The following is a 288,358-nucleotide window of genomic DNA, read 5'->3' on the forward strand; positions in this document are numbered from 1 at the left end:
AACATTAAATTCGTTACTTTGTTAATATTATTATTTTATTTTTTTGATGAATCTTTTAAAAAAATTAAATATGTCACATATCAGCCACCGTAATTTCGTGATCCACAGCATCCCCACTTTTCTCAAAAAAAGTTGAGATTTTTATATCACTGGAAACCTCTGGCTACATAATGTTTATGTAAAATAAAATATCTTGCAGATTAATTCGTTTAGCAAGCAAAGATATCGAGAAATTTGAATTTCGTTCTGGTATACCAGAATGAAATTACAACGCATTGTCTATGAAGCAGCATTGAGCAGTGTAATACACATAATAATGCATAACTCGCAAAAGTCAAATCGGAATCAATTGAAATTTTGGAAATAAGCTTTTTTCGTGGATATCTACTGAAAAATGTCATAAAAAGAGGGTGCTATGAATATGATCACGAAATACTCCTTTAAAAGTGAAGGATACGTCATTCACTTTGTCATTTGATATTTTTTTAATGAAAAACTTGGCAAAAACGAAGAAAACAGCAGTATTAACGAAGCTGAAGCCCCATTCAAAACCGGGGGGTACTCAGTACAAATGACCATACGGGGACGTGCCGCAATTATGGGTAGCATTTTCACCCTTTTGGTATATCAATGACCCCTTTTAGTAGTCCACTTGCCCATTTTGCATACTCTGATGGCTATTACATTTAAGCATAAAACTCTGATTTATATTGATTTGTGTGCAACTGATAGATTTTCACATCTGTATCTGATCTTTTCAGTCACCGCACTCCCTCTGTTTGTTAGCTTCCCAAGTGGGATTTTCGTGGTTCGCTATCAATAAACTGGTATAGATTCCAAAATCAGAATTGTTCAGTATTAAAGTGAGCCATTATAATTATGCAAGATAATGTTGCATTCAATTACTTTTATTGTCACTAATCATCTGATATTCTTAATTTTTTATGACCATTTTACTATTGAATACTTTAATTTTAATAAACATCAGTATAATTTTGAGTTCAACGAAATGGGTTCATCATCTTACTATAAATAGGGAATGTTGTATGCATGTATGTGTGTATGTATGTATGTATGTATGTGGTTTATGTAAAAGGCTCCGTCAGTTTCGATCCAAATGTCGCCAAATTCATACGGGAGATCGAGGAATATACGGGAAATTGCCTCGACTTTATTTGGTTGAAATCGGTCAAGAATTGGCTGCAAAAACAGTGAAAATATGGGTAAAAACGGGGCTTTTGTTATGAAAATCAGTTACCAGCCTGCGCGTCACTGCAGCTGGCAGGCAGCGCGTCGGCGCGCGAGCGTAATGCGCACTACGCCAATGCGCGCGTAAACGGCGCAGAGCCACGCGACTTGCGAGCCAGAGACCAGTAGACATGATAATACAGAAAGAAGGAAAAATAAATAAAAATTAAAGGACAAAAAGGTACATGGACGGGTCACGGGATTATGATAAAGATGAACACGTCCCCATACACGCTCTGAGAGGACGTATACGGGAAAAATATGTGTGTTGTATAAACAAAATGAAGCGGTAGACCTATACTATAAAGAAAAATGAAATTAAAATGACAAAAGAGGTACGAGTAATTAGGCCAACGGGTTAAATTAACTAAATGAAACGGGAACGAAACAAAGAAGGAAAGAAACTAATCAGGAAATGTAAGAAAAAAAAAAAAAAAGCTATAATAATGATAACAGAATTAAATAAAAAACATGGAAACGGGAAATCACAAGCAGCAAATAAAAAATGAAGCTAAAAGGAAATGTAACAAATAACAGATTTAGAAAAAAATGGGAACGGGTTTAAATAAATAAATAACATGGAAACGGAAAATCAAAATGTATCTTTTCGATGATTCTACCTGTCCAGTAATTCTTCCTGTTTTAGTGAACGCTCCCATTTACTCATCTAGCGGGGACCCGCGCGAAGCGCGGGTATCCCGCTAGTGACTAATAATAACATATTTTAAATAAAATTCGACTATGGCATAGTCTATAGCGAACCTTATTTAAAATTAGTGATATCGAGCCTTAGAAATTATTCCGAATTATAGTGATATCGAACCTTAGGTATAGTGGACCTTTTGTAATTAGTGATATTGAACCTTGAGAGAGCGAACCTTAGAGATAGCGGTCCTTAGGGAGCGAACCGGCGCGGTCCTAGTAAATGAGGTCATTATTAATGGCCCCTTCCCCGGACCCCCTTCAGTGGGATCAACATTTTCAGTTCCCCTTTTGCACCCCGTTACAAGTGTTTGTGAACGGTCTAAATTTTATGTTAACAATGCTTTCTTTAGCTTTTAAAGTGTTCCCTAAAACACCGTAAAATGGGGTAACTTCGGTCAGCGGGGTAACTTTGGTCGGTCAAATATATTTTTTTAAATGGTCATAATTTCGTACAGCAATATTGTTTTTATTCATATTTGGTGTCAATTTGTTAAGAAATATGTTTGGAAGAAATAATAGTCGCTCATGTGTAATTTCCTTGAAATTTACGAAAAAAGCGGGATTTTGGACCAAAAATGGCATTTTTTTACATTTTTTTCCGAAAAAATAAAAATCGATATTTGCAAGGATGTGTGCTTGATTAATTTTGCAAGGGGTCAAATGTCACAAAAAAACAACAACTTGCCCATATACAGCGAAGATAAATTTTTTTGATTTTTTTTCCTTCATGGAATGTAATACTGTGACCAAAGTTGCCCCAAAGGCGGGGTAACTTTGGTCAGGTTATTTTGAACCCCTAGGGCACCCTTACAAAATTATTAAAAAAAATCTTTTTCAACTTCAAGGTGTAGAAGGGAACCCTAATGTCACAAAAAAGAGTTAATTAGAAACATAATTGGTTTTGTTTGGAAGCAGTGGTTTAAAAACTCTGAAAATTGCCCAAAGTTACCCCATTTTACGGCAACGCATCCCATCTTAATACTAATTATGGCGTGTCCGTCCGTCCGTCCTCTGTCCGCGCGCTATCGCGTGCGAGTGGCAAGATAACGCGTGCGTATAACGCGTTATCTTGCCTCTGTCCGCGCGCTATCGCGTGCGAGTGGCAAGATAACGCGTGCGTATAACGCGTGCTCGCGGTGCGTATCGCGTGCGTGCGGTGCGCTATCGCGTAGTGTGCGGAGTACCGACGGGCGCAGTGCGAGCATCGGAAAGCATTACAGTGACTAACAGGTGCATCTCATCGGACCAATAGGCCTATTTTAAAGACATGATTAACATAAAAATCATCAGTTATGGTAAGGCCTATGTAACCCGTTTGCGTTCACATTTCTCCCGATTGAATTGACGGCCTACATCCAGACACTACTAGAATTTCGAGGTATTTTTCAAAATTTGGGTCCTCCGATGTGGTAGCAGGACAGGGCTTGGAAGAGGCGAACGATGGGTTTTCAGATTATGGGTTCCGAAGTAAGCGTCACAGCTACAAAACAAAGTTGATAGTTGTGTCTTAATCATTGAGAGACGTATATCGTAGTAGTTTGAAAGGTCAGGACAAGTATTATGGGTAACGGGTGTTGGGTAGATAGGCCTATCACGAGAACCACCCAACCCGAGAACCGCGAAATCTAGTTTAATATATGAAGACATTGTTTTCGTAAATCATAAAAAATATTAAATTTTGTAAATTTTGATTTTTTTTTTTCGTTTTCTTAATCTAACATGGAATAAGGCAAAATCCCCCCCCCCCCGCCAAAAAAAAAGATTTTATGAAAAATTAACCGATTTGTCTATGGAGAGACAGTACATTGAAATCGGAATGTCAGGGTCTGCGGTAGGGCTGGTCTGCGGAATATATTAACGGTACATAGATATTGTTAACGGTACGAGAAGAGCGCCGCAAACGACGATCTAGAGTCGGAGTATACCGAGCCTGGAGTCGTGTCTGTGACGTCACAAAAACTTTTGTCAAATCACAATAGTGGTTTTTGTTGCTTTGTTTACCAATGTCAAGGCAAGGTTACTGGGGTGGAAAGGTGTCTAACTCTACTACTACTACTACCAGTTCGCACGACATGCATAATTTGCTGAGTTATTTGGCTACAGTATCTAACAACTATTATTTCCATGTTTTTGAGTAGAAGAATAGTATGATGATGTGATTGTCGGTTTTTTTACAGAGTCGGATATTTATAGGTAACTATTACATGATTATATTCTCCAACGCTAATACACCAGAGTTACTTTATCATGCTTAGCATTTATTGGATAATAAGATGGTTCTGGTATTCTATATGTCTGTGCAGTACTACACAAAATGACAATGTATAGAAAAGTTGACCAAGGTTTGTTGATCTAACTTCTATATCATTAGTTTGTTTTATGGTACTGGTAGGCCCTAAATTATTTGCGCTTGTTTTTTTTTTTTCTATCTCAGCGAAAAGGAACTTGCATGTGTCAATAGCATTATGATTGTGTATAGGGCCTACTAGACTGTGCAATATCGCTTGATACCTTTTTCATATTGAATGTATGCCAAAATTGCTGCCCCCTAAGCCTCAGCCCTAAGCTAGGCCCGGCTCTTTCGACCTGACAAAAATTGCTTTCCCTTTTGGCTTAATAACAATTTCTTTTCCCTTTTCCACGTGCAATTTTCACCAAACCCCTATCTATTTTTGAGAATGATTGAAACGTTTGGTTGGAAATTGTAATAAAAGAGCATTTAGCACGAGCCACTGCCGTCTTTTAATATCAGGCAATTGGCACATTCGTGCATAAAATGTGCGAGGCGATCAAGCAAACTGAGAACAATCACCTGAATGTTTTGAGTTATGAGCTGCATTATTTATGCACCATTTCGTTTCAGTTTCAGTTTATTTAGCCTATATCAAAATATGCACACATTATATGCAGGCAATATAAAAAATAATACAAATAAGTATTTGGTGTTTGATCTCCATATAAATGGTTACCCACAATTAGTTAAATGGTTTAATGAATGTAAAATTATAAGATAATTAATAGTAACGTAACTTTACTAGAAAAGTTCTGTATTCTCATTTTTGATTAACTTTGATGGCAAATAAACATGATAAAATCTGATGATGAAGAGTCCTTGGTTATGATGCAAAATTGCACAAAATTGTTTTTTCACAAATCACAACATAATTGCTTGATGTAGGGCCTAATTATTTGTTCGCGAGGTGTCATTTAGTGATTTTCATTATTGAAACGAAATATTTATTTAGAATGTGCATTATTTTGTTTTGCTTTTTCTAGGGATCCATGTGGAGACATCTATGCATTCGTCTAAAGAAGTGAAACAAAACCCGCGTCATCCTCATCTGCAAAATTCACGACTTTCACTTATTGCTCTTTCTCAGCACAAAGGCATCTCAGTACCACATAATTTGACTTCCAAAGTAGAAAGATCGCAGCCGTCTTTTATTGCTGTTAACACCAACCAGCTTCACCGCCCAGATGAAAGTGGGAGTATCAGAAACAAAAATGAAGCTGCGTTTGCGACGCCAGATAATATTGGTGCGTACGCGGATGGACGCGAGTTTTACGCGCCAACAAACAGTATTCTTCAAATAAAAGTTTCTTCAGTTGCAATTGCCCGTGATAGTATTGATAGTTTTTCATCCGTCGTCAGTCCATCCGTTTTTCATATTATTCCCGAACTTCAACGAGGACAGTCCTCTTATCATATCGATTACACTGACTCATCATCCGGTGTGACCTCCGGGTGGTATACAAGTTTCGGGGATATCGATTATCTATGGTCTGTTATTCCCACAACCGAAGCGTTAACAGAATCGGTAAAGGCAGCCGTATTGGATACCTACACTGACAGCTCTTTGCCTACAATATTACAACCACGGTTTAAAGCAAAAGCACCAGGCACTGCTCTTGCCCTTTGGGTGCCCAACATCATGGCATCCTTAGCGAAACGATTCACCGATGAAAGCACGGGAGATTTACCAGCGGGAGACAAAAGTAGTGATATTGTAAAGCAAAATATTGGTTTGTTGTTGAAGAAGGACTTGATATCAAATTGGCCATTCACAGGAACACTTACAAGACAAAGCGATGACCCGTTGTATGATCAACAACAAAGGAATAGGAGAAAAAGCAATAATCATCATCGAGCCAAAGTCAAACATTTACGAGGGGGAGAGAAAGCTGATCACAAACAATCAAATAAGAGACAGAACGAGTCAGCACACTCAGGAAAAACCATGGCGGAGAAATTAACATGGCGAGGACCGTGGAGAAAATCTAGGATCAAATACGTCGAACCAAAAGAAAAAGACTTGAATGCAGATCACACTGAAGAGTTGGACAAATACGACTCAACGCCTGTTATGCCAAGACGAAGACAACTCGGAAATTCACAAGATTTGGACTCGATTGAATCAGAAAGAAGTTCTTCTGCTGAGTTGCCTGATGTTTTCCCTGATGAGTTAGATGAGTCTATGGTGTTTTTTAATTATAGTGATGACGGACGGAGTTATACATGTACATTATCCCCAATACGATCTATGAGTGAAGGAGATTCTAGATTAGATTCTGAAAGAAGTGAATCAAGTGCAACATTTTTTATCGGCAATACAGTATATTCTGATGAGGATGATTCGGAAGATGAGGAAGAATTGTATGAAGAAAGTTTTCGCTTGGAAACAGAACATGTGAGCTGTGAGTGTATCAAGTATGCTCGTAATTTTCATGATGAATTCCCATACTTGAAAACATTGGAAGATATTGAAAACAAAGAACCAAATATCAGTCAGCCTAAAACGCTGGAAGTGACCGAGTTGGATGAGAATATTGACAATGTTGATAGAAGCAATTCAAAGACCAAAGGTGGTAGTCTAAAGCGTCGTGACAGTTTGCGACGAATGAGCAGTCGACAACGTCGACTAACAGATACAGGCCGACGAAGCCCCAGGAAAGATGCTGATGATGGAGTCAGTGTGGATGTAGACCCGCAACAAATAAAGGACATAAGAGAGAAGATTGAGTACATGAGGGTTGCGAGCCAAGAGGATGTCAAAATCAGTGCCAAACTTTACATTCGCATCCCTGAGAAGGTCAATCTGTGTAAGATTCAGACGCATCTGTTGCTTTGCGCAATGAGAGCTTTCTTCACCTGTAATGAAGGTATTCAAGTAAGATGGGTGAAATCACTGCATTATAAAATTTATCAACTCATGCAAAGAAGTGACACCAAGATAAAATTCTCGTGTCCAGATGATGACAATAAGGACATTCTAAAGAACAATGCCAAAGTTTGTTTGGTTCTTTCTTATGATGCATCAGTTTTACTGAGGGATAGACAATCCAGTTTGTTGACAAGTGTAGCGGATATACTGCAGATTAAGCCAGAGAATCTACTCGTGTTGGAACTAGAGAAGAAAATTTGTCCAGCTCAGAAGAAAACAAAGAAGGGAAAAAGCAAGAAATCGTCGTCATCGGAAGTGGAAGAAAGTGCGTTCCTTGATGTGCAGACAGAATGGTTTCTTCCGGTCTTCTTTTAACATGTTTAAAGTGAACTTGATAAACCTAACCGGGGGTTTTCGTTCATGAACCTTTTTTTTTAATGATTGTAGGGTTTGAGCTAGGATTTAAGGTTGGGATCAGCGGCTTCTGAATAAGTTTTCTGAATAAACATGATATAAGACAATTGAGCATGTTTAAATGTACGTACCAAAAATTATCAGAATATGGTTGCCAGAAGAGGTTAGAATAATGCTGGATATTATTTACATGCATTTTCTGTAATTTGTAATTTTAAAATTTTGCTGCAATAGTATCATCAGGTGAAAACAACCGCAACATAAATGCATTAATTTAATATTTAGTTATTGGGCGATGAAAATCGTGGTAATTCAGTTTTAAGATGTCTCGGAAAATATTTGGGTACATGTACTCTCCCCAGGAATGTTTAGGGAAGAAGTAAACATACATATAAAGTAATATAAATTGGCAGAGGAAACGGAAACTATTAGCATGATTAGGCCATGGAAATACTAGTAGTAATACTATTTCCATGATTAGGCATACCATGAAAGACAACGCGACTATTTAAAAGTAATTTTCTTTTTCAGAACTCATTGAAGCCATTCGGATTTTGATGGATGATTTGCTACTCTTGAGTTAATCCAATTATGGAATTTTACTGGAAATGGAACCGTTCAGGTTGAGATGCTTGCAGAATCGAAATTGGAATAAGATAGCCTTAGTGGGTTGAAAAAGTAATACGTATTGGAAAACTGTATATTCTGATTGCAATAAACATTATCATTGAGCTCATCATGCGGGTGAACCTTTCAGCCAGCATGGCCAGAAAGGGGATGCTAAAAGAATGGTAGAATAATTATAGTGCCTAAAATTTCGCCTTGCAAGTTGTATGTAATTAATAGATGGCAATAAGTTATATGTGTGAAATCATTAGAGAAGTGCAATTGTTTATGGGCCTATATCATGTACACTATAAAAAAAATGTAAGGATCAAATGTGACAATACCGAATTGCAATCGTTCTTTTCTCATGGTGCTGACACATAATTAAATCCATTTTAATTCTGTGGGTGCTGGCTGACCAGTGCAGTGTTCTTTAGTGTCGGTGGTAAAGTATGTTGCTTAGACATTACTTTAATGAAATTACACATAATTTGCAATATTAATTGAAACTGTTTTTGAAAATTGTTGGTCAATAAGTCTGATCCTTTGAACATGTTGAATATTTTGAGTGTAGGCTATACTAAAGTAGGAAGGCATGATGCAAAATCTCGTCAAATCACATGGAATAGGCTTTTTGCAATTTATTCAAAATATCGGCTGGGTGTAGTATTACTGGTTGAAATATACCGTAAGTCATCATGTACGCGAAAGAGTTGACAGCCATCCACTTTTTGGTTCTAGAACTTCTAGCTGTTTACTCATCACTAGCGCGCTTTTGATTTCTTTATTTTATTTTTTTTGGTAACTCCACATACTTTAATATTAAACGTTACAAGCCTCAGGACCATGGTTGGCCTATAATATCAGTGATATCCCCAAACATGCCAAAGAAGATATGGCTGCAAGTAATGCGACATTTGATTTTGTGTGTTGATTTGATTTGATATAAAATCGAACATAACAGGATGATAATTTAATGCAATCGTCATAAAATTTATTTGGACCGTTACCGATATTGCTATAATTTCGTTTAATATTCAAGTGTTATTGTCCGCGACAAGGCAATAAAAATGCATCACATAAATTGAACTGAAGTGCCGGGCAGAAGGGTTGTTATTAAAAGAGAATTATCGTCAACCAAGATAGCACATTTGGTGGCGTCTGCCGGCCGTTATCTATTAAAAGTTGGTGTATTTTGCATATCATTAGCTTTATGTAAAGTATGGAAATGAAAGTGTCTGATAATATATGATCCCGGGATTGTGATATCCTTTTTGTGTTGTTCAAAAACTGTATGATAGAAAAACTTGTAATAAATCTATTGATAATAACTGAAACATGCACTGGTCCTCACGAATTATTGGTTTTATCGAACAAGATGGGCTAGTTTACAAGTATAATGCAATTGTGAAATCATTGATTTATGATGAACAAGTCTGACAGCTAAATAATGAAGAACACATAGAATTATTGGCTTATTTGAAATATTGAGTTGAGCTTTTGGTTGGAGCCACAATAAGACCGCATGCAACCACCAGGGGGTTTTACAGGTCGAGGAGGGGGTGTATTGGCCCCTCAGTGTAAAACAGGGTATCCGTTATGTAAACTAAGTAATTCTTATCTCTGGTATTTAGAACAACCAAAGTATATAGGGTGTACCAAAAACTGTGTATTATGTAGGCCTATTAAGTATGTTGATTTTCAAGAATCGTTTTGGCTTAGGCCTAATTGTTATGTAAACTTTCAGTAATGTGTACTGTGTAGCAACCAAAGAATACAGGGTGTACAAAAAAAGTACACACTTAAAAATAGGTAGTCAAAATTTTGACTAATTTAGGGGGTCAATTCGAAATAACCCTGATGAAGTCAGATTTGACCACCATAGGGGTCATTTTCAGTTGTTGACATCATATTAAATTGACCCCTAAAAGGGTCATATTTAAACGACCCCAAATAGTCATTTTTGACCCACGTTCCGGGGTCATTTTCAAACCGGGACCCCGAATGTAGTCATTTCAACTACATTAGGGGTAATTTTCTAATAATGACCCCCGGATATAGTCATTTTTTGACACTAATAGGGTTATTATTCAACTGACTCTGTTAGGGGTCAAATAATTTTTTGACCCTAAATGTAGTCATTTTTAACTACAATTTGGGTCAAATCATTTGACTTCATGTACCGGGTCAAAAATGACTTCAATGGGTTTGGTGCATAGTTGACCCTGCCATGGGGTCAAAAATGACTACTTTATAGGGTCATTTTTTACTACCTATTTTTAAGTGTGTAGGTAAAAAGTATGTTGATGTTTAAGAATAGTTCTGGCTTACAAACTGAGATGACGATTTGCACAAAGGAACCCAAATACATCATGCACTCAAAACTAGGTCGTTCTAACCATGTTCTAACTCGAGACAAGAATTATAGGGTCTACCATAACTGAGTTATTTATAGCATTGTTCAACTATTTTCTGTCACTGACGATAATTTCGTATCTTAAAATTCAATTCAATTTGTGTTTTCTAGACTCAGTATTATCTGACTGAATTTTCCATTCAACATGTTCAATGGCATGACCTTTTGTGTTTTCAATTACCTTACAAAGCTCGAAGTGACAGTCGGAGCCGATTTCACACCTCCAAAAATTGAGGTACAATAGCATGTTTCTACCAGGTGCAAAATGCTACAAGTTTGAAGTTACGTGGAAAAGTCCCAGGTGAAGTTCAAATCTGATCAACAAAAAACAGATATCCAAATGTCGTTATTTTGATCACATTAAAAATAAGAGTTAGCGTTTTGAACAAAATGATATATTGAATTAGATTTGAGCAATATCAGAAACTTGAGCTTATTACGAAAAACAAATTGTAGCTTTGGGCACAAAAACAATTCTGTTTTGACCATTGTATTATGTTCAAAGGTTTTTTAAGGGTTCACACCAAATGTGGTTTGGCATGTGCACATTTTACCCAGGGGCTTTTAAAACACACATCGCTGACTACCTGTCTGAGAGTTCTATAGTGATTTACAAATAAATCGGAAGTACATAGCAGCTGCTGAACTTGGGCTTTCAAAAGATGTTGATAAAATGTAGTTGCAACAACTTCTGCGGAAAACGGCGACCTATTATATTTCTATGGATACCCTTTCTGTGGGAGTTAAGTCATGAAGATTTCGTGTTAATTGGTCCATAAACTTATTTTTTCCTTTTCTAATGAAAAAAAATCCAAAACCCAAAACAAAGTGGGTAATGGTGAATCCAGCGGACAAAGACACACTGAAACACATCAAAGATCAATAAATGATATAAGAGGATACCTTGAATAATACAAATAACCGGGAAAGGGACATCGACAGAGCAAGGTACACCAACTTGACGTGAGGAAACAAGTAGAAATACAGACTAGACGGTACACAGAGTTGGACAAAAACAGCAAATGTAGGCATTAGAAGTAGGTTAAGTTCATTAGCCAAAAATTACCAGTTCCAAGGCTCACAGAAGTGCTAAACCTGCAAAAACAATGTGGATCAATGGGAATACAAAAGTGCACTAGAGCAAGTGATGAAAACCACTGTGCACATAAGCAGACATGATAAACCAACTAACCAATGCGGGTACAAAAACAGACAAAGTTTGATGGCCAAAACTTGCCAATTCCAGAGCCCCCCGGCCAGAGCTCCCAAAAGTGTCAGGAAAACTTCTAGTGTACTTTTGTACTGTTTTTCTGACACTTCTGTGAGCTCTGGAATTGGCAATTTTTTGCCATTGAACTTTGCCTGTGCTTGTGCTTACATTGGTTATTTGGTTTATCGTGCCTGCTTATGTGCACTTTTGTATTCCCATTGATCCACATTGTTTTTGTATGTTTAGCACTTAGAGCCTTGGAACTGGTAATTTTTGGCGATCAAACTTAACCTACTTCTAATGCCTACATTTGCTGTTTTTGTCCAACTCTGGGTACCGTCTAGTCTGTTTTTTACTTGTTTCCTCACATCAAGTTGGTGTACCTTGCTCTTTTTCTTTCCAGAAAAAAGATGTTTATTTGTACACATTTTTCTATCTTTAGTTGTTCTTTTCAAGTTTACCTGTATGAAAACAAGGACACACAATTCAGTGCTTGACCCAGTGCTTGACTCTACATGTATTTTGTTCAAAAGAAATGAATTAGGATTGTCAACAAATCAAACTGCACAGCAACTACTGCTAGTGAGTACAATCAGCTTGATAGAGATGACCTATTTCATTTTCTATGAAAAATTGAAATTAAATTAAAAGGCGACTTCCGTCTAAAGCCGTTATGAAAGTGAATAGAACATTTTGTATTGTTTCTTTTTATTTGACAAATTATAAAGAACACTTACATGTAAGTAGTGAATTCAACTTTTGATTTGCTTTGGCAAATTAGTGAACATAAGACAATGTCAACATGCAAACTAAAGAAGCATCAATGTTTGCAATTACTTTTATGACACACATTTAAATATCCAGTCCATTTATGATGGTCCTTTGACCAAGTAACTGTATTAGGCCAAGTTAAAAACATGCTGAGCCCTTTTTGAAAGAAGGAAGGAGGATCTTACAAAGCAAATTTGCCCATTTTATCACTATCAGTTGTGGAACTTGTAGTAGAGGAGTTTGTTGAAAATTCTCTTTTTATCTTATCGTTCTGAGGGGTTGAACAACACAACACAAAACCTGCTTTGTAAAAAAGTTATTCTTGAAAAAAAAAGAAGAACATTCCAGAATCCCTAAAAAAGGAAGCAGGTGGGGATGCTAAACATAAGTTGTTTTGTATTTGATGTAATTTGCTTCTACATGTAAAGACCACCAATTTCAAACATATGTTTCCTGGCTCTCAGTCAGCATTGGACATTTTCAGATGTGTACTGCTGAGGCTCATACATTGTACAAAGGCCAAAACTCAAACGTGGTCATAAGACGATCAGAGGATGATTTAAGCACTAACCAGCACTCAACTTGCGGTTAGCACAGCTGTGTGAGTGAACATGACACCACTGCTTGCCCACTGCATAGACGTGCATGGTTAAATTTGAATTTGGACTGATATATTTACAATCAAAACACATTCAAAATGTTGGTCGATTTCACATTTTATGTTATCTACTTCATGCATACATCACTTTTGTTCTGAAATCGACCAAGTAATAATGACACACACACAATTCTAAAACAACATCTTTGCACAGAATTCAATGGGATTTGAAAAGTAAAGTGGCAGTTGAAACTCTCGTGATAACACTTTTACAGTACATGATGGGGCTTCCTTAAATCATCCTCTGTAAGACGATTAAGTTATTTCTCTGGCCATAAGGATTCAAAAAAGTATAGTATTACCATATATAAGCAGAAAGGGCGAGAGTCATAATTTGGTTAACCTAAAACCTGCTGAGATTTTCATCAAACTAAAGTTAGTTGATCAGCTTATAATTGGTGAAAAAAAATGAGATTCATAAATATGTTGTATATTGATACAGAATTGCGTGCACAAAGTTGGGTGCAGTACTTACGCTAGTTGCATGTTGTATAATGCCTGGCTGGCGCATGCTCATGTGAATTTATGCAAGCTAAGTTGGGACTTTATTGATGTGTAAAGTAACAAAAAGTGAATAATTTTTGCCAATTATAAGCCAAACAAACTTTACAATTGTTGGTCTTCTATAAACAATTTCAAATAAACATTTAAGCAGTTTTGAATTTTGAGCTCTGTATCTCAAAATGCCAAATTCTGACAGAGGGCCATTAAAATTATCTTTCAAATAGGGGATCTTGACAAGCATGCAGTAGCCATCAAAACACAAAGGTGTCAAAACAAGGTATATATGGCTGGCTGCCAGACTTCCAAGCAGTATAACTCCCCCATCTTCCTCTTAATGACAAATTCATTATAGTGTTTTAATTGAAATTTGTACTGAACTCTTCATCAATTTCGCCTATTTTCCATTTCATACTAATATCAACAGAAATATGCAAATGTTTCAGATTCTTTTGCCAAGTCTATCAAAAATGACATCTATAATTGTTAATGAGCATCACATGATTAATTGTACAAAAGAGACAAAATCACATTATTGAAGTATACACTGAATAAAGCTGAACTGGCTTGGCAAATCAGAAAGACATAAATCTGTTCACTACAGCAAGAGGCATGATTCCTGATATATATCAACTATTATTACATATCGCAGCACAGAAACATTGTATAGATACCCTTTGCCATTACGCTAATTCAAATCAATCCAAAGCAAACATTTATCACTAACAAGACCAAAGTGCTGTCATACAAGCCATTCAAAATGCTGTGTACCCAACTTCAACCATTCATTTTTCTGCAGGTTAGAATTTAGAATATGGTGGAATGGAGTGCACTTTGTATAGTGCACATCAAAATAAAGTGAACAACTTAAAATATGGACCTAGATTAAAAAGTATGAGGTGCTTGATCAAAATGCTCTAGTTTATAGCTGAATCAATATCTTGTCCTCCCACAACTGTAAATCACTGAAGTGGTAAAGTTAAAATTGTATTTTGTTTAAAACAATGATAATATTATACAGATGGAATGAAACAAATTGAAAAGTGACATTGATGAATGAGGTTAATGACTTTGCATCAGTTATTTTTCAGGTATTGTGAAAAATCTAAACATTTTGCTTGTGCCCCTAAGGAGATTCCTTAATTGATTCCAAAAGTGAAATGTTCAAATTTTCACAACACCCTCAAAATAACTGAAGCATAGTCATTAACCTCTAATTATTACGATTATTATAAATGTGATGTGGATTTCTATTTTGATTGGTATCAAACTATTCATGAAACTTTCACAAATTACAGACCATTTAAGTAATTTAAGAATTGCCAACTGCATGTGCTGTTAATTTCTTTTGATGTAAACTATTTTTATTGGTGGGATACAATCACTTTGACACATCAAATCTACCCATTTAGATTTTTTAAATGTAACACATTTAAAATTGAGAATAAATGACAGATTGAACTTTTGTCATTGCACATAAAGTTGCTCACCTGAAATGTGTGATTCAAGATACATTTACTTGTACAACCAAAACTGTACTCAAGTTTTCTTTATTTTCTACATTTACCGGGTACTTGAATTTTAAAAAAAATGACAGTTTACAACAGCCATGTGTGGAATGTTTCATTTGCCTGAATTGAGTGGCTGTCAGTGCGTATCATTGACAGCCAAGACCCGGCCTTGGAGCATAGAGATTTAAATGTTTATGGCTTAACTTTATACACAGTATTCACATTCGTTTAATTTGCAGCTTTTTGATTTGCAGCAATTTCAAATCCATCTAAATTTTGATCCAAACACAAGAAATTATTCCTACCTCGGAAGTTTCAGATGACTGTATCTTTCATCAGCGAGACTGAGACTGATGTGTATCCTTTTTGACCTTAGACTTGCTGCCAATCTTGTAGACTCATGGAAGTTTTAACCTAACCTTCAGAACTTGGAAACCTCAAACCACATTCACATTGAGTCACCTGGTGTGAACTTACACCAGGTCAAGATCTTGAACGGGGCGTCATCAAGGAGGCATTGCACTTCATAGTTAACCAGCCACCTCTCAACAAAGACAAGGACAGGTTCAAATTTTCAGGAGTCTATGAGACTGTGAACAAGTCGTAAGGTAAAAAGTCATGACCTGATGATACACATCACAGTCCCACTCTTGCTGATGAAAGATAGAGAGCCATCTGATAATTCCAATGTAGGAATAATTACTTGTGTTTGGAGCAAAGGTTAATCATAATTCTTCCATGTTCATTTCAGTTTGAAGTGGACCATGTAAAACATAACAACCTATTAGACAAGTGTAGACTTTAGTCACTTTACGCAACAAGAACATCTAAACTCTGTTACAATTCCCATATATTGCATTCACCCCAAAGTTAAAAAACTACTTTAAGCTAAACTAAACTCAAAACTAAAATCACACACATTCTTATATTCTAATTTCCCCATAATTTTTAAAAAAAATTAGTACATTTCAGCAGTAATGATAAAACAAATATTATACAAATAATGATGAAAATAAACATTTCAAATGATATATTTTTTCAGTAACAGTTACTGCGATAGTTTTAGAAGCACAACTGTATCTGACACTCTTTCATACACTCTTAGCGAGAACCAATCAGAGCAAGCGTTAGAAAAATGCAAACCATGCATTGATTGTGTAAGTACACAGGCGCGCACTTCACAAACTGCACGCAGTGCTTTTGGACACATTCATTTTTCATGCAGGTTCATGTATTTATATTTGCTTGTATTTTCCAACACTTTACTGACAATTTTGTTATAAAAATAGCAAAAATTATAGAATTATTTTCTTGTGTATGAATAGGTTAATAAATGCGTATCACCCTTGTTCGAGAAATTGTATAAAATAATGCACTTGTACTTGGATGTTGATGCGTCTAATGCACTACCCCCTTCAGGGCTCGTACATTAGACGCTTCAACATCTCAGTACATGTGCATTATTTTGTAACAATTTTACTTGCAAAAAGTGATGCACATTTATTAACCTATAAATAAAGGGTTATCTACATGTACAACAATTCACTACAATTTGGTCTTCATTGATATATTGGCGTATGGTGCAGGCATAGGCTGATCAAATTAAGCTGATCAAAATTAGTCCAAAAAATTTGATCAGCCGATGAGAGCCAACGTGGCAGGAACTTACTAAAACCACACAATTTGCAGCATCATGATGTAATTCAATGTGCACTACAAAAATAATAATCCATAGAATTCAATACACCTACACAAAGTTTTACCTGTTGTGATTGAAGTGGTTAGAGTCCAGGGAAACATGCAAACGACCATACGGGGACGTGCCGCAAATATGGGTAGCATTTTCAGCCTTTTGGTATATCAATGACCCCTTTTTCTAGGCCAATTTTGGTATATGAATGGGTCCTTTTTTCAAAATTTTCTCAATTTGTTCAGAAAATAGCCCAATTTTGCCTCAATCTAGCCAACATTTTTGAAATTTTGGGGAAAATTTGTAAAAACTAAGACAATTTTGGTTAAATTTGGCCAAAAATATTGAATTTTGGTATATCAATGGGTCCAAATTTCTTGAAAAATTGGTATAGTTATCGGTCCACTTTAAAATTCTCAGCAGCACACCCCTATCAAAACCAAACTTGAGTACCCCCCCCCCCCCGGGGGTTAGAGTAGGAGAGTATGGACTTCACATATGCCATACTAAGGCTACAGGAAATTTACCATAAGGCAAATTGTCATGCATGGGACCATAATACTAATGTACCTCCACCAAATGTACATGTCTGAAAAATGCCCAAAAGAACTTTTTACTTCACAGATGGATTAATAGATGTTTATGATAACTGAATTACAAAAACAACAAATAAGCTGGCCAAATTTAAAGTTAGCACACATTGATATAAGAACCACCTTGTAAAACTAAGCCTGCCAAAGAGCTGTGTTGAAGGGTAAAGACTAAATTATGAACAAAAATTATGATTTTCAAGTAAGACCTGTTGACTTCAGTATAGAGATTTACCAGAGCTTTATACAATATAAAACATGCAGGTTGACAAATGATACTAATTTGATCCACACAGGACCTTGAGTTAAGTCACTATGCTTTGGTTCACCTCAAGTTTGGTAGTGACATAGGTGCGTATTTGGCTGGTTACCATGCGCATGTAATTAATTGCCCAGAGAATACTCGCATGTGTACAAGGGCAGTTTGTTGGCATGCATGGGGTGCAAATACGTAAAAGCATTGACAGCACTAACAAACTTGAGGTGAAACAAATTTGAGCAACTCTTCCAATAGCCAACCGTACTAATGTCGACACCCTTGCACTCTGAGCATAGAGTACTTAGCTGCAAAGCTATGAGCTTTTATAATGTCAATTGTTCTCACTTACATTTTTCTTTTTATTGTTGAGCAGGAAAAAACTCTTGTACTTCAACATGTTTAAAACAAAACTGCCATGAGTCCCATGACGTTACACAGGTTTTGCTTTAAACATGTTCAGGGGCCAATGACACAGGTTTTCCTGCCCAACAACAAATTTTACAATCCAATCTGAATTTTGGCTATTGACAAGCAGTTTAACAACTCAAAAATAAAGAACACTTACAAATTCATCAACCTTTACATGAGTAATAAACCTGAAATATACAAAACATACCCAATCATAATACAATAGATTAATCAAGAAATTTACAGTATATGCCCTTAAATTTCAGTAAGAACATGACCTGTATTTGCAAAGTTATTTTCTCCAGACTCTTAAAAGATTTTTTCATCATGATTTAAAATATTCTGTACAAGTCATGTAACCATCAAACATAATTAAACACAGTTCCTATGTAAACTCATGCATCATAAGCACTACATTCTACTGACATCAGGATTAGTTACTTTACACACACACATAAATGAAGGAGAATCACACAATCTATTCTTCTTTTTTTTTAGTAATGGAAGAAAATTTAAGGGTATTCTGTTCAGAATGCACTTTAGGTGTAGTACACAGATGTGTCAAAAGAGTGACCCATGTGCATATATTTGTGACCCATGAAATACTTGAGAAGAAACAGAATTGATATCATTTGATTAAAGACAATAACAACTGCGTACCATCTATTTTAAGGTCATTGTGTAAAATCAGAGGGCCGAGCTGAAAAATACCGAGGGCATCGCGTGGGCGTTGCCATAACGCTTAGCGTATACACCCACGCGCACGCAGAAGTCATTGTAGCACGTTGCGGTGTGTTCCAGGAGTCATTGTGAGTTATTAATTAAATTATTATTATTGTGAGTCAGGCAATCAATTTCCTTTGATTGGATCACAGGCTTCGCGTATATTACCTTAATTACCTTGATATTTTTTTACCCATATTTTTTAAACGAAGAAAAAATTCAAAAATTTAAGAAAACAGTTTCTAGATGCGTGTCTTTAGAACACAAATATGCAATTTTCATCCGTTTTGATATTTTGGGTAAGTTGTTATGGCGCACCGAAAAAAAATTGGTATGGAAAATAAATTTTGGCGCTTTTCTCAAAAACTGCTAATTTTTGCAGAAATCTGCCGTGCTAGTTGCATTCCTTGTGTCATTTCCTTTCTGAAAATGTATACTTTTATGTACTTATCATCATTACTTTTAGAGATACAATACAAAATAATGTTTAAAATTTCCGACTTAGAGTGATCCTGCATGCCCCCTTGAATAGAATTGCAGATTCATAATTATGTAGTGGTAGTAAAATGAGAATAATTTAAAATATCACACTACTTGTTTATTTTGCTTTGAAAGTGCTGCGGGTAAGCGAAATATACAGGTAGTGTTGAAAGAGATTTTAATTTGCATACATCTTGTTTTCTTTGAAATCTCAAATCAAGAATTCTCTAACTTTCCATCTTGTTTATGCTCATTCTGAAGACTAGATGGATATGGTTTCAATATTTAAGACCCAGCAAGCCAGCATATATTATAGAACTGAATAATATGTTGTATCCTCTCAAACTTCAAATCAAAATTTATGTTATTCCAATTTTTCCCTCATTTCTTAAGAGCCACAGGAGATGCATGGGCACATTTTCACACTAAAATACCACTCAGCAGCACTGGAGCCCACCACTTAGCGGCCAAAATTGTACAATTTTATTTAAGTAGTCAAGAAGTTGGTCCATTTTGGCAAAAAATTTGCTAAATATGCAAGATCTTCATCAAATGCCATTCAGCACTAAATATATCCCCTGAAAACTCTACTAGTTACATTTTAAAACTTTACCACCATTGATACATTTCCCATATTGGGCTATTCCAGAAATTAATGGCACCCCCCCTAAAGAAGACAAGTGAATTTGTACCATAAATTTTTGGGAATTCCCAGACCAAAATTTTATCCAAAAAAATTGGGAATTCCCATTTTGATAAAAAAATGCTTAAAAATATTGGGAATTCCCAATGACCCTAAAGAAGACATGCAAATTTTTGCCAAAATGTTTGGGAATTCCCATACCAAAATTTTATCCAAAAAAATTGGGAATTCCCATTTTGATAAAAAAATGCTTTAAAAACTTGGGAATTCCCAGTGACCCTAAAGAGAAGACAAGCAAATTTTTGTCAAAATTTTTGGGAATTCCCAAGCCTAAAAAAGGGTATTTTTCTTGGGAATTCCCATGTCTTCTTTAGGGTTTCATCAATATGCTGCCCTTTTTTTTGGGAATTCCCACAGCCAGAAAAAAATGCTTAAAAATAATTGAGGATTCCCAGTGTCCCTAAAGAAGACAGGCACATTTTTGCCAATATTTTTGGGAATTCCCAAGTCTAAAAATTTAGACAAAAAATTTGTTCTGCCTTGCCTCTTTATTCAGAGATGTAACGACCGGGCAGTGTTTCATGGGGGGAAATGGGAAATCATTTTGTTAACATATGTGACATGATCTGGTCCATGGGGGCCAAAGGCGGCAAATTTGAAACTGAGATAACGGCAAAAATATGCAGTAAAAAACAAGAGAATACATAAGAAATAGACATCAAAAAACTTCATAACTTTAAAACCAAGTATGCTAGAGCTTTGGTGTTTTGATAGCGTATTAATGTATGTGTAATGTAATAATAATTACAGTAACTCTATTTTCAAAAATGCCCGGAGGCTCCTTTGGTGTCACATATTTGACATATTTCCACTTTTATTTTTCTAAATGTGTTGCGATTTTAGATTTTTTCCTGTGATTTTACTGTAAATATTGTTTAGGCGATTTTTGAATATTTCCTGCGATGTCACTCTATAAAAAAAAAAAAATTGTTGAAGCGATTTGTGAAGATTTCCTGTGATTTTACTAACTTTGTGTTTTCACAATTTTTGGGACATTTTAAAAATTCTACAAATGTTTGGGGATGTTATTATATTATTTCCTGTGATTTTGCAATTGTTTGCAATTTTTAAATATTTCATGCGATTTAACAACTTTTTTGGCTTTTTTTTTGTAAATTTCTATATTGTATAGCTATTTGGGAAGTTTTAAAATATTCCTTGTATTTTACCATTTTTATAAATACCTCATGCGATTTAACCACACCTTTTTTTGGATTAAAAAAAATCTTACAATTGTTTAATTTTGGGGGCAGTTTCAATTATTGCCTGCTCTTTAATATAAACTTGTTGTGTAAACTCAATCACTACAAATTTACCCCATAGAAGACACACAGAACAAAACAAAATGTATTTTAGATTCTTTTTTTTTCACCAAAATATAAATGTTTAGTTTTATAGTTCCTGAAACTTCAACTCTTTATTTTGTGATATTAAAATATCAAGTATGACTTTGTGTCCATTGCCCAACATTTAAAAAGACTTCAAGGGACAAGGAAATTATATTTGTCTGCAAAAACAGACTTTTGCAAAAATATAAATGCTACATAAATTTAACCATATAGTACTGGTATTCTGATAATAGCAGTCAACATGTTCAAAACACTAGTGCTAGACTGTAGAAACCAGAAACCCTTGCTAGAAACTATTACATAATATGGCCTTGACCTGCAGCTATAAGACTCAATGCATAGTGCATGTTCCAATATCTGTGGTCTATCATCATGATCATATGCCTGATGCCTGCAGCATTTACTAGTAAATACTAGTTTCAAAGTTTGATAAAACCAAAACATTCAGTGCAGCTTTGCATGGATACTTTCTTGAGTATTTGAATTTGAAAAATAGTCACGGCGCGTGGTTTGCTGGTTTTATTTCTCTTCATATTGATAATTAATTGAAGTGTTAGTCTACTTGGTAAATTTGTCATTATAAACCTATGGGTATTTGTAAATTTAGTAACGTATTGAAACGTATGGAAATGGATGGAAAAGGATGGAAATGGATGGAAATGGATGGGAAAAGGATAGGAACAGATCGAAAAGGATGAAAAATTGAAAATGGGTCGGAATGAATCAAAATATGAATCGAACATCTCGAAATGAGTACAATAAGAGCTAAAATTCATCAAAATGTGTTTTCTTATCCTGTGTCTTCATTTGTTTTCCTGTCTTCCCTATTTTTGCATTTCTTTCTTTCTTGCTTTTAAAATTCAAATACTAGTAATCATGGTAATGGAAGGAAGAAAGAACAATTAGGCCTTGATTTTCTTTTAATTAATCAATTAACCCAAGAAGGAAAGAAAGAAAGCACAATTCTTCTTTAATTTTAGATTAATATTAAAAGATATTAATTAAAATAGTTGTACTTTATTTTTCTCAATGACATTATTTATTAGCATTAAATAAAAACTCCATGATCCCAATTAGGTGTAAGTTGGGACATATGACTTGACATGCATTACAAAAATTAATATGCCAAAAAAACAGGTTTGAAAAAAATTGACCAAACTCAATTTAAAAGATCGTACATGGCTTTAACTTTTGATTTATATACATTTTATAGGCCTATTCCTGCATGTAGGAGGATATCGCTGGTATGAGTTTCCAATTCCCCTATCAAATAGACCTTAAAATGTGGTTAAATTTAATCTGAGCATAAAATTCTAAAATTTGATTTAATATGATTTAGATATCATATCTATAGACCAATTTGGTGAATGAATTGTGGAAAAATACACAATTTTTACTCAAGACAATTTTCACCAAACTTTTTTATGATGCAGTTCTTCTCCAGGATTGTTACTTTCTAAATATAGTACTTTATAATAGCTGATGAACTACTTCAAAAAAGGATTTTAAAAGATTTATATTTCTTGAAAAGTTTGCAACTGGTGTATGTATGATGCCATGAACATTTAATTACACAAATTATGTTGAAAATTTGTATTATGTAGTAATATTACATTATGGCCTTGACCTATTGAGATCTGCCAATGTTTCATCACAGATCTATAGGCACTATCCAGTACTATCTGTGGTTTCATGCTGTGGCGGCTTTTTATACTGGCCACACTGTCCTGTGATTTGAGCATTTTGACCGACGGGTGAAACACATTTTGACGAATTTTAGCTCTTATTGTACTCCTTTCGAGATATTTGAGTCATATTTTGATTCATTACGACCCATTTTCATCCTTTTCGATCCGTTCCTATCCTTTCCCCATCCATTTCCATCCATTTCCATGCGTTTCCATACGTTACTAAATTTAGACCTTTATCAACCAACATTTTATGGAGATGGTTTGGCTATATCAGATATATAGGTGAAATGTCAAGAACACTTGATGGACAAATTGAAGATCTGGGCTGAATATTAAAATAATTATACTTTTGAATTGAGTTCTACCTAAAGCAAAAGCCTCAATCTAAAAGACTCAAATGTAAACCAATTGTTGAAATATGAAAAAAAACGAACATTTCAAAATTCCACACAAGGGCCTATATGGTGAAATAATTTGTGGGCCTTTTCTCAAAATTACGAAATGTAATCATTTATTTCCAGATAGGGTGATTACATTCAGGTGAATACATGTATGTAGGTCTACATAAAATGGTCACTAAAATTGACCAAATAAGTCTATTATATTTTGGGGTTTTTTTTATTTTGAACCACATGTCATTGTCCCAAGGAAAACGATATTATTAAAGGCGTTTAAAAAATGTGTACATTTTTTTTTCATGCGATTTTACATTATTTTTAATTTTTATATACTTTTCAGTGATTTAGAAATTTTGGCTAATTTTTACAATGATTTTTCCTATTATTTCACATTATATCCTGCGATTATATATTTTTTCTTGTGATTTCATATTTTTTCATGTGATTTTAAATTTTTTCTTGTGATTATTTTTTGCCAATATTTATTTAGGTGCTTTTGGGAAAAAAAATCTATTATTTTAGTATGAAAGGGCAAAATTTTCATATGATGGACGGCTTTTCATCACAGCTACATACACTTTGAGTACATATCATTAAATTTATACCATTTACATCCAGGACTGTTAAATTTCAAAATAGTTTTTTACCAATACTTTGCACAATTTTACAAATTTTGTCAACATGTGTCAACATTTTCCCTCATATGACATTTCAAATTTGTATTTGTTTACAAAACTGAGCCTATAATAAATATAAATCATGCATATCACTAACTAAAAATTGAATCAACTAGAATTTGGGGAATTATTTTTTGTGAATATCTACTGAAACATACCCAAAGTTAAAATAGCTGAAATGCAAATCTGCTGCACATCTCGGTACCCACCTTTCCACTAGGGGTCTTAATTCAGAGAGAAGGTCCAAAAAAAAGGGATCATTCCATGAGACTGGGGAAAATCATACCAAAAACAAACGCAGGAGTCTGGCATTCGGTGAGAGATTATCAAAATGTGTCCAAAATTCATGAAAAAAGGGAATCTTTTGGTGACAGGCAAACAAAAAGGGGTAATTGGGTGAGAATTAGTTCAGTTAAACAAATAAGGGGGTCATGTGGGTGAGAGGGAGTTGAAAAATGGGGCTCAATGTAGTCCTGCAAGCAAGACACCCCCCCCCCCCGATTTAGGGTGGATTTCAGGTTTTTCGGAATTACTCTGGGCGCAATTTTGTCCATACTACTATAAATAGTTGGGCAAATTTACCATAATTTTAACAGAAAAAATGTTGGTCACCTCATCAAATTTGGTTTATTTTGTGTGTATGTTTTTTTTTAAAATCCCAGCCGCATACCCAAAAAAGGGGTAATTGGGTGAGAATTAGTTCAGTTAAACAAATAAGGGGGTCATGTGGGTGAGAGGGAGTTGAAAAATGGGGCTCAATGTAGTCCTGCAAGCAAGACACCCCGATTTAGGGTGGATTTCAGGTTTTTCGAATTACTCTGGGCTTAATTTTGTCCATACTACTATAAATAGTTGGGCAAATTTACCATAATTTTAACAGAAAAAATGTTGGTCACCTCATCAAATTTGGTTTATTTTGTGTGTATGTTTTTTTTTAAAATCCCAGCCGCATACCCCAACCCAAATCAAAATCAAGAACTTTCCCCATCCCTTTTGTAAATACTAACTCAGGCGACTATTAGTATTTTAATTTAATTTACTCATTTTTCTTTATTGTTGTGAAGTTTATGCAGTTTCCTTATAAAAAGTCTTGGGATATCTTTTATAGAACCTATACATTTTCTCTTGCTTGAGTGTAATCTTTATTTGTCTGAGCTGAGTATTTGAATGGAAACACTAGGTCATGCTCCCCATCCACAATATTTTTCCGCAGTTAACATTTGCATGACATACATAATGTACATTAGTATTATGAGGTTCCACATAATGCCATTATTATTTCCTCTTACCTAACAAAAAGAAACAAAATAAAGTCTGCACAAAAAGTAACACAGCTGTTACAAATACGCCTGTAGCTTCAGAACCAATAACTGTTTTCAAAATATTTTAACACTGAGGAAAGGATGAATTATTTACGCGCATTTTGATGCCCCATTTGTCAAATGTTGTTCAATATTAACAACACAGTAGTGTTTTAAAGAAAAATATCCGAATTTAAAAGTTGCCGTTTAGAGCGATCAATGGTTATTATGCCAGCTCTGTAGCACGTAAAGCTCGCCATCATCTTCACGTTTTCTTCAAATCAATACAAATCGCTGCAATTTTTAAATTCAAATATTTTTCTTTCAAAACACTGCTGTATTGTTAATATTGAACAAAATTGGACAAATTGGGTATCAAAATGCGCCTTGCGAGTACATTAGCATGCAGACACGCTAAACTGAGCAACAAAATAAAAATAGGTAAAGTTCAATGGCCAAATATGATCAATTCCAGAACCCACAACAGTGCCAGGTAAACAATAAAAAAGTACAATGGAACAGTGAAATAAGTGAAGAAAATCACTGTTTGTGCACATAAGCAGACAAACCAATCAGAATTGACTAATATGTGAATGTTGCAATTTTTGCTATCTTCAGTAGATAGCAGATGCCTGTCCCAGTGCTGCGGATGCTAAAGCTTAAACAATTTTCCACAAAATGTCAAGAGTCCCAAAGATCATGGAAAATTAGTTTTTCAAGTTTCCAATATTTGTCTTGGCCCTTCAGAGCCATATTACGCGTAAAATAAAGGATATGGCTGATGATGCAAGTCCTGTTGAAATGACAGCAGTGGCCTTTTTCAGTTCTTCGAATTTCAGAAAATAATTGAAAAAATGTACCTGCCTGAAAATTCTAAAATATTTTGTTCTCATCATAGCATAATTCATGGGTAATTAGGTGGACACTTAGAGTGAAAATGCCTTCTTTGAGTCACTTTGAAAACAATTATATGGCTTTGTAGAAATACCAAATTGGTCAATAATATAATTAATATAAATTTTAAGAATTTAGAACAAATGGCAATTTATTGTACCTAAAAATGTTAATATTGTCCATGTATAGGCACACTTTATCTCATATTCTATGACTACACCTACATCTCAGTCATTTAAGGAAATGTAGTCGAGCTGAGAAAATGTCATTTATCGAAGCCATTTTACACAGTAAAGGGGATTGTTTTGGGGTGAAAAAATTGGTGTCACTTTAATAAAAACCTATAGCACAGGGTGTCCCAAAAATAAAATTTTTGTAAAGAAACCTTTAATCATTAGCTTTAATAGATTGAAAAAAAATCAATCAGCTCACAACTTTTGAAGATATGCTGTTTTTTTTAGAAATGTACCCCTTTTCCCCTCTGTCCACGGAGGAGGTTTGGCTACTTCAAAGATTAAAAAGAAGCACACGTATCATGCATGAATATCAAACATTACTCAATGATAACTTTATAAAATAACAACTTTATTTGGGGAATGGGCTTTACCGGTGGGCTTATGGGCTATGGAATTGTGGGCAAAATGGATGTGGAGTAGCACTTCTTTTGCTATACTTGCAGTTACTTATTTTTTTGTTTATTTATGCCTTTTGTTTATTATGTTTCTTATTGTTTTCTTTTGTTGTTTATTGCTTTCTTTTTATTTACAACATAAGTCATTTCTCTTTTTGGGATTAAAAGGTAGCTCTGAAAAGGGCTGTTTGGGTTGTCTTTGGTTCTTCTGAAGTGAGTTTACTGTGCTGCTCTGCCCTTAGACTATGCCACAGTCGATTTTTGATAAATAAAAGCACATTATTAATCATGATGAAATCATTCAGCTGAACTCGAAATTATACTGATATTTATTACATCAAATACTAGTATAAAATTGTTATGAAAAAGTTTATATAAATTTATTAGTGACAGTAAAAGTAAAGTGTAACATATCATAATGTCATAATTATATTGGCACTTCAATACTGAACAATTCTGATTTTAGAATCTACCAGTTTATTAATCGCGAAAGTCCGAAAGTTAAAAATCGACTATGTACTTTGAATTTTAAACGGGACTTTGAACGGGTAAAGTCCCTAACCCACACACTGTCAATCATACTTGTTTATCAATCCAATTAAACCGTAAGCAATTACAAGACGCGCTCATGCACCTACTGAGAGTTTAATGTTCCCGCCAACACAAAGGGCGGTATAGTTGTGGACCATAGTTATTTTAATAATTACATGGTACACAACTATACCGCCCTTTGTGTTGGTGGTGTCCGGAGGATTTAAACCATAACAAGATCTGGGCGACCAATCACAAGCCAGATCCATTTAAAGATGCATTACATCCGACAATCTCATCCATAGACAGCCGTGTTAAGCATGTAAACCGCAATCCAAAGTCCACTTGGGAAGCAGACAGGGGGAGTACGTAGACTATGCCATAGTCGAATTTTATTTAAAATATGTTATTATTAGTCATGATGAACCCATTTCGTTGAACTCAAAATTATACTGATGTTTATTAAAATTAAAGTATTCAATAGTAAAATGGTCATAAAGAGTTAAAAATATCAGACGATTAGTGACAATAAAAGTAATTGAATGCAACATTATCTTGCATAATTATAACGGCTCACTTTAATACTGAACAATTCTGATTTTGGAATCTACCAGTTTATTGATAGCGAACCCCGAAATTTCGACTATGAACTTTGAATTGTAAGCAGAACTTTACCCCTGGACTTTGCTCTCTAAAACACACTGTCAAGCATACTTGTTTATCAGTCCATTAACCACAAGTACGCGCTAGATGTTTGATGAGAGATTAACTTTCGCGTCAACACAAAAAGCGCCAAAAATACCACAGACAGTTGATTACGGTGTAGTTAATGGTAATGGCGCGGGCCCAGACGATTTAAACCATAGCGAGGTATGGGCGACCAATCACAAGGCAGATCCATTTAAAGATGCATTACAGCATGGCCAATTTTTAGTTAGGCCAGAAATTGGCCTAACTCTCCATAGAGTCCCGTGTTAAAAATCTTAACCGCAAGGCAATGTCAGTAGTCCACTTGGGAAGCTAACAAACAGAGGGAGTAGGGTGACTGATCAGATGTGAAAATCTATCAATTGTGCACACATTAATTAAATGAGTTTTAAGCTTAAATACAATATCCAGAGTATGCACAATGGGCAAGTGGACTACGGGGTAGTCTAGGGGAGTACGGTGACTGAAAAGATCAGTTGTGAAAATCTATCAATTGTGCACACATTAATTAAATCAGAGTTTTAAGCTTAAATACAATATCCAGAGTATGCACAATGGGCAAGTGGACTACGGAGTAGTCTACTCTGCCTTCTACCTGGTTGCCTTCTACCTGGTTGCCTCCTTGACAAATACCTGTTTCAGCCCTGGTCCTCATTACATCAATTGCATTGCATACCAATACTTGTGAATGCAGCAGTAATATGGTTGCGAAGATCTTGGAGTTGGAGGCTAACTGATCCTCGCTTTGGATGCTGCCCCAATGGAAGAAATCAAGCAGTGCATATCAATTTGTAAGCGCTCTTTTAGCAAATTCACAGTTCATTGAATTTACAACCATATGACAAACCAGGCAAAAATTTTGACTTTTTGCACAAGATTTGCAATTTAAAGAGAATTGGCCATTACTCATTCTAGTGATGCTAGTATATGGACAATAATAAGTGTGCTTTTTTTTTTAATGACACACAAAATTTGAAAAATATTGTAAGAAACACTTGAGGTTTTGACTTTTAAAACCTACATTTTGGTAAAAAAATGTGCTTGGATAGGAAGTTTTCAACAGATTTACCACATTCGCCTTGCTATCTGTTGACCTAGTGATGAAAAGTGTTTTAAAGGGGGAAGGGAAGTGTTAGCTTTCGTTTGATATAAAAAAATTCTGATTGGATGAAGGGAATACTTGAAGGTTTCGACAAAAACAAATCAAAGAGGCCTATTTTTCAGCTAGAAGCTCCACAGCTCTTCGATGCTATGCACTCAACCGTGCAGTGTAATCAAAGACTGCAGTGGAGACAATCACTGCTAGCTTGAGAGCTTTTGGACGAAAATGTGTGCTCAGGGTGGAAAGTGTGCGCATGATGGTCTATAAGAAAATTGTTTTGGTAGATAAACCTTTCCATATGTGAGGTCTGGTGATCTTGCAGACCACTCCAAAGCCAAACCTCATCTGTGTACCGAGTGAAAACCGGGTACATTTCTTTAAAAGAGCATATCTTCATAATTCTTTTGGTTTATTAAAGCTAACGATTAAAGGTTTCTTTACATACCAAAATATATTTGATCATTGTGATCAACATTTCAGAAATAGGAGGAAAAAGAGAGCGCAATGAGGGTTCTGTTTATTTTTGGGACACCCTGTACCATTATAGATCTTTCAAAATCCAATCAGAATGATGTGAAAATATGACTCACGATTTTGTTCGAGATAGGCCGAAATGACTCAGGCTAAGCATACCATTTACACGATATGAGATACCACAGAGCCTGCCACAGAGTTTCTATTCTGCACTTTTTCACGATTTGCGCATGATCAGTACCCCATATGATATTTATTTGAATTGTTTGAATAAAGATGATTTCTATTAAATTCCCAGCACATGTGTCAAGATGAGACGGTGAAGATTTTTTTATTCACTTATATTATAAAAAATATCAGCCTGAAATAAAACATCCCATTTTGTTGTTGTTGTGATTTACCTTTAACATGTTTAAAAATCTGTTGTTGAAAAGGTTTCTCCGTTTCAATTGATATGGTTTGATTGTTAGATTGCCCCTACTTCGTAGAACAACTCCCATTCCAAGCCTATAGAATGACTTCAATGTCTTGAGACAATTAGGACGACCACCAACAAGACAGAAAGACCATGTGTTGAACAATTCAGGAATGTCTATAGGTGGCCAAAAGTCCAGTTGTTACGCATGCAGGAATGGAGAAAATGACTGGAAAGGGAGCGAGGGGACCAGGCTCAGGATCAGGCAAGTGAAAGTATAAGAGATGAGCATGCTCCCTCTTAATATTATTTAATTGCCTTGCTTGGAAACAAGAAAGTAGCAACTGCTTAAATTTGTCTGACATTGGTGGCAGGCCTCTAAATGATACCAATTAGTTTGCTCTTCCGCAACTATTAACATGATCAAACTTATTCATTGCATGGCAGGAGGGGCAGGAGAGGCCAAGAGTGGGGGAACTTCAAACCCTACATCATTTTATAAGCTTCTATAGGTGTAATTTTTTACCACATATCATAGGGGTTATTTTTACTCCATTTCTAGGGGTAATTTTACTACAAAAACCAGCAAAATGTTTTGAAATATGGTCCCACATTGTTTAAAGATTTCTTTAAAGTTTTTGGACTATTTTACTCCCACTTGAAAATTAACCGCCTTTACACGCCTCAAAAATAATGGTAATGTCACTGTTACATGGGCATGCTATAAATTCAAAATTTATTTATTTATGCTATACTTTTTTTAAAGTTTATTTAGTATGTTTTTAGGATTAGGTCTATGGTTTAGTTAGAGTTAGGCATCAGTGTTACGGTTAGGATTATGTTTAGGATTAGGGCCGTTGTTAGGGTTAGTATATTGGTGAATGGTGATATTATTTAAAAAAAGGACAGTCACAACTAAAAAGCTGTTCATTGGTACTGAGATACTGCAAAATACTTACTGACTAGCTATTAAAATCAAATTTTCAACTACATAATGAGGTTCCGTTGTAAGATTTCACCAGCAATTTAATATAACTAGTCATCATGGTCATGAAATATTAGGCTGTTTTTGGATTAGGCCTACATAATACATAGAATTGTCTCGAGATGACCTACGCTACACATTACTATTTTTTTTGCATAGTATGAGATAATTTTATGTAGGCTAATCATGTCTACACCAGCAATTTTGATGTCAATGTGGATATCTGTCTAGTTGGGGATGTGCTCACGTCCCGGGGGGCGGGGGCACTCCAACTTTGGAGGTGACGCGTATGTAGAGCTGTTAAGACCCCCTTTTTCAGTGTCGCTGTCAGCCAAAGACCCCATATTTTTTACTTAACACATGTTCTGTCACCCAAAGTTCAATTTTAACAGCAACTTTCATTTATCACTGATTTGAAGCCATTTAGAACTAGAAATTTGATTTTGAGGTTTTTGTGGCACTGTTTCGGCTCTCACCCAAAGATCCATTTAAAAAAAAGGTCATGTTCTCACCCAATGACTCCATATTTTTTAAATTTTGCTTTCACCGAATGCCCAAAATCATGCTCTCACCCATTGACCCCATATTTTTTTACATTTTGCTCTCACCAAATGCCCCTTAGTGCGAAAGTGCCAGCCCTACACCTATATCCATTTCAAATTGAAGTGCCCCCCCACCGAGCTCACGTCATGTTAAATTTGGTTGGAATTCCAAATCTTACATACCTTTTAATGGCCATTTGTATGAAGAAGGTTTGATTAGGAAATGGCTCATAGTTTTGATTGAGAAAGTCATAAAATATTTTAAAATTATGTATGATTTTTGAACACACTGTATCCACAGATCCTGATTTCTAGGATCTGTGCTGTATCTCAGCAGCAAGGCAACATAACTCATTATTACAAGTTTGATTTTTTTGAAAGCCTACAATGTTCTTAGCACATTGGTTTCAAGATGTTTTGATGGTGGTAAATCAGAGAAGAACAAAACTGTGTACTTTTTGAACCAAACTTTTCCACCCTATATGATATGTGGAAGAATAGTTTCTTGGGAATTCCCACTCCTGAAAAAGGTCTTTTTCTCGGGAATTCTAGAGAATCCCCTTTTCGAAATGTCCACTCCTAAAAAAGAAATTAGGGGTCTTTTTCTTGTGAATTCATGTGTCTTCTTTTTAGTTCTTTATGATTTTAAGAATAATTACCGGGGGGGGGGGGGGGGTAATTCCCACTCCTAAAAAGGGGACATTTTTCTTGGGAATTCCCATGTCTTCTTTAGGGTTTTGAAAATAATAAAACAATGGCCGATGTGGTGAAATTTTCACTCCTAAAAAGGTGTCCTTTTCTTGGGAATTCCCATGTCTTCTTTAGTGTTTCCAGAATAATGACAACCCCTTTGAGAGGAAAATTTGTACTTCTAAAATGGGAAAAATGGGACTAAAGAAGACATGTAAATTTTACCATAAATTTTGGGAATTCCCAAACCAAAATTTTATCAAAAACAAATGGGAATTCCCATTTTGAAAAAAAAAATGCTTAAAAAAATGGGAATTCCCAATGTCCCTAAAGAAGACAGGCAAATTTTTGCCAAAAATTTTGGGAATTCCCAAGCCTAAAAATTCGTCTTTTTCTTGGGAATTCCCATGTCTTCTTTAGTGTTGTGAGCATAAAGGTCATTTTTTTTTTGGGAATTCCCAGAGCAAAATTTGGTGAAAATTTTTGGGAATCCCATGTCTTCTTTAGGGGGTGTGCCTTTAATTTCTGGAATAGCCCATTATAGTATCACAACAGCAACCATGCCATATTACAATGTATGTAAGTACCCAGCATTGATACTTAAGGACATTCAATATATAAAACCTAAATTGTGACATAGGATATGTCACAATTTAGGTTTTATATAAACCTAAATTGTGACATATCCTAAATTGTGACATAGTTAGCATATGCATACTATGAGATATGGACTAGTGGCCGGTTCTTTTCCTGTCATGTCATCTTGATTCCACCAAGCGTTGTGAATGTTGAGCTAAGTGAGCGAAGACTAACGACCCGTTTCCTTGGGTATGGTCTCAGACTGTAAGGCAGCTTGTGTTGAAATAAGAACAGCATGAAGAGGGCAAAGGTTAAGAAGAGTAAGAAGTAGCCAAAGGAAAGGCCAGATACTGGTTCCTGTGAGGAGCAAAACAGATCAAGGAAAAGAAATTAATAAGAATTTGTTTATTAATGGTTCAGCTTTACAAAGGCACTAAGATTACAAATGAACACTTACAATACCTTGTATTCATTTGCAAAGTCATCTCAAAATGAGCTTCTACTTGCAATGTGTTTAACATCTGAACATGTAAATTTGATCTGACCTTCCTTAAAATTGCTATACCTCAATTTTGAGTACTATCACATAGGCTTTATGCGAAGAGTTTACCTATGCACGATCCTGGAACCTAGGATCGATTGTAGATATCAAATCTGGGGATGGTCCCCTTCTCTTTTCTCAATTAGCTTTGACACTTAGCATACACAGGGTTTGACTCTTCCTGAAGCTCTGTGACTTCCGACATCTGTACATGCTAAGCAGTGTATGGAGTAGAGAACAGAACACAATTGCGGGATTCCCAACCTTATATTATATTATAGGAACATTTTGGGAGAGGAATAGAATTCTCACCTAAGGCAAGCCCAAGGCTCAAACTTGCGCTGATCGTATTCTCCCGGCCGACAGTGCAACACTTGAACCGCATGGCCATCTCACCTTATTTGTTCATTTACAATAATTTGAGAAGCATCTTGGGATAACAACTTATGGACAAGAAACATTTGAATTTTGAATTGTAATGCATACATACCTCAACTTCATGAAAATATTTGTGCACTTCACTTTCTTTCCACCGAATGATATTATCAAAAAGAGTTTCATACAATGGCATCACCTCCTTTAAAGCTATCTGTAATTCAATACAAAATGACAGGCACCTTTAATAAGTAGTTGGGTTCACAGCTGAGCACTCAATAGTAGCATGTAATTTGCCCAAAATGTTGTCAAGCTAAGCTAAGCTTGGTATAGGAAAGGAGAGTACAATATGATGCAGCCGCATGGAATTCAGCACATGTATACATGTAGATTTCAGCAAGTAATATAAGAGTTTAACACACACCCTAAACACAGATGCACACAACTATCTTATCCTTCCCCCTCCATCTCAGTTGGAGAGGGAATCAAAAACACAGGTTTCTTCTTCACAGAAATACTGATAGTGCTTCATGCATTTTTAGGGCTAGTCAGCATGGTCCATGCATTTCTAGGGCTTATACAAAGTTCTTTGTGTTGTACCCAAACCAAAGCACTACCGGAAGTCATCAAATATTACATGTTGTGGAAAAAAAGGTAGCAAAATGGTATTAAACTTACATGCAACTGTTCATTTGGAGGATTAAAAAGATCAAAGCATTGAGCACCATCTACATCACCAATACCCCACATCTCAATTGCTAGGCAATAAGGAATCTGTAAACAGAAAAACACATTAAATATCTATTACAGGACTTGGCTAACAAATTTTCACTGTAAATCTTGAGAAATTGCACATTTGTTATTCAATTATAATTCACAATTTCCCTAAGAAAAAAGAATATTTGATTGATTTTTATTCCAAAATGCCATCAGTAGTGGTAAGATAAGTTATTTCCATTGGTACAATTTCTAATGAAATATGTGGAAGACTTGTGTGTATTTTCAAAGAACATGTATTAAATGATGATAAATTATAAAAAGGTTGTATAAAACAAATTTGTTGGTCTTGTTCCCACCCACATCTTCAATTTTCAACTACATCTTTTTGGTTTTAAAGCTCACAGCAGTTTATGATGATAATAAAAAGTTAATTTTAAGCAACATAAATCACTTGAAACAAGCTTTTATAGTATTCTACCCAAACCTTCAAAAGCATCTCATCATTATCCAAAAGTGCACTGAAAAATGATTACAACTGCTAACAATGTCAATTTTGCATTGCAAAAAGACAATAAACCTCATGCTCTTATCAATTTATGAAAACTTCATTAATAAACCAAAAAATTAGTTCAATGCGGCCTAAAGATGATAGTTGCTTTTATTTCTTTGTTTTCACAATTTCCCTTTGCATTTTATCCTTCAAACATTCTATTTATGTGGTTCACATACTACATCAGCAATAAAGTGTGACAGACTGCTGCAAACCAACCCCTCTTACCTGCCTAACCCCAGCCATATAGTCATATATGGTGCCATCTGCAGGGTAGTCATTCAGGTTATAGCCTACTCCATATGTGAAAGACTGGTGTGTTGATTTGGCCATACGCTTTGCTAGCTGCAATTGGTCTGCTATATTATCTGGTACTACTTGAGATTCCTTGGATCTTGAATCTAAAATCATAAACAAATAATACAAACACAATTCAAGTTTCCTTATGTAAATTAAGGTCTCAAATCAAGTAATTTGAAGTTAGGCAGAGTGACATTTCATTGACTTTGGTAAATCCCATCTAGATTGCATTTTGTAGGCTTACTATAATGAAATCCAGCTAAATTGCAATCATAATATTGGAGTAGGAGTTATGACTGGACATTTATTCTCATGATCAATAATTTGAAAATCTATACAGGTTAAAAAAGATGTACTCCAGTATTGAGTGTGAGCATGATCTTGGTCACTTTTTACAGCAAGTCCCTGTTTGTTACTTTATACCAGAATCTATGATCTGTTAGTTACCTAATACCTACAAGACCACCAGCAGCCATTTGGCCAGCATGTAATTTAATATTATGAGTAGATAATTGTTCGATTTTAGGCTCTTGCCGAAAAATGCCGGCGTACAATATTTGCCCTCCATTAGCGACACACCAAACTGGCGGATATTTTCCGAGATTCAGATTAAATTTATTTCAAATTCGTGGCCCGTAGGCCAAATTACATGAAATATTACATTTGCATTGTTTACATTAAAAGACATAAAAAACACATATAAAATATACATAAAAACACCAAAAATTACTCAAAGAAATTAATTGCACTTGTTGAGGCAAAATCTCACACTCACACTCATACAGCTCACACACCCCTATATCTCCACACACACTTTACATACACCCACATCCAAACTATCAGCCCTCCATATACACACACCCCACACACCACAGATGCTCAAAAGAATTTAATTTTATAAAGTAGTAATTAATAAATAACATAACAAAATATTGCACATATTTAAACTGGACCAGCCAAATTATAAGGAACAAATTGAATACATCAAGATAAAAATGCTGTCATAAATCATTAAAACACACCAGCTGAATATGAACATAATGAGATGCACTAATTAAGTAGATGAGTGAGATAGGGTATTGAGCTGTTCCCATATCTTTTGTTTTGGTTCTGGGGACCTGATACTTATTGCACTGTCTAAGGGTCATATTGTGGGTCCTCATATTGTGTGGAAACCATTCTGAGTACCTATCAGATTCGACACATTTTTGAGCAAACTGTGTACAGAGATGTAGTCTTCTATCATTCAAGGTTTGGAGTTCCAATTGGTCAAGGGAATCTGTGTAGGATGAGTAATTAGCACCAAGGATAATGCGGCAAGCCCTCTTTTGGATGCGCTCTAATTGATGTGCCTGGTCGTTGGTAATACTACCATGCCAGACAGGGGCTGCATACTCACATGTTGGGCGAACATAACCAATATAAACAGAGACTAGGTCACCAGTTGGAACACCAAAGCGTTTGAGACGTGAGAGCATGTACAACCTTCGACTGCTTTTTGATACCATATTGTTAACCTGAGACTGCCAGCCAAGATTGGACTGGACAGTCAGTCCCAGGAGCTTAGTCTCAGACACCACCTCAAGCTCAATCCCAGCAATGTGAAGACTAGGAGGGACAGGTGGTTCCCTCATGAAACAAACCTGCATCACCTTGCACTTACTCGGATTGAGCTTGAGATGATGGTCTTTTGCCCAAGCATCCAAGTCCTGAACATCGGGTCCAATCTGGCTGACTTGTTTAGCAGGACGGACCTCTCCAAGGGTGAGATCATCGACATACTTAAAGCTTTTAGTCAGAGACTCCTCAGAAGCATTGTTGATCACACCAAGAAATGTGATGGGGCCCAGCTTAGTGCCCTGTGGGACACCACATGAGAGAGTTTCCCATTCTGACAGGGCAGAGTGGTACTGCACCCGTTGACGACGAGCTGTGAGGAAGTTTATAATCCACGGCAGTAACTCGCTTCTGACACCAAGCTCGTAGAGTCTCTGAATAGCTAAAGTATGGTCGATGCAATCAAATGCCTTGGAGAAGTCCGTCACAACTAGGGTTCCTACAGTTCCTCCTTTGTCTGTACCTTTGAAGAAAACATCAAGAATTTCAATTAGACAATGAGAAGTAGACGACCCTTTGATACTACCATATTGGTTGCGGTCAATTGCACTAGAAATATCATCAAGCACCCAATTTGCAACAAACCCCTCACATACTTTTGCCAGAAGGGAAGTCAATGAGATTGGCCTTAGTTTTGAGATTGTAGCAGTGGTTTCCTTTGGAATTGGGGCAATTGTGGCATCTTTCCAAACTTGGGGGCGCATTCCATCTTTTAAAGATGAGTTGAATATATCTGTTACTGGGATGCTAAACTCACAGGCAAACTCTCTAATCAACCTCCCAGGAAGACCGTCAGGTCCTGCTGCTTTTTTAACATTCAGTTTTTTCAGAGCATTATACATATCCCATACCTGGATCTGAGGTGGCAATCTTGCAGGTAGTATGGTATACCATAGCATTACATACAGGGTAATTTTGAGTTGGTACTCTTTGATTCTAATCTCTTTGTACTACTCAGATCAGGAAGGGAGTTTGTTTGACATACCTGCAAAAGGTACATAAATCTGTCTGATTCCAGAATGAAATGACACAAATGCATCAAAATGTTGTCTACTCGTTAAGTCTAGATACAGAAGGCATTCAGGCTCTGTAATAAAAAACAAACAACAAAGTTTAAACAGTATATTGGTCACTGTGTGGTACTCAAAGTATCAATTAAAGTGGGTTGCATGACTTTGTAACATCATATCAATTTAGACACAAAACCTGATTTGGCTGCCCCAGTTCTTGATGACTGTCCTAATAGTTTTGATCTATGATGTAATCATTGATGTGATATATCTGATGAATCCAATCATTGAATACTTTGTCTATCAAAATCATGTAGCCCTGAAACATTTCAACAAATGCAAATCTGGACTAAATAATACAATATCACCATAACTCACCTGAATGAGGGTATGGCCCTCTGTATTCTTCATCATTAGGATCTGCTTTGCTTCCAGGTCCTCCAAAATTCCAGTCAAAGTTCCTATCTAAATCCACTCCTACACTTGTGCCTCTCCAGCAGTAATTCTTGGTCTTCTCTATGTGTAGCCTCCCATCTGGATTAGCTAACACAATAATATATAAATCTAATCTTGACAGCACTCTCTTTGTGAAAGCTCTCGAATAACTATCCTTGGGACTATGTAACCCACTAGTGATGTTGTTCAGTAAGTGAAATACACTCTCAACTGGGAAGAACTCCCGCGCATGTTCACCAAACGATAGTAGTACTTTTGCTTTTGTATCAGATGTTTTGAAGCTGCCACTTGGTGGATAATTAGTAAAATTAGTCACTTGTATAAGGTACTGTGGGATTTTATTTCGGGAATAATATGCTTCATCTAGACGTATATAGCTTGGAAATTTTGCAGCAATATATCTTAGATGTTGACCAATGTAGGAGACATTGTGATATATTTGATAGTTTGGAGTGTACAGCTCTTGACGAGGATTGACGTCACCAGCATGGACACAGAGAGGACTTAGAAGACACACACTTGTTAATACTATTATCATAATTTGGATCCCTTGATACAAGAGAGCCATTCCAGTTCTAATCTGTCTTTGGCACAGGGTATTTTGACCTCTCATAATGTCTGCTGTCCATGCCATTTTATCTATGATGACTCCATGTTGACTGATGATCAATTTGCAAGCTTTGTTCTCCTGCAGAAAATAAAATTGTCAGAAACAAGAGGTCAGTGTATAAAACAGTGTTACAAGTAAATATCAGGGTCTTGGTTGGGGGGTTTCTATGCTTGTGTCTAGTCATCAAAGGTGTCCCAAATAACCCCATATGTCATATGGGAATTAAAAATGCAAAAAAGAACTGAATTTCATACCCATCAGGGACTCAACTCTTAAAATTCTTACATAGAAAGAAAAATATATTTGCATGTAATGTATAGTAATAATAGTGGAAACAAAATGGTACTATTGTATGTGTACTTGTAGTGGTTCAGCTGGCAATTGCCAACCCAACCCAGGCCCTGTGTCAGGTAACTTCTCAGAACCGAAAATCCTGTGTCAAATTTGCAACTTCGCATGTCTTTGGGGTGAACGCACCATTTGCTGCGATCAGTGCGACAACTGGTACCACACTGATTGTATGTGCATGAGCACCACCGTTTTTGATGTTATTGAGCAGAATAGTGGGGTATCATGGATATGTTATCGGTGTGGGTTGCCAAGTTTTGCAACAAGCCTTTTTATATCTGGTTCTATTGATCTTATGAATAGCTTTAATAGCCTAAGCTCAGTTGACATTGATGACAAACCACCAAATTCTCCAATAGCTACCCCACCCCCCCCACCCCAAAAAAAAAAGGGGTTCTGATATAAAACCTAGTAATGAGTGTAAGCTTGACAAGGTAACCAAGTCCCCAAGTGTAAGCATTCCAAAAGGAAACACAACTGGGAGAGTAACATCCAAGCCTGGGAAGGAGAAGGTGCAGAAGAGACACACACAATTTTGAATAAACAATCTATTGGTGGAAGTTTCGGTGACGGTATGAAGTGTCTGGACATTAACTTTCAAAGCATCAGAGGTAAAACGGAGCTTGCCACATGCATTGAAATGAATGAACCAGACATTGTTATCGGCACCGAGACTTGGATAGATAACTCAGTTGGTAACAGTGAAATTTTCCCCAGTGACTACATAGTCTGTTGCAAAGATAGACCACTAAATAAGAAAAGTAAAGCATACGGGGGAGTATTAATAGCTGCTAAGAAAGACACAATATGTGCCCAGAGATTTGCGTTGGACAATGACAGTGAGATGGATTGAAATTATAATTGTTGATGCCCAATCCATGCCAATAGGTGCTTTCTACTGCACACCTGACTCTGAGCATGAATACCTGAGTAAACTCGAAGACTCATTAGTTAAAATCAATAGGGCTTAGGCAGCCAGCCGTGTAGGGAGTGTTTTACACGTGTACCCAAATTTGTAAATACACACTCAGTTTTTGCCCACATGGCCTACACAAATCTTAAATTTACACACCCAGTTTTTTTTAATTTACACACCACACCCAAACCTTAAAATCCTGCCCTAAGACCCTGCCAAGCATAGTAACATCTGGCTGGCAGGGTACTTCAACTTGGGTTATATTATTTGGGACTCCCAATCAATTAAACCTGGAAGTCCGAAGGCCTCGTTATGTAGAGATTTAGTAGGGATTGCAAATGACTTTGGTTTAGAACAGATTGTAAGGGAAAAAACAAGAGGTGAAAACACATTAGACCTGTTTTTCACCAGCAATCCCTCCTTGGTTACTAAGTCAAGCACCATCCCAGGTATGAGTGACCATGATGGTATTCCATCTCTCACAGTAAACACAAAACCAGTGAACACAAAACAGAAACCAAGGAAAGTATACCTCTTTCACAAGGCGAATGAAACAAGTCTGGAAAGCAGATATCCAGGATATCAGCAAAGACTTCGGGATCAAAGACCTGAAGAGCGTATCTGCGGAGGACTTGTGGAACGAGCTTAAAGATAGAGTGCACAAAGCAGTTAATACCCATGTTCCATCTAAGTTTGTGCGAAAAAGGAACAACACACAACCACAACATTAAACACCTACACCTGGGCAAAAACAGAGAGCATTCAACAAAACAAAGAAAAGTAATAAAGAAGATTGGGAAAATTTCTGCAATCTAAGAAAGAAAATCAATCACATAACAAGAACTGCATACCGGAGTTATATAAGAGACAAATGTTTAGAATCCACCAAACAATTCTGGAGCTTCATAAAATCTCTGAAAAAAGAATCATCCTGGATCCCTGCCTTGAAACACAATGGTGAGATGGTCACTGACAATGTACAAAAAGCAGAGTTATTATGCAATACCAGTCACAATTTACATGTACTCAAGAAAGAGTTGAAATGCAGGTTGAACCAGAGAGTGATATACCCTCCATGCCTAACATCCAAATACATGTGGAATAATTATGGAATGAGCTACCAGAAAATGTTGTCTGTTGTCCCACCTTGTCCGCTTTCAAGGCTGCAGTTAAAGCCCTCCAATAGTTGTCTTTTTTATCTTGTTTTTGCTTTTCAGTTTATTTTTGTTCGCTTTGTATGTAGGGCTTCCCTTTAATTTAGTGCTCTTTGAGCACTATTGGGTATTGCCTGTGCTTTTTGCCAAATGTTATAAATAAATAAATAAATAAACACGTTGAAGGAGTGATTAAGTTGCCCTCGCAGTTGAATCCCAACAAAGCATCAGGACCAGATGATATCTCACCCGGGTGCTAAACCCTAACCCTACCCGTGTTTTTTTTGCTATCGGAAGGGAAAGAAGAAACGAAAAAGGAGGGAAGATGAGGAGAAAAGTCACTTGGCACCCCGTGGAATGCATGCACGCAGAGTGGTTTTAATAGTGAGCTTTAGTGAGACCTAGTTGGGTTAGGGTTAAGGAGACCTAAATCTAGGAAAAACATGCATATTAACCCTAACCCTACCCGTGGTTTTTTTGCTATCGGAAGGGAAAGAAGAAACGAAAAAGGAGGGAAGATGAGGAGAAAAGTCACTTGGCACCCCGGGATTCGAGCCTGGGACCCCTCGCATGCCACGCAGAAGATCCCCAGCATGTAGCCACACAGGTGGCGTTGGCCCGGCCAACGATTCCCTGGGTATAAATGACTTGTGCTGATTGCGTCATCAAGTCACGTGGAATGCATGCACGCAGAGTGGTTTTAATAGTGAGCTTTAGTGAGACCTAGTTGGGTTAGGGTTAAGGTAGCTGTCAATGAAATAGCACCAGCACTCTCAATTGTTTTCCAAAAATCTTTGGATACTGGCATTGTACCACAGGACTGGCTTTGTGCCAATAATATTACACCTATATTTAAAAAAGGTAACCGTACCAAGGCAGAGAATTATCGCTCAGTAAACTTAACTATGGTCTGTAGTAAGACCTTGGAACACATACTCCACTCTAACATAATATCTCACTTAGTAATGCAGCCCGTCCACTCAAGCACGCTTATCAAAGTTGGTGATGTTGCTTCTGATGAAGAGATTCCTACCGACAAGGATAGACGTAAGACGTAGACAGCTTCAACATATTATGTCCACAACAGCATGGGTTTTGCAGAGGACACTCATGTGAAACCCAATTGATAAGAACAATCCAAGATGTCGCTTTAGAGCTGGATAATAGAACTCAGACAGATATGGTGATAATGGACTTCACAAAGGCCTTTGATAAGGTCCCGCATAACAGGCTTCTCATGAAATTAAACAGATATATATGGCATTAGGGGTTTTACTCACAAATGGATTAAGTCATTCCTCACAAAAAGGAAACAGAGAGTAGTCATTTCAGACTGGGTGAATGTGGATTTGAGCATGTCTCAAGGCACATTTACTGGGCCGTTAATGTTTCTGATGTTCATGAAAACGATTTGCCAACCAACCTATCATCGCAAGTGCGCCTCTTTGCTGATGATTGTATACTGTATAGGTCAGTAGCTGGACCAGAGGATGCTAGCAAACTGCAAGCTGACCTGGATACACTCACAGTATGGCAAAATGATTGGCAAATGGGACACGGTAACTTTTAAGGAAGTCTACAAGGATGTGTCAAAGACAATATTCAGGGTGGGTAAAATTTACGCAACATAATAATAATTTTAAAAATAAATGTAATTTGATATATACCCCAGGCGCCAATTTTGTGGTGAAAAATGATTACAAATTTGTGTAATTTGCAATCATTTATGGAGCAAAGATTTCTTCGTACACCGACGTCTATGCATGTATGTGAATGCACATTAAACACATATGTACGGTACACATAGACAGCACCTGCTGGAACTCAAAAGGAGAGCCACAAAACTCATCCCTAGTATTAGACATCTGAGCTACCCAGAAAGACTACAGGAGATGAAGCTGTACAGTTTGGAGCAAAGGAGATTAAGAGGAGATCTAATTGAAACATTCAAGATCATGAAAGGACTGGAAGGGATTACATCAACGAAGCTCTTCACCTTGAATACCCAGAGGCATAGAGGAAGAGGACACAATTACAAGTTGTACAAGTCATCAGCACTTAAGAAGGGCCTCAACTGCAGGAAGAATTTCTTCTCAATCCGAGCAATTTCAGAGTGGAACAACCTCCCAGAAACAGTAGTAGAAGCCAAGACAACAAACCAATTCAAGACTCAGCTTGATAAGTTTTGGTGCAAGAGCGAAAATGGATATGGGGTCAAAAAGGCTGATGCCTAAATTATTCCCATCATACCTTAAGTGTAAGTGTAAGTGTAAAAATGATAGCTTTGATCCACTACACTACAGCTAAATGTACTATAAGGCTAATGAAAGTTGACTCCCAGTTTCCCGTTACCCGACTCCGGTCAGAAAAAAATGCCGATCAAATATTTCATTATTTTCCATTATTTCATTATTTCACATTTTTCAAGTTTTTAAGAAAAAAGGATAGTTTTAATGTCATCTTTCACGTCCGACACGTATTTTAAGCACTTTTACGCCGACCCTGACCGGCCCGAATAGTCTTTGCAAACGCTGGGTTAAACTACGTGGTAAAATGGCGATATCGTAGGGCGCATTTACTGGAGACTAGGAATTCCCTGTGTTACGAGTCGTATTTGACTCAAGGCCAAAATCACCTTTTACCCGAACTCACACGAATGCACAACACAAATACACTGTTTAAGCTAACAAAATCTAAGTCTTTAATTGAAAGCAAGTTTTGTTTGGTACAATATAATGACAACAAATACACATACACAATAATCAAATATAATCACTCTTTAACTAATTAGTACTTAGCCAGCATTCTTCTTCTTGGTGATCATAAAGTTCTTGCAATGTTCTGGACGACTGTTGTAATATATCCTTATTCACTTGTCCTAAGAAAATCAGCGACGTCCTTTGTACACTTGCATTGATAAATCATTAAGCGTGTTCTCCAAACACATTCGTAACTCTTTGCGCAGTTCTCCAAATCACTTTACTCCTTGCGCCGTTCTCCAATATTAAACTCCTTGCGCTGCTTTCTCCAAACTTGGTGCTATTTCCACCTTTCACACAATATCTTCAGGAAGCAGGACTGCGATGCAGTTGTCCCCACTTATTTTGACAGTTGCGTTGAATCAGAATACCAGACTTCAGCAAGTCGACAGAAGAATATATTTCCTTTCTTGGAAGAAGTACGTTCTTTGACGCATTCTAGATCTTCTCCGACAACACTGGCAAATAGTAGTGCTTTGACTACATAAAATATTTCTGGTTTGCAATTTCCTTTCTTTGAAGGAATTGGACTGTAAGCATATTAGCTAGCTAGCCCAGATCAACACTATCAACTGTGACAATAATTGTGTTTACATTTTCTTATATATCAAGCAAGGGAAAAACCCCATTCTATTATGGGCCATTTACTACCTTCACATTATGCTCAATCTGGGAAATTCCAAAGTCTTAATTATAACATAAACCTTTCACATGACATCACTTCCTGAGGGGAAATCCCATTACATCACTTCCTGAGGGGAATCCCATATATGATGTCATCTCTTTACAATCTGAAGGGGGGTTTCCAAATATTCCAAATTAGATATGATTCAACTTGTTTTGCTCAATTTGAGAGGGGAATTCCCCCAAAATGTCATCACTCATGTAACTTTGTAAACAAAGATAAATAATCAAATTAAATTATTCAGGGCACATCACACCTGCATCTAAGTTTCTCCTACCACTAAATGGATAGACCGAACACAAAGTTCGCGGGAACCAGCGTATGAACAAATATGAAAGCATTTCTACCGTGCACTATGTAGCGCGCTATATATAGACAACATCAAAATAAATAAAATAAACAAAATTTGAAGTCAAATTTATTCTGCTTTTCTTACAAATATTTATGTATTTAATAAAATAAACTTATAAATAAAATGATTTATTTGTCAATTTCTTGCATGGTTGTTTTATTATTAACACGTGCACCCTGTGATGATTTTTACCAGCAACCTCCAGTTTGTGCAAGTAGACAAACTAATTTCCGTATAAATATTGCTTCCAAAGATGTGCTAGTGGAGAGTAAGTTTGGTTTGTAAAAAGTAGTGTGCAATAGAACACACAGACACCGTGTATTTATATGGAAAAGTGGTTCTCCAAAGACTATCATGGACTTCTGGTGCTTTCATATGTTGCACAACCTATAGGTTAATTTGAAGATTCCAAAGAAGATGTGCTTAATTAAAATTTGTTTTGAAGTGAAGCATGGTCATTACTAACTATACTTTATTATTTTATTTGGGCCTCAAAACATAGCATTCCGTAATTAACTTTGCACCGATAACGAAAGTTTGAAAATAATGAATAATGAATAATGAAACAGTCACCTACCCAGTCATGAAAAACTATGTAACGGGAAACTGGGGATCAACTTTCATTAGCCTAACTATCATGGCCTGGCAAATTTGAAGCTACTTAGTTCTAAAGACAACTCACTCAGGAAACATTCGAAAGAAAACTCCATCAATTGCTCTTTTTGTGACACGATGTCTAATTCTAATATGGGATATGACAGAATTTTATAATTTATAAAAATTTTTTTAAAACTTCCGTGGTCGTGCCTGTGCGTATCGCGTACACGAGCGTAAACGCAAAAGCAATAAACAATCACGCTGACTGACTGTGCACTTGACAACAAGCCGGCTGACCCATTGGTCTTCGGCGCGGCGCGTAGTAGGCGACCTTGTCACTTCTACGCGATCGCAATTCACCAGCGCGTACCCGGACCACGGAAGTTTAAAAAAAAAAACTTTAGACCTTTTAGAGGAGAGCGTGGCCTAGCGGTTAAGGCATAGGACTGTGAACCCAAGGGTCAAGGGTTCGAATCCCAGGTCTGGCTCTTTGTGTCCTTGAGCAAGACACTTCACTCTACTTGCTTAGTGCTTCGGAGGGCACTTTAAGCTGTCGGTCCCGTGTACATGCATATTTTCTCACATTAATGTAGTGTGCACGTTAAAGAACGTCTGAGGCTATTCGAAAAGAGCAGGGGATCATCCCGTCATGTTGACTGTACTTCAAAATACACTCATCTACTCTAGGTTCCAGAGTAAAAAATAAGTACAGCTTGTCTGTACGCAGTGCGACAATACTCATACATATGAGGGAGGCACTTATAAGGAAGAAGAAGAAGAAGAAGTTTCAGGCTTTCTATCATCATGATATCATGTATTGAACACATTGGACAGGATCAAGATATTGATACAAATGAGTTTGCTACATTTGCTTGAAACAAAAACATAAGATTTATCAGAGTTGAGAGTTGTACCACGTATGACCAGCCGCGCAGCGCGTTTACTCATCTATACGAGGACTGCACAAGCATTAAGAAGAAGAAGAAGTTTAAGCTTACCTACTTCTTTCACCAGTAATTCGCTGGATTTTACATTGGGTTGACATTCCTTCACTTTGTTATTACCTCTTTCGGTTTATTTTTAATTTTTATAGATATGGAATTCAATGTTTAAGAATATTATATCCCTTTCATTTTTAAAAATAATAATTTAACTTCCTATTATATATTTAAGTTGTAAAATAAACCAATTCTTTGAGTTTAAAAGTTTTAATGTTCTCCAAAAAATGTAAAATATAAGTAAGGTCATAGATAGTGGAAGTGATTTTACACACGGCTGACATTAAAACAGCTGGCTCCACAAATCCACAGAAGTTCAGCATGTTTAGTGCAGCAAGGTAAAACTTTTTAAATGTTTCCTTTTTATATTCAGAAGGTACATACTTCTACTTCTACGACGATACTCGACAGGATCCATAAGTAAGGATGTAGTGTCAAGGAAACTGGTCATGCTCATGCACGGTGCAAAGTCCAATGTGCTAGGTGCTTTATTTACAAGTTGAAGTTGACAGTCGTCGTGGTCGTGCGAGTAAAAAGTGAACATGCCTGTACATGGCATTTGAGACAGCTCCCCTGAAGGCCTCTACTGACGGAGAGGTCAGAATTGAAGCGGGGAGGGCATTCCACCAGGTGATTGTTCTGGGGAAGAAGGCGTACTGGTAGAGTTGAATACGAGCAGGAATGATCTGGAATTTGTTAGGGTGGTAGTACCTGGTGTTTGATGATGGCATCTGGATAAGGATGTGATCTGCATTGATGGCCACAGACTTGGTGACGATTTTGAACATCAGAATAAGGCATGCTGATTTGCGCCGGTTCTCAAGGGAATCCCACTGCAGTTCGTGGAGCATAGATGACACGCTGTCCCGATGATGGCATCTTGAAAGGACGAATCTTGCAGCACGGCGTTGAACCATTTCAAGTCTGTCGGTGTCTTTTTTGGTGTGAGGATTCCATACTGTGCTGGTGTACTCTAGATGAGGGCGGACGAGAGAGATGTAGGCTTGCTGCCGGAGTTTTTGTGGACAGCCTCTGAGGTTGCGTCTGAGCAGGCCTAAGATCTTATTTGCCTTTTTGGTGGCGTTCGATATATATGCGCTTGCCAGGAAAGGTTTGATGTTAATGTGAGGCCCAGGTAAGGATATTCATTGACTGATGAGAGCTGCATGGTTTCCTCCCAGGTGGTATTCACGGATGGTGTTGATACACTCCAGTTTCTTTCTGTGCGTTTAAATAATGGTTCCTTTAGAGTTTATTGACTCAGTAATGCTGATGGTCATCTAGCCCGAAACACTCATACTAAATAAATATTATTATCAGTCTTACATGCTTACCATGATCCGGGAATGGAATTTTCTACCCGAAGCAGTCGTCAAAGCACCATCACCATTTAAGGAAGCTCTAAACAAGTTAGACTAAATAAGCACGCCGCACACTCTCCGTGTCTGAGCCTTCATCTATGAAGTTGACACTAATTTGGAAGAAGAAGAAGAAGACATGTACAATGTTTAATTTTGTCATGTTTACTTTCAATACTTTGTCATGTTTGTGGATTTATATTTATATCAGGGAAGAATAGATTGGGAAGTGTCACTCTATGATAAAAGTAATAAAACTATGGAAGCCGCCATGCCCTGCCATCGCGTAGGCCTGGAACACTACCACGACTTCTACCGGGCCCTGCATCGCGCCCTCTGCGTTCAAGTAATAAATTTTCCCGTAAAAATCACAGCTTGCTGCATCCAAAGTTAGACTTAAATTCCAAGCCTGCTACAGTGCATTTTTTTATCAAATGTGGAACAGCTGTTTTTAATACTTTTAATAATATTTTTAGCGCATCCATGAACTTAATTTATTCAATACATCAAATCGACCAACAATCCCGCTATCCAGGCCAATATTTAGGTATGCCAGGCAAACCTTAGTTAACACATTTGCTAGTCAACCAAATTCGCCTAGAACTCAATACATATTTTACATAGAAATTTAAAAGAACAGGCTGGTCAAGGAAACCTACATAAATATGTTTTCTATACTTCACTTGACCCAAATATATGATTTTTTATGGTGATAAGACAATCGCACATGGAATTTTAGAGGGATTTTGATAGCAGTTCCATTAAAAAAAGCTGCTATCATAATGAGACTACCTACCTACCAGTCAGCTTCGTGCATTTCTGCACATGCTGCCTGGCTCAAGAGATGCTTCCAAGTCCTACAGTCCAAAGCTGCAACCTCAGCCTCCTTTACAGTCCACCCTAGGTCCAGCCTTGAGATGTCTCTGTGGGCATGACGTCTCTCCATGATGTCTTTGGACGACCAGGTTTGCGTTTCCCATGGGTTGGCTTCCAAAGATAGAGCCTCTTGGGGGTGCGGTCTTCATCCATTCGTTGTAGATGGCCAAACCACTGTAGGCGGCGCTTTCTGATAATTGATGTGAGTTGGGGCTGTTTGGTCTTGGATCGAATACAGCTATTTGATATGTTGTGACCATATCACTCAAAGAATTTTGCATTGGCAGCGCATGTCAAAGGCATCAAGTCTAGCCTCGTCCCTCTCTCTGAGTGTCCAGCACTCAGCGGCATAAAGGAGTGTGGAGAGTACACAAGCATTGTAGAACTTCAGCTTGGTCTCCAGGTTGATGTTACGATCCTTCCACACCTTGTCCAGCTCTCTGAAGGCTCCTGTGGCTTAACCAATTCTGTTGTTCAGTTCTTTGACATTAGACCCGTCAGCACTGTAGTAGGCACCAAGGTACTTGAAATGGTCAACTACTTTGATGAGACCTTCATTGCCTAGGTGGACAGCTGGTTTTGTAACATTGGATCGGCTGATGAACATGATCTCTGTCTTCTTATAGCTCATCTGGAGTCCTAGTTTACCGGCAGTAACACGGATGGCTTCTGTTGTCTCTGCCATCTTGACATCAGTCTCTTCAAGGAGAGCTATATCATCAGCATAATCCAGATCAGCTAATTTTTAACTTTTCTTCTGGATATCTTGAACTCCTCCTTGGCAATAGGATTAATCCTCTGTTGTTTTCGTCAACAGCCCTCTTCATGATGAAGTCAATGGCTAAGCCAAAGAGTAATGGAGACCAGATGTCACCCTGTTTGACTCCGGTGATGATCTTGAACCAGCTAGAAAGGGTTCCTTCTGCTTTCACTGCACATGTTGTGGACATCCCGATATGAACTCCTTATGATGTTAATTATCTTGGGAGGTATTCCATAGATGCGGAGAATTTGCCACAGGGAGGGCCTGTGCACTGAGTCAAACGCAGCCTTGAAGTCAATGAAATTAATGAGGCAGGGTAGCTGTTGGTCCAAACACTTCTCAATGATCTAGTTTAGGCTGAAAATTTGGTCTTGACAAGAACGGCCCTTTCTGAAGCCTGCTTGGTTGTCTCTCATTTTCAGGTCCTCTCTCTCTCTCTCTCTAGGTGCCATATCCTAAGACGTTGGCGATCATGTCGTGCCTTGCTCGAGAAACACTAGCCACAAATTTGCTCACGGATGCCCTCGCATGCTGATGCATTGCGTGTTAGAGATATGCTCGAACAAGTCGTGCCACAATTCTCTGTTATAAGCCATCTCCAGAAGCTCTGTCGCTTTATGTTCAGCTCCCCTTTCTTTTAGCCAGTCTTTCAGATTTGATAACCACATCACTCTCTTCCTGCCTCTGCTCCTTGTTCCTTCTATTCTTCCTGTCAATACTAGGTTCTCGAAACCATCCTTTCTGAGGATATGACCAAGGAATTTGAGCTGCTTAACTCTGATTTCAAGTAACAGCTTCCTGTTCACATTTGCTCTACTTAGGACATCGTCATTAGACACTTTATCAGTCCACGGGATCTTCATCATTCTTCTAAGGAACCACATCTCGCAGCTCTCCAATCTTCTTTTAATGTCTGTTGTTATTGACCATGCTTCACTTCCATACATTAATACAGGGACGACATAGCAGTTGAGTACCCGAATTCTGGTCTCTATACTGAGGGCACTGTTTTTAGGATCTTGTCTAATTTTGAGAACGCAGACTTAGCCAGTGCAATCCTTCTCTTAATCTCCTTAATACATCTGGCATCTTCTGTGATTAGACTGCCAAGGTAGTTGAAGGAGGAAACTTGCTTAATTCTTTGATCTTTCACCTTCAATATGCATGTTGGGCTTTCAGTCTTTGATACCACCATACATTCTGTCTTCTTGCAATTTAACGATAAACCTTTCCTCTCACTTTCCTGAACCACCACATCAAGAAGCCTTTGCAGATCCTCCTCAGTCTCATCTAATAGGACAGTGTCATCTGCATATCTTATGTTCGTGATGTTATGTCCACCTATACTGAGACCATTTTCCTTTTCTAGCTCCCTTAGAATCAGCTCACTGTAATAATTAAAGAGATCTGGTGACATCACACATCTCTGTCTGACTCCTCTCTTAATGCTTGTATATTCACTACAATCTCCATCCACCCTTATGCACGCTGTTTGGTTCCAATAAAGGTTCTGCAACAGTCGTAGATCCTTTCCATGCAGGTCTAGCCTGCCAAGATCTTCAAAAAGCTGATCATGTCTCACCTTGTCAAAGGCTTTTGAGTAGTCAATGAAACACATGAAAACATCCTTCTGCATCTCTACCGCTCTCTCTGTTATCATTCTCAAGACATAAATCGCATTCCTGGTACCAGCATCTTCTACAAAGCCGAACTGCTCTTTACCAATCTCAGGTTTTATTCTACTTCTTGCACGCAGTAACAGGATTCTTAGAATTATCTTTGTAACATGGCTCATAAAGCTAATTGTACGGTGTTGTTCACAATCCACAGCGCCAGGTTTCTTGGGAAGAGCAATAAAGATTGATTTGCTCAGGTCCACTTCATCTTTCTCTGGAGTAGAATGGTTCAAAACACTTTTCCGGCGATGTCAATGAGGGTGATGCCTCGGTTGTTACTACAGTAGGAGAGGTCTCCCTTCTTTGGCAAGGGTAGTATTATGCTGGTGTAACCTCGTTCTTATATACATGCTGGCAAATACGGAGCAACCATTCTCTGATGACATCTCCGCCATCCTTTAGGATTTCGGGAGTGATATTGTCTACTCCTGGGGCTTTGTTTCGTTTTAAAAGACCAAGGGCTTTATCAACCTCTTCCCTAACTGGTGGATCCATATTGATGTTTAGTTCTTCTGCTTGGGTGAAGACAGAGAAATCTATGGTTTCCTCAGGTTCATCAGCATTGAGAAGACCTTTGAAGTACTCAGCATCTCTGAAGTCGTGCAGCTTCATCCTTGATGATGTTGCCATTGACATCTCTTATCTGAGATGCTCTCCTGGAGGTTTTTCCAATTAAGATGTTTTTCATTTGGTATACTTCTCTCTTGTTGTTACTTCTGGCAGCAGACTCAAGATCATCAGCAATCTTACTGTACCATGCTTTCTTATCATTCCTTAGGCTTGCTCTTGTCTGCCTATTGAGCTCCCGTTAGTCACTGCCAAGTGATGGTTTGGCTCTCTCCTTGATATCAAATCCCTAGATTCAGAGGAAATCCACTCTTCTTGCTTCCCTTTCCTGTATCCGAGATGTTCTCTTGCTGCTGAGTTCACAGTATCAGTGAAGTTGGCCCACTCTTCGTTAATATCGGATGTATCTTCCAATTCAGCAAGGATGATGAATTTGCCGCCAATTGTAGCATTGAAGCTTGCAAGTATGTCTCTGTTTGACAGGTTTGAGGAGTTGAACTTCAGCTGCTTCTTCTGTTGTTTCAGGACTGCCAGAGATAAGCGGACGGTTGTGATAGCAAGGTTGTGGTCACCTCCAACATCAGCCCCTCTGTATACTTTAACATCTTTCAATGAGTTTCTCCATTTTCTGTTAACCAAGGTGTGGTCAATCTGGTTCACTGTTTTACCATCTGGAGAGTTCCATGTCAGCTTGATTGACCCCGATGATTGACAGTCGGGAACGCGTACTGTTACGCGTAGTCATGGTGCTGGGTGCGTTCAGGGGTGCTGGCAACCGTCGAGTCGACGTTCGCCAGCACCCCCTTTTTCCAAGATGGCGGCCTCCATGCGTGTACCGGGGTGCTGGCGTGGAACCAAAACAACAGCGGGAATCGCTGGTTAGATCGTGCTGGGATGGAAAAGAACATGGGGATCAGCGAAATTTACTGTCAGGGGCCTGATATTATTTATAGGCCAAGTAAAATAAAAAGCATGTTGCACATCCGGGTTTTCCAAAAAAAAGGAGGAAGAGGGGCTTTTTATTTTCTATTTTTTATCGCAAAATTGGTGTAAATACCCATACTTGGAACAAATTCATATTTGGAATGGATATTCTTACAGAAGGACTTAAACAAGTTTGGTCACAAAAGACATTGGTGAGTAAGTCAATTGTAAAAAAAACCTGCTGTACATGGAAAGCATGATTTCCTAGTTTTTATGTGGATTATTAAGTTGGTACCATTTTCTGCATATAATGCAAGACCTGGAACCATAGTTGTAACATGGACTAAGTATATAGAGCACGTAGTGCGATGGACTTGAAACTCCGTTCGTCGACGTGAGGTCAGCGACGACGTCACATTTGGAACATGTGGACGTAGGTGGCAGCAGCATTTTTCTTTAATTAGCATAAGTCTCCACAGCACTACGCATATTTTTTTAGGTAGCTTTTAGTACTATCGTGGTGGCAGCAGCATTTTTCTTTACTTTTCCAATATGGCCCCGCCCCGGCGACGCCATTGGACGCCATGTCAGTGCAGGGTAATACACAGAGTTGCAACGGCCTGGTTGTAAGAACCGTTGCAGGAGGTCTTAACTAATCACTACTATGGTGTTACTGAATCTGTTACTTAAAAACTACAAGGACATTTGCATCAGCTGAGTGCTTTGTGCACTTAAGACCTTCTTGCACTCAGCTGATTTGGATGAGACCCAGACGATGGTGGACGACATCGATTCAATGCCGGCAACAGCCAATAGCGTAAACAAAACAGACAATATGACGGCAACACTGCCTGGATGTTGCATGGAAGCAATATTATTATTTTTCCCTGAGCTTTATTGCATACCTGCCAACTACTCCGATTTTCGCGGAGTTACTCCGATTTTTTTTTTTAATTTTTATTTTTATTTCTTTTCCAATGTTTTCCACTGGACATATTATTCTGAAATGCTAGGATCATTCACAGTTAATTTGAAAACAATTGGAAAAAAATTACAAATAAATTACAGTTTGTTATCTTTAATATGGAAACCACTAACTAATGTTTACCTCTTCATCTAGCACATATTATAAATGCATGGAAAACCAATGCATGTATAATAATGTGATAGATGAAGAGGTAAATATTAGTTAGTGGTTTCCATATTAAGGATAACAAACTGTAATTTTTTCGTAATTTTTTCCAATTTTTTTTTTTAAAATTAACTGGGAATGATCCTAGCACTTCAGAATACGTCTAGTGGTTCTCCGAAGTCAACAAAAACTTTGACATGTTTTTTTTTAAATGGATTTTTTTTTCTGAATTTTTAACTTTGTATTGTGCATTATATCAGTGTCCTAATGATCGTTATGTACAAAAGTATAGGAAACTGCATTTTTAAAAGCACATTTTCTATGTGAAGGAAGCATATTTTTCAAACTTGTAAAAACAGGTCCCAGAATGTTTTTTCACATTTTTTTCAAAGGTTGCAGTCATCAAATGATTGTGTTGAAATTGTTGCCAGATATGGAGTATAAATCCTTCCTCAAATGCAAACCTTCAGAATAGGTCTAGAGTTTCTCTAAAGTCGCCAAAAACTTGGAAAAAATTAAGAAATTTAAAAAAAAATAATTTTCACCTATGTATTGTGCATCATATCAATGTCCTATCAGTCACGTAGGCCTTGTTATAAAGCCAAAAAATCGCTTCAACGAATGATCGTTATGTACAAAAGTATAGGAAACTGCATTTTTAAAAGCACATTTTCTGTGTGAAGGAAGCATATTTTTCAAACTTATAAAACCAGGTCCCAGAATGTTTTTTCACACTTTTTTCAAAGGTTGTAGTCATCGAATATGTGTTGAAATTGTTGCTAGATATGGAGTATAAATCCCTCCTCAAAGTGTATAAAAGCCTAGGGCTTCATTTTCACCTTGTTCTTTATTGTTGTTTTTCTATAAAATGTGTCTTCTGTGAAGGGCTTATAAGGGTTTTTACAGTGTAGAAACCCTCTACCTTTGAGGGGCTTTGCCCCCTCAACCCCCACCGGGGCTTTGCCCCTTGACCCCACCAGGGGCCCTTAAGTGGACCCCTGGACCCCCCGCCGTCAGAGGCGATACTACGGGCGCGAGGCTTCACGCCCTACGTTCGCCATGTACTCTGTTTTCTGGGTTTTCAATGTTGGCAGGTATGTTATTGGCCCGTTACAGAAAAAAAATGCACAAAATATATTTCCCAGTGTAATGTATTCATTTTCACATGAAAATAAATAATTTTGGATTCAAAATGAATGTCAGAAGAAAAAAATATTTTCTCTGCCGGGACCGGGATTGAACCCAGACCGCCTGCGTGAAAGGTACCATTGCTAATTACACCACGGAGGTATTATAATTTACGTAGGGGAAATTTTAATATATATCATAACATGTCGTGCTTTTCTTCATACAAAAAAATCAAAAAACAGTACTTACAATGAGGTTCATTGTCGAACCTCAACGGATTTAGACTGATAAAATATTGCTTGATAATATACATACACTTTTGGAATTAATTGAGACATTTTCGTGTTTACGTGTAAAACCAATGACGACGTCAAAATTCAGTCGATCTTGGCCGGCCCCCCGGATGAGATCTTTAAATTTTGGCTCTAATAATTATCCCTTTTGAAAAAATTATATGCCTCATAGCAGTTATTCAGAAACTATGGTAAAAATGTAGACAGACAAGTTTAAGCCAGTAATAATTTGCTGTTTAGTTGAATATCATGCATTAAAAAAATTTTTTTTTTTACAGGATTGTGTAGAAACAATGGCTTGGAGCAGAATGAATCACTTTTGTAGGACCAATAACACTTTAATATGGTACCTGTGTTGCAAGTTACACAGCAGAGGTTTGCAGGAATGTGTTACACTTAGGTGGTCTTGCGATCTACACAGTGGTAATTTGTTAAATAAAATGTGCAGAATTGTGAATGTTTGTCAAAGACATAATGGTCGTACCATTTCAAATTCTGACCCGAGTAGAAAGAATGGTTCAGGGGAAAAAGACAATGAAGAATCATCCAAGTTGTCTTTCTTGGAAGCTAAGAAAAGAGGATTCCTGGGTGCCAGAAGGAGACTCTCTCCATTTCAAAGAGTAGCAGATTTGATGAAAGAACAAAAGCTTCCAACAAAAGAAATCAGTCAAGATTTTGGAGAATCTGCTGAAAATAGCTCAAAATTGGTCTTTGAAAATGATGATGAAGGAAGAGAAACAGGTGTTGAAAAGATTATGGACAAAATCAAAGATACAAATAATTCAACTGTTGAACAAGATTGTCAATCTACTGCTATCAGAACTGCTTCAAGGCATCTGCCAAACTGTAAGCCCAGCATGCCTTTATCACATGGTGAATTTGTCATTGTTCTTGGAGAAGCCTCAAAGAAGAGCAGTATACGGGTCCTTATAAGGTTGCACAAGGCATCAGCATTTGACTGCAGGTTGGGAAGGATACCACATAGTGATGTAATTGGTAGACCTGCTGGTAGAGTGTTTAAGACGCATCTTGGGTACCCATTGGTGATCAGAAGACCATCACTTGAAGAGTATGTGTTGCTGATGAAAAGAAGTCCTGCTATCTTATACCCCAAGGTAATTAGAATTCACAGCAACTGTTATACCTATGCAAAATGTAAATACAGGTTGTTGTTTAAGCAATAATTCACATACAGTACAACCTCTTTTATCCAGCCATGATGGGACCAAGTATCAATTGGATAAGTGAAAAATCTGGGTAAGTGAATTATGTGTAATTCTACATTGGATCATGATTGTCTAAATTGTTGAAATTGGAATACAGGAGATTACTCCATATGAGGCAATAACACTGGAAATTTGGTATTTGTGAACACTGCCGTTAACAACAAATAGTTGCCCTTCTGATGCTTATGTGCATATCAGGTGTTGTGCCATTGAAAAACGTGTTTTTCTTCCAGCCAGGTAACAGAGAGATCTGTATAAAAGAGGTGTGGATAAGAGAGGTTGGACTGTATTGTGATTTGTGAATATAGCTTTGTTTTACACTTAGCACAATTATTGTTCTGAAGATCACTTTGCAGATGTCACTAACAAAATGTCACAAGGTGCAAAACGTGTTAAAATCATAATAGCTCAAATATATATCATTTATTTTCTAGACTTGAATCTAAAGCAATAAATATTTGATGTTTTAAAGAGTTCTAGTAATTTTATAAATTCAACATTTAGTTGACACTCACAGGATTTGTCAAACTACATTGTACAAATCACTCTTTCATAAAAGGAAACCAACTTTTATTCCAGTTAGTAACTTGTTTTCCTTGTATAACATATTATAAGGTAAAAGCTTAAAAAATATGTTCAAACAGTGATTAATGCATTCAAAAGACATATACATGTATATGAGATGAGAGTTGAAAGGCAAATAATAAAGCTGGACCCTTTTGGTCATATCTCAATATAGATCAATTTCTTTAACATCTAACTTTTGTTTTGATCTTTTCAAACACCTTGTGCTTGATGTGATAGGATGCTAGTGCCATACTGACAATGGCTGATGTATCAGCAGGTGATGTTGTACTAGAAGCAGGTACAGGTTCAGGAGCAATGACACTATTCCTGTCTAAAGCAGGTAAGTGATCAAACCATTATTTATACTAGTTAATTTGCCATCTTTGCTTCAATTTGTGCTTGTAGATTTGTGTATCCAATTGTGTGTAGTAATAAATATGTATGCCAATGCACAATTAAAGAAAAAAGTGCAATGATTTATAGTGCACTATGCACAGGCACAATGCCTAGACGTTAATCCACAATCCTCAGCACACTTCACAGGTTGTCGCTGACTACCGTATCTGTTAGCTCTTTCACTGAATTGTTTGTTTTGTTTTTATAATCCTTAGTTGGATCTACAGGTCATGTTTTAACTTTTGATACTCGTGAGGATCACCAAGACACCGGGTTCAGAAATTGGAGGAAGTGGAAAGCATCATGGAATATTACTCACCCAGATAATAAGTGGCCTGATAATGTCAGCTTCCATAATACAGCATTGCAACATTGCCATGAGACTGTACAAGATAACACAATTGATGTGGTAAGACCAAATGCCTACTATGCTTACCGTGTATCCTCTAATAATCAGTTTTGTTGAAAAATTGAATTAAATAATTGCCCCCTAACTGCCCTGAGTTCCATGCTATCTTGTGTGAGGAAGCTTACCATGATCCACAGACGATCGGTAATGATGTTGGTATTGGCGAAAATTACATAGTAAACCCGAAAGCGAACCAGAAGTCATTGAATTTAAGTTCATAGTTCGACATTTTGGCATGACTTGATCTGAATTTATACTCAATCAATGAGCAATGAGTGATTCGTATTGACCTATGAGGTAGTGCACTTTTCCTAACGCAACAAAAGCGGCACGCTACCTCATTGGCTAAAAACCAATCGCTATCGCTGAGTGATGTAGTATAAATTCAGCTTTAAGCTTACCTTAAGGATTTTCTGGGAATTATTGTCATAAAAATGACTTCTAATAAACGCCCCCTTTTCGAAATTTTCACGCCGGGGGAGGGGGAGGGGTGTGTGTGTTTATTAGAGGACATAAGGTAGGTGATCTGAGGATAGTGTGATTGCATTATTTCAATTTTAGCCTACATGTACATGTATGATTAAGTTTCATTAAGGGGGTACTACACCCCTGGCCAATTTTGTGCCTATTTTTGCATTTTTCTCAAAAATTATAGCGCATTGGTGACAAGTAAGATATGTATATTATAGGGACACGGACTACAACTACTGCACTGAAAATTCAGCAACTTAAGGCAAGTAGTTATTGATTTATTAATCAAATATTGGTTTTCCCTCATTTTGGACTGTAATTCCACAACTGTTGTCTGTGCTGAAATAAAATTTCCAGTGCAGTAGTTGTAGTCCTTGCCCCTATAATATACATATATCTTACTTGTCACCAATGCGCTATAATTTTTGAGAAAAATGCAAAAATTGGCACAAAATTGGGCAAGGGGTGTAGTACCCCCTTAAATGCTTTGCTCACATAGTCTTTTTCAAATTGATGAATGATCATAGAGTAATAATCATGGGAACATCATAGACCTAAAAAGTTTAGATTTGTGACAACCTTATTAGTATGCAAATGCTTCCAGGCCTGCTGACAGGGTTTCCACATGTGGGCTCTAGCCCTGGAACCCACAAAGGCCATATCAAACAAGTTACCTTTCGGAGACCAGTTTTGTGGAAAAATTTCATTTTTTAAACAGAGGCTATTTAAAGAGACTATCTTTGATTACTCAATCTATTATTGAACATGAATGTTCATCTACCTCAGGCCTGGCCACATCTCTCTGTGGCCCTGGTAATAATGCAATATAATATACCTGTGAGTCTGTGACTTGTTTTCTGTGTTTTAGGTAATACTTGATGTTGGGTCTGCTGGTCATCTAATGCCTGTCATTTCCAGGAAATTAAAGCCAGGGAAAGCTGTAGTTGTCTATTTACCACAGTAAGTACAAATTAAATGGTAAAAATGTACTGCATGCTTACTGTACACAGTCTATATACACACACACGCACCCCACACCACCACACGCACTCCCTATGGGTGTTCGCCTCCAAACGTGGACATAGTTTAGGACTATGTAAACGCAAACGTCTGAATCTGCATTCAATCGACATACCAAGGACTTTTTTCGCCATTTTTTGTGTGTATGTGTATAAGATGCAAGTTTACCTAGCAACCGCAGACGCTATATTTAATGCACGATAGAGGACGTATCTCGCAAATCCATTATACCAGCAATTGTGGTCGTTTGCAGACCTCTGAAGACTGACTGTCTCCGTTTGCAAAGTGGTCCATGGTGTAAATGTGAAATGTCATGTGCGTGTCCTCGTTTGTAGGTAAACATATACACACACCCACACACCCCAGGCATTTAAAGATGAGTTGATCAAAGTTGATCCTCCTAAATTTGTGCAATGTTTGTTACTCAGTAGTGATTTTTTCCTGCAAAATTCTGTTCAAGAGTCAAAAGTGATTCTATCTCGTGCATATGTAGAAATTCTCATCCCGATAAATTATCCTAAACATGCAACCTCAGAGATTGTGGGTTATTTGTAGGTTTGCAGTGACAAATTACTGCATGTACAATTTTGGTATATCTTTAGTGTACTCTATGTACGTTATATGAAAGCATTCAGTGCCTTAGGGAATAGTGCATTGCTTTTATGGTCTAATAGTGTATCAATTTGTGATCTATTGCAGAATAACTCAAACAGTGGACCTTCTTGATACAATACGTTTGCACTCAGTGCCATTAACCATTGAAAGTGTGATGGAGGTTAGCCATAGGTCTTGGCTTGTGAAAGAAGCAGATATTTTTGATGCTGATTTGGATATGGCAGAGTCTGAACAGGGTGAAAACATACACGAAGGTAAGATTTAAAGGAAAGGTTATGTATTAAGATTCTTGCCTTACTGAACATCAGTTCCTGCAGATTAAAGTCTCAAAGGAAAATTAAAATGCATAACATGCTAATAATATGCATTTCCTTTTACTTTACAGGTAATCCAGCTGAAACAACACCAAAGTACTTGTGCCGACCACAACATAATCAATTTTCTCATACTGGTATGTATTTCCTATAGTGTTTAATCACAACTCACTAAACATCCATATGAATGCCTTTTTGCACCTATATGTAGAGTTGATCCTCTTAAGTATAAGTGGGCGAGACAGGATTGCTAAGCAAGAGAGAAATACCAAGGAGTCGAGAGAGGAATACTAATCAGTCGAGAGCAGCGCTATAATCGTAGACCATATCAAAAAGACTAGTATGCGTCTGACATCAGTGCAAAGGTGCGACGTGATTGGTCGCTGACCTGCGCAGTATGGCATTTTTGGTCCGGTTGACAGAACGTCAGACGCAAACTAGTCTTTTTAATTCGGTCTTCAATTATAAGTGGTCGAGCGGTTGAGAGAGGAATGCTAAGTCCCTGTATGGAAAAACCTTTGTGATGCATACTCTTCAACACTGTTGAAATATTCTGGATGTGAAGTTTTGGTCTCCATTCATAACAATCCAATATAATGGTAAATTTACCATGGCTCTATTGTTACAGGTGATATTAAAATTGCTATAAAATTTTCTATTTTTATCTGCAGGGTTTCTAGTACTTCTACGAAAGGTAGTCCAACCAACTGCAGACGAAGAGTGAACCTCCTCTGTGACATATAATTAGAGCAGCACAGGTGTGGTGTGTGCTCATAGAATTTGACATGTCAGGTAAGTTTTTGCTGAGCGTAAATGTGCCGACTGTCCAAATTTTTTAGTGACACTGACATTGGCAAAGTGATCTTCAGAAAAATTTTGAAGAGGACTGTGCACACTCAGAAATGCATTAGTTAAAAGTGCTGTCACTTTTTCATTTTTTGGATAATTGGCCTATTTTTTGAATTATTGACCAAATGAGACAAATTTTAAATGACTTATGAAAGCCAAAAATGGTAAAAAATTCATATTTTTGACCTTATTTGGTCAATAATTAAAAAACAATGAATCCAATGAAATGAAATAATCCTCCTAGAATGGAGTGTCTAGATTGCCAAGTATTGAATTTTTACTTTTCTGTAGTGTGTTTCAAGTAATTTTAGACAAAAAATGCTTTTTTTGGTGATTTTCTCCAAAAATTGTTGATTTTACTGCCCGTAAGGTACAACTCTTTTACGCAATGCATTTCTAAGAGCGCATTATCCCCTTAAGAAAATGCAAAGATTTTTTAATTTAATCAAATGAAGAGTTTAGATGCAAAATGTGATATACATGTATGCCATTTCCAAACTTTTTGGTTAAGGCCACCAACATCTGTCCCATAAATCTAGCTTTAAATTGACATCCTGCTTTAAAAAAAGCCAATATTTATTTTTGAAACTATGATCAATAACTGTACATGTTTTCTTATTGTAATAATTAGGTTCTTTACAATTGACAAGTTATTATGAGTGATGTCTGAGATTACCTTTGGAAATGTGCTTGGACCACTTATTTCTTTGAAAAACACACACAATATTGACTGATTTGTTTGACGGGAATTTGTGACCAAATTTGTGAATCACAAGTGGATAATTTTGAGGATTTTTGTGAATTTAAAAATAAAGATATTGCCAGTTGCTTGCTGAATTTCTCAACCCAGTCAGAGTCATTTACTCAGGGAAAAACAAGACAAAACAAGTGTTTGTTTTACATTTGGCACTCAAAGTTAAGTGCTTTTATTTAAACTTGTGTGCGATACAGCGACTAACAGGACAACAAATATGAAGACATTAACAAAGACAGCAATATAAAAATTATAGCATCCCAAAATATACAAACAAGAATATAATAGGACACACAAACATATTAGTCTTTCCACAAAAAAGGAAAGACAAAGTAAAAAGAGTTAAACCACATCTGCAATTAAGATTCCAAGCCACTAAAAATTTGACTGGCAGTGTAGAGTTTCTATCTGCCAATTTCTGTGCCCATGGAAAGCCAACTTGCATTGTGAAGTAGAACATAATTAACAATCTAAGAATTTTGTAAGCAAGATATCAAAAATAAAATGTCTTAGTAGTTTGACTAACTGGTAGGTATACCCTTATTCTCATACCAAGTATCTGAACCAGGGCTCAATTTTGTTGCACTTTGTGTGAATCAAAATTATTGATTCTGGTGAGAATTAAGTGAGAATCAGTTCATCGTCATTATTTATATCATCAATCTTTATTCAGCAAAACAGACAAACAAAGAAAGTAATGAAAAACAAAGACTGGACTTACGCCCAGGACAAGTTGGTAGACAAAAGTCATCAACTATGCAGGGCTATGCATGCAACGACGCGAGCAACGAAAAACTATAAACTGGACGAAAAGTGCCAAAGAGGATTAAAGCTGGAGGTGGGGTTGATCAGCAGTGCCCCAGGAAGGATCATGGTGGCATTCCAAATAGTGTAGCTGGTCAACAGGGAAATTTTGCTGAGGTCTTTTGGCAAAGATCTCGGTGGTTTTGACTTACCAAAAGAAAATATAGTAACCAAACGCTCTTTGGTTTCAGGGGTAACCAACCCACGGGATCCGATTTCGATGCAGGTGATGTTGCATGCATAGCCATTGTCAACAATATCAGAAACTAAGTTCTCATACTTAAGAGTTTTACGCGCATGTGCACTAGAGATATTTTGTTCAAATGGCACAGTTAACTCAATCAAGTGGATAGATTTCTGTTTTTCATTGACCATGACAATATCGGGACGTAGTTTGGAAATGACAATGTTGACTGGGAGGGTCCCTCCTGTTGTTGTGAACCCAGGCAAGTCGGAGAATATTTTAACATCAGGTGAAGTGGACAAGATGAGTTTCAGTTGTCTCAGGATATGGTGCAGTATGGAATCGTGGCGCCCAGGTAAATCTGCCTTGGTTTAAAGAAACAGAACAGGAGTTAAGAACATGCATGAGAGTTTGTTTGTTTCCGCATAAATTGCAATTAGTGCTTGATCGTTTGCCCCAGGTTTTGAGATTGCAAAATGTGGGCAGATAGTCAATTGATGCACGCACCGCGAACGATAAAACATTTCTTGGAAGATCAAAAATAATTGTGCAGAATGGGTATGATTTGGGGAGAAACCCCAAGAGGTCCTGGGTTCAATTTCCCACAGGACAAAAAAAACCCAAAATCTTATCCGCTCTCCCCGTGGCTCATCTGGTAAAGGTAGGGCAGATGACCCATGATAAAAGGCCTCGTTACAGTCGGTTCCGATCAGGGTAACAAGCCCGATTGTTGGCTACACTTGACTGTCCTGTAAAAATTGCCCGACCATCTATGGCGACCCCCTTCGTTCACCAGGTCACTTGTGCCTGGCCAAAGATTCGTCAGCGTTATCTCCTAGATTTCAGCTATTAATGTCTAGATATGCTCGACATAAAAAAAATCAATTCCAATTCTCGCAAAGTAAGTTAAGGAGAATCATGAACTTGAGGCCCTGTGAACCTGTATATTTTTTGACTAGTTCTCATACTTATGACCCAATTTGATTGAAGTACCTTTTGTCACTATCGACCCATGTTGCACTAGATAGTAAATTAGAAAATTGAAATGGAAGAAATGCATTGTGGGAAGCATAAGATATCTTCTCTGGTTTGCTACCTGTGCATGTGTGGTGATATATAGAATAGATATATTTATAAAATATCATTACAGTATAATGCCCTCATAATTGGTAAAATTACATAATACTATTTAATATGATACAACAATCCAGATATCAAGATGAAGTCAAAACAGATGCTTATTTTGATAACTACAACATCAGTGTATGGGAATAGAATAATGTGATGGCATCAAATGATGTTGACCATATTCTACTCTCATAAGTAGAAGATTAACTGCATCAACATTTATACTTCTACGTGTTTGCTTTCTTCTATTCTGATAAACTACACTTTGCAGAAAACCATATCAGAATTGATTTAGTTTATGTGATATCAGCCGATATAGTGTTCTTTATACAAAAACAAAAACAAAATATTTTGTTTTAGTGTTGGATTTCCCTCAAAATTGATTTCAGATATTGCACTAATATGAATTGTTTAAAATACATTTTATTAAGTGATTTTTGTTTTGGTGTGTCTGATTTGGCTGTTCGTCAGTCATCCTGAAAAAGGCTTTGAGAGATTCTCATTGGATTCATACAAATCATTATAAAGGAAGCAGGTGGAAGACTAGTCCGATTCCAGAACAATATAGCACTTTGGAAGTAAAAAATAAAATGTCTTGGCAGATGAAACTTAATCGATCCATATCATTTGGATCAACCTAACTGGGAAGAAAGTTATGATTCCATATTCAATCAATTTTGGGATAAAAAGGCAAGAAAATACTTACTTTGCATATTTTCATTCAAAACTGTCACTAAATTCACAGACATGGCCTAAGTCTATATGCATTCAAAATCATGCATATATAGGCTAAACTATCACAATTTCACTCTTTTGACTATGTTTTAATAAACGATTACCATGGAGAATGAAGCACCTTGGCAAAAAAAAAATCGGAATGCATAGACTGAAATTAGTCTTTGTACAAGTCTTTGGTGTTGATTGTTCTCTTCTTGTACAGAAAAATGCATCTTTGTGGCCCTGTTTTTCGAAAATATTGAATTTGGAATTCTAACTTTATGCCCAGTTAGGTCGAACGAAAGGATTATGATTGAGCTATGGTTCATCTGGCAAAACAAGAACATTTTTCAATTTAAAAAAATTACTGCTGTATTTGATATTTGGGAGTAGTGCTTATTATATCTGAAATGGCAAGTCTCATTCTGACTTTACACATATTATATACATAAATCGTGTACTATTATATACAAATTACAATTGTAGTTAGTTAACAAAATTGATAAAATAAAAAGATTGAGGTATGCTCTGGGTATTAGTGAATACTAAATGGGATATTATGGAAGCCAAATTAACAACATTTGCATGGTTTGCTATATAACACAACGGAGGTATATTTGTATAACATTTCATTTACATGTATATACTTGATGTTTAGCAATTTTTTATCTTTTAATATATACCGTAAGTGACACTGCTACATTTTGCCAACTTTGACGAGTGAGAATATTACTCCTCAAAGTAGTACCCCGGGGCTTCCCAAACTGTTTTTCCTGTGACCCACATTTGATGAGAAAAATATGGTGTGACCTACAGCAAGCCTTGAAATAAGCGGGCGCGGGGAGCAAATTTGCTCTCGTAAAGCCACCAATTGCTCCTAGTCCTTGTAAAATTCACATGAACCAGGAGCAATTTTCTGAAACAAATTGCTCCTGGTTCCAGTTTTGAATTTGATGCAGTAGTGCTGGTATGCTTGTATATGCAGTAAAAGGATTTACTATTTGAAAATTGCTCCTGTTTCTTCAGAAATTGCTCCTGGCTCCCAGTGAACCAAGAGCAATGTTGAAAAACAAATTGCTCCTGGTTATAGTCCGCTTATTTCAATACAAAATAAGGCTGTTTATTTGTACAGAGCCGGTCTCAAAGTCTGGTAGTGTTGTGGAAACTATGCATCTCAGGTTTGAGCTGACTTCCTTTCTTGGTACCCTTCATGTTGATGTGGTGAGAAAAGCTGCATGGAAACTTGACTCAAATTTGAATCTTTTCTATTATTACATGGTACACCAATTGTCCTCCATTTATTTTTTAGTTATCTTTCCTTTTTTAATGTCTTTTACCCCCCATCCCCCGACCCACATTTGGGTTGTGACCCACAGTTTGGGAAGCTCTATTATTACCCCATTCAGTTGTCACCCCCATTGTTGAATATATGCAAGTAATCTGGGCAAAATAGTTACTGTACATGTATTTAAACATAATAGATTAGCTTTGTGTTGGTTTTATGTATATCATCAATTCCAATTAATTACAAACTTTTGTAAAGTCTTGAATGCCCAATACAAATTACAAAATAGTACAATTTCTAGCAATATTTGTTCTGATTGTACTATTAATTGAGTTATCCATTGTTTGAATATCTCATTATTCTATAAAACTATCATTTTGTGTTATTAAAGAAATTTGAAAATATTGACATGTATTTTACACTCAATTATTACACTATTACTTTCGACACAAATTGTTTTACATCAATAATTGTTAGGTAAGGATTGCTGTATGAAACTTATTGCAGATAAATTTAATATAGTTAACTTTCAAATTGATGTTATTGTTACATCTTAACGCTTCTGCAGAATATACTCCACTTTGTTGTTCATGATAACCATTCATTTCGTAAGCCTTAGTACTATAAGAAAAATAGGTATTTTCATGAAAATTGATTTGTACATATTACCCATGATAATGTACCAGTGGTTACTGGGATTTCTTCTAATAACTTAATATCCTCTCATTATGAACTTTAGCAGAACTATTAAAGCTCACCTTTTAAAGCTCAAGACACTCCCTGTGATAGTTATTCATAAATTGCGAATGCAATATGCAAATGCAATATTCAAGCTTTTTTAACAAAGCCTGTACTTTACAAAAACTGAAAAAGTAATATAGAAAAATCACACAATTTTGCCACACCTGACAACCTGGGACAGCATAATGGTAAATTTCATCTTGATGAATAGTACTGAAGTTAAAGAAGAAACAAAAAAGGAGAAAAGATGAACAAAGAAGTCACTTGGTACCCCTGGGATTTGAACCTTAGACCCCTTGCTAAGCACACAATCACCAACCATTAGCCACAGGGGTTTTGTTTCGCTGGCCGGGCCAGTAATTCTGTGCTTATTACTTTAGGAATTGGGGTGATTGCGTCATGGCATCACATAGGATCTATACATGCACAGTAGTTATTCTTGTGGTATATAAAGGTGTTATGGTTAGGTTTGTTTGTATAAATTGATGAACAATGAACTTAACATACCCATCTAACATACCCATCTGTCAGTGTGTACTGTTAAATAAAAGACCAGATGGACCAGTGACACAATGACTTCACCTTGGCAACATTTAATAACAGTGACATTTTGACATAGTCTTGTGCTGAGAGGATAAGAAGGCTGGCAAACTGTATTGCTTCAAGAGTAAACTGAGAATGATAGTTTACTGGGAATGTAATTTCAAAAGTAGTGAAAATTTCATATAGCATAGTTTTACATAATTTTAGACAGTGCTTATTGGAAGTCCAGTCAAATGGTACATATACTAACTTCATTTTTCAGTACCACAAACTGTCATGTTTTCTTCCCATCCTTGTTTTCTTTATGTGATACTGAGTAATGAGCCAACTATTACTGAACAGTATACTTCAATAATGTGATCGTGTGAGTGAGAGCTAGGTATAGTAGTGGTAGTAGTAGTAGTAGTAGTACGGAATTTCCGCCTTTTATTTCAGGTGCACCACTGCTAAGCAGCATGATTACGAGTTATGAGTGTGATTATGGGTATATGAGTTTGTCCATATTACTTGTCTGTACTCCCACTATGAGGCTTGTTTGCTGGCTACATCAGCCACGGCACTCTCAAGTATTTCCAGTATGATATCAACATGGTGGGTCTGGCAGATAAGAGCTGGTCTGAATCGAATACCATGGTCACCACAAGGGCCCAGTTGAAGACCTGTTTGAAGACAATTGAGAATGTTTAAGAACAAGAATACATGTAGCAGTTAGATGTATTTCTTCTGAGACGGTTGCCTATGATTAGAAAAAGATATGCTCTTTAGTGTGTGTGGCATAAATGCTACCATAACGTAGGTACAATGTATGTTTAAACTTGTCCCCACACAAAATGGTACCATGGCTATCTGGTCAGTGGTCATCCATTTGAAATATATGCCCTCTGGGTATTCTAAACAAATCAGTGGTAAAACTGCAATCTAATTCTGTTCTTTTACATTTTGATTTTGAAAAAAAAACCACTACTGAAATTGTGTCCACTTACCTTTGTTTCTTGCAGTATGTACTATCTGTAGGCAATTTTTGTTGTCCATTGCATCTACAGCACAGAATGTTCCCATGCCTCGTGCATTTCTGAGCATATGTGGATATTTATCCTGTTGATGGAAGGAGTAGTAAACAAACCAGTTAAGATCTATGTAACCATAAACGTTATACACATTTATTAATATTCAAACCTTGATATATCAAGCCTTTTCCTTTCTAAGCATTCATTTGATAGGAATCTTATAATATAGATTGTAAAGTATAGGTCTTAACTTGAGAGGAGTAGAAGTAAATGGACATTAAGCTTTTCCAATGAGGAAAATTCATTTGTTAGGAAAAGTATAATTATACTTCATTCATGTTGTTAACAAATTTTTTATCTCTAAATATGTGATAAATGGTTCACTTCTATTTCTACTACACGGTTTCCTACAATGATTAGTATGTATCCAAGTGACAGTTTCCATGGTATCTTACTTGTCATTTTTAAAGCATGATTATACTGTAGAATGACACCATTGTTTCTTCAACATTGTATTACATACATGTAAAGAGCCATCTTTCATGCTCGAAATTTACAATTGCAAAATGGTGTCCAATCTGTTTACTGACACAAGATGTCTTTGAGAGAGTTGTGGTATTTACTGATACAAATCATTTTTGAACACCCTGTGTGATCAGTTTGATTTACCTGTAGCTCAAAAAGACCAGCCATGAGAACTTTGCCAGAATCTTCCACAACTTTCTGTAGATTGTCTTTTGCTATTGTGTCAATGATGGTTTCTAATAACAGAACCTTGGATGGATCTCCCATCCAGGTGTTGAAGATGCGGTTAGCCATCTGGAATATAAAGAAATATGGTGGAATATATCGTATTAATGAAGTTGGGTCATGAAGTCAGGAACCTTACAAGCAATGTTTACTTACATGTTCTCTCTGCATGTGGGGAATATTTGGACCAAATTGAAATTTCTGTGAGATTCGGTCTGCCGTATTTATTTTGTTAGGTCGTAAATATTGATAATTTCACCAAAAAGGAACAAAATTGTTGGCATTATAGATAGTAGATAGTGAAAGAATGAAGAGGAAAGAAAAAATGGAAGGAGAGGAAGGAAATGAGAGAAGGGGAAAAATTACTCACCCCATGGGGAGCAAATTCTTCTCTATAAAAGTAGCCTCCTGTGACCATCTTCTTGCTGAATGTGACAAAGTCTGGCGGAGTAGGCAGATCCCAGGCTTCATGAGCCCAGAAATTCCCTGTAGCCAAACAGCCTGTCTGAACCTCATCTAAAATGAAGGCAGCACCATTCTAGACAAATTGAAATACTGTGTAAAAGTAACTGTTTTCAAGCTGGTAGGAAAAATAATTTTCAGGCCTTAACCCTAACCCAACTAGGACTCACTAAAGCTCACTATTAAAACCACTCTGCGTGCATGGATTCCACGGGACTTGATGACGCAATCAGACCAAGTCATATATACCCAGGGAATCGTTGACCGGGTCAACGTCACCTGTGTAGCTACATGCTGGGGAACTTCTGCGTGGCATGCGAGGGGTCCGAGGTTCAATCCCGGGGTGCCAAGTGACTTTCTTCTTCATCTTCTCTCCTTTTCGCTCCTTCTTTCCCTTCCGATAGCACAAAAAAACGGGTAGGGTTAGGGTTAAGCTTATATGCATGTTTTCCCTATATGCCTTCTTAACCCTAACCCAACTAGGACTCACTAAAGCTCACTATTAAAACCACTCTGCGTGCATGGATTCCACGGGACTTGATGACGCAATCAGACCAAGTCATATATACCCAGGGAATCGCTTGGCGGGCCAACGCCACCTGTGTAGCTACATGCTGGGGAACTTCTGCGTGGCATGCGAGGGGTCCGAGGTTCAATCCCGGGGTGCCAAGTGACTTTCTTCTTCATCTTCTCTCCTTTTTCGCTCCTTCTTTCCTTCCGATAGCACAAAAACCACGGGTAGGGTTAGGGTTAATGGTTGTAGGCTGTTGTATATATACTAACCAGCAGTCCCTCATAAAATGTCAGTTGCCAGCATGCCAGTTACTAATTCTTTAACAGTTGACTTCTGATCACAATCATATGGACACATTAGCACACTGGAAGTGTTTGTAATATTACTACCAGTTTGTAAATGGATTAATGTCTCTAAATGATGGTACATGACACAACATTGTTACTCTGGAGCATCAGCATCAAATGCATCCAAATGCCAAAAAAATCTTAAATCATATATTGATGATATGACCCGAAGAACAACTGGCGCCGCCACTGGAAAAGTGCAAGTGAAAAATTGGATAAAGTCAAGGATCTTGGTATGTTTTTAATTAAAAATTGTGTCTTGAACAAAAAGAGAAAGTGTGACTATAAAGTATCTAGGGTTTCATCAAATTGAATGAAAATGGCCACAAACTTCAATTAAAGTTGGTTTTTAAAATTAACATATAATTTGATCAATTGTAAATTAATTGATTTGTAATTGCAGGTGGCTTATGGCACCTGTAACTTAAGTAAGCAACATTGAAGACACAATGTAATATTTTGAATTATGCTTTATGTATTTTAACACCAGTGAAGTCTAATGAATGAATAAATAATTAAATACATAAATAAATAGATTGATAAAATTTTGATACTATATAGTAACAACAATCATTACAATCCCTTTGATCTTGAAGCAATAGACTGTAATGGATTGAGGAAGTGGGGCCAGGGGAAAGCCCCCCCCCCTGTAAAATGTGCAAAATCTGCAGCGCACAGTATATTTTTAATGAACTAAGAGCCAACATAGTTAATTGGTTATTTCACACTAGCTTGCTTGTACTTTTACTAATGCTATAACATCAAAACAGATGTTTAAAATGAATTAACAAAACTTAATGCATATATTCAACATAGTTAAAATAACTAACATCCAGCATACTAAATGCTGATAAATGTAATAAAATACATTGTAATTGAAAAAATGGACAGGTAATAAAAATGGTTATTTATCACTATTAAGTAGCTGGTAATTTTGCAATATCTTCAAAACAGATGTTAACAAAAATAAATAACAGCCTCTGAACTTTTATTTTTATTATTAACTCTGCTCAGTGCGCGCAGGTGGTTTATAGCATGTGGAAGTCGCACTTGGTTAATGAAATGTAATTTACCATGGAAGTACTAGTACTTCCATGAATCTACCAGTATTGCTGATATTTAACATTTTGAATTTTGCCACCATGTTTCTTATAGGCCTATGAATTTATACTGTACATTCATTTTAGATTGTATTATTATGATGAATTGTTTTAAATATCACATGCTGAAGAATGACCTCGTGATGTTAGATGTGCAGATTTAATATACCAGTGTTCTCAGAGCAGAATGATATTTATTATAAATATCAATATAAATATCAATAACTAGTTTGAACCATATTGCTATTACCTTTTCTTTGCATTTTAAACAACCCCTCATGTCTTTTTCTTTGCTTTTATGGGCCATTATACAATGAGATATTTTTTCTTTACTTTTTTACGAGCCCCCACACCTTGTGTCTTAGCCTGTAACTTAGACACTGGGCTCAAGGAAAACACACCCGTTACCCCCCCCCCTCCTTGTCTACAGTACTGCATAACATCATTATATTATCATATTTTTATTTCATTCAAGCACACCCCACCCACACAATCCACATTTGAATCAGATGCTCAAGAGGCCAAGATATCTGAAGCAAGCACCTTGATGATCTTACGCTTAGGTTCATTTTAACCTACCTCTGTACAGATTTTCCTAAGTTCTTGGAAGAAATACTTTGTTGCATGATTGTCACCTCCTTCAGCTTGCACAGGCTCTATCAGAATTCCAACTATTGGGGTCCCTGCTGCTTTATTCTCAACCATCAATTCTCTGGACTGGAATGAAGAGAAAACAATCAGGTCAACCAGTTATGAGGAAGCTACACGTAGGATGCCAGAGGACATTTCCTTTTTCATTCTTTTGATAGTGTGAATCAATACTCACATCCATGCCCATGTATACATGCTCCCATTGTGACATCATTTTGATTATTTTCATGCATTATTAGTGAATTATATAGAGACAAAGATTTTTTGGCAGGCTGACGGTAGCATTTTTGGCCGGTCAAAAGGGAGGAGGGGAAGCAATTTTTGGCAGAGATAATTTGCACAGCATTGCCATATTATGGCCTAAAATGAGAAACATGTTAGGAAAATGTTCAAGTGTGCAGAAGTTTCTGCTCACAGCACATGATTAGATAATTTAAGGTTCTTTCTAGATTTTGGTTCCATAAAATCTGGCATGTGTAAAGGGGGGGGGGGGCAAAGATTTTTTTGGCATGTCCAGGGGACAAGCAATTTTTGGTAGACCAAATTGAAAAATCACCACCCGGGGTACACATAATAATTGCACAGCACCTTAAATACGAACACAACACACAAAACCTTATGAGCAGCAGTTTAATATTTTGGCAATATAGCTATTGTGATCAAAGCAACCCAGTTGGTCAGATTTGTATTTATTTGCTTCAATACTTTGAAAATATTACATTAAATATGCTCATTATGATTAATATATGATCATAGTATGTTTTCAAAGGAAGTGTGTGAATACAGATTTGGGTCTGTAGCAGCATTGTGAGCGTAGGATGTAAATAAAGATGATTGATATGTAAAATTTTATATGGCTTGTGGTTATAATAGGTAATTTGAAATGTCGTAACCATTTTATTTAGCTGAAGCAGTACCATAGTATCTCTTGGCTATATCATGCATAAAATAGTAATTACAGAAAATGCACATCAGCCTGAAAAAATAGCACACTTTGAAATTCATTTGAATCTTGGCGATCAAATACAATATGTTCACATAATTATAGCACATTTTTCAAACTGTGTGAATACAGATCGGTGTCTTGAGTGTAGTCAGCATTGTGTGCCTAGGATGTTAATGAAGATGATATATAGTGGCCTGCGGTTATGATATATAATTTGAAATGGAACTGAGTGATATTAGTATCTTTTGGGAATATCATGTGTAAAGTAGTATGATATGGGTATGCAATGGGATACCCATATTGTTGGATCTAATCAACCAGCACAGGGGCCTTAAATTGAAAATCACTATTCTGTTACTCATGGAGCCAATTAATTATGAAGGAAAGAATAGGCATGTCATGGGGAATTTGAATTGTGTTTTTGATGGGTTCAAACCCTAGTGGTAGTTTTAACTAACAAAAAACAGCATAATTTTGCTAGTTTAGGGCCATTTTTTATAAACAGGGACTTCAGTTCAGACTCCTCAGTTGCCTGGAAAAAAAAGTCCACTTTTTCAAAATCTGCATCTGCACCCCTCCCCCCAAAAATTCTACATACGGGCCCTGGACTGGGCCATATGTGGTGTATATTTGAGGATGGGGTATACAAAGGTTTATGATGTTGATTTATTAAATAATTTTTTTCAATGTATTTTGATGTTAAATGCACAGGTAAATGTATTTCCATGTCCGATACAATTTACAAATAAATGCAGCTGATTTTACATTAATATGTGTTCAAAACGAATGAGTTAGCAGAGATGGCCAATTTACAGAAAATTTCGTGATATTGGACAATTTTGCTTTAATTCATCCTGCAAAAAAAGGAAAAGTACATTTTCAGGAAATTTGCAGGTTAGGATTCTTTTTTTTTCTTTTTGGCAAGACTGACTTACTACATCTCTGAATGAGTTATGAATAAATTAATACCAAGTGAATGAAAGGAAACTTGAGTTTATTAAATGGCTGCTTGCATGCATGTGTAATCCAATACTCACCCTTGCCAAACACCTGTCCTCTTCCTCCCTGTTCTCCTGCTGGAATGCATCAAGTGGATACTTGAGTTGTGGCCATGGTGCAATGGGCCAGTCCAGGGAAGGCATGTCAATGCGGTGGTTGATTTTGGAGTGGGAGCATGTCATTAACGCTGCGTTGAGAAAACAAATCAAGATTTAAATAAAATTGATTTATTAACAGTAAGTACAGATGTTATAATTGGCAATTCAAATCAATTCAAATGTTAAAACACATAAGACAGAGATAGATGGAAAAGCCTGCATAGGACAATAATTGTTTGAAATTTGTTCACAAGTCATTAATTGCTGATAGTGATAGCTTGTGACCCAGGCTTGTGAGTCCTTTTCATTCCCAGCATGTATCACTTTTCCATTGCTATCAGCAATATGTGACATGATCAAGGGGAATGAGTCACATGTTGGCCCTGGTCGAAAATGAGTTTTGCACATATTTCTAAAGAGGACATTTAGTGCTTTCAGAAACTGAAACCCCCATGTTGTTCCGACTTTTCTTTGTGAAGTTACGTCAATTTATCAATCGCTAAAAACAATATAAAACAAAAGAATTGTAACATTTTCTTTGCCAATATCTCAAAATCAGTATCAGCGACATCCGACTCATTTCCCTTGATCGTGTCACATATACCTTATGTATAAGTGTGATTTATAAAACCACCAGGTTGTGGAAAAATGAAAAGAATGCTCTTATTTTTATCTGTAAATTTCACACAGAGTAAGGAACTATATTCTTAAAAGACGGAATAAAAGTGATACCGAAGAAGTCAAAATATGCATGCATTGTAGAGTGAATTGCCCAACTGGAATAGAACCACGGTCTTTGTGAGCATTTTTGACCATGCTATTAAACCTTTGTTTTGTCCCATCGGATATTTTAATCAATGTTTGATCTCTTACATTATGTACATCACATTTTTCTTATTGGATATAACCAGGAACATGACAGTAGACATTTAAAGCCATGTGTGTTTTGCCCCACAGAGACACCCTCAATTTTTGTTGAATTTCTACTTTTTGCATGATTGTAATGCCCAATGTTGTACTAAAATACCATGTGAAAGCCTGAGGTGCTAAAATTTAGAGGTTTTATTGGCCAATTCCTCATAGAGTTCTACAGTTAAGTGGCCAAGTGTTTGGATTTTTTTTCATTTTACCTCATATTTCCACTTAAAATGATCAGAAAACCTCCTTGACAGTTATATAATGTAATAGTTTTTAGCAAAGAATAACATGGTGATAAAAATGATCAGAAACCTTGACAGTTATTATTTATGTAATGTTTTTAGCAAAGTGAAATTTGACCGAATTCATACATTCTTTATAAAGCTACCACAAAATAAAAATGTCTTTATAAAAGAGGAAAACAATAAACATGGTGGCTTTAATCATATTTTGTATCTTGATGAAGGTATGTGAATCAGGATGTAAATCCCAATTCTTATTTTACCCTAGAACAATACACTAATGCCAACCTGAATCCTAACCCTAAGCAAAATATGCTGTTCAAAGCCTCCAGGTGTCTCTTATTTTATTTGCACATATTCAAAACATCCCCAGAAAAAAACATCAATCAGAACCTATGCATAACAAGGTATTTTGATTTCAAAAATAATATTGATAAAGTTGGCCTTGACCAAACTAATAATGTAGGTGAACATTTTTGTGGATCAATAATTTTCGTGCTATTCACTCTAACAAAGCTACCACAAAATGAAAATGTCTATATATGAAATAGAAAAATTACAAACTTAAGAACAACGGAAGTAGTTAAAAATCAAGCGTGCACATATTACTTACTTTTCCAAGTATTTTATTACTAATTGCAAAACAAGGAAAACATAAGAGATACCGCACAAACATAACAAACAATAGATTTACACACAACAACACGCACAAAGAGAAAAAAGTAGGTGTCTCAAAGCAATAGAAGCAGGTTTTTTGCCATACATGCATTATACATGCATAATGAGTAATATTTGGTGTGCCGGTTTAAATTGCAGAAGTTTCCGACACTCAAACCATGCTGACCAAATGCAGTCAATTATGATAAAGGATAATTATTTGTTGGTTATCTAGGGACTAATAATTCTAATAATCAATAAACTATTCACAATAGTTATTGTTTGTTTGTTCAGGGAAAAACAACCAGGTGTACTATCTGTGATGAAATGAGTATTAGTAACTGATTTTATAATGTTGATATCTTAAAGTGCAAATTTTATTTACATTCACATTTTTGTCAGTATGAAATTTCGAGTTTACTCTGTTCCCCCATTTGATGTGATACAGATATGTTCCCCAGTTTTGGGGATACATTTAAGGACTTCTTTGGTATAGCAATTCCTCCTGACATGTCCATTTTTCAGTGGCATTCAACAAGACAAAATGGGCCCAAATTAGATGAATTTGGCATTATTTGGACATTTTCCCCTCAAAAGCACCCAATTTTGACAAATGGGCCCAAATTAAATGAATTGGGCATACTTTGAATATTTATCCCTCAAAACCACCCATTTTTGACAGTTTTTCTGCTTTTTATGAAAAATAGGTATATACTGTGAAATTGATTTCTATATAGGTAAAAGGGAGAGTCAGCATTCCATAATGTGTAACACATCCCATACAAAATATTTTGAAGAACACCCCAGGATCAATTTTGTAATGTCGATAGTTTCAATCCATAAAAATTTAATGCCACTCTACAGAAGTTTATTTTTTTGAAAGGAAGTTGCCTCATATATATTTCCATTTTCCATTGTTTGGTAGGTAATTGTGACATTTAAGATGCCCTTAATTGTTCATTCTACTAAAAACCATGCAGAGATTGATTTCTATTATCAAAAATTACACCATGGACATTGGACCATGTTTCCATATGATATGATATATATTTAGCGAAGACGCATGAATTTTTTTTGCAGTTCAGAATTCAGCAGCAATTTTATCTGATGATCGCCGTTGCAAGGCATAAAATCATGCTGTTATAACATTATTACGTTGTTTGTGTATTTTATACATGCTCTACTGGTGCTATCAATAGTATCAAGCACTATTTCAGCTGTTTTGAGTGACTTTAATATTATATATATATATATATTACTATTTTGTACTGTAATGCCATGTATCATCACTCTGACTATTGGAATTTCTATTATTTTAAGGTACGAATTAGATTTTTTGCTCTTCAAAACTTTTGTTGTTCAAGATTCAATCACTATAAGGACAGATCTCCCTCAGCTGTTAGAAGAGGGAGAGAAATATTGGTTAAGAATATTTGTTCAGCATTTTACTCACCCAGAGTACGTCCATGAAATGATCCTTCGTATGAGAGAATTTTGTATGGAGGACATCCTGGTTCCTAAGAACAAAGAGACAAATAATGTACAAGTAAATAACTTTTTAATGTAATTGAGTTTGAAATATTTATATTTTGGAATATATTTGCAAATTATATTATTAATTTATTAATATTTACTTTACCTACCTTGTTTACTAGGCATGTGTCAAGATCTTCTTGTGTTGGTGGACCACCTCGTTCCCTTTGCTGTTAAGAAACAAAATAGCAAATCTGTCATTTAATTATCTACATGTTTTATATCAAATGTTCATCTAGTGCAAAATATTTCCATCTGATTTGAAGTAGTTGTATCTGAGAAAATGAATGAGAAAAGCATGGTGTAGCATTTTGGATGGGTGATTGTCTGTTCAATGTGTTCTCTATTATAATATAAATTTTAAAAAACATTAAAAAATTATTTTGAAAATAACTGACAGGTGGATTTGCTTTTAAAAATACAGCTATTGTGTGTGTTTACATAGTATATGTGTATTGTGTGAAAAAAACTAGTCAAGCATAATTAATGTATTCAAACCATAAAGAATAGAAATAGTATAACCATGATAACAATACTTAGTGTTCTGTATGCAATAGTATCTGATTTCATTACAGATTGTCTACGCACTTGCCCTAATGAGTACTTATACATGTTAAAAGTACCTGGCATTCATTTATATTGTTCATTAAAAACAGCTTTTCTTCAATGTTAAAAACAGGTTTAGGAGCTATGGACTTTGCCCCTATTATTTTCGCCTTCCTGGCCTGGTGCTGACCCTGATAATGAATCTGAATGAATCTTTATTTCCATAATAAAAAACTACATAATACAAAGAAATTCTACATCGAAAAATAAAATTATAATTATGTCTTTCATACTTAATTCATACCTAGTATTCAATTGCATATGAATATGGGTTTTGGACTATGCAAGAAATAAAAGTGCTCTAAGATTGGAATGACTCATTTTTTTTCTGTGCCATATATATTAACATCTCATTTACAAAATCCTGCAAATTGGTCAGTGAGTACAGTCTGCTCAGACAGTTTTGGATGGGCACAGCACTGGTGTAGAGCATGCATATCGTGTGGTATCAATAATAACCGAAATCACAGTCCTGGAAAATGATTGCAGGAAATGTGCTGTGATTAAGGGCTGGGATAGCAATGTTTGGACAATATTTCTTGTGGGACATGAGAGCACATCAGACCAGAGCTGCATCAGACCAGAGCTGCCAACATTTGAATCTTGAAAAAAGGGAGATTTTCTGTTGCAATCAGGGAGATTTGTCAAAATGTGTATATCTTAATGTTTAAAAGTAGGGAGTCTCCTGCGAAAAGAGGGAGAGTTGGCAGCTCTGTCAGACATATCCAATTGCATTCCGAGTACGAATTTAATTCTGATGTCAAATAATTTTGATTTTTTGAAATTTGCGATATAATACACATTTTATGGCAATCAAATGAAAATTTTGACCTTTGGTATTGAAAATATGGGTTTTTTTCCCCCAAACACCAAAATGATCATAGGTCTTTTTTGGGAAAAAATGTATAGGCCTATCTTCAATATGAAAGGCCAAAATTTAATTGATCATTGGCTTTTCAACCCAGCTACATACACTTTAAGTTCATATCATTAGATTTATAAAGTTTACTTCGAGGACTGTTAAATATATCAAAAAATTTAAAAATATCAAATTTTAATAATTTGCCATAAAATTTGTATTATATTGCAAATTAAAAAAAAAAATCAAAATTTATTTGATATCAGAAGGACATTCTTCATATTCAGATTGTAATTTGATATGTCTGATGTGCTCTCATGTCCCACAAAAATACTGTGCAAACGTTGTTATCAGAGAAAAATAATGTCACAATGGTCCACTTTGTACGACAAATTAGAGTTGTAAGGTGCACATCTCATTAATTTTTCTATACATGTACTTGGCTTTTGGTGGTAAAATGTAGCCATATATTGGCATAATATGGTAGTTGTGATAAAAATTTATCAATAATTTTAAACAAATTGTCATTTTTGTTACAATTAAAACCTTTTAGGGGGGGGGTCCTAATCAAGAACTTTTTTGGGATCTTTTTACAAAATTCACATAAAGTATGAATAGCACTGAACACACTGTTCTTATTTTAGAACAATTAAGAAATTCAAATAATGCTTTTTCAGCTCAATGGGACAAAACTGGGAGTGCAGTAGTTGAATCTCTTGGCATATGCCCAGAAGCTGTTGTAAGAGTTGTTTTAACAACCGTTTCAACAAAGCTTTGGCTTCAAAGACAAAGCTATGCCTAAAGTGGTGTTATGGGGAGACAAAGAGCGAGAAAAATGAGCCATAGTGCTCTCATACTCCGTATTTAAAAGTCACAGCTCCAAATTTGACCTCAAGTTGTGGATTAGGAGTTTCTGTTATTCGTTGGGGTCAAGCTATGAATGTAAGCACACTGGTGTTATAGAACGGTGTCCTTGCAGATGAGAATGTTTATTATCAAGATTGTGAGGGAAAAGGAGGGAGAAAATAAGTCATAATAGAATGATAATTACCCTGTACCACATATATGTCTGTTTCATGGCATGCTCATTGGAACACGCACCACACATCATAGTCTGTACTTGTGTTAAGCCTTTTGGTGCAACCTAGAAAAGAAAGGAAATAAGTGAAAAATTAAAATCACTGATAAACATCAATTTGGCTACTAAACCATGTAAAATACATCCACAATGCAAAAGTAAAAAGACTACTGGATTTTGGTCAAGAATGTTGCCTAAGCAATTGTAACAGTTACAAAATAGGTTCAAAATTGGTACAATTTGCTCTTGCACTGCCACACAAAACTGCTTCTTTTCAATATAAATTGAAAAAAATAGGAGCGACATTTATAGGATTAGGAGTGTGCTGTGATACTATAAGGACTTGGAGCAAGTCTAATGTGAACCGGATCCACACAAGTGTATTCAAACGCATTCTCACTGCTGTTTCTTCCATGCTGCATCCTGGGTGTAGGATCAAGAGTGTGAGTAGGCATGCTTGTGTGTGAAATATGGCGTGTGATTTCTGATGAAACTTGATTTCCGAAACACAAAAACTGGTTAATTTTTTAAAAAACATGTATTGCCGAAATTGTAAATAAGGCGACGAAAAAAACGCACCCTGTTTTAGGATGGACTTTTCAAGTAGGGTCAGTTGGTGGGGATTTATTTATTTTTCTTTTTTGTAATTTTTTTTTCTGAAGGCTAAAATGACCCTAAAATATCATTGAAAGCATGGAAATTGAATGATTTTTTTGCAAACATATTTTGAAAATGTGCTGAATTTTTTTTAAGTTCTCAGTCAAAATCAATAAATTTTGGCCTAAAAATGGCTGATTTTACATGATTTTGGCAAAATGTAAAAGAATGTTAATGCAACATACCTTAATTTCCCCTTAAATGTGTATGTGAGGTTTATAAGCTACTAAAATCATTAGGCCAAATAAAAAAATAAACATGTTTCACGCCCCTCCCGCTTCCTTTTTGAGGTTTTCTCAATAAATTTTTATTTTTGAAATTCAGTTATAACTTTTCAAAAAATATGTCTAGGAAGTTGGGATGCTTTCTATAGCCTTGTTAAGATACAAGAAACATTTTAGGAAGGTTTTGTGATCATTAGAGGGGGTGTAACCCTCAGAACAACAAATAAAAAAGGGCCTCCTCCTTTTTCCAGGCATTATTGTATGTACAGATTGTACGCTAAAACGGCTCTAAGTAGGGGTATTTACACCAATTTTGCGATAAAAAATAGAAAATAATAAGCCCCTCTTCCTCCTTTTTTTCGAAAACCCGGACGTGAAACACGTTTTATTTTTTACTTGGCCTTATCCCTCAAATGTGTGAGGTTTCTGTTAAACTAAATTTGTCCCTTTAAGATAAGCATGGTAAAACAAATCTATCCATGATCACTGTTGCTTGATATAATATTGAAACCATTGTGGACAGGGATCAGATTTTTGGAGGACATTTTGAAAACACTCCATCTCTAAACCAGTTTTATGAAAATTGCTACCCAAAGTTATTCCTGCAAGTGCACCCCAAATTGGCTCACATCCCCAAATCACCTTTCTACTACAGTATTTATTATAGTACTGACTGCTTTTATTTTTCAGTCCCAGCTATGTGCAGAGGTTCTCCTTTCTTTGTCCTATTAATCAAAATGAACTGTTTTGAGATATTTCAAAAATACTATGAATCTCAACTCTAGCTCAAAGAGACATCAAAAGTAACAATGGTGAATGTGAACATGGGAGGTATTTCCCCGGGATGCAGGTTGGGGATTAAGTGTTGTGCACCCTGAACTGATGAATAAAAAGAAAACATTTTCTTTGGCATAATTCCCAGGTTATGGTGTATGCAGTCATATACCCTCTGATCAGGAAAGTATGTGTGTGTAGGTGTTGGACTAACATGTTAAATACGTCCATGTTCTATGAAAGGTGAACAAACAACCATGACCCTTTTCCTTCTGCTAAAGTATTATATCCTGGGCCCCTGCATCATTGGCTTTTCTATGTATTGTATTAGAATCAAACCATTCTTTTAAAACAGAGATTTGAAAAAAAAATGGAATTATTACCTAGCTGGGGGGTTTACACCCCCAGCTAGGTACTGTAATGCTCTCCGATTCTTCTTTCTTCTGCCAACAAACTTCAAAATGCTTCTACTCCTACATGTTACACCCTACAATTACGTAACTTGCACATATGTATCGGCTATGTCCAGTGCCCATACCTTTAGGTATACTAGTCTCAGAATTGTTATCATATCGAATTGGCTAATTATTAATTGCACAGGTTTTATAGCATCTCAAAAAGGATTTGCAAATTAAATTGTGCAAATCTAATCATACTGATACTGGATATACTGATTATACTCAAATTGTTTGTTTTATAGGATTTGGGTCATGGCACTTCGGTAAAGTCAGGTTTAAGTATTCAATATCGTGTCACACATAGATAAAAGTTCAGATTACCTTGTACATACTCAAAACTACAATTGTTGCAAAGGTCAGTCAAACGTCCTGGTTAAATATGGTTATCCAGGTACGTACCTACTATCTTAAACAGGTTCAGTTCTTTAGTAAAAAGTTTCAAACCAATATATAGACTTGTTTTCCCAAACAACTGTATTATACATAATAAGCAGCAACCAAGTGTGTTTATGGGAAGTATTAAAGTAAACCTAGGGGGGGGGGGGCTAAATAAGTGCCATATTTTCAAAAACAAACTGAATATATTTCATGCAAAACAATGTTTCAGGAAATATAGATGCCTATAGAAATATAAATGCCTATAGAACAATTGATGGAACTCAGTGCCAAGATGATTTTGTTACCCTATGTATGCAATTACGTAAAATAGTACCGTACTCGGTCCATTAACCAACTGCCCATGCCCCTGTAATGTAAGTGCCCACCAGTGTCTTTTCAACAAGCAAACTGATTAGTTTATTAACTGCCCATGCAAATCTCAATCATGGTCTGAAACATGTGACACACTGATGATGATAGATGAATATTTTGTGCCTTTTTTACGTACTGTCGGCTTATACAATGTAAAAAAATAAGCACCCACCCAAAATGACTTTGTTAAGCGCCCTGGGCAGTTAAAATGGAATGAATACGGTACTTAAACAGATGCAAGTTAGAAAAGTTCATAGGGGCACTTTTTAGGGGAGATGCGCTAATTAGATCAAATACGGTACTTAGAAATATGACAAGAGTATTTCATTTCAATTGAAAAACAACAAAAGATCTGTGTATATCTTGTATCATCATTGTTAAATAGGGCATAATGACATATAATAAATCCTGTAGGCTATATCATCATTGTTTTTACAATGCCCCATTTTGTGATCCATAGCCTCATCCACACTTTATACCACTGGAAACCTTTGGCTACATAATGTAAATGTACACAAAATTTCTTGCCGATTCGTTTAGCAAAAATATCTTCAAATTTGTATTAAGTTCTGGTAAGGGACGCACCATTAGATTCTTAGGGGGGGGCATGGGAGTTTGGGTCAGGCAGAATTTTTTTTTTGCCGCCGAAGGCGGCTTTTTTTTTTTTTTTTTTGCCTCCGAGAGGACCAATTTTTTTTTTTTTTTTTCAATTTTAATGTAAATTTTTATACAAAGTTGGGTGGGGGGAAATTTTTTTTTTTTACTCATCAGTGAGGCAAAAATTTTTTTTTTCGTCTCACTAGTGGGCAAAGTTTTTTTTTTTGGTCTCACTAGTAGGCGAAGTTTTTTTTTCTTCAAAAAACTCCCATGCCTCCCCCTGGAAATCTAATGGTGCGCCCCTAACCAGAACGAAATTACAACACAGTGGCCTGTGAAACAGTGTAATACACATAATCATGCATAACTCACAAACGTAAAATCGGAATCAACTAAAAGTTTGGGAATAAGCTTTTTTTGTGGATATCTACTGAAATATGTCATAAAAAGAGGATGCTAGGATCACAAAATACTCCTTTAAATAGGCGTATAAGATTATATTATTAGATATTATTAGATTAGATATATAAAAGATTATAATTTACTTTAGGTATTTTGTGCCTCAAATTAATTGGTCTGTTGAATAATTTCAGATGAACGTTTTATAATATTCCCAGCTAAAAACACTGGTAATAATATTGTAATATAGTTCACTATTGCAATTGTAAAACAACTGCTATGTGTTACAAAAAATACATTTGTTTTTGTAAACCTTCCTTTTGTGTTGAAAAAAAATTACTTAGTCAGTTAATAAATAAAAAATCAAATACATTGGGCATAATAAAACAAACACATTTGTTTAATGTATGCTGCACACATTTCCTTTTGGGGAATAATTTTAACACATGTCTTTATTTTTTAATCAAGAAATCCAGAGAAAATTACATTTTCAAGCCAAATATGAATGAAAAAAATAGATATGAATGAAAAAAATAATTTTAACAAATTTTTCCCATACATTTAGTTTTATTAGCAATATGACATCAATCTTTAAATTTTCCTACAATTTATAATGTTCACATGTAATCTACTCTGCGCTGATTTGACAATAAAATTGTTTGATATGAGGCATATTTTACCATAAATCCTGACTATAAAAAAGACAACAAAAGACCATTTCACATTTTGGTTTTCAAACCACCTGCAGGAAATAAACTTGTTTTTTAGCCTTCCTCATTTCTGTTCAAAACATGCCCATAATTGCAATGCACATCTTTTTGATTTATTCAACAGGGATAGACTGGTTGTCATATATTGACATTTATTCAACGGAATGGGATGGGATCACTTACTGCAAGCAGGGATTTCCGCAGTCGGAGTGGATAGTCAGCAGATGGTGTCACACCAAGGGCTGGTCTGTTGGAAAACACACTCTACAGTAAGAAGAGAAATGTAAACATGATGAGTATATTAATGCACTTTACCTACATAAAGTAGCATGAAGACGGCCTCAACTACAACACTTAATCTCTAACAGTCAAACTACATAGTCCACAAATTTATGAGAAAACAATCTTTGGTATAAAAGGGTTGATTAAAGCATGTCAACTTATATTACATTCAAATATTTTGTGGATGTTTAATTCATATTGGGATGTTTGCTTAATATTGGGATGTTTAATTCATATTGGGATGTTTAATTCATATTTCTAGAATGTCATTATCATAAGTATGTTGTTATTAAACACATATTATTTAGAATGCAAAGGAAAATTACAACATTTTACAAAAACAAGTTTGGAATTTCAGAACAAATTTTTCTTCATGCATTAATAGATGGTAAACTGGTAAGTTTATACTTAATATATAGTTATGTTGCCTGATAACAGCTGTAATAATCCAGTCTCTGACCCGGTTTAATGTGATCACCAGCCAGGCTAGTGTCTCGTTCAAGGGTGAAAATAAGAAATGATGAACCAGGGGCTCCTTTTTTGGGGGGTAATGACCAGGGGCCAGTTTCTGAAGAAAAGTGTCCCCTGGTCAGCTTAAATTTAGATGGAACCAGGGGCCATTTCAGGGTTTCTGGGGGCTAAACGGCTCCCGTCTCCCACTTATTTTCACCCTTGGTCTCGTTGCACGGTGAGGAAAAGAGCTGGAGCGAGATGATTTAATACATCATGGTTTTTAAACTCCCAACGCAGCCGTTTACGAAATATATATTTAAAAAAAGAAGAAATTTTGGAAATTCAACGCAGGAATTTTACAATGATTTTACAATGCGCGCAGGCGATGTGAGACAAAGAATTAATTTTGTTTGGCCTAATTATATGTTTTGCGATGTGTTTATTTTAAACAACATGGCCTTGGTATGTGAATGCTCCAATTATGCTACTGTCTGTTCAATTAGCTTAGATTCTTGAATTTTTAAGATATTTGAAAAAATAAAAAATTGTGGCGAAAGTCATCAAAGAAAAGTGTTAGTACAGCCTTAGACCCAACGTGATTTATACTTTTCAAATTCCCAAGTTCAATTTAAAACCCCATTTCTTTTCAATTTTGCCTCATTTTAGGCAGTTACTTGGGTCCATCAAAAGGGTTCGCGACCTTTTTACAAATCGAGTGGGACGGTCCATTCTCAACTTAGGGCATAGACCCTATCCAATTTAGCAAAAGAATCTGTCCACCAATCTGTCCTGCCATTTCAATTGTTATACCGTTCCGGTTATTGGATAGGTTCTATAGGTGATGATGGTCCACCGGTTTTTGTTACATTAAATTAAATGGCGCGATTACGTTTTATGCATAACATTATTCTGAGCATTATTTTTTTCCTAAATAAGGACATTAAAATTATGGATTTTGTTCTTATTTCAACTGGTTTACAATGTAAATTGAGTTTTGTTTAATACCATCATTTTTTCCCAAGAATATCAGTATTCGCTTGACATTTTCAGATACAGTGACTTTACAAGAATTGTTTTCTGTAACCTGATTGTTTTCAATAACATTTTCTTGTACAAAAGTTCTTTTGTTTCCAAATGTCCTTCAACAAAAAAAACACCGAAATAACAAATTGAAAATAAATAGTTTTTATAGTGTAGTTTTATATTATAGGCCTATAGGCCTACACCATCTCAGACCCATTCGCAAAGTAAGTAACTAACTAACTAACTAACTAACTAACTAACTAACTAACTAACTAACTAACTAACTAACTAACTAACTAACTAACTAACTAACTAAATAAATAAATACACAAGGAATGTATTTATACAAGCTGGGCCTATTAGTTCATAAATAATATCGTAATGTTTCAACAGTAGGATTTCAACACAAATACTGGCAAATATACCGTAGCTATTTTGCTGGACAATACTTCTTGATGCGGATGGTCGAATAAATACTATTTCAGCGCATTATGACATTCGTCCCCATTGCTCTAAATGGATTGATTCAAAAAAGTTTATGGTACTCGACGTTCTACGGCTTGTTATAAAAATATCGCGGGAAAAGACCAAAATTGAAAAGAAATGGGGTTTTAAATTGAACTTTAGAATTTGAAAAATATAAATCACGTTAGGTCTAAGGCTGTGCTAACACTTTTCTTTGATGACTTTCACCACAATTTTGTATTTTTTCAAATATTTTAAAAATTCAAGAATCTAAGCTAATTGAACAGACAGTAGTTATGTAATAGCTGCTTCTATCTTGTCACAATTGAATACATGAATACAAAAGCCACCTAAGTCCATGCGAAGTTATTTTGAGACAAAAACCCGTGTATCATTTTAATTCCTTCAGTTAGATTTACCTGGTCAATATGGTAAGTTTTACGTGCAAATGAGTGGATTAACCTGTATTAGGTATGACGATTAGCATTTCAGGGACTTCGTGGGGTTCATTTTAAATTTTGGACTTAGGTGGTTTTTGAATCATATACAAAGACAACAATGTTAGAATGAGATTACCACTAGTAAGATAATACAAAATAAAACACACAGGTATGTATAATGTTGATAAGCATTCTGCCATGTAATATAAACCACACACTTTCCTTTATTAAACCCATTTTTGTTCAAAAGTCATTCTCTAGCAATGAATGTGTTACAAGTGGACTTTTATACATACTGGATTTCAATCAATGTGTTACAAGACTCAAATCATGGAATTGGGTGATTCTTTCATACATGCTATTTTTCACATGCCCAATAGACACAGAGAATGAATTTGAGTTGTTCTTTCATGCATATGACAGGCCTATGTATAGCAACAATTTCCCATGCTTAACTCAATTTGGCCAAAGTATGGACTTAGGTGGTTTTTGTATTCATATATTCAATTTAATAATGGCCACTAAAAAGTACATTATACATTTGTGCATTACTTGTGATTTTGTCTGATCTGCTTAAGCATGACATTGATATTATGCTGTGATTTAGTGTGATGAACTTTCTCATATTTGTTTTGATTATAATTTTGACTTTAATTATTTTAGCTGCATGGAAGAACAGCAAAAATTGTCATAATAATGGACCATTAATCAAATATTAATAGGTTTTCTTTCATCTCGTGTTTTGTACCTCACATTGAGTCTGTACCGAAATAATCAGATTCCCAAGGTTTTTGTTAAATTATAAGCAAAATGTGGCAATCACTTTTTCATTCAAATAAAATGTGGTTATACATTTAAATTAGCAAACATAATAAATAACTGATGATTGGAATCTGCTGGTAATACATACCAGCACACTTCAGAATACAAAATGTTGTATGATGTTTTGACATAAATGATATGAATAATATACCTACCAAGTTGGCTGGGTTCTGTATTGCTTCAATTATTGCTGGATGGTTATAACCTGGTAATAAACAAAATATTGTATAAATACATGATTCAATCAATAAAATACACAAACAACGCAATAATGTTATTACAGTGTGATTCAATCAATATATACTTGTAATATGTGCTTGAGGAAACGCATCATTATTGTCAGGTCAATTTTGTGCTTCAAGTAATATACATGTTGGAAAATAATTATGTATCAAGCTGTATCACTTCACCAATGTAATGAACTGCATTCAGAATGTTGTAATATTTTATGTGTGTGTAGTAGATTCAGTGGTTCTTGATTTCGGAGTAGATGTGGAGCTGGGATTTCAAAACATACCCCCATATATATGAAAATTGACAAAAAGAGATATATAATATCCACAAATATACTAATTGCCAATTATTTCTGTTTAAAACTGCAGCAAATTTGCCCAATTCTGGAAAATTCCTCTTTGTCATGAAATTGAATGTTACTTCAGAAAGGAAAAGGTTATCAAAATAATGATTTTGCCAGATCAATGGTGTGATTTCAAGCGAAGTTGATTAAAGGGTTAACATTAACTACATGTATACAGACCATTGAATCATCTCAGTTCAGCAGACAAAAAGGAGAATTGGTTGAACACACATCAATTATGCAGGAACTAGGGATCCTTGGATAAAAAAAAGCATTGAAAGTGTCATGGCCTTTACATGGGATGGGACTCACCTAAGGCTGCAGAAGAAATTTGTGTGAGAGCATCCAGCATGATGTTATCATCAATATCTACTAGGTAATTGCCAAGACTCTTCTCATAGTCGGCAAAAAATTGTACAGTACTCACATTCTGAAATAGAGTGATATGTGTGTTTAGAAACACAGAAATAAAATAAAAAGCAATGAAATAATTACCCGTATGTACTGTTTATTGATTTATCTTATTTCAGTTTTTGAGTATTAGAAATATTGATTCTACAGTCAAAATGTTGGTTTAATGAGTTATTTAACCTTCAAATGGCTCTACAAATTCTGTTCACATTTCTAAGCAGCCATATTATCCCATAAGTCACATCAGTACCAATGCAGCCATTTGAATTTTGTTATACATGAATATTACTTAATAAAGCCTGTATTATAAATGGTCCAGTGACATTTGAAGCCATGATGGCTTTCACATACTTGTGTGTAGGGTTTTTTTTTTTTTTTTTAAAGATGTTTTCCACCTTCATCATGCCATGTTCACAGTATTCCACCATTTAAGCTGGGTAGCCTACTTAATAGCTAACCATATTTAATATTAGTGTGACAAATTTGAGTGTTAAAATATTCCTATGTCATTTACCCAGTGGTTCAGAATTGCTTACAAATTCAAATGGTCATTTTCAGTGTCAGGAAAATAACATACACTGTGTGGCCTGTGGGTGAGTCATGATTATCAGCCAGTTTCAACTAGCATTCCCCTCATAGATAACTGAAATGTGATTACCATTCATTATTTGATTATCTATCTGGTGCTCTAACATGTGTAAGCAGCTACATAAACATTATATTATGGATTTTATAAAGCAGGGAAGATTTTACCAGTACATTTAAGAAGAAGAAAAAAAATATATTATCAAGTGCTATGCTACAGAATGCTGGTTTTCACAGGAAATCAAATACCTGAAGTAATTATTGGTCTAAAATACCTATCAAAGCCACATTTGAACACAGGCATAACGTGTAGTTACTTCAAAATTAGAGAAAAAATAATTTAATTTTGTATTTGCTAGTTTCAAGTTCAGGTGAATGAATAGTTCTTGGATATTCTATTATGAAGTAATTCAATCAGGACAGTAAAAAGTCTCTAAAAAAAAAACAACTTTTTCGGGTAAAATGGCCATGAAGATCCAAAGTAGAAAGAAAAAATAACAAAAGGACCACTTTTTATGTTAAAAGTAAAAAATCAACTGTAAGTAAAAAGTCAACTGTTGGGGGAGGAGGAGAAGTCCATTTTGTATGTAAGTGATTAAAAAAAAGTTTTGGGAGCGGTCAACATTTTGGAAATTCTGCACCCTGCTTAATTAATGCATATTTTAATTTTTAACTCATATTCTCTATAATAGTGTAATAACTAACATATCCAGTGAGAGTAATAGCAATGATCATGTTTTCTGTTTTCATTGTAGATGTTACTTACCCCTGTAACGTCATCAAGCTCCTTCATCAAGGCCTGTAATAATAAAAAATGATGAAAAGGGACATTTTATTTTGCCAAAATCGAGATGTATCATATTCTCAGGTATGCAATACAGCACACACCTATGAGATAAAAAAATAACCCAGCAACAATCAAGGCTTGGTTATCACATAGGTGTATTAATTTGAAGCTTGTTACCCTCCTTTTCTTTAAATAAGCAATGTTTTGCAGTGAAACACAACTAAGATATCCTATCACGTTGGGACCATTACACCCATACATTTTATATGTTCATGCATACTCAAGATTTACAGTCAGTTTGATTACCTCTAATATAGGATATACAGATAATGAAAATAATTATTTTTTTGCCAAAGTGCCATACTTGTGCATTTAAATGAACTTATTTTCACTACCATAGAAAAAACTAGAGAGGTTACCACACCATAGCTGAACCATGTGGCCTCGGCAGTATATTGTTGTATACCACTGTCACCCGGGGGTCACACCTTCTTGGCATTTCAAGATAGAGATATAGGAATATTTATTTACCAGTCTTATGAGGAGTAGCACCCCCGGTGGGGAAATTGTTTTTATTATATTCTGTACTTGTTATCTTTTTCATTTGACCCCACTCAGGGGGGCATATCTTCTTGATATTTCAAGATATGAAAAGGACCCACAATAGAAATACTGACCCAGGTCTAACAAGGAGTGCCACCCTCAGTAGGAAAATTACTTTTATTCTATTCTTTACTTTGTTCTCTTTCATTTGACACCACTCGGGTGTCATATCTTCTTGGGATTTCGAGATATGGAAAAGGACCCAAAATATGAATATTGACCCGGGTCTTATGAGGAGTTTCACCCCCGGTGGGGAAAATAATTTTAATACATTCTTTGCTTCTTTCTCTTTCACTTGATACCACTCGGGGGTCATACCTTCTTGGCATTTCGAGATATGAAAAGGAGTAAAGGACCCAAAATATGAATATTGACCCAGGTCTAATGAGGAGTGTGACCCCCGGTGGGGAATTTTTTTGTATTACATTCTGTACTTTGTTCTCTTTCATTTGACACCACTCAGGAGTACATACCTTCTTGGCATATTGAGATATGAAAAGGACCACAGATATTGGAACACGGGCCCATATGAATATTGACCCATGGCTTATTATGAGTGCCACCCCCGGGTGGGAAAATATTTTTATTATATTCTTTACATCTTTCTCTTTCATTTGACTCCACTTGGGGGTTCATACCTTCGTGGCATTTGAAGATATGTCCATTTCAGACCAAAAGGTTGTTAAGTAAGTATAAGCAAGCAAGTAAATAACATACACTAATATAGGCTGATACCATTTCATGGTTCAGCAAAAATCTGGTTAATTCGAAAGTTGGTAAGGTTACATTGCAAGATGAATTCTATGCAATTACTAAACCAACCACAGATGTCTGATTACTTGGAAAGCTGGTAACTTGCCAATTACATTGCATAAGATGTTGTTGGTGCTGCTCAATTTTGTGTCCCAATATCTTTGCATATACAATTTGCAGAATTTAAACACCGTTTTTTTGTACAAATATTATTTTGTATTTTTGTAAATGGTATTTATTATGGTTAAGGAATATCCAAGTTATGACTACCACCTTCGTCACTATTTGAGAGACAATGGGACACCAAACCAATATATACATTTCCAAGTCGTATTGACAGGTAGTGTGCTAGATGTGGTAGTAAAGTAAATAAAACTATCAAAAGAAATGTAAATAAACATTACTTTTCACCTTGTTTTGAATGCAAGAAGGTCAAATTCAAAAGTGCTTTGTGTTTATGTTGTCTTTTGTATACAGAAAAATGATCTGTACCCAATAAGCTAAGGGTTTGTTTATGGATATATTTAGGGCAATGGTTAGAATATATAGGGTTTGGGATAGTGTTTGAGGCCCGAGGAGGTGTTTATATGTGGGTGTGTGTTTACAGTGTGTAAGTTATTATTTTTATTTCGAGTAAAAGAGCCCGGGAAAAGAGCTGTCTCTATAGTCCATTGCTATGCAGGTATATACATGTACATGTTTTCTGACAAGATACAAAGGAAAGAATATTATGTTTGATAATTATTTGTTTTGTTGGATTAAGAATAAATATAATGCTATCAAATATCTAATGCTAAGTGGATTCTTACTAATCAGTTATCAGTTATTAATATTATTTCATTATTTGGTAATGCTGCTTTTATCACTTACTAGATGAGTGGTTGTCATTTATTTATCTGTCTTACCTGTGATCGAGGCCCGGGAACGGTTGTGAACATTTTAGGCTTGGTGTACTCATTTGTAATAAGAGGACTCTTCCTGGAAGCTTCTTCACTTACTTTTGCTTGTATTTCTGAAATGAGACATTTTTGGATAACTTTTCAAACATTTCTCATGTGAAACAGTGTACACTATTCAAAAATTGTATTCATCTATGGTAGTTAATCCGATTATTATATAACTTTGACAGCGAATAGATAATAATATAAATTCTTTTTCTTTTTTCTTTTTTGTAAGTTGTGGAGGTTTCGTGATCCTAACATCCTCTTTTTATGACATTTTTCAGTAGATATCCACGAAAAAAGCTTATTCCCAAAATTTCAGTTGATTCCGATTTTGCGATTGCGAGTTGTGCATTATTATGCGTATTACCAAATAGTATCTTTGGTATTACACTGCTCCACGGGCCAGTGTTGTATACCAGAACGAAATTCAAATTTGACGATATTTTTGCTAAACGAATTAATCTGCAAGAAATTGTTGGTACATAAACATTATGTAGCCAGAGCAGAGGTTTCCAGTGGTATAAAAATCAGACCTTTTTTTGAAAAAGGTGGGGGATGAGGCTGTGGATCACGAAATGCCCCTTTAATATTAACACCATCATGTTTGGGGGGATGCGGAAATAAGCACCCCAAAAATGCACGAAGATCATTTGTCCAGATCAAATAGATAAACCTTTATATATTACCTTATTGCACACGCAAATTAATAATTAATTTTATGGTATTGTTCCCCGGGTATTGTTTGTGAAAAGTATCCCGAAAAGTATACATGGCCTTACCTCGTCGAGGTTGTGTACTACCCAAAGGAGTATTTTTCTTCCATTTTCTATCATCAGGTCGTTGTGAAGTGCAAGAAGATGTTGAAAGATGTCGCTGTGAGATGGGTACCCTGCATCTGCGCAAAAATTTTCCCGCAGCTGAAGCTGCAGAAGTAGCCATTTTTGAGTTGCACCAAAGATGCTACTCTGTGACAGACGAACCGTGATTCGGATACAAATGTATTAATATCGCTTGTGGTTTATCCGGGGTTTACCCCCTTATTCAATCTTCAGGCGCAGTGTTTCGTGCAATTAGGCTATTTCACGGTATGATGCTTAAATTCCAGTAGCATATGATTCTGCGTATAGTGTCATCCTCATAGAACTCATCTGCGGCAAGTGGTGCACGCAATTCCCAAATCATTTACTGAGCTAGACTTAATCAAGTCTGAAATTTTCTACAATTACATGTACGTATTTGACTCGACTACGCGCATTCACAGACAATGGATAAGCATGAAGTGGTGGTGGGGCTGTTGAATTTGTTGTGTAAAACGTATAACGGTAGCAAGTCACGCTACCCAGCAAAAACAAAATGGTTCTCAAAATGTTTTAATTATATAAAGATCATGAATACGAAAAACGTTTTAATATTTTGTGGTGATTGAAAATGAAATTGTTGAGCCCGTTGTTGAAAGCTGTTGAATTGACGAACATCAACATCAGTTTTTAAATGTGACACTAAATGTTGAAGACTGGATCACAACCAGTTTTTCTCTAGTCTGTACTGGTTTACCCCAGTTCCAGGCACCAGTTGCTGATGCCTGAGGTTCAAGTTAAAGGACATTATATACGATTTCGGCCAAATCTTAAAGGAGTATTTCGTGATCCTAGCATCCTCTATTTATGTCATTTTTCATTAGATATCCACGAAAAAAACCCATTCCCAAAATTTCAGTTGCTTCCGATTTTGCGTTCGCGAGTTATGCATGATTATAATAATGTATTTATTACACTGCTCCATAGACAATGCGTTTTAATTTCGTTCTGGTGCACCAGAACGAAATTCAAATTTCACGATATCTTTGCTAAACGAATTAATCTGCAAGAAATATTTTGTACATAAACATTATGTAGCCAGAGGTTTCCAGTGATATAAAAATCTCAACTTTTTTGGAGAAAAGTGGGGGATGAGGCTGTGGATCACGAAATGCCCCTTTAAGTTGTTTTTCTTTGCCAAACAATAATATTAGTGACAACTGCCATTTCTAGTCATGTCAAGCCGGAATAATGAGGCAAAATAAACGAAAACGGAATTACTATCGGGACCAATATTGATATGGGCATTTATAAATTATAATTATTGCCGCCATTGTCTTTACAAGCACAACAAATTTGGCTGATTCCAATTAAAGCCGTATAATGTCCGGGTATAATGTACAGTCTCATTATATGAAATTGGTAAAAAAAATCAAGCATGATTTTTGGCATAGGCCTATTTGTAATGTCACAACAATAAAGTCATTATTATAACTTGTACCCCCTCTTGGGAACCGGGCTTGGGAACCAAGTATAAAGGGAGAACAGCGCGAGTGCATTGATAGGTCACCCAAAGATAATCCGGGGGGGGGGGGCACTCACTTTAGAAGTGACGGTATGCGTGCCTGTCAATAGACCCCGCCTCCTTTCTTGAAGTCGAATATACCCGATGACCCCCCCCCCCTTTATTTTTTTAATGTCGTACCCGATGACCCCATTTTTTTAAAAGGTGCTGCTACCCAATGATCCCTCTTTTTAGGTGCGGCTACTCAATGACCCCTTTTTCTATAATTGTATCATCAAAATGCCACAAAATAAGGCGGAAACTTTAAAATTCTCTTATCGGCAAATTTGTACTGTAAATTTGGAACAAAAAATAGAATATTGTTCTTTTTTTCAAAATTTTCTACCCACATGACCCCCCTTTTAAAATTTTACACCCAATGACCCCCTTTTTTCAAAATATTATACCCAATAACCCCCCTTTTCATTTAGTTTGTAACCCCTTTTTTTCAAAACAATGTTTTGTACCGATAGGCCCCTACTTCGCGACGCCGGTAGGCACATATACCACTTGATTTTTTTAAATTCGCGATATAATACACACTATGCAAAATGGTTAAAATTGATATTTTTGATGTTTAACAGCCCTCGAAGTAAACTTAGGCCAAAAAAATTGTTTGTTTGTCCTCCACAGCTTTGAAACAGGACGTGCGGGCGGGCGGATTTTTTTTTTTTTTTCCGGATTTGGCGTATTTCTGGACCTTGCTAGAGCTAAATGCTACAATCATTCATGGTGACTTAAAAAAACCAACATTTTGTTTCTTTAATATGCAGTTAAAGTTATAATTTGTGTTCATGTCATAGTCTTTTAATGATTTTTTTTTTTTTTTTTTTTTTCAACCATGAAAGATCTTAGCATTTAGCTCTAGCTAGGTCCAGAGATACTCCCAATCGAAAAAAAATTGAATTTTCCTTATTTTCATTTTTAAAAAAATGAAAAAAAAAATATTGGTCAGGCCTTCATCTGAGGAGCGGGCGGTGGAGGACAAACAAACAACTTTTTTTTTTTTTTTGCCTTATATGTACTCTCATTATTCGTTTTTCACGCCATGAAACTTCGTGAAATGATTGAATTTATGTAATTTTATCTTCATGTTATTTATATGTCTTCCTCATATGTAGGCCTAATCATTATATTTGTAGTGCAAAGGGCCAAGGGCCTATATGTACAAATAAATCTAAATTGAAACTGAAACTTAAAAGTGTATGTAGCTGGGATGAAAAGCCTGCGATCAATTGAAAATTTTGACCTTTCGTATTGAAGATATAGATTTTTCCCCAAAAACAAAGCAAAATATGTAGGACTTTTAAGGAAAAATGTATATCTTCAATATAAAAGGTCAAAATTTTCAATTTATGGTCGGCTTTTCATCCAAGCTACATACTTTAAGTACATATTATTAGATTTAGAAAGTTTACTTCGAGGATAGTACAAGGAACTTATACGTTGTCCTCATTCACAAACTGATCTGTCCAATTATTGGCGAGCGGTCCGAATTTTAAGCCATACAAGTTTACGTGGTGAACTACTTCGAGGACTGTTATCAAAAATTTAAGATAATAATAAATTTTAATAATTTGTCATAAAATTTGTATTAGGGCCTATATCGCGAATTTAAGAAAAAAATTGATATCAGAAGGACATTCCTCGTATTCAGAATGCAATTCAATATGTCTGATATGATGTACTCTCAGCTCCCACCAAAAATACTGCGCAAACGTTAATATACGATTCCTTAACACGAAAAACGCAGGACCATCCATTTAGGCTGTGCAACTTTATTATGATATCACTCATAGAAATGACTTGTTCGCCTTGTTGGCGCAATTCAAAAGGAGTAAGTTTAAAAAAAAAAAAAATAGTGTAAAAGATGCCAAAACAAAATTCATTTTAGTTATCCGAACTTAAAAAATGCTGAAAAAGCTCAAAAAGTTCCGTCAACTAAATCAACTTTGTTGGCGGGATGGCATTACTTAAAAAGTTGATGTAAGTCGTTGCGTCAACTTTTTAAGTAATGCCAACTTCTGAATTCAAGTTCAGGGAACTTAGAAAAATAAACAAGGTTTAAAGAACCAATTAGTTGAGTTATTGTAACTCCACATGTAAGTTGATGTAACTCGTTCATATTAAGTTACTGGTACTTATTGTTTTGAGTTATTCCAATTTGGTACTTTGTTACTTAATTCACGTAATTGGATCATTTTCTGCACAATTAGCAGTATTCAAATATTTATTTTTGTAATCAGTGCAAAATTTTGTATACTATAGCACACCTCTAGAAAATTATGCTAACCTAGGCTAGTTTCATTTTCTGAGTTGTAACAACTCAATAAAGTAAGTGCAAATGAGTGCGACCAACATAATGATATCGAGTCAGCGTTACTCAAAATTGTAGGCGTTGGCATTACTCGGAAAGTTGACGCAACGACGTACATCAACTTACTGAGTAATGCCAACGAACAATTCGATAGTAAAAAGGTAGTCGAGGAATCAAGAACATAAGAATGATGAATCCTGAGGTAGGCGCTAGGCCTAGTGCATGCAGTCATCAGTCAATGTTATGCAAATGAGTGTTTCTGACCAAATTTAAGCTAATATTTCAGCCGACAAATTGCAAATTTTCGCACGCTTCGCGCGCATTGTCCCCTTCAATGTTCATATTTGATCATTAGCTTAAAATTGGCATTATTTAGGGCTTCGCGCGGCGTTTGTTCTAAGAAGTTCTAAGCAAAAGTAGTTACTTTCGAATTGTAAATTTTCGTGCTCCGCGCGCATTTGTCCCATTTCACACTTGATCATTTTACCGTGAACCATTTTACCGTTATAAACGCAAGACCTATGAAAATAGAAATGCGACTATTGGTTTCATTTTCTATAAGATCGGAAAAAAAAGAAGAAAAAAAAAAAAAAGAATGTAATCTGCATTTTGTTTAGTTGCTAAGAATTGCTAAAACTGAAAAAAAATATGATGGCTCCTAGCCATCCTATTCGCCTTAAGATGACGAACATCGAAAAAATGAAGAGATTTTATTGCATGACTGGGTTCTGTCACTCACTTTTGCAGTATTTTTCGTGGGATATGAGTTCGCATCAGACACACCAAATTGCAATACTAGGAATGTCCTGATATCAAATAATGTTTTTTGAAATTCGCGATATAATACAAATTTTATTGTAAATTATTAGAAATTGACATTTTTGTTCGCATTCAGATTGCAACTCAGTCATCGTTTAATGCTAGTTCCAGTAGCTGTAACTCAGTATCTTCATATATACGTCTAGCCCTTTTCTATTCACAGATTATCCATTATATTCCTTTTGTTTGAGGTTCGTTGCCTCGACCATTACCTAGAGTAATGAAGGCAGCTAGCTCCCCAGAGACCGTTAGCCTATCAACACAATAGCTCCAGATAACGGTCTCGGGCAGCGAGCTAAACAAAAGGAATACCATGGACATTCTAGAAACACTATGGAAAGGATCACAACATACATGTAGAATCTAAGTTGGTTACTAGTCTCGGATAGAAATTAGAAAAAAATGCATTTACAGCTCGATTTAAATGCAAATGTTACATGGCAAGAGAAAATTATAGAGGGCTCATGCAGTCCGTATAATAGTAATTCATATAACACCACTGGTGCTCAGTTAGATTTATGCAAATTAAAGTTTAATTATTAGCATAACGAAGTAAATATTCATAAATAAAAAGTAACCGTTTCGTTGAATGTAAACTCAGTACATGTATATAAACTTGCCATTGGTTTTTAGAAGGGAATCTGCCTTTATCCTTGCCCGACCTAAAAACGCTCAACGGTCCATGCAAATTAGTTGCTAGGCAAGAACCCCCGGGATACTACCCGACCAGGGGAGCTTCGCAAACTAACCTGCGGTACTCATTACAAGTCAAGAGGCTGGGGTGCAAAGCCTTACTGTGACCTACCCATAATGGGGAGCACCATTGGACACAACGTTACTAGGTCTTTCAAATATCTGCTTATACTCACATTTTTCTAAGATATAAATTTCATGGTGTTGAAACAGATTGTAGTCCACGTTGACAACTCTATATAATTTGCATTATTCATTAATTATTTGAATAACAATGGTCACGGGGTGAATAAACTCCAGCGGCGGATTAAAGCAAGTGAATAACCTACCAAACCACTTCAAATACAATTGTCAATTGAGATCAATTCTGTATTGATTTGATTAAATCACTTGCATTTGTCATTAAATAGACTCTCACGCAGGACACATGGGAAGAATATTACACTATCTCGAGGTGTTTTTATTTTGGGAAAAAACCCACAACTTTAACAAAATAATACATCCGTTTTTTCCATTTTGTTTTTTGGAAAATGAATACACTTTTACAACAAATTTGTTTATTTTTTGCTCGCCGTATATGTAAGATAAACGGTTCAAAACAGACCATCACCATAGATAATCGGTGTCTTGTTGAGGTATGGTTCGCATGTTAGTCGCTCGGAAGGCTCGACCCCTTCGGGGTCTCGCCTTCCGAGCGACTAACATGCTCACCATACCTCAACAAGACACCGATTATCTATGGTAATGGTCTGTTTCTCACCCTTTATCTACTACATATCATTGGGACGTTATTAGGTCCGTTGATGATAAAGACGGAAGTCTTGCAGGCAAGAGTATATACGTTTAATCAGAGAAGATGTAAAAGAAGGAGATAGATCCAGCTATCCTCAAACAAAATATGTGTGTTGCCGCTCATTCAAAAGCAATCACGCTATTTAGGTTTAACAATAAAATACAACAAAAGGGTTCGAACCCATGACGGGTGTGATACACAAGTTGCTGCTTACTGGTTTTAGGGAAAGGTCAGTGTCTGTATACCATCAATACCATGCATACCATGCATGCAGATCCTAACATCCAGTTTATTTCAAATAAAATATGACCGAAGTTCCATGGCAAATAATAATTTTGCACGCTTGGTTACGCTTTCAACCTCTACGATTTATGATACAGACTATTTTCAATTATCAAAATATCTTTATTAGGTTTGCAGGAAATGACAGGAAAATACATTAAAACAATAAAATATAGATGATCAAAAATCATCCTGTTTCTAACAAAATCCTAAAACACTCTCCTAAATAATTAATATATATTCCAAAATGGGCGGATTTTTTTGGAATCTTTACAAAACTACATTTCTTTCTTATAGTATCCACGTGCGGTATCCCTGTAGAGCAACATCAGGTTCTTAACACACACGTGTCATACTTTCAAGGAATTATCTATAGAAACATTGGATATGGTTTCAATTCTGGAGTGAAAATTAATCAACCGTAGTCGGCAAGGCACATCACATCAAAGGCTACTTTCAAGTAGATGTGTAACTACTTGAGAATAAAGGACTATGAATAGGTGCGACAGGATAACCTACGGGATTATCTCAAGGATATAATTCCGTTCTTCCTCCTTCTTTTTCAACTTTCCTGGTTTAATGCATGAATTGATTATTGGTTGTATTTAGAGTTTGGGTGTTTAAAAGTGCAACTTTTTCTAAAAACATCGTTTTTGGAAAAAAGAAAAAAAAAGAAATGCGTTTTAGTATTCCGGAAGTTAAGAAACCAAATGTTTTGTAATTTTTTATGGGGGGGGGGGGGGATTTGTGGAACCGTGGAATAATAAATACTATTATAAAAGATTTCTTTTGAAAAAATCTTTTACTCACTATTGACCTAGGTCATTGACCTATCATGGTCGGTAGGCATCATCCGGATGATGGTTGTTGGTCCTTACTTCCGGTTGGACCGTCAATAGTGAGTAAATATTTTATTTTGTTCAAAAGAAATCTATTTAATGTTTACCAACAAACCTGATGAATCTGTCACGGTGAAATAATAAATGTTTTTAGGCGTAACAATGTTTTTAGGCAGTGTTTTTATTTGAGTGCAAAGGATATTGTTGGAAAGTCTTGCAAAAGGACTAATATATTTACATTATAATTTTATGTACAGACTAATATTATTATGGAAAATGACAATGTTAGTCAATGCGTGGTTTCCCCACCTTCCTGTACCAAACCACACATACTTCCCCAACTACCGCCCCCACTATCTTTACCAAGAAGGCCTAGGCCTATATTAATGTCGCCGTTATACAACCATGGTAACTGCCATCCGCACACATTCCATGATATGAAGTCTTAAGTTAACCAACGTTCAAAGTTTGTAATAGTTTCAAAAATGATCTTTGAATTGCACATGATAAAACAAGGACAATCATTTCAGTATGCGTTGACTAAACTGACATTTTCCCGTTAAATTCAGGAGTTATGCCAATTTTAAAATTAATTTGTTGATAAAACTTGCAAAGATATGACACAAGTGAAGTTATCTTGAGAGGAAAGTATATGCAGACGTAATCTCCTGCCATGCAGCCAGCCAGTCAGTCGTATTCCTGCTTCGCTTCAATATGGATGTTTTATTAACCAAACCATACGTTCTCCTGTTGGTATTTACACTATGTTTTAACCTTAGTACATCACAGCGTTCATGTAAGTCAGACTTTCGTTACATTGTTAGATTTTCTCAAAAAGAAAATTAATTTTGTGCTTTAGATATAAGTAATATGTCCGTGCATGAACTAATTTAACTTAACACACTTGCTTTTCCTATGGAAACACACTCGATTTTCCTATGGAAACACACTCTTATGTAAGTTGCCCAAATTACGCAACGAAACTTCAATATATGATGTGTTCTGCCTCATATTAGTAGCAACGTTTTCATGCAAAAAACATTTCTGTATAAGCCTGGGCCTATAGTTAAATATAATTAGCCTAGTCAGGGTTATTGTTAAATGCTTAAAGAGATGGTAACGTTATCAGTGAGCTCAGAATAAACCCGGAGATCTCCGGTTTTATCATAAATGTTAAGAATTTATTGTAATTAAAGCACTTCCGGTTTAGTCTTTCACAAGGCATTTATGTACACCAATGGCCATTACAATGGTGCAAAAAGTAGAGATTCGAAAAAAATGGAGGGCGTTGCTGTGGAGCAAATCACACATTATGGCTTTAAATAATTACTTAGGCCTAGGGCTTTGGCGGACCAGTGGCGTAACCATAGACGCGCCCATGGAACACCCCCCCGTTTCTCCCAAATGAGTTGATTATTTGTGCATGCTTCATTAGAGGATAGTATTTCAACCCCAATTTGGCCCTTGCCCTCCTAGTGGCAGATCCCCCCCCCCCCGATCATGTCGATTGACAAAGTTTAAAAGTTCGTTTAGATTTTTATTTAGGCCTACAGAATGAGTTTTCAATCCCATTAGTATGATGGTGTTAATTGATTCAGATATTATGAGCCAAACCGGTGTAAATTCTTGCGATTTAAATGAACAATTATGAGAATAATTGTGAAGTTGTGAAGAGATTGCGTGTTTTTTACGTCAAAACTCAGAGCCCACTGGCCCAATGACCTATATTTATTATACCGGGTAATAGCCCCTGACGTGGCAGAGAGTATACAGTCTGTCCCAAAAAGACATAATATACGGATGGCAAATATTTTAGAAAAACGGGATATTTATAACCAAGCTTCAACATATCAATTTGTAAGCGCTCTTTTAGCAAAGTCATAGTTCATTGGATTTACAACCGTATGACAAATCAGGCGAAATAGTAACTTTTTGCGCAAGATTTGCAATTGAAAGAGAATTGGCCATTGCTCATTGAAATGAAGGTAGTATATGGACAATATAAGTGTGCGCTTTCATTTCATGACATAAAATTTGAAAAATATTGTAAGGAACACTTGAGGTTTTGACTTTTAAAAGCTACATTTTGGTCATAAATTGTGCTTGAATAGGTCGTTTTCAACATATTTTTCACATTCGCGTTGCTATAAACATTGAATTGCGTCATCTGTTGACGAAATGAAAAAAAGTGTTTTTAGCGGGAAGTGTTAGCTTTCATTTGATATAAAAACTTTTCTAATTGGATGAAGGAAGACCACCGATTAAAGTAGAATACAATTTATATTAAAGCTCGATTATTCCTCTTTATGGCACTAGATTGGCACAGGTTTAAAATACTATTAGTACCCCGATATGCTTCACCATTTGTCTAAAATTATTCGTCACCTGAGTGTTTAGCTCTTTTTAAGACACTCTTTATAGCGTTAGTTCAAGGGAAATTAGAAAAGGATGACACGCATACATGTAGTTTCGATGCCATCAATTATTTCCGATATTTTCTGATAATTCACACACGTGTATGGTAAACAGTTGTCACTGTCGGTTGATGTGTAAATTGCACATCTCAACGATTGCAATGATTGTGATATATTATATAAACATGCTTCTGCTATAATGCACAGTTTACATGGAGACTCTATTGCCGGAAATTTATTTCCAGCAAGGGAAAGTCCTCGTGTATATTGGTAATTTTGCCAGACAATACCCCTGGACCTCTGACCTTTCATAGTTTCCTCAAAATAGAACCGGGGCTATTTTTTCAAGACAGTACTACACTCTCCTGAGAGTTTCTCTGGAATGTTGATGGCTTTTACACACTTTTGTTATGTATTTACCTGGTTATGGTTTTATAGGTCACATAGGGGGGCCCCAGATATAGTTGGTTGAGGTCACAATTGCTGGACTCTATGTCCCCATGTAAATTGCATCGCCAGGGCAAGTCATCCATCAAAATAAAATTTATGGTTATCATGTAGGCAAGGGTAAAGTCTCCATGTAAATAGCGCTTAAGGGATAAAATATGAATGACACACGAATTACTGAGAAATCGCGCCTTGACCCATATTATAAGATTTCCGAAATACTAAATAATAGACATAGGCCTAATGACACCGAAGATGATGATGATTCAATGTAGCATTTGAAAAAGCAGGCTTTAAAATTGTCAACCTACATCACAATTACTGATCAGTACCAATATTATTTTGTTGCAGTGCATACGTGGGGCTTCAAATTAATAGAGAGTTTGCGGAATGAAGTTTGAAAATTTACTTAAAAGGCAACATCACATAATCGATTGGTTTTCTTGCTCAGATTTACTTTAATTATACGCGAATGTCTGATTGGTTACTGCACCCAAGGAGGTTATAGAAAGGAGAGGAAATAGATTACGTAACGCATATTGTTCCTTTGTGCCAATTAGAGTTTGCGCCAAGCTATTCATCGAGAGGTACCTTTTGTTCGGGACAAAGGGCTTCCGCCATTAAATCGGTTACTGACCTGACAGCTCATTAACGCTATAATAGGCAGGCTACTGTCAATAAGTGATCAAATGAAAGTCACGTGAAAGCGCCTACACGGACGAGAGGTACCTTTTGATATAATAACATCCAAGGGTGTGCTTGAGTTGTCGCATAAACACAAAAGCACACTTTACCGTTAATATAGAACTAATAATTATTTGATGCAGCAGAGATATTCAAATAAATACACGGGATCGATACACGTGAATTGCTATGCACGATTTTGATATCAGACGAAAATCTTCGGATACCGGGTTGGAAAATGATGAATATCTCCCGTAAATGATTTTTTCTCAAGAAACCAGATGTGGTCTCATACACTTGAAAATACGTGTTGAACAGATATGATAGTCGTTAGTTTGCGCTTTGAGAGAGTAGCTTGCGTCTTGAGCTGAAAAAGTGACCAAAATTCAAGATTTTAAATTGCGCAGCGTAGAACCTCGTGGAGGTAGTCTCAGGCCAGACTATATGTGGCTATCACGAACATACAGGATCGACGAGTGTCAGACCGACTGACACAAACTGGCTGTGTAGGAGACTATCGTAGAGACAGTCTATAAGCATATGACAATGGCGAATGTATGCTCGCTGACCGTACAGAGGTCAGTCACAGGCTAATGTCATTAGCCTTAGTCGGATGTCCTTCAGCCTACTATGCATTTAAAAACTATTAAACAGGTGGGAATACAATGGCCATCCGTGGCTGTGGATTCAACCTACCATGGCATTTTCTGCCATGAAGATATCGGGCCGATGACACTGTGCGGGGGTAACGCACCCCTTAACCCCCCTTGTCGCCGACACTGAATGGGTCTTTCACTCCATTGTCATACTACCGTGTTCCCTGTGGTCGTGTGTCTTAAGCTCGCCACCAAAAAAAGGTGGCGACGTTACATTTTGCCAAAGTCGACTCAAAACAAATGAATCTCTGTCAAGCAAGAAGTTATTGTCATGCTTGTGGTCTCATTTTATTGCTAAATAAAATGCACTTTCAACCCTGTAAAAAGAAAAATTCTTGAGCCTTTTTAGTACTGACACTGTGCTTCGTAGAATTCAGAATGGGCAGGGTGGCGGTGGTGGGGGATGTGGTACACACAAACTCTATGGGATTGGTATTTTTAGTGCGTAATCTGCTTCTGTAAAGGCTGTAAATTGGATTTGGACTCTATTTATCATCTAAACGACTCACGGCCTTACAGCTAAACAATTCTACTAATTGTTTTTAATCATTTATGATTGGTTTAGTGTAGAAAATACAAACTTTTCCGTACAAAACTACCCGTTGTCATATAATGCAGATGTCTTCAAAATCTGAAAGTTACTGTAAAATTTTAATTACTTATCCTATCATAGTCAAAGTATAGATTTTCTGAAGGGAAATTTGACGAGGAATCTAAATATGGACATATTTTTTCTGTATGGGTTAGGGGGAAAAATGTTTAGGTTCAAAATATGTTGAATTGTAAAAAATCTAACATACTTTGGGACACCCTATATTCCGAGATTACCAAACAGCTGTGATTTTGGTTTCTTCCGAAGTCAGTTGGCTCTCCATTTCCTCTAACCAAATGAATAATGTTTACTTCCAGTTCAGAGGACCTTGGTATGTCTGGCTTTTGTACACATGTGTCAAGTTGACCATACCTTGCATTGGGATTGTGTGCAACTATCTGATGTTTTCATCTTATTATTTAACATTAAAAACATTGAGACTTATGAATAAAATTAATGCAGTGGGACAATATGAATGTTTCCTGTAAGAAAATCAAATATCAGTCATAAGTCTCAACTATTAGCTCGTTGGCTGCAGTTTTAAAATGACCATTTTGTGTGTGTGGCAATGGGGACTTTGCCTTTAAAATTAGGTTATATTGATCAAATTTCCCAATCATAGTGCATTGTAGGAATGCCTTTAAGCCTCCTCTGCTTCCAGTTTATTACTGTAAGTTGGTAATAAGCAATGCATTGAGTGACCCATTTTTTATCAAAATCTTTTTTTATTACATCCTGTATAACTTGCAGGTCACCCTGTATAATGAGTTGAAATGTATATATTGGAATTGCTGATGCCTTCAGCTTGCCAAAAATGTATACTTTTCCTAGTTTAGGGTTGATGATTGTCGAGATAATCTAATTAGAAACCCGGTTGGTGTAAAAATTTATAATATTTGTCATGTAACGCTAAGGGTGGCGAGTTCAGGACACACGGCCCTGTAGAATTATGTATTAACCGGGTCCTAAACAACTCAGACTTAAACTGAATGCTTTATAACAGATGGCAGTACCCAATCAAGCATATAGACGAATCCAATTTCACGCATTCCTACACCTCAGTGGCAGCCATGGTTGGGTCCCCGCTGAGTATATCTCACCTGAAATGTGAAATGATGCGTCCTTGGCGGGAATTTTAAACTGCATTCCATCACCCGTTTTACGCGTATACAAAAGAATGATGAAAGTTTACAACACAATACAATATAACATCGATTTTTAAGCAGCTTTAATCCACTCAATTGGGCAGTCAAAACACCAGCTTGGTGCGCCGGGGACCCAGTAATGGCCGACCAAATCCTGACCATGACTTGGCTCGTTGGATTCGTCTATAACAAGGCATAGCCGGCTTGCTCAATGGTAGGGCATTATACAAAGAGATGCCTTACCTCATGCATTTGCCAATCACAGCACACGTTTGATAACCGTTTGGTATATCCCAGGTATAAATCATAATAATGGTCAACCAACGTATCCAAATCAGTATAGTATAGCGGGAAATGTAAACACACTCGCTAGTCATGCTCTGTTTATTAGATATTGATACGGCGCCGAAGAGTACAGATTTTCCAAACTCAGCCACGAACCCTGTTTCCAGAGGAAAATATGGCTGTTGTTACAATGAATTCAAAGTAATCATATCGTCCAGAGACTGAGTTTTGAGTATACCGTATGCGATAGTCCTTGTACTAGTATATATACCGAGACTCTTGCTGTTTATAGTGAGAACATAACCGTACATTTGCAATGACCCCGAGGTCACACTGGGAATGTGTAAATATTGTGGCGCGAGCTATAAACAGCCCATTCAACAGTATGATCATGGCGGCGAACATGTAGCTTAAGGGTACAGCCTATAGGAATAAAGACCAATCGAACATATTCTTGTTTATGCCATAATATTGTAGTCTTTCAACCCTTTCATAACTTCAGCTGTGTAACTTACGAAAATTTCCGCTAAAAAGTGATTCTTTTAAATTTTGAAAATCTGGATTTTTCGTACTGATCATACTATAATGATCACCAGACAATAATGTTCTAATCACACTATAGACTGTGTTGACATGAGACGTCAATTGCTAGGCAATTTCGGTCATATGCCCACGGATATGTTATGTTCAGTACGGTGAACCATGAGGAACATGCTAACTTAAAATAATTTGTGCAAACTTTGATCATTTTTTACAAACTCAAATGATTTTTTACAAACTCGAATAATTATTACAAACTTTAATTTTTGTTGTTGCAAACTTTAATATAATGTATTGTGCATGTAGAGGCCCATTTATTGTCGGATTTCTGTATTTAGATCACGCAGGGGACGCACCATTAGATTTTCAGGGGTGCATGGGAGTTTGGGTCAGGCAGAATTTTTTTTGTATTTTTTTATCGCCTCCAAAGGGAGGATTTATTTTCACCGCCTTTATTTATTTATTTATTTATTTATTCAATTATAATGTATACCTTTATACAAAGTTGGGTGGGAGAAATTTGTTTTACTCACCAGTGAGGCAAAAAAAATTCCATCTCACTAGTGGGCGAAGTTGTTTTTCGTCTCACTAGTGGGCGAAGTTTTTTCAAAAACTCCCATGCCCCTTGAAATCAAATGGTGCGCCTCTTAACGCGGCTGTGTACTCTAGACATTGTTTCTTTCGCAAAATTGAGGTTTTTTGATGTTTGCACTTTGTTATGTTTTTTATAAATAAAAGGAATGAAAATCCAGATTTGTAAACTCCAACTGCAATATTTTAAGGATTTTATTTCACTATTCCACTCGTGTTTGAAATTGAAAAGGAAAGAAAATCTTTGTTGAACCAGCAGGTTACACCCGCGCAATTTGTTAACGCACAAATACGCTACGCATACGCGACGCTTATCTGCATGCGCGGCGCATCTTATTGAAACACCACGGAAGCACTGATTTCACAAAAACCTAGTGGTCAAATGGCTCCGTTTTAGCTGATAAAATGTGGGTTTTTTCAAGTTCTTTCCCCCGATTTAAATATCAAGTTATGAATGGATTTCACTCAAACTTCTCAAGGGGCTGTGGATTTACCCGATGTTCACGTAATATAAGGTACAAAAACAAAAACTGCCCTATTCCCCTGTGAAATTCGATGAAAGTGCAAAATGTGACCACTTGAAACTTCAACGGCCATCATTTCAATGTTCATTTTCTCGGTAAAATGACGATTTAGGTACACGATAACTCAATAAATACAGCATCTATAGGTAAGCAAATATGATCATCGTAAAAAGCACGATTGACTCAAGAAACGGTTTTCTCATTTTTTATATTTTGGTCTATTTCCGATTTTAGGCATCATTTTGTGCAAATAGGCGTTTGTGAATTTTAAAAGTTCAATTTGATGTCTTATATGGTCAATATCTCAAAATATAAGGCCAATTGATATTAAAAAAATATAAAAAACCGTTTTTGGAATGGAGCCTCAAGTTTGAGCTAAAAACAAAATAAAATATTTTGGAAAGAGTGTTTTTTTTTTTTTTTTCTAACAAATATAGCCAAAAACTCACTTTTTTGTGATTTTCTTCAGAATTGTTGTTTTTACCCCAAATCTGTATTTATATTAAGATTTATTGATGTCTTGCCTTCATAAAAATGTATACTTTTATATGTCTTGTGCGAATAATTACAAAGTTATTGCACTTTTACTACATGCATGTCTGAGAGTACACAGCCTCCTTAACAACAATTGGGCGCTATTAATACACATTAATGTTTTTAAGCAAATAAAATTCCAAAATATGGTACGTTTTCTGCCTTTGCTTGCCACGTGGTAAGCCTATGTTGAGGTTGCGATTATATGTATAAAAAAATTCAAGATGGATACCAACAAGTCGTGTGGCCGAGCGGTCTAAGACCCTTCTTTAAAAAAAATCATATCGCATCGCGCATAGACTCAATCTCGATAGCCTGAGTCTCGCTGGGAGTCTTGCTCTCTCGTGAAAATTATTAGAGTTTGTAAAAAAAATATTTGAGTTTGTAGAAAATCATTTCAGTTTGCAAAAAAATATTTGAGTTTGTGAAAAATTATTTTAAGTTTGCATGTCCCTCATGGTACACCGTAGTTCAGGGACCGTGCTTTTAAAAACCCGCCAGATCGCAATCAGGCCATTGACCTGTGTAGTGGTCATACGTTGCTCGCTCAACCATAACATCATGACTGTCCCTAATAGCTACTCATTAATAATGCGTTGCGTCAGGTCATGGACTCTATTCAATAATTTTAATCCTTTCTTTAAGGTCAATAGATGAAAGGGAGACCTTGAAAAACAGATGCGTGTTTCTAGATAATATTTTATCATCCAAGCTGGTGATCTAGGATATTTCTAGGAGGCGACACTTATTAATTCATACCGCTCACATCTTTCTTCATCCAATGGACTTTGGGGAACTGCTGAGATAATAAGTGGATGTTACAATCTAATCGGCTACAATCGGCATAGTTGATGATATCTGATTCTGATAATTCACTAGTAGCAGCGAAATTACAGCGCTTTGTATCCTCTGGTGCGCTATATAAATCTTATATGGATTCATGTTATTTATTTATTTTATAAATATTTCTTGTAAACACAATCTAATGTGGTGCTCACTACATGTAGAAGGCCTGGTCTGCAAATGTTCAGTGTATAAATCTAGTAAAGATAAAGCTTCATATGTTTAGTGTAATCAAATGAAATACCAAAGCTGGATATTATACAATCGTGATGCATTCCTTCTTGTTATGGACGACAAGTATTAACTTTGATATTATTATGGCAATATCCATTCCCTTCTCAATTGATTATGCTTTTTTTTCGAAAAATAAACCAGGAGCCTAGAGGCCATGATATAAACCTATACTCGGTATGCGGAAACCTTCCACGGTTAGGGCGGCGCTTGCACTCGCATATTCACTAAACTGCCGCCTCCTTCATTTGCCAACCTTTATCGAGGGGCGTGTTTGAGGTTTTATAGTCATACATGTAGGCCTACCATTTTTCACCCTGATGTGGCAGTCAACGTCAACGCGTTGAAGCAGCTGTTTCGCTCGCGCATCTATGTGGCGTATTAAGCGTGTGCATGTGTACACCAGCGCTTTGACCGAACGCTAGTAATTATTTGGCTGTGCCAAATTAAATGCTCACTGTACTGACATCACTACCACATCAGGATGAAAAATCGCATATCGCAAACCAGCCAAATTTGTCATAGGTTTGAATTGTAATAGGAAAACCGTGAATATATGGTCTCAAACTCTGAAACATCTGAGCAGAAACGTGTCCTTTTTACTGGTTTAAAGTGAGTCTGTAGCTGTCGCCATCTTTGGAATATAATACAACATTCTCTGGCCAAACATCGGGTTAAATGTAAGTAAATAGTTCAAATCGTCTAAATTGAATAATATCAAACAGTCACGGACATTAAGTCAAGGCTACATGAGAAGTTTGGGGTAGGTCACGCATTTCCTTGGTATAAAAAACAGCCAAAAGGATGTCCAAAATTCCCTCTTTTTATCACAACGCGATTTATTACGAAACAGCATTTTCATAGTGCATACGCTGGTTCTTTCAATTCTAGTTTAAAATCTGTTCGTCACATGCAGTCTGATTTGGTATCTATGTTTTCATCAAAGTCTTGGGAACTAATGTGGACAGTAGTTTCGTTTAAAAAACGGATACTGTTTAAAATATCAGTATTTACGCGAGCGACATTTTGAGTGTGTAAAATGCATTGAAAATTGTCGGCTAAAGAATGCATAAATTAAAATCGCGAACAGTAATAGCAACAATAACTATCTACATTCCAAGCGGAAACGCTTTTCATAAGCATACCACCTATTTTTGGGCAATCGCTGCAACCGAAATATGAAATTCCAGGCCATCTGTAAAAAGAGCGTGAGCATATTTTACTATGAACTTGGGACATCAAAACACATGTTTTAATTGGTGTCAGACCTATTTTAATGATACGATAATTATGCCCCAATAATGGCTTTCATTTGAACTATTATTTGTTAAACTGCTATTTTTACTTTTTGAGAAATTAATGAATTTATCGAAAAACTCGACGGAGAGTGTCACTTTAACAGCTACATGCCTTAAGCGTTCCGAATGCCCTGCGCGCATCCTATGTATCATAAAGAAGCTGCTACTTCTGGTAATACAGCACACAGTTTATCCTCCTGTGTTTATAGTGCAAATATCTCGCGCCAATATCCTGCGGTTGAGGATATCGGTGTGCGGTACATACAAATACGGCTAGAGTTTATAGTGAGCAAGTTTCCGGATAATTTCTGACTGGATAGAAATTATACCGTAATGTACCGCACATCTGCTCCCACTATAAACACGCTGATAAACAGATAGAGGAATACGACATCTATCCTGAGCCAATCTGCATTCTGTTGGCTGCAAAAGCCGACGATCAGACATAAATTCTAAAAGGAGCATGTCCAGACATCAGCGTTAATTTCATGGTAAGCTTAAAACCCATTGAAAACGCCAAATTGCAGTCACAAAATATATAATATTAGTAAATCACCAAAGCGAATGGTACGAGTAACATAGGTATGTGGTAAAGAACTGTATTAACAATAACAAAGTATGTGCCCAAAGATTTGTCTTTGGCATGTCGCTTTTTAAAATATCACCAGAAATATCAAATTTTGGAAAAACGTCCCAAAATTTAAAACAAACATGAACCTTCCAAAATAAATACATATTCGCACTCGGAATTGCGCAAACTTTATTATTAATGGCTATTCATGCAAATCTATTTTTGCTTCTTTTTCTTTAATTTACTTTACTTAAATTTAGTAGGAGTAATTTCAATCGTAAAATTTCGAAGCAGGCCTGTTGCACTGCGTGATTGCTTTAATAGTCAGGATTACATTGTCGCACGTGTACGCAGTATGTCAACGTATGACGTCAATTTGATGTCAATGCAAATGCCATAATCAATCCTGCACTCTTGAACCACATCAATAAGCCCTGATGATGTGGCGTGGACTCTTCCATTCAAGAATTCCCCTTTTGGACAGATCTTATTACCATGTTTTCTTCCATTACAGCATCTTACTGTCCCGATTACGCGGATTTAGCCAATGGTTATGTGACATACAGTATCGGCAGATTTTACAGTCAAACGCAGCTTGGGAATGGAGTCATCAAGAGATTTAACTGTCACAGAGGATGGTCTTTAGTAGGAGCATCCTCAGCAGAATGTAGAAATGGACGATGGACTCGGAACACACCCAAATGTATTGAAGGTTAGTGTCGTTTCCTCTTCTATCATATTAATATCATATGTGACTGTATACAACGAATAAGCCGTAAATGTCCCAAATATCATGAATATAGAATTCTTAAATAGCTCTGGTCTTTGTTTGCTTTGGCTAAATTCTGTAAAAGTGGTGGGTTACAATGAGAGGACATTCCTGAACCTCATTGACTTGGGGATGATTTGAAATGACCGCCAATTATGACTGTTTGATATCTTTTACCAGCAATGTGGAAAAAGAGACGCATGTAGAACCGAAAAATGTACCATTTTGTTGAAGGAGCAAAGTTCAACAGGCCATAACCCCGCTTCTGGATATCGTTTGAAGTAAAATGCGGCCGTACACCACGAATGAGCCGTAAATTCGGCCCGGTCAATTTAGTTTTATTTCGTGTTTAGAAAATATATAATTATAATAAGCTTTATACCATTTGACTTCAAACGATATCCAGAGGATTGTATATTATGTAATCTGGTTTACAACAGGTTTCAAAGTTACCATGGTTAATCCTTGTGACATCCCCAAAGAATTGCCCTTTTGCTTTTAAGATGGATGCGAACCACTTCGAGAAGCTGTTAACAACTACTTGACTGTGTACTATTCTGATGAGCCCGTTCGAGGCGGCAAATATGCATCGGGTACTGAGGCCCATGTTTACTGTGATGACCAAACCATGTTAGTGTCAGGAGATGCCTATCCATTATGTGTTACCGGAACATGGCTTCCACACATCCCATTATGTCTTCATCGAGATTTTGTAGATGGTAAGTTATTTCTTCTTTGCATACAGCTTGTAGTAGGGACTGTTGTCATCAATGCATGGTTATTTTTACCAACTTGATAAGGCTCATACGTTACGGTAGACTATGTTATCGTCAATTAAAATTAAAAGAATCTTATTAATGATGATGAGTGCATTTCAATTGAAGTCCAAATTGTACAGATGTTTATCACAAGTAGAGTATTCAATAAATGGTAATAAAAAAGGTTTACATAATTAGTGAAAGTAAAAGTAAAGGTATACACGTACGTTATCGAATGCAACATCTTGACAGTTTTGGCATAATTATAATGAGGGCTCTCTTTTAAACAATTCTAGCTGTTTATTGATCGCGAAACCCCGAGTACAAAATCGACTATGGACTTTGAATTTTGAGCAGATCACACTGGCCATCTGTTTGTTATCAACCCAATCTAACCACAACACCAAGTATGGAAGTATGAGACGTACGTCCATAAACCAAGTGAAAGTTTTTAAAACTTTCTTGTCAACACCAAACGCCGAAAATCCCACAAATAGATGTGTACGCTGTGGTGACAAGTTTCCGCGGGCAGCCTGACGGATTTACATCATTACGAGATCTGGGCAACCAATCGCAAGTCATATTCATTTAGAGATACATTACATCGGGGCTAATTTTAGTAGTCCAAAAAAACCGGCCGCGGCCGCCTCTCCATAGACGCCTGTGTTAAGCATTTTAACCTTAATCCAAAGTCAGTAGTCCACTTGTGGAGCTAGCAACAGAGGGAGTACGGTGACAGAAAAGATCAGATGTGGAAAATCTATCGATTGTATACAAATTAATACAAATCGGAGTTTTAGGTATAAATGTAATGGCCAGAGCATGCACAATGGCCAAGTGGACCTCGGAGAAGTGTAACGTTTCCGGAAGTTCAATAGAAGTAATAAAGGAAGTAACGGAAACTAATAAAGGAAGCTTTTCATTTGCCTTGCAAATATTGTCGGTAAAGACCTCTTACCACCCTCAAGCTCAGGCAGTAGTGACTGGCTGATTGTCTTCATCACACCTGGATGGTTTACTGCTGGGATGCCTTTAGAAACATATAAAAATACCATCCAGGTGTGAAGAAGACAATCAGCCAATCACTACTGCCTCAGAAATGGTAACATTTATAGTTTCCGCTGAAAGATTCAAAACTACTTTCGTTTATTGATAAATCTACTTAATAATCTGACATACATTGACATTACTATACACGGTTGTTTGATGTGATCATTTATTAATGTTTCGAACAAAACATTACTTAATTTTTAGTTCTAGGCCTTAAAAACACCAACAGTTATTACACTAATATACACATATAATTTGCAGCTATTTTTTAAAACTTAGACTAACGTTTCTTTATCAATATTTTCATCTTTTTCTGCCTTTTTGTGGTTATATTATTTTTATTCTATATATTCTATATTTATGTGCAAATTGAGGGCTCTATTTACATAATTTTTATATTTTAGATTTTATTTAATCAAATAATATGAATTATTCCTTTCATTTCATGATAAAAAGTAGTTTGAAAAGTTTCTTGCCCTATTTTACTCATTGTTATGATGTTTAATGCCATTATACAAGTATTTACTCCCTGTAAAGATGCAAACAAGATTTAAGATAAATAGCGCCATCAGTGTCAGCTTAAAAATGAATACAGTTCTACATGCCACCACACAAACGTGTATACTCTGTGAGCATTTGTGAGCCAATCTTATCATGTTTATGCTTGTTGCCCCTCGACAGTAGTCCAAAATATCAAGATGGATGTCGTGTTATTAGCTACTCTAAAAGACCGTTTTGCTTCAGAGTCTGAGGTAGATGCGAAGCATGTTACTTTGGTATCCGGGTAATGATCCGAGTGGGGGGGGATCCGAGAACCATCACGCCCGAGGAAAACTTTGTAAAATATTGCACCTCTGTCAAAATTCAGATTATTATAGCACCATATTTACGAGAGTCAGTAAGGAGGTGGATGTAAAGTGCTGAGTTGTTGTCATGTGCAGAATGCGCCTGCCGTATTCAGCCATTACGAGCAAGACAGTGAGTACAAAATCCACAGCTATCCGCGTTCTTCGCACGACATGCTTGCATTCTGCAGTTTTATGATTGTGGTTCTTGGAAGCCAAAGTAGCATGGTGTTTCTAGATCATAGAAAGGCAAGGAAATAACACCTAATCTTTCTAGCGTGCGTGGACAAAATACAAATTCCGAATTCTTATTTTATTCACAGAAAGCTGCAAATTGGCAGATCATAGTCTACCAGAAGGAGTGATCATAAGCAACCCACAAGATGTCCAGGAAGGCGGTGAAATCAATCATTTTGGCGTCCTAGAGTTTCAATGTATACCTGGGTACACCCTCGTAGGCTCAAGCATCACCACGTGTCTTGATGCCAAGTGGTCGCGACCGTTTCCTACTTGTGTTCCAGGTAAGCTATACTAAAAGCTAGGGCCAAGCTCGCAATTTTGTTTATTGAAGTTAACACATTAGGCTACTTGCCTTCACATTTCTTGAAGAGCATACTACAGCTATTAGTCGCTAACAGTCAGTGGCTATTTAAACGTGCCTCTTTGCACGTTCGTGCAGTGAGAATAAAAATCCGTGCAGGGAGAATTAAAAATCCGTGCTTGAAATATTTCTACACTATTCAAGTTTCAACCCGACAAACGACCATGACATTAAAGACAAAGACGTTTCTCCACAAAGTATGCCTGATTGAGTCGGGAAATCATATGCAAAAAAGGTATAGTTTGTGGTATTCCGTCAAGTATTTATTTTGCAGATTCTTGACAAGCTTCATATATAAGCGGCTGATCAAGTCCACAAGATGACTTGAAAACCCATCTTCTTTACAGTTTCCCACATCTGTGGATGGCTATTAACACAATCAAAAGCGTTACTGTAAAGAGGAAGTCTGCGCCCTGTGCATTTCGCAATAACATTCCTGATTTTGACAAATTGGTCCCTAATCCTCCTTCCTTCACGAATCAATTTGATCTCCGGGGCTCATCCAGGTCCATAGTCTCCGTGGATGATGTTCAAAAAATGTGCGCCCAATGCCCAAGTTATTAGCTGTACAAAATTCCTCCAGTCTGAGTCCACGTTCATTTCTGATCCCTAGTCCATGTTGGCCTATACACCCAGTTAATTTTTCCAATCTTAGCATTCCAATCCCCCAATATGATGAGTAAGTTGGCCTCCCGGGTTGGCCTATACACCCGGGTTTCTCATTAATTTTTCCAATCTTAGCATTCCAGTCCCCCCCAATATGATGAGTCTGTTCGAGGTATGTTATCCATAACTCCTTGTATCATTTAAAAGCTTTTAAAAGGGCATCTTTTGATCCCATTGGTTTCGACAGATGATGACTATGAAACATGCGGGCAATCATTAGGAAGATCACTACCACGTGGTAGCAGCCAATCCCGCCGACCTAACAAAGGGCGTGGTGCGAGCCGTGCCAAGCGTGTACGGCGGATGGTTGGTGGTAAAGACGCTGCTGATGGCATGTGGCCATGGCAAGCAGCTATCTATTGGAAGAACGAGGATGAAGAGGTATTTGTGTCATTGTGCTAATGATGAAGCCATTGATTTTGAAAGTTTGTGAAAACTGAAAGCGAGATTGAATAGTGTAAATTAAACGGTGAAAGGGAATTGTCGAATTCAACAGGCCTAGGCATATGAAACATAACAACATGTACTTACACATTACCTTTAGTAATCTTTTTAATTTATTATAATTATCTCCTGTAAATACAGGGTGTTCCGCCTCCAAAAAACCTTCATTGTGCCATCTTTTCTCCTATAAGTTGATCAAATATAAAATGGTATGTAAAGAAACCTCGATAAAACAAAATGCTTATTTCAATCGGCTCACAACTGTGGAAGATATGCCATTTTAAAGAAATATACTCGTTTTTCACTCTGTGTACGGATGGGGTTTGGCTACATCAAACATAGTGCTTGGGATGGGTCATGCTGTAGAGTGGCCTGCAAGATCACCAGACCTCACACCACTTTATTTCAAAATCCAAAGTGACGTTATAAGTGAGGACCACCATCTTGCCTTCAAGATCTTTGCAACCGTCGGCTGCGCACAAGGATGGTATGCAACGCAAATGATACAATGAGGACATCATGGACTGAAACATGTATTTGTCATGGAGGCAACCAGGTAGAGTGCAGAGCAGCACAGTAAACTCACTTCAGGAGAACCCAAGGAAAACCAAACAGCCCTTTTTAGGGCTACTTTTTATCCCAAAAAGAGAAATGACTTTATGTTGTAAATAAAAAGAAAGCAAGAAAGTAAGAAACATAAAAACGAAAAGAAACAAATGTAATTGCAAGTATAGCAAATGAAGAAATAGGGGGAAAGGGGGGGCGCAATGAGTGCCAATGTCGGGACACCCTGTATATACGTTAAGAATCCACCCCGGGAATCCACCTCAACTTGCCAATTTATATTATTTGATGTGCTTTGTTCTATGTTATATAGTGGCAATTCATTTGTGGAGGGGCACTAGTGTCGCGACATTGGGTTTTATCTGCCGCCCATTGCTTTCAGAGAAGTGAAAGTACTTCGAATATACAGGTGCGACTTGGTAAGTATATCACGCATACGTTATTTCTCTTTCTTTGTTTGTTTACCCAGTTTGGTCCGTGACGGACACATGCTAATCCATGGGAAATCCATGGACCGTTCCAAGCTCATACTATAAAAAAGCACAAGCCTTGGTAGCTAGTGTAGGCTAATAAAATGCATGCTGGCCCAGATAGCTTTGATAAACAAAGCAAGAAATGGAAGAAAATAGCAAGGAAAAGGATGAAGGAGAGAAGGCCACTCCCAAACACAATTGTACAATTTACTCTTAGCCCTTACTTTGTGAGAAAGGAAACTGGAATTCCAATATCAAGCCCCGATGCAAAGGCTCTTGTTCTTAATGAATTGGTTAGGCATGTACGCTACCTTTCCCCACTTAGAGATAAGAATTAAAGACATTAAATTTGGTGCATTGTACATTTTTAGCACATAATTTAGAAGGTGTAACATTACCAGATCGCCATTAATTTTATTTTCAAAATAATTATAGTCTCGTCCTAGTGCTCATTGTAATATGGACTTAAAAACAAACAAGCAATTAATTGGATGGTTATGTTCTACCGAGAGATCATTTGGTTTGATTTATAAAGAATATCCCCCATGGAATAATTCTTCTTTTATGAGCTCTTATGTATTTGGTACCAAAGGAAAATGCCCAACCTGACGCAGACATGAACATCAAGGCACAGAATAACTGTTACGCATTTCTTATCTTATATATTAAACTCCATGGTAAAATACCCAACCAGGCGATGTCAAGAACATCATCCACGCTAATTGGCACAGAATTTCTAATGGAATTCTTATCATTAACATTTTTAATATTTGAATCCATGGAGAAATGCCCAAAACGAAGACAGAACATATCAATTAAGGAACAATAAATTCCTGTGCTCTTTCTAATCCCGGTAAATCTATGTATGTCCCCTCTTGCCCCCTCACTTTAGGATGCTGACCACCCTGGCCTTTGTTGTATTTTTAGCGTATTTTTGACAAATGACGTCAAATTATGTCCCCCCCCCCCTGAAAATTGCCTTGTCCCCTCTGCAACAAATGGCATTATTTGATCAAGTTTACCCATACCAAACACAAGATAATCAATTGTAGACGGTACATGTACAAAGCTGTGCCCAGAATGCGCTCCACTCATGGATTTTTACTCAATAATTGAAAATGAATGCACGGACCTTATTTATAATACATGGAATAGTTGTATAAATGGGGAAGGTGAAGCTCAAGTTTAAGGGAGGGGGTAACCCTTGGCGCCGCCACTGTCTATACCACTGACGTATACCCAGGCATGAGAATTTTCAGTTAAAAAACTGAATTCATTTTTTTTAGAGTCAAAATTTCCGCAACTTTATTTAATTTCAGCCTGTTTTTGGTACTTTTTGCCCAATTTCACGCGCATTTTCAGTTTTTTCAGTTTTTTTTAGGAAAGTGCAGTCTCATGCCTGCGTATACCGCTGTCTCGTACTTTTTTATCAATTCTAGGTTTAACACACAGAGCACGACACACCGGCACACGAAGAGAACAGAAACGTGCAATTGATGGTCTGTATATACATCGATATTTCACTTGGCAATCTTTTGATTACGATGTAGCCATGTTACATTTAGCAAGCCCAGCTATCCTCAATCCATTCGTAAGAACAATATGTCTACCAGAGGTGCCAGTGCCAGATGGCAGTAATTATGAACATTCAAGTGAGTACCGTACTATTATGGGCAAATACCACTAATTTAGAGCTGGGCAGTGCTTGAACAAAAAGAGGGACTATTTTCTTGTAGGCCATCTGAAAAGCCATATTGTAACATTTCCATGAGGTCATCGTATGTTAAAATTTTGGTCATTTGGGGATTAAACATTGTACTTTTAATTGATAATAATGTCTTTTTCTGTGAGAGTTTCATGTATAAGAAAATCGTGCTTGAAATCACATATTTTCCCATTGAACACGGTGAAATATAAAATTGATGGTATTTAACCTTATTTGAATTCATTCTTCATAAACGTTCAGGTCCTTCCAGATACTGCAGCTTACCGCAATCTGAGATCATTTTCAACAAATTCAGAATTTATGTCCATTTTTGACACATGTGGATCTCCAAATTTAGCCTCTGCCCTTATTTGCTCATGACTCAAGTTCGGATTGATGGTCGTTGAATAGTCAAACGATACTTTTTATGATCAGAGGAACATTGTGGTATGGGTTTAAGTTTGAATACGTTTTAATTTTGACCCCTCTGTAAAACTTGGATATCTCAAATTGCCCTGGGGTAAACACATCTAACCAGAAAAAACACAAGGCTTCTGCCTGATGTATTACTTGCATTGTCATGTTTGAAGCATTTCAAACATTACTTATTAAAAAGATAACATTTACCCACCATCACTTATCATCGGTATTTCAGATCATTTTAGTATTACGTAATAAACATAATAATTCGACTGCTCAGTGGCAGAAGTGGGTAAATACAATAGCTACGCATGAGTACAATATAATATGTGAAAATTGCCAAATATTCACAGGGCAGCTTTTGCATTTAACTGCTTCTGGCACTGAGCATTCGAATTGTTCTTGTTCCTTTGCAGACGGGTTAGTCGAAGCAGACCAATACGCAGTTGTGACTGGTTGGGGCCACGTTAACGTCGTTCACTTCAAAAACATCTCACATAATCACGAACGAATATACAGCAAAATATTGCAACAACTAAAATTGCCCATTAAAAAGAACAACACATGCACCAAAAGTCTTCAGAAGAACGGCGAACCGATTTCATATTTTACGGAACGCATGTTCTGTGCTGGCTTCACTAAACAATCTCGTGGACCATGTTTTGGGGACTCCGGTGGACCGGTTGCGCGTAAAATTCGCACTACCGTGGGTGGGGTCAACTCAACGGAAGTGACGTTGAAATGGGTTCAGATTGGTCTGGTCAGTAACACAGTGACTGGTTGTGCAGTGCAAGGAGGAGTCTATACATTTTATACTAATATTGCAAAGTTAATGCAATGGGTTGATGACGTTTTACATACAAACCACACTACTTCTGAAATGTCAATATCTTTGGTATGAACATTGTCTTTATGATGACAGAATCAAATCTATAATCTCCATATTACATATGCATTCGAGACCGAGCAGTGAGTGTTCTAGTAGATATTTTGAAAACAGTTTTTGTACGCCTCGCATGCGGGACAAATATCCCGGTAAAGTCACATTCTCTCGGTGGGGGTTTGTCTTGGTCCCAGCCGGTTTGTGTTCCTCCGTCACTAAACAAACCGTCTGGCGACAACCGTGAAATGACGATCGCTGATTGGTTAATGAATTTCCAAATAAGAACGTGATTTGTGTAAGTGACACTAAACATCATAGCCCCCCCCCCCCTATTTGTAGATACCGCAAACTCAAAAACAGCCAAACAGCCAATTCTCAGTCTTAACATTTTCTGATGACGATGATTGGCCAATCAGAAAAGACATACTATGAGGTTCAGAGGTTGTCGCAAGACGGTTTGTTTAGTGACGAAGGAGCACAAAAAGGCTGGGACCGAGACTAGGTCGGGGTTGTTCCCAGGGTTGTTCCACTCATTGCACTTAACATTTCTCACGTCTGTCAAAGCAGGGATATGGTCAAAGGGGAAGCCCTCGCAAAATCCCTCTTAGTTTGTACAGGGCTTTTTCAGTTCTAGCCAATTTGCTCCGCATAGAAAACACCAATTTACTTTTCCTTTTCTAATTATTTGGAGTTTATTCTCCTGTTCAGAAACATTATAAATATGAGTTTACGTGATAATTGGGCGCAAAGCACGCGAAACATTACAATTATACACTATTTTTGTCCCATAATGAAGTTCATTTTGGCCTGATTTGGGTGGGCGCAAGCCGTTTTTCTGCAATTTTCCTATAGGATTTTCAAATCGATGTGGGAGGCACTTGCCATATGACGCTACGCCACCGACACACTGCAATTTTCCCCGCTAGATCGAGCTGCCCAATCACTGCCAATTGGATAAGCCGCCCTCCCGGGTCAGAATTTACTTTACAAATCCCCAGCCCATTGTAGTTTGCACCTTGGCTACGCCACAGAGCAACGGAGCTCCACGGGGCAGCGGGACGAATTTGTATTTTACTCAGTACGCATTTGGCATTAACTGAATGAAGTGCGACTGACCGTATGTCTGCACTATTTTTGTAATAATGTATTTGTAATTGTATTGATGTCGTATGCATAGCATGCATTGTTAAACACGCGTTGCTTAACAGTTTCTATAAATAAAAGTAAACGATTAATTGCCTGTTGTCTTTTTATTTAATAAACGATAGTACAATGGAATAAATACTCAACTTTTAAACAGGTACCTCTTGGGGGAATTTACCCTAGTGTCATAAAACCAACCTGGTCTCTCTAATATTCAGCCTATATCGCACTGAATCACATTCGAAATTCCCCCCTCTGTTGGTGGTCAATGTTAAATTACTGTTGGTCAATGTTACACTAAGGTTACTCTTGCTTTTCAGCCGTACGGGGCCCTTTTTATATTGAGGTCCCTCTTGGAGTGTTTAGTCGTCGTATGGGTGCCGGCCCTGCAGCCTTGATGTGTTTTTTTTATACTGGGGCCCAGTATCAAACTCAAACAAAACCATCAAGGCCGCAGGGTCGGCGACTCCCATACGACGACTAAATACTCAAAGTGGGACCTCACTATAAGGGCCCCGCAGGGCAAGAAAGCAAGAGTAACCTAAGGGTGACGTGCTGTCTCTACTGGGTGATAGGCTGTCGATAACGAAAATGGCATTTCGTTATGTACAGCCCGTCACTAACGTAAACATACCACTACTTGGACCTCCTTACAGTAATACTAACGTAAACTTACCACTACCTGGTCCTCATTACAGTAAAACTAACGCAAAATTTACCAGTAGTAGTAGCAGTTCTAAATTCCCGCCTTACAATAGGCACACCCCTGATAAACAGAGTGATTTGACCAAGTTAAAAGTTCACAACAAATAAACACCAAAAATAGAATTATATATAATTATGGGAAGTTCAAATTTAAAGTAAACAAAAAGTCTTTCAGAACAAAAGCCAGCGTGGTCTGTGGAAGCAGGTGCACTGTTCGTCACTCCGGGGCAAATGTATCACACATCCAAAACACGGCGCTAAAAACTGCAAGATCAAAAAATGGATGTTCAGGATCCTTTTTACTAATTACACGGCCGGTTTAATCCAGGATTCAAATCAACTTGTTCAAACACTACACTAAAAGCTACAGGATCAAAGGACGGATGGATCCGGGATCCTTTTTACTAATTCTACGCGGCAAAAACAGTCGATCCAAGATTCAATTCCACTGGTAACGAACACAAATGACAATTACTAGGTGCATAAGAAAAAATATGAAGTGCAGAAGTTTCTTCATGAAAAGTTTTTATTTCAATGGTTTAAAACAGTCAAAGTTTGTGAAATTTCCTGTTGCAATAGGATGTCATATAGCAACGGGGCGGGTGCATCCTGGAACATGCAATATGACATGTGTTAGCGCATCGGTCTAGATCCAGCTCCTCATCTGAAATGGATTCCGCGTCAGCGCTCATGGCTTCCTGTACGGCCATGTCACTGGGAGTCATTAGGGGGTTTTACCGGAAAGGGACCTGCAGCTGGGAGTCATTAGGTGGTTTCACAGGAAAGGGACCTGCAGCTGCAGCCTGGTTACCAAGGCTACATGCAAGAGGCACATTAGCAAGATATTGTTCCAGATGTGTACCGGGCGGAGTGGTAGAAACATCTTTAACTGGCCCACAAGAGTTTCAAGATGGTCCCCAATCTTGTTTCCCGGCTTCGTTTAGAGTCTAACCACTTTTCAAGTCTCTATCTATCTCTTCTCACTATCCGGACCTACTTACAGTGAAAATAACGTAGTCTTACTACTACGTATGCATCTTTAAAGTAACACTAACGTAAACGTACCACTACCTGGACCCCCTTACAGTAATATTAACCCAAACGTACCACTACATATATCTATTATATTTATATACTACCTGGACCTCCTGACAGTGAAACTAACGTAGACTTACCACTATCTGGACCTGCTTACAATAACACCATAACATAAACTTACCACTACATGGACCTCCTTACAGTAAAACAAACGTTAGACTTACCATTGTCTGTAGCTCCTTAGAGTAAAACTAACGTAAAAGTACCACTACCAGCATTCAATCTAAGAGCATTGAAGATTGCTAAAATAAGAAAATGCAAAGAATATATGTACATTTCACACACGGCACGTACCCCTCCCCTACACACACACCCCACACACCAATGTCCCATACAAACACGTTGAAAATATACCATAATATAATTTAAAATGCTCATTCATTCGACGCATATACACGCGTACCCTCACCCCGACACACATACAGACAGCCCCATCCACACCCACACCCACACATACATTCACCAACCATCACACCCCCACCAAACAAAATAACAGATATTGCGCTTTGTATAGTGTCCGGCTCTTGAGGTTTTGTTAAGAGGTGGATTGAGAGTGCTAATGTGGTTGCCGTGCAAAACGGTGTTGCAACCATGTGCAAGTAACAAAAATCCACCTATCTAAATGAACCCGTTAGATCAGGCCCGAGATGCTATATGTAATAATGTTTGTCCTTTAATAAAATTTATTTATTGACAACAAAAGTGATACTAACATTTCAATCAATACAATTCAATTGAGTGATATAACAATGTAGAGAGAAAAAGAAATCAAACGAACTTGTAGAAATATTGTACATTCTATACATACAATGACTACGGTATCTTCAATGTGTATTTTTCCGTACGATATGCTTATATAAATGAAGCATTAATAAAACAATTTCAATTCCCCAATATTCTGTCTGCAGACCCTTATATTGGATAATTGTATAATTAAATATAAATCTGGATCATAAAGCTTGAAAATTTCGAGGTAAAATTAAAATCCCACGCCAATTACTTTATATATTCCATTTACTAATAATTCAAATCTTAAAATCAAGTGCTTCAGCGATTAATAACAGAATGTGTTTTTAAAGCGTTATTTTTTAATAATTGCACATTTTTACCGCATGATAAAGTCAGAATATGGATTCATCACAAATACAATAAATCCACTCCCTAGCCCATTACTTTATAATGAAATTATACACAATGCCATACGTAAGCAGGATGTGATTGTGTAAATTACCCGCCGCTTGCAATATACGGCGTGTTTCATTCTTACTATGTGCGCAGACCCAGATACGCATTATTCAAGTTACAGGAAACCTCGCTTTTCTATTCTCATTTTAGGAGTGTGCGTTACAGTTGATTAAAGCGAGCTACAAGCTGCCCTTCTTCGTTACTGTTTCATTGCCGCTTCCCAATTCGATTTTTCTCTGATTTATACAATGTTATTGATGTATGTTTTTCAACACTTGTTTTGGAGATATCTCGCTCATGTCGGTAGCTGAGAAGAAGATGCTGATGTTCACAGGATTTTACATTCTGCTGGCTGCAGCAAATGTCTATATTACATCTGCAGAACAACAAGGTATTTTATTATTTTTTTATCATTCTGTATTTATTATAATCTATAAAGCACCCTAATTTAGCCAGAAAGACCGTTATTTCGAGGTACGCTATTTATCGACGTATGTATTGTGGTGACTCTGGTTGTATATAGTCGAATCATTAGATTGTCGGTTCGATTCCTTTTTGGCTAATAGAGTCGAGTCTCGAGTCACTGTATCTGTGGAAAATTACAAAAAACTGAGTCGAGTCATTTCGGTTTTAAAAAAATATGCCAAACATATCTAGGCAATTAACAGCTGATATCTAGGAGATATCGCTTATGAACTTCGGCCAGGTAAAAGTGACATGGTGAAGGGGTGGCCATAGATAGCAGGTCAACAGGTCGAGGCATTTTTACAGGACGGGCAAGTTTATAGCCAACAATCGGGCTTATTTCACCAGATGAGCCACGGGGAGAGCGGGATTAGATTTTTTTAACTCGAGACCTATCGCACCAAAGTCTGAATATCTGAAAATGTGGTTCGTTTGGATTTCTTTCCTATGGACATGTTGCGAATTGCTACATGGCTAGCCAAGCCCAGTAGTATTGGTGTGAAACCACCCATTAGCTGACTTTCCTGCTGGGAACGAGTACTGTTAACAACCAATATTTAAACGGTAGAGTCCATATTCGTTTTTTCTATCGACGTGAGATATTACACGATTTTCTAGTCAAATTTGTCCCTACTCATGTAGCCCGATTTTGGCACATATAGACTCGTAAAAGATCTTACATACTTAGAAATTTAGTCAAGGTCAAAACGACTAGTCCGTTCTTAGCGGGATGAGTATTTTTATGTTTCATTTGCCTAAATGTCTAGAAGAACGGCATTTGCTGGTATTGAAAAATAAAACCTTAGGGTGTCCTTGAATATTAAAGCACAGCACCATCGGAAACTTTAATTTGTGGGTATTTGAATATCCGAACCAAACAGAACTATAAATTGTGTTGCCGAGGAATAAAACAGCATTTACATACTTTTTATACTTTTTTCATTTGAATTTGGACAAATATGGACCGATCCGTAAATTATAACAATTTGAAAATCACACATCATGTTTACCCATTCCAATAAGTCAAATATAGAGTACCCGGTATTAATGGGTACTCATGACAAAAGATGCTCAGTGCTTGGTAATCCACATATATATTTGACTTTGTAGAATGGATTAAAAAGATATATTTTTGTACACTTATTCAAGGTCAAAACGGTATTTTTTTCCAAATTCAAAGAATATATGAAAGCGGTGTTAGTGTGCAAATGCTATTTTATTCGGGCATTGAAATATCCCAACATTAAAGTTTCCGTCGATACAGTTATGTCAGGGACAACGTGTTAATAGACATCGCGTTGTGACTATTAGATCGAAGCAAGGAAGCAGAGAACAATTACTATGTGCTACGTTTTCTTACATTTATGATTGCTACATTTATGCTCAATGCTTTCATTTTAACCTATTTGTTTTTGGAGTCATCACATTTTATTGATTTTGACCTAGTTAAGTATTGTATAGACTTTGCCTCTTGGCACAGAATATATGGTATGTGCCATTGTATTGAGAGCTATATTTTATTATTGTTTTCTATTGTAAAGGCAATTATGTCTATTATATTATATCATCTTTAGTTGTAGCGTGACATTATATTTCAATTTTAGTACCATACGTTGTTGAAAGGTCATTTACAAACCATGAAATGTTGTTATAGATATTTACATAATCTGATGTAAGGTCAATTTGACATCAAATGAATTTATGAAAATATGTCTGTGTGTCAATTAGTTTGCATCTGACCTAATAGTCCTGAAATTGTTGTTTGTATTCGCACAATGTCAATACGTACGACTTTGAAATCAATTTAATATATACAAGGAAATCAAAAGGAAGGACTTTATTACACTCCATGTTTTTTGTACACTCATATTCTGCATTCTCAACTTCAAAAATATAATCATCGAATTAGCGTTTTTACCAGGACCATACTTTGTTCTACTGTCATGATTCCTACTACTCCTACAATTATTACTTTCACATTTCTCCTAAGCTTCTTCTATTATTACTAACTACCAGCAACAAATAATAATAATAATAATAATAATAATAATAATAATAATAATAATAATAATAATAATAATAATAATAATAATAATAATAATAATAATATAATGATAATAATAATAATAATAATAATAATAATAATAATGATAATGATAATGATAATGATAATAATAATAATAATAATAATAACACTAATAATAATAATAATAATAATAATAATAATAATAATAATAATAATAATAATAATAATAATAATAACTTGTGTAAAATGTCATTTTAGTTGCCTGTCATCCCGGTGAAATACCTTGCGCTAGTGGTGATGAATGCGTACATTGGAGTTTGCGATGTGATGGCTATCGACAATGCAGTGATGCTTCTGATGAACAAGACTGTAGTACGTAAAAATAACATCATTATTTATCATTTTATTCTCATGACATTGTCATCTCTTCTTAAAAATGACCATTATATTGTTAGCAAATCAAATGAAAGAAAAACACGTTTTGATACTTTGTGATATGTGCCAAATATAACCAGTGATTTAGGTGATCCAAAGTGCAATGATGACAAGATTGACTGTATAAAGTCAGTAGGTTTTGTTCTTATTAGGATACCTTTCGGAATATTTATTTATAATTTCAATGACTTCTATTTTCCAGGACATATTTGTTGCAGTGTACATTATATCATTGACTAACAGTTGACTAACAGTTACTAACCCTTGACTAACAGTTACTAATCATTTTTTGGCGGTAAAACGCTGAAACAAACCGCCGCCAAACGGCTCCATGTAATTGCCTGACCATCCATTTTGACCCTATTACTTTATCTGGGGGTATGATAGGCCAACTCCGAGAGTAGGGGGTGTTGACTGTTGAGGTCTAAGTACATGTTTCATCCATTTTTGTAAGATATTTTAAGATGATAAATTATGGTCATGGAACTTCCTTACAAAGAGGGTTGAAGTATATTGACTCGTTTTATGGCACCGGGTGCAGTCCAAGTTAGCTCACAATAGCAAAATTGCTGGTATTTGCTGGCAGTTGGTTCGGCAGTAATCTGTAGTGAAACGAACTGTAAAATGCTTTTACACGGATTTATTCTGTTATCATTCCCCTGTCATTAGACCTATATTAATATTAAAATCATGCCCTTTCAACAGCCTGTGGCACCGACAGTTCAATTTTCTCAATGGATGACTTTGTCAACATTTCATCTCCTAATTACCCTCAATGGTATAACGATGACCAGGAGTGTACATGGATCTTGACATCACACATCACTAACGCGGGATATCGGATACAAATTTATGACTTTCAATTAGATTCACTATTGAGCGATGAATTTATCATCGGAAGAAGTCAACGAAGTTTGAAAATGGAAATATTGCGAACCTCTCATTTTGTTGTGGCTGGCACCACTATCGTATTGAATGACGCTGACATGTGGATTGCGTTTACAAGTAATAATAGGTTACGGCAAAGGGGATTTCAAATTGGAATTCAACTTATAAGAGCTACAGGTGAGACTCTTACCCAATCCATTTATATTTTGTCGTAGATGCTATCATAATCACGAAGTATAAACATCTGAACTTGTTATCATGGTTATAGTGGTGTTTTGTGCAGATTATTACCTTCCTCAGTCGGTAATACAAGTTGTTGTGGGTTTTACTAAGTTGTCAAGCTGGCATATCCTGATATTTTCTTTCATGATGCAGTCATGTCTACAGTAGAATTCACCTCGACCTTTGCAGGACTTAAACCCCATTAAAAGCTATTAAACCAAGATAACACTCATTGAAACAGCTCAACTGATTAAATCGGATCTTCTCTGGTTGTGCACATGTGTCTGTTTTATATGTGCGGTATCGCAATGAGCTGGTATAATACAGCTTCAGTTGGGTAACCGATTATAAAGGAAACGCAAGGAAACAATGGTATGTGGACCTTTGTTCACGAAATGAGACAATGGTCTGCTTTTTGTTAACCAGCATTCTTGAAAATGAGCAACATAATGATTGTTGACTTAACACGGTTTGGAAATAGTTTCTGCATATTTTTGGTGTTATCTGTCGTTTACATATCCTTCCTAAAACACAAAAGTGCGACTATTTCCAAACACCTAAATTAGCTAAAAATTTAGGACATGTTACAAAACTATATTTTCTAGAATTTCATAGAATACTTTAAATGTAGCTTGTACTGTTTGTTTGTGACATCCTTCAGAACTGAGCGGTCCGTTACCAATATAGGTCAATATTTTCGGTCAAATCTCCATTCAATTAACACGGGGAGTTGGCTAGCTATGAGCTAGCTATGCCTTGCCCTCACTCATATTTTACGAAAGTGCGACTATTTCTGAACATCTAACCTAGCTGTAATTTTAGGTCATGTTAGAGAAATATATTTGCTAGAAGTTTGGAGAATACTTTAAATATTGGCCGGTTATTTTTCACACAGTGATGTTAACTAGGCAAATGCAATATACTTCTAACATACACTATTTGTAAAGGTCGCGCGTCAATGGTGAGAGCACTGTGTATTGTGTATAGGAAAACGGACAGTAACTGCAGTATGTCTAGTGTTTGCGTCTTTAAAGTATTTCTTGGTATTGTCCGTTGGATTCGCATTACCTAAAAAACCTGCCTTAGTAAATATTGAATATTGTGTATCAATTTATAAAGAAGGTTCAATTATTGGTTGCATTAATGGTTACATCAACCTTGCTGTCTTCAGCTGAGTATCATTCCCGATAAGATCCTTATTCTTTAATACAGGGTGTCTCATAATGATTAGTATTCAACCATGATGTTTCCATGATATCTCTGAAAAGACTCACATGAAATATAAAAATGGTTAAGTTATCTTTATCTTTAAGTGCACAACGAAAGATCCATCCTTGCTTTAAACATAAACTAATAAAAAACAAAAAACTTCAACCTTTTTTGACTGGGATGTTTTTAATAAGGCTGTTTATGGACGGTACCAGTACTAATCATTCTGAGATACCTTGTAGTAAATTGTCGCCTATCGTATGTATATGAAAACCTCATTTTTCTTTTTACGTTACCATGGCAATATAGTCACTCATTTTCTATACATAATAACGATATTTTCCCTATTGTAGGTGTTTGTTCCACTACCAATAACGAAGACATCAACTGTAATGATGGGAGATATTGCATACTAGGAGCGTTGATATGTAACAGCGTCAGCGATTGTGTTACTTCATCGCAACAATTACAAACATGCGGTATAGTAATTCAATTTCCTTGTAAATAATCAAGGTTAACCCAGACCAAATGGATGTTGATTCCAGCAAACACTAAATTTACTTAAAACGTGTCGACTTAGAATGTTCTGCATCAAGTTTTCAAAAATGCTTTTTGAATATTATGAAAACGTTTTTTATACCCATCATATAACCCGACATTTAAACGTTTTCTGTAAAACGTTTTGTGTTTGCTGAGGATTGCTCTCGACATCAAACTCTTATGATATGAACAAGGTTCCCAGGGTTATTTGTCAAACAATATCGGATGTACATTTTTCCACATATAACATTGTTTCACATTTAAAGGGGTAATTAGAGCTTTTCTTTACAAATCGTTTTTACAAAATATGCAGCCTAGCAACTCCAACAAATGGTCAATAAGCCTTAATAGGTTATCTGATCATAATAAGTCAATAACTCATGCTATTTCTTGAAACACTACAAATAAGTCTTTTGTAATAATTACATATGCTATATAGTCAAATTCGAGTCTCATTTGCATTTAACACCCGTTTACTTAGTATATATATACAAAATAGCACATTTATGCCGAAGGGTAAAAATCTGAATTTCGTATTCTGGTTTAGTATGTATCATTTACAATGTGTATAGATCGAAAATATTTTTTTGAGATATGGAAATAATTTTGTATGCAGCAATAAATTATCAGTCAGGACTGTATCTAACAATCAATAACAGCGGCATACGACTCGTGTTGATTGGTAACTCCACGATATGATTACATTTGAAATCAGTATGGACGACAAGTACAAGCAATTATTGTATTTGTACAGTGGCTCTTGATTTGGCCTTTAATTTTGTCAAGGATTGTTGGAATTAGATTATTTCATTTGGGTGCATACCGTGAAAAATTGAGAACAAAATTGATACTTTTGCATGCTGTTGTAATTGAAATCAATTTTGAATTTATAAGCCCAATTTGCATCTGGCTTTTTTAAACAAGTAACTTTTTTCAATTTCAGTTTCCTTTTTTGCCATCAATGCTCAATTTTGGTAGTGTCCATGGTGTCGGTGGAAGCATTAAAATATGGGTGGGACGAGCATATTTTGGGCCGATCTTACTGAAAGGATTGCGCGTAAAAATATTCAATATCAGACTAGACCAGTTAAGCCCAAGTGAAGTGCTTAAAATCGTGCAATTTTACCCTATTTTAGTTTAAACATGGTATTTGTTGGACTAAAAAGGAAGATGCATAAGCAGTTCTTGTTTTATTTATCCTTCTCTTTGGGATTTTTAGGGGACCGGTCCCATATGAAAACTTAAGGACGTGTTCCCGTAATCCTCGCTTCCGCCGCCTAGGTTTTTTGGAGTGTGTATCTGTTAGCAATAGATTACATTTTATATTTCATCTTTCCTTTTCTACACGATTACGTTGACTGTTATCCCTCGAATTATAAAGCACTCAAGGCTACATGTAATTAACAATGACTGATATTACAATTGAAATACATTCAATTCCATATTGCATTATCAGAGCATATGATCTATATTCTTGACTCTTAACTCACACTTACAATGGCGGGGACTGGTTTTTGCATTGTCGAACAATGTGTCATTATTCTACGCGTCAAATCTCAGCAAATAAGGCAATTAGGCGAGGTGTTCATGTTTGATAAATTCACTCTATATAATGATATAATTAATTATAGAATAATTTTAGTATCAACTTAATTGTTATTGCTGGGTTAGTAAAGTATTAAGCGTGATTTACAAAGACTGCTTTTGTTGCGCTACTATTCCAAACAATTACTTAACTTTCATGTCAATAAAAATGCCACCTGCTTTTGACTGGTTCTCAACCAATGTTCATAATAGCTGCTGGACCACCGCAAGAATAGCTCGGTGGAATCATCGGAAAAATTGGCGTTCGGACATTCAGACAGAGATTGGCATTCAGAATTGGACATTGACATTGACATTCGGAAAGTGAATGCCACTCTCATTGTCCGAATGTCAATCTCCGTCCAATATCACCAGCTCTTATAATGAATTACAACGGCTCTTTGAATAAACATCAGATTGGTTTTTATGCGTGATATGATGCTATGAAGCTGCCTTAAAATCTCTTGCCATTCGGTATCAATTTGCATTTCTCATTTTACCTTTCGTGACCATTTAACAGGCTACAATATACTGAAAGCATAAATGCCCTTAGACTACAGTTCCTGAGATATTACTACATCTATAATAAGACATGATTTGAAATAAATAAGGCAGTTACTAGAGTGACATAGACTCTCCATATTTCAACACTCCCACCTATACATCGATGCGAATGTGTTTATTATGATCACACTATTCATTCACTTTGTTACTTGTTTCATTGACGCAAATAGGAGACTAAACAGTAACAAACATTTATGAGGTTAACTTACCAAATACATTGTCGCACGCATGTCTGCCGATAAGAAAAAGTATCATGTATTAAACCTAGGACCCCAAATACAGAGATATCCAACCCCATCATTATTGAATACAAAATATTGATTGTTTCTGAAGTGATCTCTGTTTTGCCTGCACCTGTTGGATAGGTAGTTTTGAATAGCACGGCCACTCGTATCCATTAGCCTCTTTGCAGTACCGGCATTATGTTTTACGGAATTACAAATCTATAAAACGTTTGGAAATAACCACGCCACGATGAAATTTAAAATAGTTCCCACATTGCATACACATATGCAGGTTTGGTTCGTATGAGAGTATCCCATCGAATGTGGTCAACGGCAGCCCTAGTAACCTCTGTGATGCTCAGGCCTGTGATAATCTTGATGCCGCGCCGTCAAGCCATATTGCTGCAGGTCTGCCTTTCCTGCGTTTCCCCTAAACCATTCCTTGGATGATTGTTTTCTGAAGGCAGTGGTGTCTGGTGATGTGGCCAAAGTATGATAACTTTTCTAGCAATGATATCGGTCGCAAGGTCTTCTGAACTCAAAGCTCTTGAAGAACTCACTGATTTGTTTCCCTCTCAGTTCATACGATCCTCAGGATTCGTCGATACCACCACAGCTCTTCCTATCGGATGATTTCATCGTCCAGGATTCAGATTCATATGACGCCACAGCACATGCTGTTGATTTCTGTCAACGAAACTTGAGGGATGGAGGAAGTCCATAATTTGGTCATTTTTGAAACTACACTCCGAGCTATGAACATTCTTCGCTTTATCTCTTGGGTGTAATCACTATTGTTGTTCATGATGGAGCCCAGAAATTCAAACGCTTACCACCTCTTCAATGAGATTACCCTCCAAGGAAAAGTTTGCATTTGTATCAATTCGGCCTGCATTTATAACCATGACTTTGGTCTTCTTTGTGTTCAAGATCAGTCCCCTCTGTTCACTTGTTGTTGCTGATTTTATTGCTTCCAATAGGTCCATCAATCCCTCTCTGCTACTGCAAAACCAGGGTTGTGTCGTCTGCAAACACCTTCTTAGAGTCGTTTCCTGCTCTTTCCATCTCCTCACATTTTCTCTCAACAAAGTGTCGCTGATCAGATCCGATTGCTTTTGCTACTTCTCTATGTTGTTTCTTCCATTGTATTGGTGTATTTCTTCTCTTTTCAACTTCCATTGATTATTCGTCCAATGTGTATAAGAATAAAGCCTATGGGGAAATTAGTTCAGCACTAAAGGTTATTCCTTCAATTGTATAGCAATAAACAATATAGCAATAAGTGCCGCTGTTGGATATCCCTGTATTTAGGGTCTTTGAATAAAGCGACAGCTTCATGGATATGGGCTCATTAGAAAATAGCAAGAGAATAGCGCGGTGGGTTTAATCTGTTAAGCGCGAGTCAAAGTTTATAGGGCTTCATAACTTTAGAAATGAAATTGCATTTTAGTGTCATAAAAATCTTTCTCGAGAGAATATTTACTTTCTATGGATTGCTTTAGTTGATCTTGATGCATAGTGATTTAATAGTGATTTATAGATTTTTGGCGGCAACTGTAGAATAAAACTCGTGTAAGGTACGTTGTGTGTAAGTAAACATGGACATATCTGGAACGCATTGGTAAAAATAACCGTTTATAATGTTAAATCAACGGTAAAACTGTACAGAATTACTGTAAGGCTGATTAACTATGTTTTGCTAACGTAGCTTTATCTCGCTTCGAGTCCGCCTGCTCACAAAAATTCCGAGCAAACATAATGCTATAGCTTGTAGTTTTTTATACTGTTAATGATGGAGATGAAATAATTATTTTTACACCTAATTTTTACAATAATTTGATAGTTTTCAACTGAGCCATACACAATCTACAGAAATTGTCAGGCAATGGAGTCTGTTGTGTTTTGCCCACTTTGGCGAATCACTCTGCCTGTATGCCTATCTGAACATTTGATTCCCCGAGACCTTGTACGTTTACATGAACATTAATGGAGAGATGCTTACAAATATCAGATACCATAAACACACAATTTCCTACTTTAAGTATCAAGAGATTTAACCGTTTACCAACGGCAGAATATTTTTCAGATTGTTTTCATATGAGTTGTTACTATGCTATGCTAGTCTCAATATTCTGACTTTTGTGGAAATGTGCTTAGTGCTTAAAAGTATGAAAGAATCGAGATTGCACATTTTCTTCTTTCCGTTCTTTCTTACCAGCTGCATGCAATAGTTCTGACTTTTGGTGTCTCTCTGGGCATGGATGTGTCCGGCAGTCGATGGCCTGTGACAACCAACTGCAATGCTGGGATGGCAGTGATGAAATTGGTTGCTGTAAGTAGTCTGTTGGTTATGTTTATGTGGGGGTGGGTGAGGGTTTGTACGAGTGTAGGGTGGGGTGACTACGTGTGGGTGGGGGTGCGGGTGGGGCTTTGACTGTATGTATGCGAATACATTTTGCATGTACGGTTTAGTGTCTGCCTTAATTTGTACTATTTTAAGATAATTCAAAGCTGGTTAAAAATTAGTGAAGGAAGATAACCACGCAAATAGAGATATAATTACATTGCTTATATTCTAGAATGAAGGCCAATTCGCATATCATATAAGCAATATTTTAAAATGCTTTTAAAAATAAGGTTACTCAAGCCAAACCTCGTATTCTTGTCTTGCTACCGTAGACCGATTTAAATAAAAGCATATTGAAAATGTCAAGTGCATCAACGAGAGAAGAGATTTAATAAATAACATTGTTTAGTGACCTTGAAAAATGAATTGCAACAGAACAGCCGTGACTGTTTAACGTGATAACATAATCACATTTACTTTGATCAACAACGTGTGTCTGACTTGAACATGATGCTGATATTATTCTGATATTATTTAATTGAACTCACCAGCTTATCAGTAACACTGAACATTTCAATATTCTCTATATTAAAGCCATAATGTACGATCTTAATATAAAATTGATTTTTTTTTTCAAACCTGACTTTTTGGCATATTTGTAATGCTTACACATGTTCCAACTTACACCTAAATGGAATCAGCCAAATGTGCTGTGTTTGTAGGTCAACAGAGCGATTAAGACATATTATGACTTTATGATATTATGACTTTAAGTCCCCCATAAATTAACCAGTGAAGTATCTCTCACTTTGCTGTTAATTCAGCATAAAATGGACAGAAACCCTTTCCGACATTTAATAATAATTTTATTTCAGCATTTTGAGTAAAGAATAATAAAATTAAAATTTGAAGGAAATCGTACACTTACTCATATAGCTTTGAGACACGAAAATCTATTAATAGAATGTGTCACTTAGGAGGTTTCTAGGATAAAGAACACATTACATACATCACGCAAATGTTGCACATCCCATTTCACTCTATTTAACGAATAGTCAGCCCTGCCTTGATGATGCATTTCTCACATGTTTTCGCACAGCGTGCAACAATTGTTGAATTTAAATGGGTTATAGCTTCTCCACAATAAAGAAACACGAAAACGAAAAACGAAACAATAAATGAAATCAAAAAATGGGAAAAAGATGCTGAATCCATTTTATTAACCTCTATTAATGTCTTATATTGTATAGATCTATGCGAAAGCAACATTACGATGAGTGTGAATGAAGTTGTTCATCTTACATCACCGGGATATCCAATAGAACACCCCCGAAGAGTATCCTGCAGTTGGTTTGTCACATCTACCGATTCTACGGGATCATACACGATATCATTCATTGATTTATCCATATCATATAACTATGTTGCAATGGGACCAACTCATGAAATTTCCGATTCCAACGCCGTGAATATGGTTGACTGGTGGTATCCTCCTAATTCAGTTTCAATTCAGCATCCATTAATGTGGATTCAATTTGTGGTTATTTACGATGCACTTACTAGAAAAGGGTTTTTTATGCAAGTGAAGAGAGTCAACACAAAAGGTAAGTTAAAATGCAACCAGACTCTTTGTATTGTAATCTTAATTTAGGCACAAATACATAATATACGTAAGATATTGCCATACACCGGTATTCCAACATGTGTATCTACCAGAGATAGCATTGTGCACTACTTGACGAGCTACTGCTTAGGTGAACATCACAGGTAAATAATGGAGTAGCAGAAAGTTACACACAGGATATATAGGGCTCATAAAGTACCCAAAAGAAAGACACTGTAACTAATTTCACGGAGAACAAGGTAAGCATGGAAAATATATGAAGGAATAAAGGAGCTAGTGAAATATAGGGGTGTGGTGTACGTACACACTGTATATGTTTGACATATATACACTGCACACAAAAACACAAAAAAGTATTCGTACACATAAAAAAAGCAACATGTTAAAGACACTAAAACTAAATTGGAATAACTTCAGGAATAAAGTCGCATCCTGCCGAATGAGGTATCGCAATACAGAGAACAAAATTTTCCATCTATTGATTACTTTATTTCATTTTGGTACGTTGATTGTCTTTAAGATATTGCTTTTGTAAGATTATCTATATGACATAAGGGGTGGGCTATTATATTTAAATATAACAGACAAGCCCGGCAGACAAGACATGCGTTTTATTCTCAATGAGTTTGGTTACTTCAGCGCACGAGTTACACTTAGCCAAAAACTAATAACAGTGCAGCGTTCCACTAAACTTTATTTTTAGATAACATCGTTAGCAATGCTACGACAAAAGTAATTACAGTCCTTTATTAAAGTAAACAATATATTACGGCGTACTATTCATTTTGAAAATAGAAGTGTTTTTTTTGTCATTTAAATATTTTGATTGTCTATATATAGCGGTTTGTTCATTTATACGCGTATTTTAATTTAAATTGTCTAAATCATGTCTGTGTACATCATTGTTTAATTTCTCTGATGATTACTGTTCCTAACAGTTTCTTTCTGCACACTATATATAATTTAGAGTATTACATTTTGAATGATTTTTAATACTTTCATAAACATATTCAATTTAAATTGGCTAATTTAATTGCTCAAAATATTTGTTATACCAATATTTTAAAATGCAGTTCAATGTGGTGACAATGAATTTGAATGCGAGCATGGGCATTCTTGCTTAGACCCTAGTTTGGTGTGTAACAATTGGCCTCAATGTGGATACGCGTATGACGCATCACAGGATCAATCTGATGAGCATGGATGTGGTTAAGTAACTTCAACTTCTTCTTTTTATTCTTATTCATAGTCTTCATTGTGAGATGTTTTACAAACCTATTCCATATCCATATGCTTTTTCCATATAATTTATATTTAATATAAGAAATATGTCACGTGTATATTGCTTTGTAATTCAATTTGGTTAAACTACCGTGTAATGTTAATTTGGTAGCAATTGGAGATGCTTTTAGGTAGAATACAGTGAAGCCAATCATTCCATTAGTATGTATTGTTGATATGCCGCGCTTTCAAATGTGGCCATTGGAATAGATGTACATATTGTTATTCACTAACATAGAGATAAGTAATTTACAAATGAAATAATAATGTCAAGGTAGTTTATTTTGATGTTTATTATTTCCATTCTTCATATTCGAAGACTCTTGTTCGAAATCAAATCAAATCAATGATATTTTAAGCCTTTGGTAATTTAAGAGTAAGTGTGTTAAGATGAGCTAATTATTAAGTATCTCTTTATTCAGATTTTTGCGGTGCTTCAGAAATGACCGTTAGTGCTGATTATCCATCAAGTGTGCGTTCCATCCCAGCATATCCTTATAACTACCCGTCGTACATTACATGCAAATGGCTAATTCACACCAATCTTGAGGATGGAGCTTTCAACCTCAAATTTATCAACTTCCACCTTGTAACGAATAGGGATTATTTGACCATTGGAATAGGTCATGATGTGATCAACTCGTCAACGGTATTACATCTTAGCGGAATATCGGCACCAAATACATTAAGCATACCTGGACCTACTATGTGGGCTACCTTCATATCAACAGATGGGTGGTGGCTAGGGTTTACGGTGGAAATCCAAGCTGGAAATGAACCAGGTTGGTACAAATAATAAGATCTTGATTTATACCAACACAGATAACCTTTTATGAACATAATGAGATCTTATTTGCTTAGATGCGACCTTTATCAAAATCAAAAAGAAAGACCAAGAAGCTTTATTCTCGTCTGGTTTATATGTTATCACTGTATTTCCGTGTCTATTTTGGTCACGTAAAATGTTGGCAAACCATAAGCTTACCAACTGTGCTTACCTGGAGCCGATTACAAAGTATGGTAACAGTTTTCTGCAACAGTTTGGGCTTTCTAGTGACATACACGTATTTATTGTCATTTTCAACCTCAATAAAGCCACTAACTAGTGAAACAACATATCCAAATGGCCTTTGGCCAAAATCCTGTAAACGCAATTTTCTTAAGATGCCAAAATGGAGTGACGATGTTGCAATAAGCATTGGAATTAAACGCGCTATAAACAAATCAAGTCCTCATCTCTGTATTATTAGGGCCCACATTTATGGAAAAGCATCTATTGACTCTTCTATAACTGAAAGAAATGTATCTATCAAAATAAAGTTACATCTTTTCTTTTTACAGTTCTATGTGGCTTAGATGAATATTTGTGTGAGTCAGGTTATGGATGCCTGAATCATTCACTACTATGTGACAACAATCCTCAATGTCTCCGAGGATCCGATGAAAATGGATGCGGTTTGTTATCAAATAATTATTGTATTTTCATCTCAAAGTTGGTGACCCAAATACAGTCAGATTCCGTACCAAAGGCCAGCTCCGTACCTCTAAGTAATAGTGCCTATGCTGTACATATTATAGTGATAGAAGGTGTATCGGACACTCAGGAGCTCTCAGGGAAACAATCTACAAGAATATAATTAGCAGTAGCAGTAACCACCATGAGTACAGTCTGTTTGCGTTACATGAATATTGTGGTGTATATTGAACGCACTTTCTGAAACAATAGTAGTAATTACCAACATTACAATTATAATAGTATTTATTATCGATTATGCTTAGCACGGCACAAAGTAAGAAATCAAGTTGAAGTTTAATTTTGATTTCCACTATCATAAATGTATACGAAAGGATAGACTAGTGCGGAGCAACAAAAAAGTTTTAGTATGATCAGTTTTCAAAAACAAATACAACAAATAAAATACAAATACACCGATCTTTAAATTAGATGACGCAATCACTGCTTTGTTCTTTAATTATGCTGAACAATGTCGTAGAAGAAAAAAGCTATCATATCATTTTCCTTGTTTTAGGTATTTGTGGACGGCAACAATACACTCTTAATCAGGAAGACATAATAGAACTCAACTCTCCCAACTATCCGCTGCCGTATCCTGCAAATACCCATTGTAGTTGGCGTGTCGTAGCCTTGAATAATGGACATCCATCAATCACCTTCGACGATTTCAATCTTGAATCTTCCGCCGATTTTCTCTATATCCAATTGGAGGACGTTTACATGATGAATTTAACTGGATTAAGTGTGTATGACGTGCCCAGTTATGTTGCGTCCATGGGAACATCTCTGACAATAACTTTTGATACTGTTGGATTGACCTCGAGCTACAGAGGATTTTCTTTAAAGCTGATGTGGCAAGAACAAAATGGTAAACATCCACAATTATTTTTCAGCTTTAAAATGATATTAACCATCATTAACTATGTTGTAAAAGTCAGATATTGGTGCCAATGTTCAATGAAAATTCGGATTATGACATTTGATTTAAACCATTAATGTGGGTACGCTTACCACCCTTAATCTGAGAAATAATAATTGTGTGCGTCCATGTCGCATTACTTTGATCACCAAACGTGAATTCCACTATCATCTAAATATAATGTTAAAAGATTGAAACCTTTTCTGAAATGACTTTCTTATTTAGCAACCTGTAGCCCATCACATTTTACTTGCGAGGATACAAGCTTATTACTGGTGTGTCTTTATAATCATCAAATATGCGATAGGGAAATATTGTGTCCAGACGGTTCAGACGAATTCACATGCGGTAAGCCTACAATATTTATCAAAAGCTGTTGGGATACCTATCATACACGGGATCATGACCATATTGCCGTTATTGTAACGTGATGTTGATGATTTCTTGGAGTCAAGCCTAAAACCCGTCCTTAATCTCCCACATCTCCACTTTACCCACCTTGGGACTACTAGGCGCGTGAGCAACAGGATTTGGGAGGGGGGGGGGGTCTCATTTACATTAACTATTGAAAGTGTCCCAAACAGCGGTCGCAAGCTTTGATTCAGCTATTGTTTAATTTTGACCGCTGACATATTGGAAGATGTTGCTATTGGGTGAATTGTGTTAGGCAGGTGTGAAATGGGCGTTTTAATTCAAGTAACCCATAAAGGCTTTGACTTAATTGGATAGCTGCCTTGTGATGTTAATGTTGTCTGTCGGCAAATTAATTCCGCATCAATGGAACAATACGTTACGTAATTGGTAATGAATTGCATATACATGTTTTTGAAAGATCTTTGGCCCCACTTTGACACTTTTGACGAGCATTGTCTCTGGCGAAATAAATAATGATATTCAGAAGTAGGTTTATTAGCTTTATTTTTCAAACCATTGGATTTTGATCAAACTTTCCATAAAATAAAAAATACTGAGAAATAACAGGCAAAAACTGCAGTGCGTCTGCACTCGCGGTGTTATTGCGATGTATTATGTCATCTACCAATAATATCACGAATATTACCCTAATTATTTTAACGCACTTAACCTAACAATACAAACAGTAATACTGTATAAACATGAATTACGAACGTTTCCAAAACCTTATCGCTATTGGTATCATTTATTATATATAGCGTAATGTAAAATATTTTATACAACAAAAAGTGCTAATTATCGTAATAAAAACGAGATTATAGTCCATATCTAAAAATATCTTATTTCGTGCATTTTTGTACAGATATTGATGAATGTACTTTGGGTACTGATAACTGTGACACAAATGCTGCTTGCAACAATACCGTTGGCTCCTTCACATGTGCATGTAATGCAGGTTATCATGGAGATGGAGTAACATGCACAGGTTTGTCTCTATTGGACCATCTCGCCAGTCTATTCATTTCAAAATAATAATTGTTACCTATTTGGAGTCAAGCTACCTTTTGGAAATGGTGCATTTGTACCAATATCTGGGATGTGATCAATAAAAAAGGAATATATCATGTTGACAGGCAAAGCCAATCTATACAAATAATGCTGAGTTTGAGGGTTTCAGGGTATATACAAGAAACATTAACTTTTCTTTTGATCGAACCAATAAATCTTTTTTTAATCTTTTTATAACTTACTTTATACATTTTTGTACAGATATTAATGAATGTACTTTGGATACTGATAACTGTGACGCAAATGCTGCTTGCACCAATACTGCTGGTTCCTTTATATGCGCATGTAATGATATATCATGTTGTCAAGCAAAACCAATTTGTACAAATGACGCTGAGTTTGAGTTGTATCGAACTTTTCTTTTGATCGAACCTAAAAATCCTATTATGATTTACTTTATACATTTTTGTACAGATATTAATGAATGCACTTTAGGGACTGATAACTGTGAGGCAAATGCTGCATGCACCAATACCGCTGGCTCCTTCACATGCGCATGTAATGCCGGGTACAGTGGAGATGGAGTAAGATGTACAGGTAGGTTAGTTTATGTTGTACCATTATTGATGTTCTTGAGTACTGTACAGGAAACTTCATAACCATTCTTTAGAACATACATTAAAACTTGTTTTTTACCTAATAATGTATGATTTATTTGATACATTTTTGTACAGATATTGATGAGTGTACTTTAAAAACTGATAAGTGTGACACAAATGCTGCTTGTACCAATACCGCTGGTTCCTTCACATGCGCATGTAATGCCGGTTACAGTGGAGATGGAGTAACATGCACAGGTTAGTCTATTTGTATCTTATCGCCATTCCATTTATTGCAAATGATTGTCACCGATACGCGAGTCAAACTACTTTACGGAAATAATCCAATCCCTATTGCTTTTAATTTTCAAAACATATACGTTGCGGTACAAATATTTGTGATGTGATCAACCAAAAGTGATGTATTATGTTGTCAAATAAAACCAGTTTATTCAAGTATTATTGCGTTTTAATTGAATCATTTTTTAGAGACTCAGAAACGTTGTAACTTGTCTTTTGATCTCAGCTTAAGATGTCTTTTTACCTAATAATTACCATATATTTTTGTACAGATATTGCTGAATGTACTTTGGGTACTGATAACTGTGACGCAAACGCTGATTGCACCAATACCGCTGGTTCATTCACATGCGCATGTAATGCAGGTTACAGTGGGGATGGAGTAACATGTACAGGTTAGTATATATTGTACCAAAATACTATGTTCCTGAGTACTGTACAGCAAACTTTATAACCATTCTTTAGAACATACGTTAAAATTTGTGTTTTACCTAACAATGTATGACTTGTTTTATACATTTTTGTACAGATATTAATGAATGTACCTTGGATACTGATAACTGTGACGCAAATGCTGCTTGCACCAATGGCGTTGGTTCCTACACCTGTGCATGTAAAGCCGGTTACATTGGAGATGGAATAACATGCACAGGTTCGCCATTCTATTTATTCCAAATGATTGGCCTATTTGGAGTCAAGCTACCTTTTGGAAATGGTGCATTCGTATCTAAATTTTCTACTATGATTGCTTTAAGTTTTGAAAACAAATTCGTATAAGTACCAAAATCTGGGATGTGATCAATAAAAAATGATATATCATGTTGTCAAGCAAAACCAATTTATACAAATGACGCTGAGTTTGAGTTGTATAATGTTTCAAGGTATATGCAAGAAAGATTAACTTTTAACCGAACCTAAAATCTGCTGTTTACCTTTTATGACTTACTTTATACATTTTTGTACAGATATTAATGAATGTACTTTGGGTATTGATAACTGTGACACAAATGCTGCTTGCACCAATAGTGCTGGTTCTTTCATATGCGCATGTAATGTCGGTTACACTGGAGATGGAGTAACATGCACAGGTTAGTCTATTTGTATCTTGTCGCCATTCTGTTTATTGCAAAGGATTGTCCCCTATTTGGAGTCAAGCTACCTTTTGCAAATGGTGCATTCGTATCTAAATTTTCTACTATGATTGCTTTACTTTAAGTTTTGAAAACAAATTCTTCTAAGTACCAAAATCTGGGATGTGATCAATAAAAAATGATATATCTTGTTGTCAAGCAAAGCCAATTTATACAAATGGCGCTGAGTTTGAGTTGTATAATGTTTCAAGGTATATGCAAGAAACATTAACTTTTGACCGAACCTAAAATCTGTTGTTTACCTTTTATGACTTACTTTATACATTTTTGTACAGATATTAATGAATGCACTTTGGATTCTGATATCTGTGACACAAATGCTGCTTGCACCAATACTGCTGGTTCCTTCATATGCGCATGTAATGCCGGTTACAGTGGAGATGGAATAACATGCACAGGTTAGTTTGTATCTTGTCGCCATTCTATTTATTGCTAATGATTGTCACCTATTTGGAGTCAAGCTATCTTTTTAAAATGGTGCATTCGTGTCTAAATTTTCTACTCTGATTGCTTTAAGTTTTCAAAATAAATCCGTCTAAGTACCAATATTTGGGATGTGATCAATAAAAAATGATATATATCTTGCTGTCAAGCAAAACCAATTTGTACAAATGATGCTGAGTTTGAATTGTATCGATGTTTCAAGGTATATGCAAGAAACATTAACTTTTCTTTTGATCGAACCTAAAATCTGTTGTTTATCTTTTTATGACTTACTTTATACATTTTTGTACAGATATTAATGAATGCACTTTGGATTCTGATAACTGTGACACAAATGCTACTTGCATCAATACTGCTGGTTCCTTCATATGCGCATGTAAATCCGGTTACATTGGAGATGGAGTAACATGCACAGGTTAGTCTATTTGTATTTATTGCAAATGATTGTCACCGATACGTGAGTCAAACTACTTTATGGAAATAACACAATTACCTGAAAATTTCAAAACATTATACGTTTTAGTACAAATATTTGTGATGTGATCAACCAAAAGTGATGTATTATGTTGTCAAATAAAACCAGTTTATTCAAGTATTATTGCGTTTTAATTGAATCATGTTTTAGAGACTCAGAAACGTTGCAACTTGTCCTTTGATCGCATCATAAAATTTCTTTTTACCTAATATTTTTTTTATTATTTCTTATATTTTTGTACAGATATTGCTGAATGTACTTTGGGTACTGATAACTGTGACGCAAATGCTGATTGCACCAATACCGCTGGTTCCTTCACCTGCGCATGTAATGCCGGTTACAGTGGCGATGGAGTAACATGTACAGGTTGGTAATCGTATAATTTTGTTGCACCATTATTGAAACACTATGTTCCTGAGTACTGTACAGGAAACTTTATAACCGTTCTTTAGAACATATCTTAAAATATGTTTTTACCTTAATAATTTATGACTTATTTTATACATTTTTGTACAGATGTTGATGAGTGTACTCTGAAAACTGATAACTGTGACGCAAATGCTGCTTGCACCAATGGCGTTGGTTCCTTCACATGCGCATGTAATGCCGGTTACAGTGGAGATGGAGAAACATGCACAGGTTAGTCTATTTTATACCAAATCGTCGTTCGATTTGTTTCAAATACTCGTCACCTAGACAAGAGTCAACTGCCTTTTGAAAATGGCGGACTCCTATATACATTTTCCACTGTGACTGCTTTTCAAAACAAATTCGTTTCAGTACCAATATTTATGACGTGATCAATAAAAAGAAGGACTATGTTGCCAAGCAAAGTCGGTAATTTATTCAAAGGTTATTAAGTTTGAATTCCATCATGGTTCAGAGTACATGCAAGAAACATTCTAATTTTTATTTTTATTAAACCTCAATGAGACGCGAGTCAACTGCCTTTTGAAAATGGTGCACTCCTATATACATTTTGCACTGTGATTGCTTAAATTTTCTAAGCAAATTAGTTTCAGTACCAATATTTGTGACGTGAGTAATAAAAATGATTATGTTGCCAGACAAAGCCAGTAATTTATTCAAATGTTATTAAGTTTGAATTCTAGAGTATAGTGTTTAGAGTTCATGCAAGAGACATTTTTTTTCCAAATAATTTATGACTTCATAATATTGTTATACAGACATTGCCGAATGTACTTTGGGTATTGATAACTGTGGCGCAAATGGTGCTTGCACCAATACTGCTGGTTCCTTCATATGCGCATGTAATGCCGGTTACAGTGGAGATGGATTAACATGCACAGGTTAGTCTATTTTGTATCTTATCGCCATTTTATTCATTGCAAAATATGCGTGAGTCAAACTAAATAGCGCAATCATATTGCTTTAAGTTTTCAAGACATTCGTTTCAGTACTAATATTTAGGATGCAATCAATCATAAATGATACATTATGTTGTCAAGCAATACATACATTTTTGTACAGATATTAATGAATGTACATTGGATACTAATAACTGCGACACAAATGCTGCTTGCACCAATACCGTTGGTTCCTACACATGTGCATGTAATGCTGGTTACAGTGGAGATGGAGTATTATGCACAGGTTAGTCTATTTCGTACTATATTGCCATTTTATATAATTCAAATAATTGTTTCCTATACGGAAACATTGCTGAATGTACTTTGGGTACTGATAACTGTGACGCAAATGCTGATTGCACCAATACCGCTGGTTCCTTCACCTGCGCATGTAATGCCGGTTACAGTGGAGATGGAGTAACATGCAAAGGTTAGTCTATTTTGTATCTTATCGCCATTATATTTATTTCAAATAAATTGTGCATTCTTATCGAAAATATCTACTATGATTGTACTAAGCTTTCAAATTCGTTTTAGTAACAATATGTGTGATGTGATCAATCAAAAGTGATTCACGTTGTCTCACAAAGCCAATTTATTCAAACATTATTGAGTTTGAATTGTATCGATTTCCTATCGAAATTTTCATACCTCAAAATATGTTACCTTAATAATTTATGACTTATTCCATACATTTTTGTACAGGTATTAATGAATGTGCTTTGGGTACTGATAACTGTGACGCAAATGCTGCTTGCACCGATATCGCTGGTTCCTTCATATGCGCATGTAATGCCGGTTACAGTGGAGATGGAGTAACATGCAGAGGTTAGTCTATTTTGTATCTTATCACCATTCTATTTATTGCAAAATATGCCTGAGTCAACTAAATAGCGCAATCCTATTGCTTTAAGTTTTCAAAACATTCGTTTCAGTACCAATATTTGGGATGTGATCAACCAAAAATGATACATTATATTGTCCAGCAAAACCAATTATTCAAACATATTTGAGCTTAAATTTAATTGTATGATATTTAGAGTATTAGAAACACTTTAACTTTTCTTTTGATTGCATCTCACAATCTCTTTTTTACCTAACAATCTATGACTTAATTCAAACATTTTGTGCAGATATTGCTGAATGTACTTTGGGTACTGATAACTGTGACCCAAATGCTGCTTGCACAAATACCGCTGGTTCCTTCAAATGCGCATTGTATCGAAACTCCAAAATTTTCACACCTCAAAATATGTTTTACCTTAATAATTTATGACTTATTTCATATATTTTGTACAGATATTAATGAATGTACTTTGGGTACTAATAACTGTGACGCAAATGCTGCTTGCACCAATACCGTTGGTTCTTTCACATGCGCATGTAATGCCGGTTACAGTGGAGATGGAGTATTATGCACAGGTTAGTCTATTTCGTACTATATTGCCATTTTATATAATTCAAATAATTGTTTCCTATACGGCTGCAGTCAACCTAATATTTGCAAAATGAAATCGACATTTTCTACTATGATTGAAGTTTTCAAAACAAATTCGTTTCAGTATTGTTTGTGATGTGGTCAAACACAACAGGACTCCGTATGTTTCAGAGTACAAGAAACATTGTAACCTTTATTTTGATTATACCTCACGTTTCTTTTAGCTAAAATTAATTACTTATTTCATATATTTTGATACAGATATTGATGAATATACTTTGGGTACTAATACTGTGACCCGAATGCTGATTGCACAAATACTGTTAGCTCCTTTACATGTTCATGTTATGCCGGTTACAGTGGCTATTTTATACCATATCGAAATTGTATTTCAAATAATTATCACCTAAACGCGAGTCGTCCTACTGTACAAGAAACATTGTAACCTTTCTTTAGAACATATCTCAAAAATTGAGTTTACCTAATAATGTATATGACTTATTTTATAAATCTTTGTACAGATAATGATGAATGTACTTTGGGTACTGATAACTGTGACGCAGATGCTGCTTGCACCAATACCGTTGGTTCCTACACATGTGCATGTAATACCGGTTACAATGGAGATGGAATAACATGCACAGGTTAGTCTATTATGTACCATATTGTCATTCTATTTATTTCGACAAATTATCATTAATACCCTAGCAAATGCCAAGCAATAAGTTGACGATCAAACATTTAACGGCATGATCTCAAAGGAAATAAAGTATGTTGCTCGCATACACTCAATGCAAAAGATGCTATAGTTTCTTGACAGAAAACAGAAAGATAATGGTGCTTTAAATCAGTAAAATTATTTGATCTGTGACATCTTTGGTTTACTTGCAGGATTAAACGCTGGTAACCTCTACCAATCCATATGTTGGCCAAAATTCTGCAAATATCTGCTCATTTTAATCTTCAATTGATTCTCTAACTTTTTTGGCTAAAACCAAACAGGCATTTATATATTTCCAAACCATATCACTATCAGCATTTTATGTTCTATATCTGGTGATTCATCAAATTTGTATACACCAACAAGTGTTTATTCTTCAACAATAGTTTTTTCATACATTTTTGTACAGATGATGATGAATGTACTTCGATGACTGATATTTGTGACGCCAATGCTGCATGCACCAATACCGCTGGTTCCTACACATGTGCATGCAATACCGGTTACAGTGGAGATGGAGTAACATGCAGAGGTTAGTCTATTTTGTATCTTATCACCATTCTATTTATTGCAAAATATGCCTGAGTCAACTAAATAGCGCAATCCTATTGCTTTAAGTTTTCAAAACATTCGTTTCAGTACCAATATTTGGGATGTGATCAACCAAAATGATACATTATATTGTCCAGCAAAACCAATTATTCAAACATATTTGAGCTTAAATTTAATTGTATGATATTTAGAGTATTAGAAACACTTTAACTTTTCTTTTGATTGCATCTCACAATCTCTTTTTTACCTAACAATCTATGACTTAATTCAAACATTTTGTGCAGATATTGCTGAATGTACTTTGGGTACTGATAACTGTGACCCAAATGCTGCTTGCACAAATACCGCTGGTTCCTTCAAATGCGCATTGTATCGAAACTCCAAAATGTTCACACCTCAAAATATGTTTTACCTTAATAATTTATGACTTATTTCATATATTTTGTACAGATATTAATGAATGTACTTTGGGTACTAATAACTGTGACGCAAATGCTGCTTGCACCAATACCGTTGGTTCTTTCACATGCGCATGTAATGCCGGTTACAGTGGAGATGGAGTATTATGCACAGGTTAGTCTATTTCGTACTATATTGCCATTTTATATAATTCAAATAATTGTTTCCTATACGGCTGCAGTCAACCTAATATTTGCAAAATGAAATCGACATTTTCTACTATGATTGAAGTTTTCAAAACAAATTCGTTTCAGTATTGTTTGTGATGTGGTCAAACACAACAGGACTCCGTATGTTTCAGAGTACAAGAAACATTGTAACCTTTATTTTGATTATACCTCACGTTTCTTTTAGCTAAAAATTAATTACTTATTTCATACATTTTGATACAGATATTGATGAATATACTTTGGGTACTAATACTGTGACCCGAATGCTGATTGCACAAATACTGTTAGCTCCTTTACATGTTCATGTTATGCCGGTTACAGTGGCTATTTTATACCATATCGAAATTGTATTTCAAATAATTATCACCTAAACGCGAGTCGTCCTACTGTACAAGAAACATTGTAACCTTTCTTTAGAACATATCTCAAAAATTGAGTTTACCTAATAATGTATATGACTTATTTTATAAATCTTTGTACAGATAATGATGAATGTACTTTGGGTACTGATAACTGTGACGCAGATGCTGCTTGCACCAATACCGTTGGTTCCTACACATGTGCATGTAATACCGGTTACAATGGAGATGGAATAACATGCACAGGTTAGTCTATTATGTACCATATTGTCATTCTATTTATTTCGACAAATTATCATTAATACCCTAGCAAATGCCAAGCAATAAGTTGACGATCAAACATTTAACGGCATGATCTCAAAGGAAATAAAGTATGTTGCTCGCATACACTCAATGCAAAAGATGCTATAGTTTCTTGACAGAAAACAGAAAGATAATGGTGCTTTAAATCAGTAAAATTATTTGATCTGTGACATCTTTGGTTTACTTGCAGGATTAAACGCTGGTAACCTCTACCAATCCATATGTTGGCCAAAATTCTGCAAATATCTGCTCATTTTAATCTTCAATTGATTCTCTAACTTTTTTTGGCTAAAACCAAACAGGCATTTATATATTTCCAAACCATATCACTATCAGCATTTTATGTTCTATATCTGGTGATTCATCAAATTTGTATACACCAACAAGTGTTTATTCTTCAACAATAGTTTTTTCATACATTTTTGTACAGATGATGATGAATGTACTTCGATGACTGATATTTGTGACGCCAATGCTGCATGCACCAATACCGCTGGTTCCTACACATGTGCATGCAATACCGGTTACAGTGGAGATGGAGTAACATGCACAGGTTAGTTTATTTTACACCATATCGCCATTCGATTTGAAAAGCAATAACAATTTATTCAAGCATTATTGAGGTTTGATTTAATTGTATCATGTTTCAGGGTACTAGAAACATTTTAACTTTGCTTTTGATTGCAGCTCACATTCTTTTTTTTTTACCTATGACCTATGCCTTATTTCATACATTTTTGTACAGATATTACTGAATGTACTTTGGGTACTGATAACTGTAACGCAAATGCTGCTTGTATCAATACCGTTGGTTCCTTCACATGCGCATGTAATACTGGTTACACTGGAAATGGAGTAACATGCAGAGGTTAGTCTATTTTGTATCTTATCGCAAGTATATTTATTTCAAATAGGTTATCACTTAAACGCGAGTCAAGCTGCTTTTGAAAATGGTGCATTCCTATATCCTTTTCTACTGTGATTGCTATAGGTTTTCAGAACAAATTCTTTTCAGTACGATATTTGTCATGTGATCAATAATAACGGATTATATTGTCAGGCAAAGCCGGTAATTTATTCACACGCTTGGAATTCTGTCATATTTCAGAGTTTGCAAGAAACATTCTAACTTTTCTTTTGATAAAACCTCAAAAGCTGTTTTCATCTAATAATTTTTGGCTTATTTCATATATTTTTGTACAGATATTGTTGAATGTACGCTAGGTACCGATAACTGTGACGCAAATGCTGCTTGCACTAATACCGCTGGTTCCTTCACATGCGCATGTAATGCCGGTTACAGTGGAGATGGAATAACATGCACAGGTTAGTCTATTTTGTATCTTATCGCCATTACATTTCTTTCAAATAAATTGTGCATTCTTATCGAAAATATCTACTATGATAGTACTAAGCTTTCAAATTCGTTTTAGTAACAATATGTGTGATGTGATCAATCAAAAGTGATTAATGTTGTCACACAAAGCCAATTTATTCAAACTTTATTGAGTTTTAATTGTAACAATTTCCTATCGAAATTTTCATACTTCAAAATATGTTTTACCTTAATAATTTATGACTTATTTCATACATTTTTGCACAGATATTAATGAATGTGCTTTGGGTACTGATAACTGTGACGCAAATGCTGCTTGCACCGATATCGCTGGTTCCTTCATATGCGCATGTAATGCCGGTTACAGTGGAGATGGAGTAACATGCACAGGTTAGTATATTTTGTATCTTATCGCCATTCTATTTATTGCCAAATATGCCTGAGTCAACTAAATAGCGCAATCCTATTGATTTAAGTTTTCAAAACATTCGTTTCAGTACCAATATTTGGGATGTGATCAACCAAAAATGATATATTATGTTGTCCAGAAAAACCAGTTATTCAAGCATTATTGAAACTAGCACTGGAAACATTTTAACCTTTCTTCTGATTGCAGCTCACAATCTCTTTTTTACCTAACAATCTATGACTTAATTCATACATTGTTGTACAGATATTGCAGAATGTAGTTTGGGTACTGATAACTGTGATGCTATAGTTTCTTGACAGAAAACAGAAAGATAATGGTGCTTAAAATCAATAAAATTATTTGATCTGTCACATGTTTGGTTTACTTGCAGGATTAAACGCTGGTAACCTCTACCAATCCAAATGTTGGCCAAAATTCTGCAAATATCTGCTCATTTTAAAAATGGATTCTCTAACCTTTTTTGCTAAAAACAAAACAGGCATTTATATATTTCCAAACCATATCACTATCAGCATTTTATGTTCTATATCTGGTGATTCATCAAATTTGTATACACCAACAAGTGTTTATTCTTCAACAATAATTTTTTCATACATTTTTGTACAGATGATGATGAATGTACTTTGATGACGGATACTTGTGACACCAATGCTGCATGCACCAATACCGCTGGTTCCTACACATGTGCATGCAATACCGGTTACAGTGGAGATGGAAAAACATGCACAGGTTAGTTTATTTTACACCTTATCACCATTCGATTTGTAAAGCAAAACCAATTTATTTAAGCATTATTGAGGTTTGATTTAATTGTATCATGTTTCAGAGTACTGGAAACATTTTAACTTTTCTTTTGATTGCAGCTCACAGTCTCCTTTTTACCTATGATCTATGCTTTATTTCATTCATTTTTGTACAGATATTACTGAATGTACTTTGGGTACTGATAACTGTGACGCAAATGCGGCTTGTACCAATACCGTTGGTTCCTTCACATGCGCATGTAATGCCGGTTACAGTGGAGATGGGGTAACATGCAGAGGTTAGTCTATTTTGTATCTTATCATCAGTATATTTATTTCAAATAGGTTGTCACCTAAACGCGAGTCAAGCTGATTTTGAAAATGGTGCATTCCTATATCCTTTTCTACTGTGATTGCTATAGGTTTTCAGAAAAAATTCTTTTCAGTACGATATTTGTCATGTGATCAATAAAAAAGGATTATATTGTCAGGCAAAGCCGGTAATTTATTCAAACGTTATTGACTTTGAATTCTATTATATTTCAGAGTGTGCAAGAAATATTCTAACCTTTCTTTTGATCAAACCTCAAATGCTGTTTTCATCTACTAATTTTTGGCTTATTTCATATATTTTTGTACAGATATTGTTGAATGTACGCTAGGTACCGATAACTGTGACGCAAATGCTGCTTGCACTAATACCGCTGGTTCCTTCACATGCGCATGTAATGCCGGTTACAGTGGAGACGGAGTATTATGCACAGGTTAGTCTATTTTGTATCTTATCGCCATTATATTTATTTCAAATAAATTGTGCATTCTTATCGAAAATGTCAACTATGATTGTATTAAGGGATGTGGCTATAGGAACAAAGACCAAACAAACATATTCTTGTTTACGCCGTAATATTGTAGTATTTCAACCATTTTACAACTTCAGCTGTGTAACTTGCAACAATTCCCGCTAAAAAGTGGTTCTTTGAATTTTTAAAAATACATTAAAAATCGCATTGGACTTTTCGTACTGATTATACTATAATGATTACCTGCCTATAATGTTCTGATCACACTATAGACTGGGATTATATGTGACCCCATTGCCAGGCAATTTGTTCCTATTGTTCCTTGTCTGGAAAAATTCAGGGACCGTGCTTTTAAATAACCCGCCAGAACACAATAAGGCCATTGACCTGTGTAGTGGTCATACGTTGTTCATTCGACCATAAAGATTTCTAGTCCCTCAGCAACTCATTAAAATGCGTTGCATCAGGTCAGGGATTCTATTATAATAATTCTAATCCTTTCTTTGAGGTGAATAGATAAAAGAGAGTTCTTGAAAAACAGGTGTGATGTTGTAGATAATATATTATCATCAAAGTTGCTGGCATATAGGACATTTCGTGGAAGTGGCGCTTATTATATATTTCTTGTAAACACAATCTAATGTGGTACTCGCTACATGGAGAAGGTCGGTCTGCAAATGTCCAGTGCATGAAGCTATATAGTAGAGATATTATAGATTCATGTTCAGTGTAAATCAATTAAAATACTATAGCTGGATATCAAAAAATCGTGATGCATTTCTTCTTGTTATGGACGATATTAATTTTGATATTATTGTGTTAAAAAGTGAGCTGTTGTAAACTGCTTATCCACAAAAATAGCCTGTTTAGTAAAATTTCAAAGTTTTAGGGGCCTGAGCTTTCGATCCTAGCAGGATCTTTATCAAAGGCAGATAAAAAAACCAGATAAAGACCACCCTGGATGACATGCATGCTCGTGATGCCCGTGAGGAACGCCAGGCTCTCAAGTCTCTTAGAACCAGGACTGACATCATCATCAAGCCTGCTGATAAAGGATCTGCCGTGGTTGTCATGGATCGCCAAAAGTATATCGATGAGACCATGAAGCACCTCAACAATCGTACTAACTATGCTCTTGTTGATTCTGATCCTACTGACTCTTTCTAATCACTTTAACCTCCCCAACCACTCCATCTCCGACATGATCCTACAGGGCATTGAGTCTTTAGGTAACCGCCCCGACACCGTCCGTGCCAGCAGGGAGAAATTCTGGATGAAGCGCCTTCGTACCATACAGCCACACGGTCTCAACATCCAAGAGGGAAACGACTAACTTGTTTTTCATCATCATTATATTTGGCCCCCCCACCTCAATTTTTTTTTTCCAATTATTTTTTATATATATTTTTTTAACATTTTTTTCCTCCACTTTATTATTTTAGTTTTTATTTCCTATTTACATCTATCATTTTGTAATATGTTCATGTAGTTGCCATTCATTTTCATATTTCTATTCAGCCCATTGTCTTCATTCATATCCTTATCCCTCTTACTTCCATTCATGACATCCCACTTCCTGCCCCTATTGATATTTCCCAAGAAACACTTATGTCTTCTATTGTCTTGCTAATTTCCTTTTCCTTTATGTCCATGTCCTTATATATATGCATGTTTGTGTGTTGTCTTGTCACTCTGCCTTTGATAAAGATCCTGCTAGGATCGAAAGCTCAGGCCCCTAAAACTTTGAAATTGATATTATTGTGACAAAATCCATTCCCTTCTCAATTGATTAGGCTCCAGTCTTAGGCTTTCTTTTCTAAAATAAATCATATGGCCTAAAGGCAATTAAATATGGGCTAAACCCATATTCGGTATGCGGAAAGTTTTCATAGTCATCTATTACCTATACCAGGGGTCCACAAATAGCGTGGCTTCCCGAGTGGCGCGAGGTGCCGTTTAGATTTAAAATAAATAAATAAATAAATAAATAAATAAATTCCCATGTTCTCCGTGTAAAGACAGGCTAAAATAGTGCAAAATATTGCACCAAATGGCGTCATTTGCACCTCAACTTAAAACAAACAAACGATAACTTCACAGGGGGGCACCCCTCTGACTCCCCCGGCCGTGCTAAAGCACCGCGAAAGCTGCTTCGCAGCCATTGAGTGGCGCTTTTCAGTCTTTTATTTCATGTGGCGCTTCGGGGCGCTTCAACAAACCTATTTGAGGAAGCCTGAGTTTTCACCCCGATGTGGCAGTGACGTCAACGCGTTGAAGCAGCTGTTTCGCTCGCGCATCTATGCGGCGTCTTTAAGCGCGTGCGAGTGTACACCAGCGCTTTGATCGAACTCTAGGGAGTGTAATGAAATTCATACAGTGCTGATGTCACTGCCATATCAGTAGCCTGAATCCTTCTGGCCTCTAATGACGGCGTCTTTTATTTACCCACAATCCGTCACGTTGCCTTATTCACCAACAGCACAACCCGATGACCGTGCGTAGTTGTTGAAAAACTGAAGGATCCAGCCTACCACATCAGGGTGAAAATGGTATAGCTTATCGCAAACCAGCCAAATTTGTATATGTTTGAATAGCTATAGAATACCCGTGAATATAGTGTCAGAAACTCTCACACATCTTGGGATAACCTTGTCATTAATGTGAGACCGAAAGCAACGCCATTTTGGGGATATATTTGAACATTGAGAGGGAAAACATTGCGGTAAAAGTAAGTTAATCATGAAAATCGTTTAATTCTAATAATATCAACCAGTAACGGACACTTAGCCAAGACTATGTGAGAAGTTTGGGGTATGTAAAGCATTTTCTTGTTATAAAAACAAGGAAAAAGCAGTCCAAAATTAAACAACTCGATATTTTAAAAAGTACATTTTGAGAAGGCCTACGCTGGTTCTTTTAATTCTAGTTCAAAATCTGTTCATCACCTGCAGTCCGATTTGGTATCTATGGTTTCATAAAAGTATTGGGAACTCTTTTGGATGGTATTTTGGTTTAAAAAAACGATACTGTTAAAAATATCGGTATTTATGCCAGCGACATTTCTATTATGTAAAATGCATTGAAAATTGTCGGCTAAAAAGTGCATAAATTAAAATCGCGAACAGTAATAGCAACAACAACTATCTACATTCCAAGCGGAAACGCTTTTCAAAAACATACCACCTTTTTCGGGCAATCGCTGAAACCGAAATATGAAATTCTAGGCCATCTGTAAAAAAGTGCGTGACCAGAAATGACCATGAACTTGGGTCACCGAAATAAGTGTTTATATTGGTGTCAGGCCTTTCATAGTGATACAACAATTAGCCCCCAATAATGGCTTTCATTTGAACCGTTATTTGTTAAACTGCGATTTTTACTTTTTGAGAAATCAATGAATGTATCAAAAAACTTTTCGAAAGTCGATTTAAAATGGCCTAACCCGTTAAGCTTTCAAATTCGTTTTAGTAACAATATGTGTGATGTGATCAATCAAAAGTGATTCATGTTGTCTCACATTTTCTACTATTTTAATTTTGCTACTGAGTACTGTGTCTACATACTGCACACACATACATGGTTCAGTGGACCTATTTTTCCACTTCTGTATTGATGAATCAATAACTTTTCCAATAACTTTTCAACTTGATCACTTCATCATGAACGGGTCTAACCCACTTCAGCAGTCAAGTGCTACTCATCCACTACCCACTATTCTACAATGGTACCACCTAGTACCTACACCAATCTCAAGAACTTTGGTATATATAGGCATAGGGGTATTCGTGGTGGTGCGCACACCCGCCGCCAAACTAACCAACAGAACAAAACTACTGAACTTCAATCTCTGAAACAAGAACCCCAGGAACAAGAACTCACTGCTGATACCCCCTGTATCGCTCCCGTCAGAATAACTAGAGGTAACCAGTTACCTGTTATATTAATGACAAATGCCCAATCTTTGGGAAACAAGACTGATGAAATTGACCTCCTTCTTCGCCAAGAAAAAGTTGAAATTGGAGTTAAGCAAGCAAGATTAAGCAAGCAAGTAACAGATCATACCACTGATGGCTATGTCAAATTATGTTTGTGGAATGCTCGTTCTATTCGGAACAAAACCACCATGTTCACAGAATATGTGCTTGAGCATGACGTAGACTGTTTCTTCGTAGTTGAGACGTGGCTAAATCAAGATGATCCCGTATGTATCAGAGAATTGACACTACCCGGATACAGTTTCCTCAGCACACCTAGAGGAGCCTCAACCTATAGAGGTGGTATTGGTGCGCTGTTCAGATCTGAAATGAACTTCCAGAAATTTGACATGGGAATCAGGAAATTCCGTACTTTTGAGCACACATGCTTTACAGATCCCAAGAAGGAAGTGTTCTATATAGTGATCTATAGACCCTACTCATCATCAGTAAACAAACTCAAGACTTCTGAATTTCTTGATGACTTTGATAATTTTATTGAATTTGTAAACACCATGTCGAGTAAGATAGTATTAGTAGGTGACTTTAATATACATGTGAACGAACCATTCAAGTCCGATGTATCACCCTTTCTTACCACAATTGATAACGCAGGTTTTCATCAGCATGTTGTTGGGCCAACGCACATCAATGTGAACACAATTGATCTTGTTATATCACGGCTTGATGAAGACCTGGTTATGAATTGTGCAGTAGATTTAAGGTTATCTGATCATAATGTAATTTCATTCAGTGTACAGCAGCATAAGCCTAAACCAAAAAAGATCATGGTTGCCTCTCGTAGATTAAATCAAGTGAATCAGGATGCCTTTCAGGCTGATCTTTCTACTGAATTTGCATCTTTTGATAAAAAGTATGAAAATGTCAACGATATGGCAATGTGCTATGATACCATTGTTAGGCAGGTGCTTGACAAACATGCGCCGGTAAAGAATACCATCCGTTCTCGACCATCAAATCCTTGGTATAATGAAGAAATTCATCAGTCTAGACGTTTCCGTCGTAAGCTGGAAAGGAAATGGCGGAAATCTAGACTAGAATCGGATCGCCAGCAATATATAACACAGCGAACTGTTACTAATGAAATGATTGAAATGTCAAAACAAAATTTCTACAGGAATGAACTTGAGAATGCGGACAACAAAACTGTATTTAAGAAGGTGAATGGTTTGCTAAACAGAGACACCAAAGTGCTCCCAGCCCATGAATCGGCACAGGAACTGGCTAATGACTTTGCTAGCTTTTTCAACAACAAGGTCACTACCATATATCAAGATCTTGGTAAAGACCAACCTGATCTAGACAGATTTGACCCTTTGCCTGAGAGACCAGTTTGTGTTTCATTCAGTGAGTTTGATCTTTTGGGCGAGGAGGACGTTCTTAAAGCCCTTAACAAAGCTTCCACAAAGTCTTGCTTGCTCGACCCTGTGCCGACATGGTTTCTGAAACAAAATATTCATGTTTTTGTTCCCGTTATCACACGTATCATCAATGAATCCCTTCATACTGGTGTTTTTCCTGATAACCTGAAGCATTCTATTGTCACACCCATTATCAAAAACCATCTCTCAACTCAAATGACCTGAGCAATTTCAGACCTGTGTCCAATATTCAATTCATATCAAAACTTATTGAGAAACAGGCTGTTAAGTCTTTGAATGATCATATGGAAAGAAACAACCTGGGTGAAAAAATTACAATCTGCTTATAAAAAGGCACACAGCACAGAAACAGCATTAATGCGTATTAAGAATGATATCATGAAGTGTATTTCCAACTACAAAGGTGTTTTTCTAGTACTCCTCGATTTGAGCAGTGCTTTTGATACTGTAAATCACAACATGCTGATCAACAGATTACAGAGTGAAATTGGAATACAAGGTAAAGCTATGCAATGGTTCAGATCCTACCTGTCTGAGAGAACCAGCAGAGTTTGCATTGATGGTACTTTTTCTGACCCTGTTGAGCTCGAATTTGGCCTGCCTCAAGGTTCAATCATCGGACCTTCAGGGTTTTCTTTGTATATTTTACCAGTTGGTCGTATCATCAAATCATTCAACTTATCCTACCACTTGTATGCAGATGATGTACAGTTGTACACCAGTTTTGATCCCAAAGACCCGGTATCCATTGCTGGTGCTTTAGATAATCTATCTCGTTGTATTGATGCTCTTAAGGCTTGGATGAGAATGAACATGCTGAAACTTAATGACAGCAAAACTGAGTTTTTTGTGACCACTACTCCACACCTGAAGCGCTCAATGATACCGGTTGCTTTGAGGGTTGGGGACAAATCCATCTGTCCTTCAGATTCTGTGCGTAACCTAGGGGTTATTTTTGACTGTCAAATGTCTATGTCCATTCACGTCAAGACTCTTTGTTCTAACCTTACATACCAGCTTCGCAACATTTCCCGGATACGTCGGTACTTGGATTATGACACTTGTCATCTGGTCATAAGAGCCCTTGTCCTTTCCAAGATCGATTATGGCAATGGGCTGCTTCTTGGCTGTTGTAAAGCAGACATTCAAAGACTACAACGGATCCAGAATTGGGCTGCGAAGCTGATATGTAAGGCCCTCAAATATGATCATGCCACGCCGTATTTAAAGCAGTTACACTGGCTCCCTGTTGAAGAGCGCATCAATTTCAAAGTTTTAGTCACTGTGTTTAAATGCCTCACCAAGAGTGTTCCTGAGTACCTGTCTGATTGTGTTTCCCTGCACTGCCCTGCGCGTGCAGGCCTGCGTTCTGCTTCTGATACCACCCTCCTGACAGAGCACAACACAATCAAAACACTCATGTCAGCTGAACGCAGGACCTTCTCCTATGTTGCGCCTCGCACCTGGAATAGACTGCCAATTGGTATCAGGGAATCACAATCAGTGGGTATTTTCAAGAGGGTTCTAAAGTCACACTTGTTTCCATAGATTTTGTAGCCTTCACAGGCAGTTCTCATTTATTTTTTCTTCATGTTCTTCTTTTGCTTTGTTTTGTGTTTTTTGTTTTGAGCGCTATAACGTTCTAAATGTAGCAGCGCTATATAAATATTTATAATGTATTATTCAGTTTGAATTGTATCGATTTCCTATCGAAATTTTCATACCTCAAAATACGTTTTTACCTTAATAATTTATGACTTATTTCATACATTTTTGTACAGGTATTAATGAATGTGCTTTGGGTACTGATAACTGTGACGCAAATGCTGCTTGCACCGATATCGCTGGTTCCTTCATATGCGCATGTAATGCCGGTTACAGTGGAGATGGAGTAACATGCACGGGTTAGTCTATTTTGTATCTTATCGCCATTCTATTTATTGCAAAATATGCCTGAGTCAACTAAATAGCGCAATCCTGTTGCTTTAAGTTTTCAAAACATTCGTTTCAGTACCAATATTTGGGATGTGATCAACCAAAAATGATACATTATATTGTCCAGCAAAACCAATTTATTCAAACATATTTGAGCTTAAATTTAATTGTATGATATTTAGAGTATTAGCAGGTATTAGAAACACTTTAACTTTTCTTTTGATTGCAGCTCACAATCTCTTTTTTACCATTTTGTGCAGATATTGGTGAATGTGCTTTGGGTACTGATAACTGTGACGAAAATGCTGCTTGCACAAATATCGCTGGTTCCTTCAAATGCGCATGTAATGCCGGATACAGCGGAGATGGAGTAACATGCACAGGTTAGTTTATTTTGTATCTTATCGCCATTATATTTCTTTTCAAATAAGAATTGCATTCTTATCGAAAATATATACTATGATTGTACTAAGTTTTAATACCAATATGTGTGATGCAATCAATCAAAAATGATTCATGTTGTGAAACAAAACCAAATATTCAAATATTTTTGAGTTTTAATTTTATCGAAATTCATAAATTTTCACACCTCAAAATATGTTTTACCTGAATAATATATGACTTATTTCATACATTTTTGTACAGATATTAATGAATGTACTTTGGGTACTAATAACTGTGACGCAAATGCTGCTTGCACCAATACCGTTGGTTCTTTCACATGCGCATGTAATGCCGGTTACAGTGGAGATGGAGTATTATGCACAGGTTAGTCTATTTCGTACTATATTGCCATTTTATATAATTCAAATAATTGTTTCCTATACGGCTGCAGTCAAACTAATATTTGCAAAATGAAATCGAAATTTTCTACTTTGATTGAAGTTTTCAAAACAAATTCGTTTCAGTACCAATGTTTGCGATGTAGTCAAACACAACAGGACTCCGTATTTTTCAGAGTACAAGAAACATTGTAACCTTTATTTTGATTATACCTCAAGTTTCTTTTAGCTAAAAATGGATGACTTATTTCATACATTTTGATACAGATATTGATGAATATACTTTGGGTACTAATACTGTGACCCAAATGCTGATTGCACCAATACCGTTAGCTCCTTTACATGTTCATGTTATGCCGGTTACAGTGGCTATTTTATACCATATCGAAATTCTATTTCAAATAATTATCACTTAAACTCGAGTCATCCTACTGTACAAGAAACATTGTAACCTTTCTTTATAACATATCTCAAAAATTGAGTTTACCTAATAATGTATGACTTATTTCATAAATCGTTGTACAGATAATGATAAATGCACTGTGGAAACTGAAAACTGTGACGCAGATGCTACTTGCACCAATACCATTGGTTCCTACACATGTGCATGTAATACCGGTTACAATGGAGATGGAATAACATGCACAGATCAGTCTATTATGTACCATATGGTCATTGTATTTATTTCCACAAACTGTCATTAATACGCTAGCAAATGCCAAGCAATAGGTTGACGATCAAACATTTAACGACAGGATCTCAAAGGAAATAAAGTCTGTTGCTCGCACGTTATTGACTTTGAATTCTATTATATTTCAGAGTTTGCAGGAAACATTCTAACTTTTCTTTTGATCAAACCTCAAAGCTGTTTTCATCTAATAATTTTTGGCTTATTTCATATATATTGTACAGATATTGTTGAATGTACGCTAGGTACCGATAACTGTGACGCAAATGCTGCTTGCACCAATACCGCTGGTTCCTTCACATGCGCATGTAATGCCGGTTACAGTGGAGACGGAGTATTATGCACAGGTTAGTCTATTTTGTATCTTATCGCCATTATATTTATTTCAAATAAATTGTGCATTCTTATCGAAAATGTCAACTATGATTGTATTAAGCTTTCAAATTCGTTTTAGTAACAATATGTGTGATGTGATCAATCAAAAGTGATTCATGTTGTCTCACAAAGCCAATTTATTCAAACATTATTGAGTTTGAATTGTATCGATTTCCTATCGAAATTTTCATACCTCAAAATATGTTTTTACCTTAATAATTTATGACTTATTTCATACATCTTTGTACAGATATTAATGAATGTGCTTTGGGTACTGATAATTGTGACGCAAATGCTGCTTGCACCGATATCGCTGGTTCCTTCATATGCGCATGTAATGCCGGTTACAGTGGAGATGGAGTAACATGCACAGGTTAGTCTATTTTGTATCTTATCGCCAGTCTATTTATTGCAAAACATATGTGAGTCAAACTAAATAGAAATCCTATTGCTTTAAGTTTCCAAATCATTCGTTTCAGTACCAATATTTGGGACGTGATCAACCAAAAATGATACATGATGTTGTCCAACAAAACCAGTTATTCAAGCATTATTGAGTTTAAATTTAATTGTATGATGTTTAGAGTACTAGAAACATTTTAACTCATAATCTCTTTTTTACCTAACAATCTATGACTTAATTCATACATTGTTGTACAGATATTGCTGAATGTAGTTTGGGTACTGATAACTGTGACGCAAATGCTGCTTGTATCAATACCGCTGGTTCCTTCACGTGCGCATGTAATGCCGGTTACAGTGGAGATGGAGTATTATGCACAGGTTAGTCATTTTGTATCTTATCGCCAGTCTATTTATTGCAAAACATATGTGAGTCAAACTAAATAGCAATCCTATTGCTTTAAGTTTCCAACGCATTCGTTTCAGTACCAATATTTGGGACGTGATCAACCAAAAATAATACATGATGTCCAACAAAACCAGTTATTCAAGCATTATTGAGTTTAAATTTAATTGTATGATGTTTAGAGTACTAGAAACATTTTAACTCATAATCTCTTTTTTACCTAACAATCTATGACTTAATTCATACATTGTTGTACATTGTTTTTTGAAACATTTTGTACAGATATTGATGAATGTACTTTATTTCAAATAATTGATACTTATACGCGAGTCAAACTATTACCTTTTGATAGAGTGCATTCGTATAAAATTCGTATTCGTCTGAATACCAATAGTTGTATAATGTCATTTGATCAATAAAAAAATGATACATTGTGTTATCAAGCAAAGCCAATATATTGTATCATGTTTCAGAGTACAAGAAACGTGCAAATAAATGGTGCGTATTTACGGCGCTTTTACGCAACAATTCTCGTCTCATCATATGTCATTTCTAGGTGAATGTGGCATAAGGTACATAAGAATAGGATCTAATAGTGAAGTGATTACACTGACATCACCAGGGTATCCAAAGTCATATGGTAATAATCTGGTCTGTGAATGGTCTGTGTCGGCGACTGAACTCAGACGAATTGTAATCAGGATAATCGATTTTGAAATGGAAGATGTTTACGATTTTCTGATTATTGGGGATGGTGAAAACTCCGTGAATGGTTCAATACTAGTTTCGTTAAACGGCGACATCAAATTAAACACACTTACATCAACTGGATCTAAGATGTGGATTAAACTAGTTACTGATCAGACGGGTGTTGCCAGGTTTCATCTTAATCTAACACAAGTAGCAAACATTGAAGGTAAAATTTCATATTCCAGTTTCACCGTAGCTTGTTGTTCCAATTCCAGCTAATTCCAACACGTTGAAGTTATTGGTGATTTTTGTACACAGGTGATCGTTAGCGCAAGTCTGTTCAAAGAACCCTATAATCTAGATACAGATTTCTTTTCCTTTTTAGGTATCTGCAAGTCTCCAGATTACGACTGTGGGGAAGGTTTTTGTGTTGACTCTTCCGCTGTGTGTAATGAATTCAGTGACTGTCCTAATAATGTGGATGAAAAAGAGTGCGGTTGGTTGCTTGCTTATTTTAGTCTGGTCTTTTAATGTTTCAAAATGTTCGTTTCATTTACATGTATATTATCAATATTGCTTGTTTCGGTACGAAATATTGGGAGCTCGATTAAAGCACGTTACTGCTCATACGACAACTTCCTTCTTGCTTGCTTGATATCTTTCAGGCAATACCACTTGTCCTGGGTCATATCTCTGTGAAGAAACAAACACCACAGACGTTAGGATGTGCATTAATATGAACGCAGTGTGTGATGGAACATCACATTGCCCTACTGGAGATGATGAAATAAGTTGTGGTAAGATTCGAATGATATGTTTTTCGAATTACTTTCTTTAGTAACACCTGATGATGGTTTTGCTTAATATTCTTTATTACTACAACTAGGCCTAATATCTTTATTCAGACTGTATCCACCACATCCATATCTCTTTATTTAAACTTTGACCAATGTAACTGCTTGTTCAACTCCATAAACTGTACCTTAGATACATAACCAATGTTGTGGTGGGTTTTTTTTCAGGCGATTGTGGCCGAACGTTTTTCAAGTTTGTTTCTAATAGTGAAGTGATTACACTGACTTCACCAGGGTATCCAATGTCATATGGTAATAATCTGGTCTGTGAATGGTCTGTGTCAGCGACTGAATCCAGACGAATTGTAATCAGGATAGTCGATTTTGAAATGGAAGATGGTTACGATTTTCTCACATTTGGTGACGGTGAAAACTCCGTGAATGGTTCAATTCTTGTTTCGTTGACTGGTACCATCAAACTAAACACGCTTACATCAACTGGATCTATGATGTGGATTAAACTAGCTACTGATCTGTCGGGTGTTGCCAGAGGGTTTAATCTTAATCTCACACAAGTAGCAAACATGGAAGGTAAACGTGTTTGGTGTTATTTTCAATGGCGGTAGTAGACTAAATTTAATAATGAAACAGGTAATAAATTTGGTTGAACAAATTCATCAGGATCGGTAGAGTAAAGTCAATCAAAAGGTTCTTATTTCTGATCCAATAAATTGCACTTACTGTGTACGTTTCGATAACCACTCGGTTATCTTTATCAACACTGAATGAAGACTGCTACTGTGAACTGGTCATCCAATCACCTATTGATTTTTTGGTGATTGACTTGTTGACTAATGTTGCCAGTTGATTTTTTTCCTGTTGGATGTTTTGATGGATTTTTCACAGGATGTAGCAGTTCATCAAAAATAAGGTAATAAAAGGTAATAAATTTGTAACAAGTTTAAGCGTTATTTCCCTGTTAACGATAACACATTTTCGAGTAAATACAGGTATAAAAGAACACATAAAGGTGTATCATATTTTGTTTTGTTTTTCAGCTATCTGCCAGTCTGGGGATTTCGACTGCGGTGAAAGTTTTTGCGTCGATAATTCCGCTGCGTGTAATGGATTCGGTGACTGTCCCAATAAAACGGAAGAAAAAGAGTGCGGTTGGTCGACAATATCGTGAATATTAAATTTATTGACGTTATGAATTTGTATTGAGTTCAATATCAACAGTGCTTGATCTGTATAGTATATAGTTGGAACAAAGCTTTCTTGTGGTAATTTTCTTCTTTTTATCTTGCAGACAATATCAATTGTCCTGGGTCATATCTCTGTGACGAAGCAAGCAATACAGAAGTGAGCACATGTGTTACCATGAGCAGAGTGTGTGATGGAAAATCACATTGCCCTGCTGGAGACGATGAAATTCGTTGTGGTAAGGTTTGATTTAAATCTTAGATACTTTGGCGGCACAAACATGGTTCGTCATGTTTTCAGTGTGGAGCCCTCGCCTTCGTGTAGTATTCAGACACTTTCTAAAGGTTCCTGTCAGAAAACTACAGGCAGCGAAATAACCTCTAGTTAGTAGAGATTGTGCGTGAAATTATTGATTGGCTCCAAACAAAGGATTTGAACCGGTGTCCTTCACCGTAATTATGGCGCAGTGCAGTCCATTCGATCAAATATTGTCATCCACCTATTTGAAGGTAGTGCATTTGTTATGTGTGTGAGACGAACTGTCGCGATAGATTGCAATCATGCTTTTGTTGAATGCATTTGAGTAGTCCGCCATATTTACGGTATAATACTCTATAGTACGGTCCCTGTCCATATCATTGCAATACAGATTCCAAACGATGCCCAACAATATGCAAGTGCTATTACCCGGAAATGGAACATCTAGCTGTAGAATGTCAGAATGGTTGGAGTACAGAAACACTACGCGATGTTCCGCAGATAACGAAAACACTGTAAGTTATAATTAATTTTATCCTGAACCGTCTGAGCCATTTAATTTTTTCTAAGAACCGTGAGTTATTTTGTATGAAGTATATGATACCCATTTTGTATGTTTTTCTCTTTATTTTGCAGTTTCATTAATAAGGGTAATGTTACCATGTTAGCTTTGGGACTTCTGAAAGGGTATAGTCAACTCATTTCGTTGTAAGTTCAACTTTACTTTAGCAAGTTCAAGTTAACATAGCCTTACACGGCAAACCTTTTAATGTTCGTGAATCGGTCACTGAGTAGTTGTTCAGAATAAACAGCCTACGTGTTACGGAATAACAAATTAAACACGTTTCGAGTGTAAAGTTGAATTTACACTCAGCCGCCGGATGCACGACGAACGATAAGCATTTTATCGATGAGTACTTTTTTGAAAACTGATTGGGTGAAAATCAGTCGCTCGTTGCTCAGCAACTGAGCTATTTCATCGTCAGCATTTATTGTCTGTTTTTTACTTTGTATTTAACACATTTATTGCACTCGCAGATCATTAGCTGAAAATGGAATATTTCAGATTCAAAACGGGACATTCCATGGATTAACTTCACTTTCATGGCTGTAAGTTAAATCGTATAACTTTATTTGGTTCTGACGGATGGATCTTAAATGTCAACAGTAAACTAATCAAGAAAGGCACACTGATAATTTTTTGCCACAACCAGCTACCTTCGGCCTTCGGCTATATTTATAAATACGTATACATACGCACGTGACGCATGGCCACGACATACCAAGACCAGCAAGCGTGACCAAATCCTAATGCCAATGAAAAGGATAGGAACTCTTTAGATAAATGTCATCAAATTAAAGTATTAATTGAATAGCGACATTATTACACATGTGGGGATTCCGAATTTGTAATATGTTATTAAAAACAACATTTTAAAGTCGAACGAGGCTATATATATTGGACAATACGTTAAGGTTTACTTTATGGTATTGGTAATAAGTTTCCCAAACTAGCTATAAGAACGAAATTATTGTCATTCTAATCAGAGATCTTTCAAACAACGAGTTGACCACATTGGTTGATGGACTATTTGCAGAGCTCCTACACCTAAGAAACTTGTAAGTGTTTAATTTATCCAATATGTTTTTTACAATTAAAAACATAATAATTATAATGAAAACAAACTACCTTCATTGTTTATACCGGTGTATGGTTTTAGGTCAATTATTTCGCTGAATTGAGTTCAAAGGATGGTGCCACAATTATCCCGAGTCATTTGATGTTGTATCCGAGTGTGTTAGTAAACCATTAGGAGTAACAGACTTCAGATAACTCTTTCTTTCATTTTAGCATTCACCATGATGATGTAACAGGATTAACTACCATAGTAATAGGTTAAAACTATTTTTAGATATATTGTACTGCGCTAGTACGTTCACGGGGTACCTTTGCATTGAACCATAAATATCAAAGAACAGGGATAAAGATCTGGATCATAATTCTATAGAATATTTATACAATGCTGATCACGCGAACCTATAAGTAGGTATGACCAATGAACCATCAACTTGATTAGAACACTCCCATAGACATGCAGGGAGCTCAACTGTGCACTGCTTGCACACACATTTCTAAATTGAGCTCATTTTTTTTTCATAATTGTTCTGTAAAAATTGGGGATGTTAATGCCAATTATGTTTTGTAACTATCCTGCAAATTACATCAACATAACTTATTTGGGTTGTCTGTAAGTGTGAGTCAAAATTGGTCCATCGCCACAGTGCGCTTAATTGCCAGTGGCCAAGTACAGCATTGCTCAGAATGGCACAAAATATTCAGATCAATAAGATCAGGTGAAAACCTTGACCTACTGAGCTGTAATTTGGCAAAGTTGGTGTTATTACCTCTATCATACCCTCTGTAAAAAGGTTTAAAAAATGGACAAGTAGATCTTGAGTTAAAAATTAAATCACCAGCTTCCCTTTGGAATTTCCATACACCTTTCGAGTCATGTTAAATAGACACCTTTCTGAACATAAATGTGAAGTTTCGTGCTCATTTGATGTATTTTTCACCTGATCTTTATACCATCTACACTGACTTGCTGCTATACACGCACAGGGGCTGTACTTTTAAAATACGCGCCTAATCAATAATGAGTCTTTCACTCCATTGTTAAAGTACTGTGCTCCCTGTAGCATTATGGAGTGACCAGGTCCTACATGTAGAGTGTGATGGTTTTGTTGCAGATGACAATGTTCATTCAAGCCTATCAAGGTCAGTTATTAGCCACTTGCTGCATGGCTGGGCATTATCAGCTATCAAAGAGATACCTTATGCAGCTGCCAATCACAGTAGAGGTTAAACATTTTGTTAAAACCCCAGAAGTGATATCAGGACAAAGCTGTGCATGTTGGTACTTGATTGTTTGGATTCCTATGTTGAAAATCCCTTGTAGTAGTATTTTTTTGTGTAGTGTATATTGTTGTGGAAAAAAGTTCACCTGGACTTTTTTATTTTGTGCCATTTCGGCCATTTTGGATGATTTTTGGCAAATGTTTTCTAAAAGCTTGATTTCAGTGCCTCGGTTTGAAGAAATAATTTATGCTATTGACTAGTAAAGTGCCATTTCATAAGAAACCCTTTGATACTTTCACAATATGCTTGTTTCATGTTTGCATATATATTAAAATAAAGAAATATAAAAAGTAAATATATGCTTATACCAATTTTGCTCCCATTGCTATTTTTGGACTTTGTCATTTTATTTCGTTCCAATGACCGGTCAGAATGGGAAACTTTGAAAATTCATAATTCAAAAAAGTTTTTGACCGATTTTGACCATTTAACCACCAAAATACTTCTGCTGATGAGTTCATTCCAGAAAACAATCTTTTGTAGCAATAGGGGCAACATGAAATTTTGATGGTCATCCCTACTATAAGATTAGGATCTTTCCCAAGAGCGGTATTGTATTCAATCTATGATTCCAGACATACACATGTGATGAGTGCAACCTGCTTGTAGTACAGGGCGATATATTCAAAAATTGTTGTAACCTATTGCTATGGTAGTTCATCCTGTTACATCATCACTTCTACGACGAATAAGAGACGAATGTACAACATCACACTTATTGAAAATCAATTACATTGTCGTTTTTTGTACTTTCAGATTTCTTCTAAATGTTCCATTGAAGCTACTTTACGGTGCAACATTTACCGGATTAGGAACACTACATACTCTGTGAGTGCGGCAGAAGATTTCACTATCTATGTTTATATTGAAGCATACCTTTGTATGACATATTTCATCACAGTTTCCTAACACAATGATGTTTAAATTAAGTAGGAAAATAGCCATTATCCATTTTTCATTAACTTATCATGCTTATAGAACGTTTCAACTCAATCTATTCAGAAATCTTCAGGAATGAAGGTAGAAAGACCCATACACACAATATTAAATTATAGCAACTCTAGGAAATTGGATGTTTATTGTTAATATCGCCTATTTGAAAGGTTGAACTTGCAAAACTCAATTAAAATCAAACTTTGTGATCGTGAAAAAGGACCCTGTTTATGTCTTGAAACACTCACAAATAATTATGATAATATTTCAATTTTAGAGTACTCGTAAGAGGAAACACCACCAATGAAACACTGCAGTTTACGAGTGACACGTTTTCTCCATTAAACGGACTTCAAGTTCTGTAAGTTGTCCACTTTACTCATATATACAATTAAGTCAAGTTCAAACATTTTGAAACCATTTTATTATCTTGGGTCATAGAGATGTCATCAGAGCAGTTCAAAGATACGAGAATATTAGTAAGTAATACTTGCCTTTTATATCATTAAAGCACATGTATATAATGTGGCCCAATGTCATGAATGTGATTCAATATCTCGTTCCCAGGCTCGTTCTCTCTATATCCCACATTGCAGGTTACATTGGCGCTCTTATTCTCATATATATATCCGTATTCAAATGTAGGATTTCAAACGTCATGCTCTGAGTTGGACGTTTAAGATACAATCTTACTTTCGCGGTAGACTTAAATCAACGAATCACAGGCCAGAAATCCCATAGCCAATCATCTTAGACGCGTAAGATTTTACAAGCCTAAGATAGTTATCATGTATAATCTTCAGAGTCTATGGTATATCGTTATAGTACGGCTGATATCAGGAAGAAATTGATCTGATTGTCTGACCGCCATTTTTCAAGTGGCACCCGCCTAAAGAGCGAATTTGCGATACCACGGTAAATGGTCAATCTTGGACATGTAAGAACAATCTTCGGCGTGTAAAATCTTAGGCGCCTAAGATTTAATTGGCCAGTAATTGTATACGCTAAAGATGATTGGCCGTATGTGATTTCTGGCTCTGTGATTAGTTGATTTAAGTCTACCATGAAATATTCTTAGACGTCTAAGATTGCATTTTGGACGTGTAAGGTTAGGCGTATTATCTTGGGCGTCGTTAGAAGGTATCTATAGATGGCGGATACCTTCAAAATACGCCTAAGATAATACGCCTAACCTTAGACGTCTAAGATGCATTCTTAGGCGTCTAAGATGCAATCTTAGGCGTCTAAGAATTTTGCGGTAGACTTAAATCAACGAATCACAGGACCAGAAATCCCAAACAGCCAATCGTCTAAAGCGTATTCAATTATTGACCAATGAAATCTTAGACGCCTAAGATTTTATACGCCTAAGATTTCTTAAACGTCTAAGATTGATATTTTATTGATGGACGGTATCAGCAATGTGATAGCTCGCCTTGCTCACAAAGTACCTTGGAAGACTACTAGCACCTCGTATTACAGATACGAGGCGCAGTGATCGATCATAAAGTACGGCGGGATAATCAGTTCAGTTCAGTATATAGCCCTAAGTTTCGAATATTTTATTCACTATTATCAGGAAGTGCCATTATAATCCGGCAGAATTATGGCTAATCGCAGCCCCATTTTGTATCGGATAGTAGATCAGTTTGACCAAATAACACGACCGACGACCGCCAACCATGTCAACATAGCCTGCAAAATCATCTACAGGGTCTGACCAACAACAACAGGCGCCAGTGAGAGCATTTCTACAGCGTCCGTCGTACTTTTTGATCGAATTTGCAATACCGTCCGTCACTAGTCACGGTCAAATGGTCAATCTTGGACGTCTAAGAAAAATCTTAGGCGTGTAAAATCTTAGGCGTTTCATTGATTTCATTGGTCAATAATTGAATACGCCTAAGATGATTGGTTGTTTGGGATTTCTGGTCCTGTCATTCGTTGATTTAAGTCTACCGCGAAATTCTTAGACGTGTAAGATTGCATCTTAGGCGTCTAAGATTGCATCTTATTGCATCTTAGACGTCTAAGAATGCATCTTAGACGTCCAAGGTTAGGCGTATTATCTTAGGCGTATTTTGAAGGTATGTCGCTAGTGGTGTATTTTGAACGAACGGTAAAAGAACTTGAAAACAACCGCTACATGCGCGTATAAAACTAGCTTGGTCAATACGACTGGGAGGGCTAAAGCCTAGTTATAAAAAGAATTTGCCCTGGTTTGAGAGGAATTAACATGGTCCAAAAGGGACTGATTGACAAAACATGTCCTTTTTACTGTCCTAATTTCACCAGAAAATATTTTCCGAGGGGTCTGCCTCCTCTCCCCTGCCCAACCGCTGTTTACACCTGTTTCACAAGTTAATAACTAAAGTTACAGTCTTCAAAATTTCTAGACGATTGGATTTGTCAGGATTTGTAGTCAACATTTTATCCACATTCAAGACATACTTGTCACGATTTCAGATGAGATTTTCACCATGTGAGATCTTTCTAAAGTGTCAAATATCGCATTTCGACATTTGAGTCAGAAGATATACAAAATCCACAGAGCCTTATAAAGCTCGAGGACTTGATTAAGTAATTCTGGAGAAAACACTTTTAAATGTTAAATAATTGAAGAGTAAACTTACTTCCCAGATAAAAAATGAGTCAAACGCTTTGTTCAATTACAAAAAAGGGATATGATGATTGATGATTGCAAATTCTTATTATTAACCTAAATGTCCTTCATTCTTTTAGTTTCGCCGATGATCATCGTATATGCTGTTATTTTGAAGACATCCAACGATGTACCGTACTTGTTAAGCAACCACCATTATTCAACTGTGGAAGACTTATCCAAAATTGGATCTTACGAATATTGATCTGGATTCTTGGAGTTAGCGCCCTCGTCGGCAATATATTCTGTATAGCATTGAGACTTCACGAAAAATCACCAAGTAAAGCTCATTCAGTGCAAACTTTTATGGTTGGGAACCTTGCTTTAGCAGATTTTCTTATGGGCGCTTATATGATCACAATTGCTGTTGTAGATCTGTACTATGGTAATGACTATCACATTCATTCTGACGCTTGGCGGTCAGGGATATTTTGTCGTGTTGCAGGAAGTATATGTTTATCATCCAGCGAAGCATCTATTTTCTTTCTTACATTGATAAGTTTCGATCGATTCATTGGAACAGTTTTCCTTCTAGCTGCCTAAGATTTACCCTCGGTCCGTCAAACAGATTTGTTTTGTTTTATGGCTATTGTCACTGACTATCGGTATAATTCCCATTGTCTTCGCGGGTCCCGATTCAGATTTTTATGATTTATCCGATGTGTGCATTGGATTTCCACTGATCACAAGACCAGCCAGGTATGAACTCAAAGACATATCAATTGGAAGACACGTTACCTTTACTCTACCTGTTGCACAGGATCTGAAGCCCACGTGGTATTTTTCAATAGCTATATTTCTTGGAATAAACCTGTGTTGTTTACTGGGTATATTCATCTTTTACACGGTAGTATTTGTAAAATGTAGAAAATCAAACAAAAAGGTAAAACGTAACAAAAATCAAATTGAGGAAAGACAATTGGCGAAGAAGGTAGCAATCATCATATGTACAGATCTTCTATGCTGGATGGCCATTATTGCAATGGGAATACTCTCACAATTAGGCGTAGTAATTATACCGTTACATGTGTTCATTTGGTCTGTTATCTTAATTCTCCCAATTAATTCATCTCTGAATCCGTATTTATATTCTATTTCAAATGTGTTATGTAATCGTAAGCAACGAATGCAGGTAGACTCGTCTAGTAATTCAACTAATAACAATGGTGATGATGAGACGAGACCAGATCAAGCTAATGAAAGTAATGCCTAACCCTAACGACCTAAGGGCTTTTTGCCGATGTGAAGGGAAAGAAGGAAGGAATAAAGAGAGAAAACAAAGAAGTTATTGCTCTGGGTGGGATTCGAACCCGAGACCCCTCGCATGCCAAGGATTGGGTCGGCGACACTTTGCCACGGTGTTGGGCTTCGCTGGCCAGCGAAACCGTGCCTATATATCACTTAGGGCGATTGCGTCACACCACGTGGGATGCACGCACGAACAGCACATAGAGGCCCTGCATGAAATTATCGATTGGCTCCAAACAAAGGATTTGAGCCGGTGTCCTACACCGTAGTTATGGCGGAGTGCAGTCCATTCAATCAAATGTTGTCATCAACCTATTTGATCGTAGTCATGGTAGTGCAGGGTTATGTGTGTGAGTGAACTGTCACGGTAGATTGCAATCATGCTTTTGTTGAATGCATTTGAGTAGTCCGCCATATTTACGGGATGATACGTCACATGCAAGGCCTCTATAATCAAGTAGTATTTTGTAGTACCCCGTCCTGTAAGGGTTAAGGGTAGACATGGTAGACTAGGTATTGTTGGTCGAAGCAGTCAAAAAATCGATTTTCGATATATTATTTAAAAATAACACTTTGATGCTTTGCAAAAGTTCATTCTACAAATCATATACTTTGAAACCTTGCTTGATTTATTGTTAATGAGTTATGTACGTTTTACATAAGTGTTTTTTCAGCCCTCTTTACAACATAACTTATGAACCACGGGACCTACAAAGGTATATCTGTGATATTTAGCTATATTTGAATTTTTCTACAAACTCGCTATTAATTGATCAATGCAGTTTTTGCCAAAGCTCACTGCCATTCGCAAGATGCTGTGAACTACCAAATCGCAACAGTTTAAAATAGTTGCTTACCTTAAGGTGGCAAATTCGTACTCGGGTCAAACTTCGAAGCAAAACAAAATCTTACGCCAGTTTAAAAACTTTTAATTAGAATAATAGGACCATAATCCAATTCAAATTAAGGTGTCGGTTCTTTTTCTTTGGGTGTGTAAATACAGTAATATTATTCAGCATTTATTGTCACCAACCTGATTTCGCTCATTTATTTAATTTTGGAAAGAATTCCACGTTACCTAATACACCATTTCCAATGTCCAGTAAACTGTCTCTTATTTCCTGTGCTAACGGCCTGATCACAAATGGCGTGCCCAGGTGACGGCGCGTGATCCACTGCTTTTCCAGCGAAATTTCTTCTTTGCATTTCCCGCAGTGACGATGTTTCTAGCAGTGGATCGTATGTGATATGAGCCCGGCCTATGAGACCTGCATCAGGTCTTTGGATAGAGTAAAGCAGCAAAATGAATGACCAACAACCGAATGCAAGACAGAAAAAGAAGGAACCATCCAAATGAATTGTCGTCATCATACCCTACGTAAGCTTGGCGGCAAAACTTGAAGAATTTTCCGGAAACACATCTCCACACCTATGTGTCCTATCAACACGCAAAAAAAAGTGCGTTTGTTCGCCCGAAGGACAAGGAGGACATCGAGCAGACCAGAGACGTGGTTTATTACATCCCTTGCAAAGGATGAGACATTTCACACTGTCAGGGGATACTGGAAGACACTTTGGGACAGGACTGAGACTCTGAAACAATAAAATAGCCGAAAGGAAGTTCCCAAAAGCAAACAGAAAAGAATCAACTTCAGAACACAAATTTCTGACCACATCACTTAAGAAAATTATGTTAGTGAATGGGAAGGAAGGAGCACTATCCTCGACAAGGACTCAAATACTTTCGCCAGGGAAAATCAGGGAATTATCAAAGCAATCAACCGTGATGAAGGTCTCATTTCTCTCAATCACGTATACAATCTACTGTAGTGGCACTGCTACGTCTTTTCTCGGAAATATTAACAAGAACTTTCGCAGGAAATGCACTGGACCATGTCACTTCTATTAAATCAAAATAATAAGCCATCAGCACAGCGAAAGAGCACTTTTTCAATTTGTCACGCAAATATGCTTGAATTATTGTTTAATCATTTTTTATATGAGCAGCTGCATTAATGTTTATATACAGCTATCGTTTTTGTCTTGCGGATCTAGCGGACACGTGGCTGCACTTAACTTATTTGATGGCATATTGAAGCCAACTTCTATTACAAACATGAATTTGATATCTACTCCATAGGTCCAATAATTTCACATGATCATGGTCGAAAGTTTTGTACATGATCACTGTACTTCCTAAAATTTAGATGGGCTCACGCCTAAGCAGTGTACAAATGTATAAAAGCTATGAGACTTCAATGTTGACTCGTTGCTCATCTACCAATTCTGGATGCATTAGTCCTATGTGTTTCCAGCGGCAGAGAATTGCAAATCAGCAGCGAAAATCAACGGCCCTGTCCCTGCCTTAAAGCCATGTGTGATTTGTTTCAATACTTCAACTAGCTACTGATATAAATGATATAGATAGGACGCTCCGTCACCAAGGGTTTTGCAAATTGTCTTTTTTTTGGTAATTTTTGTTTAATTCTGGTTCTAACACATACGTGCTAATGTTGTTGTATTTTGTATAGGGAGAAGATAGAGTTGATAATTTCAATAATATCTCACGCCAAGTAATTCCGTAAAGGTGACACCCTGGTCCCAAAGAATAAAAAAGTCAATGGTCATGCATTTCCAGGATGCCTAAGTAATGAAGTTATGGGTCAAAGGATACAATAACAAATTAACAAATCAAGAGTCAAATTTTCAAAATGCTCCAAATTTAATTAGACAGTATCAAATTCTTCGTCTTTACAAATGAATACCAAAAATGCATAATTTGCAAGTTCAGCAAGCCTATAGAGTATGCAACCTTGACAGTTCATAGGTCAACTTACCAAACAATACATTTGACAATAATATGCAATACACAAAATATATTTCAATTAACATGCATCAGTTTATATAGCTTCATTTTGGGGAAAACTTATCAGGCCATTTTGTAAGCATTTCAAATGCGCATAGGGATTGCTCCCAGCAAGAAAGAAACGTTTTACAGGCAGCAATTAACATGTTGGTTGTATAAAACGTATTATAGTGTTCTGCAAGGTCCTTCAGCGGTGTCAGACTGCTCTTCCTGATTATCATGTAAAAAGAACTAGGTCACGCATTGCTGTGCATTTTGATTGGGGAATGAGGTGCCAATGTGAAGATGACTTGATTCAATTAGCCAATCAGAACTCTACTTCCCTGTTTACGGTAGACCGCTGAAGAACCTTGTTGAAAACTATAAACATTTTAATAACATTCAAAAACTTGCTGCAAAACATTCTAACTTGTTTCGGTGTTGACAAAATATTTTGCAAAAATGTTTGTCAAAAATATTTGACATAACAAGTTTTAAAATGTTGTTGAAGTGTTGTTTCATATAAAAACGTTTTCATTACCTTCATACAATCTGACATTTTAATATTAAAACATGTTGACCAAAAACTGAAACATCGCCAAACTCATTTCTGCCTCATTTGCTGCCTGTGGTGCACCTGATATGCTACCGAGTCCATTAGTTATTAGGTGAAGCGGAGGTATGGTACGGGAAATTATCGTGTGCGAAGTGTCATACTGGGTGATGCCAAAGGCTGAACCCAGTATGACACTGAGCGCACAGTAATGTTCCATACCATACTGCTGCTGAACTTAATAACAAATTTATCATATCACTAAGTCACTAAATATTGAAATAATTCAGTTTTTAAGCAAAAAAGAAAAAACATTAATTAATAAGCAATTACATTGTGTGCGCATTTTGAGCGCCTTTATACATATAAATGCCTTTATACACATCTCGCCTTATGCATATGCTGCTTGTGCAATATACTCTCACTGACCACATATAAAGCGTAAGTACCACTCACTGACTGGATACGAAAATATATCCAGTTAGCAGTGTTCTTTGATGTTTCCCTCAGTGCTATTATAAATCATATTATCATACAATGTTGCTAGTTTTTGTATTGTTAAAGTAACCTTTTGCCATCACCGGCCCAACTGGTTAGTTTGATAAAGAAACTCCGACTGTATCGTCAATGATTCATTTGGATGCATGTGAGACAAGGATTGTAAATACTCTGTAGCACCTGAGCTAGCAGGACTTTGGGCAATAGTTGGATCATTTGATGCAATTGTGGACATATCTTCAAACTCAGTGAGTCGTTGGCAGCCATATTCCATGTCTATACCATGCTCACTTTTAGCATGGACTTTCAAGCTATTATTATGACTGTACGATTTCCCACAGGTTGTGCACTGAAAAGGTCTTTCTCCAGTATGAGTTCTTAAATGAGTCTTCAGATTAAATTTGTAATTAAAAGTTTTGCAAAAACTCACAGGACAGTGATTTGTCGGTATGTATGGATAAATGTCGACTTAAACGTGTTAAAAGTTTAAATCCTTTACCACACACCTCACATATATGAGAACGTTCGCTTGAGTGAAGTTTGCGATGCATCGTCAAAGTCCCAATCAGAGCAAAGGATTTGCCACATTTGTCGCACACATGTGGGTTGACACCTGTCTCTTTTGCACGGTGAGTTTTCATATGGCGACTCCAGCCGCCAAAACTTGTAAAGAGATTACCACAAATCTACTTAAGCGTCTGAAATGTTTGTTGAGTTGATGCACTTCTAAATTATCTGTGAGTTCATTACAGTCCTTGCATGGAATCAAAATTGCTGCTATATAAGGAATTTCATCTATCTTCAAATCAGGTACCTTCTTGACTTGCTTGCCAATAATAACTGCCTCTGTGTGACTCGGGTAATGCTTCATGAATTCACCCACTGTGGTAAACCTATCCAGGCATCTCTTGCACTCAATCACTTTGGTCTGTGTTGGTGTGTTGAGAATCTCAATGGCTTTGGTTGATCTTCCTTGTTTGCTATATATATTGAAATGAAATTGGAAACAAAATATAATGCATACATAGTTTCAATATCTTATACAGTATTATATCACTCATAGTCCTTCAAGGTTGATTGTCATTCAATATTTCTTACCATCAGCCAGGCCAATAAAAGCTAATACTCATAAAGCATTAGATAATTTGTACCATCAAAATGACACTTTGCTACTGAACATTATATGACAAATTCAGGCCTTAGCCAAATGTGAGTCACACATGCAAGGAAAACACTGCTCTTTGTGCGAATGACACAAGCATTACCTGTTGGTTATACTAATTGTCAATTTAGTTGTGAGTAAATCGGTGGAAATATGAACCATTTTACGGCAAATGTTAGTACATTGTTGACATATGACTACTAAATATTCTTGAAATTTATTAGAACATTTAAATTATGAGAGATAAATCCCTGGTATGAAACAAATATTCACATACTGGTATACCAGTTTATTGAACAATATCATGAATATGATGATTGACTCTATTGTGGTGTTATGTACATGTATATTGTGTCATAGAAATATAAAATTGACATTGTTTTGTTGCATTCATGCACTTAAATTTTGTATCTTGTTTAGTGTGTGAGCTATTACAGGTCTCAATGACCTTCATCTGACCCCCTCCATTTTACTTTGTTGCTTTTACATGTTGTGAATTTGGAGGAAGTTTGATTTGAATTGAATTGATATGCAGGTATAACATTTGTTTCATACCAGGAATTTATCTCTCATAATTTATGTCCTATACCTTTTTCAGTGGCATAGCGTGAGTCATCCTATTCAAGGGCACTATGACTGGGGGCACAAGCCATTTTTTGACAATTTTCCTACGGAATTCTCTAAATCTTTAAATGGATTGGGGGCACTGACCTTGGTGCTCATGAAAGATCCTTTTCAGTGCTGTTTTTAGTATTACTTATATTGTGAAATTTTTAGTATAGTAATGTCTCAGCATATTCACTTCAGATTTTCAGTGTAATAGTTTCACAAGTACATCAATCATAATATCGATTTAATTGCACAGGTTGCACAAAATTACCCTTAAATATAAACTTATAACATAAACATACAATGTGCACCACTGATTTCTTCATCAATTCCACACTGTTTTTTCATATCTTGTAATGCAAGAGACACATTTGGTATAGATAAATGGAATGACTTCAACTAAAGTATTTTTACACTTTAATGCAAGGCAATATCCAGATGAAATTATAAACACTCAATACAAAAATCAGAGGAATTCCACAGATAGTGAAATTATTCTGTGCATTTTGAAGAAATGGTAATTTACATGAAAATGAATAAATGTTGCATTCAAAAACTGACCAATTGAGCTACTCACACCTGTAAAGTACTTTCTTGGGCCTTTTGCAATAGACTCATTGCAGCGTGATAGTGTGAGAAGCTTTATTTTACGTTTATTATCGAGATAATTGAAGGAACAGTTAATGGAAATATTGTCATTTTTTAATTTCCTCCTTTTGTCAATGTCCAACAGCTGCAAGGAATTGGTCACAATTACAAGTCATTGTAAGATGTTAAGTTAAGTGTTGGGGTTCTTCAAAAACGTGCCTTTTCGCCTATGATATATCAAAAGCAAGATACATACATTGTAATATCATGATTTATATGATGTTATACATTGGTGTGTAAGCAATGCACCCTGGACTAAAGCTTTTACTTTGACGTTTAAACACAACTATAAATTACATAAGAAAGAAGTTTCTAAGTAAAAAATACATTTTGTAACATTTGTTGATTAGGATAACATTTAGGCAGATAGATAGAACATTAATAATTTTACTTTGCGCTCTACATGTATTAACATTCCCAACAAACCATAGTCAATATTCAAAACAAACCAATTCATTCCTTATGAACAATTCATAATTTATACTTTATTATTGGATATGACTAATGCACATACGTGTACATGAATAAAGTTGCCTTTATAACAACTTCCTCTTGTCGTACTAATAATTTAATGTATAAACATTATTATCTAAATGTTTATATTCATATCTTTTCAGTATTCATTTTATAAAGTCACTAAATAACACTTGTTCAGATTCTTTATTCTAGTCTACTTTACCAATGCAGTCAATCATAAGAAATAAATAACCTTGTTGGGAAAACAATCCTAAAGAATTAAAAATGCAAAGCTATATTCTGAATAGAATAATTCTGCTCCAATAACCCCACCCTCACATGATATAACATTGCCTAACAAAAGTAACTGAAAAGGTAACCTGGGCTTTATTCCTTTTATTTGAAACCAATCCTCTTGTTTTAAAGAAGATAAAATCCAAACGGTTATATTTCACATCACATCAAAGTTACCATTGGGTGCCCCATTACTTTTTTTAAGGAATTTATATTTTAAAGAGTAATGTGCACAGTTTAGGTCAGGTGGTGGCCGCATTGCATTCTCTAAATTCAGTAAATTTTCATTGTCAACCGTGTAATTGAATGGGATTATTTTGAAATTTTTAAACGCTTGAAATATCACAAACAAATAGGCCTATGTTGATCAATAATATAAATACAAGCTAAAACCGTTGGGGTTCGATAATGAACCCCACAAAACTAACCGACTATATTGGAAAATGCCATAGTTGCCGGCTCAATCATGTCATCCGCCGCCTGGTTTAGGTTGTAAGTCTGTACAGATGTGTGCAAGTGGTGTACACAAATCTGACTACTGATATCATAATAAACATGCATACATCACAAAATCCAGAAATATAGCTTAAAGTATGACAAGTCATTTGACACACTCACCACCAGATGCATACTGCCAACTTGACTTAAGTGTGTATGTGAGTAATCATAAATGTTAAAAGCTTTAAGTTTTGGCAGTTATCCAACTAACCTTTTCCAATGCACACATACATAATTATTACATTTATACTGAGCTTATTTACAGACGCAAGCATGAATTAAACCATACAAGAAATAACTGTTTAATTATAATAAATATTGGTAGTTTTATACAGTAGTTGTCCAAGTAACCTTATCCAATTAGCACCCGAACAGGATAGGACATAGTATCAGAACTGATTCATTTGGATAAATGCGATGATTGGATGGGCAATAGTTTAATAATTTGTTGCCGTCTTATACAAATAATCTTAAACCTCCATGGTTCGTCGCCAACCATATTCCATGTCTATACCATGCTCACTTTTAGCATGGACTTTTAAACTATTATTATGACTGTACGATTTCCCACAGGTTGTGCACTGAAAAGGTCTTTCTCCAGTATGTGTTCTTAAATGAGTCTTCAGATTAAATTTGTAATTAAAAGTTTTGCCGCAAAACTCACAGGACAGCGATTTGTCGGTATGTATGGATAAATGCCTACTTAAACGTCCTGCAAGTTTAAATCCTTTACCACACACCTCACATATATGAGAACGTTCGCTTGAGTGAAGTTTACGATGCACTGTCAACTTCCCAATCAGAGCAAAGGATTTGCCACATTTGTCGCACACATGTGGGTTGACACCTGTCTCTTTTGCACGGTGAGTTTTCATATGGCGACTCCAGCCGCCAAAACTTGTAAAGAGATTACCACAAATCTCGCAATTGCGTCTGAAATGTTTGTTGAGTTGATGCACTTCCAAATTATCTGTAAGTTCATTACAGTCCTTGCATGGAATCAAAATTGTTGCTATAAAAGGAATTTCATCTATCTTCAAATCAGGTAACTTCTTGACTTGCTTGCCAATAATAACTGCCTCTGTGTGACTCCGGTAATGCTTCATAAATTCCTCCACTGTGGTAAACCTATCCAGGCATCTCTTGCACTCAATCACTTTGGTCTGTGTTGGCGTGTTGAGAATCTCAACGGCTTTGGGTGGTCTTCCATTTTTGCTAGATTGAAAGGAAATGATTGGAAACAAACTATAATACATGTATAGTTTTGATATCTTAATACAGCTGTACATCATACATCAATTATAGATAGTTCATTGGTCATTATCAGTCAATATTTGTACCATCATCCAAGCCATTGACCACGAATACCTAAGTGATTTTACCATCAACATGATGCTATTATATTGCTGAATATATTACGATCCTTCTGGACTTAGCTACACACATTGGATTTGTAGATGTGCAGCATCCCATTTTACTAACCATAGCTGCTGCTTTTGAAGGCCTATACTTGTCACTCATAGAGTCAAATATTTGTATATTGTGACAGTAATCACACTGAAATCTAAAGTGACACTGAAAAAAGGTTATGCAACATTATTTCTCAGTGTCACAACAAGTGCCTGCTGTCTAAATGAGCAATATTATGTTCCATGGCAGTAGCTTTCATAAAAATAGCATTGACCTACCCACTTCAAGTATCATTTCAGTATAAATAATGAATACCACTGACTTGCATTTTCAGTGTTCCATTCTATTGTTAAATTTTTCATTATAGTATTTTTTAGGCATTACACTGAGATTCCAGTGATTATCAGTGTAATAGTTTCATAGTTACATTACATAGATTGTACACAATTAGCCTATACCTTAAATATAAACTGCTTCATTACATTCAACAAACTCTACATTAATGCTTTTTGTTTGGATAAAATGGAATGACTTAAACTGAACTGAACACATAAGGTATTGTTCCACTTTACTGTGAAGAATATCCTGAAGAAATTAAACACACTCAATTCAAAAATCCGATTACTTCCACAGATGGGGAAGCTTGTCCTGTGCATTTTGCAGTATTCTGTGCATTTTGCAGAAAATAATATAGGTAATTATTGATGTGATTGATGGTAAAGTCAATGGAAATATTGTCATCTTGAATTTTACATTTTGTCAATGTCCACTACTTTGAACAAGTAAGTTGCATTGCGGGAAGTAAGGTATTAATTATGTGCTAGTTTCTGAAAAACTTTTAGCCACAACTTTGACCTTCATCAAAAGACTGGCAGACCAAGTAAGGAATAAATAAAATGGTAGCTTTCATTGGTTCTTTCAAAGTTGTGTGCTGATGGTGGTGATATGCCAACTAATTATGGTTGGTTGATAACAGAGCCTGCAAGTTTCTTGATGAAGGTCAATGTTGAGATCAACAGTTGGAGATATTTATACAAAATCATATGTTATTCTGATTGTAAACAGGAAATGCAAACTTAATGTAGTCGTTTGCATAATGCTATGGAAAATCTACCAAGAGTTACAACTTTAAATTAAGGTGTACAGCGGATGCATTATGTGGTTGTTATATCAAACACCCTCATTGTTAAAGGTCCTTTGGTAAATGATGACACAATATGGTACAAGTACACTATTTGTGACTCTCTCCCACGAAATATCGGGCATGTCAAAATTTTACTTGAGATTTTTTAACATGTGGAAACAGAAAAATTCCACTCCTTGCTCAGGGTGCAAAAATGTGCCAATGGCATAAAACCATGGCAGCCATCTTGGATCAAGGGAAAATATAAACTACAATTACTTAACACACATATGATTATTCCGCTTAATGATAAAGATTATAACACAAGCTCTTAAATTACCCCAACTTTGTTTTTGTACCAACACCCCTGGTCTGGGTGGAAAATTTATATTTAGACAAGTACGAAAAACATCACTTGCATTGCATTCCAGATGTTGCATCTACATTATATGCACATTTTGGGCACAATAAAAGTGATGTTTTTAATTTCAGGCCATCTTTTATAACTGGTGTTTACATTGTGTTCTATGGAGTGTGTGCCCGTTGGGGTGCTATAATCTCCATTGTTAATAATATAAAATGTCTCTAATATAATCCTTTTTATTTTCCTGATATTTTCACAGTATACAGCATGAACATGTAGAAATATAATCAAATATGTGCATTATCTGCTCTTCCCCAACATAGAAAAAGCCCTGTACTAGGGCTAATATGACTAATGAACCATAGTCATATTAGATAATTGGCACAGGTTCTTTAGCTGAAAATATCAATACAATTCTGAGAAATACAGTTATTAATTTTTGATAAGCCAAGTAATAATAATATGCACAACAAAAACACTAAACTCAATTTCAGATATTCAAAACTTTTATGGCATCTTTTAAAGGTCCATGCTAAGCAAAAATGGAAACATATGCCTGCTCAAATTTAATTAGCTGTTTGTCTTTGAAATTCCACACTCCAGGTTTAATTTCAAAAACGTGTTCAGCATCACTATCAACATAATAAATTAAAATGTTTCTTATACATAAAATGAATGATCACTCACTCACCTGTACCCTTTGGGGGCATATCTAGTCTTCTCCTTTTTCAACCTCGGCACTGTCGATATACTACGTTTTTGTACTGGTTTCTAGGTGACATAAAAGGGAAAAATCAGATAAAGTTGGAGCTGGACTTTTATGATATTGTAGATGAAATGTGACCCACTCTGACAAAACCAGGAACAAGTCACATTTTTGACATTTCATGATTTGAATAAAAGTGTTAGCACTAGACAATAAGCTTTAAAATGATATCAAAATTATATAAATAGCATCAATACTTTTTAAGATATGGATAATTTTGTAAATGATACCTTGATATATTTGGCAAATTGCTATTCTGAGTAATGGGCAAATTAGTTTTCTGCCTCACACAGGATTGAATAGGGATTATCATAGTTCAAATGTTATTTAATGATTAAATAAACCTTGTTTTAATTAGTACTTTCAGGGATTTGAAAGTCCACTTAGTCCCACAGTCAAATACCATGAAATTAAGAATTCCAAAATTTAATTTTTTATGGGAATGTCATCTTTAAAGGCCTATTACTCAAAAACATGTCTGGCGACTTGTTCCGGGTTTTGTTGGAGCAGGTCACATATGTCTGATGTGTAATGTTTATTAATTATAAATGTGTAATATTTATGTTTTGATTTCACTTGTCTCAGTGGGTTGGAGGGGTCACACACCCCGGGTGATAGTGTTCGCGCTCCTGGCTAGCCTACCGGGACAATCTTTTATAATTTTTATTTTATGACATGCTTTGTATGTGTATTTTTGATGTATTTTAGCCAGTTATGTAAATTTAAATGAATAACATTACTTTTATGAGAGTGGATTAGTGATGGTCAGGTCCAGCTATGCCTAGTCATCCAGGAAGCCGACCTTTATATGTATGGTGTTTACATTATGTTGACTATTATGTATAATGGTAGAAAGTCCCACTATATGATGTGATATCATCTCTTATTTATGTACTAGCGGGATACCCGCGCTTCGCGCGGGTCCCCGCTAGATGAGTAAATGGGAGCGATTACTATAAAACAGGAGGAATTACTGAAAAGTAGAATCATTGAAAAAGTAAATTTTATTTTTCTAAACCTGTCCCTTCTGGCAGTTCCATTTAGCTTCTTTCTTTCTTTTCAGTTTCTTCTACATGGGCTTAGTTTGTTCCCATTTAAAAAAATTGCTATTTAGTTTGTGATTTTCCGTTTCCATGTTATTTATTTATTTAGGCCTAACCGCATTCCCATTATGTTCCAAATCTGTCCTTTCTTACGTTTCCCTTTTAGCTTCTTTTTTTATGCTGATTAGCTTGTGATTTCCCGTTTCCATGTTATTTATTTAATTCTGTTCTCATTATTTTAGCTTCTTTTTTCTCATATTTCCTGATTAATTTAAAGCTGATTTTAGCTTTTTTTTCTTACGTTTGCTGATTAGTTACTTTCTTTCCTTCTTTATTTTGCTCCCGTTTCATTTAGTTACTGATTACTTCCATGGTTACTGTAACCTTTTCAGTGTCTTCTACATAGATCTATTTTGTTTCAATAAATATATGCTGTTATTTTCCGTTTCCATGTTATTTATTTATTGATGTTATTTATTATTATTTATTATTTTATAAATCTACCCTTTCTTACGTTTGTCCTTTTAGCTTTGGCTTTTTTTCTACATATTTTGTTCCCAGTTTTCATATTTCCTGCTTAGCGTGTGATTTCCCATTTGCATTTAATTATGTTCTCATTATTTTAGCTTCCTTTTTCCATGAATTATTTTTCTCTGGCACGGAAAGTTGGCCTATGCATATGCGCCCGTGCGTCTGCGCCACATTCCTTTGTACGCCAACGCACTGCCAGTTAGTTACGGTGCGCGCTACCACTGAGTTTCGACACAATAAAATAGCCCGGGAAAAAAACACCCGTTTTAACCATATTTCTTGACCGTTTTCAACCAAATGCATTTCCCGTATATATTCCTCAATCTCCCGTATGAATTTGGCTGAAAACTAAAAGACGTTTCATAGGCCTAGAATAAATAATGAAATTGTACACTAACTGCCTCCACCTCGGGTCTCCTGATTCACGCGTTGTAGCCTTAATCTCTTGGCTGCCAACTTCGATGCAGTTTCGGAAAATGGGGCGCGTAGCTCTGCGTAGGGGCGAAAAGCTCGTAAGATCATTAATAAATTATGCGTTGTTGCGCATCTAGATAGCCTGAATCATTTCTTGGCCACCTCGCAGTTGGCAGAAAACGGGGCAATGTTGCTCTGCGTATGGTTTTTGAATGTAAATATTTATACTACGCGATTCACACTGTCCTTATTACCCACAATGTCACTGCATGCGATTTTGCATAGCAACACAGCAGTTTTTGATGTTATTTTCTTAGTTACCATCAATTTTTGCAAAAACGAATGTCCGATGAAATAATGGCAATATGTACCCGATCAATAAACCATTAAATCAAAGTCGAAAGTCAAGGCAATTCGGACAACACTCGCGCACAAGATGGGCAATCTTCCTTTTATTTATATAGATTATGATATGTGGATGGTTGACTTCACACTGATGCACTTCTAGCCATCATAACTTTTGGCATCATGATCTTGGAACACATTTTTAATTTGTTTGGATTTTGACCAGGGTTTAAAAATATTCACCAAAATTTACATTTTTGTTTTATGAATTTAGGAATTTGAATAAAGTGTAATTTTAATTACTTAAAAGTACTTAAAACACTCAAACATTCTAGCAAAAATGTAACATAATTTCACAAAGTAGGTTCAATTGCCAATACTTGGGTCAGTCAAGAAAGGCAAGAAAACAGTTTTAGAACTACCTTTACTTACACTTATTAGGTTTACTATGTACATCGTCTACTTACAGTTACCGCATCCTTTGCAATCTGGTTGTCTGGCCTCAAGTCATCATTTTCATTCTGTACTTTCTCTTCAGTGTTAACATCTTCAACTTTGATAAGAGACATTTTCCCAATTCTGAGGAGTACAATAATAAATACCGGAAGTGTGTCAGATATGATCACAATCTCACATTTGTTGAGAACCATGAAGTGAGAAAAGCAACCTTCAGCCTGATCTTGATGACTTCATGGACTGTAAGTAATCATTTGAAACAGATCACTTAAAAATGCCAGGCTCTACTAATTTTTCCATGAAACATCCACCCTCTTATTCCAAACTAAAGATAAGCCCTGCATCTCTTTTGCTTCATCTGCCAAAGTCCTGGGCACCTTCATACAGAACCTAGCAAGATCTCCAATGTGATGTGCAGGTCAATCACATGTGCAATAATGCCAATGTGCTCCCTTCTCTTAAAATTTTTGGTGGCAATATTTCTGAGCTAACCATGGTTTACTGTGTACTGTGGAATAATGCAATTCAGCCACTCAGCCAGGATGTTGTGCAAGTTGAATAAAATCATACTATATCAAGTACAAAATTGAATTTGTCCAAATATATACACTGGACAGAATAGAGATTAACAAAAGTTATCAGGCAATTTTTGATTAGATAATCCTCCTATTTTGAAGTTACTTTTATAAGTAATATGGGTATTGCATCCAAAAGTTAGCGCTGATATTAGTGTTTCACATCACCATGATCACTACCAATATCATGGTTAAAACAAAAGCAAGCAAATGTTTCTTACTTTCAAATCAATGAATGGTCACTCACTCACCGGTAGCCCTTGGGCTCTGTACTCTTCAAGCTCTGCACTGGTTTACTGCGATTTTGTACTGGTTTCTAGGCATAAAAGAAAACCACTTGGGAGTGTAGTAAGTTGTGGAAATTGTTTAACAATTATCAAAGAGTGTGAAAGAAGCAATCTGTAAATTATAAATACAAATAATTGCACAATAAAGGTAAAGAACTGAACTGAAGTGAAATTCAGCAACTTCTCATTCATAGCACCATTGTTGCCTCAGGTTTTAAACTAACTAGCTTCAATTTCTTTGTTTTTTATATTATGTTGGTTAATTTAAATACATGTATGTTTAGATTGCAAGTTTTGTTGTTTAGTAAAAATGTATTGCTAAGCTTTCAAGTGAATGAAATTGGGATTTGGGAGGCTTGATTAGGTAGGAAAATGTCTTTTGCAATCATAGATTTGATTTTTAGTCACAAATTGTATTTTGAAAATAATTTCCTATTAACAGAAAGATATATAGGATATCTCACTGAAATTATCTACAGGTCTACCTGATTTAGAAATGTCAATAAAGGGTTTTCAAGTATTTCAAATATTCAAAATTCTGAAAAAAAGTTTCTGTAATTTCACAAATTAGATTAAATATACTTTTATATCCAATATTTTGCTTTAAATTGCAACTATTTGGGTCAGTCAAACAAATGCTACATTATGTGTTCCATTATTTAGACTTATTTGGTTTACTACATGTAAATATTACTTACTACAGTCTCCTTTGCACACTGATTATCTGGTCTCCACTCATCATCTTCATCACTTCCATCCTTTTCAGTTTTATCATCGTCATCATCATCTTTGATAAGTGGTTTTTGTTCATCACTATAGTCTTCAAACTCTTCTTCCACTGTCACTTGCATTTCTTCTCTGTCTTCTACCACTTTTATCTCATCTTCCTGATCCTGAACATCATGATCATCATCATCAATCCACATAGTTAATATTCGCTTATGTTTCTGCCTATCCTGCCATTCCATCATATACATGATCTCTTCAAGGAGTTTCCAGCCCTGTTCTGAAGTACTATATGGGAGACGTTTCTTTTTGGAGTCATTCTTCCACTGGAGGCAGCCGCTAATTATAGCATCATAACTGCACAGGTCAAAAATAGGTACAAATATGAAAACATTGTTGGTCTCTTTATGCATAAATTGTGTGGTTAGTATATCACTCACAGTCATGATGAAACGGGCATGTAGATACTCTCTTGCAATAATAACTGCCTCCATCATTATGTGCGCAGGATCCACATTAAACATGGTAGTGATGGTACCATAACAGTACACATAAAATCCATATTTTGGGCCATTTTTACATGCAATTATGTAAACAATATAAAAAATACATACCCTCCCAAAATAACTTCAATCACCCTGGGAAGACAATTCAAACTGTACACACTAGGGTACAAAGTCAAAAACAGCTTTTCAATGGCCTGAAAACAGTCTGAAATTTAAGGCATCACAACAACACCATAGGGTATCCACAGCAAGTTGTCATGGTGCCTTTGTCTAATTTGAGGCCTGGCACAAGACAATTAACATGCTAAAGAATATGTCCAAGTTATATATTTTGGGTATGAAGGGAAAGGCATGGGCACCCAATGGTAATTGCTGCCTGTGTCTTGGGTTATTTTTTCCATCCTATTCTCTGCACAGTTGTTTAATCCTCCAAAGTTGAATGAATAGAAATATTGTGCATCAAGGTCACATCATCAATATCATAGATTTCTTGGGCTATGAAAAACAATGGTTTTGCCCTATGGTCATGAATTACAGTAGGGTCAGGATTTTGCGGTGTAAGGTTAATACCATATCTGATTAAGATTACGCAATTCTTCTTACCAATCTAATAGCATCTTGGCTACTTCCATATCATCATTTAACTTGTGTGCCATCTTGACAACTTTCCACCGAATCGTCTCGCTAATGAGATGTCGTTTACTCAATGGCTTATCCATGACTGTTTGTAAAACTTGTACTTGGTCTACCACATCAAGGACTCTTCAGCAACAGTATTCTAGTGAATAAAAATCAATGACAATATAGCTGTTAATTTATTCTTTCCCTCCAGTGGGCCAAGGAATAAAAATAATTGAAGCCTTGACCAAGATTTGAACATGGGACCCCTGGGTATCTAGCACTCTTACTCTAAGCACCGGAAGAATTTGCGACGTGCAAAAAAAAAAAATCTGGAAAAAAAATTTAATTTTTTTTTTAAATTTGATTTTATTACTTTTCCAAAGTTTCCGGCGACTTTTGAGAACCACTGGACATTCTGAAGTGCTAGGATCATTCACAGTTAATTGGAAAAAAAATTTGAAAAAAATTACAACAAAATTACAGTTTGTTATCCTTAATATGCAAACCACTAACTAATGTTTACCTCTTCATCTAGCACATATTATAAATGCATGGAAAACCAATGCATTTATAATATGTGATAGATGAAGAGGTAAACATTAGGTAGTGGTTAATTTTGTTGTAAATTTTTTCAATTTTTTTTTTTCAAATTAACTGTGAATGATCCCAGCACTTCAGAATACGTCTAGTGGTTCTCCAAGTCACCAAAAACTTAGAATTGTTTTGTAAATGGATTTTTTTCCCCTGAATTTTTACCTTTGTATTGTGCATCATATCAGTGTCCTATCAGTCACGTAGGCCTTGTTATAAAGCCAAAATATTGCTTCAACGAATGATCGTTATGTACAAAAGTATAGGAAACTGCATTTTTAAAAGCACATTTTCTGTGTGAAGGAAGCATATTTTTCAAAATTATAAAAACAGGTCCCAGAATGTTTTTTTTTACATTTTTGGTCATCAAATATGTGTTGAAATTGTTGCTAGATATGGAGTATAAATCCCTCCTCAAATGCAAACCTTCAGAATAGGTCTAGAGGTTCTCCAAAGTTGCCATTTTCTGTGTGAAGGAAGCATATTTTTCAAACTTATAAAAACAGGTCCCAGAATGTTTTTTACATTTTTTCAAAGGTTGTAGTCAGAGGCCGTCAGAGGCGATACAGCGGGTGCCCGAATAATCAGACCCAGAACAAAATATTAATTTCTGACATGATCGTGTTCTGGGTCTGAACTGTTTCCATTCGAAATCTTGATGCCAAATTGGACAAAAGAAACACATGGTCCTACTTCACAGTTTTTTAATCCCCTATTCATGTTGCGTGAATCACTCTATTGTGGACCATCCTTTTGGTACTTGAGTATTTGGACAAGCGGAACAGTTTTGACAGGCCTTTTATCTACACACATTGACACATGTACCTCTTTGTTTGTAAACAAACGAGGTCGAAATTGTCCTCTTCGGCGAATACGAAAGTCAGCGTAATAGTACGGCATCGGCACTATGATAGCTTGTGATACACTCCAGAGTTCAGTGAATGTGAATGTTGTTTTCACTCCAGTGCTATTGTCAGCCGGTTCATGCCCGGATGTCCGACCGACAGAATATTGGGCGCACAAGCATTTCGTGCCTGTGGTTTTCACCTCTTCAGAACCATAAATTCCTTCTCAGAAATCCAATGTATACCTGATCTCATGTACCAATACCTTGTGTATTGGTACATGATTCGGTGAGTATATATCAGCAATAGCGAATAAATGGTCGTTTTTACTCTGTTCAAAACGCGTCACATGTACACCAAATACAGCCCCGAAATGATCTACTTTTAGCGTGCCTTAACTCCGAAACAGTTTAGTCAAAGTTAAAAATGCGATCCCCAACCCTTTGCTTACCTTTGGACGAATTTGTTGTAGGCCTAATCTCCGCTAGCTCCGTGTTGAAAAATGTCCGGTACTTGCCCGGTACAAACATAGAAATGGCCGCATTGCTTCAGTCCTGGTATAAATATTTCTTCCGTAAGGCCCTTCGCACTTGATTATTAGTTTCCTGTTTAAGATTTTGAAAAAGGGACGAGGTGACTTTTAATTATTAATTATTAATTATCTTTTATTTTCTTTATTTAGTTTGAATTATTACAAGCAACTATTGACTCGTTTTGACTAGAGCGGGCATTTAATTATTTCACAACAATATTTGATTTTATAAATAAGTGAAGGTGGAGTTGTACTCTTTGTTCATTCATCATTATTGTTGATGTTATTAAAGTCAGAAAATGGCAAGTAGAAGTAGTTGAAAGTTATTTTAAATGAGAAAATTAGAAATAAAAATAAAATAATTAATTATTTTGAGATTTTCAATTTTGGACGCGGGCGGTAAACAGGAAACTAATAATCAAGTGCGAAGGGCCTTTAAATCCAATGGTTCCAACGTGGGCATCACGATGATAGTCTCCTACATACAACCAGATTGTGTCGGCCTGACGCTCGTCGATCCTAATCGCTAAAGTGAGGACAGCGTGAGCTCTTACCTGCGTAAGAGTCTGTTCGACAAAGGCGATTGTGAATAAGGATGATTGACAGCGCCGTATTGGGCGGAGCCATTATGCCCATAATGGCCCAGGTCAGGCTGTTGTTGTGCACACGTCACGCATATATTACGGCATGGCAGCAGACAGGTTGCGCTGTCCTCTGACCCTGACTGTTCGTCACGTAGACAGACCGTGACCTGGGTAAATGTACAAAGAAGGGGACGCGACTGCGAGCCGCCATTTTGACACGCGGTATCTACTCTTCAGAAAAATTACTTTTGTTGACGTTTTATATCAAACAATTTTCGATAACGGATTTCTCACGCATATATTACGGCATGGCAGCAGACAGGTTGCGCTGTCCTCTGACCCTGACTGTTCGTCACGTAGACAGACCGTGACCTGGGTACATGTACAAAGAAGGGGACGCGACTGCGAGCAGCCATTTTGACACGCGGTATCTACTCTTCAGAAAAATTACTTTTGTTGACGTTTTATATCAAACAATTTTCGATAACGGATTTCTACTAGAATTTCAATTTTTTATTAATGAAGGTGCATGTAGTTTTGAGGAATAACACGGGATGTTTTGAGTTTTATTTCAACTGGTGGTGTAGGAAGGTGAGTGAATTAAGTGAATGAGGCTGGGGAATGAGATTTTCTTGTTTCAACGATCCGATAGTAGGATACTAAACGTAGGCTAAAATGTCTACATTCGCCATGTTTACATGAAAACATTAGCTGCTGCGAGGTCAGTGTCGTTCAATTTGTTACCTAAATTCCTTTCAGGATATTCTGATTTCACTTATTTATAATGTGTACGAACGTGCTCCATACAAACTCAAAAGTATGAATGCAAGGTGTTATTGCTGACAATAGAAACATTGTTGCAACGTCATTAAAAACAGGTATGTACTACAGACGTTCTTTCGCTGAAACGTGATACAGGCTAGTAAGGCAGTCTGAATCCAATGGTCCTGTCGGCTTTCTTGATTATTTTGTCTCTATGGGCATCCCATTTAAGACCGCTGTCCAGCTCTACTCCCAGATATAGTCTTGCCAGCAAGACTTCAGTCTTTATCATAAACATAATGACATCTACGGACCTGAGTATATGGTTACAGTTACTGGAACTACTCCCAGATGAGATGAGACTTCTTTCAAGACTTGACCACAGAAGCGAAAGCTTGTTGTTGGAGGTTTCTTCTTGTTGTTGGAAACTAGGCTTATGCAAAAGTAATAATTTAGTCCCTATAATATATAGCGAGGGTGGTCTAAAGATCGCCGAAATATATATATAACCTTTATTAAAAACTACAAATAAACACAAAACGTTCAAACCTGACTCGTAGCCTATTGTTATTATAATGTCATCCTTTCATATTATAATAAAGTAGTCTTCACAAGATAATCCCTGACAAGAGGTGAGCTCTTACAGGAAGTTTTAAAGGACTGCCGACTCTACGATTTACCGTTATATTGATCGTATCGATAGAGATCACAGCTCCCCAGGCAGTGCAGTCAGCTCTGATGGACATGATCAGTGATGAATGATGATCAGCTGACTTATCGCATGTGTGGGCCGGGCGTCGAGTCAGGCAGGAGCGAAATTATTTATTTATTCAGATTTATTTATCAGTTTATTTTTTTTATTTATTAGGTTAATTTGTTTTTAATTGGGGCTGGTATTGTTTCTTTATGATTATTTTTGGTATTCAATATTATTTAGTTTTATTAAATACCATTATTATTTATTATTATCAATAGTTAGGCCTTTTTTTAAATACAGGTAGGCTTACTCTACAATTTTTATACTAAGTTGTTTGTTTAATTTATTTGCTTATTAATTTTTATTTGTTTATTTATGTATTTCATTCTAACTGAATCTAAATCTATAAACTGAATTTATTTATTTATTTATTCATTTATAAATTCATTTATAAATTTATTTATAAATATTTATTTACTCCTTGCAGCCTTGTTAGGCCAATTACAATTGATTCTTAGTTTCCTGTTTCCCGCCCGCGTCCAAAGTAGAGAATTGCAAAATATTTAATTATTTTATTTATATTTTGGATTTTCTCTTTAAAAATAACTTTTAATGACTACCATTTGCTACTTTCTGACTTTGATCATATCATCTATAATGATGAATAAACATAGAACCTAATTGTACCATTATTTATGTATAAAATCAAACATAGTAGTAAAATAATTAAATGCATGCTCCTTGTCAAAATGGCTTGATGTAGGTTATGACCACTTATTTTAAAATAAAGAAAATAAAAGATAATTAATAATTAAAAGTCGCCTCATCCCTGGTTTTCAACCATGAAACAGGAAACTAAGAATTAATTGTGAAGGGCCTTACTTAGGCTGTGTAAAATTAATATTTTGGTTCTCGCCCTCCCTCCTCAATTTCTGGGATTTGTCAGATTTTTTTGATTTTTTAGATTTTTCAATTTTTTAGACTTTGGAATGATTTATGAAATCTTCATACATATAAATAAGTTTATTAGAGAACAAGCATCACTTCCAAGTCTTTTTGTGGTACTCTAGGGGGTTTATCCCTCAGAATCTCACATTTGAAAAAAAAAAAGGGCCTCATCGTTTCCTCGAGCACTGTTGGAGAAGACCGAAAACTACTGACAATGCTAATTTTACATTGAAAAAAAAAAAAAAAAAAAAAAAACACCTCCCTCCCTCATCAATTCATGAAAATCCTCTGGACGAGAACCAAAACATTAATTTTATACGGCCTTATGATACTTGTACTTGAAACTTTGCTTATTAATTTTTTATTTGTTTATTTATGTATTTCAATCTAACTGAATCTAAATCTAACTGAATTTATTTATTTATTTATTCATTTATAAATTCATTTATTAATTTATTTATCAATATTTATTTACTCATTGCAAGAATATGATACTTGTACTTGAAACTTCTGGTCTTGCAAACATGAGTCTATGTGTGACAACTGACAATGACCATAAACATTTTGTCAGAGATGATCAATGGGTATTGATTTATGGACAAGTCAATTGGCCACAATCTATTGACACAAGATTGGTGGCAATCATGTCATGGAGGAAAAATAATCCCACTTATAAATTATAATAACAATAGGCTACGAGTCAGGTTTGAACGTTTTGTAAATAAACCTACCATACAGTCTGATTTTGACACAAAAGGAGTGTTTTTGTCAAGTTCTCGGCAATGCAATCCTGCCCGATCAATCACTTCTAATATTACTAAACGCTATTTCCCATAGTCAGTTTGAGTCATAAATGCTATACGCTGTGAGTATGTACGGAGAGCAAATTGCATCGATTTCACTTCAAATATATTATATTGGGTTGGCTCTGTTGGAGTCGTTCCATCCAGGCGGCGCGACCCACGCGGGACCTCCCCCTTTAAAAAACAAAAGATAAGGGGAAAAGAGAGAATAAATTGCACATTTTTGACGTTAAGGCCCATTCAGTCAACGCACTGAAGGGTCTATTGTTCTATTGAGTCCGATTTGAGCGCTGACATCATTGGAAAATGTTGTCAATCAATATTCATGAGAGTGCAGGGGAGAGCGGGAGTGTTCGCCCTAGGGGAAGGTTCGCCCACCCCTTGTTTCTCAGCACTATGGCTATCGGGGAATTTGGTGATGGCAAAATTAGGTGACATAGGTCGATATAAACTTCTCATATTAGCTACGGGACGTAGTAGGGACGTGTTCATCGAACTGCAGCCAAAAGAAAAAAAAAATACACCAAAGCGTAATATTTTCTTGCATTAATAATGGAAATACTGATGGTTTAAATCACGGAAATCTGTATTGGGAACATATGGGATTTGTCAAAGATTTAATGCAGTTATATTCGATTTGTATTTTGCATACCCTGAAGAAAATATAAAAATGTGCACAAGGGGCACGTTCGCCCTTTTGAGGGTGGGGCATGTTAATTCGCCCTATATCTTCACCGGGCGGTAGGTAAAACTACTGAAAAGCATGGTTTTTTTTTAAGTTATGCGTTTATGTCCTCTCCTCATCCATAATCTCCCCGAAGTTGTAAACATGATACGTTTAAGCTCACTTTGGACCCCTACATTTTACCCTGACCCGACCCCTGCAACAAATTTAGTGACTCCCCAGAAGAGAATGAATGCCCTGTATACTCTTGCTAAATGTTTGCATTTAATATGTTAGTGTTATGCAATGTTTAAACCTTTTTTGTGATTAGGGTGAACTTATCCCACAATATGGGCGAACCTGCCCCAAAAACTTTTTTGTTTGCTCTATCCTGTTGCTATTGTAAGGCCTACAGTTCTGGGATTGTGGCCGTATAAAGCTAAGACAAAGGGCTTTCACATGGGCTAATCAGGTCATTAAAATTGACATAGCTAGGCTGGTCAAATATAGGGCGAACACTCCCCGCTCTCCCTATACATTCAACGTCCAGTTATCGAAATTGGGTGACTTGTGTTTGGCAGGTGTGAAATATATCTGACTGGGTGTTTTAATTACGTAACGCATTAAGGTTTTGGCATCATTGAATGGCTGCCTAGCGCTGTTATATGCTTAAATAATAATTATTATTTTCTTATTCATTCATTTCTTTTCCTTTCTCTGCTCTCTGCACTTATTCTTTCTTATGCACACACTCAAGTAGTGGCGTAGATTTCTTTTTGACATGGAGGGGGGGGGGGGATTTTTTGAAGTACCCGGTACGGTGAACCTTATGGTACAAATGCGCGCGAAAATTTTAGCATAGGCCTATATCGAGAAACTAAACTGGTTATTAAATATGGGACAAAAGTGGAATAAATTCGCGCTAAGCGCTAAAAAATGGCATTTTTGTGGCTAAAAATCTACAGAAACCAATACACTGGCGTCAATATTTTTTTTTTTAGGGGGCCCTGACAAAATATTTCCCCCAACCCACCCCCGATCTACGCCTATGTAAATAGAGAGCCCCGTGACTCCTCTCTTCTTCTCCCCTCTTCCTTTTTGTTTGTCTTCCTCTCCTCCCCCCCCCCTGCTTACCAGCGACTTAAAACAGTGTAAAATAAAATATACAATAATTATAGAAAGTGACACATATACGTAGACCTATATAGGCCTATCTGGCAGCAATGACACGTTGTTACGGGTAATCGATCAGCAAATCTATTGAATTTATACGAGGCACCTAAATTAAGATGGGTGGTAAATAATTCTACATCGACAGTAAAGTGTGCTTTTGTGTGTATGCGACAACTCATTTGAGGCACACCCTTGGGTGGTATTATAACAAAAGGTACCTCTCCTTCGTGAAGGCACTTATTGACAGTAGCCTGCCTATTATAGCGTTAATGCGCTGTCAGGTCAGTAACCGATTTAAGGGTAGACAAGGTAATGTTGGTCGAAGCAGCCAAAAAAATCGATTTTTATTGTCTAAATCAATGTAGGCCTATTAGTGAAAAATAACACTTTGATGTTTTGCAAATGTTCATTCTACAAATCATACTTTTAAAACTTGCTTAATTTATTGTTGTTAATGAGTTATGTACATTTTACAAAAGTGTTGTTGTTTCAGCCCTCTTTACAACATAACTCAAGAACCACATGACCTATAAAAGCATTTCTGTGATATTTGAATTCTTCTACACACTCGCTATGAAATGAGCAATGCGATTTTTGCCAAAGCTGACTACCATTCGCAAGATGTTGTGAACTACCAAATCGCAACACTTTAAAATAGTGTATTACCTTAATGGCGGAAGCCCTTTGTCATGTTTGTCCCGAACAAAAGGTACCTCTCGATGAATAGCTAGGCGGAAATGGGCATCCAAAGAAAAAAGCATTACGTAATCCAATTCTTCTCCTTTCTATATGTAACCTCCTTGCATTCAGTGATTGCGATCATCAAAATTCAGATAGGCAGTTTGTCATTGTCATATAGATGCTAACACTAGCCACAGCATGCCCAGTGGCGTAGCGTGGGTCATATCATATGTGGGGGGTACCGACCATGATGGGGGGGGGGGGTCTGATGGGGGGAACAAGCCGTTTTTTGACAACTTTCCTGAGGGATTTTCTCAATTTTGCAACCGATGGGGGCACATGCCCCCAGTGCCCCTATGACGCTACGCCACTGCATAACCTGCTAGTGGTTCAGCTGAAAGCCTAGCACTAGTTAGGCCCTACGTGCTCAGTACTGTACTAAAAAGTTTGTTCCAATTTATACAAGACTCGTAACATGTATTGATATATAGGGTCCATAACTTCCCCCTAAATACTTTAAATAAATCGAAAAATATTTGACAAAATGCAAACGTGTAAAAAAGTATGTGTAGCCGTATTTGTTTTACACATATGGACCAAATTATAGCGTCACACGTCATTGCGTTCAGTCACAATGGTTCATGTAAAACAAGAGACCGTTTTAAACAGTGTTTAAAGTTGCATGTGAGTCCATAGGAGTCAGCTCTCAAACAATACAGTAGGCGATGTCTATGCATGTGTTTGTTAAAGAAAACCCGACTGCTATGGACTCCGGTGCAACTTTTAAAACGGTCTCTTTTCTTATACAATTGAATACCTGAGTGGAAGAAGGGCCCAACTCCCAATTTTTTACAAAAATGAGTTAGACCCAGCATTTTATTGCCAGCAGACTAGACTGTTCTTCCTTATGTGTGAAAGATGAGCCAAAATCCACTCTCTAAATAGTCTTCCATGTACACTTAATCATGGTTTTCATGGAAGAAAGTTGGGCCCTTCTTCCACAAATATAGGGTTAAAGAGGAATTTTGTTCATCCATGAAATCTGCTTTTCACTACTATAAACTTTCTTGCTAACATATTACACGAGTTCTACTTGTGCAATTAATGGCGATTACCTAATTTCTGTAGCTATTTATAACACGGAACTGGCACTTTCAGTATATTAGTGGAAGGGCCCAACTCCAGCTTGTATTAAGACCTGTACGGTACCGTTGCCATGGAAACATCATAAACTACGCAAAAAAAGTTTCTTTATGGTTAGGAAATTTACCCACTATTAAAATCTAGTGACCAATTTTGTACGTTTGCTAAATAATCGCATGCGGGAGATTGTCCTGCGCATTTTGACACCTCAATCACTACCCTACGACACTCCTGAGAAACGATATGAATGTTTAAGTAACACGAGGTCGAAAAACGAAAATTGCAAAGCCTATTCAATGGTTTTAGAGCTGATTCACTGATCCAAGACGGTGTCATTATTCCCGCGTTTTCATTTTTAATTTAAAGCATTTTAATTGATGCATGTTAGATAATCCTTTGCTTATTGTGCAGATGAATGATCAAAGACAAAGGTGAGTGGGTACTAAGACATTTACGTTTTGGAAAAGGGATTCAAAGCAGGTCATGATTACAGCTGCATTCCTGGAAGCAGAAGGAATTGAGACACTTGAGTGGCCCTCCAGAAGCCCTGATCTTAACCCCTTGGAGAACCTTTGGGATCAGCACAAGAGACGAGTCAACAAGAAGATAAAGGCATTTTACGTTTTGAGAGATGGATTTGGAAAAGGGATTCAAAACAGGTCATGATTACAGCTGCATTCCTGGAAGCAGAAGGAATTGAGACACTTAAGTGGCCCTCCAGAAGCCCTGATCTTAACCCCTTGGAGAACCTTTGGGATCAGCACAAGAGACGAGTCAACAAGAAGATAAAGGCAGATGCAACTCTGGTGGTGTAATCAACGAGTGGAATGGGGTTGAGCAAGGTAACATTCGACGCCTTATTAGGAGCATGAGACGCCACGTGGCTGCTGTAAGGGAAGCCAACGGTGGACACACAAAGTATTGAAAGACTGGTAAAGAAAGAGTTTAATCTCAAGTGAAGTTGGAAGTATGATGCAGTATGGTGCAGTATGATGCCTGAAATGTGCTCAGCAAGTAAACCAAAAATGTTGTCTGCATGTTTGTTGTTTTTTGTGGTCTTTTATGCTGAAAACTTGAATAGGCCTTTTTGCAATTTTCATTTTTCGACCTCGTGTTACTTAAACATTCATATCTTTTCTCAGGAGTGTCGTAGAATAGTGATTGAGGTGTCAAAATGCGTAGGACAATCACCCGCATGCGATTATTTAAAAAACGTACAAAATTAGTAGCTAGATTTTAATAGTGGGTAAATTTCCTAACCATAAAGAAACTTTTTTTGCGTAGTGTATATAATTTCGAATGTATGTAATATTTTATGTTCATGTATTAAAGGTCCCCTGAAGATGAAAACATTCTGTCTATAAAACTTCCAAATATAAAGTTTTTTCTTAATATCTCAAAAAAAGTTTTGATGGAGTTGGGCCCTTCTTCCACTCGCGTATTCAATTATTATTAGCCATTGTGACTGAACGAAATGACGTGTGACGCTATAAATTGGACCACATGTGTAAAACAAATAGGGCTATACATATCTTTTTACATTTTGAAAAATATTTGTTGACTTATTCCAGAATTTATATATAAGTTGTGGACCGTATATTAGTTGTCCCGTCTGTTCCCTATTTTAAATGTTAAAGAAAGTAGGCAAATACAGTATAGGACTTAAATTAATGATTCGTGGTTTTTCAGGCGAGATATCACAATAAAATTCTAAAAATTAAATATTTTGACATTAATCCGCGATGTTATGAGGCCCGCCGATTACGAGCTGATCAAAGTAGGCCTATAGTAATCTAAGAAAGATCGACAAACTACACTGTTTGCTAAAAAATTGAATTTTAATTATTTACAATTCTTATGTAAATTACATATGTTATTTTGATATACAAAGAGTAAAAACATGGTTTACCAATTTATATCATGATTAAGTAACACTATATTTTCACTTTAAAGGCCCATGCAATGATCCCAGAGAAAATATTAAAAAGATTGTGTAGGCTTTTAAGAGATGGATAAGTCATTCAAATTGTCATTAGGTATTTTTAAATGAAAAATTTGGCAAAAACATTGACAAAATTTAAACCCCATACAATTTTAATATTACAGTTTCGTGTCAAATGTCCTATTTTAGGCATAGGCTAAACAGCCAGAAAAAGGCGATGTTTCAAAAAGCTTAGGGGAGCCGCATCCTCCTGAGCATTTTGACACCTTTTAAAAAAATCGGTTGCAAAATGACGCAAAGGCGATTCGTTTTTGACCCCCACTATTTTGAATATCATGGCAATTTTCTATATCGTTTTATCATTTTTAATGATAATTTACCTAGTTTGGGGACCATTGGACCCGTTTAAGCAATTTGTACAAAAATTTCATCTTTTGTGAATATAGGATGCGAGGGCCCTGTTCAGCCTAAAATCTGTTACGCATACACCCCTAGTATTAAAATTATGTTCTTTTTTTTAAAACGGTTTAAAGGTGTCAAAATGCTCAGGAGGATCAGCTATCTGAAACAACATTTTATAGCCTATCACTTAATAAACAGCTTTCGGCTTAACCACTAGCAGGCTATCCCAACAAACACAAAACAGATAATGTTTTATTGTCGGGTTATATAAAGGGTATAAAACGTTTTAATAAAGTTCCAAAAACTTGATGCAAAACATTCTATCATTTACAAGGGTTTACCAAATATGTTGCAAAAATGTTTGCCAAAAATATTTTGCAATAACAGTGACATTAATAATTATTTTGTCATATTAAACGTTTTAAAAACGTTTTCCTGACCTTAACATAACCCGATATTAAAGAATTTAAAGAATTTTTGATTTGTCAAAACCAATTGAAGAAACTTACTTTCTTGTGACAGTTTCGTCAGGGAACCACCGACTTTCTGCTAGCAAGACTAATATCGCTAAGTAGTGACCCGCCAGTCATCAGCTGTTAGATCACCACCACAATAACAAGCTTCGAATAAGTCAGTGGTTCACTGACGAAACTGTCAGCAAGAAAGTAAGTTTCTTCACTTGGTTTTGATTACCAAACCTGATGAACCTGTTTCAAGATCCGACATTAAAATGTTATCAAAACGTTTTGAACAAAACCAAATGTGTTTATAAAGGTGAAAAAACTTTGAATTTTACGATTTTCGGCAGGAGCAAATCACTGAATCTAATTACCCGCGTTCACATAATAATAACTTGGTTTAAAATATTTCAGTCAAAATCAAACCACTTCGGCCAAAAACAGCTGTTTTTACTTGCAGACACCTACGAAAATCACCATAACCAAAATCTGGGTCGGCTGGACCCGTAGAAAAGGATTTCATATGCGACTGCCTGTAGCGCATTGATCTTTATGTGCACGACAAAAGGAAAACAATGACATTAGTATCTATGAAAAAAAAAAGCGCAGTGATTTATAGTGCGCTACGCACAGGCTAGGCACAACGCCTAGACGTTGATCCACAAGCCTCCGCACACTTTCCAAGTTGTCGCTGACCACTACGGCCCCACATCATTCCATAAACCTTCAAACAACAATTCAGGGACTTTGCTGCTTCAAGAGCGCACACCCTAGACATTCCACAAATATTCGCAACCAGGATCAGCTCCCCGTGTTTCGTACGGGTTACAACGAGACAAATTAGCAGTAAGTTCCTTGTCCAGGGGAATTTCAAGCCAACCACGAGAGCGTACTAGACACCGCCAGGGTTCGAACCCGCAACCTCTCGCACCATAGTTGATCGCCTTAACGATTGAGCTAACTTGACTGCTAGGCTTATTACTTATTAACTTTATCTTCAACCTTGTTCTTTTTACTATTTTTATAAAAGAGTACAAAAATACATTGCACAGTGCACATTCGTTCCATATACGACATGTACGAGAAACAAACGTCTCTTTTAGATCAGGGATATCTCATATCCCTGTTTAGATGAATTTGGTGGGTGTTGTTTTTTTGTTTCTTTTCAAACCGGATTTTTGACATAAATTTGTAATGTTTATAAATGTCCCAACCCATACACCCTATATGCTTACTGGATCAGCCAAATGTACTGTGTTTGTAGCCAACATACTTATTATTATCTGAAATAACAATAATAAATTCCCATATAGAGCTCCACCTTAAACATCCAAGACAGGTGTCCTTTCCAAGTCCATAATTTCCACATTGAATGGACATGGCGGCAAATTGCATTGATTTCAATAATATAAAGCTATACAAAACAGAGAATAAATACACTTGAATCCATCGTAATTATATACACAACACATCAGGAATAAGTTATATTGACGATTCGGAGTTGCAAGATAGAGGCATGTCACGTGACAATGTAACGGAGTCATGTTCTGATACCACAGGTTCCTTTTTGTGATAGCTGTCATTTATGTTATTATAGTCTCCATTTCTCATTTCGTAATCACCATTAGCCAAAGCCGCGTACCCCGGGCAGGGGGTTCCATTTGACATCATCTTGGGTGGTGGTTGCCATTGTTCATCGACGGTACTGAGTTTGTTGAAGCCATTTGATGCAATGCCTGCTTTAGATTCATCTGCTATTAGAGGGTAGTTAGCTTCAGCCCGATGTTTATTGAGAGCAGGGCCCCACGAATCCGCTGGTTTCAGAGAATAGAAGAAACGCTGTGGGGAAAACGAAATATTTAGTATGAATAAAATAAAAGCGGTTTTCTAATACTAAAACTTTTTACATGAAGGGGATTGTGGGGAATGTCGAACAGTTGGGGAATGGAAAACGCCGTCACTGCACAGAATAAGATGAAATGCAATCAGCGCGTGGTGTTTGCTAGTTCTTCAGTGAAATCAAAAACAGAACTAATCGGGAATGAATTTAGCTTGTTCATTGGACTGTCTTTCTGCCAACATCTTTAGTTTCCCCATTGATTGATTGATTCATGTTTGGTTTTTGCCATTTCCCCACTTAGCAAGGTACACTGATCAATATGCCTTTTGCTTTAAGTAAATCGGACATACGGTTTTCATAATGCATCAATTTATATTTTCTTTGTTTCCTATTGTTTTTTATCAATAATCAATCATTAATATGAGCTAAAATGACTAAAGGCTCATATGTAATTTTTGCCAATATTTTGATAAAAACATTTTTTTGCATATTTTTTTCATTAAACGTGGGTCAAAGTGTTTCTAATATGTTCTATCGTAAAGCCGCCCTCCAATTTGCATACTTAATTATCTAAGTGCTAATTAATTATGCAAATTAGAGGGCAGCGTCACTATATAATACATTAGAACATATTAGAAACACTTTGACCAAGTTTCAAGGTATAAGTATGCAAAATAAAAGTACCCTGAACATTTATGCATGGATTTTTAGCAAAAGTTACGTATTAATGAGCTTCTCCAGTCATTTTAGCTCATCAACTTGATTGATTATTGATCAAAAACAATAAGATACAAAGAAAATATAAATTGATATATTTTGAAAACCGTATGTCCGATTTGCTTTAACAAGCAAAAGGCATATTGATAAGTGTGCTTTGCTCTACTCAATTAATCTGTTTAAAACATATTAGAGCACTTCCATAATGCCTCAATGCAATATGCGTTAATGTTCAAACCGGTTGACCCACATATTCTTCATGTAAAGTCAAAATTATTAAAAAAACAATAAAACCGCATTCCACATTAACATTTAATTGCTAAATTATGGCCTTATAGAACCTTTCTAGACTTTTCTAGTCCTTTATATAACATTTACATTAAACTCACCTCTTTCCACGTGTTACCATAAGCTTTGAAATTCAAGAAGTATATCATATATGCAGGAACAGGTAATGCAGCTGCAATGGTCATACCCCATCCTAAGAATTCTGCCCATGGTGGATACCTGTAACCATCCAATGTCAGTCCTTTGTAACCCACACCGAAGAAGATGAACACGAAGAACATAACGGATGGTGATATTGCCATCCAACAAATCTTCCAATAAATGTTCATTTTGAATTTTAACATCACCATCATATCACGCATGAAATTTTCGATGCCTGAAAAGTACAAAGGAATAAAAACATTAGTTGGGTTCTCAATTTCTTTCAACACAAATTATTGGAATGATAACAGGTGCACTATTGAGATTATATCCAAAATAGTGAGGAATTTTTTCAAACATCTTCGCCTTATTAAACCGAGAGAAATCGCAAGCGCGTAACCTCGAGATAATTTAGAGTGCATTTAGCATAAAACAGAGACTTATTTTGCATAATTGTTATATAGATTTCCATTCCAAAATACTTAAACGTCAGAAATAATGAAGTCAGGAAAGGTCCATGTTCTCTTCCATTACTCTCGCCTTTAAAGGTAAATTACCAATAAAATCCAAATTATAACCAAATTTTTTAAATAATGAAACAAATACATACAAATACATACCATATACATATGATATAACAAGAGTTTCTCCCATTGATATAAGAATGATTGAGAAACCAGCTGAATATTCATCCATTAAAGTCAACATATAGAAACCACCCTGGATATAATACAGAAACGGAGAAACAAAATATGATCATGTCACAAATAATCTTGAGATACAGATGCTTGAAAAAACTTTCCAAACTTGTGTTGAGGAGTTTAGGAGTAAGCGACGGATATGGGATTGTTCATTTACTATGTCTGGACCTGCGATCCGGAACCAGTTACCACCTAACCTGAGATCTTCTCCCACAGTTGCAACTTTCAAACTGACGTAAATTGTTGTAATGTATTTGCTGCTGATATGTTTTTTTTTGTTTTGTAAATCGCAATGTACATATTTAATTACAAGCGCTGTTGTTATGTTATATTAATATTTATAGGTTTTGGTATTTGACATTTTTTTACTACATGGAGGATTTTGACTTCATAGGTTTTCCTGTCAAGTGACGATATGTCGCATACAAATCCCAAATCACGTGTGACCGAGTGGATAAGGCGCTCGGCTCATAATCCATAGGTTGTGAGTTCGAACCCCACTTGTGTCAACGTGTTGTGTCCTTAGGCAAGGCACTTTATCCTTATTGCCTACGGGGTGGGGTATGGTGGGCATGGATGTTTGTATAGTTATTTGTTTCGATGTTGCAATATTGGTGCCCATTAAGCTGCTGCCTTCAAATTGAATTGTTTCTGTTTAGGTGTGTTTAATGTAAAATTCTAGCAATTTGACCTGCGGGTCACCATTAGAGTTAGAAATAAAACCTTGCTTTCTTTATTTAAGATTAGACTATTACCAGTTAATAATAGAATGTATAAAAATCCCATTTACTTACATTGGTTGTCATAGGCAAACCCAGGATGAAGAAGACGACACAACAAATGCCGGTAACATACGTCTTTTTCTGGTAAATATTTGGGTACACGGGTTTCAATTCATCCACTATTGCAGTCACCACTGTTTCTAAATTACAAAACTAAATTTAAAAAAGGAAATGCAGAGCAAATTAGCGGGAAAATAATGAATCATAAATGTTAACGAATAACTAAACAGAGAACAAGCAAAACACCGCAAAAAGACAAAACGACGGGGTATGTCGTTTTACGATCAAAATATTAGTCGACCGCGTACGCTATGAATATGCACACAGCGAAAATTTGCTTGATTTGTGTTGTTTTAAACACTTCCAAATCAACTCCTAATAGCTATATATTTGATGAATAACTACAGGATCGGCTTTCAATATTCCATATGTTCACAAAAAATACTGTTAACGTTGAAAAGAATATAATTTGGACACATAAACATAGACAAAAGAGTCCAAATACGGTAACCTATAAAATTGTAAAACTGATTCGATGCCATATATCTGGAATTTGCATTTGGAGATTAACGGGGATTATTATCCTATTTAAAAAAATCGTTGGTTTGAGTTAAAAACCCGAGGCCTGCCGGGATGAAAGGGGTATTTTACAATAAATATCAGCAAATAGTAAGCCATGCGACAACATTGGGAATGTTCGCTTGAGCCAGTGTTAAACTGCGCACGCGTATTGAACTGAACGCAATCAATGGCGTGCGCAGGTTTTCAAAAGTGTGTGTGGGGGGAGGCTGGGGTCCAGCGATTTCTTCATTCAATGTCTTGATTTTCAATTTAAAAAGGAAGTATAGTAATCATGAAGATTAATATAGACTCTTATAGAGGAAACGATAAAAAGACCTCACACACTTACCATACTATCAAGACCAAGGGTTAACAGCATAAAAAAGAACAGTAATGCCCAGAATACGGCGCCTGGCATCCTAGCAATGGCTTCGGGATAGGCTACAAACGCTAACCCAGAACCTGTAGAAAATAACCAACACAAAGAATATTAACACTCGTTAACATTTGGAGTAAAAAAAAAAAGAAAAAAGCGCAGTGATTTATTATAGTGCGCTACGCACAGGCACAACGCCTAGACGTTGATCCACAAGCCTCGGCACACTTTACAGGTTTATCGAAGCGGTTGGGGCATCTTGCCCCCCCTTATTTTATTTTTTATGTTTATTAATATTTCATCATTTTCGTCAAATCTTACTATCTTATATCCCACCTCCATCCCCTTCCCCGCCACTGGAAAAAATCTTGGCTATATATGCCACTTACCACAATGTGCCATAATGTACGGTCTTATAAAAAAAATAATATAACATGCATTTTAAAATCCTATTTGAATATTTACACCCGTCCCAAATTACACCCAAGGTCGTTGTGTTTGTAAATCAATAAAGTCGTGATACAACCGTTTTAAGCCCCCCCCCACATCTATTATAACTCCATGTTAAACAGCCAAAATATCCATTAATTGTTATTGTCATAGTTCCCTACCTCCAGCTGCAACATCTTCTATAGGCATTCCTGAATCATGAGACATGAAGCCAATGACCGCAAATATCACGAAACCAGCAAAAACACTTGTCCCACAATTAATCAGACCTACGGTGATCCCGTCTCTATAAACAGTAACAAAAATAGAATGTTGATGTAAATACGTCGGCTGACGGCTGATACAGAAGCGTCGGCCCAAAATGACTGACTACAGAAATACATTGTCGTTATGGCTTGACGTATCACGTATTCCCTACTTTACTACATGCACGGCCGCGCAGGCTTATTTCCAACGTTCCCAACTAACGTTTCGACGTCGGGCTAACGTGAGTGTTATCAGGGAGTGGCCTGCAGCGGCATAATAATTATGAAATGATACATAAACATCTCAAAAGGACTATTATATACGCATCTCCTCTACAACACACACACCTGCCCCACCCATTGCACACACCCCACCCCACCCCGGCAAGTGTTTCGATATTCATTTAAAATAAGAGCTGCTATCAAAGTTAATTTTCAGATGCGTGAAACATGCAGAATCTCTATTATACATCTTAAATGGCATAAAGTTTGTAAAGAAATTGTAAGAATTGTCAAGAAAATATTTACCGGTGAAAGTTGTTGTGGAATTTATTGTAACTGGCCAACGTATGCAGACTACCCCAGGCAGGACCCAAAGAATAGAAAACTTGCACGGCTGCATCCTTCCATACCTAGCAAAACGAGAGAATGATATTAAGAAAATATCACTAAACACTTTTCATGCAGATGCTTATAATAGGAAATCTCCAAATATATTTAAGTACCACACCAGCGTAGTTCAAAAGTATACCATATACTGTGACCAATCACGATTAAGAAACAAGAGCCAATGTTTTTAAGACTGTATTTTAAGTACCAGTAGTAATTTGTAGTTTTAAGATTGTATTTTTCATGGTTTGTAAAGCGCCTTGAGACCCTGTTGGGTTAAAGGCGCTTAATAAGTGCGGCTTATTATTATTATTATTATTATTATTATTAATTACATGTATATTGTTTTATTATTGGGCATTTCAAATCAAGTTATCCACACTCAAGTCATGTTTTTGGTGGACGTAATCTTTTTCAACAACTAAATATAGTCAGTAAAATAATGATGTCTCCGATAGCTTAGATTCACGAGTTTTGTATACTTTTGCAATTATTCATATAATTCGTTTGTACAGAGTCATTAAATTGTCAGGTTTTTGTTTTGCAAAGCGGGACATGATTCTTTTCTAACTTAATTCTTAAATGGAGGGCTCATTGCAACAACATTTCTTTCGTTACCTAGGTAACACAAAATAGATCAAGTACCATTGAGGCCTTTATTGACCATGACCTATTTTGATGAATTACATAAGTAACGAAGATCCTAGATTGTGCAATCCTCATTTGAACTGAACTTGTATCAAAACGAACACCCACCCCCCCGTTTGCCAAAATCGGAGCACTTTGATATTTTGACACCCATAGGGCCAAACGTGACCTTTTCCATAATAACTCTAATACAGTACATTCAAAGGCTAGATATGTCAAAATAATTATGCAGTTTCGAATCCTTATGACTAGATGTATAATAGTATACAGTAAGCAAAAGAATCATAGGTACCAGTTGTGTTCACCCCTGTATATCCTAAATAAAGACAAATGTGTCAAAATTAAAACAAGCAGTCGACGCCTGTACTCTTTAGCTCTGATTTAAGACCTTATTTGTTGAAATTGGTTGAGAATTAAAGAAACGGTGATCCAAAACCTAATGAAGATACGAAATAAAAAGTTGCACTTTTGTGTTCTATCCAAGAAAGCACGACGCTAGTTTTTCGCCCTAATCAATGAAAGCACGGCGCTAGTTCTCTTGTTCGCGAACGCTTTTATTTATGTACAAATCAATAGGGCGTGCAATGTGGCAAACTGCAACTTTTACATTTGCATCTTCCTTGAGTTTTTGGATCGCCATGTCTTTATTTCTTAAACAATTTCAACGAATGAGGTCTTAAATTCGAGCTAAAAGATGCAGCTATTGGCTGTTGGTTCCAATTATGATATCTGCTTTTTTTAAAAGATATACAGGGGTGAACGTAACTGGTACCTTAATTATTTGGCTTACTGTACATCGGTATGGTTGTTAACCATGATAACACAATTTGAGCAAGTTTAAAATTTGACCCTGTGTCAAGTTTATTGACCTTTTCCGTTATTGCTATCATGCAATTTTGTGTACCCATGATGTCAACTACCTCTGGGAACAGTATAACTTGCCCCCCCATCTGAAGGAGTCGGGCTCATACATTGATACCAAAACAAATATACACTTACCGTGGGGTTTCCTAACTGATCAAATCTAGGCACAATGTAAAAGTAGATCCCATTCATTGCGCCTGGCAGTGTCAACCCTCGAATCAGTAAAATAAATAAAACGATATATGGAAATGTAGCAGTAAAGTACACGACCTGCAAAAATACGAGAAATCGAAGTTGTAGTCGCGTGAGATGAATTCAATGAATATATTAATAAATCGATTCTTGTATACAGTTCATTAGGACAATAAGTTAAAAATGGAAATCAATACATATCTACAGCCCGTCCTTCCAAAATTGGCGCAACTAAAAACGGCTAAATTATACTTGGAAGTTTTTAGCCGAGACGAAAATACCTAAGGTATTTAGATATTTTCGTCTCAGCTTTTTAGGCAGTAGCATAACTACGAGGGGCAACGTGCCCCGGGCGCCACCCTTAGGGGGGCGCCAAATTGACCAATTCAGCATAAATTTTCGCGCGCATTTCAGCACAAAATCAATTGAAAGAATTGAAAGAATTCAACTTCTAGTAACCAACATCCAATTTGTGTCAGTTTCCACATTTAGGACAACTGGACAATGCATAAGGATGCTGACAATAACAACTATAGTGAAGGACACCTAAAATATCCAGCACATTTCGTTTTATCCAATTCCGAGTTGTTGTTGGTGTGGTACGTTGTTTACTTGGATATTGTCCAACATCCAATTTGTGGCAGTTTGCACATAATGCTTTTAGGACAACTGGACTATGCATAAGAATGCTGACAATAACAACTATGGAGTTCTTTGGAGGTCTTTTGTTATTGATTTAACAATGGCACTCAACAATATACCGTAATGCCCAACACCGACAGAACATTTCCCTTAAAACCAAATTTGTTGTGTTTTTTTCATCTCAAAAATGATCAATTGATTTGGGACTTTAGAAACTGCATTCCAGTGAAAATGTTAACGCGTTACCAAAATTGAAATGGGGCCAATATTACACTATATCAACTTTATTTGGAATTTGCCCAATTGTGACCAGAAAGTGGTAGACATTGCAGATTCATGACAGCAAACTCCAAAACAAATGACAGAAATATTGAAAAGTTTGCACATTTTCTCTTAGCTATTCCGAGTTCATTCTCAGAAGCTCCGGTAATCTGATTTGTCACTAATAACACATTGTCGTAACGCAGTGAAAATGGCACAAAATAAGGTTTTTGATGGCATATCTCACCAACGACCACACCAAACTGGATGGAATTGTACAGTTTTATGAAACTGAATATTTTAGAGCGCGGTAACAATTACGCCAACCTGATGGTTTTAGTTAAATCAATCGTTTTTGGTTATACCATTTGGGGAATGCTGTATTGCAACTACTGCTACTTCTAATATTGCTACCACCTCTACTATTTCACCATCATCGTCAATCGTCATCGTGATTATTATTGCTATCATTTGGTATTATAGTTTTCATATTACCAGCTCATTACTGGTGATGTCTTTTATTGAAATTAATTATTATTCTACAGTAAATGATTAATTGTTATTACCTTTCCCACTGATTTAATGCCCTTGATTAGACATAAGAAGACAACGATCCAAGCCAACAGCAGACATAAGAGTAATTGCCATCGTATTGTGCCCATATCATGTAAACCTTCACTACGACCTAAGGCGTAGTTCCTGCAAAAATAACCAAAGATAAATGTGTTAAATCGGATAGTGCCTTTTTCTTTTCTAGTGTATTCTTTTCTCAAAGTTTCTTTGTCCTAATTCAGCATCGAAGTGGTAATTCTCTTGGTTACCGGATCACGCTATTTTGGTATGCCTTCGAGTGCAATATACTTCGTGTGGTGATCGTTTCGATCGTGGTTCATTACTCCAGCGAGTGATCCCGTTGACATAGTAACATTACGTAACTTCGATACTGAATTTCTACAGTGGGACAAAAGAAATACTATCTTACAGCCAGAATTCTTCTGCAGGTCTTGTCACGGTAGTCACGGTAGCATTGGATTCCGATGTATTATAAATCAAAGTGCTGTTGCTTTTTGTGCTGACTTCACAAAACTCTGTATTCCACTCGTTACCACAGGTACTCCAAGGCACAACTTTGTTGAAGGAGGCGAAGAAGTAGAAGAAAATGTAAGCGATGATCATATTATAGTATATTACCACCATTCCAGAGATTATAACCATGGCCCAGCCAAGACCTGCAAGAAAATTGTCAATCCAATCATGGTTATTATTTTATGCTGCGCTGGTTAAGGCCCTTCACAATGAATTCTTAGTTTACTGTTTAAGATTTTTAAGGCAGGTGGTAACTTTTAATCATTAATTACTTATTATTTTCTTTATTTTGAAACGAGCGGTCACAGCCCAATATCAACAGTACATTTTGGCACTGCGGATTTAATTATATATATTGCAATTATGTCTGATTTTATACATTGATAATAATGCAGGGGTGTTATTGTTTGTTCAGCATCATGATCAAAGCAATAAAGTATCAAATTAATGTAGGGCCTAATTAAAATTTCATTTGACAGAGAAAATTTCAAATAAAAATCAAATAAATACATATTTGCAACGCTCAATTTTGAAGGCGGGGGGAAACAGTAAACTCAAAATCAATTGTGAAGGCCCTAATATATAAATTTGTTAACTCAAGAACCACAGGACCTACAAAAGTATATATGTGATATCTTGAATTCTTCTACACGCTTGCTATGAAAATGATCAATGCAATTTTGCCAAAACTCACTACCATTCGCAAAATGCTGTGAACTATCAAATCGCAACAGTTTAAAATAGTTGCTAGCCTTATTGAAAAGATCTCCAACTCATATTTGATAAGATCATCCATTTCAATTTTAAAAGGTTAAATATCTCCCTCGGAAAAGACAAACTATTCAAATGTCTTCTTTTTTTTTTTTTTTGTTGTTGTTGTCATTTTTGATAAGAACCTAATCATATTTGACAAGCTTGTTCATTTTTTTTAAATGACCAGGCAATCTTGATCTTATTAAATGTGATAAATGTGAATACTATTAATTTGAATCGATTTTATTCATTTGTGATAGTTACTTTGTGTATTAGCAACATGCAAACAAAAAAATAAACGTAACATAATTAGTAAACCTCCAATGGGAAGTGGGTATTCAGATGTTTCGTATACAGAAATGTCCAGTCCAGCATGTTTCCTAAGGTTTGTCTAGTCCTATGTCTTGTATGTTTAGTATCATTCTGAACATATTTAGAAATGTCTCAAACGACAAGAGCACATTGACAACGGAGAGAAGACTAGCTGCTGCAATTGCACACCACACACCTGCAAACAAACCCCATACAAAAACACGTCTTACCTTTGAATAACGGCGCAAGATCCCATACACCAACACAGCCCTTGCTTACAAACTGGCCAAAGCCAAGTTCAATCACAAACATTGGTAAACCAGCAGCAAACAACATGATAACGTATGGTACCAGAAATGCACCTGTAAGTTAACAAAAAAGTTATTTTTCCAGTTTGTTCGGCGCATTTTGAGACCTACGATAATTGCCCACGGCATTTTCTTGAAATTTTGACAAAGTAGTTCAAGCATGCATTTAGACTAAACATATTTATTCACAAATCTTTGTTTGCACACGAACAAATGATGAGACAGATAACTAGAAATAATTGGGGTAATCAAACAAGCCAAACGACGATATCAAGGCGAAAATGACTTTCATCAACGTTAACGCTTGTTATTGTATTTTAAACATTACCGAGCAAGTTCGTTTGGGACGATGCGTTTAATTCTACAAAATGTACGGTCGCAGAATCCACCGTCGTCAAAAACACTCAAAAACTCATTTCACTACTACCCAGCTGGTGATGAATTTACTAAAAATATAATAAATTTATTGTTTAAACGGAAAAAAAAGTTATCAAAATTACCTCCTCCATTTTTATAGCACAAGTAAGGAAATCGCCAGACATTTCCAAGTCCTACAGCAAATCCAACAGAAGAGAGAATGAAATCCATTTTGTTTCCCCAATTTCCACGTTCTTCGTTCTCGTCGCCATTATTGTCACTATTTTCAGAGGATTTCTTGGACGTGTTATTTGTTTGCATTGTATCTACGAAGGGCAGATTGGTTTTTGGCATATCGACGACAGTACTTGTCTTATGACTTTCATGGCCGTTACTCATCTATAAAGTAAGAAGTTGTACATTGCATTAGAACCATGCCATGTCTATCCCCCGGCCCTGTAGAAATTTTACAGAATTCGGGGCAGGACAAGCAGTTCTTCAACTCCAATGAAGAATGGCCTAGGTACAAAATCTAACTTGAGGTAAATTTTTAATACATTAATGTTAAAAGAAGGTTGGGAACATTGGCATCAGAAGTGATCCATTATCATTATGGCAGCTCTGACACAATACACAGATGACAACTTGATATGAATTCAATGTCATGGGGACTTGGGGAGTGATTTTTGTGATGTCACATCTTCAGGTGGGAAAGACGGCCCAATGAAATGGGCTCGCCCAAAAGTGTATTTTTTATCACTGAAGGATGGAATCCAAAACTTGTGGATCATATTTTTTTGTCATATACGGTCAATCATCTTTTCGTAAATATATTGATGTTGGTATACGACCAGGCAAAGCCCTAAAGGCCAGGCTGAAAAGATCGACACTGAATTCAGATGTAATAAAAATTCCTTTTAAAAAGGAATGGGCGCCCAACTGTTTGGATACTTTTTTTCTCTTTAAAACAATAATGTAATATTAGCATAGAAAGAAGTCCATTAATTTTGTATTTTAAACAAAGAATATACGCACAACATTCTATCCCGTACATATCAGAAAACAATAATAAAATAAAATCCAAGCAAATTGTGGTTTTATTTCTAAGCTGGGCATACTCTTAAGGAAAACAGTTGCGAAGTAAATCTAGCAAGACCGAAATTAGACGCTCTTTGCAAAGTCAAGCCAAACAAGATGTGTCTGATTGGGGAAGGTGTTCTGACAATCCAAATATAAACTTAGTCCACCTCAAATGACCTGTAACAATTTGTGATTGACATTACTTAATTCACCTCGGATGACTTTGATCTGACATTCAACTTTTTCGTCCTTACACCAATCATATCCATAACAATTTAACTCTTACAACTTCCTGTCAACTCTCTAATTTAAAACTCTAAATTTCTGTCTGTTTGCCTTTTCTGTCTTGTACCATTTAGTACACTACAGTTTGTTACAATTATTAAGATAAGCAAACATTGCTGGGTAGATAACAGGATTTAGTTATTTACTTAATCCAATCATGGAGGTAGTATAGCTACAACCTTGGCGAAAAATGTTGCCACACCTGAGCGTTAATTGGCCAACATCCTTCCCGCTCCCCTATTGCAATGTTGATTTGGACAAAATCGTCATCATTTCTACATTACAGTCTCCCAACATTGGAAAATGGGGGGTGGGGAAGGGCAAGTGTAATCTGAATGTGCATTTGCAACTATTATACAAAATAATACGGAACTATCACATATTTAGCTTCGATTGCGTGCTTTTAACACCAGAACGTGCTGGTGTGGCCCTGGTGTGGCAACGAATTTCCGCCAGAGTTGTAGTACTACGTCAATTTTGGTCTCCAGTGTTTTAAAATACAACAATGTAGAACATGTATAATTAATATGCCGTGTTGTTTGCATACAGTTTGCCGCCCAATTGTGCCACCATATTGCAACTTTGGCAATAACCGCTATATAGATTCTATGGTAATTAGCAAACAAAAGCCATCAGTAGAGTCCTCGTTAATTGATCTTATCACTATGGACCACAATAGTCTCATTCCAATGGCATAGTCCAATAACCTCAATTACATAATCATAGTGCAAAATTTGACCTCAAGTTGCAGAGTATGAGTTTGTGTACCCAAATTTTCAAAGGATGAAAGTACAAATGTATTAGGGCTTAAGAACTGTTCCCATGATGGATGAGCATGTTGTGGATCCTAGTGTATGGTCAAATGTCACCGTCTATCGGGTTTCTAAGGCACACGGTAAACTGGTTGAACCCATACAAAGGTCAGGATTTATTTGGTGTTTTATAAATCCTAATTTTGTATTTTAAACAAAGAATATACGCTCACCATTTTATCCTGTGCATATCAGAAAACAATAATAAAATAAAATCCAAGCAAATTGTGGTTTTATTTCTGAGCTGGGCATAATTTTAACAAAACAATTGCGAATTCAATCTAGCAAGAGTGAAATTAGAAGCTTTTCACAAAGTCATGCCTATATTTTGGCGCCTCCGTAGAGGGCGCCAAAAACCGATAAACACATTTGAGGCCACCAACCAACATACAAGTAATATCAAAATGTGGTAAATGGTACCCATTAGTTTTGATATTGATTGAAATACATGCCTCATTCGACGACATGTATTATACGTTCATGTGTAATGCTGGCTTGACACCATTTGAAAAGGCACATTGTTGAATATAATGATCAAAAGTAGCACATATTTTCTTATTATTTTCTTTTATAATTGACCAGTTATTGTCTATCTCAAATTCAGAAAAATTGATACATCGATTTTTGCATCTGCATTTGCACCACTCAATACTCACTCAAAATTCGATATTTTGTCACACAAGAATGTGGTTGACGAAATTTCATTCGTGTTTTTTGAACAAACGTTGGGGTTTTGTAGAATCTGAGACACTATATAGCCTACATTTTTGAAATCATTGTGATCAGACGAATAATCATTTTGGAGATTGGAGAAAAATTAAATGTTTACCCCTGTATCAATCAAGAAGGCCGCCACTCTACCCAGATGGCCGCCAAAAATGTAAACCAGTATACATGTACTTTTACATATAAAAAAAAACCGCAGTGATTTATAACTTTTAATGTAATTTTACTAGTGGAAAAATATCGTTTGCAAGATGCTACAATGCACAACAAAAATTTCCACAGAACTACGTACAAAGAGCATTCATGCACTTTCATGCATTACATAACTTAACGTAACAGATAGACATGATGAGATGATGGTTAATGAGGTCATTAATTTCCTGGTAAGTAGACCTTGCTACATAAATAATTCCAAATCTCATTATTTGTTTGCTTCATTGATTTAACTTGGTAGTAGAACAGCTACGCTTAAAGCTCCCATCATTTTGGTCAAAATCGGAGAAATTGGAATTTTTACCAATACCATGTAGGCCTACAAGCAAAAACATTAAATTACAAGTTAAACAATTATTATTTTTTAGTATAACTCAAAATTAATGATAGGTTGTAGATAGCACAAACCATTCATTTTTATCTTTGTAATCAGACGAGTAGGCCTAATTTGATCGGAGCATTTTAAAATTTTACCCCTGTATGACCTTTCTTGACCTCGAGCAGCCACCAGAGGTCATGGCATCAACATTGGACCTTCATATTATGTGTGGAAACTCATGCTTCTATCACAGACAATAGGGTATGTGCTTCTATTAAAACGGAAAGTGCACAATATTTCAGGTTGCAGCTGTACTTATGGTCCAATGGTATTCAAAAAATGTGTAATTTGATTGGCTGTATTATCAGTGATAGAATAAACCTGAAATGCTTCATTAAACTTCTGTTATTAAAGTGATGATAAGCCAAAGTTTATCTTCTGTAATAAAATGAATGAATGAATGGTCGTTTATATTAGATCTAAATGTTCACATGTTCAAACTAAACTTACGATATTGAAACTCCCAGTAAAATCAGCAAAAAATTGGTTTTAATATGTACTATGTAGTTATACTGTGTGCTGTTGACTAGCATTAATTATGTTTGGTTTTAAATTAATTTGACCTGGCTTAAGGTCAAGCTAATTTCTACAGTCCATGATCACAGTGGTCCATGATCATACGCCTCAAAAATGTTATCCGTATTTGGTATTGAAATCACCAGCTGTGCGCACCAGGAACAAGAAAATAATTTTGACCTCGTCCATATTGACCGAACGACATTGTTTATGGTTTTCTGGTACTTTAATATGATCTGCTTCATTTTGCTAAATTGAAGGCACAATAAAGGTCTGTTCTTTGGAAATATGTGGCAAAAGATGTGATAAAAGACAATGAGATCTGGGCATGCTGAAGCCATTTCCCCATTTTTGACTTGAATTCAGCGCGATAACAAGTGGCGGGTTTTATATGCGATAAAACTTAAGATTGAACAAAAATGCGCATGAATAAAACTTTTTTTTACACGGAATTGTTGATACTAAAATACAAAGGCCTATATCAGGTACGTACAAATCAAGGCTTTTAAAGTTGCTCAAGAAGTCTAGCCACGAATTTGCTTACCGATAGAGCTCTAAATGCGTAACTAATAACCACTATAAATCGTGTGCAAATTCGAAGCTATATTCTCGAGAAAACCATAAGCCGTAGTAGTCGGGACCCGGAGTCGAGAGGGGTGGGGTTGTGCCTGATACCATGGGATGCTGATACATAGGCACGGCGTGTTCATGGGTATTGGGCTGGTAAGCGAGTCTAGTTGTGCCGGCATGCGAAGCACCTTACAAAAATAATGTCAATCTGTGTTTTCGGTTTAAAAAAAACAAGCCGTTTTTGGAAGGAAAAACTCACAAAAGGTCCGCTTTTTCAGGAAAAAATTTGAAATGAACTGATCTACACTACAGATTTCACCGGGAGATTTCAAGTTTGAAAAACTTACCGCAAAATCACCAGATAACGAGGATTGGTAATTAGACATCTTGCGTTGAGATTTATGAATCGTTAAGAAGCACTTCGGAACAAATTTTCAACTTTACATCAAGAACACCATTACGATCCCGAGGAACCACCGTTCTCAAAATGTATCTGTGTGGAAGTAGGCAGCTATAATCCTATACAAATCCCGGGATACAAATATGAAAAGTATTGATACCCAAAGTATTTTATTTATGCGTTGAACATATTCTGGGCATAACTAAAGATAACAATAAAGCTTAACCATTATAATAACCATGAAGAACCTATACAACAGCACTTTTGCCCGACACCTTTGTCATGTGTATAAAAGAATATTGAAATGCCTCTCAGCCTCTGATCATTATTATTAGGCCTTCAGCAGCATGGAAATTTCCATGATTATAAAGAACGTGTATCCAGGCTTTAGCTTTTTCCACGGGGTTGCCACAAATGTTAGCCCAAATCGAGGATCTAAATAATCGAAAGTCACCCAATACTTTTTTTAACTATTGGTTTCGACTTTCGACAGGATAGGAAGGAAATATTTTTACCGCAAGTCGGTGTAGCGAATGTGAAAATCGTCTAATTTTGTCCTTAATAATTTCTATGGGACAGGAAATTGTCAAAAGTTGCGGGGAAAATATTCAAAAGTGGTCCAATTGGGCTATTAAACCGTGGCTTTGGCAGTAATTTTCCGTAACAATAACAAGACCTAGTCTCGGTCCCATCCCAGCCGGCTTGTGGGCGGCCTCCTATTCGGTGACCGAGGCCAAAGGATGTCAATTATCATTGATTATGTAATATTGATCTTGAAAATACCAATCATTTCCGCACAGTCACATACGAAGAATATTATTATGAACTGAATACGCACAACCATGGCGCTATGGCACATCCTTCGCCATAAAAAACAGCAAGATAACGTAAAATAGTCAAATGTAAGCGGCCTGTGTAGATAGGGTATATCTCGATCTTCGCCGTATAAATATTAATGCGTAATCCTATGATCAGATGCCCCATGTTGACATGTTCATGAATGACCAAAGTGTATTGATAATTATGTATCTGTAAATATTTTACATGTTTTGATGGAGACTTGTACCGGGAATCTGTGATGATTCTCTTTTTATTGTGTCATTCTCTGAATCTGAATCTAAGGATTAACGCTTCTCATAGTCGAAGCCAAGATATGGTGATCATTCAGTGAATGATTGAAATTAATTCAACTTTAATAGTACGCGCAACGGATCCGTCTCAAAAATATGTTGGCTGGGGCCTGGGGCTGAGACTAATTCCGAAGTTTGAGCGGGAAATGTTTTACGTATGCAACTAATCGATCAACGTACTATAAAGCCTTCTACATGTACTACATGTAGTATATCCCTATAGATAATCGATATTCCTGTTTAGTGTTCTTTTGAATGATTTCCAAATATGTTAGATTAGTCGTGACGAAAGCATACTTTAAATACCTGTAACACAAAGCCAATTGTATGCACAAGGTTGGTTTTGCATAATTATTATTAGTGCCAAGCTTTCCAAACAATGGAGCAAAATCCGGCAGCAAAATTATAAACATTGTATTCCAAATTTGCCACTGAACTTACAATACAATTTTAGTAGTTGTAGTCCTTGCCCCTATAATATACATAAAGGGTTCACAAAAATAACTCCCCCTAAAATGACAAAACATTTTTTCGCATAACTTGACATATATTTCGTGGATTTGAAAAATTTAAAAACCTGTGAATAAAGGAATTGTTTTTCTACCCTCCCAACGTTCTTTCGTCTGAAAATCTTTTTGTTTTGGCTAAAAATAATCACGTTTTCTAAAAATGATGCTTTCAGAAAAAGTTGCACTTTTCAACATCCTCATTTATGTCAAAATTAATAGCTTCAACAAATCATTATTTTGCACTACGTGATGGTTTCATGGGTGACTAAGAGTTCAGAGACAAAAAGGTGAAGGAAAAAACCCCAATTAAATCAATCGTAACATTGATACCGAGAAAGTTTGGTACATTACATGTATAGGATGTTGAAAAGCGCAACTTTTTTAAAGCATCATTTGGGAAAAATGTGATTATTTTTGACCAAAACAAAAAAGATTTTGGTACGGTAGCAAAAAGATGCCTCTGTTCACAGGTTTTTAAATTTTTCAAATCAACAAAATGAATGTTAAGTTATGCAAAGAAATGTTTTGTAACTCCTAAATTGATTTTACCATTTTTGAAACCCCGGCTCAATAAAATCTTCTAGAAAAACCCAGTACATGTTAATTAGTCATTATTTTATACTGCAAAATGATTGCATGGGTGACTGGGTAATCGTATACATAAAAATTAAAGAAAACAGAAATACCATTAAATAAATCAAAACATTGATATCGAGAATGTTTTTGTACATTAAATGTATAGGATGTGGAAAAGTGCACTTTTTCTGAAAGCATCAGTTTTGGACAATGTGATTATTTTTGGCCAAAACAAAAAGATTTTTAATGAAAGAACTTTGGGAGGGTAGGAAAATGATTCCTTTATTCACAGGTTTTTAGATTTTTCAAAACAACGAATTCTATGTCAAGTTATGCAAAGAAATGTCTTGTAATTTTAGGGGGGGTTATTTATTGTGAACCCTTTATCTTACTTGTCACCAATGTGCTATAATTTTTGAGAAAAATGCAAAAATAGGCACAAAATTGGCCAGGGGTGTAGTACTCCCTTAACTCAATTAGCTTTTGAAGCTTTTCTCCGAAAATGAAACAAAGGAGATGATGTCTCACATTCCATTCTCTTTATTTCAGACAAAGACAAAGCACATCTTTTTGACAATTTTACATAAATATAGAATGAAATGTCTTACAATGTATAGCTACTCTATGGCAATTTACTCTTGAGGATACACTGCAAAAAATATTTTACTCAACATTGAGTGAAAAGGTCACAACTCAACAGTTGAGTAAAAGATAACTCATTACTCAACATTGAGCTCATATAGGTCACAACTCAACAAAAGAGTAAAAAATTACTCAAACATTGAGCTCATGTTGAGTAATTCTTACTCATTTCCACCGTTTCGCTATTGTTCAAACACACTGTGGTCTTACTCGGTATGACTCAGGTATCATACATGTCATTATTATTAATAATTAATAATATTCAAAATAAATGATGAGGCACATTAATTGGTAATGGTATACTATGGTAGTGGGTAGTGTTTGATTTTATTTGATTTTATTCAGCATGTTAAAATGGATATACATTACAAATATTATATTGCATTTACAGGTAAATGCTTATTATATTATATAACATACAATTTTTTTACATACATAATCCATAACACCATGTCAAGGATAGCCCTTTAAACTTATTTCCAAAGGGGTCCTTATATTATGAGAAAAAAGGATATTAAAAGTTAAGACTGGTAAAAAATACGAAAATAGAAAAACCAAAAATAAAGCATTGAAACAAAACAACAAACTAGACATTCATTTGATTTAAAAGGTGAGCTTTGACATATTTGTTTAAACTTGTATTTCAGTGAAACGGATTTGAATCCATTTGATATCTTCTGGCAAACTATTCCAGGTTTTGATAGCATTAAAATAAAAAGAACCAGAACTAAAAAGACTTGATTCTGGGAACTTGACAATTAAAGTCTCGTCCCCTTGTGCTATATTGATACACACTTGATAGTCTAGTAAAATTCTCGTTCATATAGTCAACCGGGGTAGTCAAATGTTAAAAACATGATTTAAACGGAGCTGCTCAGCTCTGTTATTTATATTTAAAATGTCAAGATTTTTGAAAGTCAGAGTGACTGATGTGACACCGAAAATCTTTATTCAGGATGAAACGAATGATTTTGTTTCCCGTGTTTTGTTTTGAGCACATTGAAGTATTTGCGCGTGATATTTGGAAATGCCTGCATACCATGAAGAGATTGAATAATAGTCAAAAAGGCAAAGAACAAGAGCTGAGCAGAACGGTTTTTTTGATGAAATGATTAAAAAAATGCTTGCCTTTAAAGGAATTTTAGGCGAGAATTTACTTTCTTAATTATATTAAAAACAATTTGATTAAAAACAATTTGTTCACCATCAAGTTTCTCGTTGCAAAATGAAAGTTCTGCAAAATATCATACTTTGTGAGTCGATCTGATCTAACGCAAAGGATTTCCAATTATTGGTATGTTTAGTGACGTAATTCAATAATAGGTCTTTGCTGATGCATAAATTTGGCACCAAGTCAACATATCTACAGTACGACGGCAACTTCGTGACCTCTTTTGTTCGATAGAAATTTTTTACGGGTTGGTGAACACGGGTTACGTAACTAAATGTTGAAAATTTGGCCGGCAAACATGTTTTAGCGAAATAGCTCCAGAAATGGGAGACACGGGGCGTTTTTTGCTTAAATTGTGTACCATGATCACGGATAAGATACCAAACATTTGTGCAAAGAACAAAAAACGAGTAAAAGTTGAATAATATTGAAAATAAAGAAGCTTGAACATGTCCAAAGTGGCCGGGAAAAGGAGAAAAATTGCATGTCACGATCACCAAAATGGTTATATCTACAACTATGAGCAAACGCCGGTCTTATGCTTTTCTGTAATGATAGATATTAACTAACTTGAGCTTGTATTAAATTTTCAGCGAAAATGATTGGTGGAACAATCGAGTCGTAGGTTGTAAAGTTACTCTCAAAACGGCCCGTGTCTCAATCGTGCGTGTCCCGTTAGTGACAAGTGTCACTAGCAAAATAGCAGCCGGCCTTGTCATTATATCGAATAATAATCGTCAGAATCGTCCAGTTGACTCCAGTGATATTTCTTTATTCAAGTAAAATACTGCATTGACTTACAAAATATTGAAGTCAATATAAAAAGTAATATCACCTCATTTGACTGAACTTAAAAGCAGGTTTAAAAATATTATTGTTGATCGAGTCCCTGAATGAGAAATAAGGTTGCAAAAGATACGAGTATGTTACAGCAGGTTGTGATGGTCTAGTGGTTGACGCCGTGGTTTGAAGTGCGAGAGGTTGAAGGTTCGATCCTACAGCATTTCGATTTTTTTTCTCTCTTGTTCTGTTAGGCCTATGGTGTAGGCCCGTCAGTATTATGATCAATTACAAATATTTCTATGCAACACGTTTGCAATGTTTTTCTTTATGCGTAGGCCTACATATTAAAAAATAAGATAGCGTCAGCCATAATTTACGAATTTCAAACCTGATATTTTGACATAATATTATTTGTAATTTTTATTTTATACCGTTCTTACACCATACCCAGACATACACATAATTGGAATCAGCGTTTCGTTGTCTAGAGTAACTTTAATTATCTTCAATAGAACACCACAAGCGGTCAAGATAAAAAAAATGCTTTCTTTCATTTTACCTCATTATTTCTGCTTCAAATGATCAGAAACCCTTCCTGAAAGTTGTTTACTAATATCATAAATATTTTTAAAAAAAACCGCTATGGACATTGGTAGGGTTCGAACTTCCAACCTCACGCACTTCAGGCACGGACTTAGCCACTAGACCATCACAACCTGCTAACTTATTCTCGTACCTTTTGCAATGTTATTTCTAATTCAGTGTCTCGTTCAACAATAATCTTTTATAAACTGTTTGTAAGTTCAGTCAAATGGCTTGAAATTACGTTTTATATTGACTTCGATATTTTGTATGACAGGGCAGTATTTTGTATGAATAAATAAATATCACTGTAGTCAACTGGAAGATCCTTACAATTATTAATCGATTATATGGACAAAGCCGGCTGTTAATTTTCCTGCTGACACTGGTCACTTATGGTCACGCACGATTGCGAGGGGAAGCCGTTTTGAAAGCAACTTTCCAACCTACGACTCGATTGTTCCACCAATCATTTTCGCTGAAAATTTAATACAAGCTCAAGTTAGCTAATGTCTATCATTACAGAAAAGCATACGACCGGCGTTGGCGCATAGTTGCAGATATAACCATTTTGGTGATCGTGACATGCATTTTTCTCCTTTTTTAGGCTACTTCGCGCACAATAAACATTCATTTTCTCCACAATAATTGGACTTTTACACGTTACTGTTTGCCTTATACTCATGTTTCATATCTTATCTATGGGCTCAATATGGAAATGAAGGGAGAAACCACTCATATATTCCATTTTTTTGATGTTTTCTTAAAAACTGTATTTGCCACCTGATTTACAACATTACGTTACGTAACAGCAAAGGTCACGCCGGTAAAAATTACCGGAAGTGAGCTAAGTTGCTGTCGTACCATCATTCGTTATTATTCGTGTTATAAACGGGTGTTGGCTTTAGTCAAACATAGATCCTGGAAAGCCGAGATGGGGCCGGAGGTGTACGCGATTTTTGGCACTTATTCATGAGGCGCTAAAACAGGATACGGATTCTATGGAGCAAAGTACACTGACCAATATGCCTTTTGTTTGAAGCAATTACGGTTTTCATAATATCAATTTATATTTTCTTGTATCTTATTGTTTTTATCAATAATCAATGTAGTTAAAGCCATATTATAACATTTCTGTAAAAATAGATTAGTATTTATTTTCCATAAAATGTCGGTCAACTTTTACTGTCAGATACTAGTATGTCCCCTTTTAATTTTGAGCCGAATGAAGTAAAGCAAAGAAAATCGGAATTTACTACTACTAGTCTACTAGTACTAGCGTCAAAATGGTCAATGCATGTTAGGGACGCACCATTAGACTTCAAGGGGGTAGACTATGCCATAGTCGAATTTTATTAAAAATATGTTATTATTAGTCATGATGAACCCATTTCGTTGAACTCAAAATTATACAGATGTTTATTAAAGTATTCAATAGTAAAATGGTCACAAAGAGTTAAAAATATCAGATGATTAGTGACAATAAAAGTAATTGAATGCAACATTATCTTGCATAATTATAATGGCTCACTTTAATACTGAACGATTCTGATTTTGGAATCTACCAGTTTATTGATAGCGAACCCCGAAAATCCGACTATGGACTTTGAATTTTAAGCAGAACTTTACCCCGGGACTTTGCTCTCTAAAAACACACTGTCAAGCATACTCGTTTATCAGTCCATTAACCACCAGTACTAAGCATGGTATAGTACAAGACGCGCTAGATGTTTGATGAGAGATTAACTTTCGCGTCAACACAAAAGCGCCGCAAATACCACAGATAGTTGTGTACGGTGTAGTTAATGGTAATGGCGCGGGCCCGGAAGATTTAAACCATAGCGACATATGGGCGACCAATCACAAGGCAGATCCATTTAAAGATGCATTACATGATGGCCAAATTTAGTTAGGCCAGAAATTGGCCTAACTCTCCATAGAGTCCCGTGTTAAAAATCTTAACCGCAAGGCAAAGTCAGTAGTCCACTTGGGAAGCTAACAAACAGAGGGAGTGCGGTGACTGAAAAGATCAGATACAGATGTGAAAATCTATCAGTTGCACACAAATCAATATAAATCGGAGTTTTATGCTTAAATGTAATAGCCAGAGTATGCAATGGGCAAGTGGACTACGGAGGGGGGGGGTGTTAGGAAACAGGAAACTACTCCAGTAAAATCAATCGATAAAGTCTAGTCCATCCTCCACATTATGAATGGTGCACTGCACTTATGCCCAAATATGTCACTTGCCAATCAATAATCACCCACTTGAAATCCCCTGGCTCGCTGCACTGACCTAATTTATGGATAGATATGGGAGCTGTTTTTGCTGTTATCTGTCATTTACATATCAGGGTGGTACGAACATTTGTAGATGCCCCACATACTCAGTTTTTAGCCTACATGTAACGTAGGCCTACATATTATTCTTGATTGACATCAAGTATAGTGCATCTATTAAAAAACAAATTTACCCCAATATTGTTCAGTTTTGAAATTGTGATTATTTTTCCAAGTGTAAGGATACTTTATTGGCGCAGTATACAAAAAATATCCGTCAAGTGGTTTAGCTTTAATGCCCTTCGAATTTCGGAAGAGAGCGGTTTACAAGTGAGTGATAGACATTAAAAGTTGCATTCGATTTACACAGGGAATTTTGCAGGCCATGCCGTGCCCTACTTGCTAAAACACCAAAGTGCGAATATTTCCAAATATCAAAATTAGCTAAAAATTTAGGACATGTTACAAAACTATATTTCCTAGAAGATCAGAGGGTAAAATAAATATTGGCCGGTTATCTTTCACACAGTGACGTTAACTAAGAAATGACCTATACCTCGAACATACACTGTTTGTAGAGGTCACACCTCAATGGTGAGAGGGCTGTGTATTAGACTATGCCATAGTCGATTTTTGATAAATAAAAGCATGTTATTAATCATGATGAAAGCATTCAGTTGAACTCGAAATTATACTGATATTTATTACATCAAAATACTATATAGTATAAAATTGTGAAGAAAAAGTTTATATAATTATATTAGTGACAGTAAAAGTAAAGTGTACGTAGGTAGGCTTATATTATTGAATGCAACATATCATAATGTCATAATTATATTGGCACTTCAATACTGAACAATTCTGATTTTAGAATCTACGACTATGGACATTGCATTTTAAAACGGGACTTTGAACGGGCAAAGTACCTAACACATGCACTTCAATCATACTTGTTTATCAATCCAATTTAACCGCAAGCAAATACAAGACGCGCTCAATGTTCCCGCCAAAACAGGCACGAAGTAACATTTAATTATTAATTACTTATTATTTTCTTTATTTTGAAACAAGTGATCATAGCCCAATATCCGGTACATTTTGGCACTGCGGATTTAATTATATTGCAATTCTGGTTGATTTTATACATTAATATAATGCAGGGGTGTTATTTGTTTGTTCAGCATCATCATAGTCATGATAGTTAAGATGATCAAAGTAAGAGAGTAGCAAATTAATGTCATTAAAATATCATTTAACAGAGAAAATGTAAAATAAAAACCAAATAATTAAATATTTTGCAATTCTCAATTTTGGAGGCGGGAGGGAAGCAGTAGACTCAAATCAATCGTGAAGGGCCTTATAGGAGTTATTAAATGGTGTTTTTTTTGCTGTTTCAGTGTGCATGTTTTCATCATTGATGGTTTGGTGGAATGTCATGTAACGTGGATGTAAGCGTGATCCTAAAAATGTCTTTCACGGTGACCCAAACTAATTACAATCTTGACATCTTCTTCTGGCTTTCCCTTTTAAAGGCAATTTTTATTAAAATAAAAAACCGTATAATATATGTATGCCAACATATCCCACCTATAATACCAGGTCATATTGATGAATTTGTTTTGTCTTTCCCAAACAAATTGTTATTTGCCCCCCTCCCACCAAGAAAGCTGGAAATAATGTTTTTAGAAATAATTTTTCGGTCCTACAAAACTTTAAAATGGTAAAAATACCGGGTAAAAATATGGACAAAATTTGTTTCACAAATCCAAAAACAAATTGTTGAAAATATGAGAACTTTACGATCATTGAGGTGCTTCTTTTATTTAGTTATTTATTTATTTATTTTGCTACACCGAGGTGCGAAATAGTTTTTGTTACAACCCCAACTACCCAGTCCCCTTGATATCAAATGGTCCGTCCTTACGATGATGCCGAGATTATTCAGAGATGTTATTTGAGATGTGCTATCAGCTGGTGAGCCATATAAGATGTCAATATGTTCATGATGTTGGCCACAAGATAAAGAGAATGACAAACAACTGCACTGTTTGCTAACAATTAAAAAATAACTTTAATTACTGAATTATTTACAATTCTCATGTAAACAAAATATACACATGCCATTTGATGTACAACGAGTAAAACAATGTAGCACTCAAGTGTTCGCATTAATTACCTGCGTTCACATAATTACTAGTAATTATTTGGTTCATCCTGAGTATTATTTTCTTTTAAACAAAATTGGACTATGGATCGAGTTGGCGGTAAGGCTATATGCGGACAGACGGTCGGGATTTTTTTTCTAGAGGATGCTAAATTACCGGTACCCTAGTAAAAATTCACATAAACCTGAAGCAAATCCAAACAATTTCGGAAACATTTTGAAAATTTTCTGATTAAAAAAAACCCAAAAACATTTCAGTCAAAATTATTCCACCTCGGACAACAAACGACTGATTTTACTTAGCCCAGTCATGCCAGTGCACACATCTTTTTTTAAAGCCGCTAAGTGCAAATCTGGGTCGATTAGGCCCGTTAAATAGAGCTTCTTTTGGTTAATAAAGATGATTAAATAAACTGTTTTAAAATGTTTTGCATCTAGTTTTCACAAATGTTTTTTGGAACGTTACCGCACCGGTACACAAGACGTTTTATACTCTTTGCATAACCCTACAATAAAACATTTTAAAACATTATTTGCTGACTTTTTGTTGTTGTAAAGGTGAAAAAAATGAAATAAAAAACACTTCTCGTATAGTTAACCGAAGGCATCTTGTGACGCCGTTTAACATTCTTTATGGTGAAAAAATACCGCGCAAAATATTTCGACATAATAGTCATTATTTTAATTTATAGTTACAGTTGACATAAACCAATAGAAAACAAAACAAAAACAATATTAAAACGCTCAATTTTACATTTATTATAATAACCCCAGTGTGCAATTGATTTACAGATTCAAAACATACATGCTTTAATACCAGTGTTTACATTAAATCTTGTTCTTTTTCATAATTTCTGTAAAATATAAAAAGTACGAAAATGTATCGCACAGTGAATGTTCGTTTTTTTCTATACGACAAACGCAAGCTGTTTTGTACGATCTTTTAAAAAATAATTGGTGGGTTTTTCAAACCTTGAATTTTTGACAATTATTATTTTGACATTATTTGTAATGTTTACACATGTCCCAAAATCTATAAACCCTACATGTACTACTAGACCATGTTAACACGCATACACCCCCCCCCCCAACTTGTGTTTAGCCACTGAACTGTGTTTGCCTTTATCATTTTGTTTACTTCGTAAACTTGTTTAGAAACTAAACATTACGTATCAAATTCCTATAAACCGCTCTTAATATGCATGTCCTAAACTAAATTCCAAGTATGGATTTGAAGTTAAGATTTAAAATAATGTAAATTAGGAAATTAGGAAATAATTTACTCTTGACATGCAGCATTCTGTAAAAAAACAAAAAAATAACATCAATATAAATCAATATAATGTTTTGTTGCTGTATACAATACAAATATATATATAATACAACAATTAACTCAGCAAATACATCACAACGTTTAACAAGAAATGTTTTAATGTCGGATTATATAAACGGTATAAAAACGTTTTAATAACATTCATAAACATTTTTGAAAAAGTGATGCAAAACATTCTAACAGAATGTTATTTAGGTGTTGACCAAATATTTTGCAAACATGTTTGCCCAAAATATTTTGCAATAAACGTTTTAAAAACGTATTCATGATTTTTATATAATCCGACATTTAAATGTCATTAAAACGTTTTGAATACGTTTTAAGACGATTTTTGTGTTTGCTGGAAAGGCCAAAAAAGATTTGTTTAGGTGCTGTGCTACGTGGGATCTGTATGTGTGGATGTGTTTTTAGCCCCCACCCCTCCGTTTTTTTCGTGTGTTTTTTTGTTGCCGCTATTTCAAATAACTAATAAAAATTCCTTTAAAAAAGGAATGGGCGCCCAACTGTTTGGATACTTTTTTTTCTCTTTAAAACAATAATGTAATATTAGCATAGAAAGAAGTCCATTAATTTTGTATTTTAAACAAAGAATATACGCACAACATTTTATCCCGAACATATCAGAAAAATCAAATCCAAGCAAATTGTGGTTTTATTTCTAAGCTGGGCATACTTTTAAGCAAAACAGTTGCGAAGTAAATCTAGCAAGACCGAAATTAGACGCTCTTTGCAAAGTCAAGCCAAACAAGAGAAATGTGTCTGATTGGGGAAGGTGTTCTGACAATCCAAATATAAACTTAGTCCACCTCAAATGACCTGTAACAATTTGTGATTGACATTACTTAATTCACCTCGGATGACTTTGATCTGACATTCAACTTTTTCGTTCTTACACCAATCATATCCATAACAATTTAACTCTTACAACTTCCTGTCAACTCTCTAATTTAAAACTCTAAATTTCTGTCTGTTTGCCTTTTCTGACTACAGTTTGTTACAATTATTATGATAAGCAAACATTGCTGGGTAGATAACAGGATTTAGTTATTTACTTAATCCAATCATGGAGGTAGTATAGCTACAACCTTGGCGAAAAATGTTGCCACACCTGAGCGTTAATTGGCCAACATCCTTCCCCGCTCCCCTATTGCAATGTTGATTTGGACAAAATCGTCATCATTTCTACATTACAGTCTCCCAACATTGGAAAATGGGGGTGGGGGGTGGGGAAGGGGCAAGTGTAATCTGAATGTGCATTTGCAACTATTATACAAAATAGTACGGAACTATCCCATATTTAGCTTCGATTGCGTGCTTTTAACACCAGAACGTGCTGGTGTGGCCCTGGCGTGGCAACGAATTTCCGCCAGAGTTGTAGTAGGCTTACTACCTCCATGATCCAATCATGGCAATAACGTCAATTTTGGTCTTCAGTGTTTTAAAATACAACAATGTAGAACATGTATAATTAATATGCCGTGTTGTTTGCATACAGTTTTCCGCCCAATTGTGCCACCATATTGCAACTTTGGCAATAACCGCTATATAGATTCTATGGTAATTAGCAAACAAAAGCCATCAGTAGAGTCCTCGTTAATTGATCTTATCACTATGGACCACAATAGTCTCATCCCAATGGCATAGTCCAATAACCTCAATTACATAATCATAGTGCAAAATTTGACCTCAAGTTGCAGAGTATGAGTTTGTGTACCCAAATTTTCAAAGGATGAAAGTAGGCCTACAAATGTATTAGGGCTTAAGAACTGTTCCCATGATAGATGAGCATGTTGTGGATCCTAGTGTATGGTCAAATGTCACCGTCTATCGGGTTTCTAAGGCACACGGTAAACTGGTTGAACCCATACAAAGGTCAGGATTTATTTGGTGTTTTTATAAATCCTAATTTTGTATTTTAAACAAAGAATATACGCTCACCATTTTATCCTGTGCATATCAGAAAACAATAATAAAATAAAATCCAAGCAAATTGTGGTTTTATTTCTGAGCTGGGCATAATTTTAGCAAAACAATTGCGAAGTCAATCTAGCAAGAGTGAAATTAGAAGCTTTTCACAAAGAATCACAAAGTCATGCCTATATTTTGGCGCCTCCGTAGAGGGCGCCAAAAAGGCATGTAAAGGAACCCAGTGCATAGGGCTACGCGTTAGGATGGTTTCACATACGTAAATGCGCACGTGTTTGAGAGACATTTTTGGCCTAAATCATTCCAACGAAATGTTATGTTGTTGGAATTCTTGATAGGCCCATTCAGTGATTTGCTCATTCGGACAATCGTAAAAATCATCAATATTCAGATTTTGGTACCTTTGTCATTGTCATTGATGTGTTAACATATCCTGCGAGTGGTGCAGCCGAAAGCCGTGTATTTAAGACAAAATAAGACATTTTACACGAATCTGTAATTTAGATACTGACAGTATCTAAATTAGCTACATGTATTTGAATGGGGCTTCAGCTTCATCAGTACTGCTGTTTTCTTCGTTTTTTGCCAAATTTGTCATTTCAAAAATACCAAATGACAATTTGAATGACTTATCCTTCACTTTTAAGCAATTTATAAACAATTTTAATTTTTTTACACTTGCGCTGGGATCACTGAATGGGTCTTTAACAACAACAAAATATGTTGTTATGTCACTGAACATATTCATGATATTTTTCCAAGCGGGCACTCTGCCCCCCCCCCACACACACACCCACCCCCACCATCTGCTACATCTGTTAATCCTGACGGTCGATAGTCCGAAAGTCCGCTATACCCTACTACCCTAACTCTCACTTTCGAACTAATCATGTCTGCTAACTATCGACACCTTTTATTTTTCGGTGGAACGCCACTCCTTACTCATTGCCCTATGCCCATGGTGTCTTTTCCAAGTCCATGCATATTATATTATTTTGAGTGTTCAGATTGCAAAATTGAATGGATACGATAGAGGTATACGTTAATTAAAAAATTATTGCCAGAAGATCTGAAGAAAGAACTACAATTACAAAAGCTATATTACAACGAGATAATAAATACACTTGAATCCATCGTAATTATATACACAACACATCAGGGATAAGTTATATCGACGTTTCAAAATTGTAAGGTAGAGGCACGTCTTTATCACGTGACCATTTAACGGAGTCCAACTTATTTCCTAATACGATAGGTTCTTTTTTGTAAGACCCATAGCTGCCATTTCTTTTACTAAATCCATTTCTCATTCCGTTATCGCCATTAGCCTCATACGCCGGGTTGGTGGTTCCGTTTGACATCGTCTTGGGCGGTGGTTGCCATTGTTTCTTGACGGGACTGGGTTTGTTGAAGCCACTTGATGCCAAGCCTGATTTAGGTTGGTCTGGTAGAAGAGGGTAGTTAGCTTCAGCCCGATGTTTATTGAGAGCCGGGCCCCACGAGTCCGTTGCTTCCAGAGAATAGAAAAAACGCTTTGCGGAAAACGAAATATAGATGGAAATTTTAATAAATGAAACAGGTTTAATTAGCGTTTAAAACTATAAACTCAATTTTATATAAATATTATTTTCTGTGATGTATAAGATTTTAACGATGTTATAGTTCCATTCATATGAAAAGGTTTGGCTACAAAACGATTCTCTTATAAATGCATCTACGCACAGTTTTCACCTCGATACACCCGAGTACATGTATTTTCCAAGCACAGCGAGTCTAGCCTCTACACAGTCTGTGTTTATACTACACGATTGAGTGCATAGCATCATAAGAGCTGTGTGAGATCTAGTGGAAAATAGAAATTTGTGATTGTTTTTTTTCAAAACCTCAAGTGTTCCCTTCATCCAATCTGATTTTTTTTATATCGAACGAAAGCTAACACTTCCCCCTAAAAACACTTTTTTTTTCATTAGGTCAACAAATAACGCAATTCAATGTTTATAGCAAGATCAATGTGGTAAATCTGTTGAAAATGACCTATCCAAGCACATTCATTCATGAACTATGACTTTGCTAAAGAGCGCTTACAAATTGATATGCTATTTGTGGTATCTTCAACGGATTTTAAACACGTCATAATATAAAAGTTTGGAAAGTTTTTTCTCAGATTATTTTGCAACATGTTCATACCCAGGGGCGGATCCAGGAATTTTTGATAGAGGGGGCGCCTTTTGGTCAACGACGAAAAAATGGTGTTAAGGGGGTTACCCCCTCGAAAACTCAACGGTATTGGCCCATTGTTTGCTGCTCATGGCCGAATTTGTTCATTTTTTTAAATTTCTTTCATTTTTTGTATTTTAAGTTGGGCCGGCGCCCTTTGCTAGGCAAAAAATAGAGGGGGCGCGCGCCGGCTGCGCCCCCCCCCCCTAAATCCGCCCCTGATACCGTGTTGCATATCAATAGTTAGCTACTTGATTCCCCTTTACAATGACACCACATTTGAAACAATCACATTTTTCACGCCTGAGTACACGTCTTGTGAATGCAGTGGGGTCTCAAACCGAATGCGCCAAATTGACCGTTATTCTGTGCAGCAAGCTGCAATCCCATAGGGCCACAATCTGAGCCCTAATGTAATCCTCCAAGATGACAACGCTCGCTCCTACAAGTCAACGACTACCTACAGAATATGGGAGTAGAGAGAATAGAATGGCCTGCCATCAGCATAATCAGCCCAGACCTCACCTCGATTGAACACTTGTGAGACCAGTTTGGTCGTGCTGTGCGTGCCAGCATGGCCAGGGTAGCCAATGACACCATGTAATGACCTGCGACGAATCCTGGTTGAAGAATGGAATGCCATTTCACAGCAACGGTGACCAGGTTCGGTGAGCAGCATGAGGAGGAGGTCCCTGGCTGTTGTGGCTGCGTAGCGTATGGTTTTTCCACCTGCTATTGAGGTTAGTGACTAGTGTTGTTTGAGCACAGAATAATGGTCAATTTGGCACATTCTGAGAACCCACTACATTCACAAGACATGTACTCAGCCGTGAAAAAGGTGATTGTGACAAATGGCATGAATGGGGTGTCATTGTAAAGGGAAATAACGTAGCTATCCATTAATATGAAACACGATATGAACATGTCACAAATAATCTGAGATATAGATGCTTAAAAAAACTTTCCAAACTTTTGTTGAGGAGTATACGTAATAATATTATCCACAGTGATATACATGCATTATTTAGTTTGGCGTCGGCGAAATCCAAAATATATACGCCTTTTCATTCTTCGGGAATTGAAGTTTTGTTTCACGTGTAAAAAATAACAATTTGGAGTTGTTTATTGTAATGATTTTGCAGTATAGTATACAAAATGCTTCATATTTCACACAAAACGAACCAAATAACAGAGGTGGATCTAGGGGACCAAAGGAGTGCCACCTGCCCCGACAAATCTGCATAATTATTTATAAAAGCAAACTTTTTAGCCTCTCATCCAGCCTCGGTAATTGATCATTTTTCAAATCATGTTTCATATGGCAAAACAAGATAATATTGCTTTTAATTCCAAACAATTAGTGCTGTATTTTTCTGGAATATATGGAGGGACCTCTTGGGTTTTACGTTTGCTATTACGTCACACTGAGTGAAGATGTGCTTTGTTTGAAGTTAGCTCTTTGCTAGGACTTTCTGACAACATCTTCAGCTCAGGGCCGGATTTACCATTGGGCCAGATGGGCCCGGGCCAAGGGGCCCCCAAATGTTTCTGTGCATCTTTCTTTTTAGCCTAAAAACACCATGTTTTGGATAAAATTGCAATATTTTGCGTGCTTCGCGCGAACTGGCTCTTTATATAGCAAAATGCACCTTCATATTGGGCTAAAATTGTCTGAAATTTGTTTTGCGCGGAAAAATGTCCTTGTAAGATCGTAACAAAATATTCTCGTCTCCATCTTAATTATAATGCTTCCGCCGTCACTGTCGATCGTATACGTAAACCAAATTTGGCTATATGAATTCCTCACGGTGAGTTTGGGCCTCTAAATTTTGGCCTGGCCCAGGGTCCCCAAAAAGGTAAATCCGGTCCTGCTTCAGCTTTCCCGTTGATTGATTTATGTGGCACTTGCAAACCCGGGTTGCAAACCTTTGAGTAACGGTGTTCGCCCTCTTTCCCCTACATATTAGCGGACAGATAACAGAATCCCCATTTTTGAGAGTATACATAGGATACACCCGGGGTACACTGCTTTAATAAACTCACCTCTTTCCACGTGGTACCGTGAGCTTTGTAATACAAGAAGTATATCATATACCCAGGAACGGGTAGTAAAGCTGCAATGACCATACCCCATCCCAAGAATTCTGCCCATGGTGGATACTTGTAATCATCCAATGTCAGTCCTTTGTAACCCACACCGAAGAAGATGAACACAAAAAAGATAATGCCTGGTGATATAGCCATCCAACAAATCTTCCAATAAATGTTCATTTTGAATTTCAGCATCACCATCATATCTTGCATGTATCTGTCGACGCCTGAAATGTAGTGGATAAAAAATTGCAAGAAAAAAACATTAATTGGGTTCTCAATGACCAGTGAGAATGAAAGTGAGAGTAGATCTCTTTTCCTCTCTGGAATGACAACGTTTGCACAATTGAGATAGAGCACACACTTGAGGGCACGGCGAAGTTGGCTCGAGATTAGAGATTAGACATTCGTTATTACGTTGAATATTACACTTTTAATCGTTTTTCTGCATCGATCAAGGGTACTGGAGTCTTTTGAGACCGTTTTTGGACTTTCAAAAATTTTGGCCCAAAAATTTCAAAATTTTTGAACTTTCAACCTAATAACCACTTTTATGTATCGAAATTTGGCCAGATGACGAAGATTCGGAATTTTGAATATTTTGGCCAAAATTTTCGGATGTCCAAAAATAGTGTCAAAAAATGTAGAAGACTTGAACGATACATAAGAGTTGTTTTTAGGTCGAAATTCATCAAAATAAGGAATTAAAAAACTTTATATTCAACGTATTGAAATATTCAATTGCGAATGTCTAATCTCTAATCTCTAATCTCGAGCCAACTTCTCCACGCTCAATTGAGCACAAAATAGAGCACACCTTTTTCAAATGTCTTCTTCGTGCCTTCGTGTTTTACATTTTCAATCCCGATTTCTAACAAATATGCCGCATGGGGCTCCTTTTTACAAGACTGTACGTAGTCAACTTGCCCCTTGTGCTTACTTTGCATTTAAGCATACTGATTCGTATTCATTTGTGTACAATTGCAGTAGCGTAGCCAGCGAGGTGGCAGGGGGCAGAGTTCCCCCTGACAAAAATGAAAGAAACAAGTGCCCCTCTGACAAAAAACGAAAGAGAAAATCTGGAGGGCAAAGGAATAGTGCAAAGTAGTGCAAAATACAATTTTTTGAGCGCTGCGCGCGCACAATATAACTATAAAGCCCTTTTTTTATCCTGATCATAGGCGAAAATAGTGTAAAATTATAAAATACAATATTTTTGCTCGCTATGTGCGCACATCGTCACAATAAAGCCTTATTTGGAAGCTCGAAGACATGTATCTAAAAAACAACAACCGGTATAGACCCACGCTAAACAGGGACGCCGGATACGACCTGCCCGCCATCTACAATGATCTGCTGACACTTGACCACCCATCGGGTGGTCATGTGACCGGAGGATTAAACAAAACATCACTACGCTGAATGAAGACGCCGTGATGGTGTCGCAAGCTACGTCGCTGCTCAATGAAGACTCTGAAAAAGGTAATTTTTTAAGCAAACAACCGGTATATGTATTATATGATGCAACTGCAATTATTTTCGTCTAGACTACGTCCCTGTCCAATTGATATATTTTCGCATCTGATCTTTTCAGTCACCGTATATCCCTCTGTTTGCTAGCTTCCCAAGCTTTATTTTACTCGCGCTTTCGTAATCAATAAACTGGAAGATCCAAATATCAGAATTGATCAGTAGGTGAGCCCTGATTATAATTATACCAAGATATGTTGCATTCAATAACATACGAGTACGTATAATACTTTACGTTTACTGTTACTAATTATGTAAACTTTTTTATGATCATTTATTGAATACTTTTATTGTGATAAACATCAGTATAATTTCGAGTTCAACTGAATGCGTTCATCATGATTAATAACATACTTATTTATACTATTTTCCCGATGGGCACGCTGGATAGCTACACACCTGTCTATATCCCACATTTTGCATAAGATTAATCTATCCCTAAATAGAGATGCTTTAAAAGGTAAAAGTCCAAATTATATATTACCAATATTTTTAACAATCAAACAAATACATACCGTACACATATGATATAATAAGAGCTTCTGCCATTGCTACAAGAATGAGTGAGAAACCGGCTGAATATTCATCCATTAAAGTCAGCATATAGAAACCGCCCTGGATATAATACAGAAACAGAGAAACAAAATTCATACAAACGATAAAAAAAATTCGAGCTGTTTGCAGAATACAGTAAGAAAAGATTTCATTTTCACAAATAGCATTTTATCTTCGTCATTAGTACAATTGATTTCAATTTGTATGCACTACAGTCGTGCAAATCATGTTAAAGTTGTCATTATTTGGCAGATGATTTATAGTGCTAAATAATTTAGGCTATGGAGGTCTTTTAACAGTAGGAAAAGGTCATTGAACTTTGAACAGAGGGTCAAGTTCAAAATTACTCAGACCTGTTCAAAACTCACACCATCGTAATCCTCTGGTAATAAGGATTCAGAAAGTATACTTTGACATATCTATGGAGTTATGGGCAAAAGAGTAACATTGTGACGTTATATGTCCAATTTTGCTCTGACTTTGATGAAACTGGTCTCAAATTATTTGTCTTGTTGAAAGAAACCAGAAAAAGAATAGTTTGAACCATCTTGAGTGCTTTCTTATCCAGGTAACACATCAATTTGTCAAGGTCAAATTGATTCAATAGAGTTCAATGGGATATTGTCGATTTTGATGTGTTACTATAAAGCATGGTATGGTAGCCGTATGCCTGGGCATGCTTTCTGTTACATGGAAGGTTTTGTCACTTTAAATTATTTACTACATGAAAGTTTTGACTTCAGATGTCAAATTTACATAGGTATGACGATATGTCAAATACAAATCCCTTAAAGTTATAAAGATTGGGACTACTAGTTAATATTAGATTCAGCAACTCTTCCTATACCTTTGAACAGGAGCCAACCGTTGTTAATACAATGTAGGTGATGAAATCACACTTTTATAGTAGCGTATACGCAGACAACGTGTTGTTCTTAAAAGGTGATGAACAACGATAAAACATGATTGAGTCACTAAATTAAAAACTAAATACTATTTACTCACATTCGTTGTCATAGGCCAACCCAGGATGAAGAAGATGACACAACTAATGCCGGTAATATGCGTCTTTTTGTCGTAAATATTTGGGTACCAAGGTTTCAATTCATCTACTATTGCAGTCACCACTGTTTCTAAAGTAACAAACTAAATAAAACGATACAGAGCAAATGAGCGGGAGAAATTGGTATGCTGACGAATGACTAACATAGAACGGGCAAAATCCCGATTGTTGGGTTAACATCTATGTCTGGTACCAATATTGTAAAGGCTGTCATATTAATGTAATTGCTTCTAATGCAGCTATAATCCTTGATATAATAAAAAGTCATCATCATGTTCATAGGCTGTACACATTCTGCTCATAGACCCAATGTTTATGTATATTATATTTTGCAAATGGCCGTCTTTTCAATCATCAAGGAAAATTACATTCTAAAGCAAGTGTTATGAAGCAAACATGCATTTCTTCCCGACACTGGTGCCTTTGCGTACTATGCACATACAGCTTTCAATGCTACATTATGTATTAAAAGAAACCACGCATTTATAGCGCAATTACATAAGATCATTGCGCCTTACAGGAAGTTGCTGACCACTATGGCCCAAGATGCACTTTATACAACATTCAAGGATGGGAGAACCCTAATCAGCCTTACTGATTCAGCAAACTGGACTATACCAGTGTACTGTGTAAGTTTACAGTATACATAAAAGTCTAGCCATTTCTTCATTCAACGTCTTGATTTTTCAATTTAAGAAGAAAGTCAGTCGTCATAGTAATTATGGTAATCATGAACATTAATTTTGACTCTATTGAGGAAACGTGAAGTCATCACACACTTACCATACTATCAAGACCAAGGGTTAACAGCATAAAAAAGAACAATAATGCCCAGAATACGGAGCCCGGCATCCTAGCAATGGCTTCGGGATAGACTACAAACGCTAACCCAGATCCTGCAGAGTAATCAACCAAGAAGAGTATTAATTCTCGTCATCTACTGAAGATAGCAAAGCAAATAATTATACACATGCAAAACTTGAGCAGCGGCTAGAGACCTTTTGTTTTGTTGGCTTAATAAATGCCCATTATAGATATTGTTATTGTTATTATTATTATTGTTATTGTTGTTGTTGTTGTTGTTGTTGTTATTGTTATTGTTATTATTATTGTTATACCGCGATAAGGCCGACCATCGAACCTCGAAGGTAATGGGATTGGTGAAGGCCCATGATTTTTATATTTTACTTGAAATATTTGAAAGGCCCATTCAGTGATTTGTTCATCCGGACGATCGTAAAAAATCAGATTTTGGTACCTTTGTCATTGTCATAGATGTGCTAACATAGCCTGCCAGTGGTTCAGCCGAAAGCCACGTATTTAGGACAAAATAAGGCATTTGCATGAATCTGTAATTTAGATACTGACAGTATCTAAATTAGCTACATGTATTTGAATGGGGCTTTAACTTCGTCAATACTGCTGTTCTTTGTTTTTTTGTCAAATTTTGAATTTCAAAAATACCAATTGACAATTTGAATGATTTATCCTTCACTTTTAAGCAATTTATATCAATTTTAATTTTTGTACACTTGCGCTGGGATCACTGAATGGGTCTTTTAGGAATGACCCCAACTTGGTATTATTTTACGCTATTACACAATAGTCATTCGGAAAATGCCATACTAATCCCCCCACCCTTAACCATATTGACGTGTCGGACTTATCGATGTATCGGTCTGACATATCTGCATTATAGCCATATGATAGTTCCCTACCTCCAGCTGCTACATCTTCTATAGGTATTCCGGAATCGTGAGACATGAAGCCAATGACGGAAAATATCACGAAACCAGCAAAGACACTCGTCCCACAATTAATCAGAGCAACCATGATCGCGTCTCTAGAAACAATACAAATATATAGTTTTCATGTAAATTCAATGGTCCGTGTTTTCAACTAATTACGTTCGCACATACACACCCCTACCCACCCAACAACCACGACCCACATCTCGCCGCTACAGGCACACTCGCACACACCCCACGTGTTTCTACATTCCATTGAAATAAAAACATCGTAGACAGAGCTACGTTGATTATGGCATACTGCGCTCAATATTGACAATAACATTGTTGCCACCTTTCCCATTTTTAGAAATTTGTATACGAGTTGTCAAGAATAATTTCACTTTACCGATGAAAGTTGTTATGAAATTTATTGTAGCTGGCCAACGTATGTAGACCACCCCAGGCAGAACCGAGAGAATAGAAAATTTGCACCGCTGCATCCTTCCATACCTAGTATATAAAACGATATACAATGATAATCTCTTAAAAGCGTTTCACACAGATGTTTCTTAAAATACGAACTTTCAAATCTTCGGAAAAGTTATATGGGTGTTTGTTTCAATGTCTATAAAATTAAGGCTCCGAAGCGAGGGTTTCCCGCTAGTGTATTTTTAAATTAAAATTAGACTTGGTGAAAAAGCAAAGCAAATTCTATTGTTTTATTAGTGACCATTTCAAATCAAGTTATCCACACTCAAAAAGTATTTTGTTGAACTTGCTGTAAGTAACTTGTTGCCTCAATTTTATTGGGGACAGCCTATTTGTTGGAAGGGTCAATAGTTCGAAAAGGGTTAAAGGGCAGAGTTCAGAACATTTTAAGTTAGGACAAGGGTTAGGAATAAGGTTAGGGTTAGAATTATGGTTAGTATTAGGAATATGGTTAGGTTAGGGTTGGGGTAAATTGTTAGGATAAGGTTGGTGGGTTAGGGCTTAAGTGGAAGGTTAGGGATAGGGTGAAGTTTAGGGTTATGGTTATAGTAAGGGTTTATGTTATTCAATTTTTTGACTAATGACCCTACAGATTATCGACCTGTAATCATTTTCTTGAATAATCTCAACAATTATTGGATCAAGTAATACTTAATCCCTCATATTGACTGCATTTAAATCACTATTGTCAGGCCCTGGATATTGTGACATTTGCAGATGTATATAACTTCTTCTTCTTCTTGAAAAGTGTGTGCTTCAGCAACTGAATAGTTTTGCACTGCAGTTGTGTGTACCTGCTATGACGAATATGGCAACAGATAGAATCAGGTGCAAAATATATACAATGGTGAAGTGCGATAAAAAGAAGGCTGCCAGCTGGTTACATGCAGACTTCGCTCAATGCTGCCTTAAAGGCATCGAGCGAGGTGACGTCTCCTGGGTCCATCGTAAGGGCGTTCCATTCCCTGCTTGTGTGTGGGAAGAAGGATGCCAAGTAAGTCTGGGAGCTGCAGAATGGTGTCCAGAATCTGGAAGCATGTCCTCTGGTGTTAGATGTTGCCTCTGGTCAGGTAATGCTCCCAGTTGATGTCGACCAATTTGTACCTTATTCTGTACAGCATGGAGAGTCTGGCGACGTCTAGATTGAAGTGACGGCCATTTGAGATCAGTAAGAAGTGATGTGACGCTGGTCCTACGATCATAATTGCTGGTGACGAATCGCGCACTACTTCTTTGGACTTGTTCCACCTTCTTGATGTTGCGCTGGGTGTGGGGGTCCCAGGCCACTGCCCCGGGCCACTGCAGCGTACTCTACAATGGGTCTCACATAGGTGTTGTATGTAGCCTCTTTGCTTTTCCTGCTGCGGCGATTGAAGCTGTGTCCAAGGAAGGCACGGGTTCCATTGGCTTTCTTGGTGATAATGTCGACATGTGTGTTGAAGTTGAGTTTGCTGTCGATGTTCAGACCCAGGTACTTTGCAGAGGACAGGGTTACGTCGTGGATGGTGATAAGCTTCCTTTTGTTGGTGACGTGGATTACCTGACACTTGGATGGGTGGAATTGCATTAACCAAGTGCGTTCCCATTCCTGCAAGGCGTCTAAATTATCCTGGAGAAGTTTTGTGTCTTGAAGGGTTGAAATACATCTGTACAGGACAGTCATCTGCAAAGAGGCGGGTAACAGAGTTGCTGGCTGGAAGATTGTTAATGAAGGCTGCTGCTTTGGCCGTCTACAAACACTTTCTGGGTCCTGTTGCTGAGGAAGTCTTGCACCCAGCGAAGCGTGATGTCATGGTTTCCGTAATGCTTGATCTTGTGGAGACACCTTATCGAAAGCTTTGGCGAAATCCAGCAGGATCAGGTCAGTCTAGCCTTTCTAGTCAATGCCTTTTACCAGGTCTTGGATAGTGAGGATCAGCTGGGTTTCGCACGATCTATTCTTCCTAAAGCCATGTTGTGCATCGATCCGTCAGGATTTGGTGTTTGGAAAGGTGCCCAATCATAGCATGATGGAGAATTTGTTCACAGAGCTTACACAGGATGGATGTCAGTGATATAGGTCTGTAGTTGGCAGCTAAGGATCGGTTCCCATTCTTGAAGATCGGAACGACGGATGCCCTCTTCCAAGAAGCTGGTACTGTGCCATGATCCAACGAAGCTTGGAATAGTAGAGTGATCGCAGGAGCAATTTCCACCGCCGTTTCCCTGAGACGTCTTGCCGGAATTCCATCTGCACCTGTGGCCTTGTGTGGTTTCAAGTTCTGGAGAAGCTTGATGACACCTGGAATGCTGACAGTAATTCTTTCCATTGGTGGATGGGGACCAGGTCCAAGGTCTGGCAGGGTGGTTGACTTGTCATCAGTGAATACAGATGCAAAATGGTGGTTCAGGATGCTTGCTTTTGTCTTTGGATCGCTGTGTGGATGATGTTGCCGTCTTTAAGCGGAGCAGTTCCTGTGTGGTCGCAGCGCTTAGATTTAATAAGCGTACCAAGACGTTTGTTTCCACTTGGTTCACTGCATATGATGTTGGTGAGATATTGGCTCATAGGCTTGCCGGCATGTTGTTTGAGCTTCCTTCTTAAGTCTCCAGATGCGGCACCAGTCTCTGTCCTTATTGTCCTTATATGTGAGTTTTGATGGCACATACTCATTAATGATCTTCTTAAGCTGATCTTCAACTTCAGCAGCAAGTATTTCAATTGGAGTAGAGGTGGAGTGTCTTGAGACGAAGCTCTCTGCACAGGTTTTTGTAGCAGCGAGGATACTGTCAAGGTCAGCACGTTTCAAGAGGTATATCTTGCGCTTGACTGGTTTGGACTAGCTTGAATATTCAAGTCCACATAAACAATGTCGTAGTCGCTCAGTCCTGGCATGCCTTCGCATCGGTTGACCAAGGAGGGCCGGTTGGTAATCACAATGTCAAGAGTGTTGTCATTTCTTGTAGGAACGTCTACGGGCTGTTCAAATCCAGTACGTGACAGTGACTGCAGGAAGGACTCGTTGAGGCTTTTTGGAAACTGATGGCCGATCACTTGGTCAGTAATCGAGTCGATGTCAGGCAGGTTGATATCACCACTAATCCAGATTGCAGCGTCTTCAATGGTCTTGTTGAGAGAGTCCACGTAGTCTTGGTTGTTGTTGGTTGGCCGATATAAGGCGCCGATGACCAGAGATTTCTCTTTTCCATTCATGATTTTGCAGCCACAAATTCAGCATCGGGATTGGTTTCAAGTTGATACGGTAGCTGCTCAGGCTTGGATGAAGAGCAAGGAGAACACCGCCGTACCCATCGTGCCGGTCTTTACGGTATAGCTTATAGTCTGGAGGAAGGATTTCCCCATACGTAGTTGGTTTAAGCCAGGTTTCACAGCCGGATATTACATCAGGTTTCATAGCCTCAATTAAACTCCATAGCTCTTCCTTCTTACTAGATATGCTTTGAAAGTTTATGGTAAGTGATCGAAGACTGGTAGTTCTGTTATTAGGTTTGCTGTTGTTATGTATGGTTGGCTTTGTTGGCGAAGACTGGGCATTCGGGGACCCTGGTTCAGAAGAGCTGCTGCTGGTAGTTGATAAGCTCATCTATAGTGTTTTTAAAGACATCAGGCAAGCTATTGTCTAAGGTGGTAGAGTCAAATAGGTAAGCTGAAACGTTAGGAAAGCCACAGTTTGTGCGCTCCTATAGGAGATCTGAAGCTATCTGATCTGGCAAAGTATGCTAACACTGCTTCACTTATATGAATACAGTCGACATAAAACCACGTACTGCATTCATCGGAGAGAATGCTAGCTTTTGCACCTTTGTAGTGTGTGCAGGCTTTGTGACATTCGCCGCATCAAACATGCAAGTAGGATGCAAGCATGCACAACGCACACACATATTACATGACAATAGACCCTAGACATGTTGGATGGATGGAGGGTGTTGAAGGATGGAGGGCGAGCATGGAAGGATGGAGGGCGAGCATGCAAGGATTGAAGGAACACAGCAGGATGGCGGATGAAGGGTGACAGGATACAAGGATCTGTACAATGATTGGTATGTACAAGCATGACAAGGATTGGTAAACAACAAAAGCAGGATTGGATTGGTAAACACACAAGCAGGATTGGTAACCAATGGTAACACACAAACAACAAGGATAGATGACCAGGATTGGTAACAATCAATGACAGGGTTTGAACAATTTAAGTAGTGCTGACAAAACTCATACAAATGATTCTAATTAGAGACACAGAAGCTTACAGATTCTATTACGCTGAAATGAAATATACTAAAAGAGTCAAGGGAAAATGAACTTGTTAAAATAGTTTTCATCAATCAACAATAACCTGTTGTCTTCAACTAATACGATACCAAAACATATAAACGTAGTGTAATAATCACTTACTGTTGCGTTCCCTAATCGATCAAATCTAGGCACAATGTAAAAATAGATCCCGCTTCCTGCGCCTGGTAACGTAACTCCTCGAATAAGTAAAATAAATAAAACGATATATGGGAATGTAGCAGTGAAGTACACAACCTGCAAAAAAGAAGATAAGAAATCGAAGTTGTAGTCAAGTGAGATAAACGTACATGAATTCAATGAATTTATTTATAAATTGTGTATAGTTCATGCATGTCATGTGACAATAACTAACGGTGAAATCAAGACAAGTCATCTGCAGCCTGTCCTTACTAGACGTTTTTAGAGTGGCGCAGTTGTTATCAACACCATGGTACACCTAAATGAAATATTCAGCTTTCCAATACCATTCAATGGAAGTGGCAAAGGCAGATACTCATAATTTTAAAACTATTGTTACGGATCGCAACGACCCTAGGCCAACAACACTTTTAACCCAAGAATACAACAAAACACAACTCTCGTAAAATGTATTTGAATCTGTGATGAAAAGTATAATATGATTGGACAATGTTCTTGCATTATAAGCATCATGGTCAAACCATGAATGTATACAATCAATGGATTACAAACTATTTACACTCCTTACTTATCCGGCAGTCTTCTTATTCTTCATGTTCTTGTTGATTATAAAACTCTGTTGCACTCAATGTTCTGGACGACTGATGTATATCATGACTCAAACTTGTACAGTGCAGACTAGACTAGCGTAATATAATATCCTTTACGTACAAGATCCTTGCACAGATGACAATTTTCAAAACTGTGCTACTTCACCATTCATCAGGAAACATGCTCTCATCCACCCTGTTTCCACTTACATAAGACGTGTTGTTTCATAAATCAGACTTCAGCAAGTCGACAGAAGAATATATTCCCTTTTTGAGGAAGATTATACACATACTTTGACGTTCTCTAAATCTTCTTCGTTTTATCAGCCGAATAATTGGTAGCACATTCACTACACAAACACAAAATGCACGTACATATCTTTGAAGGCACCTAGACTATAATCATATCCAATACAACGATTTCATAATACGTCTGCCCATCCATATCCTGTGTCTCCTTTTATACCAAACTCTATTAAAATATCTTACATTCATTCAGAGTTGTTTTCGACCCAGAGGATGATTTAAGCACTTCCCAGCAAGTCTTGCGGTTAGCACAGCTGTGTGAGTGAACATGACACCACTGCCCGCCCACTGCATACACACATGCATGGTTAAATTTGAATTTGGACAGATATATTTACAATAAAAACACCTTCAAAAAGTTGGTCGATTTCACATTTTATGTTATCTACAGAAGGTGTGAATTATCCTTCATGCATACATCACTTAAAATCTGAAATCGACCAAGTAATAATGACACACGGGCAATTCTAAAACAACATCTTTTGCACAGAGTTCAATGGGATTTGAAAAGTAAAGTGGCAGTTGAAACTCTAGTGATAACACTTTTACAGTGCATGATGGGGGTTCCTTAAATCATCCTCTGTTTTCGACCTGTGGACTCTACGGTGTCTATCACCATCACCATCGTCATCATCACCATCACGATCGTCGTCATCATTATCATTATCATCATCATCAACATCATAATCATTATTAATTACTGAATATCGTTACCGTATTATTTGATATTAGTATATTATTCACATCGCCAGTTCATTGTTTTGTTACTGTCTTTTGTTAAAATTGATTAAAATTGAGTTACTAGTATTCGATGAGTGGTTATTACCTTTCCCACTGATTGCACACCCTTGATTAGACATAAGAACACAATAATCCAAGCAAACAGTAGACATAAGAATAATTGCCATCGTATTGGACCCATATCATGTAGACCTTCACTACGACCTAATGCGTAGTTCCTGCAATGAGACAAATGTGTTTAATAAGTTAGTTCATAAAGCGATGGATTTGCTTTTATGGAGGGGGATTCTTTCTCAAAGACCCCATCGACAGCCTCATCCCCATTTTTCCTATTGTTGTCAATGTCATTTTCTTCATATTCCGTGATTATTCTTCTGTTAAAAAATGACACTGCTTTTTGTCTGACCCATTAGACTTAAATGATGAAGGGTACTACTCGATTATTGATATTGTCCCGATCATGTTTATGAGAAGAATCATCATTAAATGCTTGATCTGATATGTTTTTGTGCCTTTTTTCTTTGCGATATGTATAATTATTATGATTCGATCTTTTTGGTTGTATCATGCGAAAAGGGTAACGGAATCTGCTGTGGGACAAACGAAAAGCTATCTTACAGCCAGAATTCTTCCGCAGGTCTTGTAGAATTGGATTCCGATGCATTATAAACCACACTTAAGTTCCTTTTGCTGACTTCACAAAACTCGGTATTCCAATTGTTATCACAGGAACTCCATGGCACAACTTTGTTGAAGGAAGCGAAGAAGTAGAAGAGAGTGTAAGCGATTATCATATTATAGTAAATGACCACTATTCCAGACACTATGACCATGGTCCACCCAAGACCTGCAAGAAAAGTGTCAATCCAATCATGGCTATTATAGTATTTGATATTCAGACAAGATAATTTTGTTACAATGACGATATTCATATGCGTTGACGTGAATTGCGTGAAACGTTTTAAAAGACTATCAAAGATAAATCGAAAACTGGTAAAGCCACTTTACTGCCACGATTGTGTTGCATTCAAACTGACATTACACCGTTTTGCAGTACAATATATACACATATATCGTACACGTACAACACGCATAGAAAACATAATGTTTTATATATTTGTCACAATTACCGGTACATCTAGAAAAGGCACTTCATAATAATCAAAATGCAAACATTTGAAAATGAAATTTGAATATTAAATATTAATAATCAGCTAGCAACATAAAAACCAAAACAGATGCAACTTTAGCGGAAAGTAACATCCAATTTGAGAACAGGTGCATTTCTGTTCTTCAGAATGTCATGGTTTGAGTGCTCTGTGACATCCACATCAAGAGAAATGTCCTTTCAAAGTCACATGGTGATTCCAAAAATGTGCACCATATTCAAAATTTTGACCATTTATGCTTATTTCCCTTGATTTGCATTAAATTCTCAAAATATAGTTTTTGACCGTTTATCTGCTAAAACCCGCTTTAAAATGAAAAGAAATTACATTAGCCATGTTAAACGTCACACGCAAAAAACAACAAAATGGAGGAGCCTTGCTGCTGCAATCGCACGCCTACCCTAACCCTAACCGTACCGTGTACTACAAAATACTACTTGATATATGCGCTGTTCGTGCGTACATCCCACGTGGTGTGATGACGCAATCGCCTAAGTGATATATAGGCACGGTTTCGCTGGCCAGCGAAGCCCAAGACCCGTGGCAAGGTGTCGCCGACCTTGTGCTTGGCATGCGAGGGGTCTCGGGTTCGAATCCCACCCAGAGCAAACAACTTCTTTCTTTCTTTTCTCTCTTTATTCCTTCCTTCTTTCCCTTCCCGTCGCCAAAAAGCCCTTAGGCCGTTAGGGCTAATATACCCCGCATAAAAACACACGTCTTACCTCTGAATAACGGCGCAAGATCCCATACACCAACACAGCCCTTGCTTACATACTGACCAAAGCCAAGTTCGAGCCCAAACAGCGGTAAACCAGCAGCAAACAACATGATTATGTATGGCACCAGAAATGCACCTGTAAATAAAGAAATAACGTTATTTTTCTTCTTTCCAGTTTGTTCTTCGTATTTTGAGACCTCACTTGACACATACACCATGACCAGTTTTTAAAAAAATGACATTTTCATAAGTGTGACTTTTCCTTTTTGACGAATGATAGACACACCATGTTTCCAAAATGACAGAATGAGCTCGTTTCAAAAAGGCGTTTTTTATTTATTAATCTTTATATTACAAGTAACCGGAACAAGAAAACGACGACATTTACTGATACTCTTCACAACAAAAAATAAGCTTGCAAAATTACCTCCTCCATTTTTATAGCACAAGTAAGGAAATCGCCAGACATTTCCAAGTCCTACGGCATATCCAACAGATGAGAGAATGAAATCGATTTTGTTTCCCCAATTTCCACGTTCTTCGTTCTCGTCGCCTTTATTATCACCGCTTTCAGAGGATTTCTTGGACGGGTTCTTCTCTGGCATAGTGTCGACGAATGATGGAACAGTACTTGCCTTACGACTTCCATGGTCTTGACTTATCTAAAGTAATTATAAGTTGTACATTTGATTAGAAAATTTGATATTTTGTTACACTTGCAAAATTGTGATTGACACCAATATACAATTCAATTTTTATTATACAAAATCATCGTTGCGTCCCTAGTTACCTAGCTGTTGAACCCAGATTTCAATAGGCCTGTCACTATCATGACTGTGGAAACATTTTGAAATAAAGCATTTTCTGGAAGCTAGTAAATGCTTTGAGCCCGTTTTAAACAGATTTTCAGTAGGGCAAAATACGCTGATCAATATGCCTGTTATTTGAAGCAAATCGGACCTACAGTTTTCAAATATCAAGTCATATTCGCTCATTAACAACATTGACACATATATATGTTGAATATGTAACAACATTGTATAGCTGTTCTCAACTCCGAGAAATTAGACACAGATTATCAAATTGCTGAAAGTAAGGGAAAGCTTAATAAGCATTTTAAAAAATGGAGCCTTGATCTTGAAGCCTCTTAATTTGTTTTCTCCTTTATATTTTGCTTTTCTTTGTTATCATGGTTATCGCTTTTTAGGCTAGATTATTGCACCATCCTTTTTTGTTTTTGTTTGTTTGTTTAGTGTGTTGTGTTGTGATTGTTGTTTTTGTTTGGTTTGAGTGTGTGTTTTTGTGTCCCCTGTTTTGTCTTGTTTGTGTTGGGGTGGGTGGGTGGGTTTGGGGTTGTTTTCTTTCCCTGATATTAGAGATTTCAGGAATTCTCTTCCTTTTTGGTTGTTTTGGTTTGGCTCTTTTTCGGGGCATTTCCGTGCATTTCACAGGAGTTTTTCGTGGCTTACATCTCTGTCGTGAGTCTTTTTCCCCCATCAGTCCCAAGTACAGAGAATAATAAAAAAAAAAAACTCCGAGAAATTAACCTTTTAAATTGGGTACAATTCTTTTTGGACCACATTGTAGTACTAATAATAGTATGCTAATATCAAACATTGAAGAAACAAACCCTTCATCCCTCATTCATTCGTGAACATCCTCCGGACAAGAACCAAAAAAAATTATGTTACCTAACTTTAGAGTATTTTTCTATTGATTGCATTGGTATGAGGAAGTTTTTTGTTATTTAAAAAAAATTATTATTGTAAACAGTTCATGAGACTACTTACTCTATTGTCTCATATCAAATTCACATCGAGTGACAAATCATACGATTTCATGGACAATTATCAACTAACACGTCACCTATTGTTCCTGCAATCGTGGTATTTTTTCGCGCTTCATAAATTTTTGGTTTTTGGTTTTAAAGAAAAGTCCACAATCAAATGGCTTATTAAATAATTACAATAGAGTAACATTTTTATATTGACTAAATAAAATGTGTACACGTTTTTAATAATATTCTGATTGTTTCGGCAGTAGATGTTGACTTTCCATTGCGCAATGGTTTGGAAAATAACGAAAAAGTCAACCTCGGTGTAAAACCGTAATTATTCAAGGATTCTCTATTGTATTTTAAATAATTTATATGTCATCTCGAAATGTTAATTATTTCGTCCTTTCAGACTATTTCAAAAATAGTTGTAAACATGGTAAACCGTGCATGTTTTTTATTCAAATCTTATGCAAGGACATGGAAATGGCACTGCGCATCTTTATGCATGTAAAGTTGAATATTAATATAGAGTCTCTGCAAATGTATATTTGTATAATCTTTTAAGGTATATTGAAATGGAAAATGAATATTTGCCAGGCAAACAAGTGATTGAACATTAAGAATAGTTAAGGTTAGCAACTATTTTAAACTGTTACGATTTGGTAGTTCTGAGCATCTTGCGAATGGTATATAGTGAGCTTTGGCAAAAATTGCATTGATCGTTTTATAGCAAGTGCGTAGAAGAATTCAAATATATTTTTTTTTTTCCAATGGTTCTTGCGTTATGTTGTAAAGAGGGCTGAAGCAAAGGATTGCCTCGTGATAGGCTCGATAATTGGCGTCCAATTACACTTCTTAACATCGATTACAAGATTGTAACAAAGTCTCTTGCTGCTCGATTGCAAAAAGTGCTTAAGGGACTGGTCAACAATGATCAAAATGGATTTGTAAAAGGTCGTAGTATTCATAATAACATTCGTTTAATCGAAGATGTTTTACGTTATGTTGATGATAATGACATTCCTGGTATTATGTTATGTGTTGATTATAAAAAGCGTTCGACACAATTGAACGTGAATTTATCTTGTATGCTTTAAGAAAGTTCAATTTCGATGAATCATTTATAAAATGGATTTCTGTCATTTTAAAACACATCAAATTGTATCATAAACAATGGGCATATCTCTAAATTCTTTGAAGTCGAACGCGGTGTAAGACAGGGATGCCCGATTGCATCATTGCTCTTTGTTCTAAGTGTGGAACTGTTATCATGTAAAATTCGCCAATCCAAATCTATTAAAGGTATAAAACTTCCTATAGAAGGATATGGTCGCAACGAAGTCAAAATTTCAGCCTTTGCTGATGATACAACAATTTTGTCAATTCTGCTGAGGCACTCCAAAATACTCTAGTCATTCTTGATAAATTTGCGCTTCTATCTGGTCTCTGTTTGAATTACAATAAATGTGACGCCATCTGGATTGGTTCTCTCAAAAACAACGATTTTAAAATTGGTAATGTTAATTGGAAGCTTTCTCCAGATAATACTATTAAAATCCTTGGTATTACCTTTAGCCCAAACGTTCCTCTTGAAAAACTCAATTGTAACTGGGATGAAAAATGAAAAAATCGAGAGTTCTATCCGTGCATGGCAAATGAGAGGATTATCAATGATTGGTAGAAACTTAATTGTCAAGTCTCTTTTAGCATCACAGCTCACATATATTGCTTCCACGATTATTATTCCAGACAAAGTGGTGACAAAAATCAACAACATGTTTATAAAATTTGTTTGGAATAGAGCTGAAGCGGTAAAACGCAGAACAATCATTTCTGACTTTGATATGGGAGGAATAAAAATGTTTCATGTAACATCTTTTTTGAATCATTGACGTTGTCTTGGATAAAGAAACTCGTCAATAATGAGGTTGCTGTGTGGAAAAATATTGCTTTATATCATGTGTCTAAGATTGGGCTTAATACAGACCTTTTAAATGTAACTGCTCTATTAAAACCATGGGCATTGATTGTGTCAATATCATTGATAAGTTACCCAAGTTTTACTCATCTGTAATCAAATATTGGTTTAACACAAAACCGGTTGTTTACAAACAGGATATTGATATGCCTGGTACTGAAATAATATGGAACAACAATGCTATTCAACTTAACAGTAAATCACTTTTTATGCATGACTGGATCAGAGCAGGCTTCATAAGAGTTAACGATCTCTTTGACAATCAAGGGTCTATGTTTTCTGTTCAAGATATTCAGCGTCGTATCCCTCAAAATCCAAGGGTCTTCATTGATTACTTTGTTGTTCATAATGCTCTTCCTAAAGATTGGAAAACTCATCCTAAGCCTTGTGAAGAACGCTCTGACATCTTGTTTAATAAAATTCCTATTCAAAATGCTTCGCTAAAGATTTTAAAGAAATTAAAATCAGGTCGATGTATACAACCCCAACGTGTTACAAATTCTGGGCGATCAAATTCCCCAGATATCATTTTAACTGGAATTCTATTTGGAATAATGTCCCCCAATGCACTAAAGAAGCTCGTCTGATTTCTCTTAATTGGAAGATTCTTCACAACATATACCCCACAAAAACAATGTTGTATAAAATGGGCAAAGAAAATTCTAATATGTGTGAAACCTGTAATGTTATTGATCATGTTGATCATTTCTTTTACTATTGTAAAAAAATCAATCCCATTTGGGATAAAGTCAAAACAGTGATATCTTTGAATATCCAACATAACATCTCTCTCAATGTTAAAAATGTCATGTTTGGTGAACATGGTTCACACAGCAAAGACAACCTGTTTGTCAACTATGTAATTGTAATTGCCAAGCTTTGTATTAGCAAATATAGATATGGTAACCACCCCAATCTTCTCTTTTTGTTTGATAATGAACTCAAAATTCGCAATATATCTAATTGTTCAACTTAATTTCTTATACTTGTATATTTTATATAGTGTAATGCAATAATCTGTGTGTTCTGAAAATGTGTGATTTAATTATTTAAATATGTATACTATGTGGTTTTCGTAATATGTATAATAAAGGCTTATGCCTGACAACTCGTCAAAAAAACAAAAAAACAAAAACAAAAACAACACTTTTGTAAAATGTAGGCTACATAACTCATTAACAACAATAAATCAAGCAAAAGTTTTCAAAGTATATGATTTATTTTAGAATAAACTTTTGCAAAACATCAAAGTGTTATTTTTGAATAATATATTTATGATAATGAAAATCGATTATTTTTTGCTGCTTCGACCAACTACCCTAAAAGATTTAGTCAACGCAATAACATGCAGGATTATCAAGTATAAAGTATAGGCATATTATAATATTCCGTTCAATTCAAAAATTAACCTTCAAAACAGATGCGTTATTCAGCAATTTGTGACTGCAGTAATTAATTTTTGTCTTCTCTTGACCATTTCATATGAGAAATTTATATTGTGTATTAAATTAAATCCTGAAAATACTTTGACATGCAAATATTGACCGCTTGAATAAACAAGGGCATGCGGTGATTCAACATTATAGTATGAGCTTAATTTATATTGTGGAAGTAAAAAGTGAAATTATTTTCAACAGGTTTTAAGGTTTATTTTTGGGAGGGGGGCACTGAAACGCGGGCTGCTTATTTGTCACCCCACAATCAGCGAACCCCGGGCAGCGAACAGCAAAGTTTTAGTAAGGGAGGAGCCGGGTACATATAAATCTACTCTGGTTTGAGTCTCAAACAAGAACATACATGCTGGTTTCGTCTCAGATAATAGAGCTGCATGTTCTTGAAAGCTGTATTGACCCTTAGTTCAATGAGAACCGTTAAACCAAATTGAATTGCATTTTAGTGCATATCGATATAGCATGGTAATTGGAGTCCATTACGTCAATTTAAAGGTATCATCCAGGTCTGGTATCATCAATAATATAATACTTCCTGGCATCAATAATATATAGGCATAGACGTTTTCAAAGTAATCCTACGGGACCTTTACCTATATAATAGGCCCAATGACTGTAATACCTGTTGTATCAGAAAGAAAAAAACTTACCGTAAAAACACTAGAAAACGAGGATTGGGATTGGTATTGAGACATCTTGCGTAGAGTAGATATTATGAATCAGCGTTGAAAAAAACTTCGGAAAAGTGTAACTTTACATCCAAACCTCCATTGCGATCCCGTGGAACCACCACACTCAAAATGTAAATTCAGTGTTACCAGTGGAAGTAAGCTATAATCCCTGTACAAATATGGAAAGTATTTATACGTTGAACATATCCCGGGGACTTACATCGTATTCAACGCATCATCGTTAATACATCTAACAACTCCACGCAATATTTGTCACTAACTTAGGATAACAATAAAACCATATATTTGGAGACAACCATACTGAAAAGAACTTTTGTCATGTTAAACAACACGTTAAGAGTAACGACGTAGCGAGTCTAGACATCTACATACTTACCATTAAAACTTTGAAATACCTCCCATCATGGTAATGGCAGCATGTGTACAGTATTCAGGTGTTTGTCATAAAATAATACCAATACCAATAAAATTGTTATTAACAATAAAATGCATATACCTGTACTGCACTCCGATTATATAAATAACAGAAAAGGTTTGAGAGCAAATGCAAAGTCAGTGTATGGAGCTACATGTAATCGATCCTGTATGTAATTTTAAAAGGTATATTATTGCAGCAGATAATCGATAACCTGTCATGTTATCATTTCATGATCTTCTCTGGTTTTCGTTAAATAAGTTTTCTTATCATGACCAAACCATACTTACCTGTAACACAAAGCAAATTGTAAAATAAATTCATACAACAACGACAAACTTTATAACAATCCACCGGGATGACGATATATAAGAGATTTTATTTCGGCAACGGCGAACTCTCTATTCAAACAGTCACTAGCGGTATTTAAAATTCAGCTGAATTCATGCATGAGCAAATATATATGCATGGGAAATTCTTTGGTACAATCGTCATGCTTGTGACGAATTATTACGGTTACAATTTTGACAGCCACAGCACAAAAAGAAAGGAACGTTCTTTTCCTTGTCCATGCATGAATGCATTTTTATTTAGTTAGATTGTATTGTGAGTATATTATGAGAGTTCAGGTAAAGGACTGCATAATGACTGGCATGTCAGCATAAGAATTAAAACCATTTTTGAATATTCATCGCGGAATTCACCATTATAAAAATGAAAATGTCAAAAACCAGGTCGGGACCTTGGGCCGGGTGCCCAGGTCCAATTTAAATAGCAGTAATCTTTCTATTTATAAATGCATTCAACGAATCGATATACTTTGTAAAGCAACAACGTAATTTTTTTAATATCAAAGTTGGGGCACGAGGTGTTAAAGTTGTCCTATAAAACACCCGGGTGACGAATAAATTGAGGGAAAAACCGTGACACACCATGTGAACACTGAGACCAGAATACCTAAATTGTAGGTATTCTAGTCTCAGGTGAAACATACGGGGTATTTTAAAACGGTACTAATAAAAACTTGAATCCAATTACGGTGCTCTAGAACAAAAGTTGTCAGTGCTTCATCCGATGGGCCGTCAAAAACCTGGGACAAAAATCGACCTGAGGAGACCATGTTTTATATTTTTGGCCTTATTTGGTCAATAAGTCGCAAATCAGGCCAATATCCAAAAAAGTAAAAAATAAATCCCTGGTATGGAGTTTGTAGGTTTCAAGCAAAAACACACAAGTTTGTAAATCAACAACTGAAGTGAAATTAAGTTTATATTAAACCTTGATTCTTCTTCATACAGTTTTAAATACCACATAGGTTTCATTGTTTTTCTCCATCTGATCGTCAATTAATTTGTTGGCATATTCAGATGAAAGTCTTCAGTAAAACATGCAGAAAAGCATAACTCATTCTAAAACACTTTTAAATTAATTTGCAACATTCAGATATCTGCTTATTTTAGAAATAATGGGAAAGATTGTATACAAACATCTGCAAAGGACCACGTTTGGCAGAAAAGTGTTTCTTTTAACTATAACTTTTGAAATAGGGCTATGACAAGTCAATTGACAGATTGGGTTAAAGTATACATTTTTGGACAGGAAATGATGAATGAATTCAACTGTATTTACAAAATTTGGAAAAGAGTAACCGTTTTTAAAAAAGACCAAAAACGTGATTTTCCCTCCAAATTTTCATCCAATTTTTTTGTTACCACTGGTAATGCTTTTACATGTATATCTAAATGATCAAAATAATTAAAATATTTCCATAGTCAAAAAATATAGTTAAAATAAGAATTGTTGCATTTGCTTTCAATTTCTTTTATAAATGTCTGGTTAAATAAAGATCATGAAAACGTTTTCAAAATGTTTCATATGACAAGTTAACAAATTTGACAACTTTATTAATTTCCCATAAACATACAAATGCATATCAAAAAGCACAACAGCAACATTTTAAAAACAAATTTGAGGACATAACTAAATATTTGAAAGAGAAGTAACTAGACTTTTGTCTCTAGATTAATATGTACTTTGTATTATCTGGAAATTTGGGTGAAAAATCACGTATTTGGACCTTTTTCAAAAATGAGCAATTGTTTTAAATTTTTGAAGATACAGCTCAATTTCATTCATCATTTCCTTTCCAAAAAGTGTTTACTTTTGTACACTTACAAACTTCACTTTAAAAGTTATGGTGAAAATACAGTTTTTCAAACACAATCCTGTGTGCATTTAAGAGGTATCCCAGCAAACACATAAAAAAAAATCTAAAACGTTATAAACAAATTTTTGTTTTTGGTCAAAACATTTTATTAACATTTAAAAGTCAGGTTATTTAAAGATCACAAAAACGTTTTTAAAACGTTTTGCGTTTCATATATATGAAAAAGCATTACAACATTTATTGTAAAAATATTTTTGGCAAACGTTTGCAAAATATTTTGTGGTCACTTAAAAATAACATCATTTTATACCCTTTATATAACCCGGCACTTACTGTTGTCTGCCAAACATTTTGTGTTTGCTGGGATGCTGTATACACCATAATAGATCCCCAGGTAATTCTCTACTATTTTTTCAATAAATTACTCCATAGATTTAAAACAAGGTTCTAAAACACAAGTCTCACATGCTTTTGTGACGACCACAAGTTTTATTTTCTGTGAACTTACTCACTGTTCATTATAATTTCCTTGCATATCAGTACTTTAATAATATTTTATTTGACTCATAATCCATGTTAACCTTGAAATTACCTTCTCAATTCTGGTACAAAGTGATGATTATAATCCTTATTTTACCTCAAACTGACAATCTCCATTGCAGTGGCACAGCCAGCGGGTGGTATAAGAACGTCATTATCCGCCATGTGAACTGACAGTCCAAGGGAATATTTGCCAAAATCTGTGATGTATTTCTTCTCTTTGACTTGTTTCAGTCCATAAATAATAAAATGTTGGCACATTTCATGATTAATCCTGCAAATTGATGTGCTTCTTGAAGAAAAAAAATGTTGATATCTATATCTCTGCCGCACATTGCCAACAAATCTTTGCACACTCTTATCTACCTAAGTTCATGAGGCACGTATTTGAGAAAATAGCATTTTCATTTTTTTGTTTGATGAGTTTTTGGTTTTAATTACCGCGGTATATGTGCAAATACACATATATTTTGCATGACCACCTGGGTTTATGTTTCTTCACAGGCAGTCTTTAAAGATGCAGGTCATTTCTTGACTCAAATCAACTTGGGTCATTTCTTGAATCACATGTTATTTTCCCAGTATAGGACCTAATACCCCGGCCTAATACTACATTGTACAAAGTGCTATCTCCACATACCACCCCACACCCTCCCTCACACACCACCAAACCCTGCCCCACCATCCACCACCCCAACAAAAACCTGCTGACCCCAACATATTATACATGCACAGCATTTGTTCAAAACAATTGAAGAAACCCAGAGTTTATGCAAAAATGAATTGCATATAGAGTATTGTTACAAAACTACATGGTAGAGGGGAAGATATGCTGACTGCAACTTGGTGTAGGCATTTACTAGCACAGTGCCAGGGGCCTAACTTACTGCCCAACTTCACAGGGTAAGTTTACCCACCTGCTTTTACTGTAAATGCTGAATATACCCTTGTTACCATAATTATTTTATCATGACCACCATATCAGTCGACCACCCCACCCCTTCCCTCACACACCACCAAACCCCGCCCCACCAGCCACCACCCCAACAAAAATCTGCTGACCCCAAGATATACATGCACAGCATTTGTTCAAAACAATTGAAGAAACCCAGAGTTTATGCAAAAATGAATTGCATAGAGTATTGTTACAAAACTACATGGTATACGGGAAGATATGCTGACTGCAACTTGGTGTAGGCATTTACTAGCACAGTGCCAGGGGCCTAACTTACTGCCCAACTTCACAGGGTAAGTTTGCCCACCTGCTTTTACTGTAAATGCTGAATATACCCTTGTTACCATAATTATTTTATCATGACCACCATATCAGTCGATCACCTTGTATATGTCCAGTAGACAGAGACAAATCAAAAGGTTGTACAGTCACATTGAAATGATAACTCTGTTTAACACTAATGATAGGTATCTGAGCACATTGTCCTTTGGCTACATAACTTGGTAATTCTAACTGTGTAATGTCACTGGTGAAGTATCCCTGGATTGAAAAGAATTTCTGTAACAAAAAGAATAAAATCTGATATTAATATAATTTATTGTGATTACTTATTTCTTAATTGGCTAAGCAGCAAGGAAACTTAAACAATATTCAATGAGGTCTGTGCAATTCCATGTTATGAAAATATGTGTGGTTTTGACAAAATTAACCTCATATTTGACCATTTGCAAAGTTGCGCATGCATTTGTTCAAATTTAAACATCACATTTGACCAGGAACCAGGGTTCGCAGGTTTTTGCAGCAGGTGAAAAAACCATGGATTTAACTGCGGTTTTTACCGTTTGGCAAAAAGATTTTTTGCCAGCAAAAATGGCAAAAAGTGATAAATGGTTCACTTTTTTCATCTCAAAACAAGTTATTAAGTTACATAAATAATTTCCTGAGTGCAACAAGGCCAGATTCTGTAATTATAAGTAACATATTAAGAAATTAAAGGCATGGGTTTTCATCGCTCTCTAGTGCATTTAACTGAAATGTGACCATGTATCAAATTCAAAACTATTCCCTTTTGAGGACTGGATGAGACAAAAACATGTTGAATGAATCATTAAAGGTTGTGTGTTACTGTTTATGAGCTTTCTGTGTTACTTTTTAATATTTGGCTGACTATATATGAGTTTTTGCCAGTGTGTGCCATTTTTGCCAGTTTAAACCAGGCAATAACAGGTTTATGCCAGTTTTTGCCGCTTGCAGGGAAACCCCGCCAGGAACATTTTTCTTTGAGGGAAAGATGCTCCATTAATTCTATCTCATAGATTTTACACTATCTCCATCCCCAGATATCAAAAAGAAATGTACACTGTATAGTCACTAGTTGTAGTTGTCGTATGGTGTCAATTAATCGACTGCTAAAATGCTCAAGTCATGCAACCCTTACACCTCACATTCTGATAAATTGAAGTTGCATTTAGGATTTTCTGAATCTATGACTGTCTGGCACCCTATGTGCATTATTCAAAGGGCATGATGATCAAAGAAACTGATGAGCCAGTTGTATGACTGTCATGATCTTACCTTCTCAGCATTGTAGACTTCTATTAGACTTTGATACACAGGCCAGTTGGGATCCTTGATAAATTTGCTACTGTTTAACTTCTCTGTGCTGAACTGCAGGATTCCCCATCTGAAATACAGCGTGAAGATGTGCACAATTTAATTATTTGAATACAGTAAGGTTGCAAGCATCTCATGTTGATGATGTTGCCATGTTTGGTCAATGCAGCTCTGGTTTATTTGGGAGACACACATGGGACCTACTGGGACAGGCTCAAGTAAAATACTCAACCATGATAAACAGCCTATTGTAATTCCATATCTGAGAGTTTTGTTTTGATTGGAATGTCTATTTCTGATTTTAATAGTATAAATATTGGAATTCCTCAAGGCTCAATACTTGGGCCACTTCTTTTCATCATTTTTGAAAACAGTCTTCCTAACAATGTAAAATGTTAATGTACTATATACTCGCAGATGACACAACTCTTTTTTGCACTTCTGAAAATCCAACTATTCTTAAATCTGAGCTTCAATCAAACTTACTTAAAATTGCTAGTTGCTGGTGGTTACACATACTAGGGAAGATTTGTCAAGATTGTTTACTTACTTTGCTCATGTGTGTGTATGTTATAGTTGCTGAAAAATCTGAAAACTAAGTTGAGTATTCAAATGGAAGATGCATCATACCCACCTCTCAGGAATATGCATATTGATAGCATGCTGCGGTGACCACACCCAATTATCTTCAGGTAACCCAGGAACCTTTATTAAAAATGAATATACAAACTCATTGTAAATAGTTTCAAGTGCAATGTTGTTTTGATCATGATGTGTAAAAGTGTGAAGAATTTCCACTCTTGGAATATTGCTAGTTTTGATTCCAGTATTGCAAGTAATAGAAACATAAAGTATACCTCAATTTGTAAATACCTCTGTATATAACTCCTTTCTACTTCCTTCAAATTCAGATTGAATCTCAAATTAACATTTTTTCTTGTTCTTCTGTTTCTCAAACTTTGTATCTTCTTACTTTACATACATTGATGCATTGTCACATCTTATCCATAACACAAATTATCCATATGACAAGCCATCAATTCATCCATCCATGGTCAAAAATCAGGAAAGTTGTCTTTCTCAATTTATCTGTCAGAATCCCACACAACATTCTTTCTGTTGTAGCCATAATCAGGATGGCCAAACCAGGGGGGGGCTCAGTACAAATGACCATACGAGGATTTGCCTCAAACATGGGTAGCATTTTCAGCCTTTTGGTATATGAATGACCCTTTTTCTAAGCCAATTTTGGCATATGGATGGGTCCTTTTTTCAAAATTTTCTGAATTTTTTCATAAAATAGTCCAATTTACTTTAAATCTAGCCAGAATTTTTGAAATACTGCCAAAATTTGGAGGAAAATTTGTAAAACCCAAGACAATTTGGGTCACTGAAATTTGGCCAAAATTTTGACTTTTGGTATATCGATGGGTCCAAATTTCTGGACAACTTGGTACATTGATGGGTCCACTTTCAAATTCTCAGCAGCACACCCCTACCAAAACCAAACTTGAGTACCCCTTCAGGACAAACATACCATAAATTTGGTACTTGACATGAATCCTACCTTTTCATAATGTCCATTTACGTTCTTCACATGCCACTCCACTCTACAAGAGAAATTTACAAAGATAGAGATGTATATTCCTATTCTGGTGAATACCACATTATCAGAAAAGAAACAAGTTGAAATAAAAACTATTCAATAAAATCCATACATGTTTTAACACTCACATTCTGTGTTGTTTGTTTGTTAATTTGTTTACCTGCTAAAGTTGATTCTCCATTGGTCCTTATTCTTTGGTGGTGCCTTAGCTCTGCTGTCATTGGTTACCAGGGACTTTAAAGGCATGGCTATTTCTACACTCCAGAATTTATCTAAATAGAGAACATACAAATTGCGGATTATTTATTCATTTATTTATTTGGAAAACGCTTTTACAACAGCGGCACCCACCGTCTTGGTGGTGCATCCATATAAACAAAAGTTAACCAGAATTAAAAGATACTGAAAATATTTACAAAAGTTAACAAATACAAACAGATATACTAAGAGAGAATAAAGGGGTGTAGAAAACAGTATGAGAACTTTCAGATGCTTTTTTTCTATCTAGCTTCATGTATGCTTGCATCACCCAATTATGCTTTTCACAATCATCTGTTTCAATCAGGATGTCATCTGAGCTCATCTCTTATCATTTTTGAAGTAATTTTGATGAGACAGGTGGCCGGTTCAATCCTTGGTAAATCCAAACCTTTATTGATTTTAGATTTATTTGCTTCATTGCATCAACAAAACAGTGCCAGTGAAATTATACTCAAAACCTTAAACCTAATTGGGTGATGCAAGCATACATGAAGCTAGATAGAAAAAAAAGCATCTGAAAGTTGTCATTCTGTTTTCTACACCCCTTTATTGCATAATAGATGCATATGCCAAACATTATATGCCAAACAAGTTCCCCTGTCAAACATAACTATTGCTTGCCTCCTAATAATTGAGGTTGTATACTTACTTGGTACATTTGGATCATTGACCGGACCATCAACATAAGTGGCAGTCTTCAGAGCAGGCATCTCAAAACTGCTGTTTGCAAACCCACCATTCATATATGGCTGAAAAGTTGAAAATAAAATCTATAACAATTCATCGTTAAAATGTTTGAATATAATACTGTAATTATGTTCAGTTATTTTACAGGATCTAATTGTAGAATATTTTGTCACCCCATACACTGCTTAACACATGTATGCAAATATTGGTAGTGTATGTGCGACATCTCGTGGGTTGGAAGTCACATACAGCTGTAGGTCCTATGTACAGGTAGAGTGGTCCCTGTGCACATTTTAATGTCAGAGCTATTCGAAAAGAGAAGGGGGGACCATCCCCAGTTCTGATATAGTGATATCTGCAATCAATCCTACATGTAGGTTCAAGGTTCATGCATATATACATTGTGGTGGTTATCAGTGGCTCCAGAACCAGGGGAGGGGGTCAGTGAGATAAACACTGAGATGCAGGAATATAGGAAGTAAGGAAATGACCAGGTTGGTGCCTGGTTGGTGATACAAAGAGTGAAATCAATCAGTGATGTCTTGCCCACCAAATCAATCCACATCTGCCAAAACAATAGGAACCTCCTATCTGAATCTGAAGCATTTTATGTTAAGATGGATTCCTGATTTGTCTTAATCATCACCAAACTTAATACTTCCCAATATTTATGTACAAATCAGGATTCTTCCCAGGTCAAAATAATCCCCTGGGAAAGGATGAGGATTCACATTCTCCATTTTGCAAACACACCCCATCCACTCACCCTTAAAAACCATAATATTTCCTTAGCCAACACTACATTTGTTCAGAATGGTCTAATTTTAGGGAAGATTTATCAAGATTGTTCACTTACTTTGTTCAATATCAAATCCCATGTTGTATTGATGGCATTAATTTCAAATTCTTTGTACCTGAAATATCATGTCAAAAAAATTACAACAAAATAAATAAAAGTTAACACAAACAGTTTGAAAACAGTTGGTGTAAGCTTCTAGGCTTTCTGAGGACCTTTGCATAATTATTATGGAGTGGGGCATCCCCATAGAAAACTTAAGATGGAAATTTTGTATATCTTGGTGAGACTTTTATTTGTCCATTTACTTTTCCATTTACTATACACAAATCTTACAAAAATGAACCCCAAAATGTTCATACCAGTGTGTGCTCCAGTCAGGATCAGTGAAAACCTGCAAAAAGACAGAACAAAAAACATTAAGAACCATTCAACCTGGTCCCATCAGGACCCAAGTGTGTCTCCACAAGGAGCAACTGTTTCAACAAACAAACCACAAAGATTACATCCGAATGTAGTGACATCTTGTTCTTTAAACCCTTTCCTTTAGATAAGACCTTCCCCTGCCCGAGCCTAGCGCAGAGTGGGTACTACCATCCTTTAAACACGTGAGACTCAACTGACAGCCTCACTCCACCCCATTTTATCAACATGCAAATTTTGGTATTGAATTTTATAAGCTCCAGTGACATTTCAAGACTGAAATATGTTTGGTTTCTAAGCAATATGAGCAAAAACATGGTATTTTGGTGGTACCCATAATGTTCTATGTGATATACATTTATGCTTCTAGAATCCAAATTCGAACAAGTTACCTCAAAACGAATGAGGTAGAAAACATCATATGCTACAATTGACCCCCTCCCCCATTAAGATTTAACAGAACAAACAGAACACAAAATCTTACCTCAAAGTCATTATCTTTGAACACTGAAATGTAAGAAGTGAAAGGAAAATTCAAAAGATTAAGCAAACTGAAAGAAGTAAAAATTCATCATTCCCCCAAAGTGATTCTAGCAGCTTTAGTGGTTATTCTATATGTGTCAGATGATTAGGGTTCTAGAGATGCATCCTTAAATGATGCTAAATGAGTTTAAGTTGTATCTTGGACCAAAGTGGTCAGTGAATTTCTGTAAAGACCAATGATCTTTTTCATGCTATAAATGGGTTTTGTTTTTTGCTTATTTTTGCTTTGTGTTTTAGTTTGTTGTTTTTGTTGTTTTCCTTTTCCTCTTTTTTTTGCTTTTTGTTTTTTTGCTTTTCTTTTTTCTGAAATTGTTGTTGTTGTTCAGTTTTGTTGATTAATTAAAAAAAATTTAACCAAGGATATAGGGTGTAATATAAAATGCAATCTACTTACCGACCGAGTCATGTTGAGTCTGATTTGCAAAGACATCTGTCTCCTCAAGGTAGGCACCGATATACAGATATGTGTCATCCCATCTCATCTTCACCCAGGTCAAGAAGCGAGGCTTGGGGAAATCTGACCCTTGAATATCTGGTGAAAACAATTGATTTTAAAACCAGAACTTTAGACTGTAATGTAATGTGATGAAAAGACACAAGTCATGCCTACGTGAGATTTACTACCTAGGCGTGAGATTATACTACCTTGGCGTGAGACCGTGAGAAAGTGACCTAATGCGTGAGACTCACAGCCAATGCGACAGACTTACCTACCATTGGCTTGAACAGGTGCGTGTGAAACAAAGAACACCAACGCAGAACTTGCGACTTTACGCTCATTTGGTAGCAGCAGGTCACATACCATGTTTTTCTTCCATTTTGAAGGACACAAACTTTCTGTCAGTGTCATTACATCAATAGTTTGTGTTGTGTGCCCGGTTGTGTGTGGTCTAATCTATGACTTTTTAAATGCAACTTTGTTAAGGCTTTTACCATGGAGATCAAGTTAGTGTCAAGCCCGGGGTGTCAAGCAGTGTGCTAGCATGACATAACTTTTGGTTAATTCTAGCGCCATTTGACAAAATTATATAAACATGTGGAATTGCAGATGCAAATGCAGCTCATTAAGGGATGGGGTATGAACGTTTGGACAGTATTTATTGTGGGACATTAGAGCACATCAGACATATCGAATTGCATTCTGAATACAAAGAATGTTCTTCTGATATCAAATAATTTTGATTTTTTTTTAAATTCGCAATGTAATACACATTTTATGGCAAATGATTAAAAATTGATATTTTTGATATTGAACAGTACTCGAATTAAACTTTATAAATCTGATGATTTATACTTAAAGTGTATGTAGGTGGGATGAAAAGCCGAAGATCAATTGAAAATTTTGACCTTTTCATTATTGAAGATATGGATTTTTTCCCAAAACACACAAAAAATTAGGTCTTTTTGGGAAAAAAATCCATATCTTCAATATGAAAGGTCAAAATTTTCAATTGATCGTCAGCTTTTCCTCCCAGCTACATATGCTTTAAGAATATATCATTAGATTTATAAAATTTACTTCGAGGACTGTTATATATCAAAAATGTGAAAAATATCAAATTTTAATAATTTGTCATAAAATTTGTATTATATCGTAATTTCAAAAATGAAAATTATTTGATATCAGAAAGACATTCTTCGCATTCAGAATGCAATTCGATATGTCTGATGTGCTCTCATGTCCCACAAAAAATACTGTCGAAATGCTCAAAACGCTCATTCCAGATCCCTTAACATATCTCACAATTAATAATAATAATAATAATGGAGAGTATTTATACCACGCAATCATCAAAAAGATCTTAGGGCACAAAAACAAAGAAGCAAAGGACACACCTGTAGTGAAACACAAAAAACCTTAAGATTCAGGAAAAGCATGTTGGAAAAAATGAGTTTTAAGAATACATTTGAATTGAGCGAGAGAAGTGATATTGCAGATGGTGTTGGAAAGGGAATTCCAAGCTACAGGGGCAGCATAACGAAAGGAACGCTTACCGGCAGATGATAAATTAACACATGGGGTCCTGAGAAGTTTTTCAGATGATGAACAGAGGGAGTGTTGAGGAACATAAGTACATAGAACCGAGGAGAGATAAGAAGGAAGGGTACCTTCAAAGTGCCGGTAAGCAAATACACATAATTTAAACTTAATTCGGAATTTTATGGGTAGGCAATGAAGCACATAAAGTATGGGGGTGAATGGTGATATGATCATATTTACGTTTTTTAACAATGAGCCAGGCGGCAGAGTTTTGGATCCTCTGGAGGTGGAGTATTTGACTGGAAGTGATACCAGCCAAAGCGGAATTAAAGAAATCAAGGCGAGATTTGATAAGAGATTTAACAAGACACAACGTCGCTCTCTCAAACAAATATGGACGAATTGTGCCAATTTATTTCAAGGATAAAAATAGAGAGCAACATATATCACTAAATATGGTCAGACATGGACAACGTTTGGTCCAGCCGAACACCGAGGTAGTTAACAGACCCGGTGGGTTCAGTTTGTATTTACAGGTAGGACGTATGACCGTTCCAGGATTTGAAAATGACCCCTATTTCACGGGGAATCAAGGACATTTGCAGCAATTTTACCCCCTATTTTGCGCGAAATCAAGGAAAATTTTCCCCCAAATACCTCCCCTATTTTTATCTTTTTGAGGACGCATTTTCATTTTACCCCCTTATCACCAGGAATCAAGGACATTTTTCCTAAATAAATACCCCTATTTTTACCATTTCAAGGACGCTTTTGAATTTTCCCCCTATTTCAGGGGGAAATGAGGACAATAACGAAAACTGTAGCAGTAAAACGCGGACGAAAGTCCTAGAAATACACCCTATTTTTCATTTCAAGGACAATTTTGCTCCAAAACACCCCTAATTTGGACAATCGCGAAAAATGTTGTCCTCGAAAATTCCGCGGACATTTCATGAAAAGTACCCCTAATTGGAACCATCATGCGTACACATTGTCAGTGAAGACTGAACCCACCGGGTTAACAGATTGTTGGAAAGATATGTCAGAATTCAAAATCTGGATGGATCTGTCAACTTGATTGATGCGAGAGGATGTACCAACGGTTAAGATCTCAGTCTTGTCAGTGTTTAACATTTAAGTTTGTTACTATTCATCCAACTCAAGATGTTCATGCATTCAATTAACAGCAAAGTGCGTAACTGTTCCAATCATGCGTATCGTTTCTTAACACGCAGACTAGCGTGCATATTGCATAACCACCACAAATAAGCATATGTGTATTTATGGATCGCTTATTTTTAACTTATTAAATGCACAAACATTAAAACAGTGAACAGAACTTCAGAAGATACCTTTTCAATATTCTTTTAAGCAAACAAATTGTGCTATTACCATGAAACAAATTTGTTACATGGTGATAATAAATGAGAATAATTATTACTTTGTGCCATCTGTTTAACGGCCATTGTGTGAAATCGTCAGAATTGTTATAAATCATCCACATAAATCATGATTGATTGACTTGCTATAAAGTTTTTAAACATACCAACAAACCTATCAGTTGCTCCAACTTGCATCCATTGTTTCTCATTCAACTTGCCATCAATATCAATTCTTTCATCAGGGTCTAAATGGTAAGCAATATAAGACTTTGGAAATGGCAAAGCATTGCATGTTATGGAATACACAATCTGTACTTCTGCAACAAGGAAAATCATGACTAGTAGGACTAGCATGACTAACAAACGTTGGTAAGCCGATGGTAGCATTATTTGTCGGGACAATGTCCTAAGACTACCAGAGAAAGGTTTTAAACAAATAAATCCAACTTAACAGTCCTGGATAACAGTACAAAATGGTCATTTATGAATAAAAAGTTTAAGCTTTCTTTCATCAAATCAAAACAGAAACATGCAACTGCAGCTCGTCGTACCAGCTAGCCGCTGGATACGGGCTGTAAATATGATGGATTTGTTTTTCCCGCTTTTTAATTGGTGCACACCCAGAGCTGTGTAATCTGACCCCCCAGCCCCAAGGAAAAAAAGGTGGGTGTAGGACTTAGAGGGCTACTTAGACAGGGCAAAAGCGAGGCCCAAACGATATTTGACAAGTCAAAAGGAACGGAAAAGGGGCTGATTTTGACACTATGAAATTTAGGGGCTGCCATTTTCTTCGGAAGGGGGTCATGAATAATACTGTACTGGGGGATGCATGATAGACAATAGACATTAGGGAGTGTTCATAAATACTTTGGTAGGGGGGCTGGAAAATATGTAAGGGGTAAATAAGTTTTGGGTGTATGAAAAGGGGGGTTAAAAGTTTTGGGCACATAGAGGGGGGGGTGTAAAACTTTAGCAACATCGTCCCAATAAAGCGTTTTTTGGAAGCTCAAATACATGCAACTGCAATTTTTTTGTCAACTGTGCCCCCGAAATTTTATTTTGCCCCCAAGTTCCAGTAGAACCAGAACAAAATATACTCGTCCCCGATTTCAATGCTTCCATTGCCACTGATTCCAATCATAAATGGATGGTTTATTAATATTAGATTCCCGGGTTGCAAAAAACATACATGAGCTACTTTACAAAATGATAAAACATTTCCACAATTTCACATATTTTATATCAATGACATGGACGTATACTTTTATTGCACATCAATACAAATTTTAGTATCATTAATATATTTCCTCTGTCCTTTGATGTAGAATGGTAGGCCTACATTAAAATGAGGGGGGGGGGGGGGGGGGGTCAAAATATTTGTGTACATAATAAGAGGGGGTCAAAAAAGTTTTAGGTCCATTAAGAGGGGGTCATAAAAGTTTTGGGTTCATGAAGAGGGGGGGGTCCAAAAAGTTTTCGACATGAAAAAAAAAAATTCCAGCCCCCCCACCAAAGTATTTATGAACACTCCTTTAATACCAAAATAGGGGATCAAATTTGTTAACACCAAAATAAGAGGACTATCAAATTATCATGTGTGCACAATCTTAATCCCTATTCCAGAAAAATACAGAACTAGTTTGGATTTAAAAAATATTATCCTGTTTTGCCCAAAAAACATACGGTAGCTATAAAATCCTAATCCTTTAGTTAGTCCTAACTGGCAATGTAAGTGAAATTTTAATATTTGGCCAAATTTTGGAAATAAGGGCCAAAAACATGCATTTTTGGGTGTTTTTCGTATGCTGTGACCGGGTGCTGCATGCTGTGACAATCAAGCCCTAAGACTTGTACTAAGACTAATTTCAGTTAATGCACTCTAAATTTTGGAAAAGACATGTTTCATTCTTATAATCAATCATTAATTGAAGTAACACAAAAAAGTGACTAACTATAAAGGATTAGGATTTAGCTGTTTTTCATTTGGTAAAACAAGATCATATTTTTTTAATTCCAAAAATTAGTTCTGTAGGCCTATTTTTCTGGAATGGGGAGCTACCGTAAAATGGGGTAACTTTGGGCACTTTTCAGAATTTTTAAACCACTGCTTCCAAACAAAACCAATTATATTTCTAAAAAGGGGTGATGGCAATGGCGGCCCAAATATTTTTCTTGCCCCCCCCCCCCCAGTTGAGGCAAAACCCCAAAAATCACGTAAATTCCACTTTTTGCGGCAATTTTGCACAAAATTTGCCAATCTTTGCCCCCTGAAATTCACTTCGCCCCCCATACCCCAATGCCCCCTGAAAAAAATTCCCGAGTGGCGCCGCCACTGGGCGACGGAAGAAGAAGGGGCGGCAAGAAGAATTATTGAATAAAAAAAGGGTGGGGCAGAATGGGCGGCAAGAAGAATCATTAATGAAAAAAGGGTGATAAAATCATGGAAAAGGTTTGAAAACTGAATGTTTTCATGTTAGGGGCCCTATATGATACCGTGAATATAAAAATTGTTAGGGGCCTACTAATTAAAGATAGTTAGGTAATTACACGTTCTTTTATGATTCACAAATTGGGGGAAATATATACAAGTAAATTTAATACATTTAACATTTCAAGATTTGTCATTTTCCCAAAACTTTACACCACCCCACATGCACCAACCCCTAGTGAATGGTGTTTATTTTGTAAACAGTCGAACGACTCCAGTAGATGGCGTTTAGCACGCAAGCAAACCGTAACACGAGACTTTTGAGTAGAGAAAACACGGATTTCTTTCATCTTATTATTTGTAATTCAGGTAAATATGGATACCTTAAGATAGATTGGAGTAATTTATATTATTTAACACATATTCATGACGCTTATAATACTTTGGAATTAATATTTTTAAGCTATATGCTTTGCACTTTGTGGGGACTGCAGAATTCAACAACTATGTCTATGATATGGTTCTGGTTTTGGTTATACTGTTATTCAGATTTCCTTTTACAAATTAAGCGTACTGCTACCCGTCCAGCGCATATTATTTTGCACAAGGTCCAATGCACACGCTTGATGTCGCGCACGTATACGCGATGGATAACGCTGTCAAAGGAACCTTGGAAAACATTACAGTATACAGTACTCCGTCTCCGAAAAAGCGGGATTCCGCATCACGTCAAGCTCAGCCTAAGGGTGTTCTAAGACGAATCGGGTATGGTGTGCGCTAGTTCTTCTTTAAATGGTGAAATGATCTTTGAGCTGGTTTTTGAATGCTTTGGGTTCTTGGATATTGATTATTTCTTGTGGTGGATTGTTCCAGTCTATGACGGTTCTTGGAATAAATGAATACTTGAAGCAATCTTTTGATGGTTGAAGTTTGATGAATGATTGTGAATGAGATCTCCTGGTGGAGCGCTGTACCGGGTGCAGTAGAGTTCGCACTGGTATGGAAAGGTAACCCTGTAGCGATTTCTGGAATGTGGCTAGACGGTAGCTCGTTCACGTAGCGGTTCCGTTGTCCCACTGGCCTACTTATAAACGTAGATTGCATCCGTGAGCAAATTCGTGGCTAGTGTTTCTCGAGCAAGTTCTGTGGTATACGGGTCCCAGACCGCTGAGCAATATTCAAGTCATGGCCTAAACTAAGTAGTGATGACATGCGTTTGACTTGAAATGTCGGTGTTGTCAAAATGGTCGCAGAGCCTTGATTAATTGGGTTTTTTTAAAATTTGGAGCACCTATCAAATAACAATCATGCCTGGTGAGGTCCAGTTCCAATATCTATATAAATAAAAGGAAGTCGCTAAATCTTGTCCAGAAGCAGGCTCCGAGATGATTTGACTTTCAGCTCTGATTTATTCGTACATTGATTGGGTACATATTGCCATTAAACCATCTGACATTCATTTTTGCAAAACTATTCAATCACTATGGAAATAAGAAAAAAAATGGTCAGTTGCTAGGCCGTTGAGGTCAATAACCTTATGGGTCAGGTCATGACAGCAAACGCGTCAAGTGGCGAGTCACGCACAGGTCTGCGCGTACACGGCACCATGGTTTCACGCGCTTTGCCGTGCATGGTATGGACGCACTTAATGTTGGCTTACCGCGCGTAGGCCTACGTATGTATACGTGACCGACTTCTTCTGTGAGACAGTCAGTGGCGGATCCAGGAATTTGGGAAAAGGGGGGGCACACTCGAAGTTTTTGCTGCCACCTTCTTGAATGGCCACAAAGCACCATTGTGTTGCGCGCCGTGCAGGGGGTTGTGTCCCCTCAGAATCGGAAACTTGGTCAAAGTAAAGGCCTTGAAGCCATTTCGGGGGGATCATTGGGTGTAAGCTGATGAAAAAGGGGGTCATTCGGTGACAGATTTGCAAAATTAAGTCCACTTTTCAGAGGGAATGTTAAAATGTAGCCAACAGGGACCGAATTAGTCGTTAACTGTTCAGTATAAGCCCGAAAAGGTTAATGTTAGGGGGTGGGTGAAAGTTCACATTTTGGAAAATCTGCGGCCCCCGCCCCCGCAATTAAATCCTGGCTATGATATAGGTTTAGCTATTGTAAAAGGAACGGGGTGGGCTGGCTGACCCTATTTTTGATTGATGGCCGGGCGGATTTGCCACAATAATTGGAGCAGCGCCACCCCCCCCCCCCCTTTTAGGGAAAATAAAAAGTAGCGAAGACTGGTTTCCAAAAGCGCAGATTTATGCGAACAAAAATACTGCCACCATCAGGGTAAGTTGGTGTGGCAGAACACACCGAGGTGTCCGTCAAAGGAATCCTGGTCAGGCTTAAAAACACAATAAACAATGAATATTATTATTTGTTAACAAGTTTTATTAAAGTTCTTACTCTACAAAATGCATCTTACTCTACTACATGAATAACATCAGTTATGTCACTAATGGCTTACCATACCTGACTGAAAGAAATGATTTGATTTTACAATGCACAGCTGTTTAATTAAACAATTAGCAACTGTGTTTTTATCTGCTGTTATGACGCAAATGGCCTACCATACTTTATTATGACGCAAATGGCCTGCCATACTTTATGTTGTTTTAACACATTACATCATTTTACACAAGGTTTCACAATTTACATTACAAAGAATACTTTTTATATGGTTCATCAAAGCATCCCACACAATGACAAGTAATACATGGTACCTTTTTTTAGGATTCATCAAAGCACCTGACACATGTAAATACATAACAAAGGTCACTGCACTATTAATTTCATGCACAAACTATTTCAAATGCCAAACCTTACAATTGATTTTTACCTCACTCCTGAATCCAATTTGTCCATTACAACTGTACACTATTTCCTTCTACTGGTATCGCCTGAGCACCTTTTTACCTTGAACTCGCCAATTCTCCAACTATTTTAATCTCACACAATCCTGAACAATACATGACTCTAACATTGTACACAAATGTTAACTCGCAATTTAAGCGCCTCAAACCTTCGCGTCCCTAAACTCTCACAAAAGCTCTCTCACAACTCGCCTAATCTGCAACTCCTAAATGCATAAACCACAAAAGCGCAATTGCCAACATTAATATTACATTTACAAAAATGACATGAATGCACACTGCAAGCATTATTTTTGAAACCATATTATGCCTACAGACTGAACACATGTTTAGCGAATGTCCTCATGGAAATCTATGTTGCGCACAACCTTCGGGAGCTGATGCTGGGAGCCACATCAACACATTCTGCACCACTCCGCAGATTTCCACTTGAAAGACAATCTTTTTATACACAAAAACAAGCTTTTTATACAATGACACATTATGGCCACCACAGACTTCAAAGTGCACGAGGAGTCTGCATAGCTCTAAATAGAAGTCAGTGAAACTTCCGGTATAGCAGTAATACGCCGTAGCCACCCGTCAGTGTCACTACTACTTCGGGTTTCTTCTGTTCTCTACGTGTCTTTAATGAAATACAACCTGTTTACTCATCAACACACATTTTTGAGTTGGTACACAAATCCCGTGTAATTTCATCCAATGCTCAACTTGACAGTCTACAACACAAGTACAAGGTTTCAACAATGGCTGTATCATTTATCACATAATGTAAAATGATCTATTTTTGTCACACAATAACCATCAATTTCAGTGCTAATTTTGTCAACAATGGCTTGCCATACTCAAGTTATAAATACACAAGTGTATTTACTAAAATGTTTTGCCAAAGTACACAACATAGTTTCTTACTTCTACAAGTTATTTACAAAGCATGAATACACATTTTAATCAACACATATTTTATAGGCCTACAAATCTTGAATCAAATGATACACTAATATACCTCTACACAAAGCATTTAGCCAAACCTGAAATATGATTACGCAATTAGCATGCACAAATCTGGTAAATTATGCAACTACATGTTATTTAAAGTCACACATTACTTCAACCTGGCCTACCTTTTCGCAAAGTGCACAATATCTGAACCATGCTCAAAATCGCAATTATGACGCTTTTGGCGCACCATACTTTAGCTACAAAATGTCAATCAACATGATGAAATAGCTTATTTACACAAAGTTCGACTTTCTGTACACAAAATGTCATGACAATTTGCAATCATCTGTGCTGCTTGTTCTGCAAAACATAATATTTTAACCCAATTTAATTTCCACAAGGTTTTGTCCCAGTCCCTGTCAAACAATGACCTGAACTTGAACGCTGACCCAATTTCAGATATTTTGACTCTCAAAACAATGTTCAAAACAAATACAAGCCAAAACATTGCTCAAAACACATCCCAATTTTGCAAACATTTGTGTAACTCATCCCCCCTCAAGAAGCACAAATTGTTTGTTTACATTTAAATATGCATATCAAAATCATAAACTCACATTAAAAATATACACACAATGTCCCATGTCGTCGCCTGTCGATCTTGCTTGTCTGTCGTTCTCGCGAAGTGCACTGAATTAAAATCCGACATTTTGCTGGCCAGCTTTTTTTAATTTGCGAAATGTCCATTGCAGAAATACATGCGATGGAAGAAAACGGCGTCTTCGCTAAATCACTTGAATTATCATGTCCATTGCGTGCGTCATGAGCTGCCAAAACTCCATTGAAGATATAACTCCAATCCAGGCGATAATATCCACTCAAATAATGCGAATCTTTCCCCATTTCTCAGCATATTACGAAGTAAAAATGTCGTCACAATTAATTTATTAAAACTCGTCAACTTGGTAAATTTGCATTGTCCATTCGCTGCTGTCAATTTTGCTCTGTCTTGTACACACGAAAATATTGTCACGGTAACTTCCATCTCTTCCAAATTCTTGTCTTACTCCTCCAGAAAAACATACAAAAGTAATATTATCTGTCCATATGTCTTCTCTCGTCGCTTTCTACTCGCCTATCCATCACGTAACACGGTCTGCCCACGTCGTCGTCAGTCTCACATCACGGATCGGTCTGCTCGTCTCCTGAATCAGTCTTGGTCTTGGTCTGCCTAAATCAGTCTCTGGTCTCCGTCTGACAAGTTTCTAAAATCGCGCACCTGAAGACCCACGCCAAAGTTTTGATCAGCTGACTTTTAACCAATCAGCGTCCGCGATTGCTAAATCTTCACAAAGGCGATGCCGCTTCCTGTACAACAGCTTACAACGTTACCAGTACGCGCTGAATACAATGCAGAACTTCTAAAAATAACTGAAGTACCGTACATGAGCAAGGGTTGTACACAACAGAAATACCTTGATGCAGCCGCAAAACACATGATTATTTGGCTTGCAAAATAATGGAAAAACACGCTATGTATAGGGGGGAAATCCCGTTACACTATTAACAATACAGAATCGCTTAAGGGGGTACTACACCCCTGGCCAATTTTGTGCCTAATTTAGTATTTTTCTCAAAAATTATAGCGCATTGGTGACAAGTAAGATATGTATATTATAGGGGCAAGGACTACAACTACTGCACTGAAAATTCAGCAACTCAAGGCAAGTAGTTATTGATTTATTGATGAAATACAGGTTTTCCCTCATTTTGACTGTAACTCCACAACTGTTGTCTGTGCTGAAATAAAATTTCCAGTGCAGTAGTTGTAGTCCTTGCCCCATAATATACATATCTTACTTGTCACCAATGCACTATTATTTTTGAAAAAAATGCAAAAATAGGCACAAAATTGGACAGGAGTGTAGTACCCCCTTAAAATGTTTTGCAGCAATTTTTAAACATGTTGCTTACATGTTTTATACTATTATAACCCAGAATTGAAACGTTTTCTAGCAACCTCTTCTAACCTTCATGTTTTATGTTTGTTGGGATTTAAAATCAATCATTCTGTCACGAGCTGTTTCAAAAGTAATCTGAGGGATTGAGTGAGTAGGCCTAACAACATTATCACAGGTCTGGATATTTATGTTTATCGAGCTAAATCATTACTATACTGGATGAATAATCTACACCAAGACACCATGATTATCATCACCGTTTACCATGTTTACTAACCACTCCCGTTTACTAACCGCTCCCAAGTTTACTCAACTAGTGGGGACCCGCGCGAAGCGCGGGTCTCCCGCTAGTTCAGTAATATTTGAAACTCCCGGCTCTGACCGGGAGTTCCAAGAAGTGTGTATGTGACGTCACGGTTTAATCAGGGCCATTCCTTTCCTAGGGATTTTGCCGCCCTAGCAAAGCCTCTCCCTGCCACCCCACCAAAGCATATCAAAAAAGTGTTAAGGGGGTTTACCCCCTTGAAAACGCATCAGTTTTGACCTATTTGTATATTGCCCACGAACGTTTTCCTTCTCTTTAGTATTTTTTATCCCCCTTTTTGTTCTTCTTCGGCGCTTTGTATTTTGGAGGGACCAAATCGCCCCCTTTTTATTTTTCCTCCCATTTTTTTCTTTTTATCCGCCCTCATTTTTTCTTCCCTTTACTTTCTCCATTCCCGATTTTTCTTTTTTTGTGTCTTTTTTTGCGCCCCTCTGCGTTTGCCGCCCTAGGCGACCGCCTTACCTAGCCTAATGGTCGGAACGGCCCTGGGTTTAATGTGCATTCACATGCACACTTAGCCATCGGAATAAGGAAATCTTTGCTCTATAAATGATTGAAAATTACTTGATCAAGAAATCTATCTACTATCCACGACGACTCAATAGTTACTGTGTGGATAGAAGATAGAGTTTGGAACTATAACTACTTCAGGCACTCTATCGTCGCCAGTTTTCAAACGTATTAAAACAATTCTTTGTGAAGTTTAATGTTACCGAAATTTGGTCAAAATGATGCCTTTTTAAAGAGTCTTTGGGATCTCAACATTAATTGCAATCAATAACACATAAACATGGTAACCCTATAAATATGTTTACCTCACATCTAATGAAAGTTATGTTCATTTGAATCAGAATTGGTGACTTTTCTCTGTATTCGCAAAGTGTAACTTTTTTCATACCCACTAATCCCACTTACGACATAAGAAATTTGTAGCTATAACTGGGTGTGGTCAGTTGCAGCAACTACAAATTTCAAAAGTTTGAGTTCCAATTATTGGAACTGATGGTGAGGTACCGGTAGGTTGTTCCAGTGCTTTGCGGTCTACGGAAAGAAGCTGAGTGTTGGAGTACATGTAGATTGTCTTTCTTGTTCTATAATATTTTGCAGTAAACCTTTGACTGCATACTTGGAGAGCATATTTTAAGCGTACATCGCTTATTTACTGCATTGAAATGCACATGTCTCTGATTGGCTCCTGAGGTGTCTCTGAGGCGATCTGCTGTTGCTGAGTGGAAATTTATGAATGAACTTTGCACCAGATGCGTTGTTAGCTCTGACCTTTCAACATGCGTAGTACATGCTCATCAAAGGTTTGCTGTAAAATATCATAGCTGAGTTTCTCTAGCCTTCTCCATACAAAGGCTAGAGCAATGATGCATTGAAAAATCGACCATGATAGGCGACATCGGCAATAGTGAGTAAAATATTTGGTTTTGTTCAAAAGAAATTGATCTTACTGTATATTTACAAACCTGATGCACGCCTATGGAGGAAATCTTCTGGTATATACGCCTAGAGATCTTGAATGTATGCACCAGTAGTTATAGTAGTGGGTCTCAGCCATGATATCATAATTATGTTAACCATTAACCAATGTTGTCAGAGTTTTGTGCCAGGGGGACTCTGTCTACCCTGGGACAATTTGGGTCTTATTTTGAAAAGTTAACAAACAGTTGCATAGTCTTATACACTCTGGAATGCAAGTTCTAGGGAGGTATGTCTACCCTAGGACAATTTTTTATTCTATTTTGAAAATTCAAACTCTACAATCAGCGTTGCTGTACCAGTGGACCCGATGGTGACGTCACATTCAAAAGATAATGGTTGTACACTGTTGTAAAGGGGAATCAGATGGTAATCGTGGCGTTCCAAATGTTTTCAATCACAATCAAATTCTCATTGAGAATATACGTTTGTTTTTATGGTTTTCGACTGAGATCAAAGGTTTGGTGTTAATTAGGAACAAGATTACATATATAAAATAAAAGGTGACTTGTTTGATCGCCATCATGAATAGTTCTTTGTGTTCTTGTCCTTTTTAGTTTTTTCGGTCAAGGAGTAAAAACGGTATTTTTTGTACTGCCAGCTAGTACAACAAGGAACTTTATATGTTATCTACATTGATAATCTAATTTATACTGTACAGGAATGTGTTGAAGGAAGTTTATACAGCAGGGGTGGAATTTCGTAAAGTGCCACAGGAGTCCAAGTGGATTCTCGCAAGAGAGTTTTGCGAGAGTCCATGGATTCCCGTAAATGGATTCTCGTTGTACAATCTTATGGGAGTCCAAAAGGTATTATATGTAGGCCTACGTAAAATGCATTCAAACAAACAAACTAACAAATAAACTAACAAAGTTAAGTTTTTAATATGTGTCATCATACTCTCACTTCCATATGTCATTGCATCTTTGGCGACTTTTCCTTTATATTTTGCAGGCTTTGAGTTTTAAGGCGTGTTGAACTTAAACGTAAGTTCGCTGAGCTGAGCCGATCATTTCCAGCGAGAGTCCATATGGACTCTCGCAATAGGACTTTTACGGGAGTCTCTGCGAGAGTCGACTCTCGGACTCCCGCCGAAATTCCACCCCTGATACAGTAAAGAATAGGCTCGGAAGCAAATGTTTCAGAACCCTCACAGTCTCCCAAAATATTAAAACACCAACAATGTACCTAAACTCAGACTGTCCTTTATCATATTATGCACACAAAGTTTAGTCTAATTTAGCAAAATTTAATCTCTGTACAATCCAATGTAAGTCCACATTGTGATTGTCAAATTATTTTTACTCCACAGTGTTGCTGGTTCCCTAGACTAGTTCCCACAAGCGTCACACACGACACGGCTATAGATAAATTATCAACCGGAAATGGGGGATCATTAAAACATCAACAGATTAAAAAAAATAATTTTGAGCCATATTAATGTTTATGTGGTGAACTAACTGCAAGCCCTGACAGTACAGTCAGTACCAAGCAAAAGACTTAATGCTGTTGGATATCTAGAGCAAATATTGATACACTGAAGTAATATAAAAAACACTTTGTATATTCAATTTTTTCAATCTGCATCTCTGAAGTGTTTAATATATGTACTTCATCAATTAAAAATAAAACACAAAAGACAAGTTGAGTGGAATTTTTACCCGCCGTATCCTTAAGCTTGTTTGACTTTATTGTATGATCAGTTGTTTTATATCAAAATTATGCTCATAAAGTGATGTAAAATGAAATGTTAGCTTTAGAATAAGAATATTGCAAGCGAAATATTAAAATAAAGTAATTGTAAATTATGTTTTTGTATTTGTATTTTCATTCTTTTTTACAGTGCTAATTGGTTCTGTTTAAAATATAAGAAGATGGCTTTGACATTGCTTCCCTGCTGTCAGAAGACTACTATAAATGGATGGAGGAGTTTGGCATCCAGACTTCGACTCCAATCTACTTTTCTGAGCAACAACAAGAGTTCACCAGCCATAAATGATGGTATTCCTTCAAATTCATTAGTCAGTCAGCTGCCATGTGCATCGTTCCAAACACAAACCGTGAAAGTACATAGACAGTTGCATAGAAAACATTCTTTATGTAGAAACCAGTATCGTATGTTTTCTACTCTGGGTAACAAGAGTAGAAATTGGCTGCCAATACTCTCTAACAATAGCACTGATAAGTTGGGTGTATTTGGTTTTATGCAGAGTAAGAATTCAGGTAGATGTATGCATCCGGATAGAAAAGAAACTGTGATGAATGTGTTTGATCGTCAAACCAAGAGGAATCAGAAGAATAGAGCAGCCATGGCTGATGATGTTGAAGTGTATGATTACATCAAAGATGAGGTGAGTAGAATTATTGCAAGAAGGATTTATAGGTTAATGAACGCATATTACTTGTTGGTAGAGAAATTAGACAAAACAATGCACGCGCGCTGATGTTGATGCGTCTAATGCACGAGCCCCGAATACACGAGAAGCTGTTTTTATAATGTATTATCACTTAAAATGTTGGAAAATAGTAACAAATATAAATGCATCAACCAGCCCAAAAAATGAATCAATCCAACGCACGCGAACGCGCGCAAAACACTGCGCATAGTACGCGGAGTGCGCAATATACACAATCAATGCATGTTTTTTCTAACTGCTTTTCTGATTGGCTGCTTTGATATAGGAGTGTATGAACTATTTACAATAGCTGCCCTATAGACACTTGACAATTTGTGCATTCTATATTGTACACAATATAAAAATAGGACACCAGGCAGCTATTTACATATAGGGTCTTCTTGCACTAACCAATCAAATTCAAGGTATGCATTGGAAGTGAGCCTATGTTTGATTTGCCAAAAAAAATACACTTATATGGATGTGCGCTGGCTACATGAATAAATTTTGTTCACAATTATGTTTGTAAAAATTAAAGAAACAATTCACATGCATAATTTCCACTCAATGTCCCTAACTGACCAAATGTCACAAATAACTTGTTGCGAGCTTTCCATCAATAACATTTGCATATGATAACAATCAGAATATTGTACTCGCTCTACATCTTTTGTCACTGTTTTGTTTCAGATTGGATATCGTGTAGCTGACCGCATTAGGGATGTAGCAAGGTATGATATCAAAGTGCATTTTTATAGAGGGTATTCAATACGACGTCACTCATGACAGAGTCATCCTCATTTAAATAAAATGTTGTCCTCCATAAAGTACCACAGGGCAATTTGAATGATAATACAATAAAACAGGTGATAGGTATGAATGGTTGTGGAAACGATCTAGAGATCTGTCCCTCTGTCATCTTAAGCTATCTTAGAACTGTCCTCCAACATGGCTGCCATTTCAATTGTTATACCGTTCCGGTTGGTTTATTGCATACACTATAAAGATTTCAGACTAGCGGAGTACAAACTCCACCATGTTTGTGACTTTGTATAATGCGCATGGCGGGTAAATGATGTACCTCTGTGGATTATTTCACCATGTTTCTGGCAAACTTTGATGCCTAGTAGTGCATATTGGTGTGCATAATATGCCAGAGATATATTTGAATGAGAGCATGACAATCCAATGGTTATAAAACATTTGTAATGCAAAAAGCAAATACAAACAAAAAATACATTTGAACAAATAGAGCAAATGTCATTCAGGAAACATGTGTGGTTTCAAATATTTCTTGAAAGCATGAAATGATTTGACAGAGTGAAGAGTGAAATGAAATGATCTTTCAGCAGCAGATTGAGATGAATTTGTGTTCCACAAGGCGGATAGTGTCAGATGAAGACTGATGGCTGATGTGATGTGTGTAATAAAGTTGGCAGTAAGATTAATTTTTAACAAATTATTGTTCATTATTTTTTAAACTGCAGGAAATTCCCTGTTGCACTAGATCTTGGATGTGGCAGAGGGCACATTGCTAAACACCTGGATGAGGTAAGCAAGCATACTTCCAACCCTATTATCTGACCATGATGGGACAAAGAATAGGCCGGATAAGTGACAAATCTGGATATGTGAATTAGGTGTAATTCTGCATTGAATGTTTGAAATGCTAAAGTTGGGACAACACAAGATTATTTAACATTGGATAATAACACTGAAATATGGATTTTGAATGCTGTGTGCAACATTTGTCATTCTAAATGCATCAGAGTATGAAATTAAGGTGTCAAAGCTTTATAAACATGTTTCCTATGAAAATCACATGCCTGGCTAACAGAGGGATCATAAAACAGGTCCGGATATAGGCGGTTAAACAGTACAAGAATTCTATGTAAAGTTGAACCACCCATATCTGGACCTGTTTTATGAGAATCTCGCTGTAGAACTGGTGTGCGTTTCAAGTTAAGGTCCTCTCACGTTCAGGAAAATACCATGCATACACACACACACCCCACCCATGCCACACACAGATAAACACTGTGTTAACACTAACACTAATGGTATGATGGTAAGCAGCATGTAGGCCCTAAGATTGATAAAGGTTCTTTTTCAGATCCAATAAAATGATACTACTCACTCAGAAATATTTCAATTCCTATCAGGAATCTTGTTCACTCTGGTACTGGTGTTTCTAGATGTTTTTAGCACCGGCAACACTTCTGTCTGGTTTTGATGACGTCCACCAAACTTTCTTGTTGCCGAGTATTTATGACCTGGTCATAAATTTTGTCCAGTCGGTAGGCCCCCTCGTCTTTATTCATAGTGTCTTTTCCTCTACTCCTGATCCAGATTGCTTCCTTTAGCCAGCGTGTAGTTTTGTCAGATTCTTGATCAATAACCTGAGCCTCCTCCCACCCAATTACGTGGTTTTGGTTGGCAACATGTTCGGCAATGGCAGATTTGTGAAATTCTGAAGCGGATGCTTTTCGTTGTGACCGGGTGAAGCTTTTGGCGCTTACTTTTTCGCTTTCTGACTTGTGTTCTGTTAATCTTGTCTCAAACAAGCGGCCTGTTTCCCCGATGTAAGTTTTGGGGCAGTTCTGACAAGGTATCTCGTAGATCACTTCTGCTGATTGTAATGGGTCGCGCTTGTCTTTCGGGTGAACTAACATGTTACGTATAGTGCCAGAGGAGGCTTAAAGGCATTCCTACAATGCACTATGATTGGGAAATTTGATCAATATAACCTAATTTTAAAGGCAAAGTCCCCATTGCCACACACACAAAATGGTCATTTTAAAACTGCAGCCAACGAGCTAATAGTTGAGACTTAGGACTGATATTTGATTTTCTTACAGGAAACATTCATATTGTCCCACTGCATTAATTTTATTCCTAAGTCTCGATGTTATGAATGTTAAATAATAGGATGAAAACACCAGATATTTGCACACAATTCCAATGCAAGGCATGATCAACTGTACCATATGTGTACAAAAGCCAGACATACAAGGTCAGAAACCCCATTGGGTTGTGGGAATGTCTTTAAACATCCTCTGGTATAGTGCGGTGGGGTTTCATACTGGTGGAAAAGCCATGTTTTTTAAAAACTCTGGAAACCCTCTCGGAGAGTCCCTCCACGTATGGAACGACCACAAGACCTTTACTCCTCTCCTTGCTGTCTTTGGGGGGCTTTTTCTTGGGTTTAGGATGCTCGTTGTCCGCTTTAACTTTGTTAATGGACCACTCAGGGTAACCGCATCTAGCGAGGGCTTGTTTTATGTGCGACTCCTCATTTTTCCGGTCTTCCGTCTCAGTCACAATGGTGTCCTTTCTATCAAGCAGAGTTCTTACAACGCCTAGCTTCTGATGTAGTGGGTGGTGAGAATTGAATTGCAAGTAATAATCGGTATGAGTTGGTTTGCGATAAATACAAAGTTTCGTGGTACCGTCAGGCTTCTTGATGATTAACGTGTCTAAGAAAGGCAAGCTACTGTTGGACTCTTCCTCATAAGTAAACATAATGCTACCCGTCGGGTCAACTTGGTTGAGATGTTGCGTCAAGTTCTCTGCCTCGCCACATTTAATGACCTCTCGCACATCGTCGACATATCTCTTCCAAAGGGACGGTTTCCAGTTGAGCGGGGCTGTGGTAATCGCTTCTTCCTCAAGCCACTCCATGAAAAGGTCTACTGCTATCGGACTGAGTGGACTACCCATCGCCATGCCTTTCTTCTGTTTGTAGATTATTCCTTTCGACGTGAAGTACGTTGTGGTCAAAATGAAGTTCACCAACTCCATGAGATCATTGACGGTAAGCAATGTCCTTTGGCCGAGGTTAGGATCTTGTTCTAGCTTGCGGCAGATGATATCTAACATCAACTCAATGGGGGTATTGGTGAATAACGACACCACGTCGTGTGAAATGAGGCACTCATCCTCTCTGATGGTTATTTCACCTAAGTCCTCAGCCAACTGTTAGAGTTGAGCATGTGGTGGCTGGTTGTACCAACAATTGGACTTAAGATGTCAGCCAGCGAGCGGGATACATTATATCCAATGGAGCCTGTGTAATCTACTATGGGACGGAGAGGCGTGTCCTTCTTATGGATTTTTGGACTACCATAGATGCGGGGGACAATTTCAGCCGTGGGATACAAGAACTTTTTATCCTCAGGTCTTATTTTGCCTTCTTTTTCAAGTCTACCGAGCATATTCACCAATTGCTTTTTGTACTTTGGCGTGGGGTCTTTATCGAGTTTGACATAAGTGCTGGTATCATTTAGCATGT

General features: G+C 36.4%; 15 protein-coding genes across 19 annotated transcripts in view; 9 read left to right on the forward strand and 6 right to left on the reverse strand.

Moving 5' to 3' along the window:
- Positions 1-4,015: 4,015 nt before the first annotated feature.
- On the forward strand, positions 4,016-12,450 carry LOC140152520 (uncharacterized). The gene is made up of 2 exons (XM_072174872.1): positions 4,016-4,146; positions 5,230-12,450. The coding sequence occupies exon 2, from the start codon at positions 5,250-5,252 to the stop codon at positions 7,488-7,490; it is 2,241 nt and encodes a 746-aa protein (XP_072030973.1). The 5' UTR covers positions 4,016-4,146; positions 5,230-5,249; the 3' UTR covers positions 7,491-12,450.
- Positions 12,451-32,986: 20,536 nt separating this feature from the next.
- Positions 32,987-47,069, reverse strand: LOC140151786 (carboxypeptidase A2-like). Its single transcript, XM_072174123.1, has 7 exons — positions 47,011-47,069; positions 38,514-39,279; positions 38,111-38,212; positions 35,437-35,609; positions 34,617-34,712; positions 34,054-34,152; positions 32,987-33,379 (listed from the first exon to the last, which is right to left on the reverse strand). The coding sequence occupies exons 2-7, from the start codon at positions 39,223-39,225 to the stop codon at positions 33,197-33,199; spliced, it is 1,365 nt and encodes a 454-aa protein (XP_072030224.1). The 5' UTR covers positions 39,226-39,279; positions 47,011-47,069; the 3' UTR covers positions 32,987-33,196.
- LOC140151747 (uncharacterized) lies at positions 43,410-43,853 on the forward strand. Its single transcript, XM_072174084.1, has one exon. The coding sequence runs from the start codon at positions 43,410-43,412 to the stop codon at positions 43,851-43,853; it is 444 nt and encodes a 147-aa protein (XP_072030185.1).
- An 8,939-nt stretch (positions 47,070-56,008) lies between the features above and the next one.
- Positions 56,009-85,345, forward strand: LOC140152522 (tRNA (adenine(58)-N(1))-methyltransferase, mitochondrial-like). The gene is made up of 8 exons (XM_072174874.1): positions 56,009-56,842; positions 57,758-57,860; positions 58,132-58,325; positions 59,665-59,756; positions 60,516-60,685; positions 60,817-60,882; positions 61,417-61,537; positions 85,211-85,345. Exons 1-7 carry the CDS (start codon positions 56,021-56,023, stop codon positions 61,467-61,469), a joined length of 1,500 nt encoding a protein of 499 aa, XP_072030975.1. The 5' UTR covers positions 56,009-56,020; the 3' UTR covers positions 61,470-61,537; positions 85,211-85,345.
- On the reverse strand, positions 67,785-94,448 carry LOC140152521 (4-aminobutyrate aminotransferase, mitochondrial-like). Its single transcript, XM_072174873.1, has 15 exons — positions 94,011-94,448; positions 93,193-93,299; positions 90,911-90,943; positions 89,461-89,578; positions 88,727-88,776; positions 85,270-85,350; positions 80,491-80,583; positions 78,085-78,144; positions 77,895-77,958; positions 74,565-74,713; positions 72,510-72,647; positions 69,878-70,045; positions 69,427-69,576; positions 68,734-68,845; positions 67,785-68,409 (listed from the first exon to the last, which is right to left on the reverse strand). Exons 1-15 carry the CDS (start codon positions 94,168-94,170, stop codon positions 68,273-68,275), a joined length of 1,620 nt encoding a protein of 539 aa, XP_072030974.1. The 5' UTR covers positions 94,171-94,448; the 3' UTR covers positions 67,785-68,272.
- Positions 94,449-101,742: 7,294 nt separating this feature from the next.
- On the forward strand, positions 101,743-123,103 carry LOC140152523 (clotting factor C-like). Its single transcript, XM_072174875.1, has 8 exons — positions 101,743-102,131; positions 113,205-113,402; positions 113,963-114,178; positions 116,436-116,633; positions 117,567-117,760; positions 118,701-118,806; positions 120,300-120,512; positions 121,402-123,103. Exons 1-8 carry the CDS (start codon positions 102,050-102,052, stop codon positions 121,884-121,886), a joined length of 1,692 nt encoding a protein of 563 aa, XP_072030976.1. The 5' UTR covers positions 101,743-102,049; the 3' UTR covers positions 121,887-123,103.
- A 5,649-nt stretch (positions 123,104-128,752) lies between these two features.
- Positions 128,753-149,567, forward strand: LOC140151748 (CUB and sushi domain-containing protein 1-like). The gene is made up of 18 exons (XM_072174085.1): positions 128,753-128,862; positions 129,631-129,990; positions 131,598-131,723; positions 136,375-136,488; positions 137,754-138,107; positions 139,201-139,335; positions 139,831-140,190; positions 140,750-140,863; positions 141,439-141,792; positions 142,069-142,191; positions 143,120-143,242; positions 143,740-143,862; positions 144,000-144,083; positions 146,052-146,174; positions 147,422-147,505; positions 148,310-148,393; positions 149,304-149,364; positions 149,564-149,567. The coding sequence occupies exons 2-18, from the start codon at positions 129,660-129,662 to the stop codon at positions 149,565-149,567; spliced, it is 2,697 nt and encodes an 898-aa protein (XP_072030186.1). The 5' UTR covers positions 128,753-128,862; positions 129,631-129,659.
- Positions 149,568-151,039: 1,472 nt separating this feature from the next.
- On the forward strand, positions 151,040-163,716 carry LOC140151749 (uncharacterized). The gene is made up of 9 exons (XM_072174086.1): positions 151,040-151,064; positions 151,427-151,549; positions 152,037-152,159; positions 153,210-153,221; positions 153,979-154,101; positions 154,236-154,285; positions 154,339-154,414; positions 162,876-162,998; positions 163,538-163,716. Exons 1-9 carry the CDS (start codon positions 151,040-151,042, stop codon positions 163,714-163,716), a joined length of 834 nt encoding a protein of 277 aa, XP_072030187.1.
- Positions 163,717-165,378: 1,662 nt separating this feature from the next.
- Positions 165,379-166,993, forward strand: LOC140151750 (tolloid-like protein 2). The gene is made up of 4 exons (XM_072174087.1): positions 165,379-165,799; positions 165,959-166,069; positions 166,239-166,370; positions 166,596-166,993. The coding sequence occupies exons 1-4, from the start codon at positions 165,379-165,381 to the stop codon at positions 166,991-166,993; spliced, it is 1,062 nt and encodes a 353-aa protein (XP_072030188.1).
- A 325-nt stretch (positions 166,994-167,318) lies between these two features.
- On the forward strand, positions 167,319-171,580 carry LOC140151751 (uncharacterized). The gene is made up of 7 exons (XM_072174088.1): positions 167,319-167,536; positions 167,677-167,808; positions 168,220-168,343; positions 168,465-168,536; positions 168,867-168,938; positions 169,377-169,448; positions 171,505-171,580. The coding sequence occupies exons 2-7, from the start codon at positions 167,748-167,750 to the stop codon at positions 171,578-171,580; spliced, it is 477 nt and encodes a 158-aa protein (XP_072030189.1). The 5' UTR covers positions 167,319-167,536; positions 167,677-167,747.
- Positions 171,581-178,289: 6,709 nt separating this feature from the next.
- Positions 178,290-198,132, reverse strand: LOC140152524 (uncharacterized). Of its 3 annotated transcripts, XR_011859028.1 has the most exons (8): positions 198,012-198,132; positions 192,304-192,478; positions 191,167-191,551; positions 190,433-190,497; positions 189,618-189,729; positions 186,743-186,822; positions 183,085-184,369; positions 180,416-180,467 (listed from the first exon to the last, which is right to left on the reverse strand). XR_011859028.1 is itself a non-coding variant. In XM_072174877.1 (7 exons), the coding sequence occupies exons 2-7, from the start codon at positions 192,417-192,419 to the stop codon at positions 180,125-180,127; spliced, it is 1,101 nt and encodes a 366-aa protein (XP_072030978.1). In that variant the 5' UTR covers positions 192,420-192,478; positions 198,012-198,132; the 3' UTR covers positions 178,290-180,124. The 3 variants fall into 3 exon arrangements, 2 of the variants coding, with proteins under 2 accessions (XP_072030978.1, XP_072030977.1); XM_072174877.1 differs by lacking the exon at positions 183,085-184,369 and having other exon boundaries at positions 178,290-180,467; XM_072174876.1 differs by having other exon boundaries at positions 180,349-184,369.
- A 5,431-nt stretch (positions 198,133-203,563) lies between these two features.
- LOC140152525 (sodium- and chloride-dependent glycine transporter 1-like) lies at positions 203,564-221,984 on the reverse strand. Its single transcript, XM_072174878.1, has 13 exons — positions 221,608-221,984; positions 216,823-217,078; positions 216,245-216,376; positions 214,846-215,092; positions 214,430-214,562; positions 212,904-213,038; positions 211,176-211,279; positions 210,564-210,688; positions 209,926-210,038; positions 209,028-209,168; positions 208,153-208,252; positions 207,493-207,767; positions 203,564-206,385 (listed from the first exon to the last, which is right to left on the reverse strand). Exons 1-13 carry the CDS (start codon positions 221,644-221,646, stop codon positions 206,029-206,031), a joined length of 2,157 nt encoding a protein of 718 aa, XP_072030979.1. The 5' UTR covers positions 221,647-221,984; the 3' UTR covers positions 203,564-206,028.
- Positions 221,985-235,689: 13,705 nt separating this feature from the next.
- LOC140152527 (sodium- and chloride-dependent glycine transporter 1-like) lies at positions 235,690-259,191 on the reverse strand. 3 transcript variants are annotated; one of them, XM_072174881.1, is made up of 14 exons: positions 258,991-259,191; positions 258,244-258,433; positions 252,815-253,049; positions 252,392-252,523; positions 251,119-251,347; positions 250,586-250,718; positions 248,825-248,959; positions 244,349-244,452; positions 243,931-244,055; positions 242,996-243,108; positions 242,155-242,295; positions 241,110-241,209; positions 239,017-239,291; positions 235,690-236,288 (listed from the first exon to the last, which is right to left on the reverse strand). In XM_072174881.1, the coding sequence occupies exons 2-14, from the start codon at positions 258,286-258,288 to the stop codon at positions 235,923-235,925; spliced, it is 2,133 nt and encodes a 710-aa protein (XP_072030982.1). In that variant the 5' UTR covers positions 258,289-258,433; positions 258,991-259,191; the 3' UTR covers positions 235,690-235,922. The 3 variants fall into 3 exon arrangements, with proteins under 3 accessions (XP_072030982.1, XP_072030984.1, XP_072030983.1); XM_072174883.1 differs by lacking the exon at positions 258,991-259,191 and adding an exon at positions 258,782-258,830; XM_072174882.1 differs by lacking the exon at positions 258,991-259,191 and adding an exon at positions 258,662-258,740.
- A 3,242-nt stretch (positions 259,192-262,433) lies between these two features.
- On the reverse strand, positions 262,434-272,196 carry LOC140152526 (uncharacterized). Its single transcript, XM_072174880.1, has 11 exons — positions 271,820-272,196; positions 268,687-268,824; positions 268,234-268,256; positions 267,689-267,720; positions 267,387-267,444; positions 266,493-266,592; positions 265,743-265,854; positions 265,544-265,586; positions 264,611-264,681; positions 263,938-264,046; positions 262,434-262,920 (listed from the first exon to the last, which is right to left on the reverse strand). Exons 1-11 carry the CDS (start codon positions 272,040-272,042, stop codon positions 262,720-262,722), a joined length of 1,110 nt encoding a protein of 369 aa, XP_072030981.1. The 5' UTR covers positions 272,043-272,196; the 3' UTR covers positions 262,434-262,719.
- A 2,168-nt stretch (positions 272,197-274,364) lies between these two features.
- The window catches only part of LOC140152528 (arginine-hydroxylase NDUFAF5, mitochondrial-like), a 421,297-nt gene continuing 407,303 nt past the window's right edge, over positions 274,365-288,358 (forward strand). The window contains exons 1-4 of the mRNA XM_072174884.1: positions 274,365-274,452; positions 283,515-284,022; positions 284,758-284,798; positions 285,555-285,618. Coding sequence (XP_072030985.1) covers positions 283,546-284,022; positions 284,758-284,798; positions 285,555-285,618 — 582 coding nt within the window. The 5' untranslated portion in view covers positions 274,365-274,452; positions 283,515-283,545. The remainder of the gene's footprint in view (positions 274,453-283,514; positions 284,023-284,757; positions 284,799-285,554; positions 285,619-288,358) is intronic.

Source organism: Amphiura filiformis, chromosome 5, assembly GCF_039555335.1.
Source record: "Amphiura filiformis chromosome 5, Afil_fr2py, whole genome shotgun sequence".
NCBI lineage: Eukaryota > Metazoa > Echinodermata > Ophiuroidea > Amphilepidida > Amphiuridae > Amphiura > Amphiura filiformis.

What these genes read in the sequence shown, in the direction of transcription:
- LOC140152520 (XM_072174872.1), top strand. Translation starts at nt 5,250, where the DNA reads ATGCATTCGTCTAAAGAAGTGAAACAAAACCCGCGTCATCCTCATCTG.
- LOC140151786 (XM_072174123.1), bottom strand. Translation starts at nt 39,225, where the DNA reads ATGGCATGGACAGCAGACATTATGAGAGGTCAAAATACCCTGTGCCAA. An exon ending in GATTTATGTACCTTTTGCAG is followed by an intron (nt 35,610 to 38,110) that starts GTATGTCAAACA and finishes TTATGATTTTAG; the next exon opens with ATTCAAGATCCAAGGAATCT. An exon ending in AATATTTTCATGAAGTTGAG is followed by an intron (nt 33,380 to 34,053) that starts GTATGTATGCAT and finishes TGCTCCTCACAG; the next exon opens with GAACCAGTATCTGGCCTTTC.
- LOC140151747 (XM_072174084.1), top strand. Translation starts at nt 43,410, where the DNA reads ATGTACGGTACACATAGACAGCACCTGCTGGAACTCAAAAGGAGAGCC.
- LOC140152522 (XM_072174874.1), top strand. Translation starts at nt 56,021, where the DNA reads ATGGCTTGGAGCAGAATGAATCACTTTTGTAGGACCAATAACACTTTA. An exon ending in GTAGTTGTCTATTTACCACA is followed by an intron (nt 59,757 to 60,515) that starts GTAAGTACAAAT and finishes GATCTATTGCAG; the next exon opens with AATAACTCAAACAGTGGACC. An exon ending in TAATCAATTTTCTCATACTG is followed by an intron (nt 60,883 to 61,416) that starts GTATGTATTTCC and finishes TTTTATCTGCAG; the next exon opens with GGTTTCTAGTACTTCTACGA.
- LOC140152521 (XM_072174873.1), bottom strand. Translation starts at nt 94,170, where the DNA reads ATGGCTACTTCTGCAGCTTCAGCTGCGGGAAAATTTTTGCGCAGATGC. An exon ending in AGCTTGATGACGTTACAGGG is followed by an intron (nt 89,579 to 90,910) that starts GTAAGTAACATC and finishes ACTCTATTTCAG; the next exon opens with AATGTGAGTACTGTACAATT. An exon ending in AGACATATATGTGGTACAGG is followed by an intron (nt 78,145 to 80,490) that starts GTAATTATCATT and finishes GTTTCTTAACAG; the next exon opens with CAAAGGGAACGAGGTGGTCC.
- LOC140152523 (XM_072174875.1), top strand. Translation starts at nt 102,050, where the DNA reads ATGGATGTTTTATTAACCAAACCATACGTTCTCCTGTTGGTATTTACA. An exon ending in TAGTACATCACAGCGTTCAT is followed by an intron (nt 102,132 to 113,204) that starts GTAAGTCAGACT and finishes CTTCCATTACAG; the next exon opens with CATCTTACTGTCCCGATTAC. An exon ending in CACACCCAAATGTATTGAAG is followed by an intron (nt 113,403 to 113,962) that starts GTTAGTGTCGTT and finishes TTTGCTTTTAAG; the next exon opens with ATGGATGCGAACCACTTCGA.
- LOC140151748 (XM_072174085.1), top strand. Translation starts at nt 129,660, where the DNA reads ATGGATGACTTTGTCAACATTTCATCTCCTAATTACCCTCAATGGTAT. An exon ending in GCAACAATTACAAACATGCG is followed by an intron (nt 131,724 to 136,374) that starts GTATAGTAATTC and finishes CTTTCTTACCAG; the next exon opens with CTGCATGCAATAGTTCTGAC. An exon ending in GAAGAGAGTCAACACAAAAG is followed by an intron (nt 138,108 to 139,200) that starts GTAAGTTAAAAT and finishes TTTAAAATGCAG; the next exon opens with TTCAATGTGGTGACAATGAA.
- LOC140151749 (XM_072174086.1), top strand. Translation starts at nt 151,040, where the DNA reads ATGTGGTCAAACACAACAGGACTCC. An exon ending in GCTTTATTTCATTCATTTTT is followed by an intron (nt 154,286 to 154,338) that starts GTACAGATATTA and finishes GACGCAAATGCG; the next exon opens with GCTTGTACCAATACCGTTGG. An exon ending in AGATGGGGTAACATGCAGAG is followed by an intron (nt 154,415 to 162,875) that starts GTTAGTCTATTT and finishes ATTTTTGTACAG; the next exon opens with ATATTAATGAATGTACTTTG.
- LOC140151750 (XM_072174087.1), top strand. Translation starts at nt 165,379, where the DNA reads ATGGTGCGTATTTACGGCGCTTTTACGCAACAATTCTCGTCTCATCAT. An exon ending in ACAAGTAGCAAACATTGAAG is followed by an intron (nt 165,800 to 165,958) that starts GTAAAATTTCAT and finishes TTTCCTTTTTAG; the next exon opens with GTATCTGCAAGTCTCCAGAT. An exon ending in AGATGATGAAATAAGTTGTG is followed by an intron (nt 166,371 to 166,595) that starts GTAAGATTCGAA and finishes GTTTTTTTTCAG; the next exon opens with GCGATTGTGGCCGAACGTTT.
- LOC140151751 (XM_072174088.1), top strand. Translation starts at nt 167,748, where the DNA reads ATGAGCAGAGTGTGTGATGGAAAATCACATTGCCCTGCTGGAGACGAT. An exon ending in TATAGTCAACTCATTTCGTT is followed by an intron (nt 168,537 to 168,866) that starts GTAAGTTCAACT and finishes TTGCACTCGCAG; the next exon opens with ATCATTAGCTGAAAATGGAA. An exon ending in CTCCTACACCTAAGAAACTT is followed by an intron (nt 169,449 to 171,504) that starts GTAAGTGTTTAA and finishes TTGTACTTTCAG; the next exon opens with ATTTCTTCTAAATGTTCCAT.
- LOC140152524 (XM_072174876.1), bottom strand. Translation starts at nt 192,419, where the DNA reads ATGGATAAGCCATTGAGTAAACGACATCTCATTAGCGAGACGATTCGG. An exon ending in AGTGTGCAAAGGAGACTGTA is followed by an intron (nt 190,498 to 191,166) that starts GTAAGTAATATT and finishes TTTTATGCCTAG; the next exon opens with AAACCAGTACAAAATCGCAG. An exon ending in ACAGAGCCCAAGGGCTACCG is followed by an intron (nt 189,730 to 190,432) that starts GTGAGTGAGTGA and finishes TGTACTCCTCAG; the next exon opens with AATTGGGAAAATGTCTCTTA.
- LOC140152525 (XM_072174878.1), bottom strand. Translation starts at nt 221,646, where the DNA reads ATGTCTAATTACCAATCCTCGTTATCTGGTGATTTTGCG. An exon ending in CGTTATCTGGTGATTTTGCG is followed by an intron (nt 217,079 to 221,607) that starts GTAAGTTTTTCA and finishes CTTACTTTATAG; the next exon opens with ATGAGTAACGGCCATGAAAG. An exon ending in ATGGTAACACGTGGAAAGAG is followed by an intron (nt 206,386 to 207,492) that starts GTGAGTTTAATG and finishes TTTTCCCCACAG; the next exon opens with CGTTTCTTCTATTCTCTGAA.
- LOC140152527 (XM_072174881.1), bottom strand. Translation starts at nt 258,288, where the DNA reads ATGTCTCAATACCAATCCCAATCCTCGTTTTCTAGTGTTTTTACG. An exon ending in GTGCTATAAAAATGGAGGAG is followed by an intron (nt 252,524 to 252,814) that starts GTAATTTTGCAA and finishes CTTTATTTACAG; the next exon opens with GTGCATTTCTGGTGCCATAC. An exon ending in AGAAGATGTAGCAGCTGGAG is followed by an intron (nt 243,109 to 243,930) that starts GTAGGGAACTAT and finishes ATTACTCTGCAG; the next exon opens with GATCTGGGTTAGCGTTTGTA.
- LOC140152526 (XM_072174880.1), bottom strand. Translation starts at nt 272,042, where the DNA reads ATGCTACCATCGGCTTACCAACGTTTGTTAGTCATGCTAGTCCTACTA. An exon ending in AATATGCATATTCCTGAGAG is followed by an intron (nt 264,047 to 264,610) that starts GTGGGTATGATG and finishes GCTGTATTTCAG; the next exon opens with ATGGGGAATCCTGCAGTTCA. An exon ending in AAGTCTACAATGCTGAGAAG is followed by an intron (nt 262,921 to 263,937) that starts GTAAGATCATGA and finishes TTTTTGTTACAG; the next exon opens with AAATTCTTTTCAATCCAGGG.